The sequence below is a fragment of the Scleropages formosus genome, chromosome 10 (genome assembly GCF_900964775.1).
Source record: "Scleropages formosus chromosome 10, fSclFor1.1, whole genome shotgun sequence".
NCBI classification, from domain to species: Eukaryota; Metazoa; Chordata; class Actinopteri; order Osteoglossiformes; family Osteoglossidae; genus Scleropages; species Scleropages formosus.
Genome location: NC_041815.1, coordinates 25,881,300 through 26,113,849, shown reverse-complemented (window position 1 = coordinate 26,113,849; position 232,550 = coordinate 25,881,300). Strand labels below are relative to the sequence as shown.

The following is a 232,550-nucleotide window of genomic DNA, read 5'->3' as shown; positions in this document are numbered from 1 at the left end:
GCAGAGGTGTGTATTAAATGCACTTTTGACTTACGATGGGTTTCGGGGCACATAACCCCATCGTAAATTGGGGACCACCTCTATAGAGGGCATAAGTGCGAATAAATTACCACTAAGAAATAATAGCTTTGAAACTATATTGGTTGATGAAGTACATCTTTCTTATGAATCATGAAGTTTTTTTCTTTATTTCAGGAATTGTTATGTATTTTCACATGATCATACTGGTGCCACTGTAATCATATGTCATTTGTTAAAAATTGGGATGATTTCTGGGAAAGAGAAGCCTTTTTTGGTGCTGATGTTGCACACCTAGATTGGGGGGGTTCTTCTGTACTCTCAGACCTTGGCCTGGAATTCCAAGATGGACTGAGCCTTGGCTCATCTCCTGCACTCTGTTCTGTTTATGGCTCTGTTTACCCTTTTTGCTGCCAGTAGTCAGTTCCAGTGTTTCTTGCGCCTTGTCCAATGTTGGCCTTAGTATTGTAAATAAAAATGGCAGTTACAACCAAAAAATAGGCTATTATAGGAGCACTGCATTTAACTAGGTTTAGCAACAGGAGCGCTCATGCCGACAGTCTAAACAAATACATATTAAAACAAATATATTTCTGATATATATAAATTAATGTAGAGAAATATACATTTTTAAGCAAATATATTAAAACTAATAAATTTAAGTTACTACTGCTGCCACCTCGTAGTTTAAAATGCTGTCGAATATTCAATCTTTAATAAAGCCGTTCTCCTTTTTTAGTAAAATCTCAGAGACTCCTGTATGATTCCGTTGACTGAAACCGGATATAATAATTTCCAGACGTCCCTTTCTGCACGTCCTGGAGGAAGTGTTGCTGTTATTTTCAGTAGTGGACTGCAATTAACCTCCAGGAATCCTGATAACTACACATTGTTTGAAGGCTTAGCTCTTAATCATACATTTAAACAATTATACTGCTCATGGACCGTCCTTTTCTTTCCTCTCCAAATTAGTAACGTCGTAACACATTTAACCACATCACCCATGACAAAGAAATCTTGGTGGTTGACTTTATATTTACATGTATTCATTTAGCCGTTGCTTTTCTCCAATGCAGCGTGCAGTGTTAACCTACCTACAATTATTTACCCATTTATATAGCTGGCTAATGTTACTAGATTAATTTAGGGTAAGTACCGTGATAAAGGCTACCACAGACTTTAATATACAGGTGTGGCGTCCAATACTTTTGATAAATGTGCTTAATGTCATAATATAACTATTATTCCTTTAAATGAGATCATTACTTGCTAACCTTTGATTTGCACCTGCCGATGTTGCTAGTCACTAATAAAACCTAAATAAAATGGAAATAGTACTGCTAAACTGATTGTTTACATGAGGAAATCTGGTTTTTGTAATGAACATTTTTGTAAAGAAATGATGTTTCATCATAAGTAATAAAACCAGTACTGATAATTTAGTAAAGATAGATGGGGAGAGAGAGAATCTGCTTTCATAAATCTGTATGACTGAAAGACAAATCACTGTAGTAACTGGGTGGTATAATAACTGTTCCATTATAGGTAAGTGCTGCATCTGTCAATCTGTAGATGAATTGTACAAATGCACTAATCAATGCATTCAAGTATTTTTACAACTGTAAGCTTTACTAAGGCATGCATTATTAAAGAATACATCTATACCAGTAAATATGCTTACATGTATATGTATTGTTTTAATATAGTGCTGCCTTTAAGGTAAATGGGCTGGAAGCTCTAGGGTTGGCCTGGTTGTGGGAAGATCTTGCAACACAAGGTGGCTAATGGAAAGACAGATGGCCATCACCAGACACATGAGTACAGGTACACTTTAATGGCAGGGTGTTAACATCCAGACCCTTCATGGATGGGATGGTGGGGGTGTACAACCCCCTTCCTGGCCAGGTAGCAATTAAAAGGTCTGTGGCCAGCATATAAGGGCTAAGTGCCACCCCCATGGTACAGGTGAGGTTTTTATCTGCATTTTGGGGCCCATGGGGTCAGATGGCTGGATCAGCCTTAGAATCATAACTACACCCAAGTCGTATCACTTAATATAATCCCTCTTAACATATTCAAAGAAATGTCTTTTATACTATCACTTGTTGGACAGATTTACAGAGAGTAATTATGAAATATTTAACATGTTAAATCGCTGAAATCAATACATCTGTTTGACATTCCAATGACTGAGATTCCTTCAGCAAATAAAGCAAAGCAGTGTTTTCTTTGAAGGAGGCACGGTGGTGCAGTGGGTTGGACTGGGTCCTGCTCTCTGGTGGGTCTGGGGTTCAAGTCCTGCTTGGGGTGCCTTGTGATGGCCTGGCATCCTATCCTGGGTGTGTCCCCTCCCCCTCCAACCTTATGCCCTGTGTTGGGTTCCGGCTTCCTGTGACCCCTGTATGGGACAAACAGGTGTAGGTATGTGTGTGTGTGTGTGTGTTCTTTCACTTTCCTTCCCTCCTTCAGTATAGCAGGATGGGGGGTCAAACCAAGGGCTTTCTGACTGCCAGGGGATGGATTTAATCACTGGGCCACCTGCTGGCCAAACATAAAAAAAAACATACAAAGCCTTCAAATCCAGTGGGGAATAGTGAAAAATTGAAAGTAATAGAAAAGGATGGGATTATCACAGTCAGGGTCCAGTAAATCTTTATTAAACTTTCATGTACATTTTGTCACAGTCACTGTGCACAGGAGTTTAACTACAGCAAAAAAATTCCTCATCATCATCATACGGAACACCTAGGCCAAAATGCCCGTAGTGCTCACTGTCAAACCTTGTAGCCTAGAAAACTCTTGAAATTATACTATTTTATTCCATAGATTTAACAAAAAAAACTAAACTGGGATTTTTTTTCTAGTGAGGACAGTTCTATAAAACTGCCCTGACAGGACCCAGTGACAGGTAGGAACTACAGTACGTGCGCGACATGTCGGCCGGAAGTTTTTAAGCGGACACGCGCTACCGGAAGTCGACATGGGGAAAACACATAGGAACTGTATATACGTCCCATCGAGCCACCGAGCACTGTAAAAGGAGACACAACTGAAGCGCATTCGGCATGGAGGTGTAAGTTTTTTTTTTTTTTTTAAAAATTATTTCTCTTCGAATTGACAGTAAATTTTATTTTGTTTATATTACTTACAGAGCAGTTACTTGTTACTACCGGTGAACACCAGGCTGTCGTTTTTAACGAACTAATCACCAGTTGAGTTTATCATGTTTAGCGGCACAATTCAGAATATGAATTCAGTGAGTTGGGCAAATTTAATTTTTAGCTTAATGTTTATTTCAGGGGAACAACCGTACTTAGCTATTTTATTCTTGTTAATTTAAAAATGTATACATGATTATAGGAAAATGGTTCATTCATTGTTGTTAGACGAAAATCTTGGCCCGGGTTTTTTCCTCCGAAAGAAGTCTAGTCTTGACATAAATAAAATATTACTGGTCTACAAAACACAGTGTCACATTTTTACATAGTATTTTTCCACCTATAACGTCAGCTGACTTTGTTAACCAGCTGTCACCTCTCCCATCTGTTTTATAACCTTAAATGTGTAAAATGGATATAATACTAGTACTGTATGTTTTTTGTTGGTCTCTGTAGCTGCAGAATAGACAGTGAGTGTAAAAAGTGTGTCGTGAAGTAGTGTGTTTAAACTATCCATCAGGTATCCCTGTGACGTCGTTCGCAGGGTTGCCGCACATATTATATAATTAAGTCCTTGCTGTGGTGTGGTTTCTCTCATCTGAAGCCTGGCGGAATGAAGTAACTTCTTTTCTGCAGAGAACATGTACACATTCGGAGCAACGAATTTGCACTTCTGTGTTAGTCGGCTGGGAGCAAAGAGCCGTCCTCCGTGGGTCCCTGCGCTTCCTTTTAAACTGTGCCTTAGGTTGGAATCCCTCATGTCCTACTGTGTACTGTCAGCACCTGGGTGGCTCTTCCATCCCTCTTCCATCCCTCTTCCATCCCTCTGCATCCCCTCTGCTTTTGTTTACTTTCACTGGCGGCCAGCAGGAGGCGCCATCAACCCCTGTTTACCGTGTTGGGTCGCCCAGGGAAATGTCAAAGCCGGAGCGGAGGAACTTAATCGTGGTAACATTGACCAGGTCTTTCTGAAATGAGCCCATCCCATAATCATAATTGATGCCACAGTGTGTTGAGCGATAGAGTGTGTTCCACTGATGTATGGATGAATGAGCCATTGTAAAAGGTAAAGCACGGAGGTTCTCGGTTCTGGTTCCGTCGTTGTGGTGGAACGACCTCCCCCTCTCGCTCGGAACTGCTGAATCTTTGTCTACGTTTAAAACGGGTCCTAAAACTCATCTCTTCCAGACTCACTTTGCCCGTCGTCTCTTAAGTTCATCCATCCGTCCATTTTTCTTGACCGCTTGTCCTTCTAGGGTCACAGTGGCAATAGGGAGAGCAGAAAAGCCCAGACATCCCTGTCCCTTGCAACTTCCTCCGGGGGATCCCTAGGCCAACTAGGAGATATAATCCCTTCAGCGCGTCCTGGGCTGACCTCGGGGCCTTGTCCCAGTTGGCCGTGGCTGGTATACCTCCAAAGGGAGGCACCCAGGGGGCATCCTTACCAGATGCCTGAACCACCTCAGCTGACTCCTCTCAATGTGGAGGAGTAGCGGCTCTACTATGAGTTCCTCCCGGATGGCCAACTCCTCACCCTGTCACGGAGAGTGAGTCCCACCAGCCTGCGGAGAAAACCCATTTCGGTCGCTTTTATCTGCAATTTTATTCTTTCGGTCATTACCCAGAATTCATGACCATAGGTGAGTGTAGGGACGTTGACCGACCAGTAAATGGAGAGCTTTGCCTTATGGTTCAGGTCCCTCTTCACCACTAGAGTCTGGTACAGCGACCGCATTACTGTCGCCGCTGCTCCCAGTCTCCAGCCGATCTCACACTCCCTTCTCCCCTCAGTCATGAATAAGACCCCAGGAGACTTAAACTCTTCCACCTGGGGCAGATTTTCTCTCCTTACCTGGAGTGGACATGCCATCCTTTTCTGCAAGAGAACCATGGACTCAGACTTGGAGGCGCTCTTCCTCATACCAACCACTTCAAACTCTGCTGCAACCCATTCCAGTGCATCCTGGAGACATCCATGTGACGGTGTGGAAAGGACAACATCATCCGCAAAAAGCAGACGAGTCAACTTCCAACCCCCACGTAGAATACCTTCCTGACCTCGACTGCGCCTTGATATTCTCTCCATGAAAACCACAAACAGGATGTGCCTTGTCCCCACTCCTTGGTGGAGTCCAACACCCACACTGAACGGGCTTAACTTAATGCCTAGTATGTGGACACAGCTCTCGCTCTCTGTACAGAGCCCAGATGGCCTCCTATGTTCATGTAAGGTGTAAACATTCCTGATCATGCTTGGATCAGTCCTTTACAGAGCCACTCCTGCAATGTAACGTAAATGTTTATATGTATTTCCAAAAAAAAAACTGCTAGGAAGGTGATTAGGAATCGTCAGTATTCTGGTAAAGTTTTATGCAGCTACTTGTGTGATGAATGTCGATGCATATGGTGAAGGAAACTACCTGTACTTAAGAATCACACATCTGCAGCATGTTTCTTTCTCCTAAGGTAAAGCACAAATTGTATTTTCTATGAGATGTTTGTCACTTTGGAGAAAAGCATCTGCTAAATGAATAAATGTAAATGTAAGTAGTGTATCTAGCAGTGTAAGTCACCACGGTGAATAAGGTGTGTGGGCTGATAACACTACAGTGTTCAGTGGAAGTCGCTTTGGAGAAAAGCGTCTGCTAAATAAATGTAATGTAATCCTGTGTATGAAATTTGTTGAGTGTGTGGATCTTGGAACGTTGTGCTGTCCCTGTAATTGTAGCTGTGTAATCTGTTGCAGGGATCAACCTGACATGCTGGCCAGTGAAACGCTTAAGAAGAATTTATTACAAATTGACTTTTGTGACTTGTGGTTTTAGGGCTAAGCTGGTTGTGACTGGTCAAATGTTTTTCGATAGCTAACGAACCATGTGATGCTTTTCAGAAAAGACGCCAACGCCGCAATGCTGAGCAATTATGAGGTACGAATGTTCTCGCCGGCATCACATGATTTGTTTGTGCTGGTTTGTTTTGAAATTGTTGCTCCCATGACCTCATGCTTCACCTGCTTGCGGACAGGTGTACCAGCTGTTGGCGGACCTGAAGGACCAGCGGAAAGAAAGTGGGAAAAACAAACACAGTGCCGGGCAACAGAACCTCAACACCATCATGTATGAGGTGTGTGAGCTTTAAAGAGACAAATGTCCACCGAACACCTGGTTTGGGTAACAGTGTGTTTAAGGGCAAGTTGCTGGCTCAAGTTTTGCAAGGAACCATGCTGTTTCACTTTTGATTAGCACGCTTGACTTTGAATTCCTTTGGTAAAATATCAAGCTGAATATATGGGCAGTGAATAGTAGTAGTAATAATTATTATTTATGTATAATGGCCTACTTACATTCACAGTGCTACATGCTACACTTCTGGGAGCAGCAGGTGGATCAGTGATTAGAGCCTTTACTTTGCATTCCTGAATTTGAATTGGTGCTCCTGCTGTAGTACCCTTGATCAAGGTACTTACCCTGAAATAATGCAGTAAAATTTGCCTAGTTGCATAAATGTGGAAATTAATGTAAGTGGCTTAATCCACAAATCTAATGTAAGTTGCTTTGTGTAAATAATGAATTGGATACCAGAGCAGACTTCTGTCTCCACTAACTTTGTTTCAGCACATAGAGAGAGAGTTTTAAAATACTAAAATAAAAATACTTACTGAGAGAGGTAAAAGTCTAAAGTTGTAATGAGCTGTGGAGGGGTGTGTGTAGCCCGGGAAGAAATAGCACACATGTGACAGTTTGTCACTTGTATCGACGCACGCTTTGATAATTTCTGTTGTTTTGTCATTTCTCTGCTTATTAATAGACCACGAAGTATCTGGCCAAGATGCCATGTAGCCGCCAGAGTCCAGAAATAGTGAAAGAGTTTCTCAGCGCCATGTTACCGCACAAGCTCACCAAGTGAGTATAGCGTCGGGTGTCCGGGGTGTGTGTTTGGGCTAGTCGGGTGTGTGTGTTTGGACTGCTACTCACCGTGCCACAGTTTCTCCTGGGTAGGGGCCAAGTGTTTTGGGTCAGGGGCCCATAAAGGATTGCACCAGCAGAGCTTGATGGAAAGACCTGGGGGGCAACTGTGAGGAGTAGTGTTTCCAGCAGTCACTCTGCTCCACCCCAGCGCTGCTGCCACTGTGTCTTACTTCTGCTTTGATGACCATACTGTTTGGATTTGGGAGTTTCCAGGAAAGTCTAGACTTGGGTTTTTAAGACCCTGTGTGAAATCATGTTTCATTAGTCATTTTTTGGCTCCTTTTCTGTTTTTCTGGGATACATAGATGTTATCAGTTAACATCCAGGGGGTTGCTGGAAAAATGCAGTGAATCACTAACTCTTCCCTCCCCCCCCTCAACCATTTAACCCCACGTTTCCACGGAACTGAAGATTGTGATTAATGTGGAACACTTGTTTAAATCAACGACACGCTCTGTTTTGCGGAGACGTTAGTGTTAACAACCATTGTGCTCGTGTTTATTTGCGTGTGGGCGATACGTTTTCCCGCATCCTTCTCACATCAGAGAGACGAGGTCTTCATTTCCTCTGGGTCATCTCATTTCAGCCATTGCCATGGCAACTCTTTAACACTTACTGGCCATGGCTTTGAGAGGCGGTCTTGAGGATGTATGCATTGCTGGATAGTCTGTGCACCCGTTGGGCCTCATCACGGCTTCGTGTGTGATCCCACTGCCTCTATCATCATCCCTCCCTCCTGCTGATTCTGCACACAGCCAATAGTTTTGCTGTGTCCCCATCCTTCTCTTTCTGTGTCTTTTACTCCTTTTTCCCCACTGTACTTGTGGTCGTTTACCAAATTCTTTTGTCTCCCACGCCGACTCATATGCACAGCTCTGCGCCTCTGACTTTATTTCCCTCTCTGTTGCAGTGACAGAACAGGACAAAGCAGCTCAGACTAAATGGCCTGCTGAGATTATTTATGCTCTTTATGCCAGCTCACCTACCATGCAAAATCTGTTCCATGCTTCTGTCTGTTTTGTCAATTGTTTTTGAATATTATTATAATCTTACTCAGTTTGTATTTTTATTAAACAGTTTAGTCCATTAGCATAGTACTGTCATAAGTTGGAATGTACTGGGCATTAGGTGAAATACCATTTGTCTACTTTTATTGAAGGAATGAATTTTAGTTGGGGGCGCAGTGGCGCAGCAGGCTTAACTGGGTCCTGCTCTCCAGTGGGTCTGGGGTTCGAGTCCCGCTTGGGGTGCCTTGTGACGGACTGGCGTCCTGTCCTGGGTGTGTCCCCTCCCACTCCAGCCTTACGCCCTGTGTTGCTGGGTTAGGCTCCGGCTTGCCACGACCTGCTTGGAAGCTACCTCTTAAGTCACTTCAGTGGTTTAAATCTGCTAATAATCTGTGTTTTTGTATAGATGTGTGCTTATCAGATATAATTTAAAGTTTACTAGATATCTGTATCTGAATCTGTATTAAAACAGATTTTATTAATTGTTGCCTGTACTAGTGAATATTAATTTCTGTTTATGCAGTTTGAATAATCTTCCATTATTTGGTCTTTTTTGCTCCCATAATTGTCAATTTGGTTGTAAATGCCCAAGTTTGTGAAGTCAGGAACCCCAGCTCTTGCCTTCATCATCCATGTGTGCCTGTGTGTGCATACATACTCGCATTCTTAGAGATGCCAATATGGTGCAAAAAAACTGTGTTTAAATTAACTACTTTTACTTTACTATGGGTGATCCTCATCATCTAACATTTCATTTTGTCTCAAGGGTGATAACTGCTGTATTCTATATGTAGCCAGAGAAGTGAGGCATCTTTGAAAGCGGTTTCCTGTTGTCAGAGAGACCACAGTGGGGTCTTTGGGCTATTTCTGTGTCATGGGAATCTGTCGAAGCAACAGCTGGCCGCTGTTGTTTGTGCCTGTTTTCCTGAGAATGCTGCGAGATCTCCATGATCAATCGTCCGTTTCATTCGCACAGAGCAGAAAAGCTGCAGCTCCTGAACCACCGGCCGCAGACTGCTGTCGAGATCCAGCTGGTGAGTCTTACTGATGCTTGACACCAAACTCTCCACTTCTCAACCGTCGTCTTTTCCTTTCTGGAGCTACTAGGTGGACTGTTGCCATGCTTCTGGTGTATTGCTGATAATTGTTTTCCCAGTCTTCCTGAACTGCAATTGATCCGTTTCTCTCTGGGCCTCAGTGGGAGGGGGGGCGGGGGGTGTGCTGGGGACGTCCATTTGGCAGTTCTGGGGAGTGCAGCAGGATTGGGTGGATCAACAAGCATTTGGGTTACAAAGCATAGCCTTGTTTTCTCTCTCTCTCTCTCACTCTGGGAGGGGGGCTTGCATACCTCTGTGGTACCCACAGCAGCCAAGAAAAGCATCGGAAAAGGTTGTGTTAGTGTTTCCAAGTGATTGTCTGAGCTCTGCTCTACCAGCCCCCAGCTCATGCTGCCAACCCAGCTCCCTCTTCCAAATACTTCTCTTTACAGGAATTATCCATAAATCCCTTGTTTATGTTAAACCTGTGACTAGAGGCTGCTGTGGGTGCTGGTGGTCTTTTCTACATTTAGCCTTTTTTAATGCACTCTGATTTGTTTGGTTTGCCAAAGGATATTTGGGACTCGTGACAAATAATTGTGTTGTGTGCAGCTGAGAGCTCCAAGTGCGGGTCCGGTATAAGGTCTGCCACCTCAGGACCCTGCCATCTGCAGTCCCTCCAGGCCCCCTGTTGTCAGTGGTCAGCATCTGCGACTCAGTGGTTCCCCTGTTCTGGAGCTCTGACTGGAGGAAGAACAGATGAGCCTGGGATTCGTGTCCTCTGACTGCGTTCTTTTGCAATAAGACTTGGTGATCATCTTGAAACTAGTGGCACCATGTTAGTAGCTGGTTAGTTGCCTTGCAGTCCTGACTCAGTGTTTAAGCACAACATTGTAAGATGTTTCAGAGAACAGCATCGGATAAATGAAAAATACTTATTTACATCTACATTTATTCGTTTAGCAGGCACTTCTCTGTACAGAGGGAAAAATACAAAGAGTGCATTACATCAGCAGAGGCACAGCTTTGCAGACACGTGATTCTAGGGTATACGCAATTTGTCACATCCTACCATATGAACCAGTGTACAGTACACAAATGTATGCTGCACAGAGCTTTATCCATCCTTCAACAAATTATAAAAAAAAAATTAAACACATACATTTATCATGCACATACGAGTCTGAAAGAGGTAGTTTTGAGACCCTTCTTGAATGTATAGAGAGATTCAGCAGTTCCGAGTGACATCGAGCTGTTGGTGTTTAGCTTAAACATTAGAACTGCACCAAAAGGCAGTGACCAAGACTTTATATACATCAATAAACCCTGGAGGATTGTGGGACATTAACATGCGAATTGGTAGGGCAGCTTTGAGACACTACTGCCAAAATGCATTTACCTTTTTGGGAGTGTTCACAGAGACAGTCTGATAGCAAGAATGTGGCATGATAGGACCTCCCAGGATCCCTTTTCACATGTTTCAGAAAGTGAGCTTTTACTGCTAGAAAAAGAGACCTCAACTAACTCACCTTTTGAGTTCTGTCGTTCCCCATCCCCCCCCATTATTGGAGACTTTTGCAGTCCTTTTTGTTATAGGTGACATTTGAAGATTGCTTGGCCAAATGTGGGGATTAAGTTTAGTGTTAGAAGTTGTGTATTTATGTTTAAATTAAAATATTTTTAGATGCTTCTGACATTGCTGTAATGCATTTTTTTCTGTGTCATTTTGATTGGAACTTGCTATTACGTTCCCTCAATTACATTCCAAGTGATTTGGCTTCCAAGGCTTTTCAGAGATGCCCAGAGTCTTAGAGAATGTGAAAAGATTCTGGTGAGTCTGGTGGCTCAATAATGCCTCCTCTTGGAGATGTTCCTGGATAGGAGATGGTTTTCAGATAGGAGACAGTGGCTTGGGGGCAGAGACACCAGAGGCGATTCTCACATGGTGCCTTCAAGGTGTTCGCCACACCCTCCCTCATACCACATGGGTGGGAAACCCTGCTCATCTTGGGCCAGATGGTTTTTTCTTTTTTTTTTTTTTTAAACATTTATTTATACAGCTGATGCTTTTCTCCAAAGCAGCTTACTTTAAGCTACTAACACTGCTGGGTAACTTTTACTCTGTCAGCTGAGGCTAAGGACCTTGTTTAAGGGATTTGAATCTGTAAACCTCTAAGTCAAACTGTAACCACTGTTCTACCTACTGCCCCTCCCAGTTCACTGCTGCGCATTCCAGCTGAGCTCTTCAACCTGGCAGGGAACTTTTTTTTTTTTTTAAACTTTTCAGTAAACACGGAGTTCTAGACTAACTCGTGGTTAGCAAGGGTTGAATAAAGTCAAGGAACTCGGGGCTTGCACTGTGACGGTGACCTCACCTTTTTGCATCAGTAAGTAAACGTTTGCCTACCTCCTCAGCTAAGAGTCTGGGAGTGATGATTTACTCAAGTCTATCCTTCTCTTGGCATATGAAAGCCACAGCCCATACCTGCAGATACATCCTGCATAACATCCGCAGGATCCATCCTTATTTCCCAACTGACTCTGCCCAACTGCTTGTCTGGGCCATGATGACATTCCACCTGGACTACTGCAACTCTCTCTTCTGTGGTCTTCCTGCTACTGCCATCAAACCTCTACAGCTGATACAGAACGCTGCTGCCCAAGCTGTTCGACTTGCCAAAGCGTTCCCATGTATCTCCTCTACTCATTTCTCTGCGCTGGCTTCCTGTAGCTGCCTGGATCAAATTGAAGATCCTGGTTATGGCCTACAAATGCATCAATAGAACTGCTCCTAGCTTTTTACAAGTCTTGATCAACAACTACACCCCAACCAGACTGCTGCGCTCTTCCACATCTGCCTGCTTGGTGGTCCCCTGCATGAAAGGTAAAGCACGGAGGTTCTCGGTTCTGACTCCATTGTGGTTGTACGACCTCCCTCTCTCGCTCAGAACTGCTGAATCTGTCCACGTTTAAAAAGCATCTGAAAACTCACCTCTTCCAGACTCACTTTGCCCATTGTCTCTTGAGTTCATGTAAGATGTAAATGTTCATGATCTATAACTTTAAGATCATATCAGGGCAAACCGTTACACAATTACTCCTGTAATGTCCGTAAATGTCTGTATCTTTTAAAAAAAATTTTAGTAAGAAGGTGATCAGAAATCGTTGATACTGATGATAAGCAATGGGTATATGGTGGAAAGAAACAAACTGTACTTAAGAATCGTACATCTGCAACTATGTCTCTTTCCTAATGTAATACAATTTTTGGATTTTCTGTGAGATGTATGTTGCTTTGGAGAAAACTGTCTGCAAACTGAATAAATGTAAACGCCCCAGATTCGCCCAGGCTGGTGGTTTTTGGTGCTGTTTTCCAGTGTTGCTTGAGTTTTTCTCTGCAGCACATTCAAGTTTAAACATCATCTTTGATTGCAGCTACAGACTGTCAATATTTGCTTGTTTGGTGCACATATTTTCCATATTTGTTTTCCCATAGCTGCAGAACCTTGATATTTGCTTATTGCAGTCACAAGATGTGGACATTCACTCTCTGTGATGCACCATGAGGATCTGCGTCAGGAAAGGGAATGGCCGTATTGATTCCAGATGGTTGTGCGCCTCCTGCTGCAGTAGTTATGGGCCAAACTGCAGGAGCTGATATTTGCACGCCACATCGATCCTGGCCTCTAAATCAGGATCCTTTCCCTCTGCATCGAATGATTCCCCCAAAGCACAATTCAACAGCTTTGGCTCTGAGCCCTCAGGAGTTTGGATTAACTAAATATAGCTTTTTATTTATGTTTAGTAAGATTTTCAGTCTAAATTTTACTTTCAGTTAAATGATTAACAATGTGGTTATAGCTGACTTCATGAGTATCGATATTGTGAGCTTACAGAAATGGATACAAACTGTCCAGTATTTTAGGATGGCATGGTGACATAGGGGGATTTGAATCTGGGTGGAGTTTGCACATTTTCCTGTGTTTGTTCCCACTCTGTGTTTCAGGTGAATTGGTGACTCTGAATTGCCCTTAAGTGTGTGTGTCTGTGTGATTGCCCTGAGATGGACTTGCCGTCCACCCAGGCTGTACCCTACCTCGTACCGTATACTTACGGGACAGGCACCAGAGCACTGTGACCTTCCATTGGACAAGCAGTTACTCGTGACTGGATGGCTATCATAAGTTCTTAGGAGTCTTTTTTTTTTCCTTCACAGCTTTCTGCCTGTCTTAGTGATGGACGTGTCCTGGTTCAGGACAATCAAGCAGCTGGGATGGAATATGAGAAGTTTCTTTACTGGGACAGAAGCAGAATGATGGCTGTTTGAGTTCAGTCGAAGTTCACGAGTATCAAGGCTAGGACCGTCTTAAATTGTTCGTCATGCCAGAGCTCTGATTAGACAGCAGTGCTTGCTGTTACGAGATTGGCAGTATTCGGGGAGCTTGGGCTTCCAGCGCACAAAAGGATTAAAATTTCTTATTTATTTACCCTCCCCTTCCACAAGAATGCCATCACTCTGGTTGTTGACCGTAGCACACAACTCACAGCATGGTCAGCAACAGCTAAACCAAACAGATGCATGTCTGTAGCAGAGAACTGTTGTCCTAGTGGGCGCTGCCGGGTGAAATTAGTTTACTGGCAAGATTAAGCCATTATTTTAAACGGATGTAAGCTGTCAGAGCCTGCTGAACAGTTCCAGTGTGATTAACATAGACTGTATTGTTGTAGTTGTTGGTGAAGGGAAGGGAAAGCTTGGATGAGCCAGCGTCCCCCCCTCCCAGGTCCGGCGGGTCAGCTCTGTGGATTCCGCTCTGGCAGCCGATCCGAAGCCATCGGCAGGGAAGTCCGGTCCAAATTAAAGTGATTAGGAAACTGTCCGTTTAGAGGCGGGTTCAGTGAGGGGTCGGATTTCACACGGACGGCTGTCGGGACTTGTTTCTTGTGGACTTCCTGTGTGTCCGTCTGTCTGTCTGAGTGTGTGTCTGTGTGAATTTGTCAGTGTGTGTTGTTGAAGTCTGCATCCTTGACATATATGTGTTAAGTTGCTTTCTCTCACTCTCAGCAATACATTAGTGTTCTCTTATTGAGCTAACACTTGCATGGAAAGGAACTTTGCAATCTTAGTTGCTGCCCGTGAAGGCAACTGGAGCAGCTCTGGATTATTAATAATTTATACACTTTTCTGTAGAACTATGTGCAGTGTGGCATTTGTGCACTAAGCGACTTACCCATTTATACAGTTTGGTAATTTTTAGTGTGTCAATTCAGAGTAAGAACCTTGATCAAGGTTACAGTAGTGGGACTCAAACCCAGGTCCTTTGAGTGGAAAGCAACAGCTCTAACTACTATTACAGTTCTCACTAAATCGCATCCAGTTCCATTTTTCGCTAAAGGACACAGCAGCACCACTGTGCATAGCCCACCTTTTAATGTTGTCTCTTAACCATCGTCCTTCTTGCTGCTGTGTTTGTAGTCTGATCGGCATATAGTACCACATTAACATTAAAAGGAACTGTCTGCAGGAGGTCCAGGAAGGGTTTTGGTTACCTTCCCTGCAGGGAGTTGTCATCACAATGACCTGTTGAGCCCCAACTCCTCTCCCCAAGTTTCTTTCAACAATCCATTATAATATTAATCCATCCATCCATCCATCTTCCTCCGCTTTTATCCGGGGCCGGGTCGCGGGGGCAGCAGTCCGAGCAGAGTACTCCAGACCTCCCTCTCCCCGCACACCTCCTCCAGTTCCTCTGGGGGAACCCCAAGGCGTTCCCAGGCCAGCCGGGAGACATAGTCTCTCCAACGTGTCCTGGGTCTGCCCCGAGGCCTCCTCCCAGTGGGACAAGCCCGGAGCACCTCCCCAGGGAGGCGTCCAGGAGGCATCCGGAACAGATGCCCGAGCCACCTCAACTGGCTCCTCTCGATGCGGAGGAGCAGCGGCTCTACTCCGAGCTCCTCCCGGGTGACTGAGCTCCTCACCCTATCCCTAAGGGTGCGCCCAGCCACTCTGCGGAGGAAACTCATTTCTGCCGCTTGTATCCGCGATCTCATTCTTTCGGTCATGATCCAGAGTTCATGACCATAGGTGAGGGTAGGAACGTAGATCGACCGGTAAATTGAGAGCTTCGCCTTACGACTCAGCTCCCTCTTCACCACAACAGACCGGTACAATGACCGCATTACTGCAGACGCCGCACCGATCCGTCTGTCGACCTGCCGCTCCATTTTTCCCTCACTCGTGAACAAGACCCCGAGATACTTAAACTCCTCCACTTGAGGGAGCAACTCCCCCCTAACCCGGAGGGAGCAATCCACCTTTTTCCGACTGAGAACCATGGCCTCGGATTTGGAGGTGCTGATTCTCATCCCCGCCGCTTCGCACTCGGCTGCAAACCTCCCCAGTGCACGCTGCAAGTCTTGACTTGATGAAGCCAACAGGACCACATCGTCCGCAAAAAGCAGAGACGAGATCTCGCGGCCACCAAAACAGACACCCTCCGTTCCCTGACTGCGCCTAGAAATTCTGTCCATAAAAATAATGAACAGAATCGGTGACAAAGGGCAGCCCTGGCGGAGTCCAACATGCACCGGGAACAGGTCTGACTTACTGCCGGCAATGCGAACCAAGCTCCTGCTCCGGTCATACAGGGAACGAACAGCCCGTAGCAACGAGCCCCGAACCCCATAATCCCGAAGCACCCCCCACAGGATGCCACGAGGGACACGGTCGAATGCCTTCTCCAGGTCCACAAAACACATATGGACTGGTTGGGCAAACTCCCACGAACCCTCCAACATCCTAGTGAGGGTATAGAGCTGGTCCAGTGTTCCACGGCCAGGGCGAAAACCGCATTGCTCCTCCTGAATCCGAGGTTCGACTATCGGTCGGATTCTCCTTTCCAGTACCCTGGCATAGACTTTCCCAGGGAGGCTAAGGAGTGTGATCCCCCTGTAGTTGGAACACAATCTCCGGTCCCCCTTCTTAAAAAGAGGGACCACCACCCCGGTCTGCCAGTCCAGAGGCACCGTTCCCGAACTCCACGCGATGCTGCAGAGGCGTGTCAGCCAAGACAGCCCCACAACATCCAGAGACTTGAGAAACTCGGGGCGGATCTCATCCACCCCCGGAGCCTTGCCACCGAGGAGTTTTTTGACTACCTCAGCAACTTCAGCCAGGGTAATGGACGAGTCCCCCTCCGAGTCCCCAGCCTCAGCTTCCTCTACGGAAGGCGTGTCGGAGGGATTGAGGAGATCCTCAAAGTACTCCTTCCACCGCCCGAGAACATCCTCAGCTGAGGTCAGCAGCGCACCACTTCCACTGTAAACAGTGTTCGTGGAACACCGCTTCCCCCCTCTGAGTCGCCGGACGGTTTGCCAGAATCTCTTTGAGGCCGACCGAAAGTCTTCCTCCATGGCCTCACCGAACTCCTCCCAAGCCCGAGTTTTTGCCGCGGCGACTGCCAGAGCCGCGCTCCGTTTGGCCCGTCGGTACCCGTCAGCTGCTTCAGGAGTCCCATGAGCCAGCCAGGCCCGATAGAACTCCTTCTTCAGCTTGACGGCATCCCTTACTTCCGGTGTCCACCACCGTGTTCGGGGATTGCCGCCGCGACAGGCACCGGAGACCTTATGGCCGCAGCTCCGAACAGCCGCACCGACAATGGAGGAGCGGAACATAGTCCATTCAGACTCAATGTCCCCCACCTCCCTCGGGACCTGGTTGAAGCTCTGTCGGAGGTGGGAGTTGAAGACCTCTCTGACAGGGGCCTCCGCCAAACGTTCCCAACAGACCCTCACTATGCGTTTGGGCCTGCCAGGTCTGTCCAGCTTTTTCCCCCGCCATCGAATCCAACTCACCACCAGGTGGTGATCAGTTGACAGCTCAGCCCCTCTCTTCACCCGAGTGTCCAAGACATATGGCCGAAGGTCAGAAGAAACGACTACAAAGTCGATCATCGACCTCCGACCTAGGGTGTCCTGGTGCCAAGTGCACTGGTGGACACCCTTATGCATGAACATGGTGTTCGTTATGGATAAACCGCGACTAGCACAGAAATCCAATAACAACTCACCGCTCGGGTTCAGATCAGGGAGGCCGTTCCTCCCAATCACGCCCCTCCAGGTATCACTGTCGCTGCCCACGTGGGCGTTAAAGTCCCCCAGTAGAACGACAGAGTCCCCAGTGGGAGCGCTTTCCAGCACGCCCCCCAGGGACTCTAAAAAGGCCGGGTACTCTACACTGCCGCTAGGCGCATAAGCACAAACGACAGTGAGAGACCGTTCCCTGACCCGAAGGCGTAGGGAGATGACCCTCTCATTCACCGGGGTAGACTCCAACACATGGCGGCTGAACTGGGGGGCTATTAATAAGCCCACACCAGCCCGCCGCCTCTCACCTTGGGCAACGCCAGAATAGTGGAGAGTCCACCCTCGATCGAGTAGAGTGGTTCCAGAACCCAAGCTGTGAGTGGAAGTGAGCCCGACTATATCTAGACGGTATCTCTCAACTTCCCGCACCAGCTCAGGCTCCTTCCCCGCCAGTGAGGTGACATTCCAAGTCCCAAAAACCAGAGTTGGCGCCCGAGGTTTGGGTCGGCCGGGCACTCGGCCCCGACCACCGCCCAAATCACAACGCACCGGCCCCTTATGGTTTCTCCGGCAGGTGGTGAGCCCACCGAAGAGCGGCTCCACGTTGTGGCTTCGGGCTGAGCCCGGCCAGGCCCCGTGGGCATAGACCTGGCCACCAGGCGCTCGCATGCGAGCCCCCCCCCCAGGCCTGGCTCCAGGGTGGGGCCCCGGTGACCCCATACCGGGCGGGGTAAACGGACGCCTTGATTTTTTTGTCATAAGGGGTTTTTGAACCGCGCTTTGTCTCGTCTGTCATCCAGGACCTGTCTGCCATGGGAGACCCTACCAGGGGCATGTAGCCCCAGACAACATAGCTCCTGGACTCATTCAGGCACTCAAACCCCTCCACCACGATAAGGTGGCGGTTCACGGAGGAGTATAATATTAATTAATTCCAAGTACAATTGTATTGAGCGCTCTTGTTTGGTCCCGTGTGAAAGCAGTCAGTTGGTGATGAGCGAGGCTAAGTTGCCTGCTTGAATTGTTTTACAGAGCATCTGCTGAAATGAACGTGGGCCATGCAAAGCTCTCTGTTTCATAACATCTCACATCTTCCTTAAAAATATTGCTGAGATTGATGATTGATCTATGAGAATATTGCTATGAGATGTATGTCGTTTTGGAGAAAAGCATCTGCTAAATGAACAAATGCGGGCACACACACATTGACTGAAACTACTTGTCCCAAATGGGGTCGTGGCAAGCCAGAGCCTAACCCAGCAACACAGGACGCAAGGCTGGAGGGGGAGGGGACACACCCAGGACGTGACGCCAGTCCATTGCAAAGCACCCCAAGCGGCACTCGAACCCCAGACCCACCAGAGAGCAGACACAGGCCAAACCTGCTGCGCCACTGCACCCCTCATGAACAAATTTAAATGTAAATATAATGGCTTGCTCAATAGACATGTGCATGTTTGTCTGTCCAATAATTTAAAAATCCTATATGCAGCTACTCTCGTAATGTATACTATATATGGTATGTGACAAATTGACTGTACTCGGGGATCATCTGTCTGCATCCAAATCTCTTTTTCTGTTGATGTAATGCACTTTTAGTATTGTTTTCGAAGATAGCAGTCGCTTTGGAGAAAAACGCCTGCTAATTGAGTAAATATAAATGTATTAATCTTTCTGGAGCTGCTGGTGGAGTAGCGGCTAGCATTACTGCCTTCCACTTGAAGGTCCCAAGCTTGAATCCACACTTCTGCTATAGCATCGTTGGTCAAGGTAATTACCTTAAAATGCTTCAGTAAAAATTACCCAGCAGTATATAAATTACCCATTAATGCCAGCAAAACTAAAATGAGTTGTCACATTGTGTCTTGTCAGAATATCACATTTAAGAGTTTGATGCCTATATCAGCCATTACTTCCATCATTGCTTGTGATCACTTTTTTGCAATCTCGCATTGTTTGCAAGTGTGTGGTTGCACAGATGAACTTCTCTCGAAATGAAAGCAGAGTTGCTGTATTTGTAACTTGCACTCGCTGTTGGCTACTATTTTAGGAGAGGAGGCAGGTCCGTATGGAAACGCAGTATAGCTGCTCTTGTGAGCATGAAGTAGGTCTGACATTTTCTGGCACGGCGTCCAAGGGCTGGGTGGGGTGTTAATCACACCCAGGGGGGAGGGGGCTGACCGCATGTTTGTCTCTGGAGCACAGATGGTGGAGGAGAGCGAGGAGAGGCTGACGGAGGACCAGATTGAGGAGCTACTGCAGAAGGTGACGGAGATCCTCCCCGGGGACCCTCAGCAGGAGAGTGGCACCGAGCCGGGGGATGCCGGCGTGGACGATGAGGAGGCCGAGGAGCAGTGAGGAGTGTCAGGCGGGCCGGGCCAGGTGGCGGGACATGCTTCGAACCTGACTGCAACAGACTGTGTGGCAGGACTGCTTTCACTGATTACAGAACAGCGGGTCTGTTTATTGGTCTCATGTTTCACTTTGTGCACAACAGTCTCGGCTGTGGATCCCAGGGTAATTCGAAGGGGTGGGGGGTACGGGATGCAGCGGGAGGAGAAATACAATAAGGTGTCAAATCTAATTATTCAGCTGCTTGTGTGTGTGTGTGTGTGTGTGTGTGTGTGTGTGTGTGTGTGTGTGTGTGTGTTTTTTTTTTTTTTTTTTTTTTTTTTTTTTTTTTTTTTTTTTCCTCTCCCTCCTCCCCTCCCCCCCCTCGGGTATTTATAAACCCATACTGTTTATGCCGCACAATTTCAGCTCGATAATCTCAAGCGTTTGGCAGTATGTAGGGAAGGAAAGCGGAGAATAAGTCCAGCGTGCAATCGTGGTGTTTAACAGTCCGCCCCCCTCCAGTCTGTCACGATTCCCCAGAGGTACAGCTGAGAAAGGGGCACGTGAACGGTGGCTGCGGCAGCCCTGCTTGCTCTGGTTAGTCGTGGTCACCCAATTCGCTACAGCCTCCAGGCTCTTTCCATGTCTTCCTGGAGCACGTGTTGGTTCCCTGTTAGGGAGGAGAGGAGGCAGGGCATGACGCAGTGTAGAGAAGAACATGTGGGAGGGTGTCCAACCCCGGTGAGAGAATCGATGGGGTCTCTTTATCTGTTCTTGGTAAGAGTGTCCTGTTTTTGCAACCATTGAGGGTCCCACCCATCAGCCCATGAAAACAAATCCTATGAATCCTGTGAAGTATAAGACAGATTATCGTGGTGTTTTCTTATTTCTGTCAAAAGTTTCTTGTGTTCACAGTGAAGAATGGATTTAATTAAAGTTGTTCCGTTGTTTCTGTTCTGATCACAGCGTTTTGGACGAGGAGAATGATAAATGGCTAATGGTCCGATTGGGGCTGTGTTGGCAAGAGTGCAGGAATCCCTCAGAAGTTTCTGTCAGTTTTGCTGTCGGGCCTCCCCAGCAAGATACTGTGCCCTCGCTATAATTTACTGACACACCGCTCTTTCATTGGGAACTGATGCCGTTCAGAAGGAGCCCAGTCGGGGGGGGGTGGCTCATGCCACCAGTGTGGGAACAATGGGAAGCGATCATGAACCTGCCATCCGTGCTTTTCACAAATCCTTTTTCATTGTATGGTAAGATTTCCCACAGCCCTGTTGGACTGTTTGCCTCCTTTTGGTTTCTTCACAGGATAATCTGTCATGCTTGCCAACATGGGGGTCCAGCAGCAGGATAAATTGGCTGCAGTGTGAATTCATGATGTTGTTTGATGGGTAGATCTTAAAGCCAGAGGTGTATCGTGTCCAACTTTTATTGGAAGCCAAGTCAGGAAAGTGTTCATGGTCCTTGTTGCCATTAGAGGGCTTTGAGACGGGCCAGGAAAGATGTAATGGTTGAGTTAATCCAAAGATGATAAACCATTATCTAGAAAAAGTACTTGCTGTCTGGTCCGCCATGGGCCATAGCGGTCCCAAATCGGTGCCAGAAGCTCTGTAAGGGGCAGATATGGCAGTTGGGAGAGTGGGATTTGGACCTGGTGAGTAAGCCTTCACACGCTGTACAAGGGCAAGGACAAAGTGTGCACTTCTTCAAACTGCTTTGGTACTGTTTGAAGGAACAAAAGATGCGTGGTTGATATGATCCAGGTGGAATCTGGCACTGGGCCTCTGAGATTAGATTTCTCTGGGGCCCTCCACAGGACAGGCAGCGGCACTGAAGCTAATTGCGATCTTGATGTGCTTGGAACCGGCCCTGGTACAGACCTACACGCACATCCAGCTCATCTCGAAACCTCCCCTCCTCTTCCTTCTCCCAGCTCATTCCTCTAGGCAGTAATTCCTGCGTTATGGAGGCTCGTGGGGGTGTTTCATGGTTTCAAGCCAAGTGGTAACTTTTCATTACTTCCCTTACAAAAATCGGAAGTATCTGCAGCTATAACGATGATGCTGTAGCGAGGCGTTGGGATCGAGTAGAGATGAGGAAACAAGTCTCCCTGTGTTCCACCCCCAATCCAAGATGGAGAATCCATTCTTGCTTTGTCTTCTTCCTGTACAACATGATCGGCCCATCAGGGTCAATGCCAACCAACTGCACTGTCATTAGCTCGGGTTCGTGGACAGGGTCACCCTCGCCTTCTCGGGAGCACCAGAGGGGAAGAGCGCTGTAACGCGATTCCGCTCCCCGGCGCACGGTCAAGTGAGAAATGGATATAGTGCGGTATATAGAGTTACGCCTTTAATAATGCAGAGCCATCCTGCTGTCCCACAGCGCTGCCATCCCCCAGCCCCTGGCTGCCGTCCTGGATCTCTGATGGACCAAAGGCAGATGGGTTCCGTGGTAGCAGGTGGAAGTGCTCCCACATAGCAGCGAGTCTTATGAGGTCACGTGTCTGGTCAGCACACCCCGATTCCAGACCTCTGAAAACATTCGTTTTTTTTTTTTTTTTTGCTTTCTTTGATTGCTGCAGTCTATTGTTCCTGCTACGGGACTGAACTGAGCTCCAGTATGTTTAATAAGTGGGTAAGTGGGACAACTGGTAGCATAGTGGTTACAACTGCTACCTTTGGACCCAAAAGTCAACGGTTTAAGTCCTACCTCCAGCTGTAGTACCCTTGACCAAGGTACTTACCCTAAATCGCTCCGGTAAAGCATCTGTATAAATGAGTAAATAATTGTGGGTAGGTTAACATTGTAAGTCTCTTTGGAAGAAAACGTCAGCTAAGTGAGTAAATGTAATACGGCTTTATTTCTCATCCTGTATTTTACTATGTTTCACTGTATCGCCTGAGGGAATTTCAGTGAGCCTTTTCTCCTATTTAGCCAATGCTTTAAAAATGATGCGGTGAAAAAACACTGGTAGAAGGTAAGACCAGCTTTATACACCAAAGCAGTTTTTCCTCGAATTCTGCATCAACCGCAACAGAAATGGAAAAAACTTGAGTGTTTTAACATTTCATTGTTAAAACAGGTATTTGGGGGGGGAATCTTCAGTCCTTAATGGCTTGTTTTGGAGGGGGAAGTGTGTTGTACTTTTGAACTTGTGTTTCCATGAAATGTTCTGGGATCTATTTTGAATTTGCTCTATAGGGAGGAGGTAGTATGGTGTTTAAAAGCTGCCACTTTAAAATCAAAGCACCCAAGTTCAAATCCCCACTCCTGGTGCTCGGCCTGAGTTGATAAATTTTACTCTGTCTAGCTGCATAAAAAAAGTGAATTGATAAATAGCTTCGTGTACAGGTGGCACAGTGGTTAGAGCTGCTCTATGTGGACTTGGAGGTCCCAGGTCCAAAGCGTCTTTCCCCTGTAATACCCTCGACTATGGTATTTACCCTGTATTGCTCCAGTAAAGGAAAAATTACCCAGCTGTATAAATAAGGAACTCATCGTACGTTGTTCTGGAGACAAGTGTCAGCTGATGAACAAATGCGAATGTAATGTTCAAACCTCACACTAAGTTGCTTTGCAGAAAATATTAACTAAAGGAGGAATGAATAACAAATATAACCTTGAAGTACTGAAAGTAACTGAAAAATAGCTTGATGAATTACTGAGATGTTCGCAAGACCAGTTCGCAAAACTACTGTTACCCTATGTGGGTGGTTAAGTCCAGTCTGTGCCCCCTCACCTCACGGTGCCCTGTGACTCACCATCTGCCCCTGGGGGCCACTCCTGGGGCAACAGCAACCACCAGTCTGCTCTGATCGAACCCAGACCCCCAACCCTCTGCCCCCAGCAAGTCCATTTCAGCGCAACTAAACTGCAGGGACAGCCTGCTAATTCAGTGCCGTGCAAGCGGCCGCTGCTCGGGTCAGCGGGGGGCCAGGAAAACACACGAGCGACAGCTGTCGCCCAGGGAACGGGCCTGCTGGGGGGGCGCAGCAGCAGTGCGTGAGGGGGATGCCTCCCATCGAGTTTAACGGAGCAAAGTACTGTGCTAATTGAGGGACGCATTGTGTCTGGACACGGGTTCATGATGGAGTGGTCAGCAGCTCAACGTCCTCATCCAGCCTCCGCTCATGAATAACTTGAATAGATTAGATTCTCATCATGTGTCAGGAACTCGTTGATTTATATCCCTTTGAGTCCCATGGAGCTTCCTTCCTTGGAGTGCCAGTAACTGCGCGGCCCCTGTTAAGGGTCTGTTGGCATTGTTTTTGGCTGCCCTCCTCCCTAGTGCTGTATCGGGGCGGCGCACCGCAGTAAACCATTGTTCTTTCTGTGTTGGTCTGTGCTCTGTGTTTGGAACTGAAAAACATCTGGGCTCAGATGTCTGATTTTGACCTCGTGGCCGTTTTGACTGAGACTGAAGTTTGTTACAGAGTCTGACCGTATGCTTTGTACTAAGTGAGGTGCAGGCAAGGGCCAGGGAGTGGGGGTGTCATTCTGTTGACCCCTCATGTGGAATCCATCAGCACAAACAGGAACTCTCTATAGCACAGAGTACATAAACTGAAACTGCTGCAGTAAAAATTATGACACTTTGGATAAAACTGTAGAGTAAGTAATAAAATTACAGCTTAAACATTTACATGTATTAACTTAGTAAACACTTTCCTCTAAAGTAACATGCATAACGGGAAACAAAATTGAACTTCACCAACAGTTTCAAAAGATATAAAGATGCACAATCCTCAATGTACAGCCTAACCAGCATACATTACATGGGTAGAACGGGTACAGAGTACCTTTTTAAATGTACTCTAGTGAAGTGCGTCTGAAAGATGCTTTCTGAGACTCTTGAACATTCAAGGCATTCAGCTGCTCTGAGGGACAGAGGCAGCCCATTCCCCCACATTGTATCCAGAACCGAGAACCTCTGGGCTTTTGGTTCTGGAATTTTTCTGCATGGGACCAACAAAGCAGCAATCAACTCCTAAAAGAAACATTTTTTGCGAGACTTCAATTTTTTGTCCAATGTTAAAATTTGCATAGGCTCATTTGAAATAAGCAGCAGCTCTTTTCAGCGGGTAGTACAGTGTTTAGAGCCATTCCCTTGTATGCTATGGACCTGGGTTTGAATCCCACCTCCTGCTGTAGTATAGTAAAAATTACTAAAATGTGGGAGTGGGCAAATCATTGAAACTCTGCATTTTAAGTCACTTTGAAGGAAAATGTCACTCTGCAGCTCTCTTCACCCATGTTTTATACATCCCAAAACTTGGTTATCTGCTGCTACCCGAAACAAAGATCATCCAAGGTCTGTTGAATCCAGTCCCAGTAAGTGGAATTCACCAACTGCAGAGGCACCTCGAGAACCTTCTACAGCAGACCCAATCAGAAATAAAGAATACAAATGATATGACAGGTTAATAAAACAAGACATAAATGGACACCATAGAGTAAGTAATATAATAAAGGAAAGTTAAAAGTAAATTATATACACTCACCGTCTGAACCACTTGTCCCATACGGGGTCGCGAGGAGCCGGAGCCTAACCCGGCAACACGGGGCGTAAGGCTGGAGAGGGAGGGGACATACCCAGGACGGCACCCCAGTCCCTCGCAAGGCACCCCAAGGGGGACTTGAACCCCAGACCCACTGGAAAGCAGGACCCAGTCAAACCCACTGTGCCTCCTGCAAGTAATTATAATAAAGGGTAAATAAGGTGAAACACTTTTTAAAAAATGAACACAGTCCATGTGTGATAACTATAATACTTGAACACAAAGTGAGACATTCTCTAGAGCTCATCCCCAATAAGTACATTTCCTTGCTATCATTTCTTGAAGACTTTTTGCCTTGATCACTGAAACAAATAATGATCAGTGCGTACATTGTACAAGTAATGTTCTCCAACATGGTACCTGTTTTCCCTGCTTACATTTTGTTCTAGCCAAGACATCCTTGGCAGGACAAGGTCATCTAAATTCAAGCTAATCAGCTCCAATTTCGAAAGGGAGCTTAACAGGGATTTGAACCAACAACTTTTACGTTCCAAATCTGCGATGACGCCGGATCCCCTGTGACACAGGTGGCGTTTTATTAAGAGTCCCAGGCAGGAGGGAAAGGGTTAAAAGTGAGCAAAGCTCATTGATGTGGTGCTGGTCAGAAAGCAGCTGCACAGGGCAATTTTTTGCCAAGTGAGCTGAGTTAAAAGCATAAATAAAAAGAAGCATGTCACGAGATCCTAATCGCTTCCATTTGGAGACACGCTATTGCTTTCCATGCAAAGCCACGCGATGCCCGGGTGCTTTCCACTCCATCGGCCTTGTGAAAAGACACACGCACGGCCACTCCTCCCACTGATGAAATAAAGACGATAACTGGCATGTGTGTGTATGATATACGCCGTATGATGCAGCACAATGTGATGGCCCTTACAAAATAAATCACATATTTGTTTCACAATCGCACTGCCTACAATAAACTATTCCCCAGGAACCTGTATGAATTTATTAGCATGTTTGGGTTTTTTAAGAACCGCAGATGTTTCAGAATTATGCTTGTGTCAAAAAAATACCACTTGATATTTGATCATTACTAACATTTTGTTACTACATTGTCAGAGCTGATGCCACACGGTTGCAGTGTAAACAGCGACATGGAGATACACAGTGTGGTAAATCAATCAACAGAGGCCACATTCATCCATGTCAATAATAAACTTTCTTTCACAATTACACAACAGTTGGAAAACACTTGAGATGTGTCATAGTTGCTCTGTTTCAAAAGTAATTTATTAGTTTACGTTTTAGGTTTTAATTTCATTTCTTTTTGCTACGTTAAAACCTCATATATGAATTTATGAAGTGCACACTATGGGGCACGCGAATAATTGATTTAGCATCGAAATGCACAAGATTAATCAGTTTATCAGAATCCTAATCAATTTATGTTACGTTTGATGTTCCAGTTCCGAAGGACTTTTTCTAATCCGCTGAATGGCACAGGATTGGTTCCTGGACGATTTTTATTTCTTGTTTGAGCTTGAATTAAGCACAATGATAATGTCCAGATGTGCCGATGTCACCATCTCTGAATGGTCTGATTCTTTTCTTAGTAAACCGTTGAGTTGTTCTGTTTTTATGATGACAGGGATATATGTCCTGTGCAGACCTGCTGTTTCCACTAATTCTTGTATAGACAATGTAGAAATTGTGAATAATTTCCAAGTGGCACACAATCACAGGAAGCCGTGGTGGTGCATGCAGTCGTTCCCTATTTCTTAAATTTGTTACTGTAAATGGGCGACGTGTTGGACATCCGGGGCAGAATGGGACATAGAAACGGTGATGCCGACACTGAAAGCTGTACTTAAAGCTCCTTCTGCTCAATGAACTCGCTTATGATAATAATTCGATTCACATGTTACTTGCTAAGCTGCTGGGTGCTGCCCAGAGTCTCACCTGGGTGCAGCAGTGGAGAGCATCTCAGAATCAAGATCTTACGAAGAGAAAAAGTGTTTAAAATACTGCTTGTACTTCTCTGATCTATGTGTTTATAGCTTTTTTATTTTCGTTCTTTACCTGATACACAAGGGGGAGTTGTAGGTAGTTTCGAGATGTTGATTTTACTTCCGTCATTTAATAAGCCTATATTTTGCTATCCAGGTTATTTTAATTATATTAGTGGAATGTTTTGTTTGGCTATTTTCATAGCCAAAAATGCAGCTTTGTCAGGAGAAAAAAAATTCCTTCCATAGCATTGAGAAAAGAGGCAACTCGTTGGCTGACGTCTCAGGTTTTCTGCAGGTTTTTGATAAGAAGCCCTTTGCACTTTGGAGAAGATTATGGGTGATGTAATGGCAGTAAAACGGAGTGGGGGAGATGCGATACGATGGATGTTCGTCATTCATCATGTTGCCTTCCTCTCCCTCTGTGAGACCCTTCAATGGACCATTTGCCGGAGTGTCACTTGGACAGAAACTGATCCCTTCCCTCCATCTTTACAGAAATCGTTTCAGCTCAACTATACTTTGTCGGTTTCTAGCTCCATTATACAAGAACTCAGTTCTCCAGGCTAAGAATTTAAAACACCCCTGTGAATGTAGTGTTACCAATTGACTATGAATTTAAATTGCAAAACGCATAAAACTGGATGGATTCTGGACTTTTTTTTTTAACATGTGGTGTGAATTACATGCATCAATACATGTGAATGTAAAATGAAATTAGAAAAAAAATAAATTTTTCGTGTTAGCTCCAGTTTTTGGCTGTTTCTTCCCCAACTTGGGTTTCTGAGATGTGATTATCTTCATTGATTGTGGCACTGCTATGCCGAGGCAGCTGCCGAGAACGCGGTCCAGAAAAAAAAAGTGCCAGGACGATTGGGCTGCTTGGAGAAAGCTTTTCTGGATGCCACTGAAAGGAGAAAAGACAAAATCCACCAACGGATGCTCAGTGGAACCACAAGGCTCCCTTTCTCTCATCAATAAAAAGCCTAAAAAAATCATTCTTGGCAATCTTATCTGCATTATAGCAAAAAAAATAGCAGCTTATTACTGAGCCTTGGGACTTTTATTGTGTCTGTGAGTCTGTGACAGTGTCTCCATCGGTGGTCCAGCTGCAGTGGCCCTTCACTGTCACCACGGTAATGAAGGATGGGGTCCCTGTTGGGTCAGGCTGCTGCATCCAAATCTCAGAACGAAGCTTTGGACCTTCCATCACAAGTAAGCTCTAAACAATAGAAAAATTTCAATGATGTCGAGGCTGAATGAAATGCTCAGATTCATAAGTGATCAAACCTTTACATGGTCCCTGCCAGGGTGATATTTAAATCCTCACAGTCTGGTTTAACGTGCAGCGTGGCAGGACGGGTTTGTTTTGAATGCTGTTTTGAATATGCATATATTTTATCCCCGAGACTGCCACAAGCCATGTTATGGAAGCAGTGACCCCACCAAGGACTGTCATCCACATGGAAATATGAAATATATTCAACAACCTATGTTGTTTTAGCCCAGTAACCTTTCACGTTAAATCATTCTTACAATCTTGACATTCAGTCCTGGGCAAAGATCTAAAAATGTATGTCTTGACCTAAAATCATTGAACATGATTTAATGATGAATGAACATTTCTATCTATATTCATTTAGTAGGGGCTTTGTAATATTTATGCAACACTTTACTGACACTTTTATCCAGTGCGATTTACAACACTAGATACATTGCACCAAACTCCCTACAAATCATTTACTTTGTTACCCGAACAGTGTGGAAAAACCTGATTTGCAACAATATATATTTACTCTTGCCTTGGGGCCATCTTTGCATATATAATAAACATATTTTCAGCATATGCCAGTCACAACATTACGAAACTGTGGCATTTCAGGCACTTTTAAGAGCACTGAAAAGCAGAACAATAGATACTAATACGTACAGACACAGGTGCAGTTAGAAACAGATACAAATATGGATACAAAATAAACACGAGCACCGTATTGGGAGCCGATTTTCTATGACATCACTTCTCTTATGACGTATTGTGACGCGTTGGTAAGGGCTCGTGACAGACCCCGCCCACGGCGATTCTTCCTTGTTGCTTTAAGACTGCTCAGTTTGACTCCGCCTCCCAGAATCAGCGGACCAATGGGCTCCTCGGAGAGGGGTCTTTTTTTTATCCCCCCCTCACGGCTCTTCTCGCGGGCCAATAAGGACGGAGCTCTCAGCGCTACAGTCCGAGAGCGGCTCGCGGAGCGTCGCGTTTGCAGGGATGTGAGTGAGGAGCGGAGGGAGCGGAGCCTAACCGAGCCGAGCCGTCCCGTCACAACACGGTTCGTCTGCCTCTCTTTTCTCTTATTTTATTTATTATAGCTGGTGCTCTGTGTGCAAGCGTGTTCGTCGCGACGAGTGTGTCTCTCTCTGTCTCTGGTTTCTCCTTCCCTCGCGCTGGTAAAAAGAGGCTCACGTCGTCGAGCGGCTCCGCTCCTCCTCCTCGTCGTCCGCCGAACACTGGCCGGCTGAGCGGCGCGCGCAGCGGCGGCTCCTCCATGCGGAGGTGGCAGCGGTTCCCCATCCTGCCCTTCCTCCTCCTCCTCCTCCTCCTCACTCAGTCAAGCGTTAGGTCGGCGCGCGTAGCGGAGCATGCCCGCGGCGCTGCTTCTCTTTTTTTTTTTTTTCCTGCACTTTTCTCCGCTCGCTGTAATTTTCTTTTCTAACCCCCCCGGCCCCGTTAATCCAGGAAACAGAGCCGCTCAGCCCGGGTGTCGCAATGTAGGGGGACGGCGGTGGCTCGGCGCGTTCACGTGCTGCGCGCGCTCTCTTGCCAGCGCTGCTGTTTTCGTGGCAGCGCGGTGCGGGAGGCGGGTGTCGATCCGCAGCATCGGATGCGGGGAGAAGGGGGGAGAGCTCCGGTCGGACCTTCGCCGTTGCGGGTGGGGGGGTTGGGCTAAGGCACAGAGATGGGGATCTGTCACCTGGGAGCCAGGGCGTGGATCTCTATCCTGCCCCGCGCTGAGGACCCCCACACCCACAGTTCTGATGATGGATGCAGAGATAATGCTTCTCTCCTCTGGAAGTCTCAGATCTTCTTGATGCTCCAGAAGCAGAGCTGCAGCGTGGAGAGAGAGAGCAGTGTCCATCGCCCACTGAGCACAGGGGACACCTGGCCTGTGTGTGTGTGAGTGTTGACCAGCTGTGATTGAGCTGGGTGGCTCTGTATGTTCCTATCCCTGGCCCTACTGTGTTTATTTCCAAGGAAGGTGCCACTGGGAGGTTTTCTCTCTCTCTCTCTCTCTCTCTCTCTCACACACACACACCTACACCTGTGCAGTGGGTTTTATTCAGGGCCCCTCAGCTCCTGGGTCTCTGTATTCTGGTGGTGAACGCAGCACACCTGGAAGGGTTGTCCTCGACATCAGAGCGCTGCATCTGCCACGCTCCTGTGTGTGTGCTTGTTTTCTGAGTGGTTGTACAGCTGTCTGGACAGGTGGCCTCCCGCAGCCCCATTAGTGTGTCCCCCCTGTCCTCAGCAGCACACTTCTTCACTCCTCTGCTGTACTGCTTTTCTTTTTTTTTTTCCTCTACCGTTTTGCTTTTCAGCCCCCCCCGAATCAGAGAAAAAATTCGGAAAAATGTTTTTGGATGGGGGAGGATGACGAAATGTAAACTATTTAAACGGTTGACCGCAGGTTTTCCTCTGGATGCTCTTATCCCTTCTTCGGCCAAATTCCCTTCAGCTGACAGATCCCTAATAAAGAGCACCAGCATGAAGCGTGGGCCCACGCTCACATTGTGTGTGTGTGTGTGTGTGTGTGTGTGTGTGTGTGTTCATGTTCAGAGACTTTTATAAAGTGGGGTTTTTTTCTGGGCGGGGTTTGTGGTTCAGTCTTGTTGCAATGCAGGATCAGCTGTCTGAGAATTTAGTTGCATCCCCCCCCACAATTTCATTGGTTTATTTAAATGTGGCAGGATTTCACTGAAATATAATGAGGTGAAAATTGTAAAATACCTCAGCTGTCCTTCATCCTCCTATTTCTGAACATCACGTTATTGTTTTATTACTTTATCACTTACTCAAGTCTGTTGCTTAACCGGTCTTGTTTTGGTGCGATTCTGATCCGTCTTAAATCTCTCATCTAGGCACTTTAGGGATTACAAGCTTCTCGGGAAGAAATACCCCACTGACTCAGACATTGATGTAAAACTAGTTTTGATCCAATGTTTACAAATGTTTCTTTAGTTTAACGCGTCGCTGTTCATTTCGATGGGACGCGCGGCATCTTTCCGTAAGACTCGTCTGCGCCGTCCTCGGTGTCCCCGTGGGATGCTGAGGGCCGTCTGCTGGGACACGTGACAGTGTTGGTGTCTCCCCTGGGCAAGTGGACAGTCCTTCTGCTGGCTTCCCGTCTGCCCTGTACCCCGGACGCTTGTCAGGGTTTGATCGTGGGGTCTTCCCCGTGCGCCGCTCCCGTTTCCAAGTATGACCCGCTGCGGACGGCTGTTCGCCTTTCTTCAGCACCTGTGTCATGTGTGGACATGGGGGTTTCTGCTGGAATACTCTGTTTGGGGGGGGAGGGAGGGAGTGGGGGGGGGGGTGTGAACTGAGTCAGCTCGCCCTGCGGCTCTGGAATACGAGTTCCAGATCAATGGAACGTGACGTTCAGCTTCCACATATTTCCAAATCCATTTGGCCCGGGTTGTTAAACGGTGCGAAGCGTCTCATTGCCTGAAGGTGCGTTGATTGATTTCCATGAGAAATCACAGCTCTTTCATTCACATGGAGGGCCTCGCTCAGCCGGGCCCATCCGTGACATGTGCCGAGCCATTCTGGCACGTGTGCTTTTCGTGATGTGAAGTGAGAAATTTTTTTATTTATTTATAACCCCCCCCCCCCCCCCTTTCAGCGAAACCCCCAGCTGCAGCTGCTTTTATCTCCGCAGTCAGGGTGCACTGAGACATGGACTTTGGACCAGTGTGAAATCAGTGTTTATCACAGAGGCTGCCAGGCCATCTGTACCCTGAACAACCCAGAGGGAGCGAGCGCCTATGTGGATGTCTTTTTTTTTTTTTTTTTTTTTTTCGAAAATTAAAAAAAATTTATTTTAAAGTCCCCAGTCACATTGATCTGATTGATTCATTGATTCTGGGTGCGTGCGTGCGTGCATTGCATCTCTGTTGCAACTATCAATGCGTTTTGTGTGCGATGGGGAAGCTTTGATCGGGAGCTTCGTGTCTGTTCATGCGGAGATGGTAACGAAGCGGCGAGGTGTAGCGGCCCAGCTGGCTGCCGTCCTGCCCGTCCCATCGCGTCGTCTCCGCTGACTAATCCTGGCCTGCTGTTTGTTCCGCTCGAGACTTCCACAGAGAATTGTTTGATCTTGCTGCTGGCCTGCGTTTGTTGCGAACTCATGCTTTATGCTGCCGCTTTACTGAGCGAACGTCCATTTGGGATTTTTGGGCATGGTGTCTCGCTCAGTGTTGTAGCTTCCAAGCAGTGAAACCGTATTACGAAGATGCGGCGCCGCAATGAAGATCGTTGGGTGTGTAACGCTCTGCTTGGCGGCTGAACCCCCCGGTGTGACATTTGCGCAGCCTGATTGCTGTCATTCTGACATTAGAAATGGCAGGTAACGCGAGACAGAAAAGCGGCGGGTCCTGAGGGGGGCGAAAGTAACACATTTCACACATTTGAGGCTGAGAAAAGCGCGAGACCCGTTTTGCACTTTCCTCCGCCAGAGGACAGCTCGGCCTTCGAGGGTCTCCTTGGAATGATGGGACGATGACCTGAGGCTCTCGCTCGGGTTTTGAAGATTCACTCCGCGCGCAGCCTGTCGCTCTGAGGCCCGTGACGCTTGCGAGACCTGAGATTTAGGCAGCGGGGTCACTGAGGTCAGCCGGCTGTGGTCGTATCACTCACCGGGTGACTAATGACAGAAGACGAACTCTTGGTTCAAACCCTTTCATTCTCTCTAAGAGAGCTGGTTGGAGCAGTTAGAGCCAAATTTTTATAGTCTCACCCAGAACAGCTGTTTGCGTGTGAAATTGAATTCAGTCTTAAATTCACTTTGTTGGCCTTTTTTTTTTTTTTTTTTAAAGGGATGCTAGCTTGGTAATCCTTCAAAAAGAAGTCACCCAGGTTTTACCCAAATTCAGTCATTCATTGGTGTCATTCGGATGCCAGCGGCGGTTTCCTCACTCAGCTGTGCACCCAAATAGCCCCCACTTATTTGGATTCTAGCACTTTCTTTTGGGTCAATCCACCCACTTCGCTTTTAAAAAAAAGAGGCAAATGCAAGTGTGATCTCGGCGGTTTTGTCACGGCTTCCTGGCTTCATGTGCGTTCTCTCTGCCGCTGTGCTCCGCACGCGGGAGACCACGTGGCTCACGGCTTGCTGACGGGTTATTTCGAGTCGTGGGCGCCTTCTCCGTAATCCCCTGTGGATTAGTGAGAAGAGCAGACATCGAGATGTTTAATGGTCTGACTCTGACACGTGGACTTTCGCTGTCCTGCAGTGAGCCCAGGCGAGGAGCTGGATAAAGAGACGTCCAGAACGTGGCGGTAGATGCCAACGCTGAATGGTACGCAGAATCTACCCCGTACGGGGCGTGCCCCCCCGGGGTGGGACCTTTTTAAGCTTCTCCAGGTCATAACTGGTCGTGCTGTGGCCTGATAAGAGCTGTTGTGGGTGATGAACTGACAGGGGTCAGAGGTCTCGTCCCACAAAAATGGGGAGGGGGAGGGAAGGACAATGTGATGATGTGGTTAATGGTATAGGACAGCTTTCAGGGATTTCGGGACATCTCACGGTGTGGTCGTTCTTGGTTGTTCCGAAGTCTTCCTTTGCCTCTACGTACGTTCTCGCCCGCTACGTGTACTTATATCAGACGAAAGGGCGCATCCACCTGGGCACATACTGTACTTGTATGGGACAAAGTAAAGAGAGGAGTGAAAGCAAAGGTTGGTGTTCAGGGCTCTCTGTTTGCGGGGGGAGGGAGATACAGGATTGTGTTGCGTTGCTGTGACGACTAGTGAAATGACAACTTGTATTTGGGAACAGTAAATCGGCGTACGCGCGGGCCCTCGCTCGCCCTTGTTAATCATTGTTCGGTAGTTATTGGAATTTTGGCTGTTCCACGGGAGCGGTTTGAAACTCCGATCGGGATTGTCATGATGTAACCGCAAACACGAATGGTCCAGCCCCCTGCTCTTTGAATTTCTCTTTCGTCCTTTTCCAGACCGGCGCCGTGCGTCATGGAGTCCGGTATCGCCCCGGTTCGCCCCACAGACTCCGTGCGGCCGAGCTCCTCGATCTCCGGTTAATACGAAAACGAGTAAAGCTCCGTGGGGTCCCGAACTGTGTGGAAATGAAATGCAAAGCCCCACATTTGTGCCCAGCCACGGTTGGGGAACAAAAGGCGCCATGTGGGGAAACGGCAGCCTGCGGAATTCCAAACGCAGTTTCCCTCATTTCACCCGAGTGGTTTGGGATGGTGGGGGGTAGGTCCCAAGAAAAAAAAAAAAAAAAAAAAAATCGGTTTCCTCTTCACGGAGCCTCCCTCCCCGGTGCGCCGTCTCTCCAGAGTGTGCACGCAACGCTACTTGTTAATAAGTGTTGTGGCACTCCGGTTTCAGAAGTGGCCCGGAGAGAGATGGCAAGCGGATCAATGTGGCGGTGGGATTGGGGGATGGGGGTGGGGGGTGCAACGCCTGTAACGGAATATAAGAAGCGCTATTAATTTAATGCAAACATTCATCTTGGCCTCAAAAGGTGTAATGTGACACTGGAGAGATGGGGGTTGGGGGGGGGGGAGCAAGAGTGAAGGTCCGTTTTACATGGCTGCTTCTCGTTTCTGCCACGGCGAGGTTCTGCTCTGCACTCTTCTCAGCACCTGAGATACCTTTTAAGTTGTGCGTGTGGTTTTTTTCTTTCTTTTTTTTTTCCCCGCTTTGGTTACGGCACCTCGGTATCGGCTGCTGCTTTGCTGCATCGCTGCAGTGCAGAGTCGATGCTCCCTTTTTTGAAAAGCAGGCCTCTCTGGAAGCTTCTTCCAAAAATTCAAATGCCCCCCCCCCACTGTTGAATCACCCTGATAGAAACCCTAATATGTGTGACTGTTTCCACCTGTGTGGATGAGGACGAGTTGTTCTCCAGCAGATGGTGAAATCCGCTTGCTGGGGCAACTTGCGGTGGCCACCGGGGTAGCAGAACCCCTGGCCGCGTGAGTAGACCCGCAATCTCCAAAACACGTGCCTCGCCGAGGGTCTCCGGGGGCGTAATTTGCAAATGCCTTTTAGCTCGTGGGCTTGGGCTCTTAGGCTGTCGCTACCCTTGAAACCCGGGGTTTACCGTGGTCCGTGCCATCCGCCCACCCCCGGATCATAATGTAGGGAATGTCAGCAGTTTGCTTACGGAGCCGTCGGCCTCTCGCCGTGGACTTCCCACTTTCGCGGCCTGACGTCACGCTGCTAAAGCAGAACAGATGTCTGTGTGGCATTGGGGGGGGGGCACGGATACCTCCTCGCCCTCCCCCGCTCAGGCTTGCTCCGTAGAGAGGCCCGTGTGTGTGTGCGTGCGAGAAGAGGAGCTGTTTGACTTTGTTTGCGAACCTCTTTGACAGTTGCCAGTAATGCGACCTCGTGTCGTTCACGCTGTACGTCGGCTGTTTATTTGGTTTCCTCAGAAAACTGAGATCTTTATCGGGCATTAACTGCATTCAGCTAAAGCAGCGTGTGTGTGTGTGTGTGTGTGTGTGTGTGTGTGTGTGTCTTCATGGGTCCTGTGGTTTTTCTATCAGCAGCATTGCAGCTACAGGAACCGGCTGAGACCCATCAGAAGCTGTCCCCAGACATATTTAAACATCATAAGTTACTATGGTTTCTTCCAAAGGACTTGGAGTAAGGAAATACAAATGTATGTCGTACTCGTCTACGACATCAGTCTGGCGGAGGGGTGTTAACGGCATAACGAAGTGCTCTTTGCATTTGCTCAGTTAGCTGATGCTTTTCCCCAAAGCGACTTAGTGTTTAGCTACTCGACAATTATTTACCCATTTATACAGCTGGGTAATTTTTACTGGAGCAATTTAGGGTAAGTACCACGCTAAAGGACACTACAGCTGGAGATGAGATTTGAACCTGTGACCTTTGGGTCCTAAGGCAGGAGCTCTGACCACTGTGCTCCCAGCTGTCTGGGGACTGGAGCCTGTAGTAGTTTGATGGAGGGGAAAAAAAGTGGAGTGTGGTGTCGGTAACATTTCTGGTGACCACGGTTCTCCCTTCGGAGAAGCACGAAGCGCTAGCGAAGCTCCGTGTGCTATGGATTCATCTGACCGTCGCTCAAAGGGAACCGGGCATCCTTCAACTCGGGTGTCCCGACCGGGTGCCCGGCGTTTCGAGTGGTGGTGCGGAGAGGAGAGCTGTCGGTGCGTCCCACCGGAACTTAGGTGGCCGTCTTCCCCAGCTGCGCTCGGAATCCTCCCACGGATACGGGCTGCGGTTGGACCGAAGAGCAGCGCGTCAGCTGCCTTATCCAAAACCTTCTCTGGGGTCTGTTCCCCGAAGGGATGCGCTGAGCCACCAGACAGTGGTGTGGAGATGGAGAAGGAGCCTCCGGAGAAGTGGCCCCCTCCCCACCCTGGCACCCGTCGTCCGCCCCAGTGGGTATCGGCGTTTCGAGCCTTTGTGGGCTTCCTCTAATCTTTGCGGACAGCAGCCGTACAAGCTCTTAATCCCCTTGTTTGGTGACACGCATGCACCGTAAGGTGTGTGTATTTATTTATCCTGTTTAGCAAGAGGAGGCTCGTTCTTGGCATTTTTTAGTGATCCATGGCATGAGCTGTCACATAGGCTTGGTGTCTCATTGGAGGAGCGTGAATTGCAAGCAAATATCTGGCCTCGTAAGATGGTCTCTGTAGACGGACACGAGTCGAAGCGTTTCTGTGCTCCGTGACCTCATGTGACCCCCATCTCCCCGTCCCTCTCCGCTGCCTGTTCCCAAAGTTGCTCGGCAGGAAGAAGGCGGGAGGTTGTTGGACGGCCGATGCCTGGCTGCTGACTCCATCACCCCCCAAGCCCGTTGCGGTTTCCTCCTCCTTCCCAAGCTGAGGAAACTGGCTCTGGAGGGGCGGGGCCAGCACGAGCGGACGGCTCCGTGTTGTCCGTCACCGAGGGTTACGGGACCCGCGTGGTCCGTGGGCGGTCCGCCCTTGAAGCGGAGGCTCTTTTGTGCCAAGGGAAATGAGAGGCTGAAAGCTATTCATTATGTGTTCAGTGACAGGTATGTTTATGTACATGCCAGAGATCAAAGCTGAGACACACTAAAGAAGTATCCAGAAGAAAAAGGTCAGCGGTTTTGGAAAAGCTGGTATCTGACAGAATCTGTATACATATATAAAACCTCCATCTCTCCGCCCAGATATCTCACGGGAGGAGTTGTCTATGGTTTTGTCAGACGTGCTGAATGTCAGGCATCTTCTTGCCTATTGGCTCAAGTCCTGGATTGGTTTTGTCCTCCGCTTGACCTGGACCCACTTTGGGCTTAGATGACATGCCACGTTTCTGAGGCTAACCTTGGGTTTGAGCTGTGACTGCAGCCCTGGCCTAGGATGAACGGTTATGTCAGAGCGCCGTATGGAAGTGTGCCGCTTGTACTTTTTTTCTTTTTTTCTTTCCTCTACCAATTGCTGAATGTGTTTGGCTCTGTCTCTTATTTTGCAGACCTCATGGAGCTGGACACCAGACAGAGGCTTCAGACACTGGAACTCAGTCCTCAATCGGCCCCTTGGGGCTGCCCTTGAAGGGAGAGACCCCTTTAACCCCTCCCTGGTTTCTCCCCCCCCCCCCCCCCCCTCCCCGCCCCTTCCATTCCCAGCCCCCCTGCCCCAACTCCCCCTGTCCCATCACCACCTGCCGCTGCCATGATCGGAAAGTTAAAGCAGAACCTTCTGGTGGCCTGCCTGGTCATCAGCTCCATAACGGTTTTCTATCTGGGTCGGCATGCCATGGAATGCCACCACCGCATCGAGGAGCGTGGCCAGGCCATGGGACCCGGCGCCCTGCGCTCCACCCTACGCACGGGACAAAACGTTAGCGCCGGAGCCTACAACAAGGACATGCCGCTCATCTTCATCGGTGGAGTCCCGCGCAGCGGTACCACGCTAATGCGCGCCATGCTGGATGCTCATCCCGACGTGCGCTGTGGCGAGGAGACGCGCGTTATCCCTCGCATCTTGGCCATGAAACAGATGTGGAGCCGCTCAGGCCGCGAGAAGATGCGTCTGGACGAGGCTGGAGTCACCGACGAGGTCCTGGACTCAGCCATGCAGGCCTTCCTGTTGGAGATAATCGTGAAGCATGGTGAGCCCGCCACCTACCTGTGCAACAAGGACCCCTTTGCGCTCAAGTCCCTCTCCTACCTGGCCAAGATCTTTCCCCGAGCAAAGTTCATCCTCATGATCAGGGACGGCCGGGCCTCCGTCCACTCGATGATCTCGCGCAAAGTGACCATAGCCGGCTTTGACTTGGGCAGCTACCGCGACTGCCTGACCAAGTGGAATCGTGCCATCGAGACCATGTACACGCAGTGCCTGGAGGTGGCCGACAAGTGCCTCCCGGTGCACTACGAGCAGCTGGTGCTGCACCCGGAGAAGTGGATGCGGACACTTCTGCAGTTCCTCGATATCCCGTGGAACGAGGCGGTGCTGCACCACGAGGAACTCATCGGCAAAGCGGGCGGCGTCTCCCTCTCCAAGTAAGTATGAGTGCAAGTGTTGGGGATGCGATAGACGGAATCAAAGGAGAATTGCACCGAATTCCCCTGAAGGCAACCGCCTGGTTGAATTTAACCTTCGAGACGGTTGACCGGACGAAGCTTTCGAGCGAGTATTCAACTCGCCAAGACTCAATTATCTGAGGGTTATGATGAGCATCAGCAGGGTTCGGCTTTGAACCGGGAGGCTTGGTGACCCAGAATTTTGCCCCCTGCACTGTGAGTCAGATCCATCCTTTCATCCATTGTTAGAAAGCACTTGTCCAATGCAGGGTCGCAGTGGTCCAGAGTCTGTCCTGGTAACACGGGGAATGAGTCAGGATCAATTAGCCCTCTTCGCTTGTGCGATTTGCTCACGGTTGCCTCATCTCCTCTTTCTCATTCTTCTCTGGATGCGATATTTGGCTACGGTCCCTAATGCGTTTCTTCCGGCTGGTTCCTTCCTTGGGCCGATAACGTTGGGGAGCCGCGTCCTTTGGGGAAACGGCTCATGTTTACAACACGATACCTTCCTTTTTTCAGTTGTTTCCTGGCAGAAATGTTCTAATTAGTGAGTAGCAGAGGCGAGGGGTTGAGGAGCTCTGCTTCGGGTCGGTGCTGAGCTTCCCGCTCCCCTGGCGCAAGGGTGCGAGCAGCAACAGGGAGGGGCTCTCATCTGCTCGTCCCCTTCATTCGGTAGAGGGGTTCGTGAAACGGAAACGCTGACGGCGCAATGAGCTGTACGCTTTGCAGTTGATTCCTTTCAGGTGGTGATGCAGGGAATATTGAACAGACTCTTGTGCTTGTAGCTTAAGACCATGTGTCACCAAATGTTGCAGTCAAAGGGTATCGTTCATGTCTCCTCCCTTACACGCACACACCACTTCAAAAATATGAGCTGAACAGCTGAAGACTTTGGCAAGACTTGAGTCTTGAAGACTTTAACCTTCAATCTGAGCATCCAGTTTTGGCCCCCGTTTTGTTCCCAGTGTCTTCCGTAAGTCCATTTTGTGTGTGTGTGTGTGGGTTTTTTTTTTTTTTTTTTTTTCTTCCCCCCCCCCCTTCTCCTGTCCTTCGAAGAACTTGCCGTCCATGCCTGCCGAAAGGTGGCCTGTCCCTGGCACGCAGCACTCCACACTCCTCCTCCTCCACACCCCCCTGCGGAAGACGCGACTCCTTTTGCTTATTGTCTGCAGCCTGGGACATGCACTGGAACCCAATTTTTTTTTTTTTTTTTTTTTTAATAAAAAAAGCTTACAGTTGACTTCCATTGAGACTTTCATTGCCTTAGAGGCCTAAACCACCCCCCCACCACCAAGACCATACCCCACAAACCCACTTCCTTTCACTTTGGGCAGATTCTTTTCATCTTCATTGACTACATGTTCCACATTTTATTTTTTTATGCAAATATTTTTGAACTTTGTCCTCTGCGGCTCCCTTTAAAGGCTGGGGAGGGTCGAAGATGATGTGTTTTTAATAGAATTGAACGCCAATGAAAAAAGGGGTTCTGGATGAAAAGATGACTGAAAGCAGACTCATAAATGGGATTGAAGGGGTGGGGAATCAGTTCTTCAGCAATTGTTTTACCCTTGAAAAATGTCTTAAGGGTATAAGGTTATTAAACTCTTTTCAAATGACATTTGAAGTTGAATTCTGGTAGAGAAACAATTTCTGGAAGATGACCAGCGTTGAGCAGAGACTGTTCTGGCAAGTCCCAGCTGTTGGTAGAACGGTCGTCTACGTCTGTCTCGTACGGGACTGAACAGATGATAGGAAATGGCAGGAAATCCAGGGCTTGTCGTACCTTCCAAGATGGACAGCGGCCAGTCTTCCGCGCATTTAGTCACTTGGTTTCTTTATGTCATGTAGCTTTAAATTATTTATTTATTTTTTTTCTTTAAAGAGGATTTATTGAAATGGAGCCCATTTTTATCTCAAACACAATGAAGTGTGAGGCAGCCCTGAGCACTTGTTTTGTTTCCATCTCTTTTTGAGATCATAGTAACCGAGGCCTGACAGGCAAAGCAGGCAACTGTATGGGGGGGGCACCTCAAGATAGGAATCGAGTTGATGAACAGGTCTTGCAAGATCTCTCTCTCTCTCTCTCTCTCCATACTCCCAACGCCACTGCTGGCTTCTTTGTTTTTAGCGGAATGATGACTGACGGCTTGCCAGCGCTCAAAAGCTGAAACGGGAAACCCTCCCTCCCCCACCGACAAAGCTCCGCAGGCTGGCTTGGAGATTCGGGAGGGTCCGTATTATCAGTCCATCCCTCCAACCCTAAACTAAACATCGATGGGTGGGAAAGGTCAGTGGGGCAGGGTGAGGAGGACAGTCTGGGACTGCCTTTGGGGGGGGGGGTCCGCACATCCTCGTTAATTTTGTTGAGACGTCGCAGAGCTGCTCCGAGCTTCAGCTGTTCCAGATCCGTGCGGGGGCGTGCGGGCCCTCTCCGTCAGACCACTCGTCTGGGTGGTCACACGTTACCGCCGCACACTCCACAGCCCTTCGATTCACTTTACTCACCGGCGCGTAGAGGTCGACCATCTCCCGTCCCGGTGGCGCTTCCAGCGGGAGCGTGACGGTTGCGGTCCGTGGTCTCGACGTAAACGCAGCTGGGCGAATGTCCATGATAGCGAAGAGGAGGACCCTCTTGTGGAACACAGTGACTCCTGATTTATTTTGACACTTTTATTTATTCGAATGTTAACTGTAGACCATGAAGCACAGATTTTTAATTTTTCTTTTTTAAAAAAAAAAAAAAAAAAAAAAAGCTTTTTGTGTGGAAATATGATGCTCCTTGTACATGTCTCCTCCTGTCCAAAGCAGTGATTTTGAGTCTGTTCTCCATAGATTATGTGAAGAGGACCTTGACCTACAGCTTTGGCATAGCTCACGTATGTTTGAAATGTATTTTATTAAAAGTACATTTACTGATGTGCGCTTTGTTCAAACGTAGTACGTTTCCCACACGGTTGGCTTTTTTTTTTATTTTCATTTTTTAAATTAATTTATTTATTTAACCCATTGCGTTTATCCTTCTCGCCGTTTCCATCAGAGTAGTACCACTCAGTGGTTTAGGTCAGGATCCCAGGCTCCAGGTTATCTGGGGCTTTTGAGTTCTCAGGTGGGCCTGTAGTCTCTGAAGGCTGTCTGTGTGCCCCTCTTCACTTCCTCCCTCTTTACACATTGCCCCCCCCCCCCACCTGCTGTATGCGGAGCCCCTGTCCCATCGCCACTCCCACCCACAGGTACCACAGTGGTTGTTCTACTCCCTCTCCGGCACAACCTTTGGATCCCGTACGGCCTGGTCTGGAGTTTTACGGCGCAAATCTGCTCCTGGCTTGCATCTCATCACTCGGCACATTGATTGAAATCAAATATTAATAAATCGAGACCTTAACCGGAGCTGAAGACATGCTCTCAAAGCACGAGACGTTCTGTCTTCGACAATAACTGCGCTACGTAAAACGCCCAACCCGCATCTTTCAATATGTGAACTTTAAAATGATTATAAATGCCTGCTGGGTTGGACACATCATGCTAATCAGGAGTGAGTGAAAGTGGGCATCGAGTGCGAGGATGAGCGGGAAAAAATGTCAATTAGTGATGCATTCACAGTACTAAAGTCATGTAAATTATGACCGAATATGTATGAATTCGCTTCCGGACTGTATCGGCGTCTTTGCGGGCCGAGATTCGAGGGGACCGTCTTCGCTGTATTTAACTCCCCCTGCCCCTCATTTTGACTTTTGTACTTTGAACTCGGTGGATTAAAAGTGTCTTTGCCAGACAAACAATATGACGTTCTTGACAGGATTACGCTGTTAATCGGCTATGACCGGGATTTCGGCTCGGCGCGTTAACCACAGATGGCGGGGTTGTGTGTGTGTGTGTGTGTGTGTGTGTGTGTGTGTGTGTGTGTGTGTGTGTGTGTGTGTGTGTGTGTGTGTGTGTGTGGAGGGGGGATCAGCAACTTGCAGTAAGTGAAAACCTGTGGGAGGTGGGCCGGGGGGATTGAAGGGGCTATGTTAACACCTGTGGGGGGGGGGGGGCACGTTGTGCTCATCCCCACCCCCCCCCCATCCTGGCCGATGATCAGATTTACCACCATTTCCCATAATCAGCCCTGAGTGGGGCGGTGCCAGAAGTCACGTGAAAGAGCTGTGCTGATCAGCAGTTAGGCTCCGGTAAAGTGGTTTCCCTTTCTGCTAAATTACCTCACCCCTGTGGGCCCTAATACATGAGGCACCCCAGATCTGCTAATAATGCATGAAACATCACCGAAATGAGTTTGGGGGCAGCCTGCATCCCACCGGGTCTTAATGGTTCCGCTGTGTTTGTTTCCTTTTCCCTTTCGTTGTTCAGGACTTTTGGAATTGAGCAGGCGGGTGCCTTCTGAGTGTTAGTCTTACGTAATGCTTCTCCCAGGGCTCTGGGCAGGGAGAATCCCCCGCCCTTAGGGACGGCCACGCTAAGTTGCGTCTCTATCGGCGTGGCTGTATCTACCAGCAGCGCCCGGGTCCCACCACTCATCCTCCTACCCATTAATGTCAATTACAAATCCCCACGTTCAGGTAATAGGTACCAAAACTACTGGCCAGTACTTAAAGTAGCCCAACCCGCCTCCCACGGCTTCGCTGAAACCCCCAGAAGACGGGAACGGAGCGAGTACCCCATGAATAATTGACAGGCAGCCAGGAACCATTAAGTGCTTCTCAGAGCAGGCAAGTTCCTACGACCGCTGTGGGCTTTGTGGGGCGGAGAGGAGAAAAGCGAGCCCCGCCTCACCTGGTCCGGGTCGACACTCGACGCCGGCCGTAACGGAAAGAGCCCTTCACGCAAGTCAAAACAGGCTCCTCGTTGTCAGATCGTTTCTCTTCTGCACTGGGTTGTCCCCAGATTGCAGTAAGTAGCAGGCTGCCCTTTCTCTGTGGAAGGTCTCTACTCGGTGCCTATAAACACCACGTTAACCCCATGCTGCTCTAAGATGAGAAGCCCAAGTTCACGGGCCCGATGGAGGCGGGAGGATAAACGGGAGGGATGTTTTACGGATGAGCATATCGCAACGTGGGTGCCAAGTTGGAACAGCGGGTAACGCTAGTGCATCACGGCTCCTGGGCTGTTCGAATGTTGGTTCGAGCCGACTCGGTCCCTGTGGCGTTTGCGTGTTCTCCTTGTCTTTGTGTGGGTTTCATCCCGCCATCCAAAGACACGTTTTGGATTTGGTGACCGCCCATAGTGTGTGAGCGAATGAGCCGAGTGCGTGCGATTGCCCTGCGGTGGACTGGCGTCCCGTCCAGGTTGTACCCTTCCTTACACCCTGTTTTTGTGGCATAGACTCTGGACCACCATCCGCAGCCCTGCACTGGACAAAGGGTTATTGATAATGGATGGATGAAGCTCAATGTAGTTGACAATTGTTTGGCATCTGAGTCAGGAACTGCTTTGTTTGTCTGTTGCTTTGGTCCTCAGAGGCTCCAGAATTTGAGTTTAATTCTCTTCCAGTTGCATCTTAAAAACTTTCAATGTCTTCAGTCCTTATTTGTATATCTAGCTGCCTTGCTGAATGTCCTTTGTGTTGACGAGTTGTTGATCGAAAGGACTGAAAGTAATCCTGTGGTCCTTGAATTTTAATTCCCCCACCCCTAGGACCCGGAACACATTGTACAGTGTTGCAGTTCAAATGCTAATGTTGCTATTTGGAGTGAAGCAATGGCCATCAGAACTGCACTGTGTCCTCGTTCAAAGTGAACCTCTCCATCACTCTGGAGAATTTCCGTAAACAAGAGCCCTTGAACGCTTAAACTCAGAAATTGATGTTCCTACAGAGCAGCGTTCAGTAACCCGAATTTATTGACACCCTGCGTGCTCCGAAGAGCGTGGTAACTGTTGGTCCTCGGTCTTTCAAAGCTGCAGTGAGGTCATGGCATGATGGGATTGGAGGTTCTGCACCTGCCCTGTTTGTGGGTGTATTATTTATTTTTTTTTTTTTGAAAACTGTGCACCAGTTTTATTCTTTAGCGGCCGCGAGGGAAGGTGATGGCCATGTCCTGTTGGACCGGAATGAGTCACTTTTTCGCAAACCCGTTCCTGTTGGTTTAATTCCTCTTAACGCTCATCTGGCTGTTATCTGTCTAATGTGTTGTGTTGCGGTTTAGCTGTGCTGCCTCCATTTGTGAGTAATTACTGGGCAGGAGCCCTTAAAAGGAGCCCTTCTGTCCTGGAACGAAAATACTGCCCTCAGTTAATCTTACAGGAGCCATTCCGGATTTAAGAGTCCATTCCGCAGTAAATGGATTATAGAGGCGAATTGCCACGTCGGTTCAGGATCGAGAGCAACGCGCTCATCGCTCCGTCCGGTTTAGTGGCCTGGTTCGAACCTTGGTGCGGAAACGCAGGTCAGCGTTTCGGAAGGTGGATGAAGAACACGCGCTTCAAGGCACAGCTTAATCCTGCTTTGTTTCGACCGCAGAGATGAGAGGCCCTTGACCGCAGAGCAGGTCCACAGGGACGCCCCGGTGTAGGTCAACGGTGCGAGTGCTGAGAGCAGACGCCCCCGCTGTGCTGCTTCATGAAAGATGCTCTGCTGATCGTAGGAGTTGTGGTTCCATCGGCGATGGATTCAATGACCCTGTTCCAGTGGCGTCTCTGGCCTTGTGTGGGGCGGGGGGAGAACATGCGAGACGCGTTCTTTCTTGAAGCAGCTGCCTATCGGCATTGGTAGCGTGAGCAGCGATGCGTTCGCATCCTGGTCATCGGTCCGAGTACGTAAAGAGGTAGGATTTTTCAGAGCGGGAAGAGGGTGTTTTATCGATTTCGTCATAACTTGGTCAGAAGGAGCTCATTCGAAGCAGCTGCTTCATGAGCACTGCTGCTCTTTCTGCCTCGTGCATATGCGCGCACTTATGTTACCCCGTCACCGAAGCTCGTGGCCATATTCCGCCGCTGGGGCGTGCCACTGCTTTGAGGAGGGCGTTGGAAGCTGGCACTCAAGGTCTCTTCAGCACGCTGGCATCTCTATAAATTTACCCATACAGCTTCCTTACGACGAGAACAATGGGCGAAATCGCTCTGCTGTTCCATTTTACCACTCGAATAACTTACCCTCGGGTTTTATGGAAACAGAAGAGGCCTCCTGGTGACCCTACCCGCCAACATGTTGAATATTTTATTTTGAGCGATTAATAATTTACTCACGCGTGGCATAATGCTCCTTTGCACAGTCATAAACGTCCAGCTTTTGTTGGCCGCCTTTTGAGGAAACTGGAGGGGAACTCGCAATCGTGGTATGTCTGCAGTGGACGGGGTTCGTAGAGCACCTGTCTCCTCCAACAGCGCAACTGGAGAAGATCTGGCCGTGCTCTTGTGCCTTTGGCGTTTTCCGAGGTGTGTCTCGGAGCAGTCGCAGCCTGTTATGGTCAGGTGAAGGAGTTCGCTTGCACATGCGTGCGGTGAGCCAAGACGCGAGCCATCCGCCAGTTTCCTAGCAGGTACGTTTTGCCACTTGTTTGGAACAGGAGTTTTTAAAAGCATCTCCTGTCACAACAGACTGTGCCTGCAGCAAAGCGTCTGGCTGCCAGGAGCTGAGGCGCGAGCGGTGTGGGCGGAGCGGGAGGGGGGTGCGCGATTACGGTCCGCAACAAGATGCGTTCAAAACGTGAGGGAGGAGATGTTGCCTGGGTTGTGGATTCCTGCCATTAAATGCTTGTTGGAGTGGTAGGAAGTGGAGTTTCCCCCTTCTTGAGATCTGTGGGTCCTCTTCCCATTATTAACAACAGCCACCTCTTCTCTTGCAGGGTGGAGAGGTCCACAGACCAGGTGATCAAGCCTGTCAACGTGGAGGCCTTGTCCAAGTGGGTGGGCAAGATCCCTCCGGATGTCCTGCGGGACATGCACATCATAGCACCCATGCTGTCCCGACTGGGCTATGACCCACACGCCAACCCCCCCAACTACGGCAGGCCTGACCCCCGTGTTCTGGACAACACTAGAAGGGTGAGTGTTTTCCCCTGAAACGCATAGTTCATGTCCACATGGTTTCCCTACTCTCTGAACCTGTAGAAGGCCTCTTTTCTCAGAAGCATGTACATGTACGACGTAGAACATGTAGAAGATGCTTACTGAGGTGTGTGAGGTGCTTCTGTGGGGTCTCTGGCACCCTTGGCCCCTGGCATTCATAGACGTGTCTCTGTTATTACATATGAATCTCACTCATCTGGACTATAAAAAAGCACAATTGTATTAAAAACCACACTGAGAGACTGGTGTTTTCATGTCTTGCAGTGATGTTATTAGTCATAATGTGGTGCTTTTCTCTAAAGCGACTCAAAATTGTAGGATTGTATACTAAGTTAAATACAGTGATTTGCCCATTTATGCAGCTGGGTAATTTTCATTATATCAGTTGAGAGTTGATCAAGGGTTCTGTACCAGGAGGTTGATTTAAAGTCGGGTCTTTCGGATTTCACGGCTTTAACCACTATGCTATCTGCTGCCTATGTAAACCGATATTGAACTTAGCAGTTATCATAATTAAAGTTCTACACATGTATGGTCTCTGTCTAGTTTACAGAGTTGTGTACAACATCCCCCCTCTTTTGTCTGAATAATTTTACACGTAAACTCTTAACCTTCCTGGTCTGGTTGTGGTTTTCATTAGCTTTTGTTTCCAGTTTGTTTTTCAGGTTTTTGCTCTAGCTTGTTTTCTAAAAACACTTTTTTTCCCCCATTTTATATGACAAGGAGCTCTTTCGAGAAACTTGGAGGCTTCCCAAATGGATTTTTTTCTGTTTGATGCAGAGAGCAACTTGGACATCTGACAGGATTTCATCATTTCACTTTTATTTGCAGCCTCTCTAACAAGGGAAGGTGTGAAATGAAAGCTGGGTGCAATTCTGCAAGGAGATTCAGATGAAATATGTTGCTAGATGACCCTTTGTCTCACTTCTTTGGCGGATCATTTTTGAAGAATTCTAGATCACCATGGGGCGTAAGAATTATGTACGATACCATTTGGTTCGGACACGGAGCCATTGCCACACCTCTTTCTAATGAACCAGTGTATAGGCTTTTTGCACAAAACTTCCTAGTTTCACTGAGAGCAGAAGGGGAGTCCCTTGTAGGAAGAAGCAGTTTGTGAGGAAAGGACCTTCATAATTCATTAATTCTTTGAGTATTTCTAACTGCTGCTGATTTAGTGTTGGGTTGCAGCACACAAGAGCCTATCCTGGAAGCATACGGTGCCATCAAAGTAGTGCTGGGTACATTCTGGATGGGACACTAGTCCATTGCAGGCCCACAAAATAATTTTGAGGTGGCTAAATGGGTGGGAAAGAAGATGGAAACTTTCCATAGCAAAATTATTCAAAAAAAGTAGGGATGTGGCTTAGTAAAGCAGGAAGAAAAACCCACTACACAAAAAAGAATGAAAAGTCCAACCAAAACTTTACTCCCACACTAGAAATCATCCATATTTCATGATGAAAGGAAGGTCTCTTCCCACCTTCTCTTCCTTCAGTTTCCCTATTCTTCAGAGAATGTTGTTAGCCCAATCAGTGCTTTGATTATTCCTTAAATTCTGACAGCTGTTCTTCATTAGAAAAATTCACTTGAGTTTATTTTTATGAAGCACTTTTAAGGTGACAGGAAATGGAAAAGGTAACCAAAAAAAAAACAGTGGTAATGGTACGCAGACAAACTACTGCATAAGCCCACTGGCAACAGAGGAGAGGAAAACAAAACCGTAACCCCCAACCTACGAAAGGAACCTCCAGAGGTTTATTTTCTCCAAGTACCAGTGGCTGCCCACCCCTCCACGACATTCTAGTGTGTTACATCAGGCCTGTGGGCTGGGCTGGGTTAGGGGGGTAAAATTGGTGTCATGGGGCCCCCAGAGCTATCGGTCAGGCTCTGCCGCACCCACATGGCCTCATCTTGCCTAACCTCCACATTCTCATTCTACCATGTTCCGTCCCTTGTTCTCTCACCGGTTCGCAGCGGTGTTAATGCTTCATCCAGCTGCCGATGTAATGTTTCCACGCCGACATCTGGATTAAAAGCTAATTGCTCTGCTGAAACAATGATTTCACCCGGTTGCATAATTCCCCCTCTGTTCGGTAACGTTCTGCACTCTTCCTCATCTTGCTGGGTATTGTTCTGTAGTCTTTAACTGGTTTTGGTTGCAACTCCGTGGTCTCTACGTCTTCGAGACAGCATCGAGGCCTTTCTGTTGACTGCCGGGAGGCAGCGAAAACCTAATAAAAACTCTGCAAAGGGAAATAAAGCAAGCGGGTAGAACCATTGGTTCCTGTAGCGTTTTTACGGCCGTCGCCGCAGTGTAGCGGAGGGGTAACCGCAGATGTCCAGGAATCCTCCGTAGGTCAGCCACTTGGGTGGGGGGAGGGCGATCGGGACAGGAAGGGATTAAGAGCCACTAAACCCAACAGATTCCACGTTTCTGCATGAAAGCTATACCAGGGTTGCTTTCCAGGGGCAGCCCATAATCCCTTGGGCTAAATCGCAATTGGGTGACCTGTGGAGGTCTTGGTGTGTGTTGCTGTGGCCCGGGGCTCGCAGGGTGTCCCCATCTGGAGCGTTCAGTGATGTAATGGAGGTCTTACTGCCTGGAAGAAGCAGGCATAGAGATACTCCAAAGCCCTGTGGGCGGGTGCAGGCTGTACCGGAGCAACTCTACATGTTACGCGATCCGTTGTGAGCAGCACGCGTCCAGGGTGTGTCGCTTAATTTCACTTGCATACCCTCGATCTCTGCTACACATATTAGTGTTGCATAAACGTATAGCCATAATGCACCATAGTAACGGTTTTGTACGCGGCGAAAGAGCAGCGAGGCGTTAATGGAACAGGAGTGACAGGAAGGAATGTGTGGCTGTCCTGCCAATTCGTGTGGAGACATGACAGCGGCTCGAGGCCGGAGGGTGCGCCTTGTCTCGCCGCACAGCTGAAAAATTGCAACGGGGCATTTTTAAAGGGCAACTCGCAGGCCCTTGACAGGACCCTGTCTGTACGTCGTGTGATGGACAGGTGGGCGGTGTTGCGCTGTTGATGGATGTAGGTCCCCAATCAATGAGAATGCGGTTACCCCGTCACTGCTGCTTGACTGTTGGATGCTTTTTTTTTTTTTTTTTTTTTTTTTTTTTTTTTTTTTTTTTATTCTGAGGGTGGGGGGCTTGGTGCGAGTAAAACAATAAGCAGCCCACCCTGACGGCCGTCCCCCTCGCTCCAGACTTCCAGGCTTTCAGATTAAAAGTCCCGCATGGATCGCAGTTTGTATGATGTCCCACTTTTCAGGAAAAAAAGGCTGTTTATTTCCGGAGGAGCCTTTGCCACATGAGCTTTAATGTTCTGCTGAAAGAACAAGGGCAGAATGTGAACGGTTTGAAAACACGCCGGTCCTGTGAAATTTTCCATGAATGTTTGCCTGCTTTTTTTTTTTTTTCTTTTTTTTTCATTTACGTTGTGTCTCCGAGCGGCGCCGAGATCCCATCCATCTCCCCGCCTGCAGCGCCGCCTTGGCTCTCCACATCTGTACCGCATTAGTGCCTCTCTGCAGATCATTTGCAGCTGCGCAGCCCCGTTCCCTTGGTCTCTTTTTGCACATGCATCAGTGGAGGCCTTAAGAGCTGCAGTGGCCTGCCTGAGATGATCTACCGACGCATGCAGAAATTGGTGCGGTCCATGACTTGGTTACCGCATTCACGGTTGGATCAGCAATGCAGAGGACGGGCTGGCCACGGTACATTTACGTCACGTTTACATTTATTCGTTTAGCTGATGCTTCCCTCCAGAGTCACATGCAGCGTTGTGATTGTTTTTACGGTTTTTCTTGCACTGGTTTAAACATTTATACAGTTGGGTCACTTTTACTGTGTCGGTTCAGGGCAAGTACCTTGCTTAAGGGTTCTGCAGCATGAGGTGGGATTGAAACCTCAGTTTTTCGGTGGGACGACAGCGGCTCTGACCACTACGCCACCTGCTGCTCACACGGTGCATTTGAGATGCCCAGATGCCTATTAGAAAAGGGCAGAGAGGTCAGCGAGTCTGAGCGGTTTGCGTACTCCTGCCGTGTCGCCGGTAGCCCGTCTCCGCCCCCTCCCATCAGAGGAGGAACAGGTCAGGTGTTTCTCACTCTCGCTCTGAAATAGACTTCGTTTCCAGGGCAACCCGTCTACGAGACTCGTGCTCCTTGAGAGAAGCGTCCCGTTAAACACATCTAGCGGCTCCTTTATAAAATCGAAGGCTCCTCTAATGTAATAAAGGTGAAAATACCAGAGAAAACCTCACTAACAGCCCTTTCAGGCCATTCTCATAGGAGTTCTCTTGAACCGTGTCCTTGTGTTTTACTGATGTTTATGGCGAAAGCAGAGCTGTTTCATATTTTCTGTGAATTGTTTCTTAAATAAAATGCTGCAACTTAAGATGATGGGGGACAAAATCCTTTTAGGCATTCATGGATCTTTATCCAGGGCTGATGTGGTCCCAAAGGGTCACTCATGCTTAATTTTACATATTATGTTCCTTTGTTTGACCAATTCCATACTGATTTGTGATGAAACCCATGAAATATTGATTCCCCCTCCAGAAAGTCCCCACCACTAAGTGTTGTGCAATATTTCCTAACAGATGTTGCGAAACTGCACGTCAAAATGCAGTTTTTGCATATTTCTTTTTCCGTTTTCAGCTCATGTCTTTCCACTGTCCCCCCCCCCCCCAGCTTGGCAAATTCAGAGCTGAGCGTCCCAACACACGCCGAACCATAACGACCGTCCGTGTCGAGCCGCGCAGAATGGTTACCGATGGCCTCGTTGGTCCTGCTTCGCGCTCACATTTTCACCGAGACGCGCTTCCTCCGGACCTGGGCGTCCGTGCCGACAGAGTTGGATAGATTAACTTTAATCCTCCTGAGCTTTTATCCCCTTACAGTAGGTACAGTTTGGGATTGAGGTGTGTTCTCCAGGCCTGGGAGACCGCGGTCACCGAGAACACGTTTCACTAATTTGTCAGCGGAACGGAGGACGCAGGACTCCATGCTCTGTGCTCCGTGCGTCCTTCATTCCAGAGACCTTGAGACCTTGTTTCTGGGTCTTGTCACGCGGGGGTTGGGGGGTTTATCTGTGTTGAGATTAGGGCCCGAGAGATTGATTCTGCCGGGGAAAGATCCGGACATGCGGTGACGGCGGTCCTACCATGTGCCCCACACGTGGCTCTCGGTGGGGGGGCTCACCGAGAGCCTCCCCGAGCACGTTTCGCATAGGGTCACGCACGGAGAGGGCGGTTGCAGGGAGCTCGAGCCCCCGGCTTCGCGCTGACCTCACCCCTGTTGCATTCCTTCTGCAACCGTTTTCATGTGTTCCACTCAGCCATCCTTCCACAGACTCACACCGACCGTATGCGCTGTGCGTTCTTGCGGTCCGTTCGTGTCACTCTGTGTGAGGGCCGCCGCTAAATAAGCAACCAGATGTGCGCAACCTTTTTATTTTTTTTTTTATTTTTTTTTTTTAAAAAAAAAAAAAAAAAAAACCACAGGTACAGAGAGTCTAAGGACACTGTCTCACCCCCTCCCTTCTGACCGAGCGCATCGGGTTTTCGTTTTGCGGTCGCCGCACATCTTGCACAGACCTGCAGCTGCGGGGATTCGTTCAGAGACAGGAAACGAAGAGACGGCGCAGGGCGCTCTGCCGCTCTGCCGCTCGCTTCGGCAATCGTGTTGAAGGAGGCATCGCAGCCTCTCATCTGCCTCATAAATCAGCCCTTCGTACCCGGGTGTGACAACAGCACGAGACTAATAATTATTCTCCAGTGGCCACAAATGAGCCAACGTGTGCAACGCTGGACCAGCGGGAGCTGGATGTGGTCCAGACCCATAATGGGTGCCCACTAAGTGTCTTTGCAATTCTGATTGCGAGTGTAGAAAATGATGCCGAGATCAATAAGTCCCGAGTGAGATCGAGGTGGTGGAAAAGCAACGGGTAGGAGGAGGTTTCATCTCGCCGGTGGGGGGCCTCCACGTGCACCATCATCCGGGCTTCCTTTTGGCTAATTTCACTAAAAATGTTGCCTTTAAATCGCAAGTTGACGTCAAGTCTGTTGGGTTCCTAGTCTACAATCCATCTAGAGCTGCTTCTTAGAAGGACCGTGGTTGCGACTCATGTCTGGTTCAGAAGAGAGGAGGTTCTGGAGCTCACCGTTTCTCAGCGGGTTCCATAAGACAGCTGTGTGATATGCAGTTTTTCCACTATTTGGACATTTTTGGCTTAAAAAGCAAATGTAGAGAGAATTTGTAACTCATCTGATAGCTGCAGTTTATCTGTCAAGGCGCCTTTTCTCACGTCCTTCTCCTTCCAAGTTTTCGCAGTCCTGTCCTCCCAGATCAGAAGGCACACAAGCATGTGCAGTAATGCATTAAACACACATGATCCACAGCTCCCTTCTGAGGAACATGTGAAAAACCCCTCACCGGTGTAAGAGGATTACTGGCCATATGGCAACAATGATATCCATCTGTATTAAAAAATGAAGCAAATAAACGGCACCACTAATTCCCATTGTTCCTATGCTATGTGAGTTGAGGGAAGAAGTTACTTGAACTGCACACTGGTAACGGTTTACCTTGAGTAATTACCATGGGTCCAGATGTTCCTGCTAAGTAGGCTTGATCTACGGTTACATTGATTCCTTTTCGCTGACGCTTTGCTCCAAAGCGACTTAGTGTTAAGCTGCTTACAATGAATTACCCATTTACACAGCAGGGTAATTTTTACTGCAGCATAAGCACCTTGCTTTAGGACACAGCAGTAGGTGGGATCCCAAGCAGCAATTGTTGAATCTAAAGGTGGCAACTCTAACCACTGTGCTACTTGCTGCCCCGGTGGGAGCCCAAACCCTGCCTGATGGGGGTTCTTCCATGTGCTCTTGGTGGCCTGGACCCAATGGCCTTCTGTCCATGCAGACATCTCAGCAATGCGCCCTTTGGCCTCCCTCAGAATCGCCTCCTCCACCCTGGATGTTGAAACACGAGGGATGCCTCCTCCTGGGTTTTAGGGGAAGTTCTTCGGGTCCAGTGTTGACAAGGGTTTGAGTGAAGTGGTCTGTAGGGACCAATAACTTAGCATCAGCTCTCTACCTGTCCGTTCTTACCTGGCCCCAGGTTGACCGAATGAAACGTCATGTGACCAATCAGTCGGTTGGGTTTATGGACTCCGCTCTGGGTTTTCATTTGGTCATGACCAGCTGGGGGGACGAAGAGGGTCTGGGTACAATCAAGTCCAGCCTCAGTCGGTTTTGTTGCTGTCGAGATTGACGTTCAACGCTTGGTATTTGGGCTAGAAACAGCCTTGCTCAGTGTGTTTGGACCCTGGCCTGCTTCCTGGACCCAGCACGAGAAGGTGGGACCAGGAATTGGCTGGCCGAGGCACCTCCTGCTCAGCGGCCACATTGATCGGGAGAGGGGGGCCTGGCGTTGTTTGGCTGCTGCCCAGGTAGTGGGTAACACAGGCTCGGAGGGTTTGTAAGCGGGACAGAGACGTACGATGAGGCCGCAAATCCCACTCTACTGTTCCTCTTCCCTTCCGGACATCTTATGAAGCCGGAGCTCTCATCCCTCAGCTGGCATTCGAGGAAATGAAAGACGTGCACATTTTGCATATTGGAACTCATTACGAATAAATTCCGGGTCCCTCGGCCCCCCAGCCCCCGCCTTTGTGTCCTCATTAGATCCTCAGCCAAGAGGTTCACCAGCCTTGTGTCTCCGGCGCTAACGGCTGGAATGGCATCTCGCTGCTCCTTGGCACGAATGGTGCTGTTTGAAGGAAGTGAGGGGCTGAGCGAGGATCGGGGCTTGGGGGGGTGGAGTCCATCAGCAGCTGACCTGGACCTTGGTTCCTCCAGTGGACGGTCCAGCTGCTGCTGCTGCTGCTGCCTGTTGGCAAAACAGTCGCATTTCGGTTCCTGCGTGTAAAAGGGTCTCCTTTTCGGCTACGTGCCGCGTTGGCGTTTTTACGGCCCAGGGTACTAAAATCCCAACTCTTAAAGCAGAAAAAGAAGAGTTTATATTATGTATGTTGTACTTCGAACACAGCGATGTGAAGGGTGTAATATTTTTTGAAGATTTGGGAGGGGTTGGATAAATCACTAGAAAAGTCCTTCAATTTTGCTTTTTTTTCTTTTTTTGTTTGTTTATTCCGTTCGGAATGCTTTTATCTACACAAGCCGGTAACCTTGAATACGGGCGACGCTCGGCCATGACGGCGCCACCAGCCCCGATGAGGCATCGTCTCCCCGCGACGAAGCGAGCGGCGCAAAGCTGCGAGGCCCTTTCTGCCACCGCCGGTCTCTCGCCTCCTTTCGCGAGCGCCGGGGCCGCGGGTCGTGTTCTAGGCCCGTGGGGAAGTTTAGCATGCCTCCGCTCGCATGACGGCAAGCCCCTTGTACCGCTGTACATGACTAAACCCTCTGACCTATGATGTGGGGAGCTGATGGTGTGTGGACGGGGGACACGTGAAGTCCGTTTGTCAGACCGGTCTCCCTCCCAAATAACACCGCCAGTCCTTTGGCTCGCTGCCGTTCCCTCTTCCCACTTTACCGCACGGTGTGGGTGTATCCACCCGGTTCCTGGTGGGACTGTCTGTCGTTTCCCATCGTGCATCTTTGTTTATTTCCGAAGGGCACGTTTTTCCCATGGAAGGATTGTGTATGTGTTGTTTGTGCTGCATGTACACACTGAAACCTCTATTTTGTTTTTTATACAAGGAGCATCAGATGGTGGGCAGGATGTGCTCCGTTTCCCTCCGTCGGTCCTCCGCCTGTGACTAGCGGCACGTCGGCCGACGTTTAGCGGCCACCCGTGGGACCCCTAGCCGGACAGCGGCTTTGCGAACCCGTGGAGCGCGGGCGGGAGGCGGGGATGACCGAGCAGGTGGCTCGTGGGCCGTGAGAGGCGAGCGCACGTTCGCACCCGGTTTCTCTGTCTTCGGGGTCACGGGTGGAGCCCTTGTTGGGAAAGGTTCGTTTACGGAGTGACTGAGTAACAGAATCAAATGGGGTTTATCCATCCAAAAGCAGAACTGTTGATATTTGGCCGCGAAAGGATGTGCAGGTGGTCCCCGACTTATTAAATATGTAACTTGCGACGACTCGCACTTAAAACGGCCGTCCCGTCGACCGTATTGTATTATTTTCGAGTACCGGCGTTTGGTCGCAACGTCTGACCGCTCCATTTGCGCGACGATACCGTCGACTGGCCGCGCTGCCGCGGGGCACCGCATTCCCTCTTGCCTCAGTCAGCGTGTCCATCAGCGACTGCGTTTTATCAGCAGAACTTTTCACTTGTAGTTCTATTCATGTTACTCTTTATTTACGGTGGCCAGCGAGCGAAATAATGGCTGTTCCAGTGGTGCGGGAAAGAAGAAAGCAAAAGAAACCGCCGTTCAGGTATAGAAATGAGAGTGAAAATAATACTGTAGCATTAAAATATATCACTGTATTGTGTATTATACTGCATTTTAATAGTTTTACCACAAATAATGTGAAGTTGGTGTATAAAAATATAGCCCTATTATACAGTGTAGTATTCGTGCATGTTAATTGTTTATATATCCTTAAGGGTTGTATAATACGGTATAAAGGGATTTGTGACTTAAGAGAAAGTTGATACCGAGTCATTAGTCGAGAACCAACTGTAGACATTGTTCCGGTCCCAGGCTGTGGAGTAGCTAGAGGACACAACAGCGCCCCCTAGAGGTGCTGAAATGCATCCTTCGCAGAGCGACTCCATTTTTGGTCAGTGTGTAAACTGCACCGTACGAGCAGAACGCGGGCACTTTACTCCCGGCTGGGATTTTTTAAAATTGGAGTAAGAGTCGAGGATCTAAAAAATGTACACACCCTGCATTACCGTCCCTAAATTCCTCCGGGACCTGCAGGAAGTGGGATTGGCTTTGGCCTCGCTGCCATCGTACCCGTGCGGTAGCGTCCTTTCCAGTGGGCCCGCGGATGGGGTCGCACCGTCAGCTCGTCCGACAGCTCGCACGGGCTGCGTGCGCGTGTGTGTGCGCGCGTCTTGCCTGGGAAACACTTGCCCTTGATGATGCGCCGCGGCCAGTCGGAGGTGACGGGTCGGGACGCTCCCTAATGCCCTGGAGCACACTACAACTTAAAATAAATAAGTAAATAAATAAAAAAGCAAAGCTGTGCTGTTTTGAAACTCTCTGCTTCTGCAATCCAGCTTCTAAAACAGTTGCTTTGTTTTTTCAGGTCTTTAAAGGTGAATTTCAGCTCCCCGATTTTCTAAAAGAACACCCACAGGTACAGTAACAATTCTGCCTGTTCTGTGCCCCCCCCACCCCACCCCAATTAATCACATTTTATTTCTGTTTCCCTTTTCTGCAGACCTCAGTAAAGTGACAGTACTTGCAGTTCTGGTTATAAATTCCGTATTTTAAAACAAAAAAAAAAAAGGCATTTCAGATTTTGTTCAGGCTGCCAATGACTTCTCCTGCGGTCTCCTCTGGCGTCTGGTCTGTCCTGACCTTGCTTGCGTTCGTGTTTTGGAATGCATCCTTTCATGCTAGTGGCTGCTTCTCTAGGTCCCCCCCCCCCCAACTCATTCTTTCCGAAATGGAGACACTCGGTTCTCACTGGTGGAGCCACACTGCCCCCCCTTGACCAAAAGCAGCAAGAAACAGGATTTGACACTGACACACACACACAAATGAAAACGTTTCTTCCCTGCGTTTCTCGGGGTGACGTGTTAATGACAACGACCATGTGGAGAGACGCTCTACTTGCTGCGTTGCGTCAATGAGGAGCTAGTGTCCTCGGGTAACCCCCCGGGGCTCGGACGGCCGATTCCTGTCCCTCGCACAGCTGCGTACTCGTCCTGTACCGTTGAAGCATCTGCTGTTTCCCGGAGGGCCTCCCCTCTCGATCGGTCCACGGTGTCACTTTTACTGTGACAAATGGTAAAATATTTAAATGATCATTACGAACTTGATGATCGGTGGTGTTAATTAACGGTGCCGTAATGTTTGGTGGGTGTTAATTTACAGCCTGTGATCCCAGAGTCGTGAGTCAGACCACAGTAGCGTGTGAAGTTGGGGTTGTTGAGGTGCACGGGGTCTTTGAGGACGAGTTGAGATGATGATGATGATGATGATGATGATTCTGCTGCTCTCTCCTTCTCACGACCCTGATCTGTGTCTTACCTGGGAAAGGTGAGAGTTCTACACCCTGTCTGACCGTCCCTGCTGAATCTCAGTGGTGTTTCACTCATCCGTTTCTTCTGTGCAGCTCCAGAAGTCTCCAGAGAAGCCCAACCCCAGTTAGGAGGAGGAGTGGAAGGCAAGAATGTCCAAAGAAGCTGGTGAGCCTCTGTATTGTTCTTCGCTGTTTTTGCTGAGCTCTTCAACCGTACTTGATCAGACCCCCAGGCTGTTAACGCTGGGCCCAGCGCTGTCCCTCCGCATCAAGGGGAACTTGATCTCCGTGGATGACTAATTCAAGTGATGCTCACTTCCTCATACTCAACACGCCTGGGTGCCGTTGCAGGACGTGGTTACGCTTACCTTTTTGTTTAAATGGTAGACTAACCTTAACTCACATATACATTGTGTTCCATAACTCTGAAATGGTAGGAGAAATAACAGCTGGGAACACAAATGCGTTTGTTCAAAATGTATTATTTCATTCACATTTATTCAGTTAGCTGACACTTTTTCTCCAAATTGACTTCTAATGTTAATCTTCATACAATTATTTACCCATTGGTGCAGCTGGGTACTTTTACTGGAGTAATTTAGGGTAAGTACCTTGCTCAAGGATACTACAGCCGCAGGTGGAATTCAAACCTACCACCTTTGGGTCCAAAAGACTCAACTGCAAAAAAAAAAAAAAAAAAAAAAAAAACTCACTGTGATTTGTTTTATGGAACACCCTGCATATATTTACCTCATTTAAAATTAAAAGCCTGGAATGTATTTTATGGACATAAGGACGGGGAGGTTTGTTTGATCTCACCTGGTGCTGGAGCCGTTGATCAGCAGCTTGGGCTTGGACATTACCCCTTCCGGCCTGGTGCTCGGACCCAGATGGCTCCCTCTTCAGAGGCGCGTGTTGCCGCAGAGCCAGGGACACGTGAATCCTAGGAGCAGCGCCACCCTGATCCGCCCACACTGTGTTCACGGAGGACTGGATGAGTCGGGGGGGCTCTGCGAAACACCCTCTTACCCTGCCCTGCGTTCAGGTTCCCCACGGTGGCTTTGTGAGGCGGCGTGATGACACTGTAGCTCAGAGAGCATCGCTGTGGGTTAAAGGACTCTGTTTGTCTTTCAGGCTTCAATGAAGATGGAAAGGAAGTCCGATTCGTGTCCTAAGGGTAAGTGGAGTTCCTGTGCGACACTGTTTGTACAGGTCTGTGGCGGAAAACACATTCAGCGCATCATCTGGGCTCGGTGGCTACCTGTGCGTTGAAAGGCAGGGGAATCGATCATTTTGTTTTTTAGACGCTACTGCGCCGGTGCCCATGGCAGCAGTCGCTATAGTAACACTTAATGAAGAGCATCAACTGTTGCATTAGCATCCGGAGTGGACGTTCGTCCTTAAAGACTGCTGCGAGGCGGTCGATAGAGACGCTCCTGTTGACCGGGATGAGAACGAGCTTGATTTTGCTGTTAGTCGGGTCGGGGGGGGGGGGGGCCTCACTCGCCTTGCTGTCGCTAGGAGCACCATGTGCTGATGATGGTCTGCTGTGTTTCAGGGCAGGGGGGATGACACAAGGGACAGACCACGTGGGCACGGAGGACAGCCCTTACTCTCCATGCAACCTGGGACCCTTTCAGTGTTTTCCTGTGGACGGTGTCTCACACACGCAGGACCATCCTCATCAGCGATGGAGAACTCAATGTTGTGTTGTACAGTAACGAGCGCATCTGTCACAATCTGTGGCCCAAGAATGTTGTTGCTGGTTAATCCCCCCCATCACACCATTACTCATAGGGATTCTAGTTTATTCTGTGTTTAAAAAAAAAAAAAAAAAAATCTGTGATTCTGTTATAAGAAAAAGCAGCAAAATTAATGGGAGAGACAGTATTTATGGAAGCTTATGGAGATGCAATATCTATTTTTGTTCCTTTTTTTGATGCCTTTGTATAGTAATTCCATGGGTACTGATGTACAAGACTAATTTTGGGGTTTCGACTGTGTAAAGAATCAGCATTTTTGTATCATGTATCCACAATGAAATGATCTTTTTGTATATGGAGGACAGTAATAAATGATTTGTCATCACTAAAAGCTGGACTGTTCCAGTTTCTCTGACATCTTCAACTCAAGCTGAGCTTTGGGGGGGGGGGGGGGGGGTAAAAGCTGGCCTTAAGCAAAACTTAAATCCGCATGGGTGATCAAGGAAGCACAGTACACAAAGTTTGGGAATGCTCTTTTTAATAACGACTTTTTTTTTTAAACTTTAAATCAATATAGTACATTCAAGGTAAACTATAGTTCCTTTACAATACATACTCGGTCATTCAAAGTTGGTTTCCTAAATAAAATAAATTTCTGAAACAGATAAAAGTCAGTGCACCACAATAATAAAGAACACATAACAGTCAACGAGTAAACAAACACTTCCCACGCTGAAGGTTGTACGTGTCTGCAACGTACCGGTTCATCCCCAAGAACCAGTAAATTTAAATAGGGAACATAAATAAATTGAAAATAAGTTGCCATCAATTCCCTTAAGCTTCCACTTAGTGCAGTGGCAGAAACGAAGACTGATCGATCAATCAATCACGTAACATTGAGCACGCCAGTAAAAAGTGAACGCGTCCCCGGTGAACAGTCTCGGAGAGGGTTTGGAACGTCGCCGCCGACCGCAGGGTTCGCCACGCTTACAGGCTTTGGTAACGTAAGCTGCTGCCGCGGTGGGATTGGGTCCGCATCGTTCGCGGGGCACCCGTCATTTGGTTCGGAGGGTACAAGAGGCAGGGAGGGACACTTGTACCCCGGTATGGAAGAAGACTGTATCCGAATGAGCCAGTGGCCCTTCTGGATGGAACTATGGGATGCATGTAAAATGTAGCAAAACGTCCCCGTGAGACCAGGCCACATGTGTTACGTGTATCGTGTGTATATATACACGTATATACACACACACACACACACACACACACACACACACACGCGCGCACAAACCATATATGGGCAGGAGGGGGGTTTTCCAGCAGCACTGTGCGCTATCGTGGAACTAGCGGACAAAGGGGGTCAGTGGTACCGGCTGTGCTAAAATGCGAGATCAGGGGCAGGGCGTGGCCGTAGGCGAAGCTGGGAGCGTTCCCACGAAGGTGGCGCTTGCATCTCCTTGCACCCTGCGTGCCGAATCCACGTGGCGAATGGAAAGCGATGGCGGGAACCTGCTCTGGGGGTAAAGGGGGGGTGCGGTCCAGAGGTAAACAAACCGCGGATGGATGCGGACTGATCCGTACAGCATTTAAGCACGTTAAAATTGGCACAGTTCTTTTGGTCACGAACATAAGTTTTTTTTTTGGGGGGTTGTTTTCGTGGCGTCGTCAGGGACGGGATCCGTTGATGTCACCCAAAGCGAACCGCCGTTGGCACCGGAGACCGAATTTGGCCATTTCGCAGCAACACATCACGGTTAATACCCAATGTAACGGTTTGCCTTCTTCCTCCAACAGAGCAGCTCGTGGTTTACGAGTGAACGGACTCCGGCAGGTAACGAGGGCTTTGCATTTGGCGCGAGTCTTTACTGTAAATGGTGGTGACCCGGAACGATCCGTCGAGCGCGGCCCGCTTGTGCCATGCGTTTCCTAAACGGCATCGAACGTATAATCGCGTCACAGTGTGGTCAAACTCACGAGCATGCAGACGACTCCAAAGTCTGGCGCGGCACAGCACGTCCTGCGTCCGGAAGAGGCCGGCCAAGCCTCCCAGCCCCTCCGGCCCCTCCCTCTTCCCCCCACTGGTCTTGGCAGGTGCAACAGGTGCAACAGGTGCGCCAGCCATGAGCTCTCATCGTGCTCAGCGGGGCCTCCCCAGGATGGGTAAAGGGAGGGCGCAGGCGAGGCGAGGCGAGGCGAGGCGGGAGGGACCGTCCTCCTTAGGGGTGAAGCGATTCTGGGATCACTTGTTCTCAATGAGGGTCTGGACCTTGTGCACCAACTCCCTGGCGATCCGCAGGATGTGCTGCACGTCGTGGCGCTCCGCCATCTCTGAGAGAGGGAGACATCGCGTGCGTTTGTGCGAGAGATGACACACACGGGTGCCCGGGCGGCAGGGCAAACCGTCAACCGCCTTCACCCAGCCGCTCACCGTTGAAGAACTTGATGATGTCCGTGAAGTCCATGTTGTTGTCCAGGATGATATCCCTGTAGACCTCCACTAGCGCCAAGGCGATGAAGAGCACAAAGTGCTGCGAGGAGATGCGATGGGCCACCCAGATCACCTCCCAGACGGCGAACACGTCCTCGTAGAGCAGCTCTGACGGAGCCGGGAAGAAAGCACGAGGCGGAGCGGTGAGGCTGGAAAGAAAGGCCACGACGCCGGAGAATCCGTCACACGCTCCGCTTACCTCTCTTGAAGTCCAGCAGGAACCAGCGGTAGCAGAAGTAGAAGTGGGTGTAATCTCCATTCTGGTGCATCAGCTCAAAGAGCTCAGAGTCAAGGATCTGGAAAGCATCCGACAGATACGGCGCTGCCTCAAAGTACGGTGACCCCTTGTGTCCCTTAGTTTTACCATGAAATGCTTATTCAAAGAGGTTCGGTGTTTCTCATGCGACATAATAGGTGCGTAGTGGCCGATTCCATATGTCGTTTTAGAGGAAATCACGTGTGCAGTAGAAACACACAAGTAGTGCAGGTGTAAAAGTAAGCGAAGGCCAAGTTGAAGTGGTTAAACCAAGCAAGTAAGAATAATCAGCGGTGTAAATCATAATAAATTAAGATTATTCTAGTATAAAATATTAAAATATGACCATCGCTGTAGAGGCCACAAACTCTTAAGCAGCACTCAGCCTGGGATGGAAACCATCGTTGCTTCGGGTGGACAGCGGGCCGGCTGCTCCTCACCTGGATTAAAGACCTCATGTTGGCAAAGTGGGTGTCCATAGCGCCACCGTTAGGGAAGTTCTGACTCATCCTCTTCATCAGCTGGGTGAAACAGCTGTATGCCAGGCACTCTGGAACACCACACAGAGCACATTCAGGGAGAGGTGAATGAATGAATGAATGAATGAATGAATGGAATGGAGTTCATTCATTCATTCATGGCCCATTTCTTCAGGTTTTGCCCTAAACTTGATGTGACACCAATAGGCGGTGTAGTGGTTAGAGCTCCAGTCCTCTTGATCAAGGCGCACACACACACACACACACACACACACACACACACACACACACACACACACACACACACACACAACTGATACACTAGAACAATATGGGATGCAGCTGGGAGTTGAACACCTGTCCTCATTATTCCTAATTAATAGGTGTGTGTGTGTATGCACACAAAAAAAAAAAAGTCAGTAACCAGTAAAGGAACATCCAACATGTCAACACCGCCCATCACGAGAGTCATCGGGAAGGGCTGGGGTCTTACCGTCGTCCAGGATGACCATGAGGGGGGCCAGAAGGTCACACATGCCCTGGACGTATCCGACCTCCAGGTGTTCCCACACGTAGCTGGGACAGAGGGAAGGAAGCCGAGACGAGGGAGAGCAGTTAGGGGGTTGCGCGGCATCGCTCACGGAGACACGGCATGCCATGCTGCTCTTTCCCTGTAGGGGGCGCTCACCTGCACATGATGTTGCGCAGCTTCTCCAGATTGGCAGGGGTGAAGTAGTAGTAGTTGCGGTCGCAGCGCTGGACGTCCTTGTCTATGCGATGCAGGTTCAGAGCCACCGTGTCCAACAGCTCGATCTACAGCAGAGGAGGAGAGTGTCACGCTCCGTGGCGATGTCACGGGGCCGCGGGAGTGCCGAGGCGAGCCGTCCCCAGGCTGGCGAAGAGCCGCGTTTTCCTAGATACCTTCAAACCACTGAGCGCTGGAGGACAGAGAGTCGGCTCAGCTGATTTAATTGCGGTAATAATAATAATTCACTTAAGGGTAAAAAGTCATGGCGAACACCAGCCCAACAGAGTGTGACCACCGGGGCGACGCCTGGTCGGTGTACCGTGTAAGAGGACAAAGAGACGGGGACGCCCTCGCCGCTGGTCCCCAGCTTGTCCAGCTGGCTGCAGAGCCGCTCCTCGCTCAGGGAGTCCTCCCGGCTCCGCTCTCCCAGCGTGTCGTTCGGCCGCCCCTCCTCCGTCGGCTCTTCCTCCGTGCTCTGGCTGTCCTCGATGCTGGACATGAGCTGCGAGTGACCCGACGTCACCGAGTAGTTGCGGGAGGAGGGCAGCCCCGAGTCGGGGGAGTCGAACTCCACCAGGGGCCTCTCGTCAGGTGCCAGGGCCGACGGGGGCACCACGGTGGACAGGGTGGGTGTGTTGTCGCTCCCCCCGGGGGTGTCCTGACCGCCCGCGTCCGGCTCGTCCACAGACATGAACACCTGGGCGCGGGGCAGCGGATCGGAAGGTGAATAAGGGATCGAGCTGAGAAACGCCAACCCCTCGCCCCCTTGCGATGGCCCCCCCCGAGACAGAACTGCCACCTCGTTGCTGATAGTGGAGTCCCTGTGGATGAGGCGCAGGACATGGCTGTCAATGCTGCTGCCTGAGGACAGCTTGGCGAAGATGGCGGACTGGGTCTCCTTCTCCCGCTGTTTCACGATCACCTCACACGCCTTCCACTCACGCATCACCTGCTGGTATCGGGCGGCGATTTTCTCATCGATCTGCACAAGGCGTAGAGGCACAAACGCCCATCAGGCCAAAACTCGCGCATTAATAGAATCCTCTGCAAAGGCCGTTCGGGCCAAGATTTAAAACTGAATTAAAGCCATTTTCACCATGTTGTCTATGGATCATTTTGCTGGGTCTGTTCTGACACCGAGACTTGGTTGTCACCGAACTTGACAGCGAGCCACCACATCGTTACCTGTATCATGTCCTTCTTCCCCATGCCGAACTTGTAGTGTCCCAGCAGGAAAGGCCACACCTCCTTCCTTATCTCATGCTCCACCCCTCCATAATACACCAACCGCAGCAGCTCCAGCTCCTTGTAGTTCTGCAGACGATAAAGACGTCTCTTTAGCCGAGGGATGCACAATCCTTCCCGCTTGTGCTCGAAACCCAGCGCTGCGCAGCCTTCCTACCTTGCAGTCCTTCTGGTACTTGCTCCACATGTCCTTGCTGAGGCCACCAGACGCCTCGCAGGGCCTGTCCGGCGGGACAATGTTGTGGTTGACCAGAGCTGAAAGGTGCGTTCTCACAGTGGACAGGTGCCTGCAATATGCCAGCCCTGCGGGGGAGGGGAAGGGAGCAGGTAGGACACATTAAAGGGCGGGGGTTAAAATAATGTTTCGTTACTTTTTGAAAATTATTTATTCAGTTCGAATTCCTGCTCCTGATCTATATCCATCCATCCATCCATCGTCAAGAACCGCTTGCCCCGTGCGGGGTCGCGGCGAGCCGGAGCCTAACCCGGCCGCACAGGGCGCAAGGCCGAAGGGGGAGGGGACACACCCGGGATGGGACGCCACTCTGCAATAAGGCACCCCAAGAAGGGCTCGAATCCCAGACCCATGCAGGTGTCCACTGAGAACACTGAGTTTATTGTTAACAACTTTAAAAAACTGCACACTGCTGCTAAAATGCATATATATCCCCGAAAAACCTTCGGCTAAACCGTTACTGATAATTGCTCTGCTGTCTTGACAAACGTTCAGTTACATGACGCACCCAATACAGCTGAAGAGACACACCAGTGGAATTTCATCCACTTCCCATAATGCCGCACACTCTTAAAACAACACTTTCACATTAACGCACCAACGGTGGGGAAAGATCTGGATGAAGACACACCAACTACAGTACATTACTATACTTTCGCCTTGCTTGCGTGAATTTTTTTAAAAACACTTCAGATAAATTTTTTGCACCAATATTAAGGAATGGCTGTAAAAGATCTTAAACATGTGGGTCTTAAGTCTGGATTTAAAGGTGTCAGTTCTGATATTCTGGACTTTGTTTTGAATGAGATTTTTCTCTGTGTTTAACAGATTCGACTGGAATTCAGCATGTTTTGGGGAAAAAGAAAAAAAAAAAAAAAAAAAGCCTTTTGGGGCTTTGGAACACATTGCCTATTTTCCTCATTTCAATTAGTCATACAAGTCCTTTATAGAAAAATTCTATTTATAAGGAAACCTTCAGGAGCAAATCACACTCTCAGTATGTGTGGGAAGCCTGTATTTTCTAGCTTTGCTGACATTTTACCCATGTATCCAGATTTAATTGGACATTTCACTGGAACGATTCCAATTAAGCACCAGCCTCAGATTACGTATGAGATTTACAAAGATATCCAGCAGGTTGCAATAGGAGTTCCTCTGGGTACCATGATGGTACTATTACATTTAACAATTTATGCATGCCTGTTTCAACAGCCATCATAAAACTTACATTTCTCCCTCACGAGACAGAGTTATTTCCCTAGACTGTGATCTATTATTGCAGCAACTGTTTAAGTCAGGTAGGGCTGCAGGCGATGAGATGAGCCAGTAAGAGCTCCGCGCCCCTCTCTCTCCACGGCCAAATCGCAACTGCAGAGCCGAAGGATCACTTACAGCCGTAGAAAGCTCTGGAGACGATCTGTCGCTTCATGTTCTGGCAGAGCATCTTCAGGGGTATTCTGGACAAGGGCAGACAGCGAGGTGAGCGACCGTCCGAGATGCGACACCAAAGACCGAGTAAACTTTCTCCCACCCTGGCAGCCTCCTCACGCACTTCCCGACCCTCCGTGCACATTTAGGCTAATGCCCAAGATGGAGCGGGAATTCCCTGCTGGGTAGTGGCTCGTGGGTGTGGGCCTCCCTCCCTCACCGGTCATGGATGCACGTGCAGCCTGGAGGCAGCTCAAAGGATGCATTGCTGCCCCCGGTGGAGCAGGAGAGGCATGACACGTGGCTGGAGCACTCGCCCTGCTGCCATGACAACGGGCTGCACCCGATGCCCTGCGCCTCCATTAGCTCCCCGTGGTCTACAAGCAGGAGAGGGAAAGAGACGGGGAGAGATCAACAGCACTACACCGTACCAGAGTCCCGTTGACTCCGCAATTTAGGGACCATCGTACAGAAAAGGGGCGGGGCTTAAATCTCACCCCTTCTCGCAGACTCATTCAGTATCATCCGTTCGGCCTCTTACCTTAATCAATAACTCGCTGAGCTGAATCTAAAGGATCCCCAAAGGCACCTTTGACGGCCACATCCCTACCTCCACAGCCGTTTCCCCATTTCCCCCCCCCCCAAATCTGCTGCTTTAAGATGCTAATCCGTCAATCGGCGGAGCGTACAGAACCTCGTGGCGCTCGTCTTCACGTGACCACAGCCCACGCTTGCTGGACTAGAGCAGCACGCAGCGAAGCCTCAGGGGTTCGGGTAAAACAACTCACTGTGTCACTTTACCTGTGGGACGCAGGCCTCTCAGCTCAACCAGGAGATCAATTAAGGTAGAGATCGATTGCCTTTCCGTTTCAGACTGAGATTTTTCAATCAGATTAGTTATGTAAAAAAAATGTATATTATATATATAAATTTAAGAAAAGGGTTTAAAGATGTAGGGTACAGACAATTACGTTGCTATGAAAACATTGTACAAGTTCTATTATATTAAAAAAAAAAAAAAAAAAAATAAGATATGAGTTGGGAAGTAGAAAGACATGCATCTGCGAAATAAAAAACGGGATCGATGGGGGGGGCGGGGGGTGCAATACCACACGGCTGGCAGGTCGGCAGGCAGAGCGAGGCCAACGTGAAACCGGGAAACACGGACACAAAGCGGAAGCCCAGGCCCATGCGGGATGCATCGAAACCGCACCGAAAGAAGCGGAAAGCAAGAAGCGCAAACAGAAAGAGAACCAAGGGCAAACGCACAGACGCATGTAGACGTGAACCAAAAAGAAGTGAACAGCAACGTCCAACAAAAATGCTCTTCACCTTAATTCTTCAGGTTGAAGCTGATGGCCTGTCATAAACGGCAGCCCCTTTCAGGTGGCGTTATAGGCGAACGAAAGCAGCTCGGCGGTCGGACTTGCGTCCCTTTGGCCCTACTGGCTATGTGACCGCGATTCGAAAACTACAGCGCCCCGTTCACGGAACGATCCATGTCTACTACGTCAGAACCCCACAGGACCCACCGTCGTGATGAAAGGTGACTGGGACTTCGTGAAGAATTACAGTGAACAGCATTGCAGAAAACTGGTTCAACAGAAGAGGAAAAAAAAAAAAATGCATCAAAGCAAAAGGAAGAACTCGGGGCGAAAAGAAAAAAAAAAAAAAAGAAATTATACGGAGGCTATTCTTTACGAATATGCAGGAACGCTGGGTTAGGAACAAAAACGTACCGGTGCAGATATCACATGCAAAAGATTCAAGCATGTTGCACTGAAAATAGGTCAAATGAACGAGTCGAACCCAAGAAGAATGACTAAAAAACTATAAAGCAAACTGAAAAAAAGGGGAAAGGATAAAGGAGCAAATAATCAAAGCATTTCATGGCCACCAGAACCTAAACCCAACAGTGCTGAGAGGAGAGGAGGGTGACTGGACTCAGCGGAGCGATCTGATCCCGCTGCTGGGCTCAACCCGAGCCCTCCCTGGTCACGTAATCTCCACGCTGCGTCCACTCTTGCGGAGCGAGAATTGCAGGACTTTATTTTGTGCAACCGGGTCGGGTGGATTCTGCAGTGTTTTGAGGGCTTGGCAGTGTTGCGTGCGTGTGTGCGTGTGCGCGCGTCTGTCTCTCTCCATCCATCCCTGAGAAACCGGCAGTACACTTCTGAAAGCGTGTTAAAGTGGGGCATTGTGGGAGGTGGAGATGGTTTATTAGACCAGGGAATTGCCAGAACCAGAACTCCAGAACCACGGCCAGCTAATTATATAAGTGGTGGAGGACGACTGAGACAAAGGTGTGAGAATTAACCAATTGATCAAGAGAGGGGGGGGGGAAGAAAAAATAAATGAATAAAAAATCTGGATACCAGGGGCTAACAGTAGTGCGTCGTCATCGGCTTACTGTCGAAAGACATGGGTTCGTAACCCTTTCCCTGCTGTACTACCCTTCGGCATGGTACTTACCCCGAATTGATATAGTAAAAACGACCCAGATTACATCGTAAGTCACTTTGGAGATGTGGTTAAACTAATAAGTAGTCATAATAAGCACTTTTCAGTGGTCACGGTACAGCTGCCGTGCCCCCGTGTGTCCCTGACTGGCGTGACAGTGGAAGATCAGGCGCTGGCAGTGACCTCGTCCTGCTTTAAACGCACGTCAGTCAGGTGTTTCCCCTCACGATTTTCTCCCCCCCCCCGCAGCGAGGACCTGCGGTCTCGCTTCCACACACCCCTCACCCCCTTCTACCTCCAACCTCAAGTGTATCTCCACTCTCCTAGTTTCTCCCACTCACTCCTTCTCTCACCCCCCCCCGCATCAAGCATCTCCACCCACCCCCCATTATCGCCCTTCCTTGGTCCCTCTCCATCACTGTACGTTGTTGGCTTCCCCTCGTCTCTGACAATATTGCCATGGCAACACGCAGAGGTCAGGCCCGCTATAGAATCCACGGTGCGAAGGGCCAGAACAGTGCTGACTGGTGCCGGACCCGAAGCCAGAGAGGATCCCACCTCATCCGGGTGCCGCTCTGCAGCCGCCCTGCCTCTCCCGGGAGGGACCAGCACTGTTGGGCCGGGTCGTGAGGACCAGGAGGAAGTGGGGGGGGGGGGGGGTCTCGTGATAAAAACCTTTCATGACACTAGGATCTGTGAGGTTCCGCGAGCAGATCATTGAGATCATTGCGTGAAGTCTATCGTCCTCCTCCTCGTCGTCGTCCAGCGAGGGAGCGCGACTGCCTGTCGTGTGGTGGTAGTTTATAGTGACTGCTCGGGCAATAAGAGAAAACAGTTTAGCAGCCCGTCCGCTCACGTTCACACACAACACACAGCCTCTCTGTTCTCCCGCTAACGGAACACTGACCCCGTGATGAGGTCAAACACGGGACACCTCTAAATTCTAAGTAGACCGATTATTGCGCGCACGTGTCAAAAACGAGCACGTGACCCCACGGGCAGCGTTTCCGATTGGTTAACGCTGACTTTCGGCCACTCCCACCCTGCGTGAGGTCAGCACCGCGTTGACTCACTGGAATCGTGGCGATGGCCGGGGTAGACGATGCGGAAGACGTAGTCGGCAGCCACCTCTTCTTCCGCCGCGGCATCCTGCTCCACCAGGCGAGCCGTGCTGTTCCGTTTCTTCAGCTTAGGGAAGACCTTGCCCTGCCCGTCGTGCACATGTGCACGCACACACGCACACACAGCACATGAGGGAACTATAGTCCACAAGAGCCAGAAAACGGTATTAGCCATCTACGAGCCTTGAATGACAACTGGATCCATTATTGATTAACTATACTATTTTTTTTTTTAGGGTAAGTTTCTTGCTGAAGAAGGGCACTACGTTTAGCTGATGCTTTTCTCCAGAGTGACTTACAGTATTAAGCAAAATTATTCTTATTTTCCCCATTCACACAGCTGGGTAATTTTTACTGGAGCAATTTAGGGTAAGTACCTTGTTCAAGGGTACTACGGCTGGAGATGGGATTCAAACCTGCAACCTTTGGGTCCGAAGCCAACAGCTCTAATCACTACGCTAGCAGCTGCCCCTACACACTAAAACAATAGGTGGGAACTGAAGCTACAACCTTTGGCTCTGAAGAGAGTAGCTCTGATCACTCCACTAGCGAGTGCCCCGAGTATAACTTCCTCCTGAAGATCTTCTCGTAAAGTTAACCGTCTAAGCGCAAACTCTTATTAGTTCAAAGAAATTAAAACTACTACACTATACAAGTGTTCAAATTTTTTTTTCCTGCAGCAAACATGTAAAAATTCTTGCTTTATCTTAAACATGGAGAAAATGTAGCTCAAAACCCCTGCCAGGAATATCAGAACTAATCTGGACACCTTTAAATTCAGGTTTAAGACCCACATGTTCAATAACATGGAACAATTTACATGCTCCTTGTTTTTCCTCTCCCTTTTCCCTCTTTTACAGTTTATTTTATCATCGTTTCCTCTCTCTATTCTCTCGTCCGATTACCCTGTTGGGCTCAACACCGGCACCAGTGGGATGTGGGTTTGAATCCAAGCGTCTTGGTGGAGTTTGAAGGTTCTCTGTATGAGTTTCTGCGCACAGGTGACTCTAAATTGCCTACAGTGTGTGCGAGTCAATGAATGTGTGTAACCGCCCCGTGAAGGACCTGCATCATGGCCATTTGCACCATGAACCATATTCCTTTTGCTTTAGCAGCCACTCGCTAAAGCAAGTCGTGCTACAGTCACCCCCCTACCAGTGCCCATCCACTCTGCCCCTTCAGCCCTGTCACCTGTGCCCCCCCCCAACCCCCAACCCCCAGGTCTAGACAAGACTTGAGCAGGGGGAAGACAAGTGGCGAGACTGTTGATGGGTGAGGACTCCAGCCAAAGGCAGCTAATTAAACCACAATGACACACTGTTTGTCTTCGTTTCGCCGAGCCGAGTCGGAGACGTGCGCCAGGGCCTCGGGGGGGGAAGGGGGGGCAACTCGCGGTGCACTTCCCACTGTGGATGCTAAAGCCTCAGCTTTCCTTACCTTGCCTCGCTGTGACCAGAGCGGGGGCTCCAGCTGGCCCCGGGGCAATAGGCCGCTCTCCAGGCAGGACAGGAAGGCAAGCAAGTGGCCCCCGGGGGGGAAGTGCAGCGGGGGGCGCTGGATGCCATCTTGACTCACCAGCACCAGAGTTCCACCGCAGTCCGCTGGAGAAGGAGAGGCGCGAAGTGCACATGGGGAATGGGGCAATAGGGCAATGCAGAACCTACTTCTTTACTGTTATTGTTGTCTTAACAAAATAATTTCTTTTTAAAAATATATCAGGGCATCGAAACTTGACAGTGCAGCATCATGAGGAACACGGGCCGGTGAGCGGTGTTACTCGCCGTGTCTACGTGTCAGGACTAACAAAGGCTACTCGAACGCAAGAGTGTGTCTGACCTTTCCACAACACTAGATATCAGAGCGGCGCATTCGTTTAAGTGCGGGCAACAAATCAAGGGAATTAAGTGAGGAAAACAGGTTACCATGGAAACACAGTCACGTTTCGGAAAGTGGCCGTTTGCATGAAAATCCTAGTCGTCGCAGAGTGCGCGATCGAACAAAGTGCCATCGCGTGGTGGGTGCGTTCGTACAGAAGGGGGACAAGGAAGGGGAATGGAAAGAAGAACGAAAGAGACGGGAAGTTGGACTGGACGGGGACAGGGTACTCACGACGCTGGTGGCAGTGGAGGCACACAATCTGCCTGAGAGGCACGGTCAGAGCGTAGTCCCAGTAGATGCTGCCAGAAGGGGGGGGGGGAGAGGGGGGAAAAAAAAAAAAAAAAAGTGGGGTGTCGTGAAAAGGCTCAGCCCACAGCACGTGAACCCCACCTTGGGCTAAGTGGGACAGGAACAGAGAAGGTTGACACGACAGCGTACCTCTTTTCCAGGTCGCAGTCGCCCAGGGTGCCGTTGATCAGCTGGTTGGGGGTCCACTTTAAGGTGAGGTTCTCCGCAGCCTGGTGGAGGGACAGATATCCCCGGAGCACCTCCATGTCCTTCTTCTGAGGTCCAGAGGTGGGTGGCGAGAGACAAGGAGGGGACGACAAGCAGGTCGTTCACAACGCCGCTGAAATACAACGCCCCAAGCCCCACATTGGCACGGCGACGGCCGACGCAAGATTTAACTATTAGGTTTCACACAGAAATCCAATTAGAACTAAATCTTCCCTCTGCCCGGTGGCCCTGGTAATTTACAGTATCGATTCCTGCACAGTTCTGCCAAACACACAGAGCTGCACTCGCATCCATCAACAGACATCGGCCGCAGGGTGGGGGTCGTCACTTCTTGCCCCACCTCCACGGAATTCAAAGCTACTGCGAGAACATCTATACTTATGCAGGGGGGCTGGGAGAGCTGAGCGGGAGGCGGCGGCGGCGGCGAAAGGGAGATCAGAGGCAGGAGGTGCAGGACGGCGAGAAGAACGGCACTCCGGCGAGACCGCCCACACAGTCGGTTCGGGCAAATGGACACGTAACGGAAGGAAGGAAGGAGAGACCAGGCGTCAAAGTGTGCCTTTAATTGGTTTCAAAATCGTACGCGGCCCGGTGCGATTTGCAAAGCCGCTCGGCCAGGAGGACGGGCGACAGGAGCAGCGGAGGGAGGACAGGTGGGAGGCAGGAGAGCAAAGGCAGGAGAGATAGAGCTGCGTCCTGCTGGACTCGGGCCCACGTCCTCAGAGGTGTGAATCAATCGGTAACAGGAGCCACGGTGCTGGGCAAAGCCAACGGACAGCGATTAATAATCCCACCACCCACGATTGGCTCGTTATCGGATTTCTGCAAACGGGAAAAAAAAGTTTTGCAAGAGGAGCAGAGAGAACATTTCTGGGCCGGGCGCCCACGACATGAGCTGACCAGGTATTATGTAAAGAAGGCAGAGGCAGAAGAGGCTAGAGCACCAACGTGGTCACTTTGGTGTCACCTGGCATTCATCTTCAGCAATGTGTTTATGTCCGTAAAACCATACTGCGCGTCTATTAAACGTAACCCCGACCCCCGCGCCCATCTCCCCGACACTCACCGGCTGTACCAACACGTTGTTCTTGCCGTAGAGGAGATGCGTGTGGGAGTTCTGGTGCAGCGACTCCACATACTCCCGCGCGGAAGCCGCAAACCGGTCCTCCGACATGCTGCCGCTGGACTGGCGCTTGCGAATCTAAAGGAAGAGTCGGTCAAGCAACCCCAATCCGCTTCGCTTGTCCAGCAAGTGCTTGTTCGCACCGATTACCCCCCGCCCCCCGAGCCGTTTCTGACCCCTCACCCCCAGAGCAGGCCGACGGCCTTGGGTTGTATCCTGGCCCCGGTGGGCCCCGTGGATCCGGTGGCGCTGGACTAGCTCATTAGCTGAGGGGTCGGTCCAGAAGTGGTCTGATGTCTTCAGCTTGGTGTACTCCAGCGCACAAGGACCAACTGAAGGAAGGAACGAAGTGAGAGAGATAGAGATAGAGACACAGAGAGAGAGAGAGAGAGAGAGAGAAAATCACACCTCAGGCTGGACTCCCGTCGTCGACGGTACATTTACATGACTACAGTCCAACATTGACCAATTCACTGCAATACAGGAAATTTCAGTACTTCAGACAAGATGACCAGAGTCACTGCGTCATGTTGCAGCTGTCTATGGTTTTCAAAATCCATATAATTGCTGAGGGGTGATCCAATCTAGACCCCATCCTGGAAATCAGAGGGTACAAGGCCTCTGCCATCAAACATCCCAAGTTGATAGAGAGTCCTGCTACACGAGTTGAGTTTGACTTTCTAAAGTGTTCCCTCCTCCACACTGGTTCTCTGTAGCTGCTCATAGCTGAAGTTCAAGACACTGGTTATGGCCAACAAGACCATCAACAAATCTGCTCCCCAATACCCATTAGACCTGATCGCTCTCTACACCCTAGCAAGGATGCTGCACTCCTCCACCTCTGGCCGCTTGGTGGTCCCATTCCCTAGTGGTTCAGGTTTTTCAGTTTTGGTCGAACGACCTCTGTGTCTCCCTCAGAACTGTGGAATCCCTGTTGACATTAAAGAAAGGTCTTGAAACACATCTCTAAGACCCCTTCTCTCCTGATCTCCCAATAGCGCCATAACCCAAAATCTTCAATCACCTCTGTATTTCTAATGAATTCTTTAGGCAGCTACATGCGTTATGCCGACGGGCAAAAACGGCGATATTAGACAAACTGTATCGAACAAACACGGCAACACCAATATCTTTGTCTGTTGGTGAAATAGACTGTTAGAGTCGAGTACAGATGCTCTTCTACTTACGATGGGTCGACTTACCATTTTTCGAAGTTACGACGGTACGATAGTGATACGCATTCGGTAGAATCTATACTTTGATTTTGAATTTCGATCTGTTCCCTCGCTCGTGATATGCGGTACGATACTTCCTCCCGATGCTGGGTGATGGTAGCGAGCCGCAGCATCCACTCATTGGCACTTTCAGTCTCCGTAGCGATCATACGAACAAGCGTGAACAACCGATACTGCGCTGAAAGCGTTTTTTTTTATTTTGCGTTTTCACATCCCATCAGGTCTACTAAATGCCCATGTGTGTCTCCTGCTTAAGTTTGCCCAGCTGTACGTTATGGTAAGTGTTCCGAGCACAGTTAAGGTAGCCTAGGCCACGCTATGATGTTCGATACGTAGGGTACTGTATTCTTTTTTTCCCCCACTTACGATGGGTTTATTGGAACGAAACCCCATCGTTAGTCAAGGAGCATCTGTATCACTTTTGAGAAAAGCATATGCTAAATTAATAAATGTATGGCAGGGTGCACCTGGGATGAGATGCAAAGTATCTGCAGGGCTCTCGCAGGCACACCCAGACAGTCGGTTGGTAGGAAACGGGCAGAAAGTGAATCGACACGGGACACCCTGCTGGATGCATTGTCTCCCTACCATCCAAAAGTGGGAGACTCACCCAGCAGAGCTGATAGAATGGGCCCGTAGACTGGATCGTGCATCAGGGCCTCCTTCTCGTAGTACTTACTGCAGAAAGGGAGAGCACACACACAGTTACCCCTGCTCCCCTGGAGACAGGGCGGGGATCGACAGGAAAACGCTGAGCGACAAACAGGAAAACACAAAGGCATCAAGTTCCATTAGCCACCGCATGACGGAGAAGTAACCCTCAGCACAAACACGAAAGGCAGTGTCACATTTTTGGCTTTAATCCCTAAACGATGGGTGAGGTGTGAGACAAACATTAAAGAATACCAGCAGAATTATTCAGATCGGGGATCGTATAAGGAAATTCGTGTTTTATTTATAAACTTGTCGGAAGGATGGAAAAACTGGGCATTTTGGTTGTAGGCAGTGGGGCTGTGGGAGAAGTTACCTGCAGTTTTCCACGATGAACTGGACCACTTTATCCAGCACCTTCTCAAAGAGCGCGGTGCGCACCCAGATGTGCTTGATGGCCTGAGCAGAAAGGGGCTGGGGGGCGCGACCGGCCGATGAGCCCTGCCGCCTTAGGGGCTCCGGGCCTGTGCTCTGTACCCTCCTGGAAAAAGGACCCGGTTACATAGCGCTGGGGAGCCACAAAACAGCACCCTTTATCAAGCAGATATTGGTCAGTGGAAACGGCCAACTAGTTTGTCATCTCATCCGTTGCACCACAAGAGGGCAGCCTGGGCCGGTGAGCTCGGAGTAGAGTTCAGCCCTCGAGTCCGTCGAGTGACACCCGTCAGCTCGTGACCTTCATAAGCACACCCAGCTTGCATCATCACTGCTGCAGAAAGATCTAAACTGTGCTGCTTTAATGCTCAAAGTGTCACCTCTCCCAGAACAGGTGAGCTTGGACCTGCCTTAAGCAAACCTCAGCAGGAGTGGTGTACTAGAGGGAAACCGTGCCATCGGCCCTGAACAAAACCCAATGTTTTTGGAGATAAGGCACTGCAAAAGGCAAGCAGATCAAACAGAGAGAGATAAAAGGCTGTGGGGCCAATTGAGCGAAGGGTCTGCCGTAACCGGACACCGGGGAGCGCTTTCAAAGAGGAAACGCGCTTATGTCACTCCGGGGCACTGCAGAACTCAAGGGTTTGTACGAGAAGGAAAACTTCATTGATTCCTCATGTCACCCAGCTACATCACACTGTGCAGCAGTCTGAGCCAAAAGCAATAACATGTGAGCTAAGGACAGGGGAGGTAAATCAGAGTAACAGCACAAGGAGAGTGATCATCCAGTAATAACATGTTCCCACCATTAATCTGGGGGTAGCAGCAGAGGACCACGTGGGGAGACACTGTCATTACTGTGAACTGGCGCTAGTGGCCAGCGGCAACCTGCCAGCAAGGCGTTAGTTACACACTTTGGAGCGTGAAAGGTCAACCGAGGGCAATCCGAACCCATAGGGAAACACACCAAACTGAAAGTGTCCTTTTGAATTTAAGTGAACTACTCTTCAGGTTAATGCCCACCGTGCTCTGCCAGCGGAACATATTACATTCATAGCCATGAAAGTGTTTCCTTTAATGTCAAATTTTAAGCATTCGGCATCGACTGCTTTAGGAAATGTAAATCACGGCATTAAAAAAACGGAAACAAAAGCGGCAGACAAAATATAATTCCGATATAACTTTGCACGGGGAAACCGCACCGAGAGAAAAGAATTAGGAGGAGCTTTGCTTGAAATAGTCATCGTTTCAGAAGCCTCTGTTCTGAGCAAACAAAAGGTTAAAGGCTGGCGTGTGATGACAAGCTCCACCTTCAACACGAAGGGAGCGTAACTACGCGGCTTACACGGAAGAAGCCTGAGCAACGGTTTCCAGTCCAATTTCCATAATAACGGAAGGCCCTGGTGTTTTAGGTGGAGCGAGCTGGCCCAAACCAGGGGCACACGTATTCTCCGGTGCCCCTCAAGTGGGAGCAGCAACATTCGGATAACCCAATTTGACACTAAATTGAGCTGCCAAATTAGATCTTCTCCTCCAGCGTGGAACGACAGCATGGTGAAGGGCTTACATCAGCTCCGGGAGCCTGATCACATTTCAGACCTTTAAGAAAAGCCTGGTGAAATGACAACAAGCAAACAAACATTAGAACAAAAAGAAGAGAACAAAAGTTAGGCGGGACCCTGTAAGAGAGCCCTAGGCATCGCGTTTGCGAATAATCGCATACGCTTCCTTTACTCAGCCAGTTATAATACTTGTAATAATCTGTCATTTTCAAATTAATCCGAGTACCTAATCACTCCCGCACCAATCCGGTGTTAAAATACCCAGGGAGACTCCTTGCTCCCGCAATCCTGACGTGCGGCGACGTAACCATGGTAACACAAGTAACCATGAGACCGCAGCCTTAGCCGAGAAAGAAGGGAGGGAGCGAACCGATGAGAGGTGGAGTTGAGGACTTATAATGGCCGGTGTAGTCTCCCCACCCAGAACGGTGGGCTTTTGCAAACAAAACCCTGACCACCAGACTCGTGACCAAGCGGATCGCTCATCGCCGGGAAGAGAGGCATACGAGACGCTGCTCGCACGGATGGTCCGCAGAGCCATTTTCAGAGAGCGGGGGGGATTTGGCTGTGTGTTTGGGTGCGCGAGAGAACGTTTGACTCTCGGTATCATCGAGAGCAGCAATCACCACCGCCGATCTTTGTGCGACCTCACACCGTGACAGGCGGGGTGCAGTTGTACGGGATTTAGGAAGGTGCCGCGTGAGGTTGGAGAGGTCGCGGTAGGACTGGATCGCGGGATGCAGAGTTTAGGGCAGGAGGTGGGGGAACGTCGGCGCTGGAGGATTTGCATATGGAGCAGAAAGGACAGAGTCAAAGAGGCGGAGCTGACCTGGTGGCCTCGGCCTGCTGCTGCAGCTGCTCCTGCACCTTGCGGCACACCTCCGCGGTCGTGGCGTGCACCTTGCCCACCTTGGTGAAGAGCGCCGCAATCTTGTCGCTGCGCAGAAAGCCCGCCGCCCTCCGCTTCAACAAGTGGCCGAGACACGCCTCGACAGTGCCTGTGGGGGTGGGGATTTATTGCATTCAGTCAGTCGAGTCGTTTTCAAAAATTGCGTGAATTCTTCTACTGCAGAAAACCTTACCAACGGAATCTTTATACCTCCATGTATGAGGCCCACAGGGGAAAAGCAATTCTGCGTTTTTAAGTTGAGGGGAATATTTCCTGCGCCTCGCTTCGGAGGCCTGCGCGGGGGCTATTCAAACCGCTCCTGAAGGCACCGAGGAAGCGGAATGCTCCGGAAAGCAATAACCGCCAGCTGCCGGCTCCACGCTGCACCAACACAACATTTCTTAAATATTTAAGCAGCAGTCCACCGCGAGAGCAATGTTTCGTCGAGGCCGGCATCTCATCCGGATGCTTCCGTGCTGGGGGAAAAGAGGACTCATATTCGGAAAGTGCCAAATAATCCCACTCGTGCCACTTCACAGCCATTACGCTATTTTCAAGTCCAAATGGACTACAACTGGGTAGATTTACTACGGTACTGCGGCATCCAGTTAAGCCAAAAGCAAGAATCATATCGCCACTGGGATAATGCGGAATTACAAAACATCAACCCTGACATTATACATCACCTAATATACGCAAACGTACACACAGTTACTCACCGATGCACAGTCTCTCTCTCTCTCTCTCTCTCACACACACACACACACACACACACACACACGGGCTGTATCTGCCTGGCACGATGAAGCCTATCAATAGCTCTCCGAGGCAGGCATGACAGCGTAATTGACGGAGTTAGGGAAAGCAATCTGAGTTTTATGGCAGTAATAGATCTTTTATTGCAGGCCTGGGCAGCCCTGGGCATCGGCCCCCGCGTACGGAGCTCGGTTTACACACCCCATCCCGGCTGAGTGTTTGCTCGTTTCTTGGCGTTTGCATTTTTGTAAATAAACAAACAAACTACCAAACGAATCAAATGCTTATGCTCCTCAATAATACATGCGAGTATGGACGCACGAAGCACTCTTCGAGGTCTGATTGTATAACAGAAGAGAGCGGGTTCATCTGGAATGTTATTTCATTTAAATTAACCATTTAAAGGCACCTGCTCGGTCAGGGTTTTCACATGGCGATACTGTCGGGGGGGGGGACTGCAGGAATACATAACTTGTCATAATAAGATAACGTGGCAGATGTTACAATAGGCATCGTGTTCACACAGCTCAGCTTCACTGATCGAGCAGGGGGATGGGACTGGTGGGGGGCTGGGGGGGTTCGGCCAGCTTCTGAGTCTGGTGAATCATCTAAGTGCCCTCAATTGAGGGCTTAGCGCAATTACCGTCCATAGCCATGCCTGTGAAGGTGGGGGGGGTTCGACAGAAGTGAAGGCCGCCGTCAACACAACGACGACGTGGGAGCCAACTGTGGATGAGAAAGAGTGGTGGGCGGGGCCCCGTGCGTGAAGAGGTCCCGCGGAGCCGCTAAACAAAGCAGAAGATCCCCGGCGGAGCGTTTACATAATCCCACGGTCCCTGGACGGCCGCTCGCTCGCTTGCGCTCACCCACACGCACGCGCACACGCACGACCGCGCGCTCATCTGCATGCATTTATTTGTACACAGAGTGGCCCCCTCACCCTCATCTCCACCTCCACTACGGCGTGGATGGGAGCCCCGCTCGCAGAGAGCTCGCGTACCGCCATCTCTTCTCGGGGGAGCGGAGGAGGACGGTGCTCGGGGAACAACAGGAAGTAGCGCCGCCCAGCTGGGGACCGCGTACAGTAGCGGCCGGGCCCACGGTGGCGGCGACTGCTCGGCGCCAAACGGCGACGGAAAGGGGTAAACAAGGTGACACCCAGGTTCGATCGCCCATTTGGCTCTGCTGTACTTGTTAGCGCAGGACTGCGTTGGGAGAACACGGCTGTACAGAAGACTACCTGCGATCCCCCGGACCCCCCGGCACCGACCGCGGAAATGGGCAGAGGTAACGGACGCGTCGGAGCCAAGCCCGAGGGGCCACACCTGCTGCCAGCGCAGCGGAGCCACGAACTGCAGTAATTGATGGTAATGAACTGCGGTATAGGAGGAACCGGCGGCTGTGTAGAGCGGGGGGGCTTTCTGAGTCATCACCCCGCACCTGTCCCCAGCCTGGCTCACCCCACCCTGCTGGGGGGGGGGGGCAGCTTTGCGCTGCTTCACATCCTAATTGTTCCCACTCCCTCTCCTCTCCTCTCCTCTCCTTTCCTCTCCCCTCCCACCCCCCCGCCAAGCACAAAGGGAGACGAGCTGCCCTTTCGCGACTCGAAAGTCCGGAATATCAACGATGACGGCTTTGAGCCCAGGGAGGCCAGTGCCACAGAAAGGAGGGAAAGGAGAGCCGGTTTCACAGCCGCAGCAGCAGTTGAACGACCGGTGAAAAATGTCCGGGCGGGAGGCAGGAGGACGGGTGAGGGCAAGGACAGAATTGAGGATATAATGGAGGTTACGCAAAGGGTGGCAGGCAGACTTGGTAGCAGTGCTTCAAACACCCTCCGCAAGGACGCGGTATTTCAGGGTAATTTCCGTCTCCTCCACCCGCTCCTTCCCTCCGTTCCCAGTGCCCGGACCAGCCGGGGACCGATCGGCAACAGCGCGCACGCTCCCTATGGAGAGGCCGGGTGTCCTGCAGGTTACTAGACAAGGTGCGGGGGTGAGAGCGGCTTCCTTGCACTCGAAGGACCCAGGTTCCAATCCCCTTGATCAGGGTACTTACCATGAAATGACTCTCCAAAAACTGCCCTGCTGCACAGATGGGTAAATCATTGTCAGTGGTTCCCCAGCTAAATATGTAAAAATAAAATTAGTCGGGGGGGGGGGCAATGATGCAGGCAGGTATGACAGCTTTGTGCCAGATGTTCAAGACAAGAGATAAACATATTGTGTGAACTGCAAGAATTTTGTTTCTTAGCTTGTTAAACATTACATTGATTTATTTATTTATTCCATGAGGGGGTGCGGAGGCACAGTGGGCTTGACCGGGTCCTGCTCTCCGGTGGGTCTGGGGTTCGAGTCCCGCTTGGGATGTCTTGCGTTGGACTGGCGTCCTGTCCTGGGTGTGTCCTCTGCCTTACGCCCTGCATTGCCGGATTAGGCTCTGGGTCGCCGCGACCCTGCCTGGGAAAAGCGGTTTTTACAGTATCGGTTCAGGGAACGTACCTCGATAGAGAGTACTACGGCAGGAGAGGGATTCGAACCCAGGACCTTTGATTGCAAGGTGACAGCCCTGACCAGTACACCACCCCTGAACACTTCAGGCAAACAGCTACAGAGGATCATTTGGGGACCTGAATAGAGTGATCCCTCAGGTACTTCCTCCCCACGTTAAATGTGGCAGTAGATAAATCAGGTTGGCATGGCAACAACACTACATCACTTCCTGCCAAGACCAGGTCAGTGACCGCTGGAAAGAGGCTGTGTCTCCACTCCTGGTTCCAGTCACGGACTTGAAACCGGGAGGTCTTGGATCTCACCAGCTGGAGTCAAATGCCACCTTCTTGGGTGCAGATCCTTCGGTCCCCTCTAGTAGTGACACCCGATACCGTCACTGTCCTTCTCTCAGCCTCCCCAAGACGTACTGCGGTTCTCAGGACGGCCTTCATGCAAATCCCAACCTCTGCTCACATGCAGTGTACCTTCCTGCCCGGATGAGGTGACTCATCCCTCGATTTAAAGGCTGCTTTTCACGTTCGATTGTCTCTTTAAGGGCGCCATTTAATCCAGGACAACAGTTTTTTTTTTTTTTCTTTTTTTTTTTTTTTAAAACATTATATTTACATTTATTTACCTCCAAAGCGACTTCCAATGAACTCTATGTAGTGTTATCAGCCCACACACACCTTATTCACCACGGTGACTTACACTGGGTCACTCATCAGTGGAACACACGTTTGTTTAGTTTATCCAGCATAGGGGGTGCACTGGCGCAGTGGGTTTGACCAGGTCCTGCTCTCCAGTGGGTCTGGGGTTCGAGTCCCGCTTGGGGTGCCTTGCAACGGACTGGCGTCCCCTCCCCCTCCAGCCCTGTGTTGCCGGGTTAGGCTCTGGCTCCCCGCGATGCCAAACGGGACAAGCGGTTTCAGATAACGTGTGTGTGAGAGAGAGAGAGAGAGAGAGAGAGAGAGAGAGAGAGAGAGTTTATCCAGCTACTGAAGTGCACTCTTGCTGTACACGCCTTTAAAACTGCAGCGGCTGTTTTGCAAAGCAGTGTCGTAGAGTATGAGTGACGGAGCTTTAGGAAGAGCAGGAGACACGACGTGTCGGTGCTCCTTATCCACTGGGGCCTGGGAACACCCTGTGAAAAAGCCTCGATTTCCACCACGCACGCCGACACGGGGTAATGAGCTGGTCGCCGGCTCGCTGCCACAGAGGCGTTTTCAATAAACGTTGTTTCGAGCCCCACGTCTCTCTTTTCGCATCATCCTGTCCGTATCACGGAGCACTGAGAAAAGCCTCAAACAGCCCCAAAGTCATCTCTACTTCCGTACCCTCAAGATGCCACACTGACATCTGCTTTGCCAGGAGAAGACGGGTCCGCACAACCTCTTTAAACGGCACATTAACTCCGGCTGCTTGGTGGTCCCGCTCCCCAAGTCCAAAATCAAAAATCTCTAGGTTCTTGGTTTGGCTCCGATGTGATGGAATGAGTTGCCTCTGCCCCTCAGAGCTGCTGAATCCCTTTCAGTATGTAAGGAGGGTCTCAAACCACATTTCTTTCAGACAAGCTTCTCACCTGATGTCCTGACAGCTACACACATTTCCATTACACCATCTGTCACCTTTATATCACATTAAATTCTATAGGCTAGTACTTTTTCCATATACTCTACGCCAAAAAAAAAAAAAAAAAAAAAAAAAAGTGGTATTGGACAAACGATCACGTATCTATATTATGCTCTCTGCCTTTTCAATGCGCTTTTGTTTATTCTTCTGAGTTACACATGATTTTGGGAAAAATTGTCTGCTTAATTAATGCAAATTTAACTCGCTCAAAACAAAGTCAATGTTTTTGCGGAAGGACTTATTGTTCACCATTGTGCTCGGATCAATCTTTAAAGCCACTCCTGCGATGGAATGTAAATGTCTATTTTATTTATCTCACAAAAAAAAAAAAAAAAAAAAAAAAAAAAAAAAAAACATACTAGGAAGGTGATTAGGATTCGGCGATATTCTGGTAAAGTTTTAACGCACGTAAGCATTATATAGGCAAAGAATACAAATTCATACTTTAATAACAGGAAACATTTTCAAGGCTGAAAGTCATTGAGGGAACAAATAGATTGTGCAGCGAAGCATCATCCTGTGTTTAAGGCGGCAGATTTTCAGTTTAATAAACATTTAATTGTGAAAACCCTGCTTCATAATTTTTCCACGTTCACAATTAAATTTTTGATTTTGGCAGCAGCAAATTTTGGTGCCCCTATACAAGTTGCCTATTTATGACACAGGCTCTGACTGTACCAAAAAAAACACATTCATAAATTATATACAGTATATATGAGGCTCTTCTGCAATAAAGCAATAGCTGAACACTGGTGTGTGTGTGTGTGTGTCCAGCGCACTGCATATGTAACTTTTCACGTGAACCACCTGGGGACTCCGTACTTAGAGCTAAACGCTCATTACATAATGACAACGGGAGCCAGAGGACCCGAGGGAAAGGAAAACGACACCTGGTTCCCAACGCAACTTCCGCGCTGCCGGTGTACGAGTGCCGTGGGTGCGAGGCGATGAGAGCGCTCTCAAGGCTAATGGCTCCCAACCCCCACTGCACCTCCAGTCCCCTGCCCTTACATTTTAGAGCTCGGTGATAAACTATCGATTCAGACTACCCGCCTCTCGGCCCCCCTCTCAGATATGGGCCTAAAAGATAAGAGGAGCAAACAGAGAACACAAGAGTAACACACAAATACAAAAGTGTGTTTTTGTTCATGGCACAAGCAGACAAGTGGAGTGAGAAGAAGAAGGGAGGAGAAGAGGGGAGGGGGGAGAGAGGAAAAAAAAAAAAATTCTATGCTCGTGTCACACCCAAGGCCATGGGGTCAGGGCCTCGAACCCCAGCACTGCGAAGGCAGAATGGGTTGAAAGTCAAAGCAAAGGCTTTATTAAATAGATGCGTGGATTCAGAGGACAGACACACAGTGTATACAGGTGCTTATGTCTCGTGATCATTTGGAGAAACAATACATAGTCATGCTTTACTATAGTTTTTTTTTTAAAAATATATATATCATATCATTAAAATGGCCATTAATGTGTTTGGCTGCCACACATGTGCACTGGCACACAGTGGAATGTCAAGGCTGCTCCATTATGACGGATTATTAGTATATATAGTAATATTACTGTTAATATTAAGCGTACAACCTCACAATGTAAGATTTATACATTAAGCTGCTCACAAATATTTACTGTTTTATACTCTTGGCTCATTTTTTCCTTATCAGTTCAGGCAAGTACCCTGCTCAAGGGTACTAGAGAAGGAGCAGGGATTCAAACCCAGGTCCTTCCGCTGGAAGGCCACTTCGCCACCTGCTGCAGCTCAGGCCTTACGGGCCAGCATCTTTACTTTTTTTTTTTTTTTTTTAATCTTCCCCATGTGCTCCTCTCCCACACACACACACACACACACACACACACACACACACACACACACACACACACACACACACACACAGTCTTCAGCTCCACTATTACTGCAATAAGGAATTTCACCAGCTCATTCTGGAACCATTCTGTCAGGATGGACGATATCAGCCGGGAGGGGATGGAAATCAGAGGGAAACTGATCAATGCACAAATGCGATTAGCGAGACAGTAAACCGCATGGCCGCGGGGGGCCGTCGCCGACACGCACCCGTGCGCGCATCAAGCCGCTCGAGTGTCACGCCGATGCCGGCACCCCCCGCACGGACGTCCGCCGTAAAGGTCAGGCGGCGCGTGTGCTCGGGGGCCACGGGGGCCCGTCGACGTCCTTCCTCGCGGTGCTGCCACAGCGCGGACGGCAGGCAGCTCGCGGCTTCAGAAGCCACCGGATCAAAGCGGAGCACGACATAGGCGGCACCGCGCAACAAGGACCCTTCCCGAGATCTCAGACTGGGCCCCCTGGGGCCAAACGGAGCTCCCCGAAGCTTCTCGTGGCTTCCTGCTGACCTCCCATTCGTCACGCACACACGAACCCCTACTACCGTGTTCAAGCACACGCAAGGAACCAGTAATCAGAGCCAGCAGCCAAGAAAGACTTATTATGTCACTAATAATGAAGATTATAATACTAGTATTTACAAGATCAATCACATTAACACACAGAGTAATTTGCATGTGACGAGATGCTTAACAACACGGATACTTTGACTTTTGTGTTCCTTTATCTGACAAAGTTAGGTGTGTACACCAAGCAACTTACACCGATTTACCCATTTCAGCAGCTGGGTGATTTTTACAATATCAGTTCGGGGTGCCTTCATCAACAGTGCTACAGCAGGTGATGGGATTAAAACCCCGGTCCTTCAGTTTCCACGGCAACGGCTGCAAACCCGACACCGCTGGACCCATCAGCTGTCCCCGTACCACCTGCTGACCACGTAAAACTACACTCGCGACAAGGTGGCCATCAAGTCGGCAACAGCATCGGTGACCTCACCGTGACATCGGCGCGACCGGCCGACGTCACGTCCTCCCCGCGGCCTCCGAGAAAGCGGAAGGCGAACGCTCTGCTCGCCGAGATCCATGGAGAATTACAGCGGCCCCGAACCACTCCGTGACTAATTCACCTTTATTCCCTTAGGTTAATCTGTTCTAATCTACGAGACGGGGCCAACAGCACGAAGTCGCTCACGAGGCATCGCAACAGGATCCCGCAGCGCGCACAGCCTGGCAGCGACGTCGCATGACGCACGTCGCCCTTAACTAAGTCATTAGTATGGAATTATTTCACCTTCCCACAGGTGTTCGTAGAGAACATCTTTCTCAAGCGTCTCGGTGGCAGCAAAATGCCAAGAAGCACCATGCTGCCAAAAAGAAAGCTAGAACGAGTCCAGACTATTAGGCAGGAAGTCACATGGGTCCCAAGAACTGTTTTTTGACCACAAACTACTAGGGAGGAAAATGAGAGATGGTGCCCCCATCGCTCAGTCATAATAAAAATCATCATCATTAATACATTCGGGTGACACTTTTCTCCAACGAAACTAACACTGCTTTATCCATTTATACATTTAGGTAGTTTTTACTATACCCATTCAGGGTAAGTACCTTGATCAAGGGTAGTATGAAGAAGGTGGGATTTAAACCGCCAACCTTGGGTTCAAACCTGGGTCCAAAGCCAGTAGCTCTAACCACTACGCTACCAGCTGTTCCGACACACTACACTACAGCAATGGGTGGGATTTCAAGCTACAACCTGACCACCGCACTACCGAGTGCCCCGAGTATTTGAGGGAAGGCGACAGCTCTAACCACTACGCCACCTACTGGTCAGTTTGGTCACCTTGCCTACGGGTGACAAAATGAGGTAGAAAGGGTTGACCAAGCCACAGAAAAGTATGTAGAGAATGGGGCAAACACACACACACACACACACACACACACACACACACACACACACACACACACACACACCCCTCAACTGGTAACAGACTTGTAACAAGCCCCGCCCACTTGGTTGTCCAGATGTTGACCCAAGCCCTCCTCGGCAGTCAGGAGTAAAAAACCTCCCGATGAGCTGTGGTAGTCCGACTTTGTAAAGCACAGTAAGGTTTCCTAATCATCCACCTACCCACAATGCCCTTCTGCGGTCACTGACAAAATGAGCCAGAAGATCAACGGTGGACCTTCTCCAACCCCCAAGGGAAAGGGGGAATAAAAATTTAGAAAACACCGGCAGGGCAGTGACAGGTCCCCACATAGACACGCTGCTGTCAAGACGAGCGCTATCGATTGTGTGGCTCTCAGGAGCCCGTCCCCCGGCGCCAGTTTCCACCATGACTAAGTACGGAGGACCTCCTCCACCAGAGATCCATGTTAACCGTCGGCACCACAACTAGCCAGGAGCTAGAAAGTAATCTGACAGGTGTCTGTTCCGCTCTGCTCGGCCGGTACAAAGCCAGGACACCCAAGGCAAGGTAAGCAAAGAGCAAAAGAGGCCGTTAGCAGCGGCACAGATGGAGAAGGCAATTAGCCGGCAAGAGCCGCCTCTGCAGCCGACTCACCGCCACTCCCAGCCCGCGGTTAGAGCTCTCACTCATGACAGAAAATCTTGTCCCGCAGGACTTGCCTTTAGTAATTACCCTGTTATTAGCTCAAACGAGAGCCCAAATTTTTCTTAAAAAAAGTGAAGCGCTGCATTCCCGCCGCGATTCGGAGCCTTTTCCAAATATGTAAAAATCTTTGTATGGTAATTAGAGCCCCGCCCACTCCGAGTCGCTGCCGCCTTCACCCACACAGAAGGGCGCATTAGGAATAAATTTCTCAATGATTCACACACTCGTAAACGTGTTGCGAAACAAGGAATGACAGGCGCCTTTTTCACGCCGCACCATTGACAACTTGTCCCACTTTAAAACATCAGGATAGATTTCCGTTTCGGAGAAAAGACCGCAAGGGCAGAACTGCGGTCGTTTCAAGGAAGGGCGGTATGCAGCACGAGGGGCAGGTGTGCAGAACAAATTCCTATTAGCCTCTTGTGACACTCCCATGTCTACCTGGCTGCTGTGATGAATGAATGGTATTGTGACCAGGTATAATATATGATTTTAATAATATGAATAATCATTTTAATAAGGCTCCACTGTAATGACGTGTTTGTCTTTTGTCCTCTTGCCACCATTCAGGCCCTTTCCAATCCATTCAGCAAAAAATCTGCAAACAGATGGCATCCGCTGAGTGATGACACACACACACACACACACAGGTGCGCAGTACAGCGGGCCTCTCTCACCGGTTGAGCTGCACGACGGCAGTCACCCGGCGCTTCTCTGACTAATGTGCCAACGTCAGAAGAGTGGAGACGGCGGTACAGAGCGTACCCTGCCAGAGAAAGGGAAGGGGGCCGGGCAGGGGTGCGCGGATTAGCAGGGGGTGGGGGGGGGGGTGGTGACACATGCTCCGGACTGCGCTGCACGATGACCACAGCATCACTATGGAGCCAGAACTCTTCTCTCTCTCTGAAACCGGGAGAATGACTGTTCACATTTACTCTGGTAAACGCGCCTTTTCCGGAACAGATCCTTTGTCTGCGAACACGTGGCCAAAGTATCACACTGACAGAGGAGGGGTGTCAGATAAGCGCTGCATAAATGTTAAGAAACCTTTGAGATCCTTCCTGTGTATTATGAGTGAGTCATAAGCCACAAATAATCAGGAAAAAGTTTAATATTCTATTCATCCGACATCAACGATCTCTAGTCCAGCGCAGGGTCAAGGGGGTCCAGCATCTACCCTGGAAACATGGGGTGAGAGTCAGGGTACATAATGGATGGGACAGCAGTCCATCATAGGGCAATCTCACACACGCACACAGAACAACTCAGAGTGACTCAGAGTTCCCCTGAAACACATGTTAGGACTGTGGGAGGAAACCAGAGCACTTGGGAGCTGTGAGGAACCAGCACTACCTGCTGCACCACAGTGCCGTCCAAGTTTACAATATAAAATCTTCACTGTGGAACAGTATCTTTAATACACACTGCCCTTCTACAGCAACCACCCCCCACCCTCAAGAGAACCATTAGTAAAATCAGTGCGTGCGATCAGGCCACGAAAGCCCAAACACCACCCTCCCCACCACCACCGCTTTAGGTAAACTTTAGGGCTGATGGTTTGGCAGAAGTTTTGTGACGGGTTTGGTGAAATGGACGTGATGGAGTCGTGTTGAAACCACAAGTGAAGCCCGAGTGCCAATGCCAACCCCCCCCAGCCGGGAGACGAAGACAGAAGGGAAGGAGGAGAAGGAGACGGCGATCGGCGATCGGCGATGGCAACGGCACACATTCAGCAAAGAAGCGGTGGTTTCCCTCAGTGGTCGTGACTGCCGTGATTGACGCACACCCCCGCAGCACCCCCCCCCCCAGCCAACACCCCATTGCCGGCTTCCCTAACCGCCCCCGTATCAAACCACAGGGGGTCCCCGAGTCGGCCTGTTGCTCCCACACTGAGCGCATCTCTCAGCCCTCCCTATAGACGCATACGCACTTTCTCATGCACTGATATTCCTGCATTACAGATATAGGGAGACGCGCGCCCATGCACGCACGCACGCACGCACACCATAAAGGACATGACTCCACACAGTGATGAAAGCAGTTAGCCGCTCTCGGGCTGCCAGCAAATCCTCCGCTGTTCTGCATCACACCCCACCTGCTCATCGAACCCAGCCTCCATCACTCCTCGCCCCCCCACCCTCGTCTCCCTACAGGAGGCCAGGACCACACAGACACTACGGTGGACGGCGGTGGCACATCCAGTCAACTCTGCTCAGCGTCAAAGCACTCGGACATTAAATTCGACAGGTCTCTGCTAGTGGAACTGCTGCTGGGTACAACACACACACACACACACACACACACACACACACACACACACACACACACACACACACACACACACACACACACACACACACACACACACACACAGCTTCTTCACTCCCAAACCATATAGGGGCGACTTCAATCCACCTTTACAATATACAGCCCAACGTAGTGATGCACCTATTCATACAGCTGGGTAATTTTTACCGGAGCAATATGGTGCAAGTACCCTGACCAAGTCTGCTACAGCAGGAAGCGGGATCTAAACCTGCAACCTCTAAGAACAAAAGGCAGTAGCTCTGACCACTATGTCACCCGCTGCCCCATCTGCAATTGGCAGAAATGGAGAAATTTTTACTTGTCAAGTTGGACAGCGTGTGGAACCAGACACCTTCGGTGGGCTTGTAATCCGTTCTGATCCGTGGGGGAATCTGCAACTGTCATGACCCCAGATGTCAGACCACAAGCAGGAAGTCGGTGAGGACACACTGGGTACCACATATCACACTGCCTCCAGAATTAAACTAACCACAATGTTGCTGGTTCACATCCCAGGATGCAGCCATGTGCCATAGCCTTGGAGAGGGTTTAAAAAAAAAAAAAGAAAGAATGTATAAGCAAGGTAAACAAAGTAAAATGCCATTGGAGACAGTCTCATATCTCAGGATTAATCAGCGGGGAGCGATGAATAAGAACGTCCTAATTAAAGATGTCCCGAACAAGGGCCAAAATAAAACATGCTAATGAAACAATGGCGTTGGCACAAATTCATTATGGAACAGTGTACAATTAAAGAGTATTACAGGGCTTCCTGGTGGTGGGGGTGGGGGGTAGGTTGAGTCAGAGCAGCAGGAACAATATCAGCCCACATCGGTGTATGACCTTTGACCTTTCCACCCGATATCCGGCTCGTTTGACAGCACTGCTGCATTTGCTTAGCTCCTCGCCTACGGGATCTGTGGCCGTTTGCAGACGAAAGCAGTTAAACAAAACCAAATTCAAGGTGCCCAGTCGCCGTTTTGCTCCCTGTTGTGGTTCGGATGCGGAGCGAGGGTCAATTTCGGGGGGGGGGCAAGGGGTGGGAAGAAGAGTTGAGGCAGATCGTGCATCCACCTTTACCGCTGCAGTCGGACATCGGGGACGAAAAGAGATGCACCCAAACTGCAAACACCGCGAGGCTCCAAGCGCAACACTCCTGGAGTGTCCCCGAAAACAAGAACGCACCCAGAGAAACACGCCAAGAGCAACGTTCCCGCCTTCGTGAATCCTAACGGAGCAGCAGGTGGTGCAGTGGTTACGGCCGCTGCCTCCGGACCCAAAGGTCGCGGGTTCGAATCTCACTCTGATCAAGGTACTTTCCTTGAACTGATGCCGTACAAACTTCCCAGCTGAAGAGAAGGGTAAACCACGGTACGTAGCTGAACGGTAAGTCGAAACCCCTCTTCTACGTCGCTTTACAACATATGTGCTACCAATGTATTCGTGGAATAATCGAGGAAGTTTGAGAACGGTCGCAAAAGGCCTTACGGAGCATCTCGGTCCCGAGCCGTTGCTGTAATTATAGCTCAGCTGCAGAGTGACAGTTTAATGTGAAGGAGCACCTTTCACACACCGCCGTCTTCAGGGAAATCGTGTTCCGTTAATTAGATTAAAAACAGATTTTCGGGAAAAAAAATGTTTAAAAAAAAAAAAACATGTCGGGGTCTGACAGCACTGCAAAGTGTCAGAAATGAGCGCGTCAGTCACGGAACCCCCTGATCTGCATGTGTAAACACACACACACACACACACACACACACACACACACACACTCGAGTCTGTCCACAGTTGAGACCGAGCTCCAAGCAGCAAGGTGGAGAGTCGCTTGGTCCATATCGAATCTCCACGGATTGCGAAGCCCTGAGCCTCTGGTCATCCTCGGGTTGCAGGACCAAGAGTGACGCAATGCGACCCGGCCCAGTTTGGCCCTCTGGCACCGATGGAAAGGGCTTTGATCAGGGAGTGACTCACCGCTGTCAGCGCAGTGCTACTCAGCCGGAAATATCAACCTTTCCGCTGGCAGCCGTCCAAGACATCGACCCCGTTCGCAAACACAAGTCCAAGTTGGGCTCCTCTGAAAATGGAATTTTAGGGTGTGATGTGATTGGTGGTGGTGGGGCGGGGGGGTCCTTAAAGCCTGGTGTCTAGAAACGGCACCCTCAGATAATCATAACCCCTTTGATGACCTGTGATCGCCACTCCGGCTGAGAAACGCAGTCCTACGGAGGCAGGACCAGCGGGATGGATCGATATAAATGGCCACCATTCATCACGCATTTGTGGAGGGGGGTTGGGGGCGGGGGGTTTACTTACTGCACAGTGCGATCACGTGGCTGCTGTCCTCGTGCACGAACTTCTTGGTGACCGCCTCCTCCATGATCTGCTTCACCTGCGGTGAGAAAAAGGAACGGCGTCACCCGTGTGGCACGGCCCTCGCCACGGCAACGGAGTCCACATGGAGCCAAGGCTGGAGAACACGCTCCACACACTCTTGGACCCTTAACTGGCAGCATCATGAGAAGCTGAAGAGCGAATGAAGGCCTAACCAGCCAAATGACTGACTTCACTGCAATGCAAACCCGTGGAAGCATCCCGGAGAGTGACGGGACCTGTGGGGAGCGGGGTTCTGCGCTCGCTGCTCTCCTTCTTGACACCAGTTTAATTAGAAAGTCTATAGACTTTCTAATTAATCACAGACCTTCCCTGTGCCTCTATCTGCTACCGTAATTGACAAACGGGAACGGTATAATTGCCATGTTTTGATACGCCTAGATGGCGCGGCTGCCAGGTTGGTCGGTCGAGGACACGACGATTGTCAGTTGTAATGGAGAGTTGGGGGGGGGGCCCCCCCCAAGAGTGAGACTTGCAGCTCATCAGCACATAGGGGAGGAATAAAAATGCATGGAAGGCCTATAAGTTGGGTGGAGGCAACAGCAAGGTGGAGGCCCTCCCTTCCCTCAGCTCTTTGCAGGACTCGATTCCAGATCATGCCGATGTGCTCAATGACCAACGTGCTCAATTACTCAACTCGTGGCACTTATCTTCCCCATTCTTTCTTGGTTTTAACCCAGGTTCGATCCAGTTCTGGATCAAGTCCAGCAGTTCCAACATGGTACGATGGCTCCTTTGAACTGTGGAGCCAAAGGAGTCTTTAAAGGACTTCAACAGGTTGCAAAACAAAACAGATGGATGTTGGATCAAATCAAACCAGCACTGTCACTGGAAGCACAAAACGAGAGGTTATGCTTTGTACATGTCATGAGAAGACGATGTTCTCTCAAGAAGATGGCAAAGCTGCAGGAAAAAATAAGACGACGAGCAGCAACCAGGCGGATGGACTCAATGCGAGTGACAATGGGCCACCTCTTTCAATACCGGGGACACAAATAGAGGACGGAACATTCTGGAAGGACTCTATAAATGTGGTCACCAAGGGTCGACATCAACTCAATGGCTCTTAACAGGATGATCTCAGTCCGGGATAGAGCCTGTGATGGCTGAACTATCCCGAAGCCATGCTCCTGACCAGTAAAGGAGGTATTTTACTTCACCGGAGACCCAGGGATCGCACATCCCTCAAAGCAACCAGTTCCATTCATGATCCTTCCTTCTTTCAATGGGGAACGGCAGGCAAAGTCAACAGCCAACACACATTACACCCAGCATTCAAAACCTCCTTAGAGTTCGAATAGGCCACACCCCCACCCGCTCTCCGCGCCACCTGAAAACGTCACCTGGAGCTCAACCAACGTTGCGACACAAAGGTACGGCCTTAATGCGGAAGACACTGACGTATGAATGGGGTCCGTTTCCTTCCCTTCAGCTTAATAATAGCACTGATTAGTGATCTAAAGATATCGCTACCAAAATAATATATATTAGTCAGGCAGTTGGAGGATGAATATGCCAGAGACAGAACTGGAGAAATCAACCACCGTTTTACCCACAATTCTCTACTCCTGGTAGAAGTAAGATTCCAACAGGAGCAGCAGCATGCGGAAAACCGAGCTCATCATTTGAGTAATGATGCCTGCGAGCCGCTGTGGTCGAGCGGGGCCTTCTGCAGAGACACCCATCGCCGGGTAATGGGCCACGGTGGCAGGGGCCGCCGCGATGCCACATCACCTCTCGGGGATTTTCCAGGATAAATGTGGTTATTTTTACCTGCTGGATGAACAAAGGCCAGCGATGACGCGAGGGTCTACATAGCGAAGCGCACAGAAATGGAACAGGGGGGGGGTGGTGTCCACAAACCCACTCACTCACATGTGCATGCATGGATACCAAAGGGGAATCAGGAGAACGACACACACACACACACACACACACACACACACACACACACACACACACACACACAGCCAGTTTTCCCAACACTGACTGAAACGCCACCGAACTACATGCGTTTAAAGGAGAGGATGGCAGTGTGTCGTTACAGGTACCAACACAATCGCGCATGTAATAACTACAGAGTCCGCTGAAGGGTGTGTGTTGACAAGATGGATCTTGGACCGCGGTCTCTCTCCGAAGGCTGGGCAGGAACAAAGACACCAGCAACTGGCAATCAAATCAGATGCAGTCCAATATAACCCAATAAAAGGGAAGAGTTTTCCCTTCCCCTAATGTCTCATTTGGAGGAAGAAACAATTAACGGGTGAGGGGGTGGAGGGAGATTTTTTTTTTTTTTTTTTGTGTGTGTGTGTGTGTGTGTGTGTGTGTGTGTTCATAGCACACACTTGGGGAGCCATAAGTGACCCCAAACTTCCCTTATCCAAAGCAGACAAGATTGGACCACATCTCACACAGAAATCCACTCCTTCAAATCATACTCGCCCAAACGAAACAATTAAATTATTCTTGTAGAACCAGAGCTGGGAGATCATGAGGCCACATACAGGTCACACACACCCAGCACTTGAGCATCTAAGAGCCATAAAAGAAATTTTTAAAAAAAGGAAAAAAAAAAAAAAAAAAAAAGTATAATTCGAAATATCCAAACAGGGTCAAAAATGGTCATGTATCCTTTGTAATGGTTTTATTATTTCAAAAGAATAATGAGACTGGAAAGCTCCAGGCAGACAGGTAACGATACCCAGGATGTACAAACAGAAATGATTGCGCTCTATAAATGGGTAAATAACTATAAGCAATGTAATATAAAACCATCACATCAGAAAAAGGTGTTGACCAAATGAATTATTATTATTATTATTATTATTTATTATTATTATTAATAATAATGGCAGCAAAGGAAAGCTGTTTCCTTGTGCTGACAGTCACACAGCAGGGTCGAAACATACACACAGGTGCGCTACATGGAGAAAAACAATAAGATGAGCGTTAATGATCCTCTCTGCACCAAAGGCTTGAAGATAATTTCGTATCTCATAAGGCGAAGTTCTGCCAAATTGTGATTAAACACTCATTAAAAAGGTGGGTTTTTGCTGTGGGTGGGCGGAGCCTCCTCACACACTCAGGTGCTGGGAATAACCGCGGGGAACAGCGTCGACAGATGGCTGTTGACCGCAGGAAGGGACAGAGAAACGGTGCCGCACCAGGAGCCCGGCGAGGCGCCGCGACGGCTGAGCGACGGACCCGGGAGAACAACCTGCGCGTCTTCCTGAGCTCAACGGGACAGAAGATGATGTCAAGCGCTACTTGTCGGCCAGATACCTCCATGGCAGCCTGGTACACATTCTCACACACTCCAGATCTTGGGCCTGCTGTACACATTTAAACCTAAGGTAAATAAATGACCCATATATTCCTGATAAATCTATATTTCGAATACATTTATTCAGTAATCATTGCCATTGTCCAAGGAAAATTTACATTTATTCATTTAGCTGACAGTTTTCTCCAAAGTCACTTACAATGTTAAGGTTACAGTTATTACAAGCTTACAGTGATTTACCCATTTATACAGCTGGGTAATTTAGGGTAATTACCTTGCTCAACAGTACTACAGCCAGAGGTGGGGATCGAACCTGCAACTTTCGGGTCCAAAGGGAGTAGCTCTAACCAGCAGGGTACCAGCCGTCCCAATTGAAACTTATAGCGTGAGGTTTGTATACTAAGCTTCTTACAGTGATTTACCCATTTATACAGCTTGGTAATTTTTACTGTATCAGTTCAGGTTAAGGGCGGGAACTCAAACCCACAACCATCAGACTGCAGTGCAACGATTCCAGCCATTATACGGTCAGGTTTCAGCAGCAGGAGGCGGTGGAAACAGTGACTGGACTCACGATTACAAAGAAAGAGCAAAAAAAGTGAAAAGGGCCAGGCTCCAGTGCACGACAGCACCATAAAATAAAAATAAATGAAAAAGAGGATATGAATGAAAGAATAGGAAACAATAACACAGAAAATGGATATTAAAATGAGTCAGCCGTTGATCTAATATACTTCCGAGCAACGTGGCAGAAAACTGATGAAAACGGAGGTCACAGATAACATCTGATGTCATAGTCAGTAAAACGTCTGAGAAGCGCCGATGACAGTGGGGCCTCCAAGCGGCCTATCCTGTCCCTTGGTCAGAGCCGTCCCTGACAGGCCCTGTAGCTCCGGCAGTATTAATCGTCAATTGATGCAATTTAACTTCTTGGGTAGCTGCTGAGGCTTTCAGTTGCCAAGCAACATCGAGGCGGCTGGCTGCAGCTTAAAGAGACAGGCGCACGGGAGGCGAAGGCGGCAGCGCTGAGGAGGAGGCCCTGCGCACCACATCAGCCCCGCGACTATTGTTCTTACAGGGAACATTTTACGCCTCCTGCTGCCAAACATATCTAATAAGAAAACATATCCACAGCTTGAGGACCCTGCTGCTCTATCTATATATATAGATATGCGGGATATTGATTGTGCATAAGGAACATGAAGCAGAGCACAGTTTCCACTTTGGCCCCTTGTTAATTATCCTCGATGGATCACAAGCAAATTGCAGGGAAGGGAAGAGATCCAAACAAAAAAAATCAATAAGCGTTTTTCAGAACAGTTCAAGGAAGGGAAGGACAGCTGTTTGCGTGTGTGAAGTGTGACGGTGCAGCAGAGCAAATCTATCCACATCAACGAAGCAACAATTTTAAAGAACGAACCCTCTTGGACCTTTTCTTACCGTTTGTCACATGACCTCCACTGCACCCAGAATCTTGAATAAAACACTGTTTGAGCAACATCACTTAGCTGCAATGCGAACACTTTTTAACACGCCGAGGTCCTGCTCCTTAATGACTGCACCACCTGCTGGAGCCCAAGTGTCACTGGAATTGCCTGGCATCTTGGCATCTTCACCACGGTATTGCAGTGGCCTGGCTCTGGAGCTTTGGGCATCCGACTGGTTCCAGCGAACCCAAACGTTCAACACAAACGGACGTGACAGAGACGCATGTCTAACCGGGCCGAGGAAGGAATTTCGAGATGTATGAACCACTTCAACTTCATCAGCGGGACGAGAAACACATTAAATATTAATTTTCAGATGCAGTAGGGAGTTGTCGACAATCCAGCTGTACAGAATATCTGATGTGAGGCTCAGACCTTGTGGTCGGGACAGTGACCTCCTGACCCAGTGCCCCACCCCTCCTACTCCTAGGATCGGTCAGGCGTCACCTAGCGCTGCTCTCCAGCGCCGACCCAACGGGCCGCAAGCCCTGCCCTAGCTGGCGCAACTTCAGAACTTCAATTATTCACAAGAACAAATGCGTGAAGAGGAGCCATCCTTCATCAGAGGCGTGAGCGGCGGCGGGTGGCGCATCTGCCCGCAGGGAAAGGTTCTGCTCCAATCTCAGCCAAGACACGACACGGACAGAGCCGAAATTAATGAAGCAGCCAGGACTGACTTTCTCGAGGGCCGTTGATTAATGGCGCCCTACATGAGCAGCTACACGGCGCAGAGTCTCTGAGGGGCGTCAGAACAGCGAGATCCTCTCCACAGACCTGTTGGACCCCCTCTGTCACAGACCCCACTGAGGAACTGGCTCAAAACATTTATCACTGCACTGTAAACCTCTTTTAATCCCATCAGGACCAATAAACACTGCGAACAAAGTTATTCTCCTTCCAGAATAAAAAAAAAAATAAAATTCTATGGGGAAAAAAAACATTTTCCTCTAGACTGCTTAACTTGTGCGTTACATCTAAGATCAATATCTTTCCTTAAGTGTGTGAACCAAACCTTCCAGGGTTGTACTTGTTCTGATATGCAGTATCAACCACATTGAGGAGAGGACTTAGTGCAAGTCCTCGAATTTATTGTTTCTGAGTTGTTTTAAATTTTTAATAGTTTTCTTTTTAAAAAAAAAAAAAAAAAAAAAAAACTAGAAAGAACTTGTTGCAGTTTGTAGTTGTTCGAGTTTGTTTGTCATGGAGAAAATATAGCTTTTAAACAAATAAGTGCTGTACATGCATGAAAAAGAAGGTATTTCACAGTGGGGGGGGGGGGGGTGTCACACCTTCTTGTGGGTTCTAAAAATAAATCACTTCGGATCAAACGTGACAACCAGTCAACTAATTAACATGTAGAAAACTATCCGAAATGCAATTCTTGTCCCAGAAGATTCAATTTTCCACGCCGATCAGTCATTTACTTCCATCCGTGGATATTTTGGGAGTTATTTCTCAGTTACATTATCAGGAAAAAAAATCAAGTCCAGAAAGCAAAAAAAAAAACAAAAAAAAAGGCACTGCGATGGATGCTCTACGCGTTCAGCTGAGTGATTATTCGGAGGAAACTGTATGAAGACTCATAAAAGCAGTTTCTGCGCTCAGATTCCCCCCCCCGGATCGCGCGCGCTCTGTTGCTCGGCGACCGCGAGCATCTTTGTCACCTGTTGTCGGACCGCGGCACGAGCGCTTCTCTCAGGTGAGAAAGGACACGACATCGTCGTGGGGCTGTGGGGAGAACTTCACCGACACAAACATTTGTGTGAAAAGAAAGAAAAGGAGTTCTCAACATTTAAATGACAGCCTAATCTGAAGTGTCACTCGCTCACGATGATGAGGAGTCGCAGATGTTGCCCATTCATAAATGCTACAGCCAGGTGCGCGTTTCAGTAAATCTCAACGTAACTACGTGGAACTTGCAGCTCCGGGTTTCACACCCTGTGAGTGGCAGTAAAACGAAGTGAAGGAAGGAGCGTGCCGTCGGCACGCGCTGTGTGTCCATCGCAGCCCCGCTCAGGCGCGCTCCACATCCATCACCAACGGCTCGAAGCCCGGCACGTTCACAGCCCGGCGCTACGAAAGACACACCGTCGGGCGGGATCCGATCCCAAACGAACCGAACCGAACCGAACCGATCCGAGGTGTGCCGCAGGTGCGGAGGCGGGGGCGCGGGCGCGGGCGCGCACCGTGCACAGCGCGCTCCCTCCACTCGGGGACCGTCCGCTTTAACCCGCTACAGCCTGAACAGTGAGTGACACGCTTCCTCGATCCGAGCCGAGCCGAGCCGAGCCAGGTAGAGAACCTACCTCCCGTTTCACATTCCACAGCAGCTTCTCCTTAAACTCCTCGTCTGTGGTCGAACCCATGGCCACGGTGCGCGCTCCCGCCGCCCAGCACTCGAGGCGTCGGAGGAGGGTCCCCCCCCCGCTGTGGCCGCGCTCTTCGGCGTTTCGGCTTCGCGGTCTCCGCTCTCACAGCAGCGCGTGCTCGGACGCGCGGCCGCTGACGCAGCTGTGTGCCGGAGGAGCGCGCGGAGGAGCCATCTTCAGCGCGCGCCGGGCAGTGACGCCACCGCACCCGGAGCCGCCCCCCCTTCTTCTTCCTCCTTTTCCTCCTCCTCCTCCTCCTTCTCCACCCACCCAGCGCTCATCAATGGGCTGCGTCGCTCCGGGCCACATCGCCATTCACACACTGTCGATCATGTTCACCCCCCCCTCGGCGAAAAAGGGATCGCGCGCGTGTGTGTGTATTCGTGTTCTGTCAGGGTGATGTCATACCTCCACTGGAGGAACACCGTGTGTCAGAGATTTAAACAAAAAAAAAATATCCGAACGATTACATTACCATTTAAGTACCAGGAACTGAGGTAACAAAAAGGGAACATTTTTAGTAAATATAATGATTACGTGGTTCACAGTCAGAAAACGTATCCGTTTGATATTAAACACTGTGTACAAATGTAATTTCATTTAGGTTTGAAAAAGGTCTATTTAAAGAAACGTTTAATTTTGATCCGTTCTGTTTTTGGCTGCCCAATAAACCTCATTCCTGTTTTCACAATGACGTCAAGCTGCGGTATAAATAAATACATGTCGTCACAGCCTCGTGATGGGAGGGTTTACCTTACTATTAGCGCGCCACCTAGGGGGGGTGTAGTTAAATTACAGCCTGGACAGCAGCGCATGACAACAGGTTGCATTTTATCCCCGAAGGACGTGCAGATGCCGCCACTAATATGGCTTAATTGTGCGCTGTATTATGTATTTACGTTTAAATTAATCTCTACAATGCATTCTGTAAATTCCGTGAAATACTGATTTTCATATCAACACAAGTTTAACTCCGATTATCGTGAAGAACTACCAAAGTACATGTATCCAGTATTTGAGTAAAAAATGTACTACAGCACAAACACACACACAGCATTTTTTTTTCCCAAATATTTTAATTTAACAAGAAATACATACAGATCATAGAAATACTTTCATATTAAAGAGGCACAACAGTGTTTTATATATTTATGAGACTAAAAATATTTTAAAACAAACCATAGGATTTGAAAAGTGTAGAAATAACATTCATAGGCATTATGGATTGTGTGCAAAAAAGAATTTTCCCTTAAGCTTACTGCAGGAATTGTGTCTTTGGCCTGATTACAGTTTGTGTGTTTCTATAAATATGCAAATAGACAAAGGGCTCAGTGAAATGAAATACAGGCTTCAGAAGTGGAAAGTCGACAGAAATAATAGCCACTTCAAATCATGTCACCGTGAACAACACCAAGGGATATCGATCTCCAGCTGAGTACCAAATTAACATAACTGCAAGACACTCATTAATAACATCTGCCCAAATAAGAGGCTAATGCCCCTGGAAAGCAACACCTCGTGTAAATAAACCCAATCTAGCATGAGCATCTCCTCTTTGACTCAGCATACACATACAAATACTCTACGCAAAAACAAAACGGGACATCTGTTCTGAAAGTAACCCACGGGGAAACTAAAGGCAGTTGTACACCTAAAAGCCTCTATATGGTGGTTCCATTTGTAAAGAATGTCTTATTTGTCAGTGCAGAATTTGTACTATGAATATGGCCAAATATCAGTGATTACACCCAGACATTCCTTATGACTGTTGCCATGTGGCTATCATTTGAATCTGTGAAAGTATATTTGTAAATATGCTGTAAATGCACTATGACATTATAAGCAAATGGGTAAATTGTGCAATGTGATATTCCTTTCATTTACAAGTTATATGAGGTACAATTAGTAACACTGCTAAGCAGTCTGCTAATGTCTGTCTGCTTAAATTCAAAATTTTACAGTCATTTGGGGTTTAACAAGGCATCGCATTCCCTCCACGTCTGGACACCCACAACAAACACAGTTTACATAACTGTGTGTTTAAAGTGATCTGAACAGATTTTTCTTGCTTTAAATTCATTCAGACTTGCAGAGAACCAGGAGTGGTTTTCTTCCGGTGCTTTTCCTGGTTGTCTTCAACAGGAATGGAGCTGTAGACTAACTCAAATACATTTGCCACAACCAACCTTCATGCACTTGAAGCCCAACTCAGGCTCTGCCTCCTTTGAAGTATGGTTACAAGGAAGAATCATTGAATATAAGCTCACTGGAGCTCAAAGGCTGTTAACCACTGAACAAATGCCCTTAAAGTATACAGTGCACTTTTAGGGGCTCTAATGGCTATGGTGTGTGATTATAATTACATATGTATGTAGTTAACAGGAAAAACACCCCCCTCATGGGAACGGCTGATAGATGTTACCAGCCTTCTTTCTGTATTAGTGGTTGGTTTGATACAGACATGCGTTGCTTAACGACAGGGATACGTTCTGAGAAATGAGAAATTGGGCAATTTCGTCGTCGTCGTGCAAACATCATAGAGTGTACTTGTACAAATCTAGATGGTATAGCCTCAATGCAGTCAAGCGATGCGGTAAACGAGATTTATGACAGTGCTGCCAGCATAACACAGCATCATGTTTTACAGTAAACTTCATAAGCAGAAAAAGTACACTTTAAAACAAAAAGTACAGTATAGTAAATTATACACCAGTAACATAGGTATTTATCATTATTAAGTATGTACTGTACATAATTGTATGTGCCATACTTCTATACGACTGGCAGCGCACTAGGTTTGTTTACAGCCGCACCACCACTAACACACTGCGCTACGATGTTACCACGGCTACGACGTCGCTAGATGATAAGAATTTTTCAGCTCCATTATCTTACGGAACCACCGCCATATATGCGGTCAGTCGTTATGCGAAGTGTCATTAAGCAGCGCATGACCGTAGTTGGTCTTGAATCTGATTGGTCTAAATGCAATTCACATCATACCCCACCAGAGTGGAAATACAGAATGTCATCCCACCAAAGAATGATGTGTCTCATTCAGAGGCAGCAGTGATGGAAAATGCCATCGGGCCATTACTCCGGGCATATTTCAAAATAGAGCAGTCATTTCAATTATGGCAGGCCTCTCCAAACAGATGAAGACAACAAATCACTTAAGAAAAACAGTCTTTAAAGGGATCAGCAATAAATGTACTTTAAACTAAACTAAAAAAGAAAACAAAATAAAAAAAATCAAATTTGCTGAAAGAGATTTAGTCTAGCACACCAATTTTAAAATGAGAAAAATGTATGCCTGTGTAGTAGTTCTGCATTCATTAAATGCTAATAATTATTCTAAATTGTTGTGAGTCAAAAACCTAATATCAGATCTTAAAAGGAATACATTTTCAGAGCACTTCAGAATTTTATTTCAGTTATGGCAATGTTTGATTGCATGATGTATTTTATGGAGTTTTACTGGTTGTGAAACACTCCCTGAATCACACTGGTCTAAATGACACACAGGAAGGAGGTCCACGGCCTCAGAGTGAATCCATGAGATGGCCACTATAATTTCTCACCTGTGTATGAAGGCTCAGGTGGCGTGTGCTTCACACAGGCACTGTGGAAACGGAAGTAAGCCCGTGAAGCGACGAGGATGTTAGTCCATCTCTCCAGGGATGTATGGCAAGAAGGTCGGATCCCTCCGAAATGGGCCGGATATTTGGCATCGAGGCAGCTAGAGGCCCAGAGGCGGCCGGTCGTCGTAGGTGCTGTACCTCTTGACGTGGATGCGGCGAACACGCTCCCTGATCTCCCCACACTCCTCCTCCTCGCTGTGGGAGCCGCACTGGGCACGCCGACGTGTTGCCTCCAGCAGAGAGTTGTCTGGTACAGGCAGCGTCTCGTACAGGAGCGCATTTAGCGTCTCCTCGTAGATGCGTGCCTCCGGGAACTCCACCTGGGCACAGGAAGCACAAACTTAACTTCCATCTTTATTGCCAGTAGAACACTGCAATTTCAGGAATAATTCACTTGCTACTTGCAAATTATCATAAGGAAAAAGCTGAAGACCCAAGACTAAAGGTGAACCCACAAATGTAATCTACTCGATTGGACATTACCTCCAGGAAGGATGCATTTTCTTCATTACGTACCAATACTAATAAATGCAACAATCACTGTCGATGAGATTCATGACTGGTTGCTAAATTCGACAGAGGGTTCAGTGCTCAAATGTGCGGAGCAGTCTTGCGGATAGGAAAGCCACGGGACTGGCACGGGGCTCCTACCTTGGTCTGTTTCTTTTCCGTGGCATAGACAATGGAGGTGCAGCACACCTCCGCCAGCTTGCGGCCCTGCCCGTAGAAGGACCAGCAGCAAATTTCATCCCCAAGGACATCCTTAATGAAGAGGACTCTTCTACTGTAGCTCAGCGAGAGCTTATCAAACAGCTCCATGTTCTTCAACAGGTTGTCATCCGAATTACTTTTGTGACAGTGCCAGAACAGGGAAAGGATAATTACAAATCCCAAACTAGTCAGTCAAAATAAATGGAACAAAATTCTAGGAAAGATTTGCATTTGTAAAATGTCAACTTCCTCAGAACATCGCCTTTGCTCCTTTGAAAGCATACCTGGTGTAGGAGTACTTGTTGTTGCTTCTGTTGTAGAGCAGTTTCACCACAGGCTTTTGGGAATATATATGGAAACACAAGGAACAAAATCAATAACAAGCTTCTGCATCCCTTTGCCAATATGTCAAACTGGCAGTGTTGACTTCACAATGTTGCATCTTGACAATGACTAATGAATGAATTTGAATAAATACTGAAAGTGTGTCTTCATCATGAATTAGACATTACATAAATATGATGATGAACTTAAGGAGTTTCAATGAAAGACAGTGTTATGCTGAACATGACACCTAACCACTGCTTATGTTCCCAATAGGAGTAAAATCCCATTTCAACACTGGTAATTCACAATGTGGATGACAAGCCGCAGTGGGAGAAAACTGAGGGTTCAAATCCAGCTCAGTCTGTGTTGTTTGCATGTTCTCCCTGTATTTTTGTAGCTTTCCTCCAGGCGCTCTGGTTTCTTCTCACATTCCAAAGACATGCGTTTCAGGTGAACTGGTGGTTTTTAATTGTCCTTAGTGTGTGGATGTCATTGCCTTGTGATGGACTGGCATCACACCCAGAATCTATCCTGTCTCACTCCCTATTGTGGGCTAGATATTGGCTCACCATGATCCTGTATGGGACATGCAGTTACTGGTGGGTGGATGGGTGAGAGGGTTTTCAATGTACAAGAGACAGCGGGCAGCATTGTTCTTGGATCTGGCAACAGGTTCGAATCCCACCTATTGCTGTAGTGTCCTTGAGCAAGGTGACTACCCTTTTATACAGCTTGGTAATTTTTAGTGAAGCCATTTTAGGGTAAGTCACTGTACATAGCTTAACCTTAAGTTATTTTGAAGAAAAGCATTAGATAAATGAATAAATGTAAATGTTTGCCTGCGAAGCTAATGGGAAGAGTCCAGACAAGTCCTTTTTGCCCACACCAACTCCTAGTGCCAGAATACAGGGTGTACAGGTGTGGCCAACCTCACCCTGCTGCAGGCTTGAATGAGCCGCTCCTCCTCCTTCAGAGAGGTGATCACCGGAACCACACAGAGCGCCTGAAGCCTTTCCTCCTGTGAATCACAGCAGAGTCAAACAAGAAATGCAGCTGCGAAGGTTGGGAAGGGTATCGAGGGAGGTGGGGAGACTGGTACAGAAGCTTGCAGGGGACCCAACAACTGTGCTGGCAATGACTCATTCAGCGTTGCCATTTCACACAAGTACATTCAACGATTCTTAGAACACGACAGTCATTTCATGCAAAGGGATGCTCTGACCCATGGAGCAATGAAAACTGCATCACTGTCGCTGCAAGTCAGCATCTAATAATGCAGTTTCAGTACAACATCAACACTTGAGGTAGACTAATACTGAATAAACTCAAAGCAAAAAGTTAGATGAAGTCTAACCTGCTCAGAAAGAAGGTACGCAGTATTTTCAACATATAATCTGGGATGCAGAAGCACAGCCTTAAGCTCTCCTTCTTGAATCTGTGACAGAACTCTAAAAATATCTCATTCATGCAAATTCTGTTAATTAGTGTTGATTCACAGAAATCAGGCACACGACATGCCGTCTCCATGGAGACCCAACAATGCATTCCTCGTGTTGGCACAGTACAGATAAATTGGATAACCTAGAATGCATCTTTCAGTCTGCAACAGCACCTTAAACTGTGCGCAAGAGGCACATGCAGAGCGAAGTAAGGCAAAGACATTAAAACATTTTAGCAAGCAGACGGACAGAGAGACCAATACAGAGTATTATTATCAGAAAGGAAAGTGGAAGAGATGGACCACTGAAGTGTGGGACTGACAAGGTGCATCTCTCTGACCTGCAGAGCGCTCTCGCAGATGTCCGCCAGCTCCTGGATGAGGTAGTACTTGGCCTCAGCCAACAGCTCACGGATGCCCTGTTGGCTCTTGGGCAGGACCACAGTGGAATCTCTCAGGTAGCTCAGGATGGCACCAAAGTGCTTCCCACAGCGGTCAATCAGGATCCAGCCTGGCAGGAGAAGACGGAAACATGAGCGGCCACAGAATGGAAACGAACACGTGCTTCCTTTTCTGTTAAAATCAGAGCACAGGACGTCACCCCGTCATCTGCTTTGTTAAAGCAAACAATAAACAGAGGACGTAGCATGAAGATGTTACCTGCTCTGGCTCCCGTCTGTAGCGACGAAACCTTGGGCCACTCACCTTCCTTGTCGGTGAACACCTCCATCCTTCCGCTGAACATGGCCTTGAGCATGGTGTCCTGCCGCGTGAGCACCTGCAGAGTGGTGTAGTAGAGGGTGCCGCCCACATTCAGACGCACATACTTGTTGCCCAGGCCCGCTGCGCTCCTGTAGCTGCAGGTCTTGGTCTTCGGACGGACGGCCGAGGAGCTGGGCGGAGCAGACCCGGCCGACGGGCTCAGCTGGCGCAGACAGCTGTCCCCTGACATGTCCCTCTGTAGGTAAATGACCACCCTGCAGACAGTGGGCTTGATGTCCCCCGCCGTGACGGCGCCTACAATGGGGACACACACGGCCCCTCACCACCGGCCACACCCATACCTGTGGAAGCACAAGCAAAAGCCTCATGATCAAACCTCCTCGGAGGAGTAACAGTAAATTATCAGCTTATAAAGGGGATCCAGGTTCGACTCTCTTTTTTCCACCACTCAAGTCATGACTGGCGAGGAGGCTTCGGGAAGAAAGGAGTGAAATATTAACCAAAATCAGCCCTGTTCTTGTTATCCAAATACGTGTTTCAGCATCAAGCAGCCACCCTTAACATCAACTTCCCTTCCACTGTTGCTAGGAGCTTAGCAGAGAAATGCGCACAGAGCGACAGAGCAATTTCAAATTACGAGCAAAACGAGAATGCCGGATGCACAAGTCGGTCATAGCAGACAGCACTGCCACAGCAGAAAGGAAACACCCGCCTCCCCCAGTAGTGATTTTCCCCTCAGTTTCCGGCCCAAGCGAAATGGAATGCAGGCCTTCATAATGGTCTAGGAAAGTTCTGGAAGGGATGAGGACAGGGAGAACAAAGACCAGTTTGGGATTGGGTTTTTCCAGTAGTTTTCAGTTTTGATTGGCTGTCCTGTTAATTATTATTACCACCTTACATTTATTTAGCTGATGCTTTTCTCTGAAGGAACTGCAAACAATTTACACAATTACACAACCGCATAATTTTTACTGTACCAGCACAGGGTAAGTACATTGCTCAAAGGCACTACAGCAGCAGGTGGGACTGGAACCTGCAACCCTCAGATCCAAAGGCAGCAGCTCTAACCATTAGGCTACGTGCTGCTCGAATGGCTATTTATCAGAAATCATTATCCAAGGTGCTTTAAAAAGTGAGGGGATACAGTACAGACAACTATTTACAACATCAGAATGGTGGCAAAATCCATTTTTTTACAGAGAGTGAGTGACACACACACACAGGTCATCACGTCTGACACGGCGGGGAGGGAAACAACCTGAACACTCAGAGTTTGGACAGAAGCCCAATGTCTGGTTCCACAGGATGCAGAAAACAAAACAGGAGAGGGGCTGACAGTGGCATTCAGAACCGAACCAACCCTCTCACACACACACACACACACAGTGCGGAATACTGAGTATGTTTTCATCTCTCAACACCCTGCAAAAATTGGTTCAGTCTTCATAATTCTAGAACTTTATTTCAGCCTCTGGTTAAGGATATACAGGACATGTTCTGTGGGTGTGTGGATAAAAATGACTGATCCTGAAAAAACTGTGCACGTGACAAACTAAGGACACAAAAACTAAACAAAACCACAAGGGAGGGAAAAAAAAAAACACACACACGGAGCTGTTGGTTGCCGAAAACCACCTCGAATGAAGTTTAACACACACACAGTGTCCCAAATTGGCCCGAATGTCTCCGTACAACAAACAATGACTCAATGATTGAATGAGGCAAATGCGAATTCACTGACTGAGGAGCTTTAGATCCGCATTAAAACATGGAATTTAAAGTGGTTATTGGTATTAATTAGCAATAAAATTATTTTATTTCACCACCTTTCTTCGTGATCTCTCCAACAACTGACGTACCGGTACTTTGACGGTCATTTTTATCCCAACTTCAGTTATGAGCGCGTTTCCGCGGCAGAACTTCTTAAGTCTTAAGTTAAGAGGAAAAATTTAAATGTAGAACAGCGTTTGTAACTGTGTGGAGTTAAACACGAGACAGCGGAATTACATATAATTTAACTTCCTTGTGGAAAACACAAGCAGGGCGATTCAGCAGCGTATGTGAGCTTCGAAGTATCTAGTTAACTGTCATATTAAAAAAAAAAGTTTAGCCACGTTAGCTCGTGTGGAAGCTCGCGCGTTACTTCCACAACAACCAACTCGGCCCCCCAAGTTCCTCCATATTCTCATAAACCAACTACAGCAAAAGTTACTCACCACGAAGATTTTACGATGAGGCAAGTGTAACACAGGGGAGACGCCACACTATAAACACGTTAACTTTGCTCCTAGTACGAATTAAATTTTCTAAACATTAGCTACAAACACTGACAGACGTCAGACCGCCCAACAGCAACCCGAGGATATATCAGGGATTTGTAGTTTTTCCTGTTGCGCGATAGCGGAACTCAATCGAGGAAAACTACAATCCCCACAGTTAAACACGACAAGCGCTACCTAGAAAAACTACAACTCCCAAAAGTAGCAAAAAAAGACCTAAGACACTTCAATAAAACTACAAGTCACATGGTTAAAAACTACAATTTCCATAGGCAAAAAAAAATGCAGGAAAAAAACTGTTCTACTCGGAAAAATAAGTTACAAGCACATGTTGAAAAACAACAAACAATTTAAGAAACAGATGAACACGTATTTTCAAAATTTGTATTTCTAGAATATAACCAGTGAATGAGAAGTTTGATCCTCAAATTCCTGCGAATTCCAACCAGGACAGTTAGAGGAAAAACGCGTAGCTCAACTAGTAATGTCTGAGGTTGCCATGGCATGTTGAAAAAGCTTACACAGTTACCTTAGTTTTTAGGACGTATTTTCATGAAAGCGTGGGGGTTGATGCAGATTTTATGAATAATGTGCTTGTTATAATACACATATTTTAGTTATTCGAAAAGAGATTTTTTTTAAAAAGTGCTGCAAAATATTTTAATACAGTAGAAAACGGTGGATTTCTACTTCTCGGCGAATGATCTGGCAACCCAGTCTCCTGGCAGCCGAGCAGTGCCACACAACACCGAACCGGCTCTCTCTTTTTAACACCGCTAATTTAACGGAGGTAAAGAGTTTAATTCAATTCTTCTGCTTTAGTACTTAGTGAAGGGCGCTGTTGAAAGTATCGTCGCAGATATGCAGTTGTTTATGTTGAGTTCTGGCGGTTTTAGCATTAGCTACTAGTACGAGGGGCTCTTGTTTACTGATCTTTTTTTTTTTTACCACTTTTTACTCTTCGCGAAGGACGTCGACTCGAGCCGCTCCAGACCAGTCATAAATTTAACTTTAATAAGCAAAATTAATGTGTTTCAAGTGAGCAGTCCAGGTACAAAAATCGGTTTTTAAGTTGATAAAATTACAACGTGCCGTAGCGAACGAAGTTACATCAGCAACTTGCCGGGCACGAGCCCGCTGTAATTTTCTCACATATATTATTATATTTATTAATAAAAATAATGGGACTTGAAAGATGAACAGCTGTTTGACATTATTAACGTTGTGAATTGAAACCATTCATGTAATCCATACATGTAAATGTATACATCAGGCTGTTGCTTTAAATAACAGAAAGAAATAACTTGGTATTTCTCATTGTTTAATTTTACCTCAAATTTCTCATTATACCTTTTTTAAATCTCATATTATCTTTATTTCTCTGTTTTTCCTCTATAATCTCATCATACATCAGCATTTCTCGTTATAAGCTCAGGAAATCAGTGCTTCTCATTATCAGCCCATTATAATCTCAGTAGCTCTTGTTATACCTTCCCTAGGAAATAAAATTCATACAGTGTTTAATTTAATCGCACAGCGACAAGCGAATGTGGCGATGCATCCAGAAAGGTGTTTCGTAGTCGTCTTCGTAGCGCAGAGATTTAATTTATTGTCAGCAATGAGGCGACAGTTGTGTGTTTGGAGGAACTGGACATGCACTTTGTCAGTTTGTGCACTTTGACCTTTCCTGCTCTTAGGACCCTGAGCGATGGACAGAGACCCGTTGGCGGAAGCTGGTCTTCATTTCGACGAGCTCAACAAGCTGCGTGTCCTCGATCCCGAGGTGAGGCAGAAGACCACTGAGCTCAGGGAGGAGTGCAAAGACTTTGTGGACAGTGAGTATGAACTGGGAACTGGGGGATTGTGGAAACGACAAAGTTTTTTTTTTTTATTGTTTTTAACCTTCATTTAACGGAAACCTTTGTTCCAGGCGCCTTACAATGTTGGATAATCGACTTTAATGAGTTACCTGTTGGACGGCTGGTACCCTAGTGGTTAGAGCTGCTGCCTTTGGATTCAAAGGTTGCAGGTTTGACCTCCAGCTGTAGTACCCTTGAGCAAGGTACTCACCCTAAATTGCTCCAGTAAAACTACCCAGCTGTATAAATGGGTAGATAATTGTAGGTAGATTAACATTGTAAATAGCTTTGGAGAAAAGTGTCAACTAAATGAACAAACATAAATGTACCCTTTATACAGTTGGGTAATTTTTACACTATCGATTCAGGGTAGGTACCGTGATCAAGGGTACTACAGCAGTAGGTGGGATTCACACTGCAAACCTTTAGGCTGCAAAGTGACAGCCCTAACCACTACGCCGCCTGCTGTTCCCCATTTTTGTATCACCTTAAACATTCCCACTGACGTACCTGTAGTTTAAACCAACATTTGTAAAAATCAGCATTTCACTTACATTCAGTCCACTTTACATTTTACATCACACTTTACACACGAGGCAACATTTTTTCTATTTGATTACCACAGGTGTTATTATGTCTTGCTCGTTTAAATTAACTTGGGTGTTTTGTGTTTTTTTGCCTTGATAGAAATTGTTCAGTTTCAGAAAATAGTTGGTGGATTAATTGAACATGTGGATCAGCTGGCGAAGGAAGCAGAGACAGAAAAGATGAAGGTCAGTTAAATATACATTAAATTAAAAAAAAAAAAAAAAAGTTACACAGTCATGTTTCTCAGCTGAAACTTGCCATATAGTGTGTTACTTGTCTGGTTAAGGGTCACTGTGGTCTAGACCCTATCCTGCACACACTCATTCACTCACGCACACACTTTGAGCAATTTAGAGTCACCAGCTCTCCTGAAACCCATGTCTTTAAACTGTGGGGGTGGGGGGGACCGGAGTAGCTGGAGAAAACGAACACGGGGAGGACGTTCAAACTCCACACAGACCGAGTTGGATTCGAACCCGCATCCAAACCCACAGCCCAGGAGAGGCGAGGCACCAGTGCCTGTCCCCTGTCCCCTGCCGTTTTAAATGTCACTGTATAGTGACGCTGTGCTGCCTTTGGTAGGCCATAGGGGCCAGGAACCTGTTGAAGTCCGTGGCAAAGCAGAGGGAGGCGCAGCAGCAGCAGCTCCAGGCCCTCATTGCAGAGAAGAAGATGCAACTAGAGAGGTGAGATCCATGGAGTGGACACGAGAGGAGGTCGCGAGGAGCCTTGCGCTGAGGCCTCACGGGAGAAATTGCGATGATTTCATTCCTGTTTTCTTCCCCTTCCCGCCGTGAGAACAAACAAAGGGCCGATCTCACGTGCTGTTTTGGGCCCCCGCCAGGTACCGGATCGAGTACGAGGCCCTGTCCAAAGTGGAAGCGGAGCAGAACGAATTCATCGACCAGTTCATCCTGCAGAAGTGAAGCCGCGCGCTGACGAGACGCCCGGTTTTCCTCGGCTCGTCTCTTCGGGTTTCCGGGTTTCCGGGTTCCCTCGAGTCTCGCGGAAGACGAGTTTTTCAGCAGGCGACACGACGACATCCATGCGTCCCGAGCAGATCGGGAGCTACGGGACACCTCGGTGTTGCGTTCTACTGGGGAAACGTGGCAGTATTTCCCGCAAGTTCCTTTGATCATCACACTACAACCCAAAGTTCTGCCTCTCTATACATAGACGAAAAAATGTAGTTACCGAGGGACCTAAGTTATTTGTACTTTTATAATAAATGACTATTAAAATTGTACTACATTTTCTACAAATGGAAACAGTAGTCGCATGGTACTGTTCATACTGTAATTTCTTAAATTATGACTATTTATGTCCACTATGCTGTATTCTATTTTATAGCCATTCTTCAGACACTTTTGTCTGATGTGATAAATTGCTTGTCCTCAAGTGAGCTCAATTATTTAGTTTGTTCAACTGATACATTATATTCATTACATTCAAAATGAATAATTCCAGTCTGTTTACATCTCTGTAGATGTTGTGAATACACTCGGTTACATCTTAAATGTGGAAAACGTGTAAATAAAGATGTATATTTCAATACAGCTTGGGTTTACTTTTTTTTTTTTCTTCCTTTTTTAGCGGTTCACTGGCTGAAGGAATCATCGTTTCCCTAAAAGCCAAACTTAAGTTTGTTTTTACATTGTTTACACTGGAACGGCTGAACCGCTGGTGTAAAAGACTACATTTAATGGGCCGCAACAACACGGAAACACTGTAAACTGTGTACGGGGTACAGAGACGAAATGTGGAAAATTGAAGACGAAACTTTAAAAGCAGCAGTGATACTAACAACGTTTTGCAGGAATGCCGTCAGAAAATCCCAAGCGGTAAATCAATTTTGTAGTAAATTAAGAGTCCAGCCACCATACGTGCTGGCTTAATAATAGAGCATTTTCACATGAAATGTCCATTACGGTGCTCCCTGCTCAGAAACACACTTTTAAAAGCTTCTCAGCCATAACTGGACCAAACTGAAAACTGGACCAGAACCAAACTGAAATACCCCAGCAGCACGATGGACCGCTTTCGCACTAACGCAATGGAAGACTCAAGATTAATATCCCTTCGATTTAAGTGCAAGATAATCGCTTTATAAAACAGGAACAAAGAAAAAAAAATTGGTCAAAGCTCGCCAGCCGCATGGACATCTATCTGTGTTTCTTGCCAGATGGGGTAACCTTTGCACCGTGAGTGTTGGAATTGTACGCCGGACTGAAGAGCATGGTGAACAAAATCATCAGGGGAACGAGCAGGTACGGGCCGTATACAGCCAACAGCCCGAGACGCTCCTCTGTGGTCTGGGGGCCGGGGTGCGGACCCTTCGGGAACTGGTGGAACATGATGTAGGTCAAGATGGGGACCATGGTACTGGCCACGTGGGTGGAGTAGATTATGGCAGGTGTTCTGATCCACCTGCAGCCACCTGCAAGAAACAGCACAGGTGAAATTTTCCACTGGATTTACATGCAACCTTTGGAATATCAGTGATAACTGTGCTCATAACCATACTACTCCAATACAGCAACTTAGGTGGGTCCATTTGCATGGTACAGGCGCAGCAGATGGAGTACTGCTTTAAATCATTGCCTTGCACTCAAAAAACCCGGGTTTGAATCCAGCTCCGGCTGCGGTACCTCTGATCGTGGTACCCACCCTCAGCGGTTCAGTTAAAATGATCTGAGCAAATGGGTAAATCACTGCAAGCAGTAGCTCAATAGCGTAAGTTGCTTTGTAGAAAAGCTTTGGCTAAATGAGTAAATAATAATGATAATAATTCCGCATGCTCTGCCATTTCGTGGATTTTTAAATCTTAGAATCCAAACCGGTTTTATAATATCACATTATGACCTGTCGCCCTCAGCCAGGGAGCTTGTGTGGAAAACCACGAGGGGTCACTAAGGTATTACTGGAGCTGTGGTTCAAAGATCAGAGTTGCTCAAGTGAGCGCTTCAAAGGACGGCTGACCTTTGAGGAAGGCGTACGCTGCAACGGGGAAGAACGGCAACTGGAGAAGCGCTTCGCAGAAAATGAAAGACTTGAACCAGACGGGGGGGTCCGCCATCATCTGGTCCTTAGCATGAGTGATATACCACTGCAGGAGGTCTTTGGACTGCAAGGAAACACACACGCGCACATCACACACATCACGCACGGATCCCACTGTGACTGGAACGCAACGTGCTCGGTATGGAATGAGAGCGAAAGATGTCAATGAGCACAAAAAAAAACATACAAATACTAGAAAGGCACTTAAACAGAGATTTTATATGCAATGTGACTGTCGGGCCTGATGAACATGCATCAAATATTGGTTTGCAAAGGGAGCAAACAGAACATCCAGAATTTCTGTTTATTATTATTATTATTATTATTATTATAACACTTTCTAATATTGTATAATAATAACAGATAATAAAATAATTTCTATAAATTATTAAGGATAGAAGATAAAAGTAAGTAAAAAGTTAATTGTTAAAATTAATATAAAATAAAATATTAATAAAATAACAACAGAATATTGTATAATAATAATAGTTATTACAATGGTTAGTAATTTTATATAAATTTAATAATAGTTTAATTATTAATATTCATTAATATTTAAATCCTTATAATTACTAATAATAATAATAATAATAATAATAATAATAATAATAATAATAATAATAATAATGTACTTACTGGCTGTGGAAATAGATGCCCAGGCAGCAGAGCCTGGAGATCAATGAATAAAGTAAAAAATATGTGGGAGCCAAAATAAAAGAAAAATATGAGTTCCAAAACACGAGTGCACATTGTGACAGGCGCGCCCTCGGACTGGAGGTTATGAACGTTTATGAATTTTGCTCTATTGAGAAGCAGCTTCACGCGCGTTTCTTGAATTACAGAAAATGAGTAACTGGGCAGAAGGAAGGGTCGTGGGAAGGAAGAGTATCGCCTGTTGTTTCTTCATCTCCATTGGCTAAGGGTGGTCCGATGGGCGGGGTACTAGAGCGGACAGAACCAATAGCTTGGACCAATCCACACAAGGATTCCCCTACCATTGGCCTGATTAAAATCACGTGATTTTCAGATTCCCGCCCACTCAGACCAAAGCCCAAAGTACGGAGGTCATTATGTCTGTCCGCCTGGTTGTTTGTGGAGAGGAAGTACGTCATCAACTTGTTACCTTTTGCTTTTTGTAGTTCTGTTTTTTTCTCTTAATGCTAACGTACGGAAATAAGAATAAAATTGCAAAATGGATCGTTAGAATTACAAGTTCTCATTACTCAACTTTTACAAATGTTAAGTTCCTTTAGTAGCGCAGTAGTTTATATAATAATAGGCACACTTCCTTATAACTGAATTCTTCATTCATCTTCATGGCTTCAGAGCATGAAAAGTCTTTTTCTGAGTTCCAGAACTCCTGAGTAAAACAATTATTTGAAGTTTATTTGAATGAAACAAATACACATTGTAATACAAGTTGGACAGACAGTTCTGCACTGTGTCCAGCCGGTGGGACCGAGACATGGGGCTCAGAGTCCAGCCGTCCACTTGAATTCCGTCATGGGTCGCCAACAGCCGCAGCGCTCAGGAAACTGCACTTTGTCTTCGCTCCCGCCGGACATGTCCCACGTGGACATTATAAGCAGCTCCATCACTGCTTTGCAGCTCCGGTGTTTCTGTCTCTGTATTTCCATCGGGCTGAAGCGCAGACTTTATTCTGAACGACAGGAAGCTCCTGGGGAAATCGAGTAAGGCTCGAACCCTGACGCTCCTTCCAGAAAGGGCTCTCCCGATGGGGCGAGTTCACCAGGGTTCATGGGTTTACTAGTCCTGGAACCTTGATAAAGGCTCAGAATGCAGACTTTCATGGCTCACCGGTCCCAGGAGCCTTTGATTGTCCACGTCCACGTAGTCCTGGAATGTTAATGAAAAACAAAACGATTCTCATATCTCAGCCTTTCACTGAGACTTCGACATTATACCGCGCTGGGTAATGTGCTCTTGACGGTGTACCTCTAGTTTCTTTAAGATCTCTCTCATGTATTTTCACTCCCTCATGAGTTGTTGGTATGGGTTTTAGGTGGTGGGAAGACATGCAGTAGAGGAGTATTGATTTTATTTTTAGATGGATGGGTTTTGGCTCAAGGGGGGCGAGAGAGAGAGAGGGCAAAGATAACTCACAGCATCGTTCTCTAGGATGTTATCCAGGATCCTGACAATGTCTGCGAACGAAGGCCTGGAGGTGTAAGGCTCCAACCAGCAGTCCTTCATTATCTGCAGGCTGTATGTGGAGAGACAAGAGATGTTTGATATTTTGTGGTGGCAGCATCGATCCGAGCCAGAACCTATCAGTAACAAGGCCTATAAGTTAAATCAGAATCCCGAAACCTCTGTGAGGTATCTGATCCCCAACATGGCCTGGAGAGCCAACTTCTGATGTTGCACTTCTTCCCAAAGCTTCTTACTTTGCCATTTACTGTCATTTTTACTCACATCTCAGGCCTGCAGCCCTCAGGGTCTATATTCCTGTGGCCGGCGCTGATGTAGTAAACCACTTCCTCTGATGTCTCCAGATTAGGATATGGTAATGTTCCTGTGATGGACACAGATCATCTCACCAGGGGAATTACTACTTGTTCTAGATTTCTTTTTTTACACATTGATGTGATTTTTTTTTTTTAATCTGCACATGACAAAAGAAAAACATCTGTTATCTCTGAACTCACCAAAAGTCTGCATCTCCCACAGTACGATGCCAAATGCCCACACGTCTCCCTTAAAGCCGTAATAGTTGTTTCTGAAGTACTCGGGTGGGTACCATCGCAAAGGAACTCTCTCCTGGACAATCATGTGGAAACCAGAGGGGTGAGCTCCATATATATACACAATATATGTGTGTGTGTGTGTGTGTGTGTGTTTGTGTCCATTTCAATAACTGCTCATCCATATCAGGGTCACGGTGGTCTGAAGCCTATCCCAAAGTCAGTGGGTGCAAGGTTGGGGGGTTACAACCTGAATGGGACACCAGTCCATCACAGGGTAGCCACACATGCATAAACACAGACATGCTAACTCACTCACATACTTTGGGCAATTTAGCATGACAAATTTACCTGAACTGCATGTCTTTGGACTGTGGGAGGAGGAAACCAGAGCACCCACAGGAAACCCACGCATGCATGGGGAGAACATACATACAGACTGAGCTGGATTAGATCCTAAGGCAGTGCGCAAATATCCGGCCCCAGAAAAGACCAGATGCACATATATATATACTGTACGTACACACACACACACACACACACACACAAATATATATATATATTTATCTTTTCTGAAACAGGAACATTTCTAATTGGACATCTCACCCCAAAACGTTTCTTGCAGCTGCTCCGGCGGCTCCTCATCCGGGTCAGATCCCTGGCCAGCCCAAATTCTGCCAGCTTCACTTCCATGGGGAAGCGGTTGACCATGATGTTCCTCAGTGCCAGGTCACAGTGCACCACCTGGGTCGAGATATTTACTGGTCACTCCCAGTCACTTGAATGCAGGACCCCACTTGGACAGTACTGAAACTAGTGTTGAGTGGATAAAAATGCTGGATGCGATTCTTACTGTGTCTCTGATACAATCCTTCAAGGACTTAATCATTAACTAATTACGTTCCTGTGACAGTGTGACGCTGCACTTATGGTTAGTCACGATCGGTAGAAATAGAGTGGCACCATCTTTGAGCGCAGGTGTTCCAAGGCCAGGGCAATGTGGTAGGACGCAATGGTGAAGAGGTTCTGCAGCTCGATGTCCACACACAGGGTGTCCCTGTGCGCTTGCAGGAAACTGCGCAGGGTCCCGAAGCTCACACACTCCATGATCAACACGTAGGGCTCTGGGAGAGCACAAACACATGTCTCCACTGGGCAGTGGAACGGATTTCCAGCAATATGGGGAAGCTCTGAGATCGAAGACTCGTTCCCTCAGGTCGGAGTGGATCCCCCTCACCCTCAGCGGAGTTCCAATCCAGGAGCTGCAGGATGTTCTTATGATGCACCAGCTTCCTCATGATGGACACCTCCATCTCCACCCGCTTGCGGGAGACCCCTAGAGAAACACCACGCAGGTGATGAATAAAAAAGCTCTCTGGAGCACAGTGACATCATCATTGCCACCCAGGAGACACTCAAGGGTCAAGACAGATGAATGAATAGTGTGATGGTCAACATTACCCTCTTTGCTGATCTTGCAGGTGAATAGGGAGTGACCCTTGCAGGTGCCACGAATCATCCTGGCCTTGTAAAACACGCCCTCCTTTCCAGCCTTGATCAGCTGCAGCAGGGTCAGATCAGCCTTCGTGAACCGGGGACCCTGGGAGGGGTAACAGGGAGGCAGGTTTAATGGAGCAGCACCAGGTTAGGTTCTCTGAAGGTGGAATCATGGGACAGGTTGCTATGGCTTCACCTGCTGTGGTGGTTTCCAGAGCGACTTGGAGACTGACTTGGTCTTCTGCATCTGGAGTCTTGGATCCAAGGCTTCTTCCTCCTGTCTCTGCAGGTTGGTGGAGGTGGACGTGTGCGGAGACTCGGGAGGCTGGGCGTGAATCATTGCCCCCACGCCGCGTAGGTCCTGGATGATCCGCTCCAGTGAGCGATATCTACAACACGCACGCGGGAGTGTGAAGGTGGGACGAGCTACAAGGGGCCCCGAGATGGTTCGGTTTTTCCAAATAAACATTATGACAGGTTTGTTTGAGGACAACCTTCTCTAATCTGCAGTGGTTTGTCGAAAGACACTTGCAGATACGACAAAAAAGTGTGTAAGACCCTGATGGTGGTTACAGGATGCTTTTCCTGTTTGATGTCGACACCTCTGTCCCCTGTGCTCTCCAGACATGGACTTGAAACCTGAAGTCCCTGAAAAGGCCCCTCAGGCTGCTGTACCACCAACAGAGTATTTAACCTCAGTGGTTCCAGCAGAACATACATCTGCGTAAGAGGTTAGAGCTTCAAGTTGCTTTCAATAAAAATCTTGGCTGAGCAGTAAAGTAACTGTCACTTGATGATTTTTTTTTTTAGACTGATTTCTAGATCGTTCTATTGGGCAGCAGTTAGTGTAGCAGTTACAGCTGCTGCCAGGAGCTAAGTTCAAGTCCCACCTCCTGATGTGCTACCATTGATGGTATTTACCCTGGATTAACACAACAAAACTACCCAGCTGTACCAACAGGTAAATCGCGCAGGAGAAAAGGGTCTCGGAAACAACTAAAGCGTGCTAATGTCCGAGTGTCTTGATCCCGAAGAGCTAACTCACTTTCTGAGCCACAGCACCCCCAGCAGGACGATGGCCGTAATGGTGCAGAAAGAGATGCCAATCAGAACGTAGTTTGTGATGTTCAGCTCCTGGGGCTCTGCGGAGACAGGTGCAAGCAACAGCAGGGTAAAGTAGGGCAAAGCCAGGACAGCGCCGACCGCAGCCATCATCGCTCTGGGGCCGAGTTGCCGTAACGATGAGATAATATAGAGATGAGAGGCAATGAAAGAACGTGGTGCCTGAACTCGCTGGGGGGGCATATCTACCACCGAAAAGTTACTGATGTTACGATGCCTTGAAAAAGTATTTTTCATGAGCACTGTTATCTATAGAAAGTAACGTGCAACGAGGGAAATGAACTCACCGCCGATTTTGTTTGCAGGGGTCGTGACGTTTTGGACAGACATGTCGGTCAAGGTGCCGAGCTGCTGATGTGTTGCGTGTGGCTCCCGGGGGGCCGGCGCGGTAAAAAACGAAAACACTGGACTGGGACAGGAACAAGGAGCCAGAGCCGAATGAACGCATTTTCAAGTTTGTAACAATTTGTTTTTAACAATTTGAACCATTTCTTTACATTTGATGATTGTGTGAATATAGCGCCTTATAAAAGTGTTCAAACCCCTTGAAAGTTTTCAACATTTCCTGGATCACTAATTAAACTGGGATGCTGCGCTATTATCCACACAGCAGCGTAAAGTAACACACACTGACACACTGTGTGCAGTTTAGAGTCGCCAATCTGCCTGAAACACGTCTTTGGACTGCAAGAGGAAACCAGAGCACCTGGAGGAAACTTCCTATTCAAACTCTGTATAGACTTAGTAGAATTTAGAGCACAACCTATATTTAGCCATCAAGCTCAGATAGTACCAAGCCCACTCTTTTTAGTGTACCGCAGTATATTTCCATTTTTGGACAAATGGATAGACGTCTAGTAAAAAAAAAAAAAATTACTCAGACTTTTAATTTTTAAAATTTATTTCCATCCGTCCAACTGCACATCCAATGCAGGGTCATGGTGGTCCGGAGCCTATTCCAGAAGCTCAGGGTGCGACACTATTGTTTATTTAGAAAACGCCGTACCGTTGTTCAACGTGGCCTACAATAAAAATATGGATTTTGGAGAACTGCTCATCTTTATCAGACAGAACGTGAGAAACACACCATCTCTGCACGTCACTGAAGGGCCACGGGACCCCTGAATATAATCTTCTCATCTTCAGGGTTGTTCTTAACAGCCGCAGATATTTCAAGAGACAAATTTGTCTCAGTGAAGCTCTGGTGTGTAGAAAACGTGCACATTTCTTTACAGTCTTCGCTACGTTACAAGAACTGTGTTGGGGGTATTCAATACACAGTGTAATAGAGGCTAATAGAGGCTAATAGAGTATAACACAGTAGGGGAGGGGTTAGCGCTGCTGCCTTTGAACCTATAAGTTGCAGGTTTGAATCCCACCTCTTGCTTTAATACCCTTTATTAAGGTACTTACCCTGATTTGCTCTAGGAAAACTACCCAGCTGAATAAATGAGTAAATCATTGTAACAACATTGTAAGTGACTTTGGAGAAAAGCGTTGGATGAAAGAATAAATGTAAATGCTGAGCCGTTTGACGGAAAAGGTGGTACTTTAGTGTTACAGCGTGTGGGTTTCCCAAATGCATTTTACAGGCATTTCGCACATTTACATTTATTCATTCGGATGACACTTTTCGTATACCTTTGAAATTCTTACACATCTTGTAAATTCATCAGCAGCGAAGCTCAACTTTGCTTTTCAGACTGCGCAGCATAAAGCAGCTCTGTAAACACGTCTTCTCCTCTTCTACAGCAATGCACGGTGAGACCTGCACGTTTTCACGTTTCTCAGTGCAGAATAAAGTGGGTAAGTTATGGGCTCTTGGCTTTAGCACCAGCGCTGGTTGTGGGGAGTGTGTGCTCATCTGCGTTGTGTTACTCGTGGGATTTCGGTTCAATTCTCTAATGATGGAGAGTAGGTGACAGCAGCCTTTTCTGATTCACTGCAACACACCTTACTCATTATTATTATTATTACTGATAATAATAATAGTAATATCATTATATACATATATTTCAGTTATTTCCCTCAAATTTTCAGGAACAGTTTTTAGCATAACATCTCACCTTCTCAATGTAAGACTCAGAACAGGCCACTGTGTGAAATTCAGCACAGCCGACACAATGGAACACTGATTAAATACTGTAAAAATCCCTCAAAATCAATCAGTGCACCAGTATAACACAGTTATCTCGAAAACTGGCATTGAAACTGCACGGACAAATCAAAGACACATCCCTCAGGATTTTTGTTTGGAAAAACATGCATCGCAGGCGGTGGGTGCATTAAGTAAGTGATGCAGCTGTTCAGATAGATATAATTCCCATGTTATTTGCCAATAAGGATGAATAAAAAGATTAAACATCACATAACAATAACCGGCTTTCATCATTTTCCAACAAATAGTTATTAATCAAAGACAGAGGAGGAAGTGTCTCACCTTAGATGCCCATTTCCCCAAATTAATATTTGAGCATCCTATGAATCATCTGTTGTATTCGTGCTCCAGCTGTACGGCAGAACAACTTCATGAATGGTCTCAGATATCCAATATATATTCTTTGTTTCGCAGCTGATTGTCTTTCCGCAGCGTGAGAGATAATTCACATGAAATGTCCTTCTCAGAAAGAGCACTTCAGCCCCATGAGAGGAAGACCAGTTTTTTAAAAAAAAAAACCCATAGCCATACGTATGCTCTCTTGGCATCCGGTTTGCTAGAGCACTGGGAGGGGTTCGAGGGGCCCCAGCCTCAGTGTCCTGAGGGCAACTTGAGCTTGTTGTACAGAGTTAGGGTGGATCAGGCAATGTAGGGAGGGTCAACATGTCAGCTGTGCGGAAACCAGGGTCCTTTGCTGGGCTTCCAAGGGCGATCCAGAGAGGCGAAGATGAACAGCGCACCTGTTGCCCAGGGGTCTCCGAGACCCTCAGCGATCTGGACGTGCGGAGATCATGAAAGTGTGATCTTTAACGTGAAATGAAAAGCGTCTCCCTGCTGACCTTCCCCTGAAGACAGAGAGGTTTGTGTGTGTCAGTCATTCCCACCAAAGCCCAGCTGTCCACGGGAGGGCGTGGGCCGTAGAGCGATGGGGCTTTTTCTCAGTGGTCATGTGAGAAAGGCAGCGAAGCCCACGCTTCTGAGAAGCCCTCGGTTTGAGCCCAGTCAGCTGCCGGGCTTGAGGACACGGATGCAGACGCAAAGCGTCGCACTGACTGTGGTTTCCTTTCTCGTATTTGGCAGACATGTGCAGGAATCCGCTTCGCAAACGGAGAGAGGTCTTGTGTGGCCTCGGAGTGAAAGCAGTCACGCGAAGTGGGGGCTTCTGAAAGCTTCAACATGCAGGCGGAAAAAAATACAATGCAGCAAGCGGCTAAATAAGGGAAATCACAGGCCGCAGAATATATTGCATTTACATTTACATTTATTCATTTAGCAGATGCTTTCGTCCAAAGCGACGTACAACTCAGCAGAAGTACAACTTATGCATTACATTAAGAGAAAGAGACATAGCTGCAGACATGAAAGTCTCAAGCAAACCTAGTTTGTTCCCTACACCACTTGCTGCACCGAGATTCATCGTTCAGGTAGGTGCATAAAAGACAGGATAGACAAATCCCGATACCCTCCTACCAATTTTTTTTAAATATTATAAGATAGACAAACAAGCAAATACAATGCCGGAGTAGTGGCTGAATAAAGGCTTTATCTGGTGATGCTCATGAAGTTACGGTGCATGAACATTTACACCGTACATGAGCTGGAGAGATCTTGGGCGAAATGGGTCTGGAAAAGGTGAGTTTTCAGACCCTTCTTTAATGTAGACAGAGTTTCCGCAGTTCTGAGAGAGAGGGGAAGGTCGTTCCACCACAACGGACCCAGAACCGAGAACCTCCAAGCTTTACCTTTCGTGCGCGGGACCACCAAGCGAGCGGAAGTAGACGAGCGAAGGGGCCTGGCTGGGGTGTACTGGTTGATCAAGTCCTGTAAATAGCTGGGAGCAGTTCTACTGATGCATGTGTACACAGTTTTGAATTTGATTCAGGCAGCTATAGGAAGCCAGCGCAGAGAGATGAGTAGAGGAGATACATGGGAGCGCTTTGGCAAATCAAACGCAACTCGTGCAGCAACATTCTGTAGAAGCTGCAGAGGTTTGATGGCATTAGCAGGAAGGCCACACAGAAGAGAGTTGCAGTAGTCCAGACGGGAAGTCACCATGGCCTGGACAAGTAGTTGGGCGGAGTCAGTAGCGAGGTAGGGACGGATCCTATGAATACTATGCAGGATGTATCTGCAGGACCGGGTTGTGGCTTCGATGTGCTGAGACAGACAGACTCGCGTCAATCGTTAGTCCCAGACTCTTAGCCAAGGAGATAGGCGAGGTGTATAATCCAAATTAATATAGGCTGAATTAATATATTAATCTCGCTAACACTCCTCTAAAAGCTGTGTAGAATATACAACACTTCTACTCCAAGCTACTTACACTGATTTACCGATTTATACAGGTGGGCAATTTCTGCTGTGTTAATTCAGGGTAAGTACCCTGATCAAGGATGCTACAGCAGCAGGTGGGATTCAAACCCAGGTGCTTTGATTGGAAGGTGACGGGGCTAACTGGTGCACCACCTGCTGAACAGAAAGGGGCGACAAAATCGGACAACGTTTAGCCCCCTCCTCACAATCTTAAATTCAGTTTTGAAGTGTTTCTGTGCGCTTTCCTCTATTGTCGCATACTGCAGATCATAAGACAACATGTATGATATCCGCTTTGAACTGGCTTGAGCGGACGCACAAAGACGCTGCATTTCCTGACAGGCGTTCAGGCGCAGCGGACAGTTACAGTTGAGACAAAGCAACCCCCCAACCCCCCATGAGGCAGCTACCTTTACCTTGTCTTTAGTACCGTATAAGCAGCATAGGTGAAGAACTCTTGAACCATCCGGGTTGTGGTACTTAGCCTCTGGTATTAGCGACCATGACTTTAATACATATGCATGAATGAAACAGAGGAATTCAAGTGATATATCTGACATTTCCACAAGTAAACACATTTATATTTATTCATTTAAAAGACACTTTTCTCCAAACTGATACATTCATAAATCAGATCGACCAGAAGAGAAGTGAGTCTGAAAGATATGTACTTTGAGACCCTTTTTGAAAGTTGAGAGGGATTCAGCACTTATGGGGGACATAGGGAGCTCATTCCACTACATTGGAGCCAGAACCGAGAATTAAGGCATTCAGACATAATAAAGAAAGGAAACCCTTTGGCTGTAACCTAATCATTTAATTGCATCCGCCGTATTTAATTTGTTGCTTGAATAATCGTTACAGATAAACAGTTTCACTCCATATACAACTACAAGTACATTTTTACAGTTCATATTCCAATACATCAGATTTATTGGTTTATTTACAAAACACTTTATATACATGTTTCATGTCAGTGCAATGTAATTTAACACTTTACAAAATAATGCTCATTAAATTACACCTCTGCCAATCCAAAATTAATTTAACAAAAAGTTTACATCTATTAACAGACAAAAGACATACAGATCAGTAGTAGATTGCACTGCCAGTTGACAAACCGTTCTCCACCAAAGGGGGGCAAATGTTAATGCAGCACCCCTGTGGGTTAACAGGGATAGGGCTTCAGATGCCACAGGTGAGAGTGTTTCAACAGAAAAAAGGCATCTGTATGTTTGCTAGTACACATGTAGAACGATGTAAGCCAGCTGAAGATGGCTTTGTGTCTAGCTACAGTCAGATTAAAAAAGACACCTACAAGTACATTCCAAGCCAAAAAGAGCTTTTGAAGATGGGGGGGGCTGCAAAATACTTTATGTGGGAAAGAACGTTTACATTCAACAGTATACTTTACAGTTTACTTTTATGGGTGTTTTCAAATATTGTCTTTGGGTGTCTCATTATTTTCAATGTAACTGTCATACAAGTATATTCTCTGGGGAGGGATAAGGTTTTAGAGTTGTTTTGGAATCCACAGCAAATCCACTGTGCTGGAGTACAGATCCAGGGTGGAAATCATATCATGCAATTCACTGTGTTGAGTTCTCCACTGCCTGTCACTTTCCTACCTAGGGCTACACAGAATGAACAAAATTGGAGAATGCATTATGAACTATCATGGTAAACTCTCATATATTCTCCCATAAAAATATGTAACGAATTAAATGTTTGAGTTCACATCAAATACGTGACCAGGAACAAATCTAGAAGCCTTTGGTGATGAAGTCTCCAGGTAAGCCTCTATCTAACCCCTCAACCCTTCCACCCTGGGAGAACCGGAGAAACTCAAACACACCACAAGTGAGTCTCAGAGTCACTACCTCAACCCAGCTGGCTTCTATCACCCTCAGGTGACACTGTTCATAAGACAGCTCATCCATCACACATCTCTCACAAACCCAGGACCGCTTGCTAGCCACCCACCCAGTAAGACTTTGGCATGAATATGTGAGCTTTCACACAAAAGCTATATTGGCATACACTGTAGCAACCAAATAAATCAGCAATACAGACAGATCCCTTACCTTCACATCTAGAAATCATATGTTGGGGGGGGGGGTCTGGGATATCATACTTTAATTCTCGCAGCATGTGATGGCATAGTCTAGATCAATCACCTCCTTTATTTCTGGAAATGAGATTAAAACTTGAGATTGGTTTGAAATAGCTGGGACAAACCTATCATTAAGAAATCCACTGAAAAGGTACGTGCTTAAAAAGGGACATCAGTAAAACGAATCACTGTAAAATAAGTACTATAAGAAAAATATTAAAACTATATAGTTTAAGCAAATGCTTCAATGAAGAATACTGTATGGCACCCATCCTGAACATGAAACAAACCTTAAATCGAAAGCGCAGAAAAAAGTAATGCACACCCATCTCACTCATAGTATTGGTTTGACAAATAATTCAGCTTCACTCAAATTCCTCTGTTTTGGCAGATGTTAAGAAATATTTCCAATTCTTCTAATGGGTCTTAATTTCACAGTTACTGAAATGTTAAAGGGCAAGAATTTTCATTTAATCATTGACTGTAGACACCTGGGAGAGGGTAAAATATCAAACACTGTCAAATAGATTTGATCTGATTAAGAGTTTAGTTTTGCAAAGTGTTACTGTTGCAACCAGCCAACATACTGCGAATAAAAGAAGTGAGGTAGTGCATGGGGTCTTCTACCAACCATATAATGAAATTCATCAAGGGACCCTCTGGAGTCAGTTTTGCAGTACAGTATATTAAGTATCCATTTTTGTACAGCAAATTGTGTGGCAACACCTCATACTGGATACCACGGTAGTTTTGCACACATCTGGATGTGTTGCAGGTGTTGAGCTTCTGGAGACATTCTTTTCCACGTGGTTATGAGGCAAAGAGCAACTCACCAGCCGAAATATGAGAAAACACACGAATGTGTACACGTATTCCTCGGTCGGATTTTGGGCACAGAGATCATAGTGCTGGAGGCTCACCCCTGTGAGGGGCTGCTGCCTAAGTGCTGCACGCTGACCTCAGACCAGTTAGTGCTCAAAATGGGGATGCGCTTCGCCACCCAGCACATCGCAACACGGACACTCCACCTCCCGTTACAGTACAAATCGGAAACAGCAGGGAAGTACCATAAACTGTCGTTTGAGTTCAGCATCCAACGACTGGGGGGGGGGGGGGGGGGTCACTTTGTGCTTCGGTTTGTCTACAGGTGAAACACAGGTGTTTCTGGCGGTGTACACCACGCTGTTCCCACAGCAGCGCAGTTCTTGTTGATGAGGGAGGGCTCTCTTTGTGCTCACTGGAGGACACAGTACTTCTTGTAGTCGGACTCAAAGTCTTCATCCATGCTACTGGTGTCGGCCATCTTCTTGCCGTCCGTCTTTGGCAGGAACTGCGAATAGTTCACTCCCTGTTGCTCGTAGAAGAGGATGTAGGCAGAGTCCGTGTCTATTTCCTCAGAGTGCACTTCCTAACAATGATAAATGGAAAGTGTGTTGGTCAAAGTACGCATCCAAGGGCCAATTCCTGCATAAGCCAAGTTTTCATTATTTCACTGTTATATAAAAATACTCGAGAAAGATCATGACTTTGCTGCACTTAAACTTCCCAAAAACCATAAATTTACAAACACATGAGTGGCCATAAGTATCTGAATTGATAAACCGTTAAAATTTTACAGGACATACTGGCATATTCTGTTTTGGAGCACACTATAGACAGCCCTTACCTTACAACTGCTGTCGTTGTAACAGTACCATTTTCCATTTGGGTTTTTGGCATATGTCACATAGTGGCCCCCTCCCAAGATTCCTGAATGGCACTGCAGAGAAAATGACGGTGGTTCATTAGCTAAGGTCTCTAATGTAGAGTTTTCACAGCAAGCAACCAGCACGGAGTTGGAGTACTATCCAGTACTATTATTTCATCGCTTAGTTGATGCTTTCATCCAAAAAGAAAGACTTGTGATTATATGCATTTATACAGATGGATATTTTACTGAAGAACTGCAGGTTTAGTAACTTCACAAGGGCACAACAGCAGGGCCTTTACTTAAACCAGACTATACAACCTATAGATTACAAATCTGTGTACTTAATCACCATGCTACCTACTACCCTTGCCCAAGATGACATCAGCTTTGATAAACAAACACCTACTGATATTGCATATAAGTTGTATATGGGCTCCACATAGATGTCTTCTCTTTGGTGTTGAGAGGCTTCTGTGTCTCCACTGGCATCCGTGTGGCCATTGGCTTGGCTGCTGTCCTGCCCCAGCCCGTTCACCATGATCATGTCACAGTCTCTGCTTCCACCGCCACCGGCCTCTACTGACCAGGACTCCAGACTGCTGCCCTCAGACGTGAGCCCAGCACCAGGGCCATCTGTCTCGGAGGTGCTATGCTCGGGTTCAGAGGAGCCATCACGGATGCTGCTGTCCAGGTTCTCCTTGCTGCTGCACAGACGATGCCGGCTGCCCAGTTGGGGGAGACGCAGGCGGACCTGCTTTCGACCCCCGCTCTTGGGACTGCTGTTAGGGCTGCTGCCTCTGCTCAGTGAGGTTCCAGATTTCTTCCCAGAGCTGGGGGAGGCTGCAGGAAGACAACATGCACACATACTACTGACTTGGGCAGTCCATAGAGAGTGGTTTGTCATCATCAGACCATTAGGGTTGGGATGTAGTGTTAGAGTCAAGCGGAGTCAGTGGTCAAGAGCACAGACCTTTAGCACTGTTGGACTGTGAGGCTGGGGGAGGGATGGAAATGGCTGTCACCATGTCACTGCTCTCTGGTTTTACTGGGTCCTCCCCTTGACACTCCACCTGCCCCTGCAGGGTCTGCTCCACCTCCCTCGGTGCCAGAAAAGCACTTGGGTCAAAGTTCTCCCGGGGAAACTTGACAATCTTCTGGGACTTGATCCAACGCCCGTTGACAAATTGGAATCTCTTTAAATGGACTATCTGCAATACATGTCACATTCAAACTGATTACTAGTTGTGTTACAGTGACTTAATCTGCTCTCAGTTCAAACTATACCACAGCAATTTATAAACATATATTTTCCAAATTTGAGAAGTGGGAAATTTGATCCAGAAACATGGGTTTGAATTTAAAGGTTTTTCTTATAGAAAATCAACTAATAATTGTGAAAATATCCTTTTTAAAATGTAATAAACAACATAACATTTCCTTATGCAAGGTTCACATTTATGTGCATATATAACATACAGTGCTGCTAGAAAGTATGTGATCCCTATAGGGATGGTCATGATTAATTTAATAAAATATTAAAAAGAAAACTTATAAATCTTAAAATTAACTTATAACATGAATATATTATTGTGATTTAGACTCCTGATCCTACTTACCTACTTGGTGTAACCAGTACAACTTTGGATTCAATTATTTTTGCACCTGCACTACTTCCATGTTTCTGCTACACATGATTTCCTCTAAAGCAACATATGCGATTGGTTATTACACACCTATTATGTCAGATGAGAAAGACTGTTCTCGTTAAATAAGCATTTCGTAGTAAAACTAAGGGACACATGGAGCTGACATTTAAGCAGCACTGTGTATATGTGTATGTAACTGACACATTTGTCCAACTCAGTTAACAATGTTAGGTTTGTACACTATTACTTAAATTTTTTACCCATTTTAAACAGCTGTCTTCTTTTTTACTGCAGCAGTTCAAGATAAAGAGTGCTGAGGAAGCTACAGTGGGAGTGGGGATTTGACCTTAGGTTTCAAAAAAAAAGTTAGTGTTAATCAGTACCGCTGATTGATCGGATCTAAAATCTAATCCCTCAGCCACCACCCATCAGAACTGTCTTCAATAACAATGCAATGAGTTCTTTTTGCTTGCTGTGGAGTGTGGCATTGGCACATGCTTAGGGGTCTGAGAGCCAAGCAGCAGGCAGACAGGCTGGTGTCAGCAAGTTCTCTGACCAGGATTGGTGGCAGCCTCCACAAGTCCAGCTTCTTAGTTGCCAGGCGGTGTGTCCTGCACTTAGAGCAGTAGTAGAGCTCGTCTTCACCCAGCTCCTCTTCACCGGTGAAGGCCCGCAGGCAGCTGTCCAAGCTGATGGGCTCAGCCTGGGCCTGACGGCTCTGCTCCACGCTGGCGTGTTCCTCCACAATCTGCCCATGACACAGATTTTTCAGTCAATGTCAATTACATTAGGCTTGGTTAGGCTGAAGCACCAGTGTGAGTGCTACTTTGCTGAAAGCCACTGCTGAGACACCAAAAGTGGTGCACAACACTGGGTGTGTTCTCAACATCTGATGCATCCTACTGGAATGAAATATCCTGGAATGGTATGCCTGCGGATCATGTGGCCACACCTGTGTCCTAAGAAGCAAACCCACCCTACATAGGAACCCCTGTGAAAGGCTCCGTTTCTTTTCAGCAACACAGAAATTATGAATAAACAAGACGGATATAAAGCAAGGACGTAAAAGTAAAATGTGGAAAGTGTCTTCAAGCCCTATGATCCAAGATATCCAAAAAAGTTGCCCAAAGTCTGTATGCATTAAATGTTACTTTTTCTTAACAGTAAAAAAAGTCTTCCACAGTACAGGTATAGACTCAATAACAAAATATTACTACTACATTATTGTTATTATTTCTAATTATTAAAGCTAACTAAAGTAAAGCTAACAAAGGTCCAGGGTTCAGCTGTTAACTAGGGTGTAAACAGGCAGCAAAGAAAAAAGTGTGTGTGTGTGTATATATGGGAACAACCATATATATTTAACGTGTCAGATTGATGGAGTTTGTTATTGAATGATGAAAATGATCAAGTGCACAGTGGAAATCACAAACAGTACAAAAACATCAGCACTGCAACACATTCTAATTTCTGACAGCTGCATTAATAAGTCTGGGTGAAGAAAACGCATCATGACTTTTCACGCAGTTATGAAACAGCCAGTGATTTCAGGATTTTTCTTTCTGTTTTATGAGCTGATAAGCCCTTACTTCTGCCCCACCCCCCCCTGCATTTACTCACCCTCTCCTGGGAGGTCTGGTAGCGCAGGTGCAGTGCTGTGGGGTCCCAGTCTACAGCAATGTAGGCATTGCCCAGGGAGGCCCGCTCGTCACAGCAGTCCACAGGGCAGCCTCGGCAGAACCTGGAGGACCATTAACGTAGCTTGTCAGTCCTACCATCTTGTCATCAAACCCCTGAAGTCCCAGTCGGGCAACGGAATCCGTACCTGTACCACGGACACCATGCGCATGAATTGCCATCCCTCTGCACCACGCGGAGTGTGAAGGGGTACTGGTAGCCCATGCTGTCGTCACTAAAGGATTAAAAGGGTCATGTTCAATATAAACTGCTAATGAGCTTAATATGCATGTCTGATATCCCTGTAAGCATATCCATGTCTTCTACACCATGACAATGAGAAGAATTCAACGAGAGGCACTCACCAGTCCTGTGCATGGTTGCTGGCTTCCTGTGGGGGTAGTGGGCTGGCCAGCCGGGATACTTGCACCCACACTGCGTCGTAGAGGTCCCTCTTCCTTGTGTGAACTGTGCAAGGTACAATGAGAGGCATGCCAAACAGACTGGGCCGGTTCTTCTGAGAGGACAAGAAGTACAGCTCCGTTCGCATCTATATGAAGAAAACAGGTAAACATCTTAGAGATCCACCTGCACACTTTCAAAACCATTTAGAACGTTAATTAACAAGATGTCATAACCAGAGCTTGAAATAAAGTGTCTGAAATGTTATTGCTCTAACTACTGACTGAGCTTGCGACCTCTGACCCTGTGGTGGCGCTCACCATCTTCCTGTGCATGGCAATGATGTAGCCAGTGAAAGGGCCATCCTGCAGTGGAGCCACATGGCCATTGGGGATCCCATTGGGCAGGGACCTCTCTGTCCCGCAGGGCACCACGGTACTCGGCATGCCGTTGGGGATCAGAGTGGTGCGAGGAGCAATGCCATTGGTTGCTATGGAAACTGTGCCATTGGTTAGGGGTGGCACTTCTATACAGACAACACACAGACAGAGATGGGCACACAGAGATGATCACACAGGCACAAGTACAGAAACAGAGACAAAGGCCAAGTGTAAATTGAAGGGAGCCAAAAACTTAAAACAAGTTAAAGCATGCCATCAATTTGACAGCAGAATAAAGTTCTGCAGAACATGTTCCAAAAGTTTCTTACCAGTTTGCATGGGGGAAGAGACAGAGGTGGGTGATCCAGGCACGGGGATCTCAAAGGCGCAAAGAAAGCCATTCACCGAAAGTCGCACTTTCTGGTTGTCCAGCGGAAAATTCTGGGAAGGCAAGCAACCATCTTTCAGCAAGATGGTCTGGGAGGTTTTTCTGTATACATACTCACAGAGTGAATACTTTAATACTTGAGGCAGAACCCCTCACTCACTTTTATGTTAGACAAGTGGACCTCAGCGAGAAGAAGCTGCTCTGCTTTGAGGCCGCAGAGCTCACTGAGCTGCTTCTTCAGACCCGTGTACTTCTCATCCATGTTCAACCGGAGCCCGTACCGCACTGGTGTTGAACCGTCCAGTTTAATTACTGTGGGCAGCATAGAAGGTAAGCCATGCAAGACACTGGTGAGTCTTGGAAGCAGATTTATCTGTATATCATCTCATTCCAAAAATGCTATGTTCATAAACCCACTTATACATGACATTTTATTGTAATATTACTTGGATGTAAGCCAGGCTTACAGAATTGATAAATCTAAAGTATATCAATTAATACATTCCTAATTACAAAGTTCTGAGGCACTCAGCTGCCACATACCCAACCATGAGCTCACCTGTGATCTCTAGGTGCATAGAGCTGTCCATGGGGAGGGGAAGGGACAGGAAGTTGAAGGGGTCAAAGCGGGCGCTGATGTGGCCGCAGGTCTTGCACTTAACCTGGGACTTGAGCTGGCCATGGAAAAGGTCTACCACGATGGATCGATTCCTCCTCAGATGGTTCTCCCAGGCCTGTGTTCCACTGAACTGGTTAGACTTGACCCACTCCAGCTTTTACCCGCTAATCCCTCCTCCCAGTCATGGGAAGATATTGGTTCACAAAGAGCATTATATTAAAACCCCACACAATAACGCTTCTTCTCTTAAAAATTGTAGCTCTCAGCAAGTGGACAAGATAAATATTTTCACAGGCTCCTTCAATGAACACAAGTTAAAAACCAAACATAGCAATATCATCTGACCTCAGATGCCACCTCCCAGTCCGGCCGTCCGTCACTGTCCTTTAGCTCCACATAGGGTTTTTCATGGACTCGGTTAAGGTCCTCATGCAGCCCATCCAGCAGAAAAGCCAGCAGCTCTTGGGAGTCCTGCTGCTGGAAGCCATTGAATCTTGGGGCGTATTTTGCTATTGTCCACTAAGAATGGAAAGGGAAAAAACAACAGTGGGTGTGTTTATTTTAGTAGCTCTGCAATACTGCAGTGTTTGGAACTGTTGAATGTATAACCAGTGGGTGAAATCTATACCCACCCTGAGTTTCAGCGGTGCTACATTCTTCTGGGTTCCACTCCAAAGCTCCTGAACCAGATCGCCATAACATTTCGCCATGTGTCCTCGCATCCCGATTGGATTGGTTCTGTTGCAAACACAAGAAGGCCTCACTTTATTCCCTCTTGCTTGTGCTACTATACTGCTCAATTCTTTAAGGTAATGCTATCAAAGGACAAAAAGTACATAGGGTTGTAGGTAAAGAATCTACTGGCCAAGCCCTTCAAGTCCACACACCTGTTGAGCTCGTAGAGGTGTCTGCCAGATATGAAGTACTGGGTCAGGGGCTTTGTGTTGCTCACACACTGAATGCTGGAGTTCATGAAGCACGTGTTGCCCAAGTTGCTCAGCCCTGTGGCTCCTTTCTCTGTTGGGACTGTAAAAGTGCAGAGACATCCTTGTCAAGTCAGTCAATAATCTCTCACATCTATTCTCATTTTTGAAATAACAGTATCTGGTCTAGTGGTACATTACCCTTGTGTCGGTCCATTTTACTGCTGTTTGCTATGAAGGACATTTCTTCAGGCCAACTCATATCTTTGTTCCTAACTAGAGAAAAACAGGGAAAAAAGAACCAAATGTATTTTCCCCCTTCACCGCTTTTCTGAAAGACCATAAAACACCACTTTGAGCAGTTATACAAGGAGTGGGATTTAGCTTTGGTAAATACCTTCAATAACTAAGTGCTGCTCATCTTGAATTTTCAGACTTTCCAAAGTATGGTCTTCATCATCAAGAAGGGTAAGGTAATTCTGAAAAAAAGGATTTTTATTAAATATGTGATGCGATGTGTAAACTAAGTCTGGGAACTTTTTTTCATCAAACTAACAGGGACCATCTAAATGATGGGAGTTTAGCAAATCAAGTGAAAGGCTCATTAGAGATTCCTGCAATAAAGAGCCTCCTCACCTCACTGTTGTACAGCCACAGCCTCATGTCCTCCTCCTTGATGCGCAGCCTCTGAGACAGGTAGCCGTGGATGTCCTTGATGGTGTCCATGCGACTAAAGCATCCCGTGTAGGCCAGTACACGCTTCAGTGGGGCATTGGGGGACGGCACGTTTCCTGGGGAAGAAAACAACAGATACAGTGATCTTCGACACATCGGGATGTCAAAATCCGATCCTTACGAAGATCATTTAAATGGTATCCAAAAAATCCCAGCACCTGTTTTTATAGATAAAACAATTTATTCATCACCACATGACACTAATTAACTGTACACAGCACCACCCTGTGACCTGCACTGTGGACAGAAAGACACACTTTTACCACAAATATTTAGTTAAAAAAAGTTATTTAAAATGTTACATTTACTCAATAAAAGGAAACTACAACGAATTCTCAAATGTGTCCTGTGTATTTGTAACACAAATCTTTCCTATGCACAGGTGAAAAAGGAGCATTTCTGAAATTGTTTCAGAATTTTCCCTGAACTCAAATACGATCTTTTACACTACAATCCGAACTGGGGAAAATACCAAATAAAGAACCATAACAAATCATCACAAAAATTAACACCACTCATAAATATTAAAAATGCGAAATAACAATATAATTATATTAATTATAAACATAGATCTTATTACACAGCAGTAATATATGGTAATTGTCAAAATAATGAGGATTAGTTGTAAGATAGCAGCAAGAAAGGGCAATTATAAATAATTCATCCAAAAAAAAAAAAGTGCACATAGGATTTTGGTCTGATTAAACCAAACTTGGATCAATTAGTCCAGGTTCTAAGCAACAACAAAACTGAACAGACTGATTAATCATTTAAGGAGCGAAGCAAAAATCAATATAATGACTGTTTTGAATATTAAGGCTACTAAAAATCAAAATGGAAACCAGCAGAGCAGCATCCAGTTCTGGCTGCAAAACCATGTTAGAGAGGGGTGCTGTGATAGGACCTGGCTCTTTGGAGGATGCAGACAGCCAGAGGAGTGGAGAGGTCCATAAATGGATGTACTGCAGAAAGGCCACAATGGAAGGGATCTGGAAGTCCTCTGAGGGAGAGGGAACCGGACACCTGATACTACAGAGTCGTACCAGAGCCGTACTGATTAGAGGTCGTGGGCCTCATGTTAACATGGAACATAAATTATTTCCACAGCGCCCAGTTCTTCTGGCCTCAGAATAAATAACTCATTACTGGCAGATAGAAATCAAACATGTCAATGCTTGATTCCAAAGGATGCGGGTTTAACTGCATGGTTTCCTGCAAGCAGACATCTGGGTTGCACTGACAGGCCTAGACACATGGTCTGGTCAGTGGAGATCACGCTGTGCCTTCTCAGGTAGATTGGCCCAGGAGGATTTAGAGGATTAGAAGCATGGCCGTGGCTGAGCTGTGGGAGAAGCCTCCTTCTTGCTGCCGGCTTACATTACCTCGGGGAAGGTGTTGGGGGAACATTCGCAGGCTGGTCATACCCATATTGACCCAAATGTTGGACTGGGGGGTGCGGGTGGCTGGCTGCTGCCGCAAGAAGAGGAGGTATCGAGGGTACAGTTCCAGTTCGGGCTCTTGAGTCTTAGTCTGTCTGATCACCTAGGAGACCGGGGGGGGCATAGTGTCAGACTCAAGAGAACTACTTACATACATACATCCACCTGTCAGGATAACAGGCTTTTGCAGGAGGTGGTGGTTACATTTTTAACATTAACTTTTACACTTATTCATTTCAATTGATGCTTTTCTCCAAAACAACTTACAATGTTAAGCTTTGTACAATTAAAAAAAAGCCTCTGGATCCAAAGGCAGCAGCTCTAACCACTACACTACTGGCTGTGCCCTACATCTTACCACCTCACTCAGGCAACAGAACTGACCCCCACTCTGTCGCACTTTCATGACATCACGCAGAGTTGGCTGTGGTACTCACCGGCCGAGGTAAGCTTAGGTTGGCACCGTACCAATGGTAAAGTGCCCTCCACACTGGCTCTGGAACGGTCTCAAAATCCCGGCCTGGAATCAAGGGTGGTGATCGCTTCAGTCGGCCACCCTCCATGGTCAGTGTGGGGGCCTGCATGGACAGCAAGGAGGAATGTAATTATACTGTAGTCTATCAGTCTTAATGCCTCATACACACAGAGGTACACCCACTCTAATGAATCTGAAACCTGCCCTAGATTGTCATGCACTTCTAAGATAAGACAATGAGAAAAACGGCACACCATCTGTCCTTCAGTTACAATGCCAGGAGTGTGGGCGCCTGCAGTGGAGGATGGCAAAGTATGGAACACCGCTCCACTCCCAAGCAACGCTGCCAAACTTGGCAGGATAGCACAGAGCTGATAAATGGGACTTGTGAATGGAGAGAGGCGGTTCTGAACGTGGGCCTCATTTTTGGAATAGAGCATCAAAAAGTTATAGAAACCAGAGCTAGAAGGCAAACTGAATTTATAAAATCAATAAAATACTGTGATCAAATTCCAGGGACAAGTCGCCAAACAAGGCAATCAAACAGCAGCTATTTTAAACCGTAACTGATGAATTTGCTTGCAGCGATCTAAGCTGCACACAGATGCATCAGAACAAACCTCCCTGGCAATGGAACACTGCCTTTAAAGCAAGAACTGCAATTCCAGGGAATCTTGGACAAGCTGGAACAGCTCCGCAACATATACCTATGCCTGCAATTACATGGAGGCGCACCTTCATGGGCTCCGGGGTAACAAGGGGCTGGTTGTCGATGGCCCCAGGTCTTTGCACTGCAAGATGTGGGAGTGTGTTGCCATTAGCCCCCAGGAAGCACTGGTTGTTGTTGTCAGAGGCATTGTGCTGTCGTGCGAAGCAGATGTCAGTGGCTGTGGAACTTGAGGGAATCAGACCTAGAGAAAGGCAGCAGGAGGGTGGGCTGTCAATAACATGGGTGGGCGTAACAAATGCAGAGATGGCACTGGTAGACACGTATGGATGTGAGACACGGACCCTGGGTCATTCGCACAAATCTTGCCGAGAGGAGAGAGGACTCACTGCTGTTGGTGCTCTCTGAGGCCTCAGATGCGCTGGACACATTGTCTGAGAACCTATCCTCTGAGGAGCTGAAGGAGCTGCTGATCCCACTCCTCTCTGTAGCTGGCTCGGTAGCTGGAGGGCTCCTCCCTGAACCGAGGATGGAGGGCTGCTCCACCACTATCGGCCGGTTGTCCTGGAGACAGTGCAAAGATAATGGTGGGGGAAAAAAAATCTCTACCACTTGAGAGAGGAACAGAGGGGAAGGGCTTTGGTGAAACTGTTCACATGACATCAAGTAGAACAGGAGAGCCTTGCATCTTCTCCCAAAAGTAGTTCCACTCACGTATTTCACATAGTCCTTCCATTGCTGCCACCACTGCATGGATATGAGGAACCAATTGTGCCCTGGTTGGAGACCATGTCTGCTCTCCCTGTCCAGCCAGCCCCTGCAAGGAAACAGAAATAGTATCAGACCCACCTGGACAACCTCAAGTTCCCGCATTCATGAGTCTCAGACCACAGCATGTAAACTGCTTGCTACGGGTGTGGAGCTTGCACCTGATGATTTGACCCTCCTCCTCTGGCGTGGCAGGCCGCAAGCCTAGGACAATGTGGCACACCTGCAGTGGGGTTAACAGAGTCAGCCAGAATTGCAGTCCACACAAGAAGGAAGCTCAGGTCGCCAAAATTCAAGGCTTTTACCTGAAAGAGCAGGTTAAGGAACTCATTGGCAAGAGCGCTCTTTACACTCCAGATCTGGTAGTCCTCCAGGGTCAGGTGTCCCATCTGGCAAAACGTGCAAACAAAATCATTTTTTACTGAAGTCCCTGTAAAAATTGTAGCGCATTCCAAATATAACTGAGAATCTCACCTTTGTATTATCATGCATTTTCAAAATTTCGTCCACAATGTCAGACACGTTTGCATGCAACTCCTGTGGAAGTGACAGGGCACAATGTTATAATCTGATGTTGTATGGCAAGAAAAGGCCCAGAAATTAAACAAATATGCAATCAAAGTTTGACTCCCAGCAGTATACATATTCTTATGATTTTATTCAATCAGACTTTTCACCCTTTCTTCACTCCAGTACAGTAAAAATTACTGAAAAGAGCAGCTAAGATTTTTTTTTTTTAAATGATTTCCTAAGGTATAAATTCACTGACCTAAAAAGAAACAAATCTAAACACACAATCAATTAATTCTATAAACACTGGAGTAATTTGCAAACATTTGGAACCACTAACTGTCTTCAACATGAGTCACAAACAGTAAGAGACAAAAAAAAAAAAAAAACAAAAAACTTTGCAGCAGGCTAGAACTCACTGGGAGGGAGTCTGTGCGATTGTCCTTCCACACCTCCAGCAGAGCGATGACCATCTCCTGGATCTCACCTCGAGAGAGGATCCCATCCCGGTCGACGTCAAACACTTTGAAACAAACTGAAGAGGACAGAAAGAAACACGTCACTTGAAAGGTTATGGCCCAGCAGGGGACAAAAACAAGCTTTTCTTGGATACTGTTCTGGCTCAAGAAAGTACAGGACATTCTTGGTGAAAAAGTCAAGGTCAAACAGGAAACAACTCTAATGATTCCAAAAATGCAAGAAAGGTATCCACCTTTTAATCTCGATACATGTTCCACTACCATCAAAACAAAGACAAACATCATTGTGGCACAAAGCTTAGTGTGTCTACAAACAGGTAACATAACTGGATTTAATTCCCTGCTTCTTACATTTCTGTCTTTCTGCTACAGGTCCCCTGCAACAAGCCGAAAGGCCACAAGAAATCTCCTTAAAGTCGATGTGATTGTCACGGTTCTCATCAAAAGCATGAAACAATCCTGCAAAACAAATCAAAAGAGCATTACTCTATCATCAATTATAATTATCTGACTAAATTATACACAATCCTTTAAAAAGATACAGCTGTAGAATTTAAATTGCTTCAGGAAAAAAACACACCCATTTTTGTGTTTGGAGTATGAATCTGTTATGGTGTGCTGACATAATGACTGTTGTTTCTGGATGTCAGAGAATTATGTTTCTGCATTTTCTGTCCCTTTTGTGGTGCATGCCTCAGTAGAGAAGAGCTTTTAACTATTCCTGCAGAAGACATGTGCCTTCATAAATATTCAATTACCTTCACTTAGCGATGCGTGAATGGGAGGAGAAACTAGCGGGACGAAAGTCTCCAAGTCAAAGCGTCCCGTTCTTGACTGCGCTTTCAGCAGCCAGTAGCGCTTCTCCAAGTCAATGATGTCTGATTCTTCTACTGCAAAACAAAAGGTTGGGTTGCTCATAAACTACAGAACACATACAGCATCACTTTACTTGGTCACTTAGCCCAACTGTTGAGATAAACTATCTTGACTTTATCTTAAGGAAATATCTTATAATAATTGGGCTACATATGTCATACTAATTAGGTTGTAAGGCAATAAATGTAGACCCAATGCGTAAGGAAAAAAAAAAACCACGATGTCTTAGGCAACACTGCACCACACTTCATGGCAATGGCTGCTGCCCATTGAAAAACAATCTTCTAAGAGACTGGTATGGTACTACATATAGCAGATGGGTAGTTATGCAACAGCTGAGGCAGGCAGTCAGTCCTCTTAGGTGAAACCGTGACTCATTCCAAAGAGTGTTGAAAGGGGCTATAAAAGAGCTGGTGAGGTGAGAGGCCCTGGGTCAGTTGCCCTTTCGCTATGGTAATCCGCAGCTTATGCTAATAGGATTGTGCAGTTCCAAAGCCGAGACTCTGAAGAGCGCATCTTGCGTCCCTTTCATGTAGCTAGAACAACAACTGCTGGAGTCATTCTTTGGCATCATGCCATAGGGGGTTCTCTCAGGGGGGGGGTAAATCTGCACTGTCACACTGTGAACTGGACCTGTATGCACTGAAAGGCCCCAGTGGCTTTTGGGTAAGGGCCTCTAGCTCATCTCTCAGTGTAGGCTGACAGGGTTTTCTGAGTTGAACCAACCAGCTGTTTCAGTTGTTTCAACAGTTTGGGATAGTCATTCAGGTGAATCTGAAATGCTGGTCTCCACCCACTTCAACCGAGGACAGCCAAGCATAAGGATGGAAGACAGTGCTACTCCTGGACCCAAAGTCTCCATAAATGATTCAGAATGTAATTTTAAGGTCCACACAGAGATGGCAGGAAAGCAATAAGAGAGATTAATTATTGAGAAATACACAGTGTGGGGGGGTGGTTCGTAGGCCTTCACTGGCACTGACGGCAAGAGCGCGGCCCCTTTAAAAATCAGAGGCGTATTCAACCAGAAGCAGACTCATTTCACAATTAAGCAGTAAGACTGCATCCAATCCACCAGCAACAAGGAGGAAGATAAAAATTAAAGTGCACATAAACACAGAAGGGGGGCAGATAAAAGAACCAAATGATAATTATCATTATTGAATGGAAGGAGAAAACAATGATTAGTTCAGCAATAATGTGGCCCAGGAGGAAATAAATACCTGCTCATCTTGTTCAGTATTATTCATGACCTAGGCTTCAGATGCTGACTGTTGATCTATAAAACTCATTACCTTTGGTATGGATCTGCCCTAAACCATGTCTCACCCCTGCAACTGGCAGCCTGATTGCTGCTGGAACTACAGCACCTTGTCAAAGATCCACTTGGTCCTACATGCATTTTGTTTGACAGTGCTCAGTTAGTGGCGAACTGGACTTCTGCCTTGTGTACTAAGAAGCTGAACCGAGGCTCAGCTCTCCGACACTATGCTCTTATCACGATCACCTCACATATTTCTGGTAATTAGTTCCACAAGGAGTTTATATCTCACAACTTTTTTATCATCAGTCCCCAGCGTGCAAAGCTTTTGTTAGAATATGAACAATAATTCCGATCACAGATAATAAACTCCAGCTTTTGAAATCAATAGGGACAAGGTACAATGAATGGCAATCTGACCGTGCATTAGAGTGTGAAGGGCAACCATAAACCTGTTTTCATTCTGTTCAAGTATGCCTGAGGGGGGAGGCACTAAACATATAAATCTTGCCTTGGGTCAGGAGCTGCCATTGAAGTAATTCACCAGTAGCATACAGAATAGAGAATTGCTTCAGGGTATGTAATAATACTAGGTACAAACAGAGTGATACTGTGTGATTTAAGTCTTTCTACCATAGTCATTAAAAAGACGTTTGTACTTTAGGGATACCGTGGAGGGAATTTACAGTGAAACCATCTCTTCATACTGGCATCAGCAATATCCACATGTGAGATGGACAAAGTAATGAGAGAACAATGATAAGAACCAGCAGGATTATGTAAACACAGTGGGCACTTGCATACAGGATGTTATAAAACAGCTGTAGGGAAACACCCAAAACATCCATTGCCAGCCACCCTCATGACTGCTGTGGAACAGCTGTTCTCAACCGTACAAGCAGTGACTTTATCTATGCTAGACCCCCAAAACCCAAACCAGAACCTGGTACCTACCTAGAGGTGCAATTTTGTCAGAGTGGCAACAGAAGAACCATACCATATTCCAGAACACATGTCAGGGCTCCTGCTGAAAGGTGTGGTGGGTACCATAGTAAATCCCACATGAGCTGCTGAGTTACATTGTACAGGGTGAAGACCAAAAAAAGGAAGAAAAAAAAAAATAAAATTTTTGCCAATGCTTGTTGTGCTGCCAGGGTTTTTCGCTACCGTACCATTCTTGGTATGTGTGCCTCTGTGTCAGTAATATTCTGGAAGGGCCATGCACAGCGCACACACTTCAGACCCACAGCAAACACACACAGAAACACATACAGCCTGCTGGGTTAAGAAGATAATCAGGTAACAGGGCAGAAGATTATTTGCCTTCTCTTGGTTTCTCCTCTGATTGGCCAGGGATAGGGAACTGGCTAAGATTTTCTGACCTCTGTCCTCGACTGGCAAGCAAACGCAGTCTAAATTTACCTGGACCACATTAGAGATTTGCATAACAGGATGTCTCACTATCTTAATAAAAATGGTCCAGTGAGCTGAAAAAGCAGAGTGGATCAGTGTGATCCTGCTAGGTCCAAAGCTGACCTCAGGAAACACAAGCCCATGAAACTCCAGATCGACCTGGAGTTTTCACATCTTTCAGATATCCCATGATAATCAGCAGGCTATCATAGCCTATTATTATCAGGGATCATCACAGCCTACAAAGCATTAGTTTGACTTCTAATTGCTTTAATTAAAATTAGTTAACATTAATTGCTCCTTAGCTCATCAAAACAAGTAAGACAAGAGGTCTGTGAAAAGGATTTGAAAACCGCACAACTGCTAACATACAACGTTGGTGACTAAGGAGCAGAGACCAGGGGCATATTCAGACAGAGACGCTGTGTAAATGATGCAAGGGAAAATGGGACTGCATGTTAACGGTAAAAAACAAACAGAACACGAACCTTTCCAATTCTGATCATCACTGATGCAAACCAGTCACACAAGCAATGAATCAACAGCCATGAAAATTGGGTTAAAGCAGCCCTGGTGACAGAACATGTGCATTCACAATCCCTTAATTACTGCAATGATAGTTTTAGTTGCATAATAAAGAAAATGATCCCACCCTGTGGTGTTTCCAGAGGCTAATGGTAACCAACACATCTAACGCAGTCCCTGCATCTGACCATGGCATTCATGTGGTTCTCGCAAAACTCAGCAGAGCAGAGGCTGAACCTACTGATTCCTGCTTTGTCACCAAGGAATGAGACAGCTGTGAAAATGTGAGAGCATATAAGACCTGTCTACATGAGTCTTGTCAAATTAAATGACCTCGACAGCATGATGTCTGGTGGAAAGAGACCACTAGAACAGACCTTTGCAGCACTAAGACAAGGACAGCTCTGGGGTCAAGGTGCCAGTTATCAGCTTGCTGTCAGTGAGACCACTGCACACATATTCCAACGTATATGATAATGGAAAAAACCCAGCTTAGAATTTCAACATCTGATGGCATGACAACATTTCAGCATTTTACAAACAAGAACTAATCAAGTGTGAGTGTGCATGCAGTTGCATATGGGTGTGACCTTATTTTGCAAACCCTGAGGAAACATTTTTTCACTAGGGTGGAATGAGGATTCATTTAATAGAGTAAAACACACACACACCCTTTCAGCTAACACAGGTCTGTCTTTAGTTGCTTGCATTTTGCATCATGGGGACACCAGGGGGAGCAGTTTAATGTATTGTAGGACACTCACAGTGTGTGACTCCGGCCAGGGTCTGGTAGAAGGTGGGTGTGTCGCTGTCGTCTGTCAGTGTGACACACACGCCTCCAGAGAGCAGCCAGCGCGAGAAGGTGAAAGCGTCTTTGTTCTGCAGGAGCCAGGTCTTAAACTTCTCGTAATTGACTTTCTCTCCCTAGGAGACACGCAGGAACAAAGAATATTAACATGAGAATACGCAACTTGGGGAACTGAAAAACTGTGGACAAATGTACACGTTAGCTTGTCTCATTGCAGTTGACATAACAGAGAAGACTGAGGCTCACTTTGGCTTCTGAGAGGGATCAAATAGAACCTTTGGTAAACATGCCGGTGACAACAACCACATGTAAATAGCGAGGAGAAACTAGAGGTACATGCATAGTTAGACAAAATGACGGAATGCAGCAAACAGGTGTTAAACAAGAAGGGAATAAGTACAAACGTGGCTGCCCTGATACCCGCGAAGGAGTGAAAATGTCTTCTTGAGAAAGTCACGGACTGAAGTGGGGACTAGTGGAAAACAAGTCAGTGATGAAGTCCGACTGAAATCAGCTGGCTCTGTTGACACCCAATGGGGCACAATACAGAAGAAAAAAATGGCGATGTTTTGGCTATCCTCTGGCAACCTTACAGTATAATTATAAAGATGTGTGACCGCCGTTTGGACAGAAACCACTGTGGGTGGAGAACTGGAGCAAGAGATAAAAACAGACACAAGGACTCCTGAACGTGTGCGCACTGGCCTCCTGGCCAGAGATCCGATTTAAAATTGAAAAGCACTCACTAATCCAGTTATGGGGAATCCATCAACAAATTAGGCTACCCGGGAAAGGCATGTGCAATTTCACAGCCCGAGGAAAATGCAAGCGCTAGAAGGCACTCCACAACACTTTTCACAAATAGCTTGGAAAATCTACTGTTGGATAATTTTTTTTTTTTTTAAAAACTTAGCAATCTAACTTGGTCAATATTAGAATTCTTATAATTAAATTAGGTGTAGTTATAGATTCTGGTTCCTGATTTTCAATGAAAGCATGAATAAGTACTTATTCATAATTTCAATGCTCTCAAACAACAATTAAAATTTGATTTGAAAAATGTATGTCATATGCTGCTGGGGATGTTCCACAAGTCTTAAAATTATTTTAACTGTAATTTGTCTTGATAAGCAGCTGACCTCAGTGAAGCATTTCCTGAGGCAAGGCGGGACTTCACCGTCCACAGCCCGCAGCATACTCTCCATGTCTTCCCGCGTGGCATAGCTGCCTGACTCGTTGGCGAAAAGGCTGAAGATATCTGCAAAACAAGGTGCACAATGGATAACCTGAAAATATCTACAGTCGCTTTTGCAGTCCAGCTCCCAGGCTTATAAAAAAAAGAAGTACCAAAAAAGTATGACTCAGCGCTGATCTGCATCAGCCCCAGTCATCGTGGTCTAATATGTCAAGGTAGAAAAAGCTTGCATCAGACGGTAAAAAGAGCTGTTATTGTGTCTGCAAACTTGAAAGCAAACCGATTCTAAATATATCTTATTTTAACACCATCTCACGCGTCATCACTGCAATGAGGTCCAATACACAAAAACATACACTTCAAAATGACACAAAAAAATTAGCAATTATTATTCTCACATTATATTTAAAATTGGACTGCCAAAAATGAGAACATAAATAGAAGTGTAAATTGTGGTGCAATAATAAATGCACATAAGTATATTTATCCTGAGAAGACTAAACATTTTTTTTTAAACTGAATTTATGACCAGCATAAGGTCACAGAAGCATACATTTAGGCACAGTACAGCAAAAAAGTGCAAATATACCCACATATGTATAGCGAGGGCTCGAGAGACAAAAAAAAAAAAAAAAAAAACAAGTATAAATCAGCAAGAATCACCAAGACTGCAGCTGTTATGAGAAGACACACTAAAGGCACAGTCAGCTGAGATGCGACTTACATTTGGCTTTCTCCTCATCTCGTCCCCTTGTCAGCAGAACTAGACCCACAATGAGGTTGTTGAAGTGTAGCCCTTTGGAAGTGCCACCGAACGAATTATAGATCACCTAGAGAGAGGGACGGGAAGGGGGCGTTACAACACGTTTGCGTCAACATACAGGAAACTCGACAGGCATGGGCATCACTAAATTTAACATTAAGCATTGTGCCTGAGAGAAAAGAGGAAACATGTGCATGCTTATTCAAACATTACTGATGGAGAGGTAAGCTTATCTCAGTGGGTGTGCTTATAATCACAGTATTTCTTAGACAAGGGAATGAGTAAGCAAGCTTGTAACATGCAGACAGGCAGAGCCTGCATGGAGCCCTTAATTGTCAGTCAACATTATCCATTCTCCTTGTTGCACAACTGGACACGGCTGATAAGGATTTTTCCACTGACTTCTGCAGGCCCCTTGAGCACAGTGCATCCGCACCTCAGCGCAGATTGTTAAGGGACTGCTACGGAGTCCTGGCATTGATGCTGAAGCCCTGGTATGAAAATGACAATTACTCAAGGATGCTCTGGAATAAAATAATGGTTGAAGGTGGGGATTGATCACAGTTGTTCTATGGTGGCAGGTGCAATTTCCCTCCCCCGCACTGCTGTCATTTCCAATGAGATCCTCTCTTGCATGAAGAATGTAGTCAGTTATCCTGGATGCAGACGTAATCCAGAGTTGTTCTCTTGGGTCCAGATGCTGTTACCATTAAATACTCGCACTGCGTCCCATTACCTTGCCTTGGCCTGCGCCTTTCCTTGCTCTCTGTATAACATGGGACTGGATGGAACTGGCTGAAGGTCACCCCTTCCATGCATTACTTGTGACTGTCAACGACACGTCAAAGTCAGAAACAGGCTCTTGAATGGATTTACAGCCTTTCTCTGTGATGCACACTCTCTTGGGTGTTGACAGGAAGGGCCAGAGAGTGCCCAGACAACCTGCTGTCACCCGTTCCTTCAAGGCTGTGGCAGTGAGGAATTTTCAGGATTTTTTTTCCTACTCTTTCCTGCTTGCTCAGGAGATAAACCGGTTCTTTTCTTCAAAAGTGAGCATAAAAGCAGCACTTAGTTAGAAATCCCCCAGTGCAAACCCACGAAAGATGCAAGTATGGCTGTGCACGAGTAAAGTTATTCACCTAAATGAACTTCAGGAGCCAGCTCCATAAACTTATGAAAGCATACTATGTAAGCAAGATGAGCTGCTCTGGATGGGACTTTTGTTGAGCTGCTTCAGCTCCTAAGGCCAATTAATTGCTCTGATTGAGCATCTGGGGAACCATTCAGGTGGCCCTTCATGTCAGGGTCCTATGATGAACACAGGATGATATGTCAAACTATGGCAAGAGCTACGAGATTAACATTAGGACCACAGACACACCCATCACTCAAAGGGCTGCCAGCCCCACTCATCTGTCTCCAGGGGCCTCACAAACACACACGGGTCACATTCTGCACAAAGACACTTGAGTGTGTTGTACATTTGCGTGTGCTCCGCTTTGTATTTATGTGTCACATTCTGTACATGGAAGGGTGCGCACGTATCACACATTGTACTTATGCACGTGTGTAGCAAACATGGGCGGTGCTGTTCCACCTGACCTACAGACACACTTGAGCTTCACTGTGCCTGGTGGGAAATGTGTGTTTGTCCCTCACAATGGTTGAGCCGGTTCAACAACATCAACACAACAATAGGGAATCCAGGTCCTTCGCTCTCCCCACCACGCTGCACTCCACAATTAAACAATCCTGCAATGTTTGGCGTGCAACATTTTGGCTTCTTCTCAACCTCTGTTGCTGGAAACTAGGAGCCAAAAATATAACTGCCTCCCTTTGCTTATGTATACCCTCTCCATGCGACTTCGGACTCGCTGTACATCCACGATGAAAGGCATTTTAATTATAGCCAACACGACAGCGGTCTTTTTTATTACAGGACAATATAACTTGCCTTGAGTCAAAATCACTGCATGCCCAGATAGCAAACTTGCCAGGAGATGTACTTTGATGCTGCATATCTCAGAATCTTCGACATAAGCTAGATAAAAATAAAAATCGCAAATCATCTTTTGTCTGTGGTTGGGTTCACCCTCTCTAGATATTACATAAGAGAATCAAGTCTGCAAATTTTCAGCATTGGAAATATATATATATATATATATATATATAAAAATTTAATATTTTTTCCATGCATATGGTCTTTGCAAACACACATAAACTGACATGGAAAGCAATACCCTTTGGATACATAAATAGCTTTTCTACTTTTTTGTAAACAACATTTACTTAGCTGAAAACTAAAGTTTGCCGATTTCTACAGATTGGAAACATCAACCAAAATAGTAAATAATCTAAACTACTCCAAAGATCAAGGGTAATTCAGTATCTTCGTAAGGAGCTGCAACAGTATGCAAACTTTCCATCTTCTGCATTTCAAATAAAGGAGATATGGATCAAATAAACTCAAGCCGGAACAGCAAAAAGCAGTGAGTCCATCCTCCAAACCCAATGGAAGCAGTCAGGGGAACGTCAGACAGGGATAGGTTCTCTGCTACAGCTGAAAAAGCCTTTTAGATTAACTCAATCGCAACCATCACCTGATGCATGTCCTTCAAAAGAGACCAAGTTTGGACTGGATGGATGCAGCAACTATCCTGCATGATGTCCAAGCAAACATCAAACCGATCAAACGGTTCAGCTGAGCAATGAATGGGGAAAAGTAGCCTACAAAAGGTTTTGTCGAAATTGTACTGGCCCCCCTGTACTGCCAGAGAAGATAAAGAAAGATGCACAATTCTGCTGTTCATTATAACAAACCACCAAGAGACAAAAAGTTTCCTCCTCGAGTTTCTCCCTCAAGTTTTCCTACTGATGTTAATACAACAATCTGCGGGATTTTCGCATCAAATGATGAGCTACAATAGTAGCAATTTAATCTTCCGAATGTTTATGGATGCGGCTTTAAAAAAAAAAAGAAAAAAAAAAAAGTGCAGGATCCATTTGTGGTGGGCCTTTGTATCTCTCCAAAAGCAGAACCCACTGTTCTAACGAGGATCATCATTAGCTTTGAAAATGCTTCACGTCCTCCAGCAGAAACATACTGTAAAATTCAAATCCGAATAAACCCAAAAAGCAAATTAGGCCCAGATTTTAAACCTATGGGATTGATCTACTTTTTCCACCCAACACAGACAAATTAAGCAATGCCAGCTTTGAAGCCATTCATTGTTTGCTGCTTAAATTCTATAGTCGCATAAAATATGAAGCAGCACAGCTGGTTGTCTCCGGGTTCCATGGCGACCGCAGAAGACAGCAGAACATCCTTAGGGTGTAATGAACTCTTCTGTGTAGCGTGATTATTTATTTATTTATCCTTTTGGCAGATGTCCCTACCGTCGCTAACTTATAAACATTGCAAAACACACTGGTGCATTATTCTGGAAGTTTACACGGGAATCCACTTGTAATTAAGTGACAAGCACAAACACGGTGTGGAATCAAATGTGAGATGCATGCACTTCTTTGTGTTGGCATTGCAAGCCAATCCCTTAAATTTCCCAATGTCTGTTTTGCAAGTTGCACCTCATTCAATTTAAGGCTTAACACACACACACACACACACACACACACACACACACACACACACACACACACACACACACACACCTAACAACTGAAAAGCAAAAGCACTAGCGCTCTGATCAGGGAAAACCAAGTTAATATCAGGCCATACTTCTGAATTTATCTCTAGCATCCATGTTTCACAAAGTTTTAAGTTGTTTACACTGTAAATATTATTTAAGGAGATGAAATGTTTCTGCTCCAAGTATTTTTCTGTTTACTCAAAGATGCTACAAATTACAGCCTCAAGGTGCTTTTACGAATGAGCTAGAATGTAATGTGCAACAATATGAACAATTATAAATCACAAATGTTTCAAAATATTTTTAAACAACATCTGGCAAAAATTCCATAACTGGTAATGAGACCCCAACAGGTTCTTATGTAATTACACAGGGATCGCAAAGCACAGAGTGAACAGGTGTCCTGGTTTCTCACAGAGCTCAGCCCCATAAAGAAACGCGGTCATTTGGACCGTAGACTCAAGCTCACTTGAGAACATATTCCTGCAATGGGAGGGAATCGGGATCTATGTTTTGGTTTCAGTGAAAGGATATGACACAGCATCGCGTTGTTCATTTGGGGGGGGCGTTCTTTCCACAACAGTGAGGAAATGCATGGCTCGAGCTGTAGTGTGATTATGGAATTCCTGCTTGCAGCCATGCAGATGTAACCACAATCCCACATTTTGTACGAGTGGTGGGAGGGGCCAGTGCTTAAGTGCCTTGCTTTAACATGCCCGAGTCTGTTCTAAGACTTCCTGAAATTCATAGAAGGGTGCAGAAGAAACCACGTGCCCCCCCCCCCCCCCCAACACCCGTTTCGAGGCCGGACTCACCTCTGCGACCTTGGGCGGCACACCATCTCCCAGTACCTCCCTGAAGAAGCACTGCTGGTTCATGTAGTAGGACAGTCCGCTTGTCCTCTTGAAGGCATCTTTCAACCGCTTAAGCTCGACATCAGTGACTGGTGGGGGAAGAACATGACACTTTTTAAGAATGAAGGAATATGAACAAACCTGAACAATTGCCATTTGTGGATTTATTTTTCCCAGTTCACGGTGCCCCTCCAACTTGTTTTAAAAGCACTCAACAGATGTAGAAACTGATGTAAGGGGTATACATGAAAAACCATGAGTACGGCTTATCTAACCAAACACACTGTACAGCCATGAATTAACCACCTTCCTTCCACAAACAGAGTTGTAATGAAGGGGGGAGGGGGGCAGAAGCATCCCCCCTCTATACACCCACCCCACTATGTTAGCTTAAACAGCTTTTTGCCTGCCCTTCCACACCGGAATAACACTGTTCAGCCCATATCTCATCCATACCTCAGACAGCTGGCTGCTCTGCACATCTACTGCCTACCCAGACTCCCCCTGCAAACAGCCAGCAGCTATACCCTGCCACACCTCCCCCAGTCACAGCAGGATCAGGGGAAACATGCGCTAATGAAAAAAATTGCAACCCTAAGCTACAGCACCAGCTGGAGATGAATTTGATTTTACCGTAACAAGAGAATTCATGCCGAACACTCACAAACTTTTACAGATTACCCAAAATAATAGACGGGTGACAGGGGTTTCACAGGCTACTCAAAACAAGTTAAGAACACAGCTAAAACAGCAGGGTGGACCATGGAGAGGAACTCAACAAACAGGTTAGTGTCAAGCAAAGTGGCACTGTGTAACGGGGGGCTTCTTCCTGGACTACAGGGTGAACCATGGAGCCTTTTCACAGCACGTGACCTGCACACTGGGCTCTGCTGAGTCTTCAGTCACACAAGCTGGACAGCGTGCATATGAAAATGGCTGCAAACTCTCGTGCTTTCCTGCCCATTGTTGAATCCATTTTTCCAGAAGGTAAACGAGCCTGTCAAATTTAGTCGCTCCAGCGCTGGACTTGCCTGACCCTGGCCGGCTGTCCTGGACAGCTGAGTAGACGATGGCTGGTGGTTACTCCACTGAGCACAAGTTCCGACTCCTCATCACAGAGCTGGAGACAGGTAGGGAAATTGCACGCACAAGCGATCTGACAACACATGTATGGGCCCGACTAACACACCTCCCTTATGTTCCTTTTTGCCAGTGTGCACTTTCCAATGAGGAGAGCCATTCATCAATTAGAATGGCCGCTACCGAAGAAAAGCACAAAATAAACTAGAGCAGCTGAAACCACTGAAGTCAATCATCAACCTGTGAGTGTGTGAAGAAAATTAACCCTTCTGGATTAGTGATTACAACAGAGGGAACAGAAACACTTCAGCTTCAGGATGTAAGCTAGATGTAAAGGTGCTGAAAAAGATTTAAATATAATGCAAGACAAAAAAAAGTGGGCACTGGGAGACTGGTGGAAGCGCTCCACGTCAGAGTGCTGTGCATGTCTGATATAGAGGCAGATGTTTCTGTGTCTGGAGGAAACAGAATGTGTCCCAGAGCACTGCAGGATATCCCTCAGCTGATAAGTGTGTGACATTGGCCAGATTCGCTGGACATAGGATGTCTCCTTAGGCAAAGCAGACAATCATGAAGAAAAAAACCACATGTGGATTGCATAATTTTATACAACCATGCCTCATTATGCAGGAGGGAGGGAGGGGAGGAAAAATGCTGAGAGATTGTCAATTGTTTACTAGTTTTACAACAAAGTACCACTTTAATAGAACAGTGAAAAACAGGGCTGTTAGACACAGACAAGAAAAAAGGCAAAACCACTTTACTGTGTTCAGGACAGTAGGGTGTAGATGCTTGAACAATGTTTAGGTTACAATGTTCTGTTACTAATGATGCCAAAAAAGTAGGGCAACAACTGACATAGTGGTTATAACTGCTGCCTTGTCATGTGAAGGCCCCTCACTTCAAACCCTTCTCATGCTGATCAAGACACCTTATATTACCTTCAGTTGATAATGTAAGAACAGCCTGCTACATAAATGGGGAAATAATTGCTCAACACTGTAAATCATCTTGCACAAATGGCCCAGCCAGATAATGGTTAATAATATTAATAAGATAATGCAATACGCACTTTACATTACATTTATGTAGCAGAGGCTTTTCTCCAAACCAACTATCAATGAACTCTATATAGTGTTATCAGCCCACACACCTTATTCACCAAGGTGACTTACACTGCTAGATACGCTACTTACAAAGGGTCACTCATCCATACATCAGTGGAACACACACTCTCTCTGTGTCACTCACACACTATGGGGGAACACGGACAGCATGTCTTTGGACTGTGGGAGGAAATCGGAGCACCCAGAGGAAACCCACGCAAACATGAGAAGAACACGCAAACTACACACAGACTGAGTGGGGACTGAACCCACGTCCTCTCGCACCACCCAGGCGCTGTGAAAGAGCAGTGCTACTCCGCTGTGCCACCATTTGCCCTCGCTGTCTTATAAGCAGTTGAGGAAATGTGGGAAGAGAAAACCTGCACCTCCACCCCCACTCCCAGTCATTAAAGGCAAACGGATGAACAGTGTTTTTACTTCAAACACAGACGTGGCGCGTGAAACGGCATGATGTATGGAGCAACACAACCGATTACTTAAGAAAGGTAGCACAAGGAAACAAGTTTCCAACACCATGTGGGAAAAGAGAACTGATAAAAAAAAAGGGAGTCTTCACTGCAATGGTGGAGCTGACTTTCTGGAACACCTTATGTGGCTAAATAAGTAGCAGATGGAAAACTAAATCACAAAATTCTGTTTTGTGTATGCAAAAGTCTTATAAATAAGCTTGTAGGTCTTAAATCTGAAGTACTAGTCTGAAATCCTCCACTACAGATTGTATTGTGCACATCCATACAGATCAAACATTGCACAATAATCACAGTCATCAGGTTTTCGCAGGAATTCATAATTAAACCTGCCATTAATGATCTGATGAAACACATGCTGAAAGCCATTTCATAGCATGCCTCTGTAAATTGCCACTGGTGCGATGCACCGCAGACCCGGCAGAATGCAAAGAGATGCAAAGCAGTGTGCCGCCATCTGTACACTCCCGTGCAGCGAGTGTCACATCCTAATGAAGCAGCTGGGAGAGTGACAGCTATCCAGTCTGAAGACATACCACTGATACCGGCATTGTTCTTTTGCTTACACCTGATTTTATTTAAGAATTTTAAAAGAGATTATTTTCAGAGTGCTGGCATCTTCCAACTGCTGTCACTGAGACTGTTGCTTAGAAGGGAATGGAGAAAGACAGACCAAAACACATGTGCAGATGTGTATGCACGTGCTAACTGCACCATAAACTAAGTTTCCAGCGAAATCAAAGAGCTGCGATAATGACAAAAATGAAAGAAAAAATGCATGCCACAGCCTTCAAGCATTATAAATAAATATCCATGCAGAATTTTGCCCTACTTATGTCACTTCCCTCCCTCCTCATAAGTCACAGCTCATTCATCTTCACTCATGTTGACAAAGCTTAAGCTTTATATAAAAACAGATTCAGAAATTAATTTACAGGCCACATTTAAGCTCACTGTCTAAGCAAAGTAAACCTGAGACCAACTCCTACAAAAGAAATCTCAAATCGCTATATGATTATAATAAATGTTTACCTTTTCATTCTGACATTTATTAGTTGTTAAAGCCCAACTTTAATCTGACAGGTGATTACCAACTAATTCATAATTACTGTATTTGGCAAGGAGAAGGTAAACTCATTACTGTGAGTATAACAGTGGATTTATAACACATACATTTATATTGCTCAGGCTCTGCTCTACTGGGGACACAAACAAACAAAGCAGTGATAAGCAGATGAAGGCCCAAATGAGAGACAAAGCGGTTCAGATACTGTTGACACTGCCGGTATTGTGACAATGTGACGTAATGTATTTGTATTCCAATACACCATGAACCGATAACAGGGAGCGAGGAAAGTGCCACTGCCCTGCGAGTGAAGGGTGAGAACAATGAGTCCGATTATGTGGTTCTGCCGGTGGAGGCGGTGGGGTTTGGACTTGTGTTGGGTTTTTCTGCTACCAAACACGCAATGGTCTCAGTGACCAGCCACGAGCGCGAGGTGGCCTGCTCCTCCAAAACCTTTCGCCAACCGCAGCCTGAAGAACTACAGCAGGAGCTGCGCCGCTGCACCACAGCACGTGCTTAACCTAAATCTTAGTGTTTTGACAGACTACATGAATTATAGGTTTGGACAGAACATAAATAAGGCATCTCAGAAATTGTAAAAGTTTCCCAAGATATCCATGATGGGCAAAAGGAAAAAATGCATGTCTGGCACTGAAAGGTCAAGTACGTACCATGGTTTTAAAAAACAACCCACCCAAAAAAAGTGTTGTATTTTCTTTTAAAACCTCTGAAACAGTGACTCAAAATGCCCATCTGGGTGAATTCCTGAAATGAGTACCAAGCAAAGAGCAGGGTAAACAAATATTCTTAATGCAAAGCAAAGGGTGAATATACTTTCGCCATCAGCAGAGGGCAAATAAGACTTGCTGACGCTGCTGCAACTGGAATCAAAGATGCTGGTCCAACATCCATGAACTGACACCTAACCATGTTCACAGGTGGTAGCTGCACCCGCTTCCTACACCATCCACACACCCGGCCCGCCTGTTCCACACAGGTCCAGCATGTCACGTCTCAAAGACGAAGCCCTTTCCCAGAACAGTGTCAGCGTTCTGACGTCTGAGACGATGAAACAGAAACTCACCCTCAGGAGGGAAGTGTTTCAAAAAAAAAAAAAAAAAAAAACAAAAAAAGGCACAAAAAACCCAGTGTTGTTTTTGCTGTGACATCACTACTGCTGTCATCAAGGACCAGGGATAGAATAGAAAATACGGGGGGGGGGAAAACATTGCTTACGTGAAGGTGACTCCCTGAGGGGGAAGTCCCCTGAACATCAAAAACTTTCTGAACAAGACCTCATAGATACTAAGTAGGTACGAGAGCAAAGTATTCCTCTGTCAAGAATAACTTTTTAAAAGGGGAATCAGACTCAGAATATCATCAACGTCAGTGCAGCAAACCACATTTTCAGTGCGCACTGCTAATAAACATACCACATTCATAACAACATACACAAAATTAAGTCTGCACTAAAACACAAAAAACCCTACAATGCTACATTTAGAATACAAACCTTTACATGTCAATGTAAGGAATATGTGCACTGGCACTTCAGACCTTCATAATTTAAACAAATGCGCTCTGTTAACTAATATGCCAACAGGTACGTATATGTGTCAGCAGACATTAAATAACAGCTAATTTTGATGATGTCAAAGCCTTTCATTTCCTTCCTTTCATTCAAACCACCACAACCATGTCTGGAGCAAAAGGTTAGGGACTAAGGCAAAAAAAACCCCAGCTAGTTCTGTGCCTGAGTAATGGTGTGTTAAATACGTTGTTATGAAAAGCACAATTTTCACAATATTAAGAACTCTGTAAATGGGGGAAAAGCATGAGAAGAGAAAAACAAGCTTTACCATATGACAATGTCACTTCCAACTAACAGACCTGATCTGACAGCTCTGGTTGATGAGCTGACCTGTCACCTCTGGATGACAATCAACATGTGATCTGTCACTTCTGGATTACAACTTGACCAGTCACTTCTAGATAATGACAGTGATTTGATCTAACAGCTCTGGATAATAATATGTGTGACCATCTCTGGATAGTGATGTGACTGGCCACTTCTAAACGATGATGTGATCTAACAACTTTGGATGGTGATATAAGCAACCATCTCTGAATAATGATCTATCACCTCTGGAGGATGATCATCATGTCATCTCACACCTGTGGATTACAGTTCAACCGGTCACTTCAAGATGATGATCTGATCTAACAGCTTTGGATGATAATGTGAGCAACCATCTCTGAAAAATGATCCGTCACCTCTGGAAGATGGTCATCATGTCACCTCTTACCTGTGGATTACAGTTTGATCGGTCACTTCTAGATGATGATAACCATCATCAACCACCTCTGGGCAATGATCTGAACGGCCACATCCGGATGATGATCTGATCCGGCAGCTCTCGATATGAGCCGCCACCTCAGGATGATCGGCCTTTCGCCTCTGGATGATCTCACCTAGTACCATCCCCGGATGACGATGACCCGACCTGTCACTTTTGGAAGACGGCGAGATGCGCGACTTCGGGAGGACAACCCCATCGTGGCCCGGGTTCAGATCGGCACGCGGGAGGAGCTCAACCAGACCAACACAATGCTGGCCAACACACACACAGCCCAGGCTGAAGGACACATTTCCTACACGCTGCGCACACACCCAGAGTGATGGAGCTGGACCACCACCAGTCATCAGCCTGGTTCCTCGCGCGATGGACCACCATGATCCTCCAGCGGCTCGTGCCACTTCGCCTCACATCAGGTTGCACCATCGTCGTCGTAACAGAAACTAAGCCGTCTTGGTTAGCAGCTCGGAAGGGTGGGAAAATGTGCCAGAACAGCCGTGCCTAGTTCTCTGACACTCTCTCTCTGTCATTAGCCGTGAACGCGGCGGTCAGTGGAAAGACACTTACACAGGGACGCGGAGGAGGAGGAACGCGCCCGCATCATTATGACACAAAGTGGAGCGCGGCGACCCGACCAGGCAGGCAGGCAGGCAGGCAGGCGGTTCCCTCAGGAAGAAACAACGGTTCGCCTGTAGCGCAGAGCCGGGTGGGACCACGCGGCCGGCGCAGTAGCAGAGGAGCAGGAGCAGAGCAGGAGCAGAACAGAAGGCCACACGGTCCGGGTGGTGGCGCGTAAACACAGGAGGAGCCGTCCCGACCCGGGCTGCTCGCGTTTACACACACACTGACTGAGACGTCCATGCTCTCGGCTGCTCCTCCTCGTGCAGCCCGCCCTTTGGCTCCCGGCGCGTGCGGCCCTCAGCTCAGCTCAGCTCAGCTCGAGCGCCGCCGCGGCGCGCCTCGGACGCGAGACACGGAGGGCAGAAAGTTGACACACTCACCTCTCCGGACGGCCTCGTCGTACGAGAGAAACCCTATCCTCGACTCTTTGGCGCCCATGTCAGCCTCATTTCACAGCGGCGCGAAGAAGGTCGAGGGCGCGAGCACTGCCCGCCGCCAGTTTCTTCCGTTTATTGTGCGCTCTCGTTTCCCAGCCCCCCTCCCCGCGGCCTCTGTGTTTTCACCAAATGACGCTTCTCTCCGCCGACGCCTCCATACTTGGTCACATGACCAGAACTCCACGGAGTCACGTGACGGGGTAGGGCGAAGGAGCCAATCGTGTCAGTCGGCGCATGCGTATTGTCCACCTCGAAGCCGTGACGACCGCCTGAAGCCACGCAGGAGAATATTTTCACTAGGAAATTAGACGGACCCGTTCAGTAACAACAACCAGGCAATGACATCTAGCAGGCTAACTCTCAGAAAAACATCACCGTTTGTTGTCTTCTTTAAACCGGCAAAAGTCAGCTCACTTTCGCCGATAAAATATTAAATTGGATGGTGATCTTCATATTACATTCATAATGGGCTGATTGCACTTTAAAACGAAAGAAGCACAAATTCTAGTTTAGTTTTTAATTGTTCGTTTTTTTAATGTATTTTGGAGGAAAGGGGATCGTTCCACCCTTCGCGTTGACAGACGTACAGTACTTCGCAACGTTTAAATAGCGCGGTCGTTATCGCCCCCTAGTGGTCACTGGGTGAAGTACAACAACAAATGTGACCGTAGAACCTCGGAGTGAGCTCGCGCCGGCGCTGGTCGTCACGTGCACTCACAAAAACCTCTTGTCGTCGTGTACGATAACAGGGTATATTACGTGTTCGCTCTTAAATAATAAAGAGTACAAATATAAGCGTTTAAAGGTTTTAAAAACAAGCCACTGTAGTGCTGCCGATCATGTCTTCGATAATAACGTGAAAAGTTCTCAACGTAGTAATTGTCCATTTCTTAAAGAGAGTGGACGATGATATTTCATATATATCGTATTTTATATCACTTTTTAAAATGTTAACCATGACGGTGTTAAAAATACATTTTATTGAATGTTGTTACATTTTCCGGCCAGGTGGTGGCGCTAAATGACGTTGTCTCTTCAACGTCCGCAGGGTACATCCGGGTCTTTCCGATCCTAGGGTCCTGTTTCCTCCCCTTTTACGTCACAAGCATATTATTAGATAGTAATATAGGTAATATACTGTACTATACTGTCTACCCTACTGTAAGGAGAGGTTCTTTACACAGTCGAGCACTGTATACGTTATATATTAGCCATAGTTGCAAAATTTTACTTTTCTGTGAACATTTAGCTCTATTTCTCATATTCTCTAACAAAAGAAATATATAGTATAATGAAATGTATATAACAATAATTATTTAATTGCTTAGGTGGTGATTTGTATTTATACTGTCTGACATATTTAGATAGTGCAGTAATTCAGGGTAAGAATCTTTCTCAAGGGTATTATAGCAGTAGTGGGGAATGGGGCTCAAACCAACAGCCTTCAGGGTGCAAGTCCATATCTGTAATCAGTGCTGCTCACAGTTATATCATTCATCAGTGTGAAATGTATAGATGTGCAACATAAGAAAATTAATTGAAAATTCAACCAAAAGGTGAATGTGGAACCCTTAGATATTGTACCTACACCATATTTCCACATGTTTATTTAGGTAGAAAAAAAGTAGACCATAAAAGTATTAAACAGACACGTGGTATGCGTTCCGTGTTGGCAGGTCTGTGGCCGTTGGGGTGCATGCTTTCGCCGTCCGCTCTTCACATTCACGTCACACCTGCTCTGTGCGTTCCAGGTGCTGACGGCTTTGTGGCACGACTCAAGCAGATCTCAGTACTGGGAGCCTGGTTGGACGTGGTGGTGGACAACCTCGGTCGGGCCATGCTGTGGGGCACGCTTTTTAAGGCACGTTCCTGGTTGCTCAGTGATCACCAGCATGTTTTCACTCATTTGTAAACAATCCCATCTCAGCTGAGAAGCACCAGGTGCAGGAGGAGGGAATGACCACCTGTCTTTCTGCCTCCAGTGGAGGTGGCTGGTGTCCTCGCTCGAGTGGTGTGTGTTTGTGTGCAACCACAGTGCTCGAGGTGAACACTAGAAAAGCGTCTCTTCAGGAAGCCTCCGCTGGGTGCAGGTCGTCATGGTCAATGGTGGGAACTTGCAATCTGCTTACCGCCCTGTTTCAGGACACAGTTATGCAGCTTCCACTGGCTGCATTTGGTACACAGTCCTTGGATGTTTAGCGGTGCCCTTGATGATCTGTGGTTCCATGCAGGATTCAAGACCCCCGTTGGAGTGCTGGTGATCGGGGGGCTCCACGTTTTCTACCCGTGTGGCTGTATACGTACCAGCAGGACGTGTTTATGAAGCTCGCCCATGTGCCGCCCTAGATGCAGGTGCTCGGCATCCTGGTGCTGACTGCTGGGCGGGTACTGAGCCTAGCTGTAGAGGTATGGGTCACAGCACCAGTCGACTGCAAGTTCCCACAAACCGTGTCTCTGGGCCCAGTACAGAGCAGCAGACAATCAACTACACACATCATAACTGTCATTTTGCTGGTGAACACGCACAGCGTACAGATTTGCTCTGGTGTTTATGTTGAGTACGCCAGTTCCTCACATAACAGCTTTCAGAATTTTAATTCATTCATAATCAATGCAAGTTTTAAGAGGTTCGTGACTTACTCCAGTAAAAACTACCAAGCTGTATAAGTGGGTAAATTGTAAGTAGTTGAACATTGCCATCGCTTCAGAGACAAGTGGCCACTGAATGAGTAATATTGGATCTGCTATTTCAGTTGTGATATTACCTTTATCTACCTAAATCAAGGGTTGTTATTGGTTGAGACCCTCAAGTGTGATTAAAAAAAAAAAAACCTACAGTACATTGTTTGTATTTTGGACAAATAGTGTCTATGTGTCTTTACAGAAAGAAAGAAATAATAGATGCTATAAAAATAAAATGAAATACTTGCTCTGGAAGTGATACAACTCATACTGAATAATAAACTTGTTCTATGAAAAAAGGAACTACATTTCAATTAGCCTCACACAGAGGTTTTCCATTGTACGATACCCCATTATGTGAGGGTGGACTGTACTCTGCAGAGCATTATTGCAAGTTCCAGCCTGTAAACTGGACCCAAAATCAGCAAATGAGGCACTGCATGACCTGCATCCCTGGTCTGTGTCTACCTTGAGTGACCTGCTTCTGCCTCCCCCAGCTGTGGTGTGTTCGGACTCACATCCAGATGCTCGTCAGAGAGGAAACGGAGCAACCACGGGAAGAGGAGAAGCGGACAGCGAGGAGGACACTTGGGATGAAGGTCAGCAAGTGACACTCTTATAACCCACAGGGAGGGAAGCAGGATGGATTCCTGACCTGAAAACTTAAGTCAGACTGATGGACAAGCCATGCTGATGCTTTCAAAAACCAAACAAACATTTCAAATGTAATATAAAACACTCACAAAGAATTAGTAACATTTCCAAATTGCACACTTGTTACTAAAGCAAAAGTTTATATTTTGTTTATAAATGAAACTTTGTAGTTTAGGAAGCAGCACTCTAGAAGTAAAAATATTATTTTACCAAATATTGCTTTGTATGTATATAGCATCACAACAGTGTCAAAGTAAAGGGTCAATACAGTATACATGTATTGATATATTAATTTAAGAATAATTTTTGTATTGTTATAAACAAAGATATCAACTTGATTTTTTTAAAAAATTTTTGCATCCAGTGGAACAGCTGGAGAACCAGCACTTTTTAACTCACACACACATTTTCAGAACCGCTTGTCCCATACAGGGTCACGGGGAACCGGAGCCTACCCGGCAACACAGGGCGTTAGGCCGGAGGGGGAAGGGACACACCCAGGACGGGACGCCAGTCCGTCGCAAGGCACCCCAAGCGGGACTTGAACCCCAGACCCACTGGAGAGCAGGACTGTGGTCCAACCCACTGCGCCACCGCACCCCCTACCACTTTTTAACTCCTAACCCTATAACCTGGAATATCGTAGGGATATCCACTTAATACACAGTTAGCATCAATTACAACAATTTCGTAATTCAAAACATAACCTAACTGCAACCAACCAAGATGATTCCCATTTAGCTTTGAGTGAATATAAATTCTAAGTAACCAGTGATGCAGAAGCACCTTTTCTTCCCCCATATTATGACTTTCTGAGTCATGGAGACATTTACTTTTTATAAATCAGCAAAGTGAAATTACTGCAGTGCATGTCTTTCCAGGAGGACCAAAAGTGTCCAAGAGTCCAAGAAAAAGGCAAGAAACAAAGTCAACACTCTATATTTGTTTTTTTTTTCTTCTTTAAGCAGTAGTTACAGAAATTCACAATGTTGGATACAAACACCTTTTATATGATTTAATGGTTACACGATGTTGGGCTTTGCAGACCATAATGTACTCAGTCAGTCTGCAGCTGTGTGTGATTCATCTGTACACAGAAAACGAAGGAAGCCTCACTGGAAAGGTAGCGAGGTCTATCTACACGCAAGCTTGAGGCAGCACTACAGATCGCAGTCTGACAGCGGAGACTCATGGGTTCAACAGTTTAACACGACCTGCTCCTGAAGCTTGAAACGGGTCTTCATCCTCAATGCTGAAGTGTTCATGAAAAATACAAAAATAGTATTATGACGGAATCAAATCTGTAATTTCAAGCAGTGTTCTCACTTCATATAGTATATATGCAGTACTTTAACATGTGGTATGACGATAATGGACCCTCCTTCCTTTCTTTTTGACTTCAACAGTGCAGCAAAAGTACATGTAAAATGCCAAAGACAAAAACAATGAAGAAAGAGTAATACAAGGGGAAATCGGCAGTGTGAAATCATGCTCCCGCACAGTAAGCTTGAAGATGTAGTGAAGACACATGTGCATTTGGAAACTATCCGTAAGGCCACTCTGCACCGATACAGGAGCCGGTTGCAGTCTGTAGTGCGAGCGTGCGTGTGTCACCACAGATCGAACCTGCTCCTGTCTACAGCAGCTGGACCAGCCTGCAGACCCTGCCTGCTGCAAACACACATCCCACTGCCATTCCAAGTGACTGCATCCTAAGTTCAAACTGGAAGCTTCTGTTTTGTGCGATGCATTACTATCGCAGGTGTGAGCGCATGCGTTCTATTAAAAAAAAAAAAAAAAAAAAAAGAGGCACAAAGTAACTGCCCTCATTGCTATCATGAGGTCATACATTAGATTATGAACAGAATGTGGGGCTCTTTCCATTAAGCTGTTCCACAATTTCATTTCATAGATGCTTTTAATTTGAAACCCACTGATATCTAATATTAGCTACATTTTTTTGTATGAGTGAACGACAATCTTAATTCACAAAGATAAAATTTGGGAGGGGAGGGAGAGCAAGAGTTGCAGCTTCCGCACCAAGCTGTCCCACTCCTGTTCACATACAACACAATGCAAGTTCATCTCTCCTAGGTCAAGGCATAACTAGACTCCTCACCACACCTACTGAAGATTACACTAAAACAAATTACAGCATCACTGGAACTCTATAATAAAGCTTTGCTGAGAGATCAAATTAACAGCCACTCTGCGCAACGCAATACAAACAAAATTTCAGTGATCACGATTTTAAAAAAAAAAAAGTGCCAAAGATGTTTTCTCTGGGTCCAGCACAAGCTGGATGTCAGCTGGCCTTTGCCACCTCTCTCCAAGCTGTATTTGCAAACGTGGTCATAAGAACAATCTCTACAGCCCCACGTGATACGTGTGGGCACAACAGGACTCCACCAAACTTTCAGCTAAATACAACATCTGAGAAAATACCACTTGAGGTAAACAGACATGAGCCCTTAAAGCAACATTCACTGGAGACCATTCAAAGTAACATTACTCACATTGTAATAAATAGTTCAAGTGGAAACGAGCTTTAAAGCAAAATGTAAACGCATCGGGTTTTCCAGCAGGCCTCCTATCAGAGGAGCGCTGCGCTTGGGAACAATTGGCCTTCAAGGTCCAGTCTACTAGGAGTCATTTACATAGTGGCTCAGGAAGTTCTGCTTATATAGTGTTCGAACATGGCTGCAAATAAACAGGTAAACAGTTCTGATTCTTGTGGCATCTCTACTGAAATGTGACCTCTGATTTTTCTGGACAAGTTTAAAGTCTCAACATCAAGTCCTGGCCGATAGCCAAAGAAACAGCAAAGCACTGGAACTATCGCAGAGATCAGCTTTATTTGCAAGGGCGGAGGAGCCGTGCGTTGGCCATCCGTACTGCTGGCGTCAGGAAGCAAAAAGCTCAGTTTTCAACCCTCTCCCTCAGACAAGAAAAACTCCTCATAGGTGTTCCAACAGCCTTGGGCAGTGTTTGCCAGCAGCAGCTAAGGCGAATAGGGTTGTCTTGAGCTGGCGCCCTGCTGCGTGAAAATGGCCCATTTTGTGGCCAGGAGGGTTTAAACGGTGGTGTAGAAGTATGCAGAACCAGAGCACCAAAGGCTGAATGTCCTTTAAGGCTAAGGCTTGGACTTCAGCCAGAGCTGGACCTGACATCACACATGGTGAGACAGGAGCAGTATAACACAACTCAAATCCAAAAGATTTGTCAGTGTTACAGAAACAATTCATTCTTGTCGCACTGAAGATGGCACAAAGCTCATCTTCTATTATGACAAAGACGACATGATGCTTCACTACACTGGGGCGTTGAGTTAGCGCTGGCGATCGATCTAAACAGTACAAACGCTGGAAGGGCAAACAGATTAACAGTGGGGCAATCTATTTTGACTGTTCATAGCTATACTGTATATCTGAAATAAAGTTCTTAGAAGTGTGTCCCCTAGCTTTTCAAAAACAGGCAATTTTTTCACATCAATCCTTTGAAGAAGGAAAGGGGGGGGGAAAAAAAAAAAAAAAAAACACAACATGAAAATGCCTAAATGGGTAAGTGATAAATTATGTCTGCAGTAAGTCCAGGGACCTCTAATGTTACTGTGGCTATTGCTGTACAATCCATAAGGGATGCAGGTTGGACCTCCGGACACTAAGGAAGGATTAATAGGCCTCATCTCAAATTCACTCTGACACCAGAAGACACACATTCTCACAAGCACACACACCAGGCAAGAGCAGTTTTGCCTCACCCCATTTAGCAACATCAGTAGAACAGGAGGCGCACCAATGACAACGCTCATGGCTGGACTGGGCAGAGCTCCTGATCAGACCGTAGTGACAATATTGTTCCTCCAAGACACACCCCGTTTGAGCCGCTGCCTTACCAGTATCTGCACTCTGTCAGAGGCAGCAACTGGCAAACTTAAAATCCAAATTTTAAATTGATTTAAATGTGTGCATTGGCCATTTGTGTAGCTTAAGTGTATTTATACATCATTCACTTCCTCTGTACAACCCTAGTAACAATAAGCTCACATAAATAGTAAAGAGCTTTTCAACTGGTACTGAAAGCCTGTGGTCCGAAGTATCCACCTGTCACAAAATAAATTGGTCCAATTTACTTACTTTTTCTACTGGTCCAATTTAAGATTTTTCAAAGCTTCTGAAGGATCCTCAAAGTTACAGCCCTAAATGAAACTCATGAGCAAGCCTGTATTTTTTAGTGGTTTACCAGTGATCTGTAACACTCCTCAAAAACATGCAATGTCATGTATTATGCTGATGTAAGGTTTCTTGGTATTTTTTTTTTGTACTTTTCCCCTACTACAGGGAAGCAAGTCATGGGAAAATGTCCACAAGCTCCACCCCTCTGCCCACTTCCTGTGGCTGACCGCCTGGCCAGAGCAGTGCTTGAAGTGGCGCTCCTCTCTTCCTACCGTACATAACTCCCCAATGTGAGCAAGCAATGGCGTGGGAATTGAGACAGTGCATTCCTGTGACAAACGGGGCAAAAAAATTAACCAAAACAATAAACAACAGGTTGTTGATTTCAGTGAAGGATCACAACACTCTGTCAGGCTAAGATTAGTTTAGTTTCTATTTTTGTGTCTTTTCCTCACAGAAGCTGGTTGTGAGACAAGCAGAAACAGAATTAAGAAAGTGACGCAGAAGCACATGAGATCTCTCTCTGCAGCACCTCCATCTGTGTTTGAAACTCCAGAGTCTGGTAGGAGGGGCATGGCCAAAACTAAGCAGCTGCTGGTGAGAGTGAGGCTCCCCTGATCCTGCCTCATTAGCTCAGTTCCAGTTCAAGAGGTCTGAGTGAGGCAGGTGTGTGTGTGCGCGTGTGTGCATGTTTGTGTGTGTGTGTGTGCGCGCACAAATGTCCGTGCAGCACATGTTATCCAAGGCAGGGGCGGCCGGCCACATGATTCTGTGACAGCAGGAAGGCCTGGACCACCTCTTGCGTCGCCTGTGGGCTGCTGCTCACGTCCTCCAGGGCATCTGCTACTGCAAACTGCCGGTCCCGCAGCCGGTTCCAGTTGGAGAGAATGTTGTGGTACTCAAATACCTTCTCAAAGTTGCCCACTGAGTTGTAGAGCTTAATCAGGCCCCTGTAGTCATATTCCAAACCACTGTAACCCTCCCCAAAGAGCTTCTTGCCTGAGTGAAAACAGGTGGACAGCAGAGAATTACAGCAGGAAACACAAAATGGTCAGCAATGAATCAGAGCAAGGGGCTCCCTTTACCGATAGCAATGGAGCGTAGATAGAGCTTCTCAGCATCATCGTACTGGTTCATGTCATAATTGTAGAGTGATGCCAGGTGCCCCACAGACAACGCAACTTCGTAGTCTTCCTGACCCAGCAGCTGCTCCTTAATCTGGATAGCCTTCACGTGCATCTCCTCTGCCTCCTAACAAACACCCATTAAAGACAGGACAAAAATCCATTATTAAGATGTCTAAGAAGCAAGAGCAAGTCTGAGCTCATTCTGGATCTTCATTAATGGTGTCTATGGTTTGAATGTGTTCTGCACCCACAATATGAAAAAGGTTACAGCACATAGTAAAGCAGCATTCTGAGACAGTAAGAGGATTCTAACCTTGAACTTCCGCATGGACTGGTAAAGACGGCCCAGGTTGCCATAGTGTTTGGCTGTCTGTACATTGAACTCCCCAAAGGCCTTCTTGGCCAGCTGGAGGGAAGAGAGATGAAGGTCATGTGCTTCCTGCAGCAGTCGCTCCTCCGTCTCCTTGTTATGGCAGTCGATGGCAATTTCTTCCAGGATCAGGGCTGAAGGAGGCGAGCAACATAAAGTCAACTCCGCTTCTGGCCACAAGGTACCCCACATCACATAAGCCTGTCTATGCAGCTTCAGACAGCATCCGCTTCCAGAACAGGCTCTGGCATGCTGCCAGGGACAGCAGTAAAGGAAAAACTTCAGAAAGACCATAATGCATCTGAAGAGGCATACTGTTGTGGCTTTAGTTTTTAGACAGTTACCTATGTTGTAACCAAGTTTGTAACTAGAGAAACTGACAGCGAGGCCTTACCTTTTACCCTTTTGGAGGAAGCCAAGAGCAGATGGTCCTCAGGCAGGATGTGAGTGATGATGTCTATGGCACGTTCTGCATGGAATCTGAGACATGCAAAAAATACCGGTTGGTTCATGCCAACATCAGTTAAAATAAAAATTCTGTGACCCAAAAAACAGAAAACACAAGCTAACCACAGGAGTCTTTCAGAAAAATCTATCAAACATCTGGTACTGTTGTTGAAAATAATATGACCTAAAACTATCCTGTGGCAGAAAAAAGGAAAGACACAATCATATGTTGTGTTTAACTTTGTTTTATTTCTTCATTTTTTTAACCTAGACAACTTAGGTAAGCAATTTAAAGCTCCAATGATATTCTAAATGGAAAAAAAAATGTAATGCAGGCATCTGTGCTCACTGAGACAATGCCCCCCAGAGGGCCATTGAATACAACACAACAAAAATGTAAATTACAGCCAGGGGGAAAAAAAACAGCCCTTTCAATATGGACTTGATTAAAACATCTCATAGCAGAAAATGGTACTCACAGTGCATTGTCAAATTTGCCAGAACTATACTGGTGCACATAGGAAGAGTATGCTAGATCTTCATGGGCTGTTGCAACATGGATGTTCTTCCCTCCAAACACCGACTGCCGAATATCTAGAGCTGTCTGAAAATTTCAGGGGCAAAAATCAGTTGTACAGCTTTAATACAGAAGCAACTGACCTAACACATTCTTTCAGAACTGTGTAATGCCACACTTGACATATCAGTAAGACTCACCTGATAAATTGCAACAGACTGACAGATGTTATCCACATTTAGCAGGTAAAACCCATAATCTAGCAGTGTGTCTGAATATTTTGGGTGTTTGTGCCCAAAATGCTCCCTAGAAAACAAAATGCACTGAATCAGCACAGCAAACCTGGGCAAGCAGTAATTGTAGTACATGTGGGACATGTTATTAAAATCAATACCAAATGGAACATAATCTTACCGTGCCAAAAATACTGCATGTTTTATCAGCTGTTCAGCTTTCCTGAACTCCCGTTTTACAACACAGGCCTGCAGGAATAATGGAACAGATGTTACGCCCCATTTATGAGGTATTGTTCAAAGTCAAGCCTGTCCACAAAAGACCTAGTTACATACACAAAGCTGATCAAAGGCAAAAAAGGGTTCTACTAAAATCTATGCTATTTTCTCCATTCTTAATTTTGACTATAACTATCTTCCAAGGCAAAGCAGGTCACAGGCAACTTCCAAGTCAGCAAGCCACTGCAAATTCAGTCATTAACTTGGCACAGATTAAATGCAAGGTCAATGACTTATTTGGCAAAACAGCAGTTATCTTCCCATGGGTTTGTATGTCCCAGCAACATGAAGTACAGACAAAGTTAAAACTTCACAGAAGTGCAATTCCTTAGATCATAATTGCTGGTAAAAAGGTCTATTCTATTAGAGAATATCAATAATGGTTTTGCAAATACTATACCCAGCTCTCTGCAGATACATGAACATATGAAAACAGAACAGCTTTTCCATTGCACACCTCAGTCTAAAAATTACAATTTGTAAATATCTTCTTTATCAATCAAGATCATACCAAATTCATTTGGATTAGACTAGAGCAGTTTTGCTTTCTTTTGTAAGGGGATCTCCAAAATCACAAGGCTCAATGCTAACTCTCAACAAGCAAATGAATATGATGCAACATCAAAAGTATTCTAAGACATCCTAATGAGCACAAGGACATGTCTTCACCGAATGCTTAACCTCTAACACTATCGTCCAGACGGTGATCTCTCATTACTATAAATTACCTTTGAAGCTTGTCTGAGGACATCTACGACCACCTTGACTGGCAAGCCCACTGTAATCTCCCGCATGGCCTCTATACACCACCTGTAGGCCTAGATCACAGAAACAAGAAAGGTGTCAACACAAATACAAATCACAAGTGGAAGGTGAGATTTATTTGAAAAGCAAGTGTTCAGATCAGGACCCAGCACACTAGGCTACCTCATCATAGTGACTCTTGGCAAAAAGCAGGGCACAGAGCTCCCCATAGAGAGCTGCCTTGTTTGCCTGGTGGCCATGTTTGGCCAGTTTATCCATGTAAGACTGCGCCAGCTTGAAGGTTTCTTCTCCTAGGTGGTATTTGCAGTTGCCATTACGGACATGGAGCAACCTAACAACCAGGGAGAGACGCATTGTGAAGAAAACCAACAGTACTCTCTGAAGACGGAAACCAGCTTTAGGAAGTTAAATAAATATTTGAATTGATTATTAAAATTTGTTAAACTGACGAAAAATTAGAATTAGTTATTGTCTTGACCAATCTCAGATCTACAAGTAAACAATGTACACATACACAGATATGCATATTTACAAAAGCTTTGTGAATGAGTTGGTATAGAAATATGTAATAATTTGAACCTACTACTGATCACAACTCCAAATTCTTAACCGCTGTGCCACCTAATTACTGATTATTTAATAATCCACTACTAACAAGGCCCTTATCAAGCAAAAGGAGAAGCACTGTTATGGGCCAAGACCTCGAGTCGGGCCAGTACCTCACCTCACACAGCATTCCACAGCACGATACCAGTGCAAGACTTCATCATGCAGCGTACACAGCTGCAGACATGAGAGGAACACTTTCTCTGCATCTCCATACCAACCTGCATCTGAGAGGAAACCACCTAAAGGACAGGGAGAAAGGCTCACTGGAAGCCCCACTGGGAATAACATCCACACCATGAAACTCTGCACTTGAGGATAACACGGATGCACATCCCAAGAGGGCTGCTCGCTACAGATCAGCATTTGGTGTTCCTAAAAGGCACTCACCTAAAACAAAACCAAACTGAATGGCCTTTTCTTTGACATGAGCATCAGATTCCGCAATGTAGGAACACCTGCGGCTGAAGGAGTTGGCAAGGACAGAGGCCACCTTCACGCCATGATCCATTAAAGCCTGGAAACAGTGGTGAAGCAGATGCCTGTGAACACAAGGGAAGCCAGTGTGAATTAACTGCTATATGTCCAACTCAAAAGCTTGTTACTCATCTTCTGCGGTTCACCTAGTTCTTTAATGTTACACATGTCTAGTTACATGCAGAAAATGATCTTAGCATCAGACCAACATATTACTCCAGTTACTTGATTAACCAGTAAGAACAAAAAACAGAGCATAACATAGTAAAAGATGTGCAGGAAGAAAAGCTGCACTATCAGCATATAGTGACTGAGGTCATCAGTACATGCAGCCACCATATATGCTAACGAACAGGTCAGTTAAGAGCTCTCCAGTCTTCATTACCTTTTGTCAGAAGCCCGGAGAACCTTTGCGAAGACCTCCAGCTCACAGAACTCCCCTCCAAGCTGGCATAGCCTGCCTTGTTGGTACAACTAGAAAACAGAACATTGCACAAAAAGGAGCAAAAATATCAGACACTGCCCTCATACAAGGATATAGGAAAAGGCACACACAAATGATACACATGCTACATTAGGCAAATGTTAAAGATACATAATGCATCTGTGCTTCAGAGTCAGCTGGAATGGCAGCATTCCACAACACAAATTCTATCATTTTCAGTATATTATCTGTATATCAGACAAAACAGCTTCACTCTGCTGTTGCGGTCACCAGACTGACATTTTACAAAACTGATTTTCTTTTAAATGAAGAAGTGTACTTCCAATTTCATAGAAGGGTAGAAATGGGTCCGGTGTACACCCACACAGGCTAAATTTTACATGTTTCAGCAACACCTATCGTGGAAGGTCAGCTTGCAACACTAACATCTTCAACTTGGCCATGAGTCGTTTATGTTTTTGGGGGAGTGGAAAAGAGCGATGTTCTAGGGCAAACAGACCAGTTTTTAACTTGTTCTTAAAAGCATCACTATGCTGCTTACACAATACATACCAAGAAAAACATTAAGTTCACTTTAAGCAACTCATTTCAATAACACTAGGTAATGTTAAAAAAAAAAGTTGAGAGCTGTCGCCTTACAACCCAAAGATGCAATAAAGAATGTAAACTACCCTTGTGATACCCTTGATCAATGATACAGACCAGTTTTTTGTTCCAGTAAACTCCTACAGTAAAAAAAAAAAAAAAAAAAAAAAACTCAGCAGAGAGTCACTTTTGATGGATAAAAGTAATAAAGTAAAATGAAATTTAAAACTTATAATAAGAATACACGACTACTTTTCTCTCCTGTGTGTCATGATGTACATCAATGATCGTCTCTGTGTAAATTTTGTTTTCATTACATAACACATTGGATGAAAAATTAAAAGCTGGTTATGGATTTGTGACTGATGGAGCTTCAGCCGCAGCTCACACTGAAAACCCAAACAATGCAAACTGCTGACACCGAGCATCTGATCCAACCCACTGAGCTGGAAGCCCCTCATTCAGCACCGTCCCGGGTTCGACAGCAGGAGCAAGCTTAGGAACACGGGTCTCCTATGAGCACGGAAGGGCTTTTATCAGCTAGTAGAAAGTGAACAGCGAGACAAAATATCTCATTTCAGAAACACATGAGGACAAGAGAGCTGAGAAAAGCAAAGTGTGAAAAATGTGCTGTTCCACAAATATCAAGTAATCTACAACAACAGAAGTGTTATTGAACAATATTTTGAAAATTATTTTTGCATAGATTTACGGTGAACACTAACAATAATTAAAAGCAACAAAATCCCAGTTAAACTGACACATGATGATGAAAAGGCAGGGGAGTAAACGGGCAACTGTAGAACAACTCAATTTTACTCCTTTAATAAAACTGAGGTGAGCATTTACATCCAAGAATATTGTTGTTTCCTCTTGAAGTTCTGGATTTGTGAGATCTCCCCACTCACACAGGGAATAAAGGTGACAAGAACAAGAAGGAAAACACAATGACACAATTATTAATGTATGTGTGTGTTGCGATAATTACATAACACTGACATTTTATTAGCTGAAGCTAAGCGACTTCAGGCTTGCAGTGTTAAGGCATTTTGAATTATCATTTACATAACATGTTATTTATTTTACCCTTAATAATTAACCCTCATAACTTTAGCAATCGCTCCAAATTCCACCAACTTCGTTTGCTTAATTTTTCGCGTACATGATGATGATGATCATCATCATCACATGTGTGTGTGAAAACAAGGTAAAAAAAAATGACGACGGGGGGGATGGGCTCGGCAGGCAGGAACCAACCGGGGAAACATCTGGAAACCATGTGGATTTCATTAGTGGCGGAGACGATTGGAGAATTAAGATTTCGGAGTCTTATTATTTCCTGACAAAAACCACGAGCGAGCGGTTACGGTTCGGAGAAGGGAGACACAGAGCAGCCTTTCAAACTGTCACGACGGAGCCGAGCGCGGCCGACGACAGACGCGAGGCGAACGAACGGACGGGACGGTCGGTGACGGACACACCGGTCCGGACCCGGACCCAGGCTGGCTTCACAAAACAGCCTCCACCGTAGCTTCTTTACCTTGTAGTACACGTCGAACTGTATGTTTTCGGGCAGCGAGCGGATGTCCCGTCGTGAGCGGCTGTAATTGTCCACCACGGCTGATATAGCGGTGTTGTACAGCGTCTCCGGGATCCATTCGAGCTCCACGGCCGCCATGTTGTCCTCCTTCTCCTCAGCCTCCTCCTGCCTTTCTCTAGCCTCGCTACCTGGCCGAGTTCCACCCGCTCTCACTGCAGCTCCTCATACAGGGCGCGGAGTCGCCTCGGCGTCGGGACAAGACCAAAACAATTCATTTGTCTCGCGCGTCGGACATGCCTCTCCGTAATCCCATCTTCGTGCCTCAGACCCGACTCTCACAAGCCCCCCTCCCTCCTTCCCCCCAATGTTCTCGGACGCCTGTTGGCGTGGTGACGTCATCGACACGTTGCGGAGAGCGTGTTCGACGGCCATAAACGCGATGACGTCACTTGTAAGCGGTTGTCGCATTCCCGAGTGCGCTGTCAGTAATATGTGTCCATATGTCGATAGGTTTCAATTGCAGTATATTACGTGGGTCAGCAGTTCAGGACCTGCACGCATAACCTGAACGTTGCTGGTTCGATTTTCCCCACTTATCTACTCCTACAGTATCCTTGAGCAGGGAAATTTCTCTCAGTTGCGCCTCCATACTTATATATATATATATATAATATATAAATTAACAAAATCAGAATCTTCTGGCTGAGATCATCAACTTGACCTTTGTGCCATTTGCACATAATTTTTATTTGAGTTCAGTGTCTCTTATCTTTTCCTTCCCTTCTGCATTGATATTCTGTGCGTGCCGAATGCTACAAAAAATTTATATTATTGATCCCATTATATCCTATTGATCCTATGTATTATTATTATTAATCCTTAGTTAGTACAAGTATAAAAATATAAACTTGGTAAAAAAAAAAAGGCCAATGCCATGCCACCAAATACATATTCTGGCTAGAAATACCTGGGCATTCACATCTCTTTTCCAGTTGGTAATCATGTGTACAGCGATCCCAGTAGAGTGTCAAGCTCTGTTAAATCCATTCCTTGCAGTCCCACTGCACCCTGACCTTTGTTCTACTCTCTGGGATAATTCAGCAGAAATCTGTGTGAAATATGGGTCAGGTGCTGTGAAGGTTGTTGGTTCAATATGTAGATAACTGATCTGTAGATGGTCAGCAAAAAGCCTGTGTAACACATGTTGTGTGTTCGCTGCAGGACTGTTTACATTTCCACTGTATTCGTTTTGCTGACAGTTTCTCCAATGAGACTTACAGAGCAAAATTGTTTTTACAGTTGTTTATTGGCAAATAATTGTAAACTTACTAATCTGTTTTATATAGCTGGGTAGTTTTACTAAAGCAATTTAGGAAGTAAATCAGTGAAGGGAACTACAGCCAGAGGTGGTATTCAAACCTGCAACATTTCTGTCCAAAGGCAGCAGCACGAACCGCTGCACTACCACTATTAAGGCCCATTCACAAGCTGAACAAAGAAGTTTCTTGTAAGGCCAATATTTTGCAACATAGACTGCCAATACATGAATGGTTATTGTGTCTTCATAGCTCTTTTTGAACAGAAGTCCTTTTCTGCATGAATGGGTAGATCAATGAGCTTTCTGAGCCAAGCTACTCAGTACATTGCATGGTCCTCCGAAAATTCAAAAGGGTTCATGCAAAATTTTGTGACCTTGTAGGACAGCTTTTACTCGAGTGAATTTGGATGACAAATATTATGGCAAATACATACATTTTTTTTTTTTTTAAAGGCAATTATTTTCCAGTGTAAAGAAGGCTTTCAAAATTAGGTCATGCTGTAGTGACACTAATCCAGTTTTTGTAATGTGTTCTAATTCATTCTGTGATTATGTAAATATCCAGACTGCATCATAAGGAATCATTTATTCCAGTGAAGGTCAACCATTCTATATTAGATTAAACTTTATATGTTCTTTAAATTCATACATTCTGGATAGATTTGCATCATGCAATATTTTGATCATTTTTAAAAAAATATGTCAGACTACATCAAACAATGGCTAATTTAGTCATTCTTTTTATATTTGGTCAAGTCTACAGTGGCTAATATACTAAAATGTCTATTAGTCATAGTTACAGACTTTTAAATTGATTTAACTGACTGAAAATTAGGAAAAATCACTGCTGCTTTGAGCCATCTTAACTGATTTTAGTTGCATTCCAGACATGCTGCCAAGTTCTCCAGAATATGTGAATGTTTTAGTTCCATTTTTAGTGCTTGGTGCATTAGGTTTAGTACCTTTCACTTTAGAATTAAGATCAAGTTTCAAGTTTATTGTCATAGGTACAAGAACCGTGTACAAGTATCATGAAATTCTTCTTTAATGCTTCTCCACAGACTATGGACAAAGACAATAGAAATACTGCACAAAACAAAACAATAACAATGACAGTGAGTAATGCCAATAAACAACGGTAACAATAATAACAATAAATAACAGTAGACAGCCAGAGAACTCAGAACATGAGAATGATTAAAGTGACACTGTAATCTACCAATGTGCTTGGAGGGAACAGTCCAAGTCTAGTTACAAAAGGTGGCACATTGGTGAGTGTTGTATACTCTTACAGCAGTGGGGTAAAAGCTGTTCCCGTACCTAGCAGTGCGGGTTCGAATAGACCTGAGCGGCTTTGCAGATGGCAGAGAAGACAAAAGTGTTCGTGCGGGGTCACTATGATCTTTCATGATGCGCATCATCCTTCTGAGGCAGCGTGTGGTGTAGGTGTCCTGGACTACTGATACTCATCATATAGCACCTTTATTAACTTTGAAGTCTGAACATTATGAACAAATGAAGGCAAGTAAGGAATAAGAGTCATGGGATACACACACACACACACACACACACACACACACACACACACACACACACACTTGTCCCATACAGGGTCGCGGGGAACCGGAGCCTACCTGGCAACACAGGGCGTAAGGCTGGAGGGGGAGGGGACACACCCAGGACGGGGAGTCATGAGATAATTTACATTAAAAATAATGAAACTGTCAGATCTTAAAATAGTTTGATTTCACTACTCAAAAACCAGACTTTTCAGTCTGAACTGTGTCTTATACCTCATCTGTCTTCACTGGAGCGGGTATGAATCCTTGTGGATCACGGCACCGAGCCACTGTCAGTATGCACAACGGTGAAGGGACCCATCCTTCTCAGAGTTCAGTGCGGCTGGAGAGACCCAAGGGCTGTCAGAAAGCTCAATAACCCGTACAGAAGCCTTCAGCTGAATCTTTGGCATAGCTACTTGGAGCTTATTCAAGGGAAAATGCTTGGCATTTTGACAAATGGGCTTGGAATCACTTGAAATTATATCATGCTGAACCAAGGTGGTGTCACCAATCTCCAGCTTGCTGGTGGTGACAATATGGTGCTAATAAGTCTCGCACCCGAGTCCCTTCTTTCTTGCTCAGCTCTCTCATGATCAGCCAGCACACCTCTTCCAGTGCTGCTGCATTCAGGCAGAAAACAGCCATCCATGGTGATGGCCTCCATCACTCTGCTTTCATTCACTGAAGATGACCTACATATTCTCTATGTGGTCACTGGCACCATGTGGCCTTCCACCTCCACCGCTCTTGTGACTACAGCTAACATGTCCAACCCGAGGAGACAACTGCTCTATAGGTCATTCAGCCAGAATGCCTTACATATCTTTGCTGCTCGGCTTTGTCAGCTTCTCATCTTCACAAGGTCCACATTGAGTGTCTCCATCTTTACTTCTTTTGATCGCCGCCCAATACTCTCTTTCGCCCTTAGGCCAGACGAGGCTACCAATGGGTCCCGTGTCCACCCGTGCAGTATACTGTTCTCTGTTTAGATGGCAAAGCACATGTAAGTCATGCAAACGCCTCTCCAAGCAAATCTGCTTCACCGCTCATGGCACAGGGTACAACCTGGACAGGACACCATCGCAGGACACACACTCTGGGCAAATCACATGGCACTTATCTTTGGACTGTGGGAAGCAACCAGAGCACTTAGAAAAAACCTACACGAAAATGGAGAGACCATGTAAACTGAGCTGGGTTAAAACCCATGTCCAAACTCAGCCATGGAGCTGTGAAGCACCAGCACTACCTGCTGTGCCACCGTGCCAACAGAGTCCATAATATGCCAACAAGTCAGTGAAAACAGCAATTCTATGTATAGAAACCCAGCTAAAATCAGAATCATAATGAGCTTTATTGCCAAGTATGTTCACACATACAAGGAATTTGTCTTGGTGACAAAAACTTCCACAGCACAGACAGAATGACAGTGACAAGACACAGATGAGAAGACAGAATATGTGAATGAAGGATAAAAAAGAGAAAAATATAAAGTACCACTTTATTTTTCTATTTTTTTTATCCTTCATTCATATATTCTATCTTCTCATGTATTTGTGTCAATAGCATATCACATGTTTACTGTAATCTAGGTATGATTCATAGCATTGTATGTTGACTGACATTACACAACATTCACAGTAAATTAAAAAATTGGCAATATACCATACTACCATGCTGTACAGTTATTGTCGGCAGGTGGATGCCTGCTACAGGACCTCCGTGTTTTTGCGTCCTTTGGTACTACTACACACAAGCGATCTTTAATTTTTGTTTTCACTATGTATACAGAAGGATTGCGGAACTTTCTTTTTGTTTTATTATTTTTCTTATCTTTGTGTAATTTCCTTCGGCGGGGGAGTGAGACTTTCCACCTTAGTCGAAAATAAATGTATTTATGCTACGCAACCGACAGGTGGCGATGGAGCGTCGGGCGCTCGCCGAGATCGGCCGCCGCTGGCGCGGTGACGTCACGGGCTGCCGAGCATGCCTACAAAGCGTCGAAAATAAACAAAAGAGCGAGCGGAGGGTGTCGCGCGCGGCGCGGTGAAAACTCGCGAAGAAGAAGGGGGAGGGAAGAGAGAGAGAGAGAGAGGAAAAAAAAAAAAACCACGAAAAAGAGGCAGAGTGCGAACGCGAGTCCCGAGCTGTGAGCGCTTAGCCCGGCCGACATGGAAGGCGTGCTATCGCTGCGAGTGAGCGTCTTTTCCGACCAGGGAGGGAGGAAGTACATGGAGGATGTGACCGAGGTGGTGGTGGAGCCGGAGCCGGAGCCGGGCGAAGACGAGCTGGAGCCGGCCGAACACGGCGAGGCAAAGCCGGCGGCGGGGGACGAGGGGGCGGCTGACCGCACATCGCCGGGCTCCCTCCTCCTCCTCCTCCCCCACAAGCGCCGGGACCCCGACCCTTCGGCCTCCCCACCGAGGAACCCCACTGTGACTGCCGGCTCGGAGAGCAACTCGAACCCGGCACCGAGCGGGTCAGATCCGCCCGCTTCCGGCGGAGACCCGCGGCCCCGGCGCTCCGTGGCTTTCTTCGCCGTGTTCGACGGCCACGGGGGCCGGGAGGCGGCGCAGTTCGCCCGGGACCATCTGTGGGACTTCATCAAGAAACAGCGCGGCTTCTGGTCTCGGGACGACGGCGAGGTGTGCGGGGCCATCCGGAAGGGCTTCGTGGCCTGCCACCACGCCATGTGGAAGAAACTGCGTGAGTGTCCGAGTAAACAGTACACTAGTAGTGCGCGGATGATCATGAGAAAGAAAGAAAGCCAGGTTATGCTCCTGGACTCCAGGCAGGGGCAGCGTGCTGCTCTCCTCCTGTGGTTTGGTGCGGTAGGTGGCGGCGAAGCCTGTGAGCTGGTGGTGCAGGGAGGGACAGGAGGACACACCTCACCTGGCTGGACCAGGAGGCAGGAGGTGGGAGTCGCAGCTGTGCTGTTTATACTGGCAAGACCGCCCAGTACCGGCCGGCGGGGCCCGCGCTGTTTTGGGACCCCTCCCCCATTATCAACGGTGCACACGGCTACAAACAGTCAGTGTAAAGAGCAGAGCTGCGGGCTCGCGGAGAGCGTTTGTTTAAACTTTGGCGCGAGGTGAAGGACCCCCAGGCCTGTCTGTCACTGACTGGGGGATCATGTCGCCCACCGCTCAGTTCCTCAGGCGTTCCAGTACATTTCTGTTGTTGCACGGAGGACTCGTGTGGAATTATTGACTTAACTACTTAGTGTAACAAAGTAGTGAAGCAGTAATGTCCTAAAAAGTGAATGTTGTAAATTCAGATCGGACATTGACTGACTGAGCTTGAGCTGTAGTCGAAAGGAAAGGATCTTCCCACATTCCGTATTCCAAGTGGTAAAGTATTACCGACTCGCACTGGAATTGATGGTTATAGTAGAGACACCAAACTGTTTGTGCTCCTATGCATTAATGCTTTCGAGAGAAAGGGTTTACACCGTTTCTCGCATTAAAAAAGGAGGTTAAACCCGTTTTCTCGGGCGATTCTCCGCCTGGCTCGCTGACATTCCTCTCGCTTTCAAATTGACGAGCAACCCGTCCAGCCAATCAGGACGCGCCACTCTGTGTCATGGGCCTCACCCGTCCAATCGGCTGCCGAGCCGCGGCACGCGCGGATTCCCCGGCGGAGCGGGCCGGCGGGCAACAGTACCTTCTAGAACGTGACGTAGGCGTGCTAGTGCCCGGAGCGCGAGTGGCGCGCGCACCGAAGCGGGTTTAGGTGAACCGCGAGCCATTTTACTTCTTATTTTGTCAAGTTCGGCGGCACCTTGACAATCGGTGCGTGAAGCTCACTGTAGTAAACGCCACGTTGTGTCGAGGGGGGGTCCGACTATGGAAACGGTAGCAGGGTTGATCAGCTCTCTGTGTGTGTGTGTGTGTGTGTGTGTTCGTTCGTTCGTTCGTGCGTACGTGCGCCTGAATCAATGCGGTGACACCGGTTCTACCTGCCCTTCCGACAAGTGACAGGGGGGCTCGGGCTCGGCCTCCCTCCGCCTGTCGGTTCACCTGAGCAGCAGGTGACGGCTTCCTGTCGCGACCCCGCCCCCTCGGGCTCCTCGGCACTGGAGGGAGACACTGAGGTCTCACTCTGCGCCTCCGCTGTTGTTTTTGCGTTGCTTGCGCTCGTTTCGCTTCCCGCGCAGCGCTTCATGTCCAGACTTGTCCTAGTGGCTCCCGGGTTCCTGGCCGAGAGGCGCTGTAACAGCAGCCTGTCAGCTGACCTGTCAAAGACCGTCACACGTGTCCGCACACATTACGTCATTGTGGTCAGCTGACAAATGTCAGTGGCAGGGCCAGCAGGGGGCGTAGTGGTTCAGAGCCCTCTTGGTACACATGGGCCAGGACTGATAGAGAAGTCTTCTGTCCATCTTGTTAGGTAAACGAAACGGTTATGAAAAACACGCATGAATGCCATGTTGTATAAAAGAGTAGTCTTTTTTTATTTTAAAAAAAGTGACTTCATGCATTATTCATGTTAAAAAAATGCTGATATAGAATAATGTACAGTACAATATTTTCATGCGGCACTGTTTTCCTCATTTCTAAATCTGTTTTCTCTCACTTTCCCGCACTGCCAGAATACTTAAGATTTTTGCAAGCTGTTTAAAATTAAAAGTAAACCGAATGGAATTTCAGGTGAAATGTTCTGTAAATGAAAGGTTTTTGTGAATAAAATGCAGTCAGTGACCGACACTGGGTCGGTCGATGTTATTGTTCAGCTCTTGTGGTTGGGCATTCCAGCGAAAAATCGGGTCTACAAAAAATACGTGCTTGATGGGAAGGCTGTTTTAAATCCTGGTTACCATTAAGAATCAGAACGAGCTTTATTGCCAAGTATGTTCGCACATACAAGGAATTTGTCTTGGTGACAGGAACTACCACAGCACAGACAGAATGATAGTGACAAGACAGGTGAAAAGATAGAGTATGTGAGCAAGGGATAAAAAATATTTAAAAATATAAAGTACCGAATATACAAAAATAGTCACTAGATACAAATGCAAGGGAGTGTGAGTAAGAGAAATGTGATAAATAGTTATAAATATAAATAGCATTATGTATTGCACGGTTTACTCTCTAGGGGAGAGATTTAGGTGTTCATGAGGTAGATGGCCTGAGGAAAGAAACTTTTCTTATGCCTGGCTGTCCTGGTGCACAGTGCTCTGTAGCGCCGGCCAGATGGCAAGGGTTCGAAGAGGAAGTGGCCTGGATGTGAGGGGTCTAGAACGATTTTGCTCGCCCTTTTACTGACTCTGGACGAGTGCAGTTCTTGGAGAGCTGGGGGGGATGTGCCGATGATTCTTCCGGCAGTCCGAACTATCCGCTGCAGTCTTCTGATGTCTGACTTCGTAGCTGAGCCGAACCAGACAGTTATAGAGGTGCAGAGGACGGACTCAATGACTGCAGAGTAGAATTGCAGCAGTAGCTCCTGTGGCAGGTTGAACTTCCTCAGCTGACGAAGGAAGTACAACCTCTGCTGGGCCTTCTTCACAATGGAGTCTATGTGGGGCTCCCACTTCAGGTCCTGTGAGATGGTGGTGCCCAGGAACCTGAATGACTCCACTGTTGCCACAGCGCTGTTCATGATGGTGAGTGGGGATAATGCTGAGGTGTTTCTCCTGAAGTCTACGATCATCTCCACTGTTTTGAGCGTGTTCAGCTCCAGGTTGTTATGACTGCACCAGACAGCCAGCTCTTGGACCTCCTGTCCGTAAGCAGACTCGTCGCCATCCCGGATGAGGCCGATGAGTGTGGTGTCGTCTGCAAACTTCAGGAGTTTGACAGAGGGGTCTTTTGCGGTGCAGTCGTTGGTGTACAGGGAGAAGAGCAGTGGGGAGAGCACACATCCCTGGGGGGCGCCAGTACTGGTTGTGCGAGTATTGGATGAGAATCTTCCCAGCCTCACTATCTGCTGCTTGTCTGTCAGAAAGTTGGTGATCCACTGACAGATGGAGGTGGGTACAGAGAGTTGGGTTAATTTGGACAGGAGGAGGTGTGGGATGATGGTGTTGAAGGCTGAGCTGAAGTCCACGAACAGGATTCTCGCATAAGTCCCTGGTTTGTCCAGATGTTGTAGAATGTAGTGCAGTCCCATGTTGACTGCATCATCCGCAGACCTGTTTGCTCGGTAAGCAAACTGCAGGGGGTCCAGCAAGGGTCCAGTGATGTCTTTCAGGTAGTCCAACACCAGTTTTTCAAGTGACTTCATGACCACAGATGTTAAGGCGACAGGTCTGTAGTCATTAAGTCCTGTGATTTTCGGTTTCTTTGGGATGGGGATGATGGTGGAGCGTTTGAAGCAGGAAGGAACTTCGCACATCTCCAGTGATCTGTTGAAGATCTTTGTGAAGATAGGGGCCAGCTGGTCAGCACAGGTTTTAGGCAGGCCGGTGAGACGCCGTCTGGGCCTGGTGCTTTCCTTGTCTTCTGTTTGACGAAGACACGACGCACCTCCTCCTTAAGTCGACGACCACCTGTAACTGAGTCCAGGTTCGAAGCCCTTTCCTGCTGTAATACCCTTGATCAAGGTGCTTGCCCTGAATTGATACAGTTAAAAAAAAAAAAAAAAAAAAATCCTGCCTCTATAAATTGATAAATTGCTGTATTTCTTAGTGAGCTAATTTAACAGTTACCTGATATAAAAAGTAGAATAAAAGGGTTCAGGTCGAATCCTAGCATCTCGATGACTCACAGGTCAAAGTTATGGGTTCTGTGGAAACGCCAGAACCCCATGTCCACGTACGGGTTGCATCGGGATGCAGGTACTGATGTTTGTGAGGCTTCAGAGACTTGACTTGAACCCTGGTCCTGTCGCACTCTGCAGTGTCTCCTAGATCATCAAGTTGATGTCATCAGCAAGGAGCCTCTGCCGCATGTTTTTTTTTTTTTTTTTTTGTGTCATTATTAAATATTATTTTTAAGTGTCGCCTAGCTGAACCATCTGAAATAAATGTCATAATCGTTTTGTGTCCAAAATGTTGCGTATGGCAGTTCCGCTTTACGGTGTTGTCGAGGTTTATTGCTGAAGCCACCTGCTGTTGACAGAATACACAGTGACTCATTAATACACTCATACCCTGGTTAAAATTTAACTGAAAGTACCAGCTGTTTTTTTAATAACTTGTTTTGATATTATAAATAATACTGAATAAAATGAACCGTAGAAAAAAACACCGAAAACACGGACATGAGTAGTTTGTCAGGTGTTCATGAGAATAGGCATAAATTATTAAATGGCCATAGTTCCACTGCACAATTTAAAAATTGATTTGCAAAAGGGACATAAATATTTAATGTTTTCATTGGGAATTTAAACGTTGTACAAAAAAGTTGATGTAGTTGCAATTCCGGCATCTGATAAACTTTACAGTGAAATAAATTTGTATGAACTAAAAAAAATAACATTTTTTTCACTTGTCAGTGATGTCATCAGTTCCCCCCATTGTTTTTACATTTTAATTGATATTTTATAGCAATTTCAAATAATCCCCAGGAAATTTAGTGCATCTTTTCATAAATTTTACTAAACAATTCAGAGCTCTGTAACTCAGAGGCACTAATGCAGTTCCCTGTAAAACTGCCTGACAACTTAACACTTAATTTAACTTGGAATAAATTTGCTCCATTTAAATTCTAATCATTTTTTGTGTAGAAAATTACATTTATTGTTTTATTTGACACTTTTCTCCAAAGTGACTTACACTGTTAAGATACCTGCATTTACCTGTTTATACAGCTGGGTAATTTTTACTGTGGCAATTTAGGGTAAGTGGAGGACAGCTGGTAGCGTAGGGTTAGTTTTGCTGCTGCCTTTGGACGCAAAGGTTGCAGGTTCCAGTCCTACCTCCAGCTGTAGTACCCTTGAGCAAGGTACTTACCCTAAACTGCTCCAGTAAAACTACCCAGCTGTATAAATGGGTAAATAATTGTAAGTAACTTAAAAGTGTAAGTCGCCTTGGAGGAAAGTGTCAGCTAAAGGAATAAATGTAAATGTAAGTACCTTGATCAAGGGTAGTACAGCCAGAGGTGGGATTTGAACCTGCAACCTTTGGGTCCAGAAACAGCAGCTCTGACCACTACATTAATTTTTTTGATTGTTTAATTTTGATTAATTAAGATTAATTTTGTCCATGGGTTTCTTGACTAAATAATACAATGTTTCAAAAGTTACCAGATCACTTGTTCGTATATATATACAGGTGTTGTAAAGTGGCAAAACTGGACTCGAGTTTTATGTCAGCGTTTGCCACAATTACACTTCAGTTATTTTGCGATCACTGCCATATATTGTACTGTATGTTATTATGGTCTGGCTGAGAACAGCTGCTGCCATACAAGCGTTACTGATAGGTGGCATGTAGTGATGTAAAATACTATATAATCGTAGCTTTTTTTCTTTGCCCTCCCATACAGCTGAATGGCCCAAGACTCTCACTGGGCTCCCCAGCACTTCGGGAACCACGGCCAGCGTGGTGGTGATCCGCGGCGACCGCATGTACGTGGCCCACGTGGGCGACTCGGGTGTGGTGCTGGGCCTGCGGGACCACCCGTCGGACCACTTTGTGCGTGCCGTAGAAGTGACCCAGGACCACAAGCCGGAGCTGCCCAAGGAGAGGGAGCGCATCGAGGGACTGGGTGGCAGGTGAGCAGCTGGGCTGGGGTCGCGGAAGAGGGAGCGGATCCCCTTTCAGGGGCCAGGGTCATGTAGCTTTTTGAAAATCGCATAGCGGTCACAACCTCGCCTGGGACTGGAAGGACCTGGTTTTGAATCCCCACTCTTGCTGTTGCACGTATGCTTGTCGAGGTCCTGGCCTAAAACTGGTATGGTAAAAATGACCAAACTGTATAGGGGGGGAATCACTAATTATTTTAGTGTACAAACCTGACATAAGTCACTTTGGAATATGGTGTCAGATAATTGAATTGCCGATAATTCTCAGTTCGACTGGAATTTAGCATCTTCCGCAGTATACCGCGTTGTCATGGAGACTAATCCCAACGTTTTGTTTCCTATGTTGGAAACATCCTCAGGGTTCTACATCGTAAACCGTTAGCCGTTCTCTTCACGGATCATCGATGTAGTCTCTTAGGTTGATTGAGGAGTTCGGGTATTTATAGTGGTTGGTGGGCGGGGCTGTAGTCAGTGAGGGGTACGATTGGATCGTGTGTCTGCCGGAGGGCGGTGTCGTAAGTAGTAAGGGGTCCTGTTGTCGGCGTGTAGACCCCCTCGAGGGGGCTGTACCAGCAGTTCGTCTAATTCTCAGTTCGTTCAGTAAGAATACAGCACGATCCACAGTTCAAGTGTGCGTTTGAGGCGGTGGACAAGTTTGGGCTGTGTATGTTGCAGCAGGTTTTAAAAAAAAAAAAAAAAAAAAAAGGGGGGGGGGGGGGTGGTTTAAATGCTATGTAGCAATAATGAGTTCAGTTAGAAATTCAGCTATTTAGTTGTATAAATTAATATAATGTGCATTCAGGGTAATTTAATTCTCCCATTGTCCTCAGAAAGGGGGTAATTGCTCTTTACCCCTTTTCTAAACCCATGTTGCAAAGCAGCTGTTTTGCAGGATGAAGGTTGAACGTTTTTGCCCGTTTGACGGCCGACTCCCATCTCCTGCAGGAGTGTGCGAATGTAACGCACTCTCCTCCCTCTAGGTCCGTTTTTATAGTAGATGCGAGATCGCCAAAGCGAAGGCTTCAAGAGGAACGGTTTCCTCATCTGTCTGAGCTGGACCGTGAAGAGGGGTCTGTGTTCTCTCCCACATGTACTTGTGGAGAACAGAAACTAGGCTCAAGTGCTGCGGTGAACCAGTTGACCGTTGGATGTTGCCAAAATATTCTGCTGAGTTTCTTGCACAACAGTTGCTGTGAAATCACATCCACCGCCTCACACGGAGAGGTCTGTGTAGCTGTTTTGTTGAATTCATCTTACTAAACAAAACCATTGAGGCAGAATTAAAACTAAATATTGAATAGTTGTTAACAGCGGAAATTTCGGTTGCAGGCTGTTCCTGCTTATTAATTTACCATCAGCTTCCCTACAAAACAGATGTAATCATCGAGACGAGGCGGCTTGCTGTGATGCGAGTGATAAATACAGTGGCGGGCTTTTAACAGTCCTCCTCCTGTCTCTTTTCCAGCGTCATTAAAAAGTCTGGTGTGAACCGCGTGGTGTGGAAGAGACCGAGGTTGACTCACAATGGCCCCGTCAGGAGAAGCACGGTCATCGATCAGATCCCCTTTCTCGCAGTGGCTCGAGCCCTGGGTAAGGAGTACAGTAAATCCCAAGTAACTGGTAGCGTAGTGATTAGAGCTGCTGTCTTTGGTTCCAAAGGTCGCAGGTTCAATTCCCACCTCCAGCTGTAGTACCCTCGAGCAACGTACTCACCCTAAATTGCTCCAGTAAAAATTACCCTGCTGTATAAATTGATAAATTAAGTATCAGATAAATAAATAAATAAATGTAAACAAGTGCTGTCTTCCATCCTTCCTTTTTACTCCTAGACCTCTCCTTCATGGTTTAGGGTTCACCCCCCTCCCCCCATATTTTTGATATTCATGGATGCCCTCTGGTGGCCACTTGACATCTTTACAGTTGTAAAGCGCCCCCTTGTGGATATAAGTGGATATGCAAAAGCCAACATTGCCAACAGCAGGCAGCTTCCTGCTCTCTGGAGGGCTCTTAAAGTGGCTTTTTGATTGATTTATTCTGTATATTCGAGAGCGTTTCTTTTCCTTCACAGGTGATCTGTGGAGCTATGATTTTTACAGCGGGGAGTTTGTCGTGTCCCCAGAACCGGACACCAGCGTACTGACCCTTGACCCCCAGCAGCATCGCTACATTATCCTGGGTAGCGATGGGCTTTGGAACATGGTTCCCCCACAGGATGCTGTGTCCATGTGCCAGGACAATGACGAAGCCATGGTGAGTAACACGGCATGATTATTATTTTTTTTGCGCAATTTGTTTTCTCCAGATGTATTGCTGTTCATGAGTGGGAAAAGTCTGCAACTGAATGATACCAATCTTACATGAGTAATACTGCAGTGCAATAGCACAGGGATATATATGTGGTCAGGAGACAGGGAGCACATCTGAAACAGGAACAGCCCAGTAAAGAGAGCTGCGAGGTGAAGCGGGAGGAATGGTGCCGAGTGGCTCTTGAACGCGACCCCTTTCCCTGCAGGCGCAGTGTGGCGTCTCCAATGCCCGGCAGCTCGTGAGCCACGCCCTCTTGCGCTGGCGACAGCGCATGCTCCGTGCAGACAACACCAGCGCCATTGTCATCACGCTGCTGGAGCCCGGGACCCCCCAGGAGCCCCTGCACCACGAAGAAGTGCTGCTGAACCTGGCTGAAGGATCGCAGTGCGGCACTACCTCTGGGTCGCGCTCCAACACCCCGCTGATAAAGGTCAGTCCAAACTCTCCCATTGTGCTTAAAGGGAAAGCCCTTTTGGGGCCTAAGGCTTATTTGTGTGGGGTCACCCGTCAATGGACGACAGCGCTGCTCTAGGTGACCCGCACCCCCACATTTCATAGGTGTACATGACCATGTGCAGCTTGGCGTTTAATTGGGTGGTTCCCTCTTTTCATGTGTCAGTGGACCTGCGATTTCCACTTTGACCCTTACAGCGACGTATGGCTTAGATCGGTCGTCAACAATCTGTTTTTCCTGTTTTAGTTCTGTGTTCATGGTGTATGGTTCTGTATGGCAGAAAAGCTGCCATTTCCTACCCAGAAACAAATAGTTTCTAATACGCAATGCTTCGTGAGTAGTGAAGGAAGCGGCTCCTGGAAAAGGGAAGTCGCTACGCGACGCTCTTAGGGAAAGTGGCCGAGCGGAAGGGGCTGTTTTCTCTGTGCGATCTGGCGAATCTCTCTGCCTTTGATCCTCCGCGGTGTCTCCTGTGGAACGAGTGCGGCTCTGATAGACTTGAAATGGAAAAACGGAGATTAGGGGAAGGAATCTCTTGAGGAGGAGCGATGGAGGGAGGTGGTCATGGAAACTTCTGGAACGCGTGGCAGAGTTGTTCGAGGTGCTTCGCTTAGTTGCATATCGTGGCCCTTCCACAGCCATCCTCCTCACACCCTCTCAGCTGGATGAAACGATAAGGGCTGGAAGACGGATATAGGGCACTCGCCCCCCACACCAGGGCTCTTCATGTAGCTCTTAGACTCGCACCTTTACATTTGCTGCCTTGCGATGGACGAACATCCCGGCCGCGGTTTACCTTTCCCCACGTCCTGTGTATCCAGGATAGGCTCTGGACTGCTCTGACCCTGAATTGAGCGATCAGTTATTGGTAATGGATGGCTGGATGATTAATTTTTGCTCCGTTTCCCTGTCTTCTTGTAGCCGCTGGATGACGACGCCCCCTCCCCCATTTGCGAACTGCTGCCGGCCCTCGAGCGGAGGAACGGCTTCTCCGCTTCCGGCCTCTCCGGTCTCTCCGACCCGTTGTCCGCTCACCTCGCAGATCTGGAAAGTCTCCAGGAGAGGACGCTTGGCGTCAGGGCTGCCGTGGGCGTGCTGACCACCTGCAAACGGACCCCAGAGGACTCGCCCAACCCTGTCGGGAAGAGGCCTCGGCGCAGTATGGCCCGCTCGCCTCACAGCCCCCCGTCGCCTAGCGCTGCCCGCCGCAGGAACTCGGAGCGGCCGTCAGTGCGGCGCAGCGGGAAGGGCCAGAAACAATCGCCCAACGTGCAAGCGCTCCTCCAGCAGCACCGCAAAGCGGCCGTGTGTGTGTGCTGAGCCCTGCTCCGCACAGAGACGTACACGCTCACACACAGACGCCACTGGACACCTTCTGCCCTCCAGCACTACTGACACGTGGGCACAGAACTAGTACTACAGAAGTCCCTTTGCCATCATTTGAACATGATCGCCTGTGTAGTTTGTATTTTGTCTGTGTCCTCAGTCCCAGTAGACGTCCGATTGTCCTTTTCTACCCGTGATACAGAGCTGCAGCTGTCCGTATGGCTTCTGTCCTGTCCTTCCTCTTCCACAATACCCGAGAGAGCAGACATTTGTTTAACTGGTGTATCTCTTTTTTTTTTTTTTTTTTTTTTTTTTTTTTGTGAAATGGAACAGTCTTAAATTTCACTCACTTGTAAATATTAAGATTATAATGGATGTATTCAAAGATGCCTGTGTTCTGCTTTAAGTAAAGCAATATATTTTTATACATTGTCTTATTTACAATTTTAGAATTCAGAAAGGATACACCACATTACAATCTGACTGGTTTGGTGTCACGTGTGCTAGTGTCCTAATATCTATATTAACATGATTTGGAATTTACACCCTAATTCTAGGTAATTTATGCGTCCTGGGCTTGGTGTGTATGTTCATGTAGTTTTGTCATTTTGTAACGTTTCCTTTTTCATAGAATGAGATTCTTTCCGACACTGAAGGTGCTGCTATATTTTATCTGGTAAAAATAAAATATGTATATGAAATGTTTAAGGTTCACCCGGCGTTGTCAGTGTGAGCACAAAGGCTGATGGGATTTGTGTTCAGTAACTGTGTGTTTTTTACATTTTCTAGAAGAGCTGTGGTCTCAAGTAGAAGATCCCCACCCTCCTTTTTTCTTCCTTCTCCCCCTGGTTTCACTAACACTTCAGCCATGTTCCAGTAGTGGGCTGCTGTTATGGGGAATGAAACTGGATTTCCTGTCATGTGGGAGATTCCTCCATGTGGAGGGGACGCCAGGGTCGGTTCTTCAGCTCAACGCTGGATGCTGCATGGACTTGGATGATGGACCCTTGGGCGGAGACCCCCTGTGCCACCTGTTGGAGGAGGATCTTCCGTTGCTGCGGCAGAGCTGGACCAGTCCTCTTGCGCTCCAGCCTCTACCTCGTCCCCAAAGGAGGGACCCGAATCGCAAGTCTTCCTGCACCGCTGTCCCCACCGAGACCGCTGTCGATCGGTCCAACCCCGGTCAAGCAAACCAGAATCTGCCACGTTCTTGTCGGCGGCTCCCGGGGACTGAAAGTGACATTCTGAAACTCTCGTAGGTCCGTTGGGTGTCGCCTGCAAGCCACCTGGGGAAAGGCTGTTGAGAACGTGAGGTTGTGGGATTTCCACTGAGCGATCGTCTGCAGGTGCATTGAAACTGGTGCTTCAGACAACATATCTGTGTGTTTCAAAGCTGGGAAGCGATACGTTGGATGTAAAGACCGCAACACACTCTTTTGCTGCATCTGTGTGAAGTTGAAGCCCAAGTCCTTTGAACTGTTACTCGGTTTTTAGATAGTTCTCCTCACCGCTATCGCAAAGCCTTGTGCATGCGAGCATTGGACTTTTTAGTCTTTTATTTTTACTTCTGAGTGCTGATGAAATGAATCCTAAATTATTCACCACGTTCAGACCTGTGTGGTTCTCTTGGTTTATGAGTTTTCCTCGTTTCTCTCTTCCTAACACTAAATTATGAGTCAGACATGCAAGGTTCTCCATCTCTAGACCAAAGTGCAATTTCCACATTTTCTTTCTTTGTTGTTCTTTCAGTTCCCCTCTGCTGGTGGTAAATTCTGTAGCAAGAGGTGATATGCATTATGGGTTTCATACTTCAGGGATTTGATGTAGTAATTTTTTTTCTTTTTTTTTTTTTTTTCTTTCCCCCCCTCCCGTTTTTGTTAATATTTTTAGGGTTATGTTATTGTCAGTTTGAATCTGATGGTAGGGACACTTGGCAATTTATTTCTTGTCAGATATTTGCAGTTTCGTGGCACCCGAAGTTTTGCACAGCATTGTGGGCGTGTCGAACGCTGGCGCATGTGTACAGTCTCATTGTGAAATCACATTGGTCTTTTTTTTTTTTTTTTTGGTTTGGGAATGTATGGGATATCAATACATGTAATAAATACCTTTTCAGTCTTATGAATGTTCTGCTCCAGTGTTTGTGTTCTGTACATTTTCTAGCCCACACACCTCTTTCTAATACATCTGCTAAGGACCTTCTAATAATTGGGCATTAATAAATGTGGAGAAAATACAGCAAATAATTTCTGTAAGTGGAAATTGATCACCTTCATAGGGAATTTTGTCATAAATGGTATTGGGATAACAATGTTATTTTCAAGGGTGGCTGGTGGCGAGGAGGGTTTGGCCAGAGCCTGCTCTCCAGCGGGCCTGGGGTTCGAGTCCCAGTTGGGTGCATTGTGACTGACTGGTGTCCTGTCCTGGGTGTATCCCCTCCCCCTTCAGCCCTGCACCCTGTGTTACCGGGTTAGGCTCTGGCTTGCCGTGACCCCATGTGGGACAAGCGGCTTCAGACAGTGTGTGTGTGTGTGTGTGTGTGTGTGTGTGTGATTTTTAACTTTTCGATTAATCTTATTTTCAAATGGGGCCCGTGCTTCCCGGAGCCCAGGTTAAGAATCCTGGGCCGTCCTTCCTGCACTACCACCGTTATCTTCCCGCCAATGGAAGGTCATTCGTTTGGGGCATTGCGAGTGATCCACGTTGCCGCTTTCTGACCTTTGAGCCCATAAACGCAAGGCCTGTCGAAGAAAACCATTACGTAACCTTAATGGACTATGGCCTTTCCTTCTGCGAAGACTTCAGGAAATTTCTCACAACAAAGTAGAGGTGCCAAATTCTCTTGTCCCCCACCCTAACAAGGCAAGATCCTGTCGATTCGTCTGGCACTTCTCCAAGGTGACTCGCAGTACCGTGTTTCTACACTAATCTACTTTAAATAAAGCCACACACACACACACACGTTGGCGCCTTGATCAAGGATACTACATGGGAATGGGAGTCGAACCCAAGGCTTGGAGTACAAGAGGTTGCCTCGGCTCCTCAAAATTATACAGTTTTGTAAGATGTTTAATCAACAGTTTAGATTGCAATTATTATTTTACACCATCATGCTACAGTTATGAGTCAATGTTAAAATTTGCATTGAATATTCCAGGAAAAAAGTGATTGTTAAGAAGTGATTAACCCCTGTGGGATTATTGGAGAGGATTCTTATGGAAATGATTAACGCAGAGTGAGGGATCACACAGAACCAGGAGAGCATTTTTCAAGATAGTGGAAGCGCGATAGTATCTATCATCTAAGATTCGTCATCACTGCCCAGCGTCCGAAACCGGAACGAAAAGGGTTAAAAGATTCCGCGGCCACGAGGCCGAAAGCAAGCTGTCGCGAGACCTCAATGTAAACAAACAAGATTGTGTGAGGAGAAAGAAACCTTTATTTACATGCGACGAAAAACCATTGTAATAACTGTTCCTCAATGGAAAAGCGAGCGACCGCTCACGCCGGGTAGCGATTTCTTATCACGCCGCGCTTTTTATTGAGAAATAAATCTTAAAATGATTCCCTTATTGAAAACAGAGCGTGGCTGCAACTCAACGACATTGTTCAACGATGATTGGTGGATTCGCAAACAGAACCCGCCTTTATCGGCTCCCATTGGTGACCTAGTGGAAATTACGTACTCTCATTGGTTAATTTCTAGTTTTCGTCAGCCGCTCTTTATTTTTTATGTATTACTGTTTTGCGATGTTCCTTAAAAAGCCTCGAGACTAAGTCGTTTCACGTCGGAACGGTATTTAAATACCTCACATCACATTTTCACGTATATTTTGTGTGAAATAAAACGTAGGCAGACCGCGTCGCTCAGTCCAGGCGGGACGTACTGCTGTCGCCGTGTTGTCGCTGTGTTTTCGTGTGTTTTGGTGCTGTTTTGCTGTGTTTCTGAGTCTGTTTTGTAGCTACTAGCTACACCGCCCGGCTAACTTGTGAGCCCAGTTGTGCTCGAGCTGCTCTGTCGCTAAGCCTAAGGCACCTACTTGCTTCCTGACAGACTTTCTTCTTCTTCTTATTATTATTATTAATATATATATTAATAATATAATAATAATAATAATTATTGTCATCATCGTCTAGTGTGGTGAACACATTTCATAAGGAAGGTTACAGTTTTCTGTATTTTCTTGTGACATTCCTGTCCTGATTCCATTTCCTAAAAAACACTGCTGTTGATCTCTCTCTTTCTCTCTCCCAGAGAAATTATTACTTTTTCGATTTCATTTTAATTTATGCCTCAGTAAAGAAGTAGGCTTATGAAACAGCTGGTAGCGTAGTGGTTAGAGCTACTGCCTTTTAGACCAGAAGGTTGCAGGTTCGAATCCTAGTTGCAGTAAGCCTTTTGAGGTACTTAACCCTGCAATGGCTCTGGTGAAAATTAGACAGCTGGGTAAGTGGCTGAATAATTTATAACTAAAAATAATAAGAGTGAGCTAAACGAACAAAAATATGAAAATATATATGAGGTGCAGGAGATGAAAATCCTGAGATGGAGACCAACAACATTGAGGTTTTTCCTGCCATCTTCACGCTTTTTTAGGGAAGGTCAGAAAGTTTTAAAAAGTGTCAAGCATGGATGAGCTATTTCTTCCGGCCAAGTAAAAACATACGATGGATGTGAAGGTCAGGGAATGTGTGCTCGGTTTCCCAAGTTCGCTTACAGTTATTGCTCAGGCTCTTTCCTGAAAATACGTCACGTGTTTTTGCTGTAAGCAAATAGGGGTGGCTGGTAGTGTAGTGTAGTGTAGTGATTAGTGCTGTTGCATTTGGACCTAAAGGTTGCAGGTTTGATCCCCCCCTCTGCCTGTAGTACCCCTGAGCAAGCTACTTAACCCTGAAATTGCTCCAGTTAAATTACCAAGCTGTATAAATGGGTAAACTCACATTATGAGTTGCTTTGGAGAAAAGCATCAGCTAGATAAGTAAATGTTTGATGAGTATAGCTCTGTTTCACATGTCCTGTCTTCTCTTCTACAGGTTATACACTCGGTGACGTGATGGCATCTGACTCCCCTCGCAGACCCAGCCGATGTGCAGGAGGGGTTGTGGTGCGAGCGCAGGCTGCCACGTAAGAACAATGCCCCTCGCTCACTGTGGCAAGATCAGAGTTTCAGAGCAATGCCTCAGTGGCGCTGCATACACCCAGTGTGTAATCCTGCAGACCATTTGAGGTGTTCACTTGTCCATTTAGGGACGGAGTCACCAAAACAGCTAATAGACACATTAGGAAAATAATTGTCAGGGGCAGCAGGTAGCGTAGTGTTTACGGTTGTTGCCTTGCCATCTTAGTGTTTCTGGACACTTTCCAAAGTATAACACTATGTAGAGTTCATTGGAAGTCGCTTTGGAAAAAAGTGTCTGCTAAATGAATAAATGTTAATGTAAATATGGACGTGCAGCTTTATAGTCACAATGTTATTTATTTTGTAGACACCTGTGTTCAATAATCATATTATTATTTTCACATTAATAGAGCACAATATTTTTACTCTATCCATTCAGGGTAGTACCTGTGCTTTTTAGGCTAGTACCAAGATTACTGGAGCAGAACCTTCAGATTGCTAGGTAACAGCATGAACCACTCTGTTACCTGCCGCTACTGCAAGACTGAGATTTTTACTTTTCTGCTTTACCACTTTGTGTTAAAGCAAGTGTCCCTGTACTATAGAAAACTAGAGTGCAGTTAAAGCACTGGATGATGCAAGTCTTATTTTCCCCAGGGAGCAGTCCTACATGGAAAGTGTAGTGACCTTTCTGCAGGATGTAGTTCCACAGGTGACAATACTCTCCTTTTACGTATTAATGTGTTCCTGAGATGAATATAAATTGTGAATTTCTTGGAACATAAAACTGCTTATCTGTTTCCTCTTTTTCCAATTTAAGGCTTATACAGGTGCCCCTCCAACAGATGAAAAAGAAAAGATAGTTTGGGTCAGATTTGAAAAGTGTGATATGAATGGTAAGTTCAGAGACGATAAATTTTGCATGTTCACATGTGAGCCTGAAAGCCTGCTAACGATAAATAAATGTTCGCTAAGGTTTTTCATTATTTTCGTTGGTTTATCTAGGACATTCTAGACGCTTATATTCTAATAAAATGTATTTTATTGGTTTGATTTCCACAACTGTTTGATTTTACATTTATTTAATGGTGACAGATCTGTCATCAGACATGCCTCCCCTGCCAAACACACTTCCAACTTTTCAAGATAAAAATATTTACTGGCAGTTTGAGGTTTTGTGAGAAACCTATGGAGTTCTTCTTTGACCTGACTGGCTATACAAGTTATATAACTTTGGATGACCCTATCGTGTGGAGATGTGTGATGGATCCTTGATTGGCCTTGTGCTGTTCTCAGTGGCGACACTCAGTGTGTGCTAGGATTCCTCTGAAATATAAAAGCAGCCTTTGACATATGACACGACCCGAGCTGAGCTGTTTATTAAACCTTTATGTTCTTTTAATGTTATTTACACAGTTCTTTTACAAATGTTTTCTGTTTGTTGTTTCAGAACTTTGCTAATGGGCATATGTATGCGAGTGGTTAAAAGCAAGGACTGTTTATAAGCTTTCACGCTGAAGAATTATGTAAAAGTCTGAAATGTTGACAGTAGCTTGAATATGAATATATCCACAAGATGAAATTAAGTACAATCCTCTGAAGTGCAAACAATAAATCTAATAAATCAATCTGTTGTAATGCTTGTAGAATCCAAAAATTGCTTAAGCAGAGAATGGTTCCATATTTGTTGTGGAGATGGTGAAAATAATTCTGTTAGGTATTTTACCAATAATATTTTCTCTTCTCCCTCTTCCTTTTCTCTTTCTCTTTCCCCTGTCTTGATGTGATTATGCCCTCTGGGAAGATGTGGCCCGGTCCCCTGAGTTTCTGGAGATGCACAGTGGAGGCAGCGACCCTCCCCTCTGTCTGATGATTGGCTACACAGATGGGATGCAGATCTGGAGCGTGTCTGTGAGTATGCCTTGTATTTTCTAGGGGTTACCTTAGTCCTTGGGAGAACTCTATTCTCTCATTTTTTAATTGGTGGGATCAGACCTGAATCATGCACTCCTTTGTCTCTGACAGCGATGAGTAGAGTTTGGCTAAGGGTGCCTTGATCCTGGAGGGATCCTTCATCTTTTACATTATGATGAGCACACTTGCAATAGAAGATGGCTGTCCTGAAGATAACCTTGCTACATTTTGGTGGATGTTTGACATCTGCTTGTTTGAATTTCTAGTTTCTTTTCAAGGGTACTACATTGGCCTGGCTGTACCTGGCAGGTTTAACGCTGCGGGCCTTTGAAATTTCAGCACATTAATTTTGCACCTGTCCAGTTGCAGTGTGTAATACTTCTATGCAATGCACCTGGGACGTAACAGTCTGCACGATCTATTTATTGTCTTATTTTACTCTGAAACTAGAGGTTCACTCCAGGTGACTCCAATTCCAATTTAAAGAATAGATTGGATACCTGCATTTCTTATTTATACCACCACATCATATATTAATTTGTTGGGTAACTCATTTACTTTTATGGAAGAGGAAGATCTTTATATCAGTGGAAACTAAGTGAGCATTAATTGTGCAAACCTTTCCTTTAGTCAGTTTTGGATTGAGAGATGCATGCTGAATTATTTACTAAGAGATTTAAAAGATGAATATGAGGACTGTCAGCTTCACAGAACTAAAATGACAGAAATGCCATGAAATATTGTTATATCTTGTGATTTGATCTGAATTTAGGGCAAAAATTAGAAGCATGCATGTTGTGTTGTTTGATTTTATTGCCCATATACCACCAAAACATTTTAATTATGTGTTAAACAAAAACACTGTAGGCTGAATATAGTGGCACTACAGTTGTGCCTGTGACAATCCACTAGATGTCACTATAGTCAAGGATTTGAGTGTCTTGAGTCAGCGATTTGGCAGAACAGTTTGAAAAATTGAACAGCTTGTTCAGACATCTAATTCAGACTATGGGTTTATGACCATGATCTATTTAGGGGTCTGGTCCTTAGTGTTGTTGGAGAGCCCTGATCTGGTGACATGTGGGTGATTAGCTTGGTGGGGGTGCGATGGCACGCTCCTGTGGGGAGGTGCTCAGAGAACCACAATTACAGAGAATAGATAGAAAATGACATGTGGTGGATTAGATAATGCATAAAGTCTTATGGAGGTGACAGACATGTCACTATTTTGGTCTTCAATCTCAGTCTCCTTTCATGGAGGAACAGGGAAAAAGCCCGAAGTTGATTTTTGACATCCACCGTAGGATTTTTGGAATGGAACAATTATCTTAGTGAAGGGTTTTAACTGCACGTTATAACTCTTTTGTATTTGTAAACGTATGCTTATGCGTATGCTTATTTGTAAGAGTATGTTTAATGACACAGATGTAAGAGAAATGTTATTTAAACAAAAAAAACAATGAGGGTTAATAATTGGCACAGTGGTGCAGTGGGTTCAGCCAGTTCTTGCTGGGTGGTGGGTCTGGGGTTTGAGCACTGCTTGAGGTGCCCTGCGATGTACTGCCGTCCCATCCTGGGTGTGTTCCCTCTCCCTTCTGCCCTGTGTTGCCGTGACCCCTTTTTGGACAAGCGGTTGTTGATGATGGATTGGTTAATAATTTCTTGAACAGTGTAAAGAACCTGCTTCTCTCCGGCTACATGTTTTAACTTCTGAGGGGCAAGCAGGGGGAGCACTGTGGCTCCCACTTCAACCTCTGAAAGAGAGTTCAGAAGTCATGGCTTTGTCCTCCCTCCATCAGCAGTAGTAGTGTTTAGATCTTCTCCTTGTGAGACCACAGCCCTCCCTTTCTCCACCCATACCTTTAGCTGTATTGAATTAGTGAAGTGTGCTGGAAATATTTCACCAAGGTGTGCCATTGATGCACTCAACATGGTATTTTTCTGTTGACCCTGGACATCTGTCTCTTCACAGGAATGAGCAGTGATTGAGAAAGGGTGCTGTCCCCTATCCACTCTCAGTCCTGGTAACCTTGTCTCTTACACAAGGTGCTCTCGTCTTCTGTACAGCACCATGACTTTAGTATTTTATTTAATATCTGATTATTGTTTTCAGAATTCTTTTTAGCATTTTGGGAGTCTTTTTAACTGCAGTGTCAAGAAATTTATTGATCTATACTTGTGTTGTACGTGTTCACAGCAATTTACTGGAATCACTGGGAAACTGGGATTGAGTAAGTCTTTTTCAAAGTTCTGGAGGATCTGGTTCACTCTCTTTGCAAACTGAGCTTCAGTCGAAACTCTTTTCTGAGGTTTTTTGTTTCATATCTTCTGTCACTGAAACATACACAACTGTAACATCCGTTCTCTGAGATTAAAACAAAACAAGTCTTTAATCGAGCCTCTGGTAAACAAGCGCTCAGGCCTTGGAGAGGGCCCCCCCAGCACCATCACCACCCTGGCCCCCCTGGCACACCACCGTTGCTGTGCTGTGGGTCTAAATAATGTGCTTGTTGTATACCCCCCTAGAAAATAAGTGGGGATGGTTGCTGTGGACAGTCTGCACTCTGCTACACAACTGTTTCCAGGCTCTTCATCCTGTCCCCCCCTCCTTCTTTTACTGATAGTTTTGTCTGTCTGCTCAGAGAGATGGAGCGCGTTTCTCACTCTTGCCTGGTGCGTTGAAAGCCACACACTTTCTGGTCATGAGTGACCGTGAAGTGCTCCTGCCAGTTGCTGAGCTGACACCTTCTGTAATGGCGTTGAATTGAAGAGGAAACATTTGCGCCTGGATGGCTCATGGGCTACTCTCAAGTGCGTGTGCATTAACATCCCTTGGCATGAGAGGTGTTGCTCGGTCGATGGGAGATTGTAGCTCTACGTGCACAGACTAATTGAGACTGTGCAGAGCAAAGAGGCATCCAGGGATGTGACATTCTTCGAGGAACTGTGTGACTAATGATGGCTTTATTGGTAAATCCTTGGTCACAGTCTGCTGTTGCTCTTGTAGCACTTTGGACCCCAGCAGCAGGGGTGGTTCAGCATCGACCTGTTTACCCAATGAGCCCGCTTATTATACATTTTCTCTTGGGTGGCAAAGTGGAGATTAAGAAGTTGTAGCAGCAGCAGTTGTGCGGTGTATCTGTTACATACAATTTAAGAAAGTAACTTGCTGTGATCTCTGCAGCAGTTGAGACAAGCTGTCTAGAGCATCTAAAGGACACGGTTCTGCATCAAGAGCATAAAAGGGTTTAAATATTCATGTTGCTTTCGTTTTCTGAATGTGCAGTCAGGCTTAATGGTAGCTTTAGCATGAAGGTGAGGGGCTGCCGGCTTAGTTTTTACATAGCTGGTGACCCCACAGAGCCCAAACAGGATAAAGCCACATCATGTGTTGACATGCTGGGTATCTGCTAGCTGCATGCTCTGCACTCTGGACTCAACTGTGCTGGGGCTGGATTACACAGCGACACAGATCCATTAGCGTAGGACCATGTTTGTAATAACATGGATTGCAGGATGTGCATTATATCCACTGGATGGCCAGGGTAGGGGCAGCTGACACTTTATCTATTTGCCTTCTGGGACATGGTGTGGGGAACACCTTGTGGTGGATTTAGGCCTCGTGTGCAGCTGTGAGGCTACAGGGCAGGTTGGTGATATGTGAGTACTCCCTGGCCAAGGTTAGCAGATTTGCAAAAAGCAACAGAAGGAGCGGTAGTGACTGATTCTCTTAGCTGCATGCTGACATTATGTTAGCAGATGCTGAAGACTGTGTCACTCAATCCCATGAGTGAACTTACAGCTGCAGTGAGAAAGTGCGATTTGCAGGTTAACACAGAATAGCCCCTGAACATCTGCCCTGGAATTATGAACAAAATGACATAAAACCCCCACCAAAATGCAAACAAAAAAACAATTTAGAATATTGCTGTGATAAATCATAATGTAATGGTGCAAATGTTCTTTGTGGATGTTGTACAGACACTTTGCAGTGAAGAGGATGAACTTTTCAGTAATGCATAATGACACTGGCATTAATATAAAGCCCACAATCCGACAAATTCCATTATTCCATTGGTCCATTTAATTGTCTGAGTTTCTTCTGTTCATGTCTGACTTCTCTGGATCACTGTGTATTTTATAGATTTAATCTCTCCTGCAGTGGTTGTAAAATCTGTGCCGAGCACTTTTAATAAAAACACTTATTCTAATCCGTCACTTTTGGAAGGGCTGCCGAGGTTGGGAGGGCATCATCAACGGATGTGCTTATGTGCTTAAGGCAGGTGGATTACGTGCAGTAATGTGATAATGCACGTTTGCTGTAATTTAACAAAAATGACAAAAGGGGGGCTAAACCCCTGAAACAAAAGCTGATTTAATGAAAGGTCACTGAAGCTGGCCATCGAGGAGACTGAATGGGTACCTCCGGATCCATGAATCTGGGCTGGGAAGCTACTCATTTTTTTTTTTACTTCACACGTGTTGCTTTTAGCCTTTGGAGGTGGCGGCGCAAAAATTTATAGTGGAGAAATTTAGATTGAGAAGGAACCACATGCTAATGATGAGGTCTGCAGGGCAAAGCTGAGCTGCTTTGCTCTGTTTGTTCTTCTTGACGGAAAGAGTAATTGTTTGCACTGTAATATTTTGGATACGTTTACTTCGTGCTTGGTAGCTCTCTGTTTTGTGGTTTGGTTTGCAGTCCCCCCCACCCTTTACTCGCCCACTTGCCCCATTCCACACAGTTGGAATAGATTATTTTTCTCGCTGTATGAACAAATGAATCTTTGTCCTACTCTGTGTTGTTCTTTTACTTTGTCCGAGGGTGTTTTTCTCCAATGGCAAGAGCTTTATCGGCAACATTTGATAATTATATCATTGCATTATGGTGTTCTGTACCCTGTTGAATAGAAGTAATTGGAAGTATGTCTGTATTGATTAGCAGAATAAGAGTTATTAAGGGTCTGCTGAACTGGTAACTGACAAAGCATGAAGCTTATTATCAAAAGTAGAAACATTGTGGCACATATGTTTAACTGTTTCTGGCACCTGGGGTTGCTCCTCTTTGCAGAATTTTGGCTGGACAAATGTCTCCTCTGGGCACCACTCTCATTTATTAGGTGTTAGTGGATGAGGACATATTGGATGCACTTTTAGTGGAGACATATCCATGTCCATGCAAAGAGCATGAAGGGGCTGAAAACCAGGCAAGGATGTCCCTGGTACCACCCCCCATATCTTAAAGACTTATACAAACTACTTAAAATGGAGAAAATGACCGGATGTCTAAAATGGCTACTTTAAATTTTTAAAGAGTTGTTTCCCTCTCCTGGGATTAGCATTTCCCTCTGGATCACTGAGGCACTTTCCCTTTAGCCTTACAGACTCAAAATTGTTACAGCAGGGATCTGAGTTGCAGTGGTGCTTCGATTTGTCCCCTCGTTTTGGGCCTGCAGTGTTTGTCTAACAGTTATTAAATGAGGACTGTCCTCTAAAGGCATTCTTCTGCAGCAGCTGCCACCCAAACGATGTGATTCTTTTTACACAAACACAGGGTTCTGCTTCAATGCCAGAAAGGCTTTTCTGTCTTTGTGGCGGCTTTCTATTTTACGGTCTCGTTCATGGCCCATTTTACACTTTATCTAAAAGCTGTCGCCCCAAATGGAAGGCATGTTTGACTCAGAACAGAGCTGACGGGCTGCCTGCACTCTGTGTAAAGTGGGATGTGCTGGGTTCCCTGGCTCCGCTGTGTCCGCCTGACAAGCTGTAGGGGGTTGGGAGAATAATGATGTCTGTCAAAGTGTTCGAGCCCTGTAGTTTGCCCCCTTTGGGTGTTTGTGTGTGGGGAGAGTGGGCTAGCTTCAAGGCCCGGAGTGCCTTTGCCCTAGGCTGTTTTGTGACGTCTGCATGTGGCAGGGCAATTTCAACATCATGCATATGTGCAACAACCAGTTTATGCCACTTGTATGGGACAGTTACTGCTACACAGTTCCCAGAACCAGAGGCTGTGTTTGTCTGTCTTCTGTGCTGATTTGATGCATGGTTTTAACCCGAACCATCCGTTTCTCTCTTGTCTCTTTCATTGAAGCTAAGCGGGGAAGCCCAGGAGCTGTTCTCCGTACGCCACGGCCCAGTTCGTACGGCTCGGATCCTGCCAGCACCCCACATTAGTAAGTCTACTTGTGGGGATGTGGATTGTGAGCGCATTCTCAACCTGAAATCTGGAGGAACATTCATATACACCTACACCAACACGCTTCATAATAACAAATCTTTAGTGCTCACAGTTAGAGATACTCTGTGATCATTTGCCTTCAGTACAGAACAAAAACTACAATCAGATTTGATAATTTCTAGCTGTGTGCTTTTTGTGCTTGTATCAATACATTGAACAGGTTATTGCAAAAACGTGAAAGGCCCCTAAGTGTTAAGTTTGTACAGTTCAGTTCCTTAGCATTTCAGAAAAAGTTCAAGAGGAATGACTGTGTTTTATGTTTACCATTTTATAGTGAACCGTGCCACCATTTTATAATCCATGGAGACAGTTAGACAGCTGTTCCTCTCAAAGGACAGGCATCATACAGAACTTGCCTGTGTTTCCCAGGTGATGTTTTTAGTGTCTTTCTCCTACACAGTGAATTTCCCATTTCCCCTGAAGGAAGTCGTGTTTTCAAATTTTAGGCACAGCTTCTGAAAGGAAGTTAAAGGTGGTACCGTTTATTTTGTTTTGGTTTTTTAGTATATCATGTTGAAATTAAATGCCGCCCCTTGCTCCTTAATAGAGTGTGCTCCTTGCCAGAGCCCTGCTGTTTTCCCATCCTAATATTAAAGTCAGTCCTTTAAGATTAGTGTTGGCGTTATGTCAGCTGGCAGATGGAGAAGTGAGGACCTTTTCTCTTCCAGAGTTCTGGTTTTTTTTTAAAAAAAAAAAAAGTTTTTCATCACAACTTGCTTGTTGGCCATTGGATGACTTGAGGTAATTACATTTATTAAAAAAGAATTTTAAAAAAGTGGGCCTCCAGGGAACTAGTTCAGTCTTGATTTTGATCGTTTCCCCAAGCAAATAAAGAAGCTGGTCTGGGCGTTCGAGGCTTCTGTGTGACTGTGACTGTGTGGCAGGCCGCCCTTTCCCCACGAGACTCTGGAGGTGTCCGGTATTCGTCAGTCATTTGTCTCCATGTCCATCAGAAAACTTGTGCTTGAAGCAACCCACACAGATGTGTCTGATGTGATGAGAAACAAGTTTATTTGGTGCTTCAAGGCTTAACTTCCATAACCCATTTAAGTTCTAGTGTAAAATTCTTCCTAAGCATGTTATGTCCTTGTTAAGTGTCAAAAACTACGTTTTCAGCTTGCTGTCACTGCAGGTATAGTATGGAAGTGTGCAAGCTATGCAAAATTACACAATGTCGTGAATGGTGATTCAGTGAGTTCAGTGAGGAAAATCTGGGGTTTTTTTTTTTTTTTGTTCTCTGTGTGTTCCGGTCCTTTGGCTGATTTTAACAATGAACAATGACAGCATTCAAAACCGTCTGGAATTGGATAAAAGCGAAAAGCAGTAATAAGAAGCAGCAGATATCCAACACATGAGGAGAATGATTCTCTCTGCAAAATAAAACGAATTGTACCAGTGGGGGAAACGATTGCAATCTGTCAGGGACAAACAGTGTTGCACTGTAGTGGTTTGTAAAAGGGGAATTGTTGTAACCGGGAGCCTGGGTGGGCGATTTTGGACAGGCCTGAAAATAGGTGTCGATTTTAATATGTTAAGGTCTTTCCCAGAATAAAGAAGGAAATTCACAGCTTCTTTCCACCCTGAAGGCAGCAAACCCTTAAATTATATCTGTTCTTTAAAGAAAATCTATTTCTCCATGAAATGAATAATAAGAAAAGTTGACAGATGGATTTTTAATTACTTGGATTTCATAATGACTTTAGCACAGAAAAGAGTAGTTGTATTTTTGTTTGTAGTGTGAACGTTTATATAGAATACTTTATACTATGCTATATACTATACTACACTATAATTGGTTTTGGAACTATGTATATTGTTAATAAAGTGTTAATTTTCAATTATTTTTATTAGAGGTTTACATGAATTAATCTTGACTAGTGTTAGTGTTAATTAGTCGTGTGGTTTTTGCTGCATTATTGAGAGAGTGTGTAAAGGCTGATCTCGGTGGTGATGCTGTACATAATGAGGTTTTACATAAACAGAAAACACAACTCTGACAACAGCCACATTAAAATTATTGACTGCAATCTCTTTTGCCGTGAAGAAAAGGAATATTCACAGGCACAGAGACACGGAAGCACAGACGCACATCTACTTTTATGTAAGGAATGGAAAGCAGCTTATGTTTCTCAAAGCACAGAACAGTCATAATCAAAAGCTCAAATCTTTTCAGCATGGCCAGAAGTGAGCCGAAGTGGTTTATTTTCTTAATTGTGTAATTTAAATAAAAGTCAGCTGTCTTCCACCATGACCATCACGTCTGTTCTGCAGCTCAGCATCATATCTTGATGCCGTGTGGATTGACGGCAACGTGAAGACAGGGGAAACGCCTGTGAGAGGGTCAGAGGTTCGAGAGTGGCACATGCACTCACACGACATGCCCTTGGGGCATATGTTCCAAGAGCTGGTTACCGTCATCGCTTGGCTGGCTGAATGACTGCTTCTCAAAGGGCTCTTCGCTCAGCCTTTCTTTCTTTTTTTTTTGGACCTCTCACTGGAACAATTAGAATATGGGATCTCTTAATGCAACATGCCACTCACAATATGCCTACTGGCCTTTTTCTACAATACAGAGTTTTCTCAAAACCCCAAAAATTAAACAGAGAGTCAGACAAAAGAGTGGCCTGTGCTTTGAAGGGGTTTTGCCCTGTGTGAGCAGAAGGCCATGCTTTGAGAGCAACACATTTTCCAGGGCGCCGTCACTCTTCCCTGCTTGCTCCCACTGCCTCACACTGGTATTTTAATTTCATTTGATCCTCATAAGTCTTTATGTGAACCCAGCATTATTTTGTGGTTAGAGAGGATGAGTCCATGAGTTGAGAGGGATAAGAGGGTCCATTTTTTTTTTTAAAATTTGTTTATTTTTTTGCAGGAATTTTTTTTGGAAATTTTGAGTGCGACCATGATTTGATTACAGATCCCTTGTTGTAACACAATCAGCATATGTCCTGCCCTGGGAGCTGCTTGTTAAAATGGACTTGGGCGTGTGGGTGACTTTGGAAAACAGACAAGGCTTCACATGTGTACCGCTAATGAATGTCTGCCTTTGTTTTAATCTCTTCTCCCCCTCCATTCTGTTCCTGATCTAACAGCTTCACTGAAGGGCGACGCCTTTGCTGAGAAGAGACCTCTCCTGGGCGTGTGCAAGAGCACTGGGTCGTCGGGGTGAGTTAGCACCAACGCTGTCACTTCCTCTTGTGGATGGACGAGTACGGGTTGTGCTGGGGAGTACTTTGTGTATATGTTTGGGGCCTTTCCTGGCCCAGACACCACCCACCCACCCACCATAGTCATTGTGCACAGGTTTCAGTCCACTGAAATGCACTTAGGGCAGTGTGGTGTGGAATTAAAGCATTTGGTACGCAGCATAAGGCAGACACAAAGGGGATGGTAACCATTTGCGCCAATGTGGCGCCTCTCCCAGCCCGGAAATGGCCGGAAACAGCAGGAAATGTGCTAGGAGAGGCACGGAGAAACCAAAACCGGAGTGTGAAATGAGTTCCGTTCAGTCCATGTGGGCGGGGAAAGGGAGAGATTTGTCATTGTCACACTTGATTTCTGTACAGAAAAGCTAATCCGGGTTGTTAGTCTCATAGAAGTAGGTTTTTTTTTTTTTTAGGAAAATGTTTGGGCCTGTTTTCCAAGCTGGTATTTTATTGAAAAGTTTTTTTCACAGAATTTAGTGAGACAATTTCAATGATTTTGTAGGCTCTGAATTGTGTATCCTAATGGAATCCTCCCTTTCTTGTCTGTTTGTGATTTTTGCAATAAATGCTCTGTAATGCAGTAAGAGCTGCAGCCCCAGCGTGTTTTCTGTGACATTCAGACGTTACGAGGTTCAAATCTTAAGCCGCCTGAAAACCCATAATTTACTGCCCATAATGAGCTCCATCAAAGGGCCCCGTTCATGTTGGCTGGGGCCAGGGAGTGGTCGCCTGGGACGGGGCCAGGGCCAAATTACTGACCGCCTCTGTCCCTGGAGGTAGGCTTAGAAGCTGCCCCAGAGATGCCCCACTCTCCCTAGTAAGGGGCATATGCTAAGGTTATGGCAGTTGGTTACAGGGGGAGTTATGAATGGTGCTGCAAAGAAACCAACTGTCCTGCATTCTTGTCCTCTTCACTCCACCTCATTGTTAGTTGGGTTGAGTAGAAGGGTGTGTGTGTGAGTGCAGCCCTGAAGTGGACCACCTTGCTGATGTTTCCAGTGCTTTGCTGTGGCAAACTTGCCATGTCCATCTCGATATGGAATCCGGGGTTCGAGGCTTTGGCTTCCAGCTCCATGGACGTTTGCACTAATGCAGAAAACACGCCTGTATCGTAAACCGTAACCCTGACCTCTGGCTGAATGGGATGGGGCTGTACTTCCAAAAGAAGTGTTTTCTAAATAACTTTATGTTTAAAAAAAGCCTCAAAACACATTTTCATCTTTTTTTTTTCCATATAACTGGTTCATAAACTTACTAAGGTCCTCACACAGTTTTTAGTGTATAATCATTTCGAAATGACAGCTTTTGTCAACCACCAAAAAGGATGCCGTCTTGACACACAAATGGAAAGCAGATTTTGAGTTTTGGCTGCTACAGGACTGCTGGTTTAGAAGTTGGTTCAGTCAGCTCTAGGCTTAGATTACAAGATTTGCAAATTAAAGGAAAACCAGAGAGGGGGAAAGCATGTGCAGCGGGCTGTATTTGTGGAACTCTGGCCAGGCTCACTCTGCATCATTTTATCAATGGAAAGGATTATGCATTAAGTTCAAACAATGTATGGATACAGTGATTTTTCTGACAGCAGAGTCCATGTGCGTCTCCTCATGTGTTTCACTGAACCCTGTGCCACGTTATTCCTAGTGTGCCGACTCCCTCCTCTCTTCTCTCCCTACTGTCTCTCCTCTGTCTTTCCCATCTCTTCTATTTCTTTTCTCCTCTCTCTTTGTCTTCTCAGTTTCCTGCTCTCACCTTTCTCGCCCATCTTTCTCTCCCCTTTTTCTTTGTCCATGTCCTGTTTCTCCTAGCCTCTCCTTCATGAATCTGTTGGGACCTGGTGTTGACCTAACTGTGATGTCACTTCCCCTTCACTTATTAATTAAATGCATGGCACACACAACTTTTTTAACACTTAATAAAGCTGAAGTACAAGACGGGTTGTTTTGATTCCCGTGCTAAAGGAAGTGATCTGCTGCTGTTAACAGCATTGATGTTCCAGTTACAAATCACGAACAGACAACATGTGCTGAGCTTAGACGTGCAGTTCTCTGTCACCGCGGAGTCTGCAGCTGCATTTGTTTGGCGATGTGGACACATGGAAACTCTGAAGGCATTCCTCTTCTTCACCAAGCTCAGATAGGACCACCTTGGCAGTGATCAATACCACCCTGACCCCCTCCCACCCACAAAGAGGAGGCTCAGGGAAATGGTGCCCCTCAAAATTGAGGGGTGTTGGGGGATTGTGTTAACTAATGCTTACATGCTTAATTCTGAACACAGCTGTACCACCACAGTGAGATGGCACTCATCTGTAATAATCATGACCAGGGTGAAAGCTGTTGTCCCTAATTGTCCTTCTCTGAATTCAGCTGAATGTCTGTCATCACATAAAGCCTGATCATTAATTACAGGACTGGATTAAAAAATGACACGAAAAGCCCAGTCTCCAACAAACAGTTCTAAGGGGACTTAGAGAGAAAGCCTATTGTGACACTAAGCTGTGCTTTTCATTGCTTTTTCATGGCAGTTTTAAACATTACATTGTGAGGTATCCTGTCTAAAGTGTATTAAATGGAAAAGCAAAACCGGGTATTAAAAAGGAGTCAGATTAAGAGGATTGATGGTCGGCGCCTCACCAAGCTAGGATCTTCATTTTCATGGCCGCTTCTGTTGCTCTCCTGGACCCTGGTGCTGTTCTTGTTCTCAGCCCAGACTGCTGCCCCACACAAGGCCCATTCCACTCTAGTCACACCTGTGGTCCTCTCGATACATGGGGGCACTTCCTTTTTTTGCTGTGAGACAAAGATCTCTTAACAATGTAACAGTTAATGACATAGATTTATTCCTGGAATGTTGCTGGTCCGAGAAGGACGCTATTTCTGTACTCTTAAGAAATGTACTTAGTATGAAATACATACACACACACATTTTCAGAACCGCTTGTCCCATACGGGGTCACAGGGAACCAGAGCCAACCCAGCAACACAGGGCGTAAGGGGACACGCCCAGGACGGGACGCCAGTCCGTCGCAAGGCACCCCAAGCGGGACTCGAACCCTAGACCCACCAGAGAGCAGGACTGCGGTCCAACCCACCGCGCCACCACACCCCCTAGTATGAAATACTCCAGTGAAATATGTAGTTGTACAAATAAATATGCAAATTTATATTGACTATAGTTAAGAATGCTTCTGAGATGGAGTACTTTTCTTTGCCATTGATTTACTCTGCATTTATTCTTTAAGGTGACACTTTTCTATAGAGCAACCTAACAATGTTAAGCTGCCTACAATTATTTACCTACTTTACAGCCTGAGTAATTTTAGTGGCACAATTTAAGGTAAGTGCCTTCCTCAATGATACTACAACAGTAGGTGAGATTTGAACCACCAACCTTTGGATCCCAAGGCAGCAGCTGCCCTATCAGCTGCCTCAGGTAGGTAAGATTTACTAGAAGAATTGCCTAAATGTAGGCAATTTAACCTGTAACCTTTGGATCTACAGGCAAGTTATTTCCACTATGCTATCAACTCTTCTGTTTTCAAAGTTTAAAATCACTTTGTATTCACCCTGGTATCTCCTCAACTGGCTAGGGAGGGTCCTCCTTGCAGCTGATGAACTAGTCCAGAAGATGGGATTTCTTGATCAGTCCAAACAGAGTTGTCATCAGTGTGGGATTATAAACAAAGAAAACAACTGGGACTGCAATCAGGCAGTGGAGATAGTGTGTTTTTCATTGAGACTTTTTTCTTGTGATTATTTTTAACATGGATTTCGGCACTCTTGATATGTTTGTGTAGTGTGTTTTCCCCTTTTTCGTGTGAATAGCTGTGCTGTATGGGGCAATTTTTTTCTGTTCAGATTTAGAAAGGAAATGTTTTTTCTTCTCTTGGTTGAAATTGGATGCGAATCATTCCTGAATATTATTGCAGTCCTTTACTTGGAGTGGGAATGTGTGTAATCTTCTTTAAACTTACTCTTGTCAGTCAAATAGACATACCACTTTTTCATTGTAGCTGCTTATTTTGATTTAAAGAAAATAAAAAATCTGCCTTTCTTCTGATATACTATTTGTGACGTTAGGCCTGAAATATGAAGACTATAGTTTGTGTCGCTCCAGTTGTGCCTCCTTTCAAAGCACATGAACACAACTTCAACTTTTATTGCATGGTGATCAATTATGGTTTAATGACATCATTCAACCTCTGAGTGACTTTTCATGCTGATGCAAAATTTTAGGCTTTTCTATTCATTTACTAAAAACAAGGAAAAATGTTAAGGGCTTTAGAAGCCGGTACAACAGATTATACAGTATAAACATGCCAAAAAGGTTATTATTTTAGAGCATTAATAGTTGAATCTAGGGGATGAGGATCTTAGCAAACACAGTGGGAAACTTTGCTGCTTCAGCAGTTCTAAGAAAAAAAATGTATTGAAAAATTATGATCTATTGGGTCTCCAGAAGTATTTATGAGCTGAATTTGTAAAAAAAAAAAAAAGAAAAAAATGTTCCTCTGGATGAAAATATCAACCAAAATAAAAAGATATGAGTAAAAAGTATTAGATTATCACAAGCAATTGCCTGACACAGAGTATTAGTGAATGACCACAGGATCACATACAAATGGTCTTTATGAAAGTTGGTTCCTAATTCCATATGATGAAATTCATGAAGAAAAAACACTTTACTTCGTATTTTAATATATAAAATTTAATTCTATATGAAACATTTTTAAGTGATTTTTGAGTGTTACACAAATATTTTATTACATTTACTCATTTTATCTATCTCTGTGCCAGCTTTGTGTAGGCCAGATGGTGATGTTAAAATTGAGTTATTAAAGAGATTGTTTCTTTGCCGCATAAATTCATAAGATTAAAAAAAAGTTAAATTTTCTCTTAATACAGTGAGGTTTTTTCCACTGAAGCACAGTTGCTAAATAAGCACTGATCATGACAGTTGGAAAGGGGATATATATGGCACTTGTCTTGGTTAGGGATCAGTGTTCATGTCCACTCTCCTGCTTTCAGTTCACTGGTGTGGAACTGGAGCTCTTCAGGGAGCCAGTGGTGTATGTGTGTGTATGTCTGTCTATCTGTCTGTCTCTCTCTCTATAGGAATGATAGAAGAACCGTTGCAGGGTTCCAGTGGAGACGTACAACCTCACAGGTCCCACCATCAGCTTTGAAATTAAACACTGTAAACACCATAAAGATAATTAGGAAGTGTGTGTGAGAGAGAGAGAGAGAGAGAGAGAGAGATAGAAAGGAAAAAGAACTGGAGACAAAGAGTGTAAGGGGGGACCCTTACCCCCGTCAATGTGTTTCCAATATGTGTGTCGGGTGCGAGAAGGAATGGCAGGATGGCTCTGTGTGAATGGGAGGAAATGTATTTCTGGCAGTGTCAGCTGTGGACGTGGAGTTGCGGTTGAACTTTTTACTCTAATTATTTTCCCGCTAATGCCCGCGGCATGCCGGAATCAAAGAGTCCCCTCAAGGCCCGCAGAGCCTGTGATGTGGCCAACGTTTGTTGTGTGTTTGAGGACCCGGCTTGCTGTGGAGGGGGGTGTGCAAGGGGCGAGGAGAGGAGAGGGGCAAGGGAGAACATTGTCACAGCAATTTTTTTCAAAAATGTCTCAGTTACCACCCGCCTCACTTGTTGCCTATAAAAATAGTGGAATTGTTTTCATCTGTGTGTTGTTTTTGTCTTGTTTAGAAGTAACTGTTATAAATCAATGAGATGCTGGGGAAAGGATTGATCTCAGTCCAGAAATTAGTTTTACAATTTGTCTGAGATTTTTTTTAACACCTTACGTATTGCTACATATGTATGATTTCTGACTGTATTTGGAAGGTTTTTAAACTAACATAGCACTTCAGTGCTACTAATAGATATTAGTATTATCATTATTATTATTATACTCATCTATTTTGGGAGGCCTCGCTTATGTAAAAAAAAAAATCGCATTTTTCTAATTTGATTTCTGTTCTGTTTTGTGCTTTCCTTAAATTGTTCTGAAATAAGACTCAGTTGTTGTGATGCTCAAGCTCATTAACAAGTCCAAATGCTGCTGCTGTGTTTGTCTTATGAGTCTGAAGCATGCAATTCTCTGTCTGTATTTTGAGCCCTTGTAAAATATTCACAGACTTCTGAATGCAACGACACCCCCCTTGTAAAGAAAGTTGTGGACTTTTGTAGTATTTGCCTTCAGCACTGTCCCGTGTGTCTGTCACATGAAGTGCGTGGTTTCGACAGCCAGTGAGCCCAGGTTAATGAAACCGAGAGACTGAAACCCTGCATCTGGAAAAAGAGAGACCCAAAAACTGAAGGCGCATGCAGTCGTGGCAGCTAAAATAACAGATGTCTATGGGTTGAATAAAAAAACATAAGTGATGGAACAGTAAGCATCTGACATAAAGTGTATAATATCCATTGTAAACCAAAGTGTTGCTAAAATTAAGATGAAACCCATGTTGTAAAATTCATAAACATTACATAGCAGTTGAAGTTTACTGCTCATTGATAAAAGCAAAGGATGTGCTTTTTTTTGCTGGCCTGGCTGATCTCTAAGAAGATGAATTTAGCAGGTGTGCCCTGGCGGTCATTAATAACGCAGTACCCAGTAATTAAAGCTGGCTAATATGCTTTATTGAGGAAACATCCTTTCTGAAGCATTGTGCTGTTTGCCTGTGCCAATATTTGCCACATGCTGCATTCAATGGGCTTGACCTTTTCCTCCAAAGGTCATGGCAGTAGACGCTGGAGCCGGACGCTGAGGTCTAGGCGAAGTCTGGAGCGCTCTCCCTCCCCAGCGCCACCACTTGTCGCTCTGTGCTCTCTGCAGTGCTCCTTCCTTCCGCTACCTCCCAGCCTAATAGAGTCATTTGTCTGCAGAATTGGTCTGCCTCAGTACCCCGCCAAAGGCCAATCGGATTGATTGTAATTGATACATTAATATAATGCAATCACAACGGTCGCTGTGCGGGGCTCAAGCGCGGTGCTCGGTTGCACCTTAACATGTGCAAGTCTGACATTCAGACGTGATTCGTAATAATAATTGTAATTTACCCAAGCTTTCAACCCGTGCTTTTGTTTTTTAGCTTGAGGAAATTCTATTAAGACTGACCTTGTATTGCTTCCATTAGAACAGAGCCATTTATTAAAATTGAAGCGCAACCAAAAAAAAAGTGTGTATCACTATAATTCTGTAATCGAGGTCATCCTTTTCCTTGAGAATCCGTTTGGGAATGTCATTTTTGTTGTGTATTTGCTCTAAAAAGCTTTAATTTGATTGATTGGGCTGTGAAGTCATTGATCAGCAGTCAGAAGATGTATATGTTTGAGTGTAGCAATTGCAAATGTGAATCCACAGGCTGCTGGGCCCCTGCGCTGAGGATGAAGGCCACTCACCCAGGGTGTACCATTTCGAACGGACAGGGTGTGGTGCCTTTGAGGCCATGGGCTTTGCTGCTCTGGTCGTGAGTGAAGGGAAGTGCTTCAGCAGATGCTGCTGCGTCTCTCCCAGCAAGGCGCCTGCGTTCTTTTCCACTGTTGTTGGCTGCTGTCACTACTTTCTTGCAGCACAAACAGGGAAGTGAATATAAAAATCTCACACACACACACACGCACATACATGCATGCCTCCTTAGTTTTCCCCGAGAAGCCTACTTGGAGGCTGGGCCAGGCCGGACCAAAGCTGGCCGGCTCTGAGATTTGGGTGCTCCCATGGCGCCGGGCCTTCTTCTGCAGACGACCTCAGCCGCTGGCTTGTCAGACCCTCCCCACAGCCAGGCGGGAGGGAGTGGTTTTGCGAGCTCAGCGCTTTGCTCCCATGTCGTGGCAGTGCAAATGCAGTCGCTCTTTGGTTCATTTTGGTGACGCACACTTTATCCAGTTGCAGTCCAATTAAGCTGGGTTGTCAGCGCAAGAGTTTGGACATACGACTGTCCTATCATCATGTACCAGGGTGTTCTCTGCACATGTTCTGAGCTGTTAAAGTGTCTAGAAATCGTTTTTTGCACACGTGTGTGTACATGTGTGAATTGGGCATCATTTCGGTATTGTTTTGTATGAGAGACACACAGCATCACCACTGCATTGAAAGGGCTCAGCACCTGATAACACTGTTTGGGGTTTGCCTCTGACCTTTTATATGCATTACCCGTGATCCATGTAGGAAATACTTCCATTGTTTACCTGTAGTGAATGTCTCCTCACTAGAAAAGAAAGCCTGAAAAATGTTATCCGGTTTACAAAAAGAACTTGCAGGCTGGATTTTCCTGTCATCACTGTTCTATTCAGAGATCTCGTATTGGAAGAGTTGCGACAAATTAAAAACTCTATGGTTCTCCATCACTGAGATTCAGGACTATCAAGTAGCTTGTGTCTCAGGAGCTGTGCAGCTTTTTTCGTTTAACTCCTAAGTGCTTCCACGTTCCCAACAATTTGTGGTTAGTTTAGGATGTCTCGGCTGCTTCCTCGGGTCCTGATATGTGCATATTTTGAAAAACTGTAATTTTCTCAACAGTTTGCCCACAATATTTCATCCGCTGTTTGCGTCTGTCAGTTATGAATGGAACAACCACATCTTTTCCACCATAAAAAGGCTTAAATGATTGTTAACGCAGACGTACGCTACATTGTCGTTGACACGGACAGGAGAGAGATGGTCAGTGGGCTTGAAGCCTTGTAACGTTAGAATTTAGTAAGCTTTTGTCTGCTAATGGTTGGTAGTAAGTTAAGGAACATGTCATTTCTCAGGTGTCTCCATTTGTTTGGCTATTGATGAATGCTTGATGAATGAGTGTTTATGTATTTTAGGAAGGCATTAGTCATTAAAACAGCCATATTTTTTCTAAATCTTCTTTCACATCTCATGTTCTCTCATTTTTAATGAGTTATTAATGGGTTGATGCCGTTATTGTATAATGTAGTTAACATAGAGACATACAGATGGTAACGGACGGACCCATGAATTTACTTAGTCATCATCGCTCCCTTGTGAACACGATGGCATCATTGCACATGTTTAGGTCAATTTATTGACCTCTCCACCTCATTATTAAAATAGATCTAAAAGGGCATGCCTGTTAAATTAGAGGCATTTTTAATTCCAGCTCGTTGGAAATACGATTGAAGTACAAGCATTTGTTCTGTGATATGTCTTTGTTTTTGGTAATGGGTTAGAGTCCTTAATCCTGCCACATATGTGGAGATTGATGGGGTGTGTATTCAGGGTGTACCAGTGTAAATAGCCTGCAGGAATGGAATAGCTTGGTCGTTCAGAAAAGGAGCACCACATTTATAATGGAAACATCCCACTCGAAGGGCTGGCTGTTGCAATATTCAAGGCTTTGCCAACCAGGTGTCAGTGCTTGATGAAGAGTGATATCCGAGCAGGTCAACTTTGCCAGCAGTCAAGGGCCATACGGAATCCCTGCTGCTGAATCTCTGTCTCATTTGAGTGCTCAACTGTGTGTGTTTTAAGATGCATGTGTTTTGTCTTTCTTCTGTATTAGGGTGTGTTTTGTTCCTCCCGTCTGATGTTGTGCAGCACTGGGAGCCATCGGAAGGTTTTGTGCCTGAACAGTTATAGTATAATATGACCAACTAGAGAATTTGCCAAAAAGTAAAGGTTATTTAAAATTCCATTATCTTTGTGTGTTTGGAGAAGTTTGCTGCTCTGATGTCCTCATGTCCCATCAACAATGCACTGCACTTTGTTTTGAAGGATTTACTCTGGATACACAGTTACTTAATACTTATGGATGGACTGAATAAGTGGGGATCCCAGTGGATAAGGTGCTTATTACAGAAATAATGCGCAGAGTAAAGCCTGATGGGGCCTGCTGTTCTCCTTCAGTTCCGTTCTTGTTCTGGACTGTTTCTGTATAATGTCCAGCTGTTATGTTTTGGATGCCGAAGATTTCTGTGACCTGGTTCTTTAAGTCCCAGTCCTGACACATTCATGTGTTCTTTCCCCAGGAGCAGTCCTCCCTACTGCTGCACAGACCTGTACTCCCTGCGGACAGGGGAGATGGTCAAGTCCATACAGTTCAAGACACCCATCTACGACCTGCAGTGCAACAAACGGTAGTCGTGTCACATGGTCGACCATCATGGTCTATGTTGTTTTAAATATTAAAACTGATGGTATGATGCCATTTGTTAATTTGTAGACCACTTAATGACCTTTCCTTGTATTTACAGGATCCTTGTCGTTGTCCTGCAAGAGAAGATTGCTGCGTTTGATAGTTGTACATTCACCAAGAAGTTCTTTGTCACAAGTAAGTACTGGAAGGACCACAGTGTTTTGATGCCACATCTGAAGTGACCTCTACTTAGTTTACGTTAATCTTGAACTAAATCCAAATAGTGAAACCAGTGTATTTTGCTGGTTCTTTGATCACCTTGGCATCTTAAAGGAGGGAATGCATCCAGAGTTAGTCAGTGTTGCACATTGTATTTATTAAGTCTGCCAGTTCTGGTGTCACACTCTTCCGTAGACAAACCAGAGCCTGGAACAGAGCTGTATTTTCAAATGTAGTCATGTGACTGCTCAATATGTCTGACCAAAAAGGACAGTGTTTATTCTGTGAGAGGACTGCCATGACAAAACATCAAAATGATATTATACAGCCCAGTGTTGCATGGGGCCGTTAAAGAGATTAAGGAACTGCTAAACAGCAAATTTTTATCCTAATTTAATTCTTTAATATAATTCAAGGCACATGCGTGGCACAACAATGTTTGTACTTTCATATTTTCCATTTTTTCCAATTGAGCTAAATTTGTAAAACTCAGTAGAAAAGTATGCAAAATTTTAGCGCTGTGGAATTTCAGTTTTTTAAAATGTGTTCCATCTCAATGTATGAACCATAACAGTCCATAGTGTCAGTGCATCATCTAAGGCAGACCATAAACCACAGAGAAACATGTCCTTGTCATTTTCTGCCTGTTCTTCCAGCCTGTGTAATTTGTTATTGTTAAAGGGAGATCATGTGAACATTGTGAAAGTTTAATGAATCATTATTGTTAATGTCTGGTTGGCTGTCTGGGCACATAGAATCATTCCTGCATCTGTCATAATCAGCCACTGGACAAGTGTGCTTCACTTAAGCAAGTGAATTGCATGTTATAAATTGCCATTAGTGTTGTTGTTAATGCATTGTGCTTTCTGTTGGACTTCCCCCTACCTTTGGGCCACAGGAAATGTGACCAGTCACTAACTCCATGCTGCTAATTGCTCTATATAGGGCTTGTTTGTTATGAAACCAAAAGACAAACATGGTTTTAAACCCAGAACAAAGCCATAGCAGCATGCATTACCTGCACAGCCATGTCTCTCCCACATGCTGTTATGTTCTGGAAGAAGTGTTTATTAGCCATTTATATTTTTGTCTGTTAAGGGTGCCTCCAGCTGTCAGTCCGTTCACTCCGTGCTGACAGGGGGTTTGGAGTACATTCGGCGTACATTGCCAAGAGCTCCCCTGCCCATTCTACACCAAATGTGTTAAATACATGTTATCTCACTGCATTGGCTCTCTCGCTGTGGAAAAAGCTAACTAAAGGGCCTTTGCGTTACTGCAATTGTGGCTTACCTCAAACCCTGTTCACCTCGCTTCACAGCTCAACTAAAGTACTGTCTGTGTATATTTAATCTGCACATGAATGCTAAATTACTGTCGATGGACATTTTTACTCTGTATCCTGTACTTGCATGACCTCTGGGTGTATTTGCATGTCTTGAGTGTATATGCTTGTCAGATATGTGTTCGCCCACAAGTGAACACATGTATGAGTTTATGTGGAAGTGGTTCCAGCATGTGTTTTGTGACTCTGCTGTGTGTGACAATGTATTCTATCCCTCGTTGCCCCCAGGGGGACACTGTGTCCTCTGGTCAGTGGACACAAGAACAACTGCCAGGCTGTCAGGCAACTCAGTTTTGTGGGCTCCATTTAGGTCAAGTAATTGGTTGAGATGGACACACTGCTTGTGCTGACTTTATCTCTAAGTGTTCCTACATTTGCATTTATCTTTTTACCAGATGCTTTATCAAAAGCGACGTTCTTACTCCTGGGTTGCTCATTCGCAGTACATTACCTTCATTTTTCATGTTTGAACTAGCAGCAGCATTAACAAGTTAAGAGGGTACTAAGAAACTCTGAGATACATTGTGATTTTTAAACATTATTTTCTCAAGCATGTTTTTTTCAGAACCTTTGAGTTTTCTGTTGAAATGTAGTTTAGATGTATGCAGATGGCTTTAATAGATCTAACTTGTTTCCGGTCAAGTCTCTGAAAGTGGGAGCAAACCCAAAGTGTGGTCCCTTTTCAGGAATTAAGATCCAAAGGGGGGAATTTAAGTGGTGTTCTCACTCCTCTTTCCTAGGCTGCTACCCTTGCCCTGGACCTAACCCAAACCCTGTTGCCCTGGGAAGTCGCTGGCTGGCCTATGCGGAGAACAAGGTGGGTGGAAGGCACGGAATCTGGCTCCAGTCCTCTACATGTGTGTTTAATGGTCTCTTGAGTTTGGCAGGGTGTTTGCTGACAAATGGATATGGACAATAATAAACCATATTTATTATTGTCATATAATCTCTTTGACTATGCTTGTCATTTTAGGAAAAGCATGTTACATATTTCAAGATGTGGAATTGATGATGACTGAAGTGAAATTTAAGATGAAACATGTTTTTGAATTGTCCACAATTGCAGTACTTTCACTGGAGACCCAGATCTCTCTATAGATGTCAATTTCTGGGCAATTACACAGTGCTCTGTTTGAGTGTGGGGTCAGGGGATGTCAGGTGGTCTTCCTAAAAAGTCCAGTAAAACTCCCTAAACCATCCCCACTGATCACATGACTTATGTGTAGACTGGCTGCCAGTGATAATGATGCACTGTTTGTCTTTGTCTTTCCCAGTTGATACAGTGTCACCAGTCCCGTGGTGGAGCCTGCGGAGACAACGCCCAGTCCTACACTGCCACTGTTATCAGTGCTGCAAAAGTGAGTGCCCTCTCCCAGGCGGGTAGATTGAGGCCTGGGATTGTGAATGGTATTGGCAATGAGATTGGGATTTCACATGGGTAAAGAAATGAGAACAGAAATCAGGTTGAGAATATAATTGCCATTGATGCTATCCTTGACTTTTTGCCATGCCTGCTATCCTCGACTTTTTCATACACACTGGAATTTATTTTCATCTTGATGCAGTGGCATAAGGGTCCTTTCCATATAGCTTTGGTCCACTGTTGACCCCCAGGCAGTTAATTGATTTATTAGTCTTGTGTGTGTATTCCCTTGCCACCCAATGGCCTCCTAACGAGCCCTAACGGCTTACGTGAGAGAAGCGCCATTAGCCCTAATGGCAGCGTACATCAAAAGGAGTGCGCCAGAGGTTAGCAGAGGAAATAAGGTTAAAAAGTCTAGAAATACAGACTGCCCGTCTGCAGCCCGCCTCGTCATTAATAACAATATCCTCGTCTGTGACACTGCCGCCGCCAGCCCCATGGCCTCCCTCCCTTTGAGGGGAGGGGGAGTGTCTCAGAACTGCCCATCTTCCCTCTGTTTCCACCCAACCCCCCAGCTTCACATATCAGCCTCTGTAACCTAATAATGACAGAGATGCGTTTTTAAACGGTGGGGGGAAGACAGAGACCCTCTTTACAGATTGAACACTTACAGACGGCAAGATGGGTGTTGTTTTGAATCAAGGAGGAGTGTAGTTCAATGGCCTTCGGAGACCCTAGTCAAGGGATCGTACCCCTCTAGATTCCCCCTGGGTTCCTGCGTGTCGCCAGTAAGGGCCCGCCGTAGTGCTAGTAAATGGATAGTCCTACTTAAGTGAGGTCTCTTCCCTGCCTGAGTTAATGGAGTGATCAGGGCCTTGTGCTGGGTAGGAGGTTGGGGGGTTAGGCCCTGGAGAACTTAATCAGCCATTCAGGCTCGGGGAGTGCCGTCGATACTGCGTGGCGCCTGCGTTTTGTTGGCCCTTTAGGAGTGTTCCCTGACAAGCCACTAACAGACTGTGTGTAAATTGCTGGGCCATCAATTATTAAGGCAAAGCGTTTGCCTCCTAATTGATCAACGCTAATGTGTTTTCTAATCACTGCAGTTGGAGTTTTTAGCGCTAATCAAAACAATCCCCATTGATTCGCGGGGCTGTGCCTGGTGGCAGACTGTGGATCCAAGGCCCAGATGTACCACTCAGCTGGCCTTCTCTTTTAGAGCCAGGGAAGGATGACCCCCATGCTTTTTTTTTTTTTGCATGTTTGCTCACAGCTCTTTTCTGTTTTGCATTTTTTGTCTGAGAGCTGGAATGTGATTCAAGAATATTCATAGAGTTAACGTGGATCAGTGTCCATTATCACTGATGCAGAAAAAAAACTGTTGCTTTTCTCTGGTTGAAGTTGGTCTGATATTGTGTTAGGAGAAAAGTATTGGGAATGTTTTTGTCAATGTGATTGTCACACGGATGGAGTAGGTCAGGGTGTCAAACTCAGATCCTGACAGGTCATATGCTTACTACTTTTCATATGACCTCTCTTCCTTTGTTTAACTGGCTTAATGCCTACTTTGGTTTCTTAACAATTTATATAGGCCATGTCTTGCAGTTCCCTCAAAATACAGCACTGACATATGGTATTTCAGAAATAGTGTAATAACAATATGTCTGATTAAACATTTTCTTAAAGAAACTGAGCAGAATTATTACTTAACATATTACAGTCATACGCCACTTAACGACTTTTCGCTTAACGGCTGACCGCATATACAACTGTGGTCCCATGAGATTATAATGGAGCTTTAAAATTCTTATCAACTTGCAATGTCGTAGCGCCTACGGCGTTACAATGGCTATGACGTCGCTAGTCAATAAGAATTTTTTTTTCATGTGTTTGTGGTGGTGCCGGTGTAAACAAACCTACTGCGCTGCCAGTCATATAAAAGTATAGCACATATAATTATGTACAGTACAGAATACTTGATAATGATAATAAACACCTATGTTACTGGTTTATGTGTTTACTACACTCTACTTTTAATCTCTTTTTTAGAGTGTACTCTTTCTACTTATAAAAAAAAGTTTACTGTAAAACAGTATGCTGTGTTACGCTGGCAGCAGCATCATGAATCTTGTGTTTACCACATCTCTTGCTAGGAGCAACAGGCTATATCATATAGCCTTGTGTGTAGTAGGCTATATCATCTAGGTTTGTATAAGTACACTCTATGATGTTCACACAACGACGAAATCACCTAATGATGCATTTCTCAGAACGTAACCCTGTCGTTAAGCAACACATATCAGTGCTACTATTTAAACAAGTTCAAGCAAAAGCGTTGTTACATAGCATTTGCCAGTTGGGTTTATTACCCAGGTGTAGGTGTTACGGTGTTACTTCTTAAGGCTTCTTTGAATCCCGTTAGTGTGTTTTTGAGGACATAAGTAGGGTGATGAGACTGTTGTTGTCAAATGCCCAGAAATGTCCCTGTCCCTGCCTTTTTCCCTACCTTGGTCTCTTCTTCTGTTCCTACTACTTTCCCTCCCTGGTTGACAGACACTGAAGTCTGGCCTGACGATGGTGGGGAAGGTTGTGACTCAGCTGACAGGGACCCTACCTACTGGTGCCCCTGAAGAGGACGCAGCCACACCCAGCACTGCACGCCGAAGTCCTCACATCCCCGGGATTGTCACCATCATTGACACGCACTCTGTGGGGGAGGGGCAGGTATGTCAATCGGAGAACACTGACCTCCAGCTGGGTTTCCTATAAGGGGAGTTGCCCCCTTAAATGCATGTCAATAAAAAATCGGACAGAAAATCAAAAATGTTGTTTGTTTATGATTAACGGTTATTAATTCAAGATGACTTACAATATCGACTTTGTATACTAAGTTGCTGACATTTTTTTGCCGGTTTGTACAGCTGGTTAATTTTTATTGTATAAATTCAGAGAAAGTATAAATTTGCTGTTCCCAGAAATAGTGTTTCAAAAGAACCACAAAACTCAACAGATACAAGTACCCAGACCACAAACAACAGAATGCTTTAACCCCCTTCCATGTTCTTCTGCTTTCTTAATGTCTTCAGCAAGCTTCCTTTCATAGTATCTTAATTTTTTTAATTACAGGCAGTCTGTCGTCATTATCCAGGTGAATTGGCATGGCTCACATAACTTGAGAAGCTGTGCAATAAGTATAATAACCTTGTGCCATGGGTCCTCAACCCTTGCTCACAGGAGTTTCCAGGTGTGCAGTTGACAGAGTCACTGTCCAGTTGGATTTTGGAGAGCAGGCCTTTTTTTTCTCATGCCTGCCACCTTGGCTGCATCAGCACCATATTGTGGGAACCGTGCTCTCAGATCTCCACTCAGTTTTTCGTTCAACATGAAGTAAACAGTTAACTGTTCTAGCTGGCTCCACAACAGTGACGCTTCATCTGGATGTCCACACAGCAGTACCACGTTGAGACCATGGTGTTGTGCTACTGTCAGTTTCATTGAAATGGAGGTGAAATGTGCAGATGGAACTCTTTTGTAACTTGCAGCCTTTTTCCCCTATAGTTTTGTTCAAACACATTGTATTCTGTTTGGAAAAGGAACTGAAAAAGAACATTTTTAGCTAAGTAAAATTTTTTCTGTTTCCTTTTTTTTTGTAAACTTTATACTGCTTTGTGGGTAACCAAAAACTGCTACCAGGCGTTCATCTCCTGTGTAAGATCTTTAATGGAGTGTCAGATTTATAGGCGTGTTTAAATGTTTGCAGTTCTCACATACAGGGGTTTTCCTCAAAGAAAAGGTTAAGTCAGAACAGATTTCTCTTTTTTACACGTGTGACCTAAGAAAACAGACCTTTTGGTTTGTGGGTTGTTAAAAACCGGTGTAGGTTTAACCTTTTTATTTGCTCTTAAGAATCAAGTTATCCTCTAAGTGTAAGCATCAGGAGGACCACACACGTAACAGCGACTCAAAGGTGTGATTTACTCAGCTAACATATGTATTTTCTCGGCTCAAACTTGCCACAGTGTTTCTTTTTCTAAGAAGAAAGGTGGAAATGGAAATTATAAATATCTGGTTTTCCCATGAGCCTCTGCAGCAACCTCACAAGAAGCTGGGATTGTTTTTGTGCCTGCTCCTCAAGCAGGAGCTTCTCTTTCTTGTCCTGTCAGTCATTCCCAACTTGCCCAACTTCCTTCTGTTTCTTCCATGGGGGACTGAATGTCACTGTGTCGCAGGAAGGCGCCCATGTTATGCCTGCCCATTGCTCACTCGGATGGGCGGTCCCTTGGGTGTTCAGCCCCTCACCGGCGCCCACTCAGGCGCCTGCCTGCACTTTGTCATTAGTAATGTTCCCAAATGAAGCCTAACAGATTAAAAAAAAAAAAGAATAGGGGTGTGGTGGAGAGGGAAAGAGGATGGGGGAGATGTAAGGGGTGCGGACAGCTCTGCTGGGCTGAGTATTAAAACTGAGGTCAGAGCCCCCAGTCTCCTGTGTAATAGGCTTACTTTCCAGAAGTATCCCGGCACTAATTCTCTTTCAAAGGGAACAACAGGATTCCCTCACAGAACAACATTGTCAGTGTTAGCCGTAATAAAAGGGATCTGCTTTGTGTCAGCAAGACATTTTTTTCCTCTGAAATAAATGTCTCTATTTGAGCACACGGCTGTTTTCTTGTTTGGGCTGGATCCGGTTAAAGGGCTTCCTGGTTGCTAATGCAACACTCCTCTAGATTTATCACCGTCTGCCCCAGTCGCCTGGTGTCTGGGCTCACTCATAATCGCCTTCATGAGCAAACTCAACAAAAGACCACTGACTAGGAGTTGACTCTGATGCAGTTGGGGGTTGTTCTCCATGTTGTGTATAAATGAATGAATTAGCAGCTTGAGGGCCACGTCACCCTCCTTTCTGGATGGTTTTATTGATCTCTTGAAGCAACTGGGTCATAAGACCTGGTGTCTCTTGGCGTTAAGTTCAGGTGTCCCAGTGATCAGTCACTGATGCGGACTGATTGTTTCATACTGGACTTTGGGCAAGAGTGTATTACAGAAAAATACTCTGGTTCCAGTCCCTACTGGTCCCCCTTTTTTCAGTTTTTTTCATTATCATTAATAAAGTTCTGTCTTATTTAGTGCGACTCTCCTCGCTTTGTTCCTGGTGGTCCCATGCAACTGCGCGCCCTCCTGGCAGAGCTGTGACTCCCGTAGGTGCTGCTGTCAGCAGTCAGGCTCAGTCCGGCACTTCCACTGGCACCTCTATGTGCCTGAAAATTGTAAAGGTGCTGCTCCATTAAAACACTTTCCTCTGCAGCATGTCTCAGAGGAGATTGCCTGGCAGTGGCACATTGGTGAAGTGGGGCGCTGAAGGTGTCTGGCTGCCTGATTGCTAAAGGGTGCGAAGCTGGAGAATGGGGTGTGGTTTGATGCAGCTGGTGTCCCTCTCAGGTGTGGCCCTGAGTGTTTCCTGGATGTAGAGGAAAAGGTGAGGTGTGATGAGAACTGGGGGCAGGCTGTCTGAAAACACACTCACGGAAGACTCTTTGTGCTGTTGTCTGTCTGTGTCAGAGCGTCTGTTACTACACTGTCTGCTTCCTACTCAAACTGTTTCTTATTTTCTCATTTTCCGCCACTCTATCCATTTCTAAACTCCTTTTTGTGTCTGCTTCTGTCATTTATATGGTGGTGTCAAGATCAGCTGTTTGGACTGCAGGACAAAGCATGGATTCAGGATCAAGTGCAACAAACAGGTTTATTCATGATATTTACAGACAAGTGCACAGTGAGAGGTGTAAAGGTGGAGTTTCATGTGGAGGTGCAGGGTCAGCTCTGGGTGTACAAGCAGGTCTGTACTCAAACTCAGGATGGCAGTGTTTTGGTCTTTAGTCACAGAAACTCCTCAGTGGATATTGCTCACTGTTCTTTGAATGCCTTCTCCAACTTTGCAGCAGGGCAGTCCTTCAGCTCACACCTCAGCCCTTCACTGACCTTTCAATTTGCCTTGAATCTTGTTGCTCTGGTACTGATCTGTGTATGTGTGTGTTTCAGGTGCTGGTCAGCGAGGACTCTGATGGAGAAGGTGTGGTTGCTCACTTCCCAGCCCATGATAAACCCATATCCTGTATGGCGTTCAATCCAAGCGGTGAGTTCAGCAGTTGCACAGTCAACAGTCAGTCTAATGTACAGGTCCAATACAGAGACATTAGGTGAAATAAAGTCATGTACACGGCACAAGGGAAAACCCTTTGGTTTGTTTCTTTCTGCTGTGAAACTTATGAGCCATACCAGAATTTTGAGATGTTTGTACAAATGCCCTCAGGGTGGCTTGTACAAACAAAACAAATCTGATAGCATTTCCCGTTATTCCTTGCCATTGGTGCACCATGCCCACTGGATAGCCCTCTGCCAGGGTTTGTCGAAGGTCATGTGATGTTAAATTGATGGGTTGTCACTGTCACGGTGGGTGGGTGAGCTGCTGCACTCACCTCAAAGACCCCCAGGTGCCTCTGCTGCAGGTGGAATACGACGGTGCTGCCCACTTTGATGCCCTCATTATCCATGGTCTTTGCGTGCCTGTTTGCTCTTACGTTTCTGTTGCGATTCATCTCCACAGTCCCTGCTCTCATCAGAATGTTCACAAAGCTGATTTTTTTTGGAGATCCCACTGATGTCCCTGGTCTGACCAAAACACCCTGGAGGAATGGCAGGGTCCAGTTACTCTTCACACCGACATAAAGAGTCTCTTAAGTTTAAGTGACAGACATTTTTGGTAAGAATTGAACAGGGCCAAGGCCAGCTCCATAGTTCATTGGAGAGGAGGCCATTGGTGTCACAACTTTGTTTAGAACGTAAAAACACCATGTAAACGATTCTCGTCCTTGGACTAAAAAAGTCAGTCTCACGACACTCTTTGAAACAGCTCCTCTCTTAGAACAGAACACTCCCCTTTAAGTGGCTTTCCGTTTACCCGGTGCTGGTGCTTTGCGTGCGGCCTGTTCACAAGTAGAAGTGGGGGCAGGAGACAATGCACCGTTGTGTGGCTTCCCTCAGGTGGATTGCTGCAAACGACAGCCAGAGACGTTTCAACCCCTGGATGGAATCTGAAAAAGCTATCTTTGTTAGCACTTTCACAGTGAAGTGCTGAGGAAAGGACCTCACATGATTACATTTGATTCAAAGACAGCAGTTTTAAGTTCCTTGTCCTTTTTTCGAAATAAATAAATACATTTCTTTATTTTTTAATTTATTACTGTAATGAATTATCCTTTTTTTGGGACGAGACACTGAGCTGTCTAGATAGCACCATGTTGATATCTTTTGGTTTTATGTAGATGGTAACTTTCAGGGTGCTGGGGACGCTCTGTGTTATAGTCTTTTTGATATAAACAAAAATATATCTGAAAAACAGAAAACATAACTAAAACAGGAGTTCTTATCCTGAGGTCCATTGACCCCTTCATTGGGCCTCATTACTATCCATGACATAGTCTAGAATGAATGAATGAATGAATGAGCTTTATTGCCAAGTATGTTTACACACATAAGGAATCTAAGAACTGAGTGCAATATTTTCTCTACATTTATTTATGGCCATTCTTTTATGAGGGGGGGTTCTTAGCTTTCATTAAATTTTTGAAGGCCCCCATGGATTAAGAAAGCATTGGTGGCTTGGGAGACTTGTATGCTCAGCAAGCAAGTCAGCCATTGAAAAACCTGCTGTTCACCCAGGTAACTACTATTAGTTTTCAGTTTTTTCCCTAAATTTATTAAATTCCATAAAGTTTAAAGACGCTTCAAAATAAAATACACTTCCACCAACAATACACATTCACATCAAACAACCATTTCAAAGTTTGTCAGATTATTAGAATCTTACTATTAGAAAATTATTATTTCAGGTATAGGGGGGCGAAGTGGCGCAGTGGGTTGGGCCGCAGTCCTGCTCTCCGGTGGGTCTGGGGTTCGAGTCCCGCTTGGGGTGCCTTGCGACGGACTGGCGTCCCGTCCTGGGTGTGTCCCCTCCCCCTCCGGCCTTACGCCCTGTGTTACCGGGTAGGCTCCGGTTCCCCGTGACCCCGTATGGGACAAGCGGTTCTGAAAATGTGTGTGTGTGTGTGTGTGTGTATTTCAGGTATTAGAAAGGTCAGTAATCTGTGCAATGAACACATGACTCATTTTCCGAATACACACACACACACACACACATTTTCAGAACCGCTTGTCTCATACGGGGTCGCGGGGAACCGGAGCCTACCCGGCAACACAGGGCGTATGGCCAGAGGGGGAGGGGACACACCCAGGACAGGACACCAGTCCATCACAAGGCACCCCAAGCGGGACTTGAACCCCAGACTCATTGGAGAGGAGGACTGTGGTCCAACCCACTGCACCACCGCGCCCCCCATTTTCCAAATACAGAAAGTGAATTCATCAGAGGTTAAAAACAGAAATTTGAAATAACCACATTAGGAATACAAAGTTGGGTCTTTAAAACCTTATAAATTTAAAGTGTTGTAAGAAAAGAACATCTGGTATAAAAACACTAGAAATAAAATCCCTGCATCTCCCTGTAGGAACAATGGACAAGCCACCCTAAACCTGCACCTTAGGCTCAGCAGGCTACCCAGAATAAAATAAAATCCTACCAAGGAGCCGAGCTTCCCTCTAGAATGCTGCAGTCAAGCCACAAAAAATCCCTTATTAGGTTCCACTCTGCTCCTGCTAAATATCTCTGATACTGCATTTGATTTTAGCCAAAAGCTCGAGAATGTCCAGTGTTTAGTTTTACTGCATTTTTGTAGAAGAATCCAAGTTTGCCATTTTAACTTCAAATGCTGCACTGTTTGGAGCTATGATTGGAGCAGAGACTTTTTTACATCTAGTTTCCCTTCCTGACATCAACAGTCACCGTTTACTGAGGCTATGGACCAGCACTGAGTAATTAGTAGTAGATGCACAAGGCAGTTCAGTGTCACCAATTCACCTGAAACGCATGTCTTTGGACAGCGTGAGGAACCCAAAGTGTAGAGAGAAAACCCATCTGAACTAGAACATGCATACTCCTCAAAGACTGTATAGTGATCAAACCCACATTCTCTTACACTGCTCAGGCAATATGAGACAGTAGCGCTACTCACCCAGCTAACTTTTCTGAAAAAGAAACAGCTATAATTGAACACTGAATGAATGAAGTGTGAACATGAGCAGATGTTGTACAGTTTATGAAGATCCTGCCTTTCTTTTGTCCCTGGGTCTCTTGGATGATGTCAGGTTAAGAGCCATAGTCTTTGCTTCAGTGAACACTGTATTATTTGTGATGAACATGAGTGAACAAAAGGGGAAAATTTGTCCCTCTACAAAGATGGTAGAGGGTGCTGGACCAGATTGATGGCTGTTAAGTAGCCACTGGAAGTCTGCAAGGAACTTAGCTCCATACCCATTAGGCCTGCCTGTAGGGGGCGCCCTTGGTTAACCTTTGTGTGTTGAGGCGCTGACAGCTTTTTCCTCTGTATGCTTGTTTGGAGCGAAAGTGGAGTCTGGGTTCAGTTACTTTGGTCAGCCATTAGCACGCCGCTCACCATACAGTGTTAGTATCCGTCATTACGAGCTGTGCAAATGTCCATCGGCCATAAAAAAAAACAAACATCCGACTTGCAGGACAGCGTTGCATGGGGCCAGTGTAATGTCTCACGGAAGCTTATTTCAGTGTTTAATACTTGAGAATTGAAGATTTGTTGTTTTTGTTCTTTTCAGTTGCTTGAAAATGAAATCGAGCTCAGTGAATAATGTTTGAGTCTTTCTCATGGAAATTATATGGTCTTCACTTCTCCAAGTCACGCTCTCAATAAATAACTGATACTTTTTCCTTTCTGCCAGTAACTGAAAACAGGAATTTTTGAGTGAATTGGGTACCAGTTGGTGATTGGTGATGGGCAGGTATACTCACACATCGATCCCCCGTTCTGTTCCAACATACTCCGTCCCATTACGTCTCTGTGGAAGGCCATAACGCAGCTGCCCCGCGCTGAGCGTATGTGGATACAGCTTGTTTTATACCACAGCAGGGCGTTGTAAACTTCAAAAGCCCAACCTCCCAGCTGTCAGTTTCGGTTAAAAGTAATGGGATGTCTCCGTTGTCACCCCATTTATTTAAGCATGAGTCTGGAGTACCGCAGTAATTGTTTTGAGTTATGAAAATGTTTGGCACCAATAATACAAAAAAAAAAACTTGAAGCCTGAAAAGACTCAGTCCTTCTTCGGAGAACTAACGAGGTCAGTCCACGTGGTAACTGCCAGCCGGCTGCACGTACACTCTGCAATTTGGTCGCCCGTGCACCGTGAAGGCGTATAATCAAAAAAGTCCCCCAGCGTTGCTGGAGCGGCGGGCACGCATCCGGGAGGAGATGGCTCGGCTCGGCTCTAATTAGGCCAAGATCCGTGCCTCTCAGCCTGTGAGCTACACGAGGCGCCGGGAAACCGCATGACCTCCTCCTTACTGGTCAACCCACAGACATCCAGGACAAAGGTCAAAGGTCAGAACCAAACAACCCAGTCACTTTGCTGGGCTTCAAGAGACATCGAGAGACACAGGTTTCCCAAAAGTTAGCAAAGAAGTTCAGCCGGTTGGGTTGTTTTGGACAAACGACAGCAGAGAGTGTATAGAAAATGCCGGGCCGGGCAGCTGGTGCATGCTCTGTGGCGTTGGGGATCTATTCATAGTCATGTAATTAAAGGATGCTTTTAGGCGCAGTTGTGAACCGTCCACTTCAACAGCTGCATTCAGTTTGTTTTTTCACCCCCCTCTATGCTTTTTCCTTTGCACTCTTTTACTTGTTTATTAGCTGTGACTCCAGGGTCAAAATTAAACAAATATTTTAATGGTACGAGCTGTAGCAGGGTCATCGCTTGGTGTGGTCGGGGGATTTGGGACAGGGGGGCCAAGCATTGTGAGCGCCAACAGGCCCTAGCAGCCCAGGAGACTCTTGCTGTAATTCTTTCCAATCACGCAACTGATAAGAATCAAAGAATCTGCCCATCCATTGCAGATTAGTGTGGCGTCCTTGTTTTGGGTAGTTTTGGTCAGTTTTTAAAGGGCCAGCACCCCTTTTCTCAGTGCCATGTTTGTGCGGCCACTGAGGAAAAGGAAACTGGGGTCTCCACTAAGGAACTTGTCTGTAAACATGATGATTGGTTCATTGTTCACCCAATAAGGAGGGAGCATCTTTGCATCCCTACCTACACTGTGTAGGAAGCAGATTTATGAACAGTGGTCCCTGGAGGAGCCCTATGTTGAGCTTCTGAGAAATGTGCTTACACTGGAAAAAGAAATCAGCTACAAAAAAACGTGCCAAAATTGTAAGGCATCTAAACTCTTACAATTAACTAAACATATGCAAGTAAAGTTAAAAAACACATGACTAATTTCTGAAAGTGAATGAACTTGGCCGGAGACTGGGCACTTTGCCTTTTTGGTTCTTTGTGTGAATGACATGTGTCTCACAAATGCCTATGCACATTCCATGTGAGAGGGGAAGAAATGCGCACAGCAAACCTGTGCAGTCAAATACACCCACCTGTACACATTTATAGGTAGTACAGGTGAAGCCCTCCCTCTCCACTGTGTGCTATTTATGCTGATGAAGGCTTTTCTGTATTTTCCCCAGTTTCTAACAATTGGAATCCAGATGGATGACTGCAAGCAGAATTGCCATTTTGCATGGCAGATTTTCAAGGATGCACAATCACGGGGGATTAAGGCAAAGTCAAGGGAGGTTGCCCTTTTGTGCCCTGTGTCAGCAGGAAGCCTGGGGCATTAGCAGAATTCGACTAGTGTATGAGCTCTATTCATAATGGCATTATGGAATCTGCCAGATTAACATATACACGTTTGTGTGTGCTATTAGTAACCTGTGCACAGCCCTTCACCACGAAAGGGGATTTCTTTATCTCTTTTTCTTAGTGGGCTGGATCTCACTGTTGAGAAGTGTGGTGATTCACCGACAAGGTCCCTTTGCCAGGGATTTCAGACAGTCAGGCATCACAACAGCCCATGTACAACAATGCAAACACTTGTTTATTTGTGCAGAAAGCACCCGTCTATTCTTTCCGAAGATTAGAATGCAAGCACAGCACTTTCTGAAATTCTGTGAGGTCCTGTTTTCCTGTAATTTCTTAAACTGATCCAGATTTTCAGTTTACTTTCCGTGTGTATGTTTATTAATATTTATTTATCAATTTTTGTGCAGCCCCATATGTCATTTATTTCAGCTTTAAAGATGATGCATCATTTACATTACTCAGAGTCAGTGTGAAACTTTTATTCATGTCGTGAAAGGCTGCACACATCATCCTGCGGGTGAAAAGCCGTCAGGTCCACATCATCTTGCTGTTAGTTCAAGGAACTGTAAAGCAGGGCTGCCAGATGCTGTTGCTGAAGCGTTTCCGCAAAGGTGGTGAGAGGAACATCTTGGGAAGCTGGGGCCTCCGTCCCAACTGTGAACCCACATCCAGATCAGAGATGGGGCTGCTCTCAGGCTTTTGGTGGAAATGTTCTCCTAAACCACCACACGAAGAAAAGAAAAAAGGAAAAGGCTCCTGCGATGTAAATTGTTGAGATCCCACACAATGCGCCGACTGCGTTGTGTTGTTTTGTATTGTTTGTGTGGGAGGCATTGCCTTGCTGTGGCTAACTCCTCGGTGACACCGGCGACTGGATTCTGATCCAGCTGTATGTGGCTCTCTGGAGTTGCTGTTATTCTTCTCACTTCTCTCATCTTGATTGGGCCCAGAGTTTTCCAGGAAGATTCAACAACAGAGATGGTGTAACTGAGAGCTAAAGCATGGCCAGTGGCAAAGGAGGGCCTCAAAGTGTTTCAGATCATGCATTCAGATTAATTACATTAAAATTTAAGAATGTCTGGAAGTGTGAAATCTTAGGTGTGGTGAATGTTCTGGAGGATTAATTAGTTACATTTAAATGAGGGTATTAAAATGGAATTAGATTATCACCAACTTTGGCTGAGAAAGGATCAGTCTTTTCATCAGTCTTTTGTACAGTCCGACCATTATCTGGAGATTGTGGTTTTACCAATTTGTTGTGCGGCTTTATAACATTACACAAAAGAATGAGCTACTTCTCTGTAAGCTCCTGTGAGAATGTTTAGTGCTCTCATTTTTCTGCTCAGTATTAAAGGAACGAGGACTTTGTCCCTTCAAATAAAAAAAAAAAAAACGTGAGGATGAAGCTGGAAAGGTGAGAGGGACAGAAAAGGGGAACATCGGGTTTGGTTCTCTTGTTGGGTTTGGCCGTGAAGAAAAGAGGGTGCTAACATAGCTGTTATCCAGGCTTTGTGATCTTGACCAGTATGGAACCCTGCTCCTTTATGAGAACGAAAGTTTCAAAGGCAGCAGGTTTGAGCTGCATGAATCTTGCATGTCTTAATATTAAACTAATTAGTGCTTCTTGGCAAGAAAAGTGCTTTCGAATCTATTAATATCCAAGAGCGTGCTGGTGGTCCCCTGTAAAACACATATAAAAACATACTCCTCTGTTACACTTGACTGTAGATCAGATGAACCGTGATCACCTCCCCCCAACCCCTTCTTAAAAGGCCTCAGTTGAATTGTGGATGTGGTTTTGAGCTGCGAGTGCAGAGAGTTGCTCCACGGCAGAGTGCCCACATTAGCCAGTGTGCCATGTTTGGGGAAAACCTGTGTGCCCAGACAAACATGACAGAGAAACCCCGTGCCGCCTGCTGAGATGGACCAGCACACCGGAATCCAAGCGGTCATTGGCAGTGTCGCCTGGCTCACTTCCTGATGGCTGCGGGACGGTGTTACATTTGTAGACTCAGTTGTGGGTTGGGAGGAAAATCATGGGTCTGGGGTGCAATCGTGGCTCTTGGGGTGCATCCATTTAGCTTAGGGGGTTTTAATGGTTCCAGTACAGTTTGAGCTCTGGGTCTGAGTGAGCTGGATGAGCAGCTTCAACATGCAGCTCAGTGCTGCCCCAATGTGCTCTTGTGTTCTACACTGCTCTTGTAAACACAGTAATAAGCAAGTAACGTGGTGAGGGGGGCCTACAGCGTTCACAGGCGGCACTCTTCATCTGAGGGGCTATCACTAGCACCAGCCCTGAGAACACACCCACAGGCACCCTTGTCCACCTGAGAGACCACACCCGCAGATCCTCTGTCCATCAGTCCATACCCACAGATGGCTCTGTCCAAACTAGAGACAGTTACACCGGTGGGTGGACCTTTCCATCTGAGAAACCACGCCTTAGCATGCCATGACAGATTTTGCTTTTTTAAATTTAATTTGCTCAGAAGTGTTTACAGCTCAAGGACTCAAAAGCCCTCAGTTTCCCGAGTGTCCCCCTTTTAAGGTTATTCTTTTTGTAAACACATGTTTATAATTTGTGATTTTCCCATTTTCAAAGCCTTTGAGCCAACTGTTGTTAATTAGAATGCAATACGAAGCCAAGCCAGAGACACTTCTGCTGCTAGTCTTGGTCCTCACTTCATCTGCTGTTGTCCAGCAGCCCCACTCAGTCAGTTGCTCTTGAAGTGAAACATCCTGCAAGAATTAATGGTATTTAACAGATGTTTTTTGTTTACAGGGTTACAAACATATGACATCAAGATTGCAGCAAAACAAAACGAAGCAAAAAACCTGGACGTAATTTTCTTTGCCTGGAGACCGTGGTATTTATGGAAATTATTATATTACTAGCTTGCATCCATACCGACACATGTCTCGCACACATGTTAAATTAGAGGTTCTCACCTCTGTCTGCTTGCCAGCCATTTTTATATGGTACAAAATACAGTAAATAACACTTCTTTAGCAGCATGAGGTGTTATAAATAGGATGTGTCAAAAGTTGTTTGAACGTCTCAGGTTCCTGAAATTTTTCAGCGGCTAACCAGTGCAGAAAAGCCTGCTTTTTAATTTAGTTCCCCAGGGCTAACCGACTGACGCCTCT

General features: G+C 46.3%; 11 protein-coding genes across 20 annotated transcripts in view; 5 read left to right on the top strand and 6 right to left on the bottom strand.

Annotated features, from left to right (window-relative positions):
• The first annotated feature begins 3,006 nt into the window (after positions 1-3,006).
• On the top strand, positions 3,007-19,925 carry crcp (calcitonin gene-related peptide-receptor component protein). The gene is made up of 6 exons (XM_018748345.2): positions 3,007-3,091; positions 6,067-6,103; positions 6,201-6,299; positions 6,984-7,078; positions 9,128-9,185; positions 19,476-19,925. Exons 1-6 carry the CDS (start codon positions 3,084-3,086, stop codon positions 19,626-19,628), a joined length of 450 nt encoding a protein of 149 aa, XP_018603861.1. The 5' UTR covers positions 3,007-3,083; the 3' UTR covers positions 19,629-19,925.
• Positions 19,926-29,356: 9,431 nt separating this feature from the next.
• Positions 29,357-60,148, top strand: tpst1 (tyrosylprotein sulfotransferase 1). 3 transcript variants are annotated; one of them, XR_001965995.2, is made up of 7 exons: positions 29,357-29,438; positions 37,823-38,855; positions 46,655-46,853; positions 57,128-57,178; positions 58,163-58,235; positions 59,204-59,246; positions 59,628-60,148. XR_001965995.2 is itself a non-coding variant. In XM_018748802.2 (5 exons), exons 2-5 carry the CDS (start codon positions 38,023-38,025, stop codon positions 58,196-58,198), a joined length of 1,119 nt encoding a protein of 372 aa, XP_018604318.1. In that variant the 5' UTR covers positions 29,357-29,438; positions 37,823-38,022; the 3' UTR covers positions 58,199-58,603. The 3 variants fall into 3 exon arrangements, 1 of the variants encoding a protein (XP_018604318.1); XR_001965996.2 differs by lacking the exon at positions 57,128-57,178; XM_018748802.2 differs by lacking the exons at positions 59,204-59,246; positions 59,628-60,148 and having other exon boundaries at positions 58,163-58,603.
• Positions 60,149-61,031: 883 nt separating this feature from the next.
• Positions 61,032-100,098, bottom strand: sgsm2 (small G protein signaling modulator 2). 3 transcript variants are annotated; one of them, XM_029255354.1, is made up of 24 exons: positions 99,651-100,098; positions 92,497-92,572; positions 78,462-78,630; positions 76,012-76,176; positions 75,595-75,662; positions 73,933-74,081; positions 73,693-73,827; positions 72,549-72,673; positions 72,342-72,409; positions 71,670-71,833; positions 70,185-70,317; positions 69,787-69,921; positions 66,872-67,028; positions 66,616-66,680; positions 65,146-65,291; positions 64,929-65,057; positions 64,543-64,725; positions 64,063-64,440; positions 63,684-63,808; positions 63,489-63,571; positions 62,957-63,066; positions 62,460-62,556; positions 62,201-62,368; positions 61,032-62,100 (listed from the first exon to the last, which is right to left on the bottom strand). In XM_029255354.1, the coding sequence occupies exons 1-24, from the start codon at positions 99,708-99,710 to the stop codon at positions 62,012-62,014; spliced, it is 3,177 nt and encodes a 1,058-aa protein (XP_029111187.1). In that variant the 5' UTR covers positions 99,711-100,098; the 3' UTR covers positions 61,032-62,011. The 3 variants fall into 3 exon arrangements, with proteins under 3 accessions (XP_029111187.1, XP_029111188.1, XP_029111189.1); XM_029255355.1 differs by lacking the exon at positions 69,787-69,921 and having other exon boundaries at positions 99,651-100,096; XM_029255356.1 differs by lacking the exons at positions 75,595-75,662; positions 76,012-76,176; positions 78,462-78,630; positions 92,497-92,572; positions 99,651-100,098 and adding an exon at positions 75,452-75,588.
• A 2,374-nt stretch (positions 100,099-102,472) lies between these two features.
• Positions 102,473-108,911, bottom strand: tnfaip1 (tumor necrosis factor, alpha-induced protein 1 (endothelial)). The gene is made up of 7 exons (XM_018748511.2): positions 108,770-108,911; positions 106,536-106,894; positions 106,172-106,341; positions 105,327-105,410; positions 104,350-104,402; positions 104,006-104,201; positions 102,473-103,674 (listed from the first exon to the last, which is right to left on the bottom strand). Exons 2-7 carry the CDS (start codon positions 106,780-106,782, stop codon positions 103,453-103,455), a joined length of 972 nt encoding a protein of 323 aa, XP_018604027.1. The 5' UTR covers positions 106,783-106,894; positions 108,770-108,911; the 3' UTR covers positions 102,473-103,452.
• Positions 108,912-109,391: 480 nt separating this feature from the next.
• ift20 (intraflagellar transport 20 homolog (Chlamydomonas)) lies at positions 109,392-113,046 on the top strand. The gene is made up of 5 exons (XM_018748357.2): positions 109,392-109,622; positions 110,530-110,667; positions 111,379-111,464; positions 111,862-111,965; positions 112,124-113,046. The coding sequence occupies exons 2-5, from the start codon at positions 110,541-110,543 to the stop codon at positions 112,203-112,205; spliced, it is 399 nt and encodes a 132-aa protein (XP_018603873.1). The 5' UTR covers positions 109,392-109,622; positions 110,530-110,540; the 3' UTR covers positions 112,206-113,046.
• Positions 113,047-113,138: 92 nt separating this feature from the next.
• Positions 113,139-115,263, bottom strand: tmem97 (transmembrane protein 97). The gene is made up of 3 exons (XM_018748356.2): positions 114,976-115,263; positions 114,259-114,403; positions 113,139-113,716 (listed from the first exon to the last, which is right to left on the bottom strand). The coding sequence occupies exons 1-3, from the start codon at positions 115,087-115,089 to the stop codon at positions 113,442-113,444; spliced, it is 534 nt and encodes a 177-aa protein (XP_018603872.1). The 5' UTR covers positions 115,090-115,263; the 3' UTR covers positions 113,139-113,441.
• An 843-nt stretch (positions 115,264-116,106) lies between these two features.
• On the bottom strand, positions 116,107-122,233 carry LOC108932202 (fibroblast growth factor receptor 1). The gene is made up of 12 exons (XM_018748445.1): positions 122,104-122,233; positions 119,951-120,072; positions 119,587-119,683; positions 118,738-118,930; positions 118,506-118,644; positions 118,282-118,380; positions 118,008-118,168; positions 117,651-117,788; positions 117,009-117,120; positions 116,776-116,875; positions 116,464-116,563; positions 116,107-116,196 (listed from the first exon to the last, which is right to left on the bottom strand). Exons 2-12 carry the CDS (start codon positions 119,991-119,993, stop codon positions 116,107-116,109), a joined length of 1,272 nt encoding a protein of 423 aa, XP_018603961.1. The 5' UTR covers positions 119,994-120,072; positions 122,104-122,233.
• A 5,122-nt stretch (positions 122,234-127,355) lies between these two features.
• Positions 127,356-157,704, bottom strand: usp32 (ubiquitin specific peptidase 32). 2 transcript variants are annotated; one of them, XM_018748881.2, is made up of 34 exons: positions 157,486-157,704; positions 150,349-150,476; positions 145,848-145,953; positions 145,068-145,186; positions 143,885-144,044; positions 139,804-139,935; positions 139,397-139,504; positions 138,986-139,101; positions 138,531-138,593; positions 138,362-138,445; positions 138,218-138,279; positions 138,003-138,105; positions 137,678-137,852; positions 137,357-137,532; positions 136,584-136,724; positions 136,090-136,249; positions 134,609-134,763; positions 134,370-134,451; positions 134,174-134,248; positions 133,937-134,075; positions 133,682-133,787; positions 133,395-133,568; positions 132,990-133,164; positions 132,591-132,742; positions 132,372-132,483; positions 131,983-132,188; positions 131,626-131,810; positions 131,409-131,495; positions 131,204-131,324; positions 130,140-130,331; positions 128,908-129,145; positions 128,344-128,777; positions 127,914-128,006; positions 127,356-127,655 (listed from the first exon to the last, which is right to left on the bottom strand). In XM_018748881.2, exons 1-34 carry the CDS (start codon positions 157,541-157,543, stop codon positions 127,482-127,484), a joined length of 4,791 nt encoding a protein of 1,596 aa, XP_018604397.2. In that variant the 5' UTR covers positions 157,544-157,704; the 3' UTR covers positions 127,356-127,481. The 2 variants fall into 2 exon arrangements, with proteins under 2 accessions (XP_018604397.2, XP_018604398.2); XM_018748882.2 differs by having other exon boundaries at positions 136,132-136,249.
• A 7,764-nt stretch (positions 157,705-165,468) lies between these two features.
• Positions 165,469-172,808, bottom strand: appbp2 (amyloid beta precursor protein (cytoplasmic tail) binding protein 2). The gene is made up of 13 exons (XM_018748811.1): positions 172,445-172,808; positions 170,260-170,348; positions 169,788-169,939; positions 169,516-169,639; positions 168,954-169,122; positions 168,755-168,844; positions 167,929-167,996; positions 167,715-167,820; positions 167,477-167,601; positions 166,945-167,030; positions 166,494-166,684; positions 166,139-166,304; positions 165,469-166,052 (listed from the first exon to the last, which is right to left on the bottom strand). Exons 1-13 carry the CDS (start codon positions 172,580-172,582, stop codon positions 165,790-165,792), a joined length of 1,767 nt encoding a protein of 588 aa, XP_018604327.1. The 5' UTR covers positions 172,583-172,808; the 3' UTR covers positions 165,469-165,789.
• A 4,368-nt stretch (positions 172,809-177,176) lies between these two features.
• Positions 177,177-190,106, top strand: ppm1da (protein phosphatase, Mg2+/Mn2+ dependent, 1Da). The gene is made up of 6 exons (XM_018748812.2): positions 177,177-178,030; positions 183,751-183,979; positions 185,475-185,599; positions 186,078-186,259; positions 186,522-186,746; positions 187,692-190,106. Exons 1-6 carry the CDS (start codon positions 177,496-177,498, stop codon positions 188,088-188,090), a joined length of 1,695 nt encoding a protein of 564 aa, XP_018604328.2. The 5' UTR covers positions 177,177-177,495; the 3' UTR covers positions 188,091-190,106.
• A 1,473-nt stretch (positions 190,107-191,579) lies between these two features.
• Positions 191,580-232,550, top strand: part of bcas3 (BCAS3 microtubule associated cell migration factor) — a 192,095-nt gene continuing 151,124 nt past the window's right edge. Inside the window, exons 1-13 of one of the 5 annotated variants that reach the window (XM_029255214.1) lie at positions 191,580-191,606; positions 193,131-193,221; positions 193,874-193,928; positions 194,037-194,112; positions 195,021-195,127; positions 201,216-201,297; positions 204,455-204,527; positions 214,550-214,657; positions 214,775-214,851; positions 216,958-217,034; positions 217,492-217,575; positions 220,131-220,301; positions 223,614-223,707. In XM_029255214.1, coding sequence (XP_029111047.1) covers positions 193,151-193,221; positions 193,874-193,928; positions 194,037-194,112; positions 195,021-195,127; positions 201,216-201,297; positions 204,455-204,527; positions 214,550-214,657; positions 214,775-214,851; positions 216,958-217,034; positions 217,492-217,575; positions 220,131-220,301; positions 223,614-223,707 — 1,075 coding nt within the window. In that variant the 5' untranslated portion in view covers positions 191,580-191,606; positions 193,131-193,150. Of the gene's footprint in view, positions 191,607-191,838; positions 191,893-192,401; positions 192,544-193,130; positions 193,222-193,873; positions 193,929-194,036; positions 194,113-195,020; positions 195,128-201,215; positions 201,298-204,454; positions 204,528-214,549; positions 214,658-214,774; positions 214,852-216,957; positions 217,035-217,491; positions 217,576-220,130; positions 220,302-223,613; positions 223,708-232,550 lie in introns of those variants that run through there. The other 4 variants (XM_029255213.1, XM_029255215.1, XM_018748625.2 and 1 more) reach the window with 4 other exon arrangements.

Coding starts and splice junctions, on each gene's coding strand:
- tmem97 (XM_018748356.2), bottom strand. CDS start 115,089: ATGTGCACTCGTGTTTTGGAACTCATATTTTTCTTTTATTTTGGCTCC. Junction 114,404..114,975: donor GGCATCTATTTCCACAGCCA/GTAAGTACATTA, acceptor GTTTCCTTGCAG/TCCAAAGACCTCCTGCAGTG. Junction 113,717..114,258: donor AGCGTACGCCTTCCTCAAAG/GTCAGCCGTCCT, acceptor TGTTTCTTGCAG/GTGGCTGCAGGTGGATCAGA.
- tnfaip1 (XM_018748511.2), bottom strand. CDS start 106,782: ATGTCAGGGGACAGCTGTCTGCGCCAGCTGAGCCCGTCGGCCGGGTCT. Junction 106,342..106,535: donor GGTGTTCACCGACAAGGAAG/GTGAGTGGCCCA, acceptor TTCTCCTGCCAG/GCTGGATCCTGATTGACCGC. Junction 104,403..105,326: donor TCATTCAAGCCTGCAGCAGG/GTGAGGTTGGCC, acceptor TATTCCCAAAAG/CCTGTGGTGAAACTGCTCTA.
- usp32 (XM_018748881.2), bottom strand. CDS start 157,543: ATGGGCGCCAAAGAGTCGAGGATAGGGTTTCTCTCGTACGACGAGGCC. Junction 145,954..150,348: donor TGCCGCCCAAGGTCGCAGAG/GTGAGTCCGGCC, acceptor CCCTCTCTCTAG/GTGATCTATAATTCGTTCGG. Junction 131,496..131,625: donor AGCAACCATGCACAGGACTG/GTGAGTGCCTCT, acceptor TTAATCCTTTAG/TGACGACAGCATGGGCTACC.
- ift20 (XM_018748357.2), top strand. CDS start 110,541: ATGGACAGAGACCCGTTGGCGGAAGCTGGTCTTCATTTCGACGAGCTC. Junction 110,668..111,378: donor GTGCAAAGACTTTGTGGACA/GTGAGTATGAAC, acceptor TTGCCTTGATAG/AAATTGTTCAGTTTCAGAAA. Junction 111,966..112,123: donor AAGAAGATGCAACTAGAGAG/GTGAGATCCATG, acceptor GGCCCCCGCCAG/GTACCGGATCGAGTACGAGG.
- sgsm2 (XM_029255354.1), bottom strand. CDS start 99,710: ATGGGTTCGACCACAGACGAGGAGTTTAAGGAGAAGCTGCTGTGGAAT. Junction 73,828..73,932: donor GCCGTCGGCCTGCTCTGGGG/GTGAGGGGTCAG, acceptor CTCTTCCTTTAG/ATTCGCAAGCGCCAGTCCAG. Junction 62,101..62,200: donor CATCATCAAGTTCTTCAACG/GTGAGCGGCTGG, acceptor TCCCTCTCTCAG/AGATGGCGGAGCGCCACGAC.
- ppm1da (XM_018748812.2), top strand. CDS start 177,496: ATGGAAGGCGTGCTATCGCTGCGAGTGAGCGTCTTTTCCGACCAGGGA. Junction 178,031..183,750: donor CGCCATGTGGAAGAAACTGC/GTGAGTGTCCGA, acceptor CCTCCCATACAG/CTGAATGGCCCAAGACTCTC. Junction 186,260..186,521: donor AGGACAATGACGAAGCCATG/GTGAGTAACACG, acceptor CTTTCCCTGCAG/GCGCAGTGTGGCGTCTCCAA.
- LOC108932202 (XM_018748445.1), bottom strand. CDS start 119,993: ATGTCTGTCCAAAACGTCACGACCCCTGCAAACAAAATCGGCG. Junction 118,169..118,281: donor GGATTGGAACTCCGCTGAGG/GTGAGGGGGATC, acceptor GTGCTCTCCCAG/AGCCCTACGTGTTGATCATG. Junction 116,564..116,775: donor GAGGGCTGCAGGCCTGAGAT/GTGAGTAAAAAT, acceptor CTCCACATACAG/CCTGCAGATAATGAAGGACT.
- appbp2 (XM_018748811.1), bottom strand. CDS start 172,582: ATGGCGGCCGTGGAGCTCGAATGGATCCCGGAGACGCTGTACAACACC. Junction 170,349..172,444: donor AGTTCGACGTGTACTACAAG/GTAAAGAAGCTA, acceptor TCTGTTTTCTAG/TTGTACCAACAAGGCAGGCT. Junction 167,602..167,714: donor AGTCTGTTGCAATTTATCAG/GTGAGTCTTACT, acceptor TGAAATTTTCAG/ACAGCTCTAGATATTCGGCA.
- tpst1 (XM_018748802.2), top strand. CDS start 38,023: ATGATCGGAAAGTTAAAGCAGAACCTTCTGGTGGCCTGCCTGGTCATC. Junction 46,854..57,127: donor TTCTGGACAACACTAGAAGG/GTGAGTGTTTTC, acceptor TTGTTTTTTCAG/GTCTTTAAAGGTGAATTTCA. Junction 57,179..58,162: donor TTCTAAAAGAACACCCACAG/GTACAGTAACAA, acceptor TCTTCTGTGCAG/CTCCAGAAGTCTCCAGAGAA.
- crcp (XM_018748345.2), top strand. Junction 6,104..6,200: donor CAATGCTGAGCAATTATGAG/GTACGAATGTTC, acceptor GCTTGCGGACAG/GTGTACCAGCTGTTGGCGGA. Junction 7,079..9,127: donor TTACCGCACAAGCTCACCAA/GTGAGTATAGCG, acceptor TCATTCGCACAG/AGCAGAAAAGCTGCAGCTCC.